This window comes from Vulpes lagopus, chromosome 14 (genome assembly GCF_018345385.1).
Source record: "Vulpes lagopus strain Blue_001 chromosome 14, ASM1834538v1, whole genome shotgun sequence".
Classification (NCBI taxonomy): Eukaryota; Metazoa; Chordata; class Mammalia; order Carnivora; family Canidae; genus Vulpes; species Vulpes lagopus.
In genome coordinates, this window is record NC_054837.1 from 20744481 (window position 1) to 20987826 (window position 243346).

Consider the following 243346-nt stretch of genomic DNA (forward strand, 5'->3'; position numbering starts at 1 on the left):
AGGATCACAGGACCCCAGGAATACGACTCGAACCAAAGGCAGATGCTCAGCCACTGAGCCAACCGATGTCCCAATATTTTATTTTATTTAAAGATTTTTTAATTTATACATTCATGATAGAGAGAGTCAGAGACACAGGCAGAGACAGGGAGAGAAGCAGGCTCCATGCCAGGAGCCTGATGCGGGACTCGATCGGGGACTCCAGGACCACGCCCTGGCCCAAAGGCAGGCGCTAAACCGCTGAGCCGCCCGGGGATTCCTGCTTATTTTATTATTTTTATTTTTTTTAATTTTTATTTATTTATGATAGTCACACACAGAGAGAGAGAGAGAGAGAGAGAGAGAAAGAGAGAGGCAGAGACACAGGCAGAGGGAGAAGCAGGCTCCATGCACCGGGAGCCCGACGTGGGATTCGATCCTGGGTCTCCAGGATCGCGCCCTGGGCCAAAGGCAGGCGCCAAACCGCTGCGCCACCCAGGGATCCCAAGATTTTATTTTTAAGTAATCTTGACATGTAGGGTTCAAACTTACAACCCTGAGGTCAAGAATTGGATGCTCCACCAACTGAGCTAGCCAGATGCCCTCAAATTAACTATTTTAAAATTACCAATTCCATGGCATTTAGCACATTCACAGTGCTGTATAGCCACCACCTCTCTCTAGTTCCAAAACATTTTTATCACCCCAAAAGCTGATCCCAAACCCATTAAACAATTGCTCTTCATTCTCCTCTCCCTGCAAACCTCTTACAACCACTGATCTATGTTCTGTCCCTATGGATTTCCCTATTCTGGACATTTCATATAGATAGAATCATACAATATGTGACCTTCTGTATCTGGCTTCTCCTACTTAGCATAATGTAATTAGTTGTCATGTTAAATTTAAGAACTGAAAAAATAAAAATAAAAACTGGTACTTGGTTCTGCTATTGAAAAATTTTTAAGTATGTTTGGAATTACTTGGGTAAATGAATCTACTTAGTATACTCAGTATAAATTTTTGAAATTAAAATGCAGAGCAATTATTTCCAATTCAAATTTATCATCCCCCTCCCCAAATTTTATCATCCCAATGGAGATGTGCTGTAAGTATAAAATAACACTTCAGATTTCAAAGACTTAGTAAGAAAAAAAGTAAATTATCTCTTTTTAAAAATATATTGATTACATGTTGAAACAATAATATTTTAGATATATTAGGTTTAATAAAATGTATTATTAAAATTAATTTTGGCAGTATCTGAGTGGCTCAGTTGGTTAAGTGTCTGCCTTCGGTTTGGGTCATGACCCCAGGGTCCTGGGATCCAGCCTAGTGTGGAGAGTTAGGGCTTCCTGCTCAGTGGGGAGTCTGCTTCTCTCTCTCCCTCTGCTCCTAACGAGCCCCCTCGTGTTTGCTCTCTCTCTCTCTCTCAAATAAATAAATGAATTAAGTCTTTAAATAAATTAATTTCAACTATTTTCTTTTTCTTTTTTACATTGTAGCTACTAGAAAATTCCAAATTATGGAATATGATTCACATATTGAATGGTACTGGTTTGGTCAAAGATCTAACTTGAGCTAGACACTAATTTTTTTGAAAAAATCATTTTGAGTACCTGCTGTGGACTTGTATAGTTTTTTGCTACATGTGGAACAAACTAGTTAGGAATAACATGTTTGCCAATCTTATTGACCTTTCCTTAGACTTTGGCCTGGACCAGAAATTGTCTATGAATTAAGTTGCAAGAGTTTGACAAAGCTTTCCTCCTCTTCTACTAGCTACTGATGCTCAAAGAGAGACAGAATCGCTAGAGAAGGTCTTATAACACAATCATCAAAATGTTTTAAATGAGGGAAAATAAGCATTATGTACTGGTCTTCCTGCTTTTTAACCCATAACTTAACAATATTACTATCTGTTTGGGATAAACCAAAAGTATATGCCTTTCTGCTCTTAAGAACAGAAAGATAAGCACTTTTTCTTTCTTTTTTTTTTTAAGATTTTAATTTGTTTATTCACAAGAGACACACACAGAGAGAAGCAGAGACATAGACAGAGGGAGAAGCAGACTCCTTGCAGGGAGTCTGATGCAGAACTCCATCCCCGGGCCCCAGGATCATGCCCTGAGCAGAAGGCAAATGCTCAATTGCTGAACCCCTCCAGGGGTCCCAGATAAGCACTTTCTTATACACATTCATTCACGAACAGTATATTAGCGGGATATTGTTTGCTATGTACTGTGGTAGATGCTGGGAATTTCACTGCAAAAATGCCAAGTCCCTGCCCTCATAGAATTTACATTCCAGGGAAAGAAGACAGAAAACACATGAGTAAGATAATCATAGATTGTGATAAGGTCTATGAAAAAAATTAATATATTGATTTGATAAAAAAGTAATTTTATCCAATGATGGGAAGTTGAGGTGGAGTCCTCTCTATTTTACACAAGGTAGCTGGGCAATCTCGTGGAGAAGACAACAGTTAAAGAAAAAAAACATACAGAAGAGCCATGGGAAGAATAATTCAGGCAGAAGGTACAACAGAAGTCAAGACCTAGAGGTTGGAAAGAGTTTGATGTGTTTAAGGAACAGGAAAGGAAAGTCATATGGCTAGAATGTGATGAGCAGAAAGGAAAGGGTTAGCAGATGGGGTTGGCAAGCAGGAGCCGGTAGGCTGTATTAAGATATCTAAATTTTATTTTAAGGGTAATAGGGAGCCATTGATAATTTTAGAGCACAAGAGTAATCAGAAGCATTTTTCATACAGATGATCTAGTAGTAGCTTCAAAGAATAGCTCTGTTTTTTAATGCTGGAAGAAGAACTAAGAACTAATTTTGGTAGATGCCCTCCAATATTCAACAGTATTTTAGTCAATAATCTCATATTCTAAGAAACCTTGTGTATTTTACATGGATCCTGTTTGCACAAGGGACCTAGGGACCTCCCAGGAGGTAATGCATCAAAAGGAGAGACAAATTTGACTCAAAACAAAGTTCAAAGTTTAAAAAAAGGAGCACATGGCTGGCTCAGTCAATAGAGTATGTGATTCTTGATCTCAAGGTCATGAATTCAAGTCCCACGTTGGGTGTGGAACCTACTCAATATTTGGTCGGAGTTGGGATTGGAGCTTAGTGCTCCTGGGAACTCTGGGAGACTGTGGAGAACAAGTCTCATGTTATCTCAGTGGAGAGAGAGAGAAAGCTGGGATATTCATCTACCAGCTCCCATCCACCATCATGTGGGGCTGTTTCTAGGAACACGAACTCCCTGAGACTCTGGGTTATCCTAGAAGCCAGAACAGAGCCCTTATTCAGAAAGTCTGAGGTATAACAATGAGTATGGTTTGGTGTATAGAGATGAGTGTTGAGGGGCCCTGGGTGGGGCCCCCACAGCATTTACTATAATAATGGCTATGAGCATAGAGGAATTTATCATGTTGATCTCTGTATTACTCTCATTTCTGGCCCTGTTCCTTTCTTCTTATCATGGGAACTGGTTATGTTTTACATACCCTAGTAAGCTGCCTTAAATCTTTTCTGGAACACAGCAGAATTTATTTATTGCAAATAAATAAATAAATACTACTGAGGTCTAACATTTTCTCCTTTATTTATTGACCCTTTCCCCCGCTTCTTTGAACTTCTTGGAACAGAGCCTTTTTCACTTGTGCTTAGCATTGAAAGCATTTCATTATTGTTCTGCAGAATGGCACACAGCACAAAGATACACAGACTGTTTATAAACCCAGCTCTGTGACCAGATGCAGATACAGAGTCAGAGGAGTCTCTGGCCTCTTCCTTCTTGAACCCAGTGATTATAACAGTGCCTGCCACACAGTAGGTGCCCAGTAAATAACTTGTAAAATGAGCAGCTGACATTTTTAGAACTTATGTACAATAAGGCTTCCTACACACCACCACTTACAGCTCCACCAACATACTGGAATTGCGTGTTTCAGAAGGGTCAAGGTTGCCCTTGAAATTACTATCATGTGGATGCACTTATTTTTGTGGGCACAAGCTTGAAAGTAGGCACTAAAGATAGATCTAGAGATGGTATTTTAAAATGTATACACAGCAGGTTATGTGTTTCTAAAAACACCCAATGGTAATTCAAGTACAGCTTGTTTATGCACCTAATCTTTGCTTGTAGGTGTCCTGGCAAACTGTTCTCAATAACATCCCTATTGAGAAAGGAATTACCAGCAATGCTGGAAACCGGGATCTCTAGGATTCTCAGATACTAAAAATTGAGTAACTGCTTTCTATCCCATGAATCAGGTAAAATTGTTTCAGTCATGGGTCACAGGCGTGTCATTGTCTGGAGTTTGAGGCTGTAACATTTTTCCTTTAAGAGGCCAGCACAACTCATGAATAAATAAATAAAACCTTAAAAAAAAAAGAAGCCAGCACAGTAGTTTTACTTAATAAAGCACTAACTAGAAACTATAAAGTATAGGCTTTGAGGGGCACCTGGGTGATTCCCTCAGGCACCTGACTCTTGGTTTCAGCTCAGGTAGTGATTTCAGGATCCTCGGATCAAGCCCGGTCTCTGCCCACTTAGCAGAGCACCTACTTGAGATTTCTCACCCTCTGCCCCTCCCCCAACTTGCGTGCCCGCTCTCTAAAATAAGTAAATAAAATCTTAAAATAAAAAAGTCTAGCCTTTGAAAGAGGAATTCTTGCCATTCAATTATCCACAAGTAGGTTATTCTAGGAAGCTTCATTTTTTCATGTAGATCTTAGCAAAGGAGGAGAGAGATGGTTTGGCACTTCTGTTATTTATGGGTTTTTTTAATTAAGACATAATTTACATAAAATAAGATTCATCCCTTGAAAGTGAATAATCCATGGTTTTTAGTATAATCACTATGTTATGTAACCATCAACAATATCCAATTCCAGAACAGTTCCATTTCTCCAAAAAGAAACCCTGTACCCATTAGCACTCACTTTCCTCTTTCTAGCTCCTGGAAACCACTAATCTATTTTCTGTCTCAATGCGTTTGCCTCTTATAGATACTTCATATAAATGGAACCATACCATATGTGACCTTTCATGTCTGGCTTCTTTCACTTACCATGATGACTTCAAGATTCATCTGTTTATAACACATATCTGTACTTCCTTTTTTATGGCTGGTGAATATTCCATTGGGAAATGGATATACCACATTTTTAAAAAAAGATTTTATTTGTTTATTCATGAGAGACACACAGAGAGAGGCAGAGACATAGGTAGAGGGAGAAGCAGGCTTCTTTTCAGAAGCCTAATGCGGGATTCAATCCCAGGACCCCGGGATCATGACCTGAGCTAAACGCAGATGCTCAACCGCTGAGCCACCCAGGTGCCCCTCATTCATTCATTCTTGTGGCTGTTTAAATTATAACTGTTCTAATGGATGTGAAGCAGTGTCTTATGGGTTACTTCTGTTACTTTTTGGAAAAGCTTTAATTTTCCTCTGTCCTGTCCAAGCCCAGGGATACCTGTTCTGGAACGTTCCCTCCACTGTTCTGTTTTCCATCTTCCTTCTTTCACATGCTTTCAAATTTTGTTTTGTTTTGTCTTTTGCACCGTTTTATGATTACAGAACATTTAGCAGATAGTATAGAGTTGACATATGCACCTTCTCTGCTCAGGTTGCCTTCTTGGTAAGGTCATATGTTAGTGTGATGCATTTGTTACTATTGATGAACCAATAGTGATACATTTTTATTTTTTATTTTTAAAGATTTTATTTATTTATTCATGAGAGACACAGATACAGGCAGAGGGAAAAGCAGGCTCCCTCTGGGGAGCCCCATGCGGGACTCTATCTCAGGACACAGGGATCACGACTTGAGCCGAAGGCAGACACTCAACCACTGAGCCACCCAGGTGCCCGTGATACATTTTTAACTGAAGTCCCTAGTTTTTGTTTGTTTGTTTGTTTGAGATTATTGGGATGTCTGGGTGGCTCAGCGGTTGGGTGTCTGCCTTTGGCTCAAGGCGTGATCCCAGTCAGGGGATCAAGTCCCAGATAGGGGGTCCCTGTGGGAAGCCTGCTTCTTCCTCTATGTCTTTGCTTCTCTCTGTGTCTCTCAAGAATAAATAAATAAAATCTTTAAAAAATGTATTTATTTGAGGGCAGCCCGGGTGGCTCAGCGGTTTAGTGCTGCCTTCAGCCTGGCGTGTGATCCTGGAGACTGGGGATCGAGTCCCACGGGGGCTTCCTACATGGAGCCTGCTTCTCCCTCTGTCTGTGTCTCTGCCTCTCTCTCTCTGTGTGTGTGTCTCATGAACAAATAAATAAAATATTTTTTAAAAATTTATTTGAGAGAGAAAGAGTGAGAGAGAGCATGAGTGTGTGTTTGTGTGTGTGTGTGTGGGGGGGTAGAGTGGAGGTGGGGCAGGGGCAGAGAGAGGAGCAGACTCCCCACTGAGCCTGAGGTGGAGCTAGATCCCAGGACCCTGAGATCATGACCTGAACGGAAGACAGGTGCTTAACTGACTAAGCCACCCAGGCGCCTCTGAAGTCCCTAGCTTTACATTTGAGTTCATTTCTGGTGCTCTGTGATTGTATGGGTTTTGACAAATACGTAACGACATATTCCCACCATTATAGAACCATATGGAATAGTTTCATTGCCTTAATGATTGTCTGTGCTTCACTTCTTCCTCTTTCCCACCTATCCCCAGACTGCTGGCGAGCAGTGTTCTCTTACTATCTCTTTCTACTGTAATACTCTTTGACTTTTTTCTATAGTTTTGTCTTTTCCGAATGTCACGTACTTAGAATCATGCCATATTTAGCCTTTTCAGTTTGGCTTTGTTCACTTGTTTGTCCACCTTTTGAAGAACAACTTGGTTGCTTTCAGTTTTTGGCAATTATGAGTAAAGCTGCTACAGACATTCAGTGATTGAGTGATGACACGTAGAGGCCAATGACATTGAAAGCTTTTTTATTAGTTACGTTCCCAAAAGAAGAGGGGTATGCCATGCCATACAGGTCGACAGAAGAGGCATCAGGTTTCGATCAGAAGGCAGAAGCAGGAATGAGGGGAAAGCCTAAGCCAGAGCTTTCCTGGTTTGACAGAAAAGGTGAGCCAGGTTAAACACTTTAGGATTGGCTAGTTTGAATAAATCCAGTGGGCTTTGGTTTCTGGTTCTGGGTTGATTCAGGGCAGGGGACATATTAGCTTGGTGTGTGAAAGTTAGATAAGCAGGCACGTGGGAGCATGACACTGAATCATGTGGTTTGCTCATGATTGGGCATGCTCCAGGCATGTCCGCCAGTCCTAGGAATTAGCTAGCCTGGTAGACACAGTCTTTCCCTGAGGCCCCCCAAAGTCAAAACATCATAAGATACAGAAAAGAGAAAATGTGATCAATACACAGAGTTTCCCTAGAGGGTTGGTTTTAGGGATAAGTTCCCTGCAAGCAGATGTTTATATGGTGTTTGGGATAAAGATGCTTATTTGGGGTCAACCCCTCTGAAAGGGGAGGAAAAGTCTAGTTGCAATATGGGATTGACAAAGGCTTGGCCAACCCAGAGGAAAGCTCCAGAGTGAGGATTGCCCATTGAAAGGTCCTGCCGCAGGTGGAAATGGCCAACCTTTACAGCCTCCTCTTGCTTGGTTAGCAGGTACAGGCTATTCTGGGAAGGGCATAACCTTGAGTGAGGCAGACCCTGAAGAAGCCGACAACTGGGGGCCACCTGCTAAACATCAAGTTTTTCTTGAAGGGGGATTTGGGTAGCACACTCCATGACAACTAATAGGGAGCATATTCCAGTTGCCACAGTAGTATCTGGCTTGACAGCATGCTGTAATAGACTGCCTTTTTTTTTTTAAAGGATTTTATTTTATTTATTCATGGGAGACAGAGAGAGAGAAGGAGAGACAGGCAGAGGGAGAGGAAGGATCCCTGTGGGGAGCCTAATGCATGATTTGATCCCTGGATCCTGGGATCACATCCTGAGCCAAAGGCAGACGCTCAACCACTGAGCCACCCAGGCATCCGAATGGGCTGCCTTTCTTCTCTCATTTTACTTCCCCACTCTCCTATAGATACTTCCTTCACCACTCCAATAAACTGCATACTTGTACCTAAATCCTTGTCTCAGGGTCTGCTTCTGGGAAAATGAAACCAAAACATATTCAACTTCTTTAGAGGGATGTTCCTAGGGGCAGGTCTGTTGGTTTCTGGTTATATACATTTACTTTTCTTAAGTTACATATACTTAAAGGATTCCAATTCTGGTTTTCTCAACACAATTCCTGTTTTATCTGGTGGCCTGATGTTCCATTCTATTGATGCCCTTTCTCTCTTAAAAATATCTTGGTTTAAAAAGAAAAAAAAATATCTTGGTTTAATAAAGAGAATGTTTGGAAAAAAATCTTGGTTTGGATGACATACTCAATGATCATTCTACCACTATTTAAATTGAGTAATCCTGGGATCCCTGGGTGACGCAGCGGTTTAGCGCCTGCCTTTGGCCCAGGGCGCGATCCTGAAGACCCTGGATCGAATCCCACGTCGGGCTCCCGGTGCATGGAGCCTGCTTCTCCCTCTGCCTGTGTCTCTGCCTCTCTCTCTCTCTCACTGTGTGCCTATCATAAATAAAATAAAAAAAAATAAAAAAAAATAAAGTTAAATTGAGTAATCCTTAATAAGATACATGGACAGGAAAGTTGTTGGTTTTGATCTCGAATGCCATCAATCCATTGCTTATTAAGGGTGAATCATCAAGTTTTATCGCTGGAAGCAACTTCCAGGCCTGGCTAATCCATTGACTCTTAACCTTTTTCTATTACGATGCACATGGTTGGGCATTCACAAGCCTAACATCCCTATGGGAATTCCCAATATACCAGCTGTAACTGTACTCCTTTTTCTTCCACTTGGGACAGCATAGTGAATGCTGGCGAGAATTAGGTTGTTATAGAGATAATGTATTATTTAAAAAAAGATGAATCATTCTCAAGCTTCAGTACTTTAACCATTAGCATCAAATCACGCATGACACAGTTCATGACTGATCGAATTTGAGAACTGCTGATCTTGTTCCAAATCCCTGCATTACATAAAAGAGTCATTTAGCCACATGGTGTCCCCATTTTCTCACCTGGAAACAGGGATGGTAGACTCTCCTTTCCTGTCTGGTTGAATTATGGTGGAAGGTGAATGAGGTAATGAGTACAAAAGCTCTGGAAAAGTGTAGAACCTTTGAACAAATGGGAGCCGTTGTGGAGGCTCTCTGTATATGGAAAGAGGTAGCCATATGGGCTGAGAGTTTTCAAGAGCCATCACAAGATTTACAAAATAGGACTATAGGAGAATTTGCACCCCCCCACACCCCAGTTTGCACAAAAATTCTTTCCTCAGGATTTTTACAAGTCAGAATTTTGTCAGTATTCTTGGTCATTATGTGAATTCTCTTTACATCTTTGCCAGAGTGTATTAGTCAAAACCTAATGATTGCAAGAGCAAAAATTCAACATGAATCAGATTGAATAAATTGGCTTACATAATAAAATTATAGGAATGTCCTGGTTGGCATTGGCTACAGGGATGGGAAGAACTTGACACTTGAACATATAAGGACTCTCCATGCCTCTCACCTGTGCTGCTCTCTGCATATGGGCTTCATTTTCTCAGAACAACTTCTTTACTAGGTGAGAATGGTACATGGCTATTAGATGCTGGGCTCTCATCTTTATAGCCTTGTGACCAGAGTAGTAAGACACCCTCTTCCCTCACAATGTCCCCCAGAAGAACCCTAGGGAAATATTCTGATTGGCTCACCCTTGGGCTGACCACTGTAGTTCAAGGAATAATGTGTAGACTAAATCAGTTAAACCAGATGCTCACACCTCAGATCAATTATCCAGGGTCTCTAGGGATCGTGGGGAGCTAGCAGCCACCGGATCTGTGCCTATTATTCAGGAAAAATACAGTCTTATACTTTGTCAAACCTTTACTCCTCATGAATCTATTACATTTTCAGGGCTATAAATAGTAGCCCTTTCCTTCCAAATGCAAATATTTTGAATATTTTAATGATTGCTTTCCAAAGACTACTTCCAAAATCACTCTTCAAAGGGTTTGTGCTAACGTATACTCCCACAAACAGATGGTGGTGGGCATTCTTGAATTGTAAACTGTCGTTGATCTATACTGGTGGTTCTTGATCGAGGGTGATTTTGCCTTCCCAGAGGATAATGGCAGTATCTGGAGACATTTCTGACAGTCCACAACTCGGGCAATGCTACTGGCTTCTAGTGAATAGGAGGACAGGATGCTGCTAGACATTCTATGATGTTATGAATAGCAGCTCTCCACAACCAAAAATTATCTTGCTCAAATCTCAATAATGTTGAGGTTGAGAATCCCTGATCTATACAAATAGATATGGTCTTTGGTTTTGGATATGGTCTCAATAAGAAGGCTTGCCTCTACAGAAAAACTTTGGCAGCATACTCTATGGCTGACTTTGGTGTATTGAGATACATTGGAGGTCCTGTTTTCCAATTTTGGAAGGAGGGCACTGAATATGACAAGTCAAAGCTTTCAAGGTGCCCAGTGCTTAGTGCTTTCTAAGTGCTACACTGCTTAGAAAACTCAATCTTCCAAGCTCTGCTGGACTCTTTGTTTTAAGAGTGGTGTTTAAAGCACTTTATTTTTTTTTTATTTTTTTTTAAAGCACTTTAGTAAAAGAAGGATAGCTCAGATTACAAATGAACATGAGAATTTCCAGTGTTTGGTTTATTTCTCTTCTGACCCTTGGAAAATGATATTCATATACTATCATTAAGGGAACTTAGTGAATGACAAAATAGAATGTAAGAAAACCCCACTAACAGGTCTGGTCTCAGCAAATTATACAACAGACAATAGTTTTAACAACTAATATTACCAACTGCTTATTTTCAGAAGTAATATAACCAGGCAAAAAAAAGGCAGAAACTCTGGCTTCAGCCTGCTTTGATTCAAATCCTGACCCTACTAATTACTATTGATATGACTTTGGGCGAATGGCTTTTTTTTTTTTTTATAATTTATTTTATTTTTTTTTAATTTTTATTTATTTATGATAGTCACAGAGAGAGAGAGAGAGGCAGAGACACAGGCAGAGGGAGAAGCAGGCTCCATGCACTGGGAGCCCGATGTGGGATTCGATCCCGGGTCTCCAGGATCGCGCCCTGGGCCAAAGGCAGGCGCCAAACCGCTGCGCCACCCAGGGATCCGGCAAATGGCTTAATTAATCTTAATTTTCTCATCTGTAAAATGGACATGATGATAGTACCTCATTTTCAGGTTGTTGTGAGTTAAGTAGTTAATATATATAAAGAAGTTAGAATGGTGCCTGGAACATAACAAATAGTATGTGTGAATAAAATTTATTTTCTTTCTTTTTTTAAATAAGATTATTCTCAATTCTCTACTTCTTTATTGACATTTGGTGTCAGACTGATACACAAACACAATATAAAGGTTTAAATGAATGGTAATGGCTTAGTATGGAGTGGTGATAAGGGTCTTTGGGTTTAAGAGCATGTGATCTCAACCAGGACAGTACTCCACACACAACTCAGCCAACACATTTTCAATATATACATGAATTTCATCCAGGAATAGAAGTATCTGGAGTAGGGGTTAGCAAACTATGGCCTGTGGGCCAAATTGAGTAAGCTTTTCATTATTGTAAATAAAGTTTTATTGAAACCTAACCATGTTTCATGTGTTATCTAAGATTGCTTTTGCATTATAATGGCAGAGTCGAGAACTCACAATGATGGAGTTGAGTAGTCACACAGGGACTGTATGACTTTCAAAGCCTTAAACAGTTGGTCCTTTTCAGAAAAGTTTGCAGACAGTTCTCTAGACCTTTGCTACCCAAAGTATGATCCCTGGTCCAGCATCATCAGCATCACCTAGGGGATGGGTGGAAACACAAACCCTACCCCAGACTGAACTTCATTGGAAGCTGCATTTTAACACAACCTCCAGGGAGTTTGTGTGCACAGTAAGGTTGGAGACCATTGTGTAGAAGACACTTGCTTTAGAAGGAAGAGTTTTTTCTGGGTTCCTTCTAATGTTGAGCCTCAAGTCAAGCACTAGTTGATCTCTTTTTTCTTTTCTTTTCCTTTTTTTTAAGATTTTATTTATTTATTCATGAGAGACACAGAGAGAGAGAGGCAGAGACACAGGCAGAGGGAGAAGCAGGCTCCATGCAAGGAGCCCAATGTGGGACTTGATCCCGGGCCTCCAGGATCACACCCTGGGCTGCAGGCGGCGCTAAAGCGCTGCGCCACCGGGGCTGCCCTCTTTTTTTCTTTTAAAAATTTATTTATTTTCATGAGATATTGATATATAACATTGTGTTAGTTTTACTTATAAAACATCATGGTGTGATATATTTATATATTGCAAAATTATTACCACACATTTAGTTAACATCCACCATCTCAAGATTACAATTTTTTTTTCTTGTGATGAGAACTTTTAAGATCTACTCTCTTAACAACGTTCAAATATACACTACAGTATTGTTAACTATAGTCGCCATTCTCTAAGTTATCCCCAGGACTTACTATCTTCGTTGATTCTTATTTGTCTCTCACTGATCTGAAATATTAACATTTGGGAATATTACATAGAATCAATAAATTTAGAATTGGGAAAAAAAGTAGAGATGCCATTTCTTCCTTCTCTCTCTTCTTCATCTGTTTTCCTTTTCTTTGTCACTTTCCAGGATCTACGTGTCTTCACTGTTGGAGAACTTAGAATATATAAATATTTTTTGTCTTCTGCCCTGGATAAAGTCAAAGAAGTGACATTCGTTTTGCTGTAGTCAGTGAACTGGGAGTCAGAGAACCCGAGTTCTAGTCTCATCTAAACTCTGCTCTTGGGATGCCTGGGTGGCTCAAGGATAGAGCATCTGCCTTGGGCTCAGGTAGTGATCCTGGGGTCCTGGGATTGAGTCCTGCATCAGGACTCCCCGCAGAGAGCCTGCTTCTCCCTCTACCTATGTCTCTGCCTCCTTCTGTGTGTCTCTCATGAGTAAATCAGATAAAATCCTAAAAAATAAATAAATAAATAAATAAATAAATAAATAAATAAATAAACCCTGCTCTTCACCAGCTGCAATGCTCTATGCAAGCTGAGTCTTGGTTTACTCATTTGCAAAATGGGAATAATTTTACCTGCTCAAGGCTATGAAAATGAGTTGAAATATTGTATGTGAAAATGGTTCATTGGTAAAGAAACAACAACGTAAGGAATTAGCTCTAGATTGTCTGGCACAGAGCCTTGAACACCGTAGGGCCGCATAACTTGGATTTTTTCCCCCCATGGGAACTGCTCCAATAAAAGCCACCAGATGGGGGGATCCCTGGGTGGCGCAGCGGTTTGGCGCCTGCCTTTGGCCCAGGGCGCGATCCTGGAGACCCGGGATCGAATCCCACGTCGGGCTCCCGGTGCATGGAGCCTGTGTCTCTGTCTCCCTCTCCCTCTCTCTCTCTCTCTCTGATGACTATCATAAATAAATAAAAATTTAAAAAAAAATAAAAAAATAAAAAATAAAAGCCACCAGATGGCAGCAAAGAGCAAGTTTCCCCTCAGAGGCTCCCTCTGGTCCGTCCATGAGGGCTTTAGAAGGGGAATAAACAGGGTTCTCCTTGATCCCTGGTAAGCTGATTCCCCTTCACTCACTACCCCCTCCCCAACTCTTCCCTACTCCAAACCCACCCATATGTCCTACCATGAGAAAGCTACAAAAGCAAGCAAGAAGCAAGCAAGGAAGCACTGAAGGATAGATTGGGAGTGACATCAATCTTTGTGTTCAAAGCCAGAGCCTGAAGTTAATATGACTTGGTAATAGGGGGTTTATGAACTAAATTTAGGGCAAAATCAGTGAAAATCAATGAGGCAATGAAGTACTTAAACAGATTACTTGTTCTCTAAGTTCCTATCCCAGGGCCATCCATCCACCCATCATCCATTCAACATTTACTCCTGGCTTGGGAATACAGGTGCAGCTCCAATCCTCATGGAGAGAAGAGAGACAAATATTGGAAGGTAATTAATTACATGTGTGACATGACCCACCTAGGGAACCATGGAGATGCATCATAATGTGATTTAATTTTGGGAGGGGTCAGGATGGGCTTCCCTGGGTAAGTGATACTTAAGCTGAGATCCAGGGATGGGTAAGATCTGGCTAGATGAAGGAACAGGGAGGGAGGAAAGAGTGTGTAAGAGCCCTCTACATAGAGGCTATAGTGTACTGGATGGCCCGAAGACCTCCACAGAAATTTAGTGCACTCCAATGGGGAAAATGTACAGTGATCAAAGGCTATTAGGATTCAAGGACATTCAATAGATTTCTATTTTATTTATTTTATTTATTATGACATCATCTATACATAACTGAAAATTCCTCATTGTGTATGTGCTCTGAAGGCAACATTTCTTTAGTCTATAGCTGGTGATGGATTGAATTGACTTCACAGAGTTCTTCTGATAACTCTATGACCCTTCACCCCTGGATGGCACAGGACACCATCCCTGTCCTCAAAGGGCTGATAGTTTAGTTGGGACACTGGTTGCCCTCCTCCCCCACACTTTTTGCCTCAACATTTCCAGAGTAGCTCATAGGAAACATTTCCACACTTTGGTCATGACTTTCTTGGTTCTGTTCCTATTCCTCTGGTCTCTCCATGTCATCTCTTCCCCAACACTCACTAGACTAGGAGTTCCTAACCAGGATCCACAGATCCTTGGGGAGGATGTGGATAGTATTCAGGCATCCATGAACCTGAGTTAATGGATGAGTTAACACACCATCAACTCTCCCAGGGCTCCCTGATGACTACTCCTGGCTTTCTCCTCTCCAGAGTCATCTCACTACAATCCCAGTATGATCAAACCCCATCACTGCTCCATTCTTGGACCATTCCCCACTGTCTAAATTAACAGTGAGCCCTGAACAGAGGAGTTTGTTAAAAGTACAGATTGTGCTGTAGAGATGAGCTTCCAATTAACTTACTATTCAATGGAGATCTGGAATATGCATTTTTTTTTAAATTTTTATTTATTTATGATAGTCACAGAGAGAGAGAGAGAAGCAGAGACACAGGCGGAGGAAGAAGCAGGCTCCATGCACCGGGAGCCCGACGTGGGATTCGATCCCGGGTCTCCAGGATCACGCCCTGGGCCAAAGGCAGGCGCCAAACCGCTGCGCCACCCAGGGATCCCTGGAATATGCATTTTAAACAATGAACATATAGGTAATTCTCTGTGGGGCAGTTCTTAAGACAATACTTTGGTTTTTTTTTTTAAGACCATACTTTGAAGAAACACTGCAATATCAGAGAAATAAAACATAGCATTCAATTTTCATCCTGACCTGGCACCAACCTATGCTTTTCTTGTTCCATACTCTAGTGATGTCAGCTCCCCTCCCATTCTCACTACAGTTTACATTTGTGTACCTTTGCTCATTGTCTAAAATACTTTCTTCTTCTTACCTGCTGAAAAACCTCCGCATCTTTTGGGGTCCATTTCAAAAGCTACTTATTTCCAAGTCTTTCTTTGACTCTTCTTGGTGGAAATTAATCACTCCCTTCGCTATACCTTCATACCCCTCTGGACACACTTCCAGTATCACATTTTTATTGTAGAGAGGGGTGGGTGGGATGCTTAAAATATTCAACAACAGTATGGCATGTTGACCAGGTCAATAAGAACTCTGAAGATTGAGACATTCTTGTGTTTGATTTGTGGGGAGAATCACCCCAGGAAGGACTGGGTACTAGTGTTCCTGAATCCCCAAGACCAGATTCTTGAGTTTCAATGTCATAGAAATGAACACTTAACTTGAGAGACAGAAAATAGGCACAGTTTATTAGAGATAGTTTGGTACAAGGGAGCTGACAAGAAAGAAGAATGTCATTCCCTGAAGGGGTGGTGGGCAAGGCTTATAAGGGCACTTTTGCAAAAGGTGAGGGGCTGGCAGTGGTGAAGCATCTTCTAGTCTCTTGGTCGTTATCATCTGGTTGTTACTTTTTGCTGGACATGAGATAGTCACAGGTTGTCTTTCTACAGGGTTGACATTCTTTCTGGGCTCCTGTAAAATAGAAATACTTGTGCAAGCAGGCTCTAAACTGTTACTTCTAATTTTGCCTAGAAAATCATTACTCCCTGAAGGCTGTTATCTCTCATTTGTTCTCTTTCCCTGAAGGAGGTATTTGTCTCTAAACATATGGAAACTTTTTTATTTTATTTTATTTTTTTAAGATTTATTTATCCATCAGAGAGAAGAGAAAGAAGGGGCAGAGGGAAAGCAAGAAGCAGATTCCCCACTGAACAGGGCACCTGACTCAGGGCTCAATCTCAGGACCCCAAGATCACAACCTGGGCCTAGATCAAGAGTTGATGTTAACCAGCTGATCCACCAAGGTGCCCCAGCATGTGCAAACTTAACTCTTGCCTTAGACCAGCGGCTTCAAAGGAGTCAAGTCCCTCTTGCTTTCCCCAGATCATCTCAATAGTAGCATGGTGGAGGGCAGGAAGAAAACTTTGAAGTAAACAGCTATTTACTAATGGGGATAGAAGTGTTTCAACATTTTAGCAATCAGTGTGGACATACTGGCTGCATAGTAGGGACTTGTGAGGAAGCCTGTGTACCTGTGTATACATGTGTGTACGTGTGTGTGTGTGTGTGTGTGTCTCCTGCCAGGTTAAGAGCACAGAATAGTGAATTTGACTGCTTATTCCAAACCTTTTTACAGTCAAGAGCTTCACCCAGCTTCCTCAAAGGGCTCTGGAGCATCTGCAAAACCGATGGATTCAAATATCAACTCCTTTCTTTTCTTTTTCTATTTCTGTTGCAAATATGACTGGGCAGGTTAAAAAACAAAAAACAAAAAAGAAAAAACAAAAAAAAAAAAAAAAAAGAAGAGGAAGAGAGCATCAGGATACCTGCAGATTCCAGGTCTCTAGTCTAAGCCCACCCAATCATACTTTCTGGGCAAGAACAAAGGTCCTGCACACTTGATAAGTTTTCCCCAAGAGATCCTGCTGCATGTTCAAGTTTAGGTTCAAGTTTAGGAACTACTGGTTTAGGTCAGGAGTTTTCAGACCTGGTTGCACATGAGAATTACCTGGATGGTAAAAAAAAAAAAAAAAAAAAAGGATTCTCAGGATTCTCAGACCCAACCTTAGACCACCTGAGCCAAAATCCCTGCAAGTGGGACCCTATATTGTTTTAAAACTTCCCCAAGGTGATTCTGTTTTGCAGGCAGGATTGAGAACTACTGGTTTAGGAAATTCTTAAACTAGTTAAACAATCTCTGAATAATGGAATTGAATGTTTTCTGCAGTTAGGAGGTGATTTTCTCTCTGGAATCTGATCTTATATGTTGCTTTTTTTATGTTGGGAAGGAGGAAAACTCATTCTTGTTTTGACTGCTGTCAGTGGGAAACTGCTTAGCAAGTCAAGTCATGCAATTCTCTTCTGTGCTGGGCACGATGATTATTAAAGTCTTGAAATTATCTTGAGTGTGGGCAGAGCTGGAGTCGGCTGACTTGTCATTCTGGGGCTTTGTGTTAATCAGCGGGGCAGATGGCCTTTCTGCAGTACCTGGTGCCTGTCAACTGCTTTGCACAGCTCCCTTGTGAAAAAATATACCTCCTTTCCTCCCCAATTCATAGGAGAAAATAAGGCACAGAAATTTAAGGGAGCTGCTCAAGGTTAGATATCTTGCAAGTGTCAAAGTCAAATCTAGAGCCCCTGAAGACAGGTTATACTATACAAAATGGTGAGCTGGTAATACTCTAGGTCATTAGACATTCAGATAAGCATCTTGGATGACATAAGCCCTCATTGTCACTTGCCATTCTTATACTTTTTCCAAGTTTTCATAATTTATACAATAAAGCTTTATACAATAAGCTTGTATAAACAAGCTTAACTCATAGGCCAAATTCATCACTTAATTGCTTGTTGTCTACTTTGCTAACATAGACCTAGTCTAATGGGAATAGGTTAAGTTCTCACTCTCAGATGTAGAACCTTGACCTGAATTATATAATCATTTCAAACATTTGTACAAGGCTGTAGTGGGCTAGAGCCAGACCCTCCGAGTAGCCACCAAGAAACTGCTGTGTACATCTCTTCCTATTTCCGAGTTCAATGACATCACATCAATAACTTGAAATTGTCTACAATAGGCCTATTTATACCACAGAAATTGGCAAACATAACAAATTAGGTTTTTGTTTTTTGTGATGTTTTTTTCTTAAGCTCACAAAGAGCCAGTTGTTAAACATTTATCAGCACATGACTGGTGCTGGATCAGCATAGAAATTTATCTGAATCCTTCAGGCTTTCACAAGTGATAGAACCAATTAGGAAATATGATGAAAAAGATTGGTCTGAATGTCACCTTTGGTATATTCTCTGTTAGATTTTCTTTTTAATGTGGTCTATGAAATGTCAACTTCTTTTTAAAATATATATATATTTATTTGACAGAGAGAGGGATTGAGAGACTGCATGGCAGGCAGAGGACCAGGGAGAGGGAGAAGGAGAAGGAGAGGAGGAAGCAGGATCCTAGCTGAGCAGGGAGCCTGATGCAGGGCTTGATCCCAGGACTTCAGGATCATGACCTAACCCGAAGGTAGACATGTAACCGACTGAGCCACCCAGGTGCCCCTGAAATGTCAACTTCTAAATGTGATATTATTTCTCACCTATCATGTTGGTACAAAATAATATTCAGAATTGGCAAAGGTGAGTGGAAGAGGACATTCTCAAGCAGTGTTGATGAGAGAGTAACTAGTATAATTTCTGAAGGGTGATTGACAAAACTGTGTCAAAAGTCTTAAGAGATGCAAACTTTCTGAGTTTATCTTTAGGAAATAATTAGAGATGTATGCAACATTATTTGCTTAAAATTGTTCACTTTACAGAAAAGGAAACCATCAACAAAAGGGCAATGTATCAAATGGGAGATATTTGTAGATCATATTCCAATAAGGGGTTACTATTCAAAATATGTAACAAACTCCTACAACTCAATAGCAAAAAAACCCAAACGATCTCATTTAAAGATGAGCAGAAGATCTGAATTGATATTTTTCCAAAGAAGACATACAGACAGCGAACAGGGACATGAAAAGATGCCTAACATCATAACACATCAGAGAAATGCAAATCAAAGTCACAATGAGGTATCACCGTGGGACGCTTGGTGGCTCAGTGGTTGAGCATCTGCCTTTGGCTCAGGTCATGATCCGGGGGTCCTGAGATTGAGTCCTACATCAGGCTCCCAGTGTGGAGCCTGATTTTCCCTTTGCCTATGTCTCTGCCTCTCTCTGTGTGTCTCTCATGAATAAATAAGTAAAATCTTAAACAAAAAAAAGGTATCACCTCATAGCTGTCAGAATGGCTATTATCAAAAAGAAAAGAAATAACAAGTACTGGTGGGTATTAAAGAAAAGGGAACTCTTGCCCACTGTGAGTGGCAATATAAATTAGTGCAGCCACCATGGAGATTCCACAAAAAATTAAAAATAGGACTACCATATGATCCAACAATTCCACTTCTGGGTATTTATATGAAGAAAATGAAAACACTAACTCAGAAAGATATACACATCCCTATGTTCACTACAGCATGATTTACAATAGCTAAGATATGGTAACAACTTAGATATCTATCAATGAATGAATGGATAAAGAAAGTGGTGTGTGTGTGTGTGTGTGTGTGTGTGTTTATTATATGGAATATTATTCAGCCATAAAAAGGATATCTTGCCATTTGCTACAACATGGATGGACTTTGAGTGCTAAGTGAAATAAGTCAGGCAAAGAAAGACAAATACCATGTGATCATTTATATGTCAAAGAAAGAAAAGCTCCTAAATACAGAGAACAGATTGGTGGCTGCCAGAGACAAGTGGTGGAGGGATGGGCAAAATTGGTGAAGAAGGTACAAACCTCCAGGTATAAAGTAAGTCCTGGGAATGCAATGTACAGCACAGTGATGTTAAGTAATAATACTATATCATATATTTTAAAGTTACTAAAAGAGAAGATCTTAAAAGTTCTCATCACAAGAAACAATTCTGTAACTAGATATGGTGACAGATCATTTCACAATATGTACAAATATCTAATCATTATATTATATACCTGAAACTAATATATTGTTATGTCAATTATACCTAAACGAATCTAAAAAAATAAAGTAAAAAAAAAAAACAAGAAACCCCAAAACAGGGCACCTGGGTGGCTCAGTGTCTGAGCATCTGCCTTTGGCTCAGGTCATGATCCTGGGGTCCTGGGATCCAGGCCTACATCAGGCTCTCCTGAGGGAGCCTGCTTCTCTCTCTGCCTATGTCTCTGCCTCTCTCTCTGTGTCTCTCATAAATAAATAAATAAAATCTTAAATAAAGAAACCCTCAAACATTGACTGTTGGATTATTTACATCAGTGGTTCTCACCTCTGCTTACATAGCAGATTCACTTGGGGACTTAAAGACAGTATATTGGTGGTTCTCCACTGAGGTTGGGGATTAGGAAGGTAAGGGAGCATTTTGTACCCAGGGGACGTTTGGCAATGTCTGGAGACATTTCTTGGTTGTCACAACTGGGAAGGAAGATGCTATTGGATCTAATGGGTAGAGCCCGGGGATGCTACTAAACATTCTACAAAGCACAGAAAATCTCCCAGCAACAAAGCTTTATTTGGTCCAAGATGTCAGTAGTGCTGAAGTTAAGAAACCACACCACACCAAATACTCTATGTGGGCACTATTCTAAGCAATTTACAAGAGGGATAGATAGATAGATAGATAGATAGATAGATAGATAGATAGATAATAGATAGATAGATAGATATCTTATATGCACCTCTATCTATGAGAGAGACACAAAGCAATAAAGAATATTTCATCATTGTGTGTATCAAAGAACTAAGAATTACAAAAGTGTCCAAGTGGAGACTAGTTAAAAAATTATGGCCTATTTATGTAACAGAACACCATGTAGCCATAGAAATAGGTCTAAAATATATTGTTACATTAAATAATAACTTGTGGAACAATAATACAGTGGTGTCATTTGCATATATTCTGGAAGGATTCAGAAGAAACCTTCAGCAACAGGAGTAGCATGAAGTTTTTATTTTTTTTTCCTTTTCTACTCTTCTCTACCGTTGAGATTTTTTTTTTACCATGGGCATATATTTTTATACAATTTAAAATTATTTAAATAGATTATAATATATAAACATTTTCATAGAAGTATATTAAATAAATAACAATATCCATGATATACTACTAAGGGAAAAATTTGACTCCAAGACAGTTTAGATGGTACAGACTTGTTTTTATGTATGTATGTATTTTTGAGTAGGCTCTATGCCCATTGTGGAGCTATGGGCTTGAACTCACGAACTCACGAAACTGAGAGCAAGACCTGCACTGAGATCAAGAGTCAGATGCTTAATAGACTGAGCCACCCAGGCGCCCCAGTGTAGACTTGTTTTTAAAACATTCATAGAAAAAAGACTGGAAAGTACATACATCAAAATATTCTACTGTTTGGAAGATTGGTGTTTTCTCTGTGCTTTTCTCTATCCTCCAAATTTTCTGCAATGAGCTTGAGATTCTTCTGAGATTAGAAAATTTAAAAACTTACAAGAAATGTTATTTTTCTCTACACAAATCTATACACAGTTGTTAGGACATTGTGCATAGCTCTTGTATAGTAATGTGCAAAAATAATTTGGCTGTGAGTACAATATTTTGCTGGGCATCTGTGGAGAGGCTGTGAAGTGGATCAGCTGGAACGGTGACCCTGCAAGCCCTTTGTTAAAAATGGCACTTCCTTGACACATGGCTCCCAGATACACTTCATTTTGGGATCCATCTATTTAATGTGAAAAATGTTTCTGCTGCAGAAATTCATTGTCATCTCAAGTTTATAGAGAGGATATCCTCACAGAGCAGAGTGCCAGTATCTCAAAAGGGAAGCAGAGTCCTGAATCCTTCATTCAGCGTACATTTAGAGAGTACTGACTTAACACTTTGGGTATTGTTTTGGGGTTTGGGTTCCAAAGGTAAAGGAAATATTTGAGGTCACTGTTCTTAAGAAAATGATATGAGATAAATATATATAAATGATGAGAAAGATAAACTGGTAAACAGGGATCCCTGGTGGCGCAGCGGTTCGGCGCATGCCTTTGGCCCAGGGCGCGATCCTGGAGACCCGGGATCGAATCCCACATCGGGCTCCCGGTGCATGGAGCCTGCTTCTCCCTCTGCCTGTGTCTCTGCCTCTCTCTCTCTCTCTCTCTCTGTGACTATCATAAATCAAAAAAAAAAAAACAAACTGGTATACAGATGAACAAGATGGTTATAGAAAGTAAAAAATGCTATGGTGGTAGGAAAGAACTAATTGATTTAAGATGGCTAATTTTGGATTGTGTGGCCACCCATATAGGAGGGCACAATTTAAAATTGACATATAATTGACATACAGCATCATATTAGTTTCAGGTGTACAACATGATGATCTTTATATAGTGAGGGGGCATTTGAACCAATAAATAAGCTGCAAGATAGCTAGCCATCTGTGGGGCTGGTAGAAGAGCCCAGGGAGAGGGAATGGCAGGTGCAAAAGCCCTGAGGCAGGAATAAGCTTGGTATCTTTAAGAAAAAGAAGCTCAGGGGATCCCTGGGTGGCGCAGCGGTTTGGCGCCTGCCTTTGGCCCAGGGCGCGATCCTGGGGACCCGGGATCGAATCCCACGTCGGGCTCCCGGTGCATGGAGCCTGCTTCTCCCTCTGCCTGTGTCTCTGCCTGTGTCTCTGGCTCTGTCTCTCCTTCTATCTCTCAAGAATAAATAAATTAAAAAAAAATCTTAAAAAAAAAAAGAAAAAGAAAAAGAAGCTCAGGGCAGCCCCCGTGGCTTAGCGGTTTAGCGCCGCCTTCCGCCCAGGGCCTGATCCTGGAGACCTGGGATCGAGTCCCAGGCTCCATGCAGGCTCCATGCTTCTCCCTCTGCCTGTCTCTCTCTCTCTCTCCCCATCCCTCTCTCTCTCTCTCTCTCTGTGTCTCTAATAAATAAAAAATTTTAAGAAAAAGAAGCTCAGGGATGCCTGGGTGGCTCAGTCAGTTGAGCATCTGGTGAGCATCTGGCTTTTGATTTCAGCTTAAGTCATGATCTCAGGGTTGTGAGATTGAGCCCTGAGCTGGGGCTCTGAGCTGGTATGAAGCCTCCTTAGGATAAAAGATCAGCGTAGCTTTCAAGTGGAAAGTTAGTGAGTGGTGGGAAATGTTCTAGCAGGGTCTGTAGATTATTGGTAGAGATTTTACTCTAATTTTAAAACTAACATAATATGGGGATCCCTGGGTGGCTCAGTGGTTTAGTGCCTGCCTTCGGCCCAGGACATGATCCTGGAGCCCCGGGATCCAATCCTGCATCCGGCTCCCTGCATAGATCCTGCTTCTCCTTCTACCTGTGTCTCTGCTTCTCTCTGTGTGTGTCTTTCATGAATAAACAAATAAAAAATCTTTAAAAAAATAAAAGGGGAAATATTGGACTGCTCCTATAAAGTTTCTGATTCAGCAGATCTAGGGTGGAGCCCAGTAATTTGCATTTCTAACAAGTTCCCAGAGGATCCTGCTGCTCCTAGTGCCTAGATCACATTCTGGGAATCATTTCATTGCCTATCCTTACTAATTCAGTATTACTCCAAGGAAATCTATGCTTAGGCACAACTGGTTCATTCCTTCACACACTCAGGGAATATTTAAAAAACCTGCTATATGTGAGGCACTATCCTGGGTGGTGCATAATCAGTGATAATCAGAAGAGACACAGTCCATGTCCTCAAGTCTTGTAGACTAGTGATTTTCCTAAGGTTACACAGCTAGTGCTGGAGCTAGCACATAGACACTGTCTTCTTCCTCAAAACCCAGCACTCATTTCATTATGCAATCGTGGTTGCTATTTATGACTCCCTTCAGTATCTTTTAGGGAGGTAGCAATAGTGGTAATGTAACTGAACGCAAGAGGTTTGCCACTTGAGGTGCATCATATTGAATACAATGGAAGGAAGTGTTGAAAGCAAAGACGGTTTTATTACTTGTCATAAGTAAGGAGACAGGGAGCTAGCTCTCAAAGCACTATCTCCACATGGGGTTTGCATGGCAAACTTTTTTTTTTTTTTTTTACAGCAAATGCTCAACATGTATTAGATGTTTAGAATGGAAATTAATGATATTGTGAAACTATATCAGTTGCAAAAGATTTCCCATAAACTTACTAAGTTATAGTATATTCAACAAAGCAAAGCTCATTCATTCTGATGATATGTTGAAAAATTTACTTGGTTATCTCTCCTCCTCATTAGGATTTTAATATAGTGATTTCTATAGCTTATTTTCTTTAAAGAATCCAAACCTAACTCAATATTTTGAAATCCTTTACCACAAAAATATATGCAATCAAACCCTTTAGCAAAACGTAACTAGAGTGAGTTCATTAATATCCTTCCCTCTTCTGTCATATATTCCCTTCCCTCCCCTTCTCCATCCATCCACCCCATCCATCCATCCACCCATCCATTTTGGTTCAATTGCGCAGCCTAGCATGTCAACATGCTCGTGCCTACTTCATATGTTCAAACAATGATGGAAAAATCGTAGTATTATAGTAGTCATCTATAGAGATCTTAGTATCACGAGCTAAAGGTAATTTTGGGACAACCCAGGGAGGCTTCCGTGCAGGTTCTCAGCTCCACTCCAGCTCAAACTGGCTGAGGTGAGGGGTCTATCAGGAGAGACACACCTACCAAAGGGCCATCAGGTAAAATGCCTACTTGGTTGTCTCCTTGCTAGAACTGATGATTCCACAAAACAAAACATATCCATTCCCTGCTTTTGTCTCCTTCCTCCCTTCTGCTAATAGCTTTCAGCCCTCTTACTGGAGTAGCTTCTTTTGCATCGTAGCTAACAGTAACACAGACAGTTTCTTTGTGGATGGGCTTGCATCTGCACGTTTGGCGAAAGAAGCTTCTGTGGGGGTGAGAAATGTGAGTGGCTCTTCCTCTCAGCATTGTGAAAAAACAGGAGAAAAATAGAGCCCTGCCTGCTAGTGGCCTTGGGGAGAGAAAAATGACAGTGGAGGTTTGGTAGGCACTGTGATGTGCTACCTGGATCTTCTTTAAGGCTGAAGGATTTACTCACGCCCCTTTCCGTGGAATCTTACATCCAAAAATCAGTGGGGGACACCAAGGCTCTGGAGTAACCCTTCATCCCAGGCTCTTCATGGGGTCAATGTGTAACTGAACCATGAGTTTGTGCCTGGTGATAGAAACTACACCAATTGGAGTGGTCACACAAGAAAACTTTATTTGCAGCAAGTAAAGAGATCATGGGGAAGGAGGTCCGAAGCCATAGCTCCCTGAGCAAGGGTGAATGGGTTCCTTTCATTTCAGTTTAGGACGACTATTTAGGGAGCCTTATCATCATAGGTAGAGGCAGGCATAAGGTGTGTGCATGTACCTTAAGGAAACATACCTATACATACATTGTAGATTATGTAAATGAGGCTTGTGCTCCTCTTTGGGCTGAGATGTTTATATTATAATGAGGAAAAGGTAGCCATTGGTCATGTTGTGGCTTACTCCATGGTCCATCCGCACTCCGCACAGGCTTGAGTCAGGGGTTAAGCTCAAACTGGTTTGGATGGTCTGGGCCACTAGAGCTCTTTGTCCAGGCAGTCATTATTGCTTGAGGGGTAGTTTTGGTTTCCGTTATAGATGCTGTGTCCATCAGGTCTTTTGCCTGAGTTAAAAGTCAAGCTGGAGGGATGCCTGGGTAGCTTGGTGCTAAAGCATCTGCCTTTGGCTCGAGTCTTGCATCAGGGTCCCCACAGGGAGCCTGCTTCTCCCTCTGCCTATGTCTCTGCCTCTCTCTTTGTGACTCTCATGAATAAACAAGTAAAATATTTAAAGAAAAAAAGAGTTAAGCTGGAAAGAAGAGCTTGAGGGAAAATGTAGATCAACGGTCACTGGGGTATAAGCACAAGAGCAATAATGGTCAGGTCTTGGGATCTAGCTGGTGACAGACTCAGGCCTTTGATGTGCCTGTATCACCACCCAACCCCTGTGTTCTTCCCCTCATTTGCAAGGGTTGAGACCCCAGGAGCATTCTTTAATAAACATCCTCTATATTAATCTCCATTTTAGAGTCTGCTTCCTGGGAACCCAATGAGATTTCAAGGTATCTGCTGTGGGTTGAGTGAGTAATCTAAATCTCCTCCTCCTGTCTTCCAAAAGCTTTGATGAAATTGGCATTGCTCACTCACACTTCTGTGAGATAGCATTTATAGTGGATTGAATAGTACCCCCTCCCCTGCAAAGATTCCTATCTACCTACAACCTCAGAATGTGGCATTATTTGGAAATAGGGTCTTTGCGGATATAACTCTTTAAGGATCTCAAGAGGAAATTATCCTGGACTTAGGCAGGTCCTAAGTCCAATGACTGGTGATCTTTAGAAGAGGAGGAGGGGACACATAGAGACATGGATACAGAGAAGGCCACATGAAGACAGAGGCAGCAACTGGAGGGAAGTACTCACAAACCAAGGAACACCAGGGCCACCAGAGCTGAGAGAGGCCAAGAAAGATTCTTCCCTAGAGCCTTTAGAAGGAGCATGGCTCTGTAGGCACCTCTCTTTGGACTGTTAGCCCCCAGAGCTATGAGAGAATAAAATTCTATTGTTCAAACTGCTCAGTCTAATGGCAGCCTTAGGATACAAAGACAGTATTCTACTTGGAAGGGCTTAGTGAGAAAATTGAGGAGACAGCTGACCATCATACAAATGGAAACATGATGCCCAGTGCTGAGCATGGAGAAGGTACTCAATAAATATTTATTGAACTAAACTGAACCAAATGCTAATAAAGGAGAAAGCAAAATCTATTGCAAGTTATCTTAGAATAACTTCTTGACTTATTTTCTTTAGACCTTTGGCATGTGAGCACATGTTAATTTGCGTACTTACTCATGATATTTGATTTCTACCCATAAAATTGTGGAAGGATCAGTATTTGTTTTGGACCACTCTAATAATTCTTTAAAAGTCAGTCACCATTGAGGGCCTGCACTGTGTCACTATAATGCATGTCACTATAATGCATGTCTTGATCATTTAAACTAGATTTATAATTTTAAAACCCTGACCTTTTTTTTCCTTCTCTTTTTTTGGCTTGCCCCTCCTAAGCCCTCAGGAGTCTCTAGTTCTATTTTTAGGTGTCTAGGCAGGTAGATAATATGTGATAGAAGTGATCTAAGAGCTCAGCACAGCATGAAATGTGAGTACCCTTGCTAGTGCTTGACACGCCATAGCTGAGTCTATTATCACCATAGGCCTCAATTTGCCTTATCCACAAAATGGAGCTCACACTTCCTTATCATAAGTTAGCAACAGGAAGAGATTAAAATGAATTATCTGATCAGTTCCCACAAGGGCAGCCACTCTTCCGATCATATTTGGAGGTCCCAAATCGTTTCTGAATCCTGCCCTTAGGTCAACATTGTGCAAGGAGAGTTTATCAATGGCCAGAAATGCAAAATAAATGAGTTTCTGAGCTTTATGTGAGTTGTGAGAGCCCAGAATGAGCCCTAAGATCCTTGCTCTGTTTGTTCTCACCTACTTTTTCAAACTTAAAGACCCAAACCATAGGAATGATTTTCAAAGACTAAATCAAAATGAAAATTTCCAATCAATCAGCAAATTTACTGAGTTTTTGTGTATGTGGTACAATCTAATAGGGTCTGTTGGAGGACTCATACATGTGGTTTCTGTAACTGAAGAGGCTCAAGGAGGATCTGTAGCACCCTTAAAGTACCAAGAGAACCTGCAGAGCTTGCTTTGGGAGTTAGGTCCTCTTCAATGGCACATGGCCTGAATTTCCCCCATTTGTTACCCCCTGAAAAAGTAGCAAGTTGTCAATGAGGATGCTTTTGGCTTCAGCCTAACTCCAGATGGCTTGAACAATACAGGGAATTTGTTACCTATTTGCTCATAGGAAAGCTTATATGCAGGGCTGCCTTTAGATAAGGCTTGATTCGGGATCCCTGGGTGGCGCAGCGGTTTGGCGCCTGCCTTTGGCCCAGGGCGCGATCCTGGAGACCCGGGATCGAATCCCACATCGGGCTCCCGGTGCATGGAGCCTGCTTCTCCCTCTGCCTGTGTCTCTGCCTCTCTCTCTCTCTCTGTGACTATCATAAAAAAAAAAAAAAATTAGATAAAGCTTGATTCGATGGCTTCTAGGATGTCACCAAGCACACGCTTTCTTCTCACTTCTTCATTCTAACTTCTGTAGTGTTGGCATCATCTTCAGAGTTTACCAAGTGGTCCTAGGACTGCTCTAGATTCTGCTATTTTTTAGTGCATTTCACATCTTCATGGCACACAATCCAGGAGAAGAAAGAATGTATCTTCTGATGTCTCTTACGTGAATCTTGGAATTCACTCTCTCTTATTGACCAGAATCTAGCCTTTGCTGATTTCTGAACCAACCACTATGGCCAGGAGGCTAGAACCAGGTACTAGAAAGCTCTCAGGAGTCAAACATCTCTCAGGCTCCTTTTTTTCAGATGCTACGTGGTCTCTCAACACTCCTGTCAGTACTTCTGCTTTTTGCTTTCTGCATGTCATCTCTCTCTTTCTTGCTCTCTCTTTTTCTGCATAGAGAGGAAGGTAACCATCTTTAGTCTTTAAGTTTATATGGCCTTATTCAAGGTTAGAGCTTGATGGACTTTCAAGTCCTGATTTCTAGTGCTGGGAGAAATAATCCGATTGGGCTCAGCAGGGTCAGTTTCTACTCCTGGCCCAACAAATACGATCAAGGAGTTGGGATCACATTGTGCAGACATAGGCAAAGGGGATCACCACTGGACTTGAGAATGGGGACAAGACATTCTCCAGAATGTGGTGTTAGCCCCCTATAATCTATAGAAAAGTGAACATATGCCATTATATGCCAATATCTAAGAATGGTCTTCAACTCAATAGACTTGATACATGTTTTACTAGAAGTCTTTGGCAGCAAGTGACAGAAATCAATGCTGGCCAACCCAAGCCAAATACACACATGCACACACACACACACACACACACACACAATCTGAGGGGGCTCGAGGAAGGTCTGTGAATATTCTTTAAAGTGCCACGACAGGCTGCAAAGCTTGCTCTGGAGTCCCAGGAGAGAGTGTCTAATTGGAGTGGGCTGGGTCACTTGTTGTGTTGGATAATTATAATTTTGGCCCTCAAATGAATCACACATATAGTTTGAAAACCACAAACTATATGATTCCAGTTATGGGAAATTCATTCAAATGAATGAAATCTCCAGTTCACCCCTTTGTAATGTGATGCTACTGCTCCTCCCTTCAAGAGGAGGAATCTATTTTTCTGCCCTCTTGAATTGAAGTTGGCCTTATGACTTCCCCTGACCAACAGAATGCAGCAGACATGACAGTGTGAGCTACAGAGCTTAGGTCTTAAGAAACTTTGCAACCGGTCACCTGGGTAGCTCAGTTAGTTAAGCATCTGCCTTCAGCTCAGGTCATGATCTCAGGGTCTTGGGATCGAGTACCATATTAGGCTCTTTGCTCAGCAGGGAGTCTGCTTTTCTCTCTCACTCTTTCTCTGTGTTCTCCCCCACCCCCACAAATAAATAAATAAATTTTAAAAAAGAAACCTGGCAACTTTTGCCCTTATACTCCTCAAACTTTAAAGCTACCATGCTGTAGGGCTAGCCTATTTGAACAATGAACAGCCACAGGCAAAAGATCTGAAGTTCTCCAGATGATAGCACCCACTGCCAATTATTGAATGAGACCACGTTGGATCATCTAGCCCAGTCCAGCCCAGCCAACTGAGGGCAGTCATGTGGATGGGCCCAGGTGAGACCAGAAGATCTGTCAGATGGTTAATCTACAGAGTCATGAGAAATTATAGATTGTTGTTGTTTTAAGCTTCTAACCTTGGGATTGTTTGTTGCACAGCAATGGCTAAATGAAACTGCCCATCCCCTGGAGCTGGAGAAGAGGAATCTGCCAGCATCGGCTGTAGGAACTGCTTTGGGCTTCCACAATGCATCCTGGATTTTCTGCTCTGCCAGCTGCCCACTGTCACGGAGAAGTTCTTCAAAATGCAAGCAGAGTGCTGTGTGTTAAGAGAGAAGTATATACCTGCCAGAAAACAACAACTGCAACAACAACAACAACCCACAAAAAACCCAACAAATATCCACTTCATTTTGTATTGTGCTTCTTGTAAGCAGAACTGTGTAAACACTCTGAGTACCTATTATATGTTGTCTTAAACTCATACTTTTTGGAATAAATTCCATCAGGACAGACTCATCTGAATTAAATAGACAGAGACTACAGGCTGTGCCATCTGCGATCCTCTACTTCTTCTCTTGGCCCAATTTGAGAACAAACACATACACACCGAACCACAAGAGAACTACTGATTTAGAACAAATTAAATAAAGCAACATGTAGGATGTCAACGCTGAGCATTCCAAGACAGGACCCACACACCTACTCTGGGTGTGGAAGCCAGAACTGGCCATGTGCTCAGCCACTGAGTACCCTCAGGTCAGAAGCAGGATTGGAACACCTTCCAATTATTAAGTAAATTCTAATACAGTGTTTTTTTATCCAGGGGGTGATTGGGCTCCCCAGGGAACCCTTGACAATGTCTGGAGGCAATTCTGATTATCACAACTGGGGCAGGGGTGGGGAGCATGCTAGGGGCATCCACTGGGTGATGGTCAGGGATGCTGTTCAATATTCTTCAGAGCACAGTACTTCCCCCTTTCTCCCAAACAACAAAGAATTATCTGGCTTAAAATATCCATAGCTCTGAGGTCAAGAAACCCTGATTTCATGGAACTAGCATTGCCAGATAGAACAGGAGTCATAACTACATCCCTGGCCTTTAGAAGAGTCATGTATGACAACAAAGCCCTGCAATTTAACATAGCATTACGTCTAACATTTCACCATGCATTAAAACCTTACTCCTCACCAGCAATCCTGCTCCTTGTATTTACCCAAGAGAAATGAAAACATACCTCTACGCAAAGAAACACGTGTGAATGTTCAGCAGCAGCAGCAGTATTCGTGATAGCCACCGCATGGAAGCAACTCAAAATCTATCAACTGGCAAACAGATAAACAAAATATGTTCTATCCATGCTACTCAGTAATAAAAAGGAATGGAGTGATGACATATGCTACATGTGGATGGACCCCAAAACATTATGCTTACTGAAAGAAGCCAAATAAGAAAACCACAAACTATATGATTCCAGTTATGGGAAATGCCCAGAGAGAGCAAATTATAAAGATAGAAATAGATTAACGGTTGCTGGGGGCTGGGGGTAGGATTGGGGATTAATTGTAAATGGGCAAGAGAGCTTATTGAGGGAGGGAAAATGTTCACAAACTGGGTTATGGTGATGGTCACACATCTCAATAAACTCACCAGAAAGTACTCAGAATGCGTGAATTTTATGATCTGTGAATCATACTTCAATAAAACCTTGCTGTTCAAAGGTCCAGGCATGGACCTTGACTTTTCCCACTTGAGCTGTAACAGGAAACCATATTTACATCCCATTGGAGGAACACACCAGACACCTGAATGCCTTCCTTCCAGCTTCCTAGTTTGATCCTGTAGGATCAGTACTATCTCAGGGTCTTGAGCCACAGGGCAAGTGTGCACTGGTGTTTTCTCTTTACACAGCCGGTTTGGGGAGGCTTATCAGTATGTTTGAGATTTCTGAACAAATGCGAAAAGGTTCTATCAAAAGTTTGTAATCAAAACAATGGGGGAGACAGGCAGTTTTAGGGAGCTTATTTCCTGTAAGAGATCACTTTTCTAAACTGACCCAACTGGTTTATAATCCATGGCGGGACTCGATTGCCTCCCCTAAGTGCAAAGTTCTTTATGCCATGTTCTGCTGAGTAAGGTAAGAAAATAACTCTCAACTCCATGCTCTTATGTACAAGTAGCTTTAAAAAAGTATTTTTTGCTGATAACTCAAATAATGCATGCTCATTACTGAAAAAAACCAAACATGACCAAAATATGTGTGACCCAGATGTAATGATCTCCCAAGAGAGCCCCAGCTCTTGACTTGCATCCACTCTGGGGCCGCATTCAGCACTTAAGTGCAATCCTAGGAAACCAGTTCCAGCTGGTAACACATCACTAAATGATAGAGCTTGGCTGAAGATGTTTTGAGAAGGTGGGGGAAGAAGGGTTACCGCACATATCACATGGCAAAAGTTTACAGTAATTTCCTGTAAACACCTTTGTTCTGCTAAAGTTTCCTTTCTAAATGTCAGCCTCCTCTCTTTCCTCCCCTTCCTCCTTCCCTGTCTCTCTGTCTTTGGTCCCTCTTACAGCCTGAAATCCTCCTTGATTTTTAGAACACTCACTTCTGGCTCTCTATTTGCCTATTCCACTAAAAAAAAAAAAAAAAGACAAAAAAGCTCAGTAGATGGCTCATCTTACTCTGATCCTTTTTTGAAGAAGGTGGCTCAATATCCATCAATTATTTGTCAAGAATGGTTGGGAGTGGAGGCTGGAGCTGGCACTCTCAGGCTTGGAAGAATTGATGGTGTGTTTTTCTTCTCAGTTCTGCATTCAGCGAAATCACATTGGTAGCCTGAAATGGGTTACAGTTGGAGTATTTACATCACAGAAATTGGCAAACACTATAAATCAGGGTCCCCACCCCCAAAGAGCTAGTTCCTAAACATTTACCAGCACACAACTGGATCCACCCTGCAACACGCATATAAAAGTTTTACCAAACAAAAATAGGTTTTCTTCTGCAGGAGGCAGTGCCAGAGGCTGGGTTGGGGGTGGAAGATAACTTCTGACGCCAAGAAAATAAGAGCTTTTCTCCAAATTGTTACATATATAATGTATATAGAAAGTGTAACTCTAACTTCTTTTTTTCTTTTTAAGATTTATTTACTTATTTTGAAAGAGAGAGAGAGAGCACGAGCAGGAGGGGCAGAGGGAGAAGGAGAGAGAATCCTAAGCAGACTCTGCACTGAGCTGTGAGCCTAATTTTTGGGCTTGATCTCACAACCCTGACATCATGCCCTGAGCTAAAATCAAGAGTCAGATGCTTAACTGACTCATTTCTTTATCCCCTCACAGCATGCATTCTCCCCAAGATAACCATCATTTAGTTGAATATATGTATCCCTCATTTTCTCCAAATAGATAACAGATACTCATGTTATTTGCATGAGATTATATGACACATCTTCTTTGTATCTTACTCGTTGTTTTTTTTTTTTTTAAGATTTATTTATTTATTCATGAGAAACACAGAGAGAGAGGCAGAAACACAGGTGGAGGGAGAAGCAGGCTCCACACAGGGAGCCTGACTGGGACTCGATCCTGGATCCCAGGATCAAGCCCTGGGCCGAAGGCAGATGTTCAACCGCTGAGCCACCCAGGCGTCCCTCTTACTTGTTTTTTTTTTTTTTTTTTTCTTCTTATTTTTTTTTCTTACTTGTTTTTTAATTCTAACAAGGTATCTCTGATATTTTCCTTTGTGTACACAAAAAGTCATTGTTAAAAAATGGATATGTAGTATTTAATGGTGTGGTTCTGCTGTAATTAATTCAACCAAGCCCTTACAAATGGCCCTTTGTCTTTTTCAGTTCTTATCATTATTTTCTGTTACGTAAAAGTTTTTTTTCTTTTTTTTTTTTTTTTTCTGTAAATTGCCAGAGGAAGAATTGTGGAGACAAAGGGTAAAAAACATTTTCCATTTTTATAGATACTGTCAAGTTGCCCTCTGAAAAGGTTGTGTTGATTTAGGTTTCCACTAACAGTGTATGATAGAATTTTTGAAAAAATTATTTTTTGGATAAAATTTAATGCTCTGATTGTTGTTGGCGGCCACAGCTGGGACTTAGCAGTGATAATTTGATTGATTTCCTCATGAGCCTTCTGTTCTCTCTTCCTGGTTCCTTTATTCATCTCATTGTACCCACTAGAAATGCCTTTCCCACATAAAAACATCCCACCCATTCTTCCAGATTTATTACAGATCCCCTCTCTAGCTCACTGGCTTCCAACTGGGGACAGTTGGCAATATCTAGAGATATTTTTGTTTGCCACAACTAGAGGTGGAGGGTGGAGGGTATCTAGTGGGAAGAGGCCAGAGATAAGAGATAATGCTAAGATTATCATGAGGGCATCCTCTCACAATAAAGAATTATCTAGCCCCAAATGTCAAAAATGCCAAGACTGAGAAGCCCTACTATCACTAGGTTGATTTCTCCCTTCTCAGAACACTATACACTTACTGTCCTTTCTTTGTTTGGGCACATAATAGATTGTTTTACTTTATCAATTACCCTCTGTATCAGTTCTTTTGTTTGGAAAGTGGCAGAACTTTTGATTTGAATTAATTTAAATAGTAAAGGGAACTTATTGGCTTACATAACTGAAATGTTCTGAGGTTATGCTAATTTCAAGTGATGCTTAATCCGGTGACTCAAATGATGTCACCAAGAACCCAGTTTATTTCCAGTTCTTTTCCTTAGATGTGGTCAGTATCATCTTAAGCTTGCTCTCATGAGTACAGATCTAGTTTTGCATCTTCATATCCTATTGCCCAGGGTGCACTGGCAGTACAGTAGCCACTAGCCACATGTAGCTCTTGAGAAATGTGTCTAGTCTGAATTGAGATGTGCTGTAATTGTAAAATACATACTTGAGATTTTAAAGACCTTAGTATGAAAAAAGTAAAATGTCTATTAATAATTTTCATAGTGATTACATATTGAAGTGATAATATTTTAGATATATTGGTCATATAGAATATATTAATATTAATTTCCCTTTTTTCTTTTTAAAATGTGGCTCCCGGAAAATTGAAAATAGCACATGAAGTTCACATTTTATTTCCACTGGCTAGCACTGGTGCAGGGGCAGAGACTCTTCTGAAGACTTCCACAAGTGAGGGGATTTTCTTCTCCAGGGGCAGCAGTAAATTTACCTCTCATTGGCTTCGGTGGGGTTGCTGCCTCAATTATGAACCAATCACTTGCTGTAGGGAAAGGCATGTAGGGAAAGGTAAACTGACTGGCTGATGCTAGGTAGAAGCCAATCTCTGGAGGAGGGGTTGGATTAATCCCCAGGCAAGGCTTCTGACTGAGAAGAGTAGCAAGGAGGGGGCTCTTACAAAGGATATTTGGGATTTTGGTTCCAGAAGGTAGAATAAGAAGTGGCTACTCTCAATTCCTGCATGCACATTATTTAAAAATTCAAGCAAGGTGGACAAAAGCTGTCCGTGATGTCCTTGATGTTTATGATCCTTTTACCCTCTCTTGGGTGAGACTGTGGAGCAGTTTTCATCTGGGTCATAAACATCTTGAGATTGTGCCTCATTATTCTTCGCATCATCAATTTATGGTTAACACTGTGCTTTGCCTGGCAGAGGCACTAGCAGCTGAGCCAGTGATAGTGGTGATGGTAGAGACCTCTGTGTACACAGAGAGACAGGTATGTCCCCACTGGGGGGTGTCTGAGTGGTGCACTCAGGGAGATGTGCTCCGTAGAGTAGCAGTGTGGATTCTCAGTATTTGGAAGGGAGGTAGATGTGAAAAGGAAAAAGAAGGAGCAGATAAGATAAGAGAATCATCCAAGATTGCCTTTGATTGTGTGATAAATGCTATTCTTGAATTAGAGGATTCATGACAGAGGATAGTCCATCTGTCAATCAGAGGGATGAAATCATCCTCATTTAAACCAAGCCATCACCATCTATACCACAGTGATGTTGGTGGTCAGTTTAGACAACATGGAAGACAGACCCTCAGGTGACTGCCATGATCCTTGTGTCTTGATGTTCATGTCTTAGGGTGATCCCCTTCCCTTAAGCATGTGTGGGACCAGTGACTTGGTTCTGAGAGAATATAGCAAAAGTAACTGGCTATCACGTCTGTGATTAAGTTACTTATGATTGTAAGTTTTCTTGCTGTAACACTCTCCCTTGCTTGATTTGAGGAAGCAAACTACTGTCTTGTGAGCTTCTTTATGGATGGGACCACAAGGCAAGAAACGGAGGGCGACCTCCCCTGTAAAGCAGCAAAAAACTACTGCTTCAGCTTTCAAGGAACTGAATGTGCTGACAGCCACATGTGCTTAAAAACAGATTCTTCTCCAGTCAAACCTTGATATGAGACTGCTACCCTGGCTGAAACCTTGATTGCATCTTTACAGAGGATCTGGCTCAACTGTGCCTAGACTCAGAGAAACTGTGAGATAATAAATGTGTGTTGTTTTAAGCTGGTAGGTTTGTGGCAATATTTATGCACAGCATTAGATAACTAATACAGAGAGACCTGAATGATGTTCTCCATTTAATTTCCAGCAAGTATTCAGAAGTACCTTATAGGGCTGTTCTCATTTTATTGAGTAGCTGTGAATAGAAAGACACTCCAATGGCACAGAAGACAAAAGAGTATCTCCATAAGTTACCATGGTGAGCTGGGTCCCAATTTCTGTCATTGGATGGCTGCCATGAATATTTCTAATAAATTTCAAATCTTAACGATTCCTTGTTCCTTGAACAATCTTAGCTCCGCAAAGTGAAAAACTGGTAGAGAATCTCAGATGTAATGCCTTTGTGTTAGTGCTAGAAATGGTTTTTACTTGGCAAAGGAAAGTGAGCTGGGGATTATGTTCCTGAAGTCACTAAGTCTTTATTTTCAAAGTCTTCTTTTAGACCCACTAATGGGGAATGGAGAGAAAAACTAGCTCAGAAGAGTGAACATCTTCAAACCACATCACCCTTTAATAAGAAATTTCAATACTAAAAATATACCACTAAGTGCACCGATTGAAAGAGAAGTGTCTTAATGGTTGTGGAAAATCTTTAGGTCCAGAAAAATTGGTCACATTAAAGCGCTGTCTTGCTTTTGTCTGCAGTGAACACAAAGTATGTTGATGCATCCATCCGTTGTTCTTCCTTTTCAAGCATTTCATGCTAATAACAGTAAACCTGTGGGAGTTTACAAAATCAATTTATTCCTATTTTCGTCTTTCCTGCTTAATGTGCACTGGAATCTACTACCCAATGTTTGCATATTTCCCCTCTTAAATCCCTAGAACTTATTTTGGCTTAGAGATGGGCCTTCTTTTTATGTATGAAACAATATACTTTTGGAGACATCTATGATATAAGGAGCATTGTAAAGGAGTTTGAACCTCTTGCTTACCTTTGGTAATAGAGTGACTCCAGAGGAGGCAGCTGGGATTCAAAGTTGAGAACAACAACAACAATAACAACAAAAGCTTCATGGACCCTATTTTTAAAAGAGAGAAGGAAAAATTGGGGTGCCCCTCTTCTGTAAGAAGGGACCAAACTTCTTTGCTATCTGCAGCCTCCCTCAGACTTCCACCTCAGGCTGCTTGGGGAGTGGAGGTAGGGGAAGGTCTGACATTGTTCCCTACCCTCTTTGTGGAGAGCCTTCCTCAGAGATGAAGGGACATAGAGTCCCTGCCAGAAGGGAGGACTCAGAAGCATCTCATTTCCCAGGGTGACCAGGGTGGCCATCTATTTGGGCAGGAAACTTGTTGATGTGCTCTCTAAGCTTATGCTTTTTTTCTTGGCTGATCTCTTGCCTTTCTCCTTGCCAAAGAATTTTATTTTAGTTTCTTAAGTCTCTGCCACACCTCTACCCCAAACCTTAAAGTTGGGGTTTTTTTGAATTGCATTTCTATTGGACTTGCATTCCTTTCTTTCAACTTCATGGAGGTATAATTTACATACAATAGATGCACCATTTCCGGGGTACACTTAGAGGAGTTGTGACAAGTGTATACACTATATAACTACCAGTACAATCAAGATATAGAATGTTCTCATCAGCCTCCAAGAGGTCCCTCATGTCCTTTTGCAATTAATCCTCTTCTCCACCCCCAACCCCAGCTGCTTTCATTTTTTCCCCTTTCTAGAATGTTATATAAATGCAATCCTACAGTGTGTACTCTTTTGTGTCTAGCTTCTTTCACTCAGCATAATGGTCTTGAGATTTATCCATGTTGTTGCGTACATCAACAGCATATTCCTTCTTACTACGGGAGTAGAATTCCATTGTGTAGGTAGACCACCATTTCTTTATCCTTCATTCTCATGTTAATTTGGGAAGAAAAGGACTTCTTACAATGCTGATGCTTCCTATTTAGGAGCAAGCCAAGCCTCTCCATTTTCTTACTCAAGTCTTGTGTTTATGTCTGTAGCCAAGCTTTATAGTTTTCTGTATGTGGCCTCTGGTCCTTTCCTGTTGAATTTATTTCTAGGAACTTGATATTTTGCTATTACTGGAAGAGAATCGTTTCTCCGTCACATTAGCTCAACGACTGCTGCCGGTATAATGGAAAGCCATTGATTTTTTCTCTGCATTCATCTTATTGGACTACCTTTTGTAACTTTTGTTGGTCCTAATAATTCTTTTATTTTTAAAAGATGTTATTTATTTATTCATGAGAGACACACAGAGAGAGGCAGAGACATAGGCAGACAGAGAAGAAGACTCCCTGGGGAGCTTGGTGTGGTACTTGATCCTAGAACCCCGGATCATGACCTGAGCCACGGGCAGATGCTCAACCACTGAGCCACCCAAGTCACCCCTAGAGAAGTTTAAAAAAATTTTTTCCTAGCATATTAAAATAAATTTAAAAAATAGTCAACATGTAATACTAAGTTAGTGTCAGGTGTACTGCATAGTGACTCAACAATTATATACATGATGAACTGTTCACCACGATTGTCATTTCTGTGGGTTTTTACTTTATAACTGGAAATTTGTACCTCTTGATCCCCTTCATTCATTTTGTCCATTCAGAGGAGTTTAAAGATCTTATTTTTCAGTAGCCTCTACACCCAGTATTGTTGGACCAGCGGGATCAAGGGGGATCGGGAGGCACCAACAAAATGGCAGTGGACACTCCACCTTGTGGCCCCCACCTCAGAACTTTCCCACCACCAGCAGACCACCTGGGGACACATCATCAGGGAGAGACAGGACCTATGCAGAAAACCTGAACCGTACCTTACCCAACCCCCATATAAGGCCATGGGCAGTTATTGCCCCATACTGATTCTACCAGTAGTATGCCCTAATACCTATCACCCCATACAGACACAACCCTTTCCCCCTCCCCCCTTAAAAAGCTCGCATGTACTCACTTTGGGTAGGACTTCCCTGGCCTCACTCCTTTGTGGGGCCACGGAACCTCGCCCTAGAGCATGTCCCATTAAAGCCTGTTTCCATCAACTTTTTTGCCTGGCCTCTCTATTCCATTTCACTACCAACCGGATTAAACCTGACAAGTAAGTATCAGGCTTGAACTCACAATCTCATGATCGAGAGTCCTGTGCTCTACTGACCAAGTTGGCCGGGCACCCCCAATTCAAAGGAGTTTTAAAGGAAGAAGGGAGAGAGGAAAGAGCATGAAAGAGAAGCCCACCTCCAAAAATGACCCTCTTCACTCTGGCTTATTGTGGGGAGGGGAAGGTGAAGTATCAGATGGAGCTACAAGAAACTGTGGGAACTGGAAGAAACCTGGTTTGCTAGGTACATCTTTGAAGGGTGCGAGAGGGAAGTTTGCTAGAGAATGATTGAAGGAAGAGATTGGAAGAAAATTAAATTACTTCTTTTTTGGAATGCTTGTTCAACAAACCAGTTGTATTTAAGACGTCAGCTGCATTTCTATGATTCCGATTTTAGGAAGGGGTACAATTAAGTGGACACTGGAGAAGGGATTGTCATTTGGGGTGAAAGGCTATCTATATAATCTTTGTAAAAACATCGCTTTCTGAATCGGATTTGGCTTTTACCTTACATGGTGCTATCAGATGGGCATCACCAGGAAAATAAAGTATAAGCAAAGATGCTATGTTCGCACAGGCAGGAATGGAAAGGGGGCTGCGTCTGCAGTTACCCGATTGGGCCACTAGATGGTGCTTCGGCTTCGGTGAGGCAAAATGCAAACTGAGCCCTGGTGTTTTAGGTGCTTTAAAGATAAGGAAGCCAGTGACTCCAGTATTTTGAAGTCGGGAACCTAACGTCTATTGGAAGTGAAGTAGAGGTGTTTATTAGACAATGTGCAATGAGTGTGATCTGGAGAAATGCCTGCATCTCATATAAAATATTCCTTTACTAAGCAAGGAAAATAAAAAATAGGCACAGTGAGACACTGCTTGATACCCATGAGGATGGCTATTATTAAAACAACACTAACAACAACAAAAAACAAACAAGCACAGAAAATAACAAGCATTGGTGAAGATGTGGAGAAACTGGAGTCCCAATGCCTTGCTTGTAAAATGGTGTAGCTGCTGCGGAAAACAGCAGTTTGGCAGGTTTGGCAGTTCTTCAAAAAGTTAAATGTGGTATTGCCAGCAATTCCATTCCACTCCTAAGGTGCCCCAAAGATTGGAAATCAGGGACTCAAACAGATGCTTGGATGCCAATGTTTATAGCAGCATTATTCCATAATAGCCAAAAGGTGGAAAGAACCAAGGGTCCACCCACAGGTGCATGGATACACAAAATATACATACAATGGAATATCAGTCAAAAAAAGTAATGGAGTTCTGATACATTCTATGATGCGGATGAGCCCTGAAAACATTATGCTCCCTGAAATAAACCAGACACACACAAAATAAATACTGTATGATCCCACTTGCATGAGTTACCTAGAATAGGCAAATTCATAGAAGCAGAAAGAACATAGAAGCAGAAAGAACAGAGAACTTGGAGAAGTAGAGAATAGAAAGTGTTTCATGGTTGTAGAGTTTTGCTTTTGCAAGATGAAGGGTTCTAGAGATGGGTGGTGATGATGGTTGCCCAACAATATGAATGTACTTAATATCGTTGAACTGTATCCTTAAAAATGGTGAAGATGGTAAGTTTTATGTTCTATGTATTTTATCATAATTTTTTAAAAAATGAAAAAAAAAAGCTATGCAAGACTGGCCAGGGTCTTCCTCGATGTACACAAGCCCCCAAGTAGAGATCTTGGGTTTTTCTACAAAGTGATGCTAATGAACAACAGAATGCACACTTCCACTCACTCCATGTTTTGTGTTTCCTTTATTCCTCAGTTCTTCCCCAGCTTCTCTCGGCTATGTTTGTTTTTGGGAATCGGACAGCCTCTCTCAACATCCACGTACATGAAGCTAAAGTAATTCCTGCTGTAGTCTCTCCAAGTGTTTTAACTTTATTAGACGTTGAGTAAGAAAGAGAACATTACAAAGGCAGGCTGAGAGCAGAACAGCAGAAAAGTGCAACTTAATGTAATTTATTGTGGAAAGGGCCAACCCTGTTAGTTTCAAAAAATGAAATTGCCAAGATAATTCTTTTAATGAGTATGTTTTTAGTCATTAAAAAGGAGTATCTTTGACCTTATCTCACGCTATTCTTGTCCACGTCAACTCTTCTTCAACCTTGCTGGTTATGGTAGACCCAGTAGGGGTCCCTCCCCCACAAAGATGCCCACATCCTAAAGTTCCCTCACCATCAACATCCTCTACCAGAGTGGCACATTTGTTACAATTGATGAACCTATATGGAATGGACACGTCATCAGCATCTAAAGTTCACAATTTACATCACTGCTCATCCTGGGATAGTATATTCTATGGGTTTGGACAAATGTACAGTGACATGAGTCCATTATTATGGTATCAAAAAACAGCTGTGCTCCCCTAAAAATGCTCTGTGTTCCACCAATTCATCTTTCTCTCTCCCAACCCCTGGCAACCACTAATTTTTTTTTTTTTACTGTCTCCGTAGTTCTTCTTTTTCCAGAATATTATATATTTGGAATTATAAGGTGCAGCCTTTTTCAGATTGGCTTCTTTGACTTAATGATATGCATTTAAGTTTCCTCCATGTCTTTTCATGGCTTCACAGCTCATTTCTTTTCAGCACTGAATAATATTCCATTGTCTGGAATGTTTCATGGTTTATTTATCCACTCACTTATTGAAGGACATCTTGGATGCTTTCAGGTTTTGACGATTATTAATGAAGCTGCTACAAATATTCATGTACAGTTTTTGTGTGGACATGCAGTTTTCAACTCCTTTGGATAAATACCGAGGAGAGTAACTGCTAGATTGTACGGTAAGGGTGGTTAGTTTTGTAAGCAACTGCCAAACCATCTCCCTAAGTGGTTGTACTGCTTTTCATTTTCACCAGGTATGAACAGGAGTTCCTGTGGCTCTACATCATCACCAGTGTTTGGTGTTGTCTGTGTGCTGAATTTTGGTCATTCTAATGGGTGTGTAGTGATGGCTCACTGTTGTTTTGATTTGCACTTCCCCAATGACATAGGATGTGGAGCATCTTTTCATTTGCTGTTTTTTGCCATCTGTGTATCTTCTTTAGTGGGGTTTCCTTTAAGGTCTTAGGCTCATTTTTACATCTGGCTGTTTTCTGATTGTTGTTTTAAGTGTTCTTTGGATCTTTATCAGATCTGTATTTTGCAAATATTTTCTCCAGTCTGTGGCTACTCTTTTTATTCTCTTGAGCTCTGTAGGGACTTGATGACATTTTTCCCCTAGCTGTTTTTAGGAAACAGTTGTTTATCAGGTGCCTGTATTTCTTGCATTATAAGTGGACTGGAGATTATAAGACACTCCTGAAACCAGTGCTCTGAGGGATTAGAGGTATGTTTAACAGTTTATTTCATTTTTGAAGAAACACAATGAACTGACATGCCAAAGCATCATAAAAAATGATCTAGAATCAAATGGCAGGAAGTCTAAATGACATTTAATGGATCTTTGAAAATTTATCTTTCCTTGTTAGAAACTTTGTCTAAGGTCAAAGAAGGGAAACACTGAAAATCACTCACTCAAAAAAATTCAAATTCAGAGAAAACATTTGGATAGCAACAGTATCAGAATGAAATTTCTAAGTCAGTTAATATTTTCATAATATTTAAAATCTGGAAAACATATTTTGTTATGTTTGTGAGTTCAGTTGGTTTAAGTAAAGTATATTTAATGCATTCTTTGAAAAATTTCACATCATCTAGTTATAACAGGTGGTTCTCTATCCAGGACAATATCCCTCCCCCTACCAGGGGACATTTGGCAATGTCTGGAGACATTTTTGGTTGTCACCACTAAGAGTGGATGCTAGTGGGTGAGAGCCAAGATACTGCTAGACATCCTACAATACCTGGTTTGATTAACTAGTTACAGTTGTTCCTAATACAGTAAAATGTAGAACTTTAAAAATAAGTGATATTTGCCTGTGACTTGAAAGCATCCCTCATATCAGTGGTGGGAAACAGGTAATACGTTGGCTATGGCTTGCTGTTAGAAAACACTCGTTAATAGTGTTTGGTTTCATGATTTAGAAGTTACCTGCAGCTAAAATAGATTGAGGAAGTCTTCCTTGCCAAAGGGGCCAGAATAGATTTATCTCTTTGTATTTAGAATGGGGTTAATTTCTCAGATACATTTTTTTGTCCTTTGGGGGATGGTTATGTATCATCATTCTTAAGGTTCCACTAAGTCTGGCTTGAGTCTTCCAGGTGCCTTGGATTGTGTTATCTCCTAGTTGAACACTCCAAAGGCAATCACTTTCCTTCCACATTCAAGTTTTGGCTATTTGCTGCCACATACCACCTGCCCTCCCCCATCTGGGTTGCCCCAGCATTCTATACTTTCCACTGCTACAAGAACTTGTCACAGTGTTTCACAATTGTTTGCTACCAGCCCCATTTCTCCACCATACTCAGGCTTTGAAAACCAGACAAGAAGGGTCTTTTCTGTTTTGGTACCCCCAGTGCTTGGCACCATAAATGTTTTTTTTTGGATAAATGAATGGTTGAATGCAGGAATGTCATAAAGTCCTTCATCATGGCTCAGTTATGATGGTGTTCTTCCGGAATCCTCATTATGATAATCGTCGTGGATTCATGTAAGGATAGGATTGGTCATTGTTTCATTTTGTGTAAGAACAAACACATAGTCTTAGGTTTCCTGTCTAGTTTTCTTTTTTAATATTTATTTATTTGAAAGAGAGAGAGAGGAGAGGAGGTGGAGGAGGGAGGAGGAACAGAAGGAGAGGGAGAGAGAATCCTCAAGCAGACTCCTCACTGAGCACAGAGCCTGATGTGGGGCTCTATCCTCGAACCTGAGATCATGACCTGAGCCTAAATCAAGAGTTGGCTGCATAATGGACTGAGCCACCCAGGTGCCCCTGCCTAGTTCTAACAACAAACAGCTCTATTTGGCAATGTCTTATCCTTTATAGTACCTTCATATCCACTCTTGGTCCCTTCTTATTTGCTCTCCCCATACACGTTCTGTGCAGCTAGCCACTACTTCTGAAAGAAAATTGGTGGAGTTAATGTGTTTTTTTGACTATATATTTCTGTATTCATTTTATTTGTTTTTTATTCTCTGTCTTGTTTCACAAAGGATTTGCAGAGGCCAGGAATTGTTCTAACGGGAAATTAGGATATCTAGGCAAGATTCAGGGCAGTACAAAACAGTGCTGCTAACACTGCAGTCTAATTTAGGATGAACAAGTCCCAAGATTCTGGTAAAGGCTTCTATTTCTGATGCCAGGAAACTAACAGGTTTGGCTGGACTAGAAAAATCAGAAGCATTGACTAGATCCACATTCAGACCTGAGATTCTTTTTATCAAGTCAGCTGGCTATAACCCACTTTGCATCTCCTCTCACCTTGCCACCCCCAACATGCCATTTAAAAGCATTTAATTTTGCTTTACATCTTTCTATACTGGGTCAGCCCTTACAATATGACAAAAGCAGAGGCTGGGAGAATTTCCAGTGTTTTCTGAGAAGCGGGTTTTGTATAGACAAAAGGGTTTGGAGTCAGTTAGTCCAGGAGTTCCAAACTCCATTCCACCTCCTAAGGTTGAATGTCCCAAAATTAGCCACCCCACTTCTCTCAGTTTCAGTTTTTCCATCTATAAAATGTGGATTATAGTTCCTCTCTCTTAGCGTTGTGGTAAGGATTAAATGAGATAAAGTGTTTGGTAGGGGACGGGGCTTGATAAATAGTAGCTATCATTGTCCCAAGGAGGAAGAGCAAGTTAGATTTGGGAAAAAAAAGTGTATTCAGCAAGTCTGTAGCTATGGTTTTGTATTGATGTACACAGGTGTATGTGTATATACGTGCATGTGATAACACATCTCTAGGTCTATGTAGTGTAGGAATTAGAAGGGAACAAGACTCTTCCTTTAAATTTTTTATATACATAAATAGAACATACACACGCACACCCAATTTAATAATTATAAAACAAATATCCATAGTATTACCATCTAAATTAAGAAATAGATCATAGCAGCACCCTGACACCTTGAATGGCCTCCATTTTAGCTTCAAGGAACTACTCTCCTGACTTTTGCTTTTTAAAAAAGATTTTATTTGAGAGAGAGAGAGAAAGAGCAAGCATAAGCAGGAGGAGCAGCAGAGGGAGAGGAGAAGCAGGCTCCCTGCTGAGAAGAGAGCCCTATGATGTGGACCTGGATCCCAAGGACCCTGAGATCATGACCTGAGAGGAAGGCAGATGCTTAATTGACTGAGCCACCCAAGCACCTTGATTTTTGCTTTATGGTTTTACCACCTGCACATACCTCACTCTCTTCACTTTTTTTTTTTTTTTGGTGTGCTTTTGAAATTTATATTAATGAAGTCATACTTTGTTCTATTGTCATTTCATTCGGCATTGTTTCAAAACTCATTATGTCATTATGTTTAGCTGTATTTATTCCTTTTCATTAATGTATGAAAACACCACCATATAAAAATTATACTTTGTGCTGCTGATAGACATTAGCGTTTTTTCCAGGTTTTTTTTTTGCCATTATGTCATACAATACTATTTGTACATTCCTGTGTATATGAGACATGGAATGTGTTTATCTTCAACTTTACCCAATAGAACCAAACTTTTTTTAGAGACTGTGCTAATTTATAGTCCCATCAGCTCCTTATGAACGACTATGGCTCCACATCTTTGGAAACCAGATTTCCCCTTCTCCTTTTCTTGGGTGTGTGTGTGTGTGGGGGGGGGGGCTGTGGTGAGCGTTATATTTCATTGTGTTTTATTTTTCTTACTTCATGATTATGCATGAAGTTGAGCACCTTTTTATACGGTTGTTGACCATTTGGATTTCCTCTTTAGTAAAGTGCCTATTTAAATCTCCTGTGTTTAATTGATTTTAAAATGTCCTTTCAGGGGACCTGGGTGGCCCAGTGGTTGAGCATCTGCCTTTGGCTCAGGTCATGATCCCAGGGTCCTGGAATCAAGTCCCGCATTCAGCTCCCTGCGAGGAGCCTGCTTCTCCCTCTGCTTGGATATCTGCTTCTCTGTGTCTCTCATGAATAAATAAATAACATTAAAAAGAAAAAACGTCCTTCCAGACAATCTCAATAGTTCACCTATTCGTCCACCGGCATTCAGCCCGAAGTTGCAGTAACAGAGGCACATTAGAAGTTCAAGCTCAAAACATTTCCTGCCCCAGCTGTAGCAGAAAACAAGTTGATTTCCCGAAATAACAAGTACTTCAACTTTAGGCCACTTTAAGGAACAAAGAAGACCAGAGCAGCCTGGCTGCCTTCCTTCTCGCGGGTGGCTATGGAAGCAGAGGACGGAGCCCCCTCCCCAACCCCCCATAACCTCTCTAGGGATCCTGGACACCCAAACAGACACGTCCTTAATTGCAGCATCCTGCTTAACCGCCAATTTCCTTTTTTTTTTAATTTATGATAGTCATGAGAGAGAGAGAGAGGCAGAGACATAGGCACAGGGAGAAGCAGGCTCTATGCAGGGAGCCCGACGTGGGATTCGATCCTGCGTCTCCAGGGTCGCGCCCTGGGCCAAAGGCAGGCGCCAAACCGCTGCGCCACCCAGGGATCCCTTAACCGCCAATTTCAAACTCCCAGGAGCTGCCCTGCAGGGTTTCTCCTTCCCCGTTTCCCATTGGTCACAAGTCGGAGGAAGACACAATCTGATTGGTTCTCCTTTCCACTTCCTCTATCCTTTTAAGGACTTTGGGTGGGGCCTGGCTGGGACGCGGAGGGTCGTCCTAGGAGCGGGCACTCTGATTGGCTCGGGCACGGCTGAGACCCGCCCATGCCGTTCTCTAGGTTCAAACGCGGCGGCGGGAGGCGCGGGGCGGAGCAGAACGCGGCCTGGCGGGGTCGGCGGAGCGTGAGTCCGAATCCCGCACGCCCATTTCTCCCCCACCCCACTCTGCGAGGCCGGGGGGAGGGCCGCTTCCAGTCACACGAGTCCCGGCTTTCCTTCCCGCTGTGGGGTGGGCGGAGTGGGTGGCGGTGCCGCCCCCAGGGCTGCCGGGGCGGGGCCGCGGGGTGGTCCTCGGCTGGCGGTGCGCCCCCCCGCCCCCCCCCCAGGGAGCCGAAGGGTCTGCAGGTGGTGCCCGGGGCAGAGGGAATTGCACCCGTCTTAAGCCGGGCGGGGTCCCTTGTGTGCTCCTGCGCTATTCCGTCTGCTGGGGTGTCCTCCCTCACGCTCTCGGTATCCGCAGTCACCTGCGTCCCGCCTCTTTCCCGGTGCTGCAGCCTCTCTCCCCTCCCGGGCAGGGTCCGGGAAGCCCAGGTCCTGCCTCAGAGCTTGGGCCCCGGCTGTTCCGCTGTTCCTGGGCGCCGCACGCTTTGCTTGCCTCCCCGCCCATCAGCAAGGCTCACTGCTTACCCACTCCAGATCTTGCGTCAAATGTTACCTTCTCAGTGAAGTCTACTCTGGCTACACTTAAAAAATGCGGGCACACACCAATTACCCTTATTTCCCTCTCTCTTTTTTTAGAACTCTGCAGCGCCTATTACTATATAACATACTGTGTAATTTGCTTATTTCAATCATTCATTTCAATAAGTATTCATTAGCACCTGCTACTTGCCAGGCTCTGTGTTTCCGCTCTTGTGGAGCTTACGTTATCCACGGAGCAGAATAATAAATTTTTTTGTAAGTAAGAGAATATGTCAGATGAGTGTATTACCTCTTGTTACAGTGGGTAAATAATCCGCTTTGTAACGTCCATTGCCAGACTGAACTTTCCAAGACTTGTTTCATAGTGGTTGGTTTTCACCTTCCTATCCCTGACATCTTGAGGAAGATAGGATCTTTCAAGCTGTTCGTCCTCAAATTGGCAGTAAACACTTGACCTTCTATGTCTCTTCCCTGTTAGGGAGATGTTGAAGTTCAAGTATGGAGCACGGAATCAAATGGATGCTGGTGCTGCTGAACCCATTGCCAGCCGGGCCTCCAGGCTGAATCATTTCTTCCAGGTAACAGTCTGCCAACTCTGTTCATCTGTGTTTGTTTCCTTGGAACCTTCTTGTCACTTTTATTCTTATTATAGGGCTGAGGCTAATCTCCTAGGAGTGGGTAGCTGAACTTGGCCTTAAAGGGAGATAATTTGGGCAGACGGATGGCTCAACGGTTTAGTGCCGCCTTCGGCCCAGGGCATGATCTTGGAGACCTGGGATTGAGTCCCACATTGGGCTCCCTGCATAGAGCCTGCTTCTCCCTCTGCCTGTGTCTCTGCCTCTCTCTCTCCTCTCTGTGTTTCTCATGAATTAAAAAAAAAAAAAAAAAAAAAAATCTTAAAAAAATCCTTAAGAAAAAAAGTGAGATAATTTTTATCATTTTTCACATGTTACACATCGTATTAAGGTTTGTCCTTTTGTTAAAGAAAAAAAACCACAGGCAGTCTTTTGGCCAAAATTACTGTAGATGTAATCCTATTTCTTTTCATTCAAGAGATCTTTGTTTTTTTAAAAATATTTTATTTATTTATTTGAGAGAGGGAGAACATGAGCAGGGGGAGGGGGCAGAGGGAGAAACAGACTCCCTGCTTAGCTGAGAGCCCGATGTGGAGCTCTATCCCAGGACCCTGAGATCATGATCTGAGCCAAAAGCAGATGCTTAACTGGCTGAGCTACCCAGGTGCCCCTAAGAGATCTTTATTTAAGAAAAAAACCAAAACAACCCAGACTTGTGAAACTCCATAGTCTGCTCAAGATATAGAGCCTTTCAATCCCCCCAGAAGTGTTAAAGCTTAATATCAGGAAATAATTCCCAGATTTTTAATTCTTTTGTTTTTGACGTAGGTGAAACATTGTTGATGTAGAAATCCTTGTTCGATTTATGTATTCACAAGTCAGGGGGTCAGCATAGATAGTGGTGTCGAGCTGGGTTTGAATCCTGGCCCCAGCACTTGTTAGCTGTGTTACCTGGGGTGACTCAGTTGCCTTCTCTGCATCCATTTGCCACAATGTCAAATAGAGGTTAGAGCACCAAATTCACAAGGTTATCATGAGGATTAAATGAGATAATTTATATTAAGCGCTTATTAGTTATAATACTGATCAATTTATGTTTAGTTAGCAGTAATTATATTTAGGAAGGTGTTTATGCAAGGATACCTGTATGATGATAAATACTGATACTTTCTTGATGACATTTCCCCCCAAAATGTTGGTATTGGGGAATGTCCAAACAGCTCAGAATGGAGACAGATCGAAAGCTTAGGTTGTGGTGTTAGGACCATTCCTGTTATGGTTTTAAGTCATGAGATATTTTTCACAAATGAATAGTTTGTCCCTAACTCTAGCTGACTGGAGTGCTGCTGTGCTTTAGTTTCTTTACATTTAACTCCAAAACTTTTCCAATTTATTACGGAATTGACTAAAGGCATTATACTGTGCTCCATATATAATAATTGTGGCTTCCAATGTGCTGGGTACAGAACCAGCATGCTCCTGATTATCTTACTTCAGCTTCATAATGGACGTAAGGACTATTCTTATTTACATTTTAAGTAGGAAGAGACAGATACTGAAGGAGGCAAGGACTTGCCCAGGATCACGCAGCTTGTAAGTGACAGAGCCAGGTTCCATTTTTATTCTGACAACAGAGGCTGGGCATGTAACCACTGGCAATGCTGCCAGCATATGTCAGAGTTTATTAAGTGTGTATTATATTTAAATATCATTATAACAGTAAGGGTTGGGGGTAAATCCCCGGTTTATCTTTTTTTCATGATGAGTTCTTCCCTGTCCCTGGGAAAGCAATTATTCACAAGCATACCATACACCTAACATTTGCCTAACCTGGTATGGATACTGTTCTTTTCCCATGTAATGTAATTTTAACGAGGTTTAGGTAGAATAATGATTTTGTTTTCCATCTAGGTAAGGACTTTAGACTGGGTCTTAGTTTCTACTTAACATTATACTTAACTTGCCAAGGAGTTCTGTGTCAGCGGTCAGAGACTTTTAGATTTTTGAGCCAGCGCAATTTCACAGATTTGCTAGGCCGACATAGGTTAGCCAGCTTTTTTATTTTGTCAAGTAAGAGATGTAAAAAGGATATAAAAAAACAGATATAGAGAAAAGCCTATTACGTTCTGGTCCTTTCATTATAAAGAAGGGACATTTTAAGAAACAGCAGAGAAAGGAGATATTATTTCAGAATAAAAGAGCACTTTAAAATATGAATATAGTTAGCCTTATAGAGAAGTCATCATGTGCTGGTCATGTTTTCTCATTTCGTGGCAGACTGGAGAACTTTGTTAAGCATCAGCATGGTGGTATTTTTTGGAGTTCGTGGCAGAAGTATAACTAAAGTGACAGGTATGGTGGCTTGTGGCCCAGGGCTTCACATACTTGGCTGAAGCTTGAATCTCTTGGTGAGCTTGTTGATAAAACATGTTAGCTAACTAGCTAACATGCTACTAACTGGGAAATTCTTGTTCAGTAGGTCAGGGATAGCACCAGAGGATTTTGTTATTGTTGTTTTGTAGCTAAATTCTTCAGGTGATTCAAATGTAGCCAGCCTGTTTCTATTATCCAGTGTAAGAAAACACTCTCAAAGTTTAAAGCAGTAACGATTTATTTTTTCTTCTGATTCTGTGAGTTGTTTGGAATCAGCTAGGCAGTCTTCCTGTTCCACCCTGTGATATCAGCTGGGGTCACTCAAGGGGCCATATTGTGTTGGGAGCTTGGCTGGGGCTGGAACATCTGGGCACTGCCTGCTGGCTGGTGCATCTCAGTGTCCCTCCAGCTGACTTCTCTATGAGGCCTTTCATTAGCCAGTAGTCTGACCCAGGCCTTGTAACTTTCTTCTCTAAATAATAAATATTTTAGGCTTTGGGGTAGCTGCAACTGTTCACCTCTGCCACTGTAGCACAAAAGCAGCCACAGACAATATGTAAATGAGTGGGTCTGGCTGTGTTCCAATAAAACTATTTATAAAAACAGACAGTGGGGCCAGATTGGCCTATAGACCATAGTTTGCTGACCCCTGGTCTAGCCTAAGCTTTTTTACATGGCGACTGGCTTCCCAAAAGAGCAAAAGCAGAAGCTGCTAGCCTCCTTGAGAGCTCTGCCCTGAACTGGGGCAGTGTCACTTGTGTCACCTGTTGCTTGAAGCAAGTCAGAGACAGATTCAAGGCGAGGGGAAATAGATTGTTAATGGGAGTGGTGGCAAGCACATGTAGAGATAAATGGCCTGTAGGGGGCCATCTTTGCAGAGATATCACCACACAATCCATAGCCTGGCACATAGAGATCATTTTTTAAAAAATTTATTTATTTATTTATTCATGAGAGACACAGAGAGAGAGAGAGACAGAGACATAGGCAGAGGGAGAAGCAGGCTCCATGCAGGGAGCCTGTTGTGGGACTCAATCCCGGGACTCCAGGATCATGCCCTGGGCCAAAGGCAGGCGCCCAACCTCTGAGCCACCCAGGCATCCCAGATCATTTTTTTTTTTTAAGATTTTATTTATTCATGAGAGAGAGAGAGAGGCAGAGGTCGAGACAGGGAGAAGCAGGCTCCATGCAGGGAGCCTGATGTGGGACTCGATCCTGGGACTCCAGGATCACGCCCTGAGCCTACGGCAGGTGCTAAACCACTGAGCCACCCAGGGATCCCCATGCACATGGAGATCATTGCTCTAGATCAAAGGTTGCAAACTCATGTCTTTGGGGGCTAGGCAGTGAGTATGTGTGAGTCACATGGGCCTGATAGAAGACTGGCAGGTCAGATCTACGGTGAACTGCAGAGCACATTCTCTACGCAGAGGGGCAGCATCACTCGAGAGTCACTGTTTTTTTTTTTTTTTTTGTAAAGATTTATTTATTTATTCATTCAGAGAGCGAGAGAGAGGCAGAGACACAGGCAGAGGGAGAAGGAGGCTCCATGCAGGAAGCCCGATGTGGGACTCAATCCCGGGTCTCCAGGATCACACCCTGGGCTGCAGGCGGCGCTAAACCGCTGCGCCACCAGGGCTACCCGAGAGCCACTGTTTATCACCAGACAAGAATGTGGGACAATCACGTCGGGCTCCTTGCATGGGGCCTGCTTCTCCCTCTGCCTGTGCCTCTGCCTCTCTCTCTCTCTGTCTCTCACGAATAAGTGAATAAAATCTTTAAAAAAAAAAAAAAAAGAATGTGGGGCAATGTGGCTCTATCCTCCAGTGTTTCAGGAGAACCCCTAGATCCTACCCCTTCTTTCGGGTAAAATTTCCTGATTTTTCAATATTGGCAGATAATTCAAATTATTTTAAATGCTGCAGGCCCAACAAAACGTGTCTGTGTGGGTTAGATGCAGTCTGCCAGTTTGCAACTGTTGGTCTGGATTATGAATAAATTCAGCTTTAGTACGGTTCACTCTGTCCATACTACTCTAGATTGTTCGAGAGCATTAAAGAAACTGCAGTTGGGACGCTGGGTGGCTCAGTGGTTGAGTGTCTGCCTTTGGCTCAGGGTGTGATCCCGGGGTCCTGGGATTGAGTCCTGCATCAGGCTCCCTGCATGGAGCCTGCTTCTCCCTCTGCCTATGTCTCTGCCTTCTCTCTCTGTGTCTCTCATGAATAAATAAATAAAGTCTTAAAAAAAAAAAAAAAAGGAGGTCATTATCGTTTAAAAAAAAAAGAAAAAAAGGAACTGCAGTTATATTAGCAAACCTCCAGGCACACTCAAAAGGAGTAGCAATCATTGTGTCCTATTGTAGAGACATGGAAACATGCATGTCGTAACCAGCAGGGTCCAGAGTAAATGTTCCCGTGAGCCTCAGACTGTTAAGGAAGAAGAGGCTTTTCTTGTTAATGGCATGCTTGTGAAGCTTTTCTTCCCAGGTGCTGGTGGAAGAAATCCACGATAATGGAATCGTACAAGTGATAACGTAATGACTCTCAATTGATGTTGCTTTAAAGAATGAAGCCCCAGAATTGTGCTGTTAGCGTGTGTCGTGAGCAGTTAGAGTTGGTGGCTTGTAATTACTCTGTGTGGATGTTATTGATCAAAGCTTTTCATTATTGACAGTGTCTCCATCTGCTGTTTGCTGTTTTTAGGGGAAACCACCCTTTCTGACTCAACAGCAGATGTCTCCTCTTTCCCGAGAAGGGATATTAGATGCCCTCTTCGTTCTCTTTGGAGAATGCAGTCAGCCTGCCCTGATGAAGATCAAGCACGTGAGCAACTTTGTCCGGAAGTGTAAGTTTGGAGAAATTTTTCTTGAAAACCATTCTGCCAGAGAAAACTGCAAAGATGCTGGAAGCCAAATGAGTTAGTGGTTGGTGGTAGTGGGTAAGAACTCTGCTTGGAGGAAGACAGGCCCAGTTTCAAGGTCAGTTTCTACCTGCTGCAGTTAGGAGGCCAGATAAGTTAGGTCTCATGGTTGCAGGTGACAGAAACTTAACTCAAACTAGCTGAGGCAAAAAAGTGAATTTAGGGCTCATGAAACTGAGAAATCTAGGGTTGGGTTAAACTTTTGGTATAGCTGGTTCCAGCTGTTAAGCAGTGTCCACTGGCTCCATCCTTATACCCACTCAGGGCTGATAATCTAGCAGGCATAGCAAGCACAGTGCTTAGGGCCCACAGTATTTAATTTTAATAAATTGAACCTCTTTTCACTAGTTAAATTAATTTTGAAATAATAAGAAAAATATGGTTATAATAATGTATAATGATTTGGGATTATATTCATCTTTATGACAATGACATCATAAAATATAATTTTGACGTTTTTTCATAGTTTCTTTCTTTTTTTTTTTTTTTTAAGTAGGCTCCATACCTAGCATGGAGCCTGACATGGGGCTTGAACTCATGACCCTGAAATCAAGACCTGAGTTGAGATGAAGATTTGGATGCTTTTTTTTAATGAAAGAGGGGGCTGAGGAAGGGAAAGGTGTCCGGTCCTATGAAAGGCATAAATTGGCTGTGCCCACATCCTGTTCTTGTCTTCCTTGAGGTGGAGGAGTTGGCTGCCGCTGTCTGAGTCCTAGTTTTGTATTCAATTACCTTACATCAGTGTTTTCTAACCAGTGGTGATTTCGCCTTCTCTAGACTCTTGGCAATGTCTGGAGGTATTATTTGTTGTCACAGCTTAGCAGGGGAAGGGTGCTACTGGCATCTAATGGGTGAAGCCAGAGATAATGCTAACCTTCCTGCAATGACAATAGCCACCACAGCATAAAATTATCTGATCCAAAATTTCAGTAGTGCCAAGTATGAGAAACCTTCCCTTATACAACTTTGCTGTGTAACCGAGCACCCTGAACTATTGTGGCCTAAAACAGTAATCGTTGTCTTACCTCTCATGAATCTGGGGATTGACTGGGCACAGCTAGGATTTTTCCACTCCATGTGACTTGGGCTAAGATTGTAGGCACCCAGGACTCTCCTAGTCTAGAACGTCCCAGATGACTTGCTCAGTGTCTGGCAAGTTGCCCAGAAGGCTAGACTCAGCTGGGACTCGGGGCGGGGGCGGTGATTGGGCCTTACTCTGTTTCTGGGAAGTCTCAGGGCCTCTTGCTCTCTACGTGGCTTCTCCATGTGGTCTCTCTGTCAAGGGTCAGCCAACCATAGCCTGGGAGACCTGTTTTGTAAACAAAGTTTTACTGGAATGTTGTTAGCCTTGCCTACGTGTTTATATACTCCTTTTGAGGCGTTTGAGTCGTGGTGATGGAGACTATATGGCTCACAGAGCCTAAAATATTTACTCTCTTGCCCTTCAAAAAAAACCTCACTGACCTCTGATCTACATGGTCTCTAGCAGAGATGTTGACTTACGTGGCAGCTCAGGGTTTCTTTTTTTCTTTTTTCTTTTTTTTTTATTAATTTTTATTTATTTATGACAGGCACACAGTGAGAGAGAGAGGCAGAGACACAGGCAGAGGGAGAAGCAGGCTCCATGCACCGGGAGCCCGACGTGGGATTCGATCCTGGGTCTTCAGGATCGCGCCCTGGGCCAAAGGCAGGCGCTAAACCGCTGCGTCACCCAAGGATCCCCAGCTTAGGGTTTCCAAAAGCACCAAAGTGGAAGTTGCCAGGACTTCTTAGGGCTTAGGCGTGGAAGGGACATTAGGATCTCTTGGGCTGCATTCTGTTTTGAAGTGAGTCATAGGGCCGCCCAGATTCCATGTGTCAGGGAACTATACAAGGGCGTGAATTCTAGGAGGTGTGTGATTCATTGGGCACCATCTTTGGAGATTGGCTACCACACCCTGTGCAAGGTTTATCTTCCACTGTCTATATTAATACAATCCCCAGGAAAGATTCTAATTGGCTCTGCTCTAAACCATCTGTCTACCCCTTGATCAGGTACTGGGCTAGGATATGAAGTTGATGATCTCATCTGGGTGCTCAGGGGTTCAGTGCACCCTGATTACCAGGGTCTGATGAAATGAGTGAAATTGCAAGGGCCCAGAGGAGCTGGGAGTTTTGAGTAGATAAAAATCAGTGTAGATCCACCACAGTGAGCTTTGGGGTTTATGTGTACCTTGTCTCTTCTGTTTCCTGATCTGCAAAATGAGGAAAATGCTTATCTCATAAGGTTTTTTGGGGATTGAATGAACTAGTGCACAGACCAGGCTTATGTGGCCTGACACATAAGAGATAATAAATGTTCACCACATAGCCATCAACCTCAACATACATTTAATGCATTGTGTATCTTTAATTTAATTTAATTTAATTTAATTTAATTTAATTTTTATTTATTTTTTTGTATCTTTAATTTTAAAATGTATTTTGGATACTTTTCATTATTCCCTATTTGAATAAACTCCTACCTTTCTTGAGTATTTAAATTTTCAAGTAGGGAGTGGGAGGGGAGGGGAAATTATGAGACTAATTTATCAAGCCATCTACAGGCACTTTCATCAATCTGGGATCTGCCCCTCTGATTATTTATTTTAAAAAAGGTTTATTTATTTATTTATTTATTTAGAGTGAGAGGGGATCCCTGGGTGGCTCAGTGGTTTGGCGACTGCCTTTGGTCCAGGGCGCGATCCTGGAGTCCTGGGATCGGGTCCCGCATCGGGCTCCTGGCATGGAGCCTGCTTCTCCCTCCTCCTGTGTCTCTGCATCTCTCTCTCTCTCTCTCTCTATCATTAATAAATAAATAAATATAAAAAAAAATAGAGAGCATGAACAGGGGAGAGGGACACTGAGAATCCTCAAGTAGATTCCCCGCTGAGCACAGAGCCTGACACAGGGCTCCAGCCCATGACCCTGAGATCATGACCTGAGCCAAAAGCATGAGTTGGACGCTCAACCAACTGAGCCACCCAGGTGCCCTGCCCCCTGGTTACTTTCAAGTAGTAGATCTTCCAGACTCATTCAGTAATCAGGGGCTTAGGCTTAGAGAAATGTAGCTTTTTCTAATAGAATTCTCTTGTAAGGAACTATTTTGTAGTTTTGGAGAGGCTTCCTGGAGAGTATGGCTGAGAGGCTGTGGATTAAAAAAGGGTGATTACATTAGTATGGCTGTTTATTTTTTGCTTTTTTTTTTTTTTTCTTTCTTCTTTTGAGTTTCTGTTTTGGAATGTGAGTTTTGATTTCACATGGGAAGAAGGCCCCAACAGCTGCTACTGTATAAGTTTCTTGAATATTGTCATAGAGATGGAGATTTTCTTTTTCTTTTTTTTTTTTTTTAAATTAATTTTTATTGGTGTTCAATTTACCAACATACAGAAAAACACCCAGTGCTCATCCCATCAAGTGTCCACCTCAGTGCCCGTCACCCGTTCCCCTCCAACACGCGCCCTCCTCCACTTCCACCACCCCTAGTTCGTTTCCCCGAGTTAGGAGTCTTTATGTTCTGTCTCCCTTCCTGATATTTCCCAACATTTCTTTTCCTTCCTTTATATTCCCTTTCACTATTATTCATATTCCCCAAATGAATGAGAACATACACTGTTTGTCCTTCTCCGATTGACTTATTTCACTCAGCATAATACCCTCCAGTTCCATCCACGTTGAAGCAAATGGTGGGTATTTGTCGTTTCTAATTGCTGAGTAATATTCCATTGTATACATAAACCACATCTTCTTTATCCATTCATCTTTCGATGGACACCGAGGCTCCTTCCACAGTTTGGCTATTGTGGCCATTGCTGATAGAAACATCGGGGTGCAGGTGTCCCGACGTTTCATTGCATCTGAATCTTTGGGGTAAATCCCCAACAGTGCAATTGCTGGGTCGTAGGGCAGGTCTATTTTTAACTCTTTGAGGAACCTCCACACAGTTTTCCAGAGTGGCTGCACCAGTTCACATTCCCACCAACAGTGCAAGAGGGTTCCCTTTTCTCCGCATCCTCTCCAACATTTGTGGTTTCCTGCCTTGTTAATTTTCCCCATTCTCACTGGTGTGAGGTGGTATCTCATTGTGGTTTTGATTTGTATTTCCCTGATGGCAAGTGATGCAGAGCATTTTCTCATGTGCATGTTGGCCATGTCCATGTCTTCCTCTGTGAGATTTCTCTTCATGTCTTTTGCCCATTTCATGATTGGATTGTTTGTTTCTTTGGTGTTGAGTTTAATAAGTTCTTTATAGATTTTGGAAACTAGCCCTTTATCTGATATGTCATTTGCAAATATCTTCTCCCATTCTGTAGGTTGTCTTTTAGTTTTGTTGACTGTATCCTTTGCTGTGCAAAAGCTTCTTATCTTGATGAAGTCCCAATAGTTCATTTTTGCTTTTGTTTCTTTTGCCTTTGTGGATGTATCTTGCAAGAAGTTACTGTGGCCGAGTTCAAAGAGGGTGTTGCCTGTGTTCTCTTCTATGATTTTGATGGACTCTTGTCTCACATTTAGATCTCTCATCCATTTTGAGTTTATCTTTGTGTATGGTGAAAGAGAGTGGTCCAGTTTCATTCTTCTGCATGTGGATGTCCAATTTTCCCAGCACCATTTATTGAAGAGACTGTCTTTCTTCCAATGGAAAGTCTTTCCTCCTTTATCGAATATTAGATGACCATACACTTCAGGATCCACTTCTGGGTTCTCTATTCTGTTCCATTGATCTATGTGTCTGTTTTTGTGCCAGTACCACACTGTCGTGATGACCACAGCTTTGTAGTACAACCTGAAATCTGGCATTGTGATGCCCCCAGCTATGGTTTTCTTTTTTAAAATTCCCCTGGCTATTCGGGGTCTTTTCTGATTCCATACAAATCTTAAAATAATTTGTTCCAACTCTCTGAAGAAAGTCCATGGTATTTTGATAGGGATTGCATTAAACGTATAAATTGCCCTGGGTAACATTGACATTTTTACAATATTAATTCTGCCAATCCATGAGCATGGAATATTTTTCCATCTCTTTGTGTCTTCCTCAATTTCTTTCAGAAGTGTTCTATAGTTTTTAGGATATAGATCTTTTACCTCTTTGGTTAGGTTTATTCCTAGGTATCTTATGCTTTTGGGTGCAATTGTAAATGGGATTGACTCCTTAATTTCTCTTTCTTCAGTCTCATTGTTAGTGTATAGAAATGCCATTGATTTCTGGGCATTGATTTTGTATCCTGCCACACTACCAAATTGCTGTATGAGTTCTAGCAATCTTGGGGTGGAGGCTTTTGGGTTTTCTATGTAGAGTATCATGTCATCGGCGAAGAGGGAGAGTTTGACTTCTTCTTTGCCAATTTGAATGCCTTTAATGTCTTTTTGTTGTCTGATTGCTGAGGCGAGGACTTCCAGAACTATGTTGAACAGCAGTGGTGAGAGTGGACATCCCTGTCTTGTTCCTGATCTTAGGGGAAAGGCTCCCAGTGCTTCCCCATTGAGAATGATATTTGCTGTGGGCTTTTCGTAAATGGCCTTTAAGATGTCGAGGAAAGTTCCCTCTATCCCAACACTCTGAAGGGTTTTGATCAGAAATGGATGCAGTATTTTGTCAAATGCTTTCTCTGCATCTAATGAGAGTATCATATGGTTCTTGGTTTTTCTCTTGCTGATATGATGAATCACATTGATTGTTTTACGAGTGTTGAACCAGCCTTGTGTCCCAGGGATAAATCCTACTTGGTCATGGTGAATAATTTTCTTAATGTGTTGTTGGATCCTATTGGCTAGTATCTTGTTGAGAATTTTTGCATCCATGTTCATCAGGGATATTGGTCTGTAATTCTCCTTTTTGCTGGGTCTTTGTCTGGTTTCGGAATTAAGGTGATGCTGGCCTCATAGAATGAATTTGGAAGTACTCCGAGATGGAGATTTTCTTTGGGGACTGTTGGAGGAATGAGATGGAGGGTATAGCCCTGCAGTGGGGTCCCAGCTAGAGGAGGGCAGGGAGCAGGGAACCTGCATTTCAAGAGATCTTTCTTTCTTTCTCTTTTTTTCTCTCTCTCTCTTTCTCTCTTTTCTCTTTCTCTCTCTCTCTTTCTCCTTTTCTCCCTCTCCCTCTTTCTAAAGATTTAGATTCCTTCTTCCTTTATTTTTTTTATAAAGACTTTATTGATTTGAGAGAGAGACACACAGTATGAGCATGAGCAGTAGGAGGGGCAGAGAGAGAGAGAGAGGGAGAAGCAGACGCCCTACTGAGCTGGGAACCTGATGTGGGGCTTGATCCCAGGACCCTGAGATCATGATCTGAGCTGTAGGCAGACATTTCACTGAGTGAGCCACCTAGGTGCTCCAAGATTTTTGTTTCTTAATTACTGTTCTATTCCCAGTGCCTAAAACAATGTTTGGCACTTGGTAGATACTGAGTAAATATTGGTCGAATGACTACATTGCTAACTGAACAAAGTGGCAAAATCTTAAACATTGTATTATAGAATTTGTCTAAAAAATAAACTGATATTAAACATGCAAAGTGTTGATAATTGTTGAAATTGGACTATTTTTGGTGATTTGACAGTAGCTACAGTCTTATGCTCTTTTAGCTATGTTTACTGTAAGCAAAAGCTTCTGTGTGTTCACAACTGTAGTGCTTATAGGTGAATTATATACTTAAAAATTTTTCTTCCTAATTGTAAATAGAGTACAAAGTTATATATAAAAGGTCAAAATGAGAGAATATCCCTCAAAATCTCTTCTATTTGAGATAACTGCTGTTACCAGTTCAGTGCATAATATTGCAACTTTTTTTGTCTTTATAAAATATTTATTATGGAAATTTTCAAGCATGTCTCAAGGGAAAGAGAATAGTGTAATGAACTCCTGTGTGTCAGTCAACCAGCTCTAGCAATTAACCTTTTCCATGTATGTTCTAACATCACTCTTTTGATAGATGTAATATTTTGCTACTAGCTTTGCTCACATAGCAATATATTTACTCAACAAATATTTATGGAGCATTTGCTATGTGCCAGGTTCCGTTTTGGGTACTGAGTTTACAGTAATGATCAAAACAGACAAAAATCCCTGCTCTTTTTTAAAAGATTTTATTTATTGATTCATGAGAGACACAGAGAGAAAGGCAGAGAGAGAAGCAGGCTCCTCATAGGGAGCCTGATGTGGGACTTGATTCCTGGACCAGAATCATGCTCTAAGCTGAAAGCAGATGCTCAACTGCTGAGCCACCCAGGCGTCCCAAAAATCCCTGCTCTTAAAGATTGTATATTCTTGTGGAGATTGAGCTACTCCCTGTGCCTAATATTCTTTTATGTGAATGAACTTTAGGTCGATGCCATTTTCCTGGTGATGGAGCTTTAGGTCATCTTTTTTTTTTTTAATTAAGATTTTAATTATTTGAGAGAGAGAAATGGTGAGAATAGGGGAGAGCACAAACAGGGATGAGGAGAGGCAGAGAGGGAGAAGCAGACTCCCTGCTGAGCAGGGAGGTCGGCTCAACCTGGGGCTCAATCCCAGGACCCCAGGATCCTAGGATCCTGGAGCTGAAGGCAGACATTTAACTGAGCCACTGAGGTGCCCATGGACCATTAGGTCATTTCTGGTTATTTTTCTCCTACAAGCAGTGCTCATGATGGGTATCTTGCTGTGTGTGTCTTTTTCAAGCACATCTGTTCATGTTTCTGTGAAGGACAAATTCCTAGAAATTGAGATGTTGAATTGACTGAATTTCAGAAGAGGAAGGGATATACTCAGCTGTGTTGGCTTTTGCCCCTCGGTCCAAACGTTTATCTGACAAGGCTGTGCTTTGACTGCATTTTCATTATAGTGCTTTGGGTCTTTGATTCCACCTCAATATTCAGTCCTTACGTGCTGTAACTAACAGTGTGCAGGGCTGAAATGTGCTTTGGTTTTGCAGTCACAGATGCTACTGGTATGGAGGGAAGTTGTGGGAGTCTTTGCCTATAGCCGTTTGTTTACTTGTATGATTGAAATGCCTAGTGGTTACCAGCCGCAGAATCATAGTTAAGTTGGACAAATGCTAGAAACAACCTAGGGACCCAAGGCCCAGCAGGGGATCGAGAGAGGCTTTGTCTGCAAGCAATAGTAAAATCAGATTCAACCCAGAAAGTTGCAAGCCAGTGTATTTGGGGTATTTTTTTAAAAATTTTTAAAATTTATTTATGATAGTCACACACAGAGAGAGAGAGAGAGAGGCAGAGACACAGGCAGAGGGAGAAGCAGGCTCCATGCACTGGGAGCCCGACGTGGGATTCGATCCCGGGTCTCCAGGATCGTGCCCTGGGCCAAAGGCAGGCGCCAAACTGCTGCGCCACCCAGGGATCCCTATTTGGGGTATTATAATTCAAAACTCAAGTACTTGATCTGAAAGAAACTTGGAAGAAGGGCAGGAAAGAAAGACAGGACTTGGCATAGGGATGTCAGGGCAAAAGGAAAATATTTTGCAGCTTTCAACTTTCCTTCTGCATGGAATTCTCCATGAAGGCACTTTAGATGTATCTTTTACAATGGTCATGGTGAATTTATCCAGATCTACCCATCACTCTTGCCTCATTCCCCCAGGGACCAAAGGGAGGTGTTTCTCAGGGTGACTGGCTGAAGAGAGTGGTATTGTCTGTGGGTGGGAAGGTAGTGCGGTGGAGTTCATCATGTGTGCCTTTGATCCAAGGGAATTCAGCTCCACCCATGCCTCAAAGAAAGAGGGTGGGTAGCAATTAAAATTGCATTTACTAATTTATCAATATGCTGCTCAACAACTCTAGGTATGAAATAGCTTTTCCCCATTTCCTCTGATGTGTGACTAACTTGCCAAGCTGACTGTAGCTCTATTTTTTAAAAAAATTTATTTCTTTTAAAGATTTTATTTATTCATGAGGAACAGAGAGAGAGAGAGAGAGAGAGAGAGAGGCAGAGGGAGAAGCAGGCTCCCCGTGGGGAGCCCTATGTGAGAGAGAGAGAGAGAGAGAGAGAGAGAGAGGCAGAGGGAGAAGCAGGCTCCCCGTGGGGAGCCCTATGTGGGACTCGATCCCAGGACCCCAGGATCATGACCTGAGCCAAAGGCAGATGCTCAACCACTGAGCCACCCAGGTGCCCCTATAACTCTAGAATGTAGCTCCCAGCTTTATCTCGTGTGCAACCGTAGAAATGGTAACCCGCTCTAGGGCTCCGAGGGCTTTAGTGTCCACGTGGGAATTCAAGAGTCTCTTGGTCTTCATCGTGGGACCTTTCTGAGGGATTCTCCAAGTTAATTTTGTTTTTTAATTATTTTTTAAAGATTTTATTTATTTATTCATAGACACACACACACACACACACACACACACACACACACACACACACACACAGAGAGAGAGAGAGAGGCGGAGACACAGGCAGAGGGAGAAGCAGGCTCCATGCAGGGAGCCTGATGCGGGATTCGATCTTGGGTCTCCAGGATCACACCCCGGGCTGCAGGTGGCGCTAAACCGCTGCGCCACTGGGGCTGCCCTCCAAGTTAATTTTGATTATGCGTTCCTCTTGTCTTCCTTTGGCATGTAACCCCTGTTTCTCTATAATGTGAAGGATTGAATTTTTTAGTCAGATACAGCTGTTGTGCTCTATTCTTTCAGATCCTTAGAGTCATTGCATATCCAGTGATGTCCCAGAATAGTGTCAATAAATATACGGTAGATTCCAAATCCACACATCATACATTTGGGATCTCCGCCTATTATGGACTGAATGTTCGTGTCCCCGTACATATTCAAATGTTGAAGCTCTAATTTCCAATATGGTGGTTATTTGAAGGGAGAGCCTTTGGGGAAGTAATTATATTTAGATGAAGTCATGAAGGTGGGGCCTCCCAGAGTGAACTGTTGGCCTTTGAAGAAGTGAGACCAGGGTCCCCTCTCTCTCCATCTTGTGAGTATATAGTGAGAAGGTAGCTGTTTGTAAGCCAGGAAGTGGGTTCCCACCAGGAACTTAATCTACCAGTACCTTAATCTTGGGCTCCCCAGCCTCCAGAACTGTAAGAAATAAATAACTGTTGTTGAAGCCACCTCATCTATGGTGTTTTGATGTAACAGCCTGAGTGGAGTAAGATACTGAGAAACTGCACTTGAAAAAGAAGACTATATGCTAAGAAAAAGTTAGTTGTAAACCCTTCTAGACATGTGCCCTGTCAACTCCACATTGCAAATGTCAGGGCTCCATTTTTGTTTGTTTGTTTTGTGGAACCTCTATGTATTAAGAGAAAGAGGAGGTATTACTCACACAGTCCAAGGGAGATGGGTTAGTGGGATAAAACTGTGCAGAACACACTTAGCATGGAATGATCTTGCAGTCAGCTCCAAAGTTGATTGAGATGGGAATCATGTTGCTTACATCACATTATAAACCAATCTAAATGCTGATAAACATGTTTGACCAAACACTGCCCTGCAGCCTTCGGAGAGGAGGAGGAAAAGCATGATTTGTGTTCTCCTCCTATTTTCTGAGTCTACAGGATTCAAATTATAGCTACCATGGAAACTGCTTTGGAATTTCTGGAGCCCTTAATTTTAACATATAAAAACACTTTTGTGCTGATTTTATAATTATTCATGACGGATGAGAAAGTGACTAAATGTCTTTTGACAGTGAGGGAACACATAGGAACACTTTTTCTTCTTCTTTTTTTTTTTTTTTGCTTTCATAAAGATGCATGTATTTGAAATGCTTTACTTACCTGGGAGCAACTCTTCCATCTCTTGCAGATTCCGACACCATAGCTGAATTACAGGAGCTCCAGCCTTCAGCAAAGGACTTTGAAGTCCGAAGTCTTGTGGGTTGTGGTCACTTTGCTGAAGTGCAGGTGGTAAGAGAGCGAGCCACCGGAGATATCTATGCCATGAAAGTCATGAAGAAGAAGACCTTGTTGGCCCAAGAGCAGGTAGGAGCATTTTAACACATGCCCTTTCCCCTTTCTGTGCCAGAATGTTCGCTGCAGAGGCAGTAATCTGCTGAATTGACATCTGGGATCACACAAGTTTTCCTTGGTGGCTCTGGTTAATTATGGTTGCAGAAAGATCTCTCAGGTTCTCAGCTTTTCTTCTTGAACTGATATTGACTCATTTTGAAGGCTCACAAGCTCCCCTTGATTTATTGATCATGTTTCCATAGTTGTATTTTATTCAGAATCAACGTGGCCTTTTAACTAATGAATTTAAGATGACCTTTGATGATCGTTAGCTGGGGATTTCAAGATATGCATATCGTGGAGTTAGGCAGTATTTGCTTTTGAGCACATTTTCTTTATTTGCATTGTGGGCATATGCATTTGATTTTAAAACAGGCTTTTGAAGAAATTAAATAACATTGGTGTATGGCTAGGGTATTGCTTGTTTAAGAGAGGTAGGAACTTCTCTTTTTGGTTGTGGTATTTTTCTTTCTTTTAAACAAGGCTGCTGCTCCAGACATATTGATTCATTTGCTGAGTTTCTAGAGAGACGGTCATCAGCCTTGGTGTTCAGAGCAATTTATTAGTTACAGATGTCCGAGCGCACATCATGTGTCCGATAATGTACCCGGCTCTGTGGGAAGCCCACAGAAGGAATTGAAGCTCTATGGCTGTTAGTTACAGGGTTTAAAAACAACTTTGGAAAGTGGAGGAAAAATGCAAATGTATAAAGCAGGCGCTTAGCAGCTAAAGCATCACAGAAGGGAGAGCAGTTAGCAAATTCACCAACTATGGAGTGAGGAGAAATGTGGGTGAGCCAGGGACAGCCAGGGGAGGTTCACACCGCTGAGAGGGAATGTAGATTCTGGGCAGAGAGGCGTGACAGGAGCGTGGCAGGTGGAAGTGTGTGTGTGTGATGTTCTGGAGGTTTGAGTACTAGAATGCTATACAGATGTGTGTGGTTTTTTTTCTTCTGAGTAGTTTAGAACAGATGGACTAGGAAATGAGGAGAAATAAGGCATTTGGCTGGGGAGGGGGTAATATGGGAAATATGAAGAACCTTTTTTTTATTGTGGCAAAATATACATAACATTTACTGTTTTTTAAAAAATATTTTATTTATTCATGAGAGACACACAGAGAGAGAGAGAGAGGGAGAGAGGGAGAGAGGGAGAGAGGGAGAGAGGCAGGCAGACAGGCCGAGGGAGAAGCAGGCTCCATGTAGGGAGCTCTATGCGGGACTCGATCCCGGGTCTCCAGGATCACGCCCTGAGCTGAAGGTGGCGCTAAACCGCTGAGCCACCCAGGCTGCCCAACATTTACTGTTTTAATCCTATTTATTTATTTATTTAAAAGATTTTATCCATTCATAGAGACACACAGGGAGAGGCAGAGACACAGGCAGAGGGAGAAGCAGGCGCCATGCAGGGAGCCTGATGTGGGACTCGATCCTGGGTCTCCAGGATCACACCGCGGGCTGCAGACGGTGCTAAACCGCTGCGCCACCAGGGCTGCCCTGTTTTAATCCTTTTTAAAAAATGATTCTATTTATTTACTTGAGAGAGAGAGTGTGTGCCCAAGTTAGGGGGAGGTTCAGAGGCAGAGGGAGAAGCAGACTCCACGTTGAGCAGGGAGCCTAAGTGGGGCTTGATCCTAGGACTCTGGGATCAGGACCTGGGCTGAAGGCAGATGCTTAACCAATTGAGCCACCCAGGTGCCACTGGGTACAATTCACTGGTCTTAAGTGCATTTACAATGTGATGTGCAACCATAACCACTATCTATTTCTAGAACTTTCTCATCATCCCAAATAGAAACTCTGTACTTATGAAATGGTAACTCTCCATTCCTCCAAGAACTGTTTTTTGGAATGGCAGTTTACTTGGTGAGGTGGCTGGGGATCATTTATACTTTTGGAATGAGGAGGTTGGTATCAGAGTCTAAGGACTTAGTGTCTTTGAGTGGCCTTCAGTCAAAGGAGCAGTAGAGGGCAGGAAGCTGCTTGTCAGAGTCCCAAGAATGATGTAGCCTGTGTTTAGCAGTGAAATGCTAGCAACTTCGCAGAAAGGAGAAATGACAGGCTGTTGCAAATCATTTGAAAGGGAGGAATGGGAGATGCTCACTCAACCTCCCAATACCTAAGCAACCACCTATCATCAGTACGCACTTACTGAGCAGCTATTCTGTGTGGTGTGCTTCTAGGTCCTTGAGAAGAGGCATTAAATGTAGTCCTGACCTTGCAGTGTTTATGTTTTAGATGAGAAATAGTGCATGTGAAAAGAAAACAATCTAATGTACTATACCTTAGGCAAGCAATAGAGATGCTTACATAGGTATGCTTTCCTTCAGGTGAATGACTTACAATGACCTTGTGTGAGGTGTGAGCTGGGGATTTCTATTTTTCCATTTAAAAAAATTATTTATTTATTTTTAAAAATTTATTTATTTTTGAGAGAGAGCAAGAGAGAGCGAGAATGATCAGGGCAATAGGCAGAGGGAGAAGCAGACTCCCTGCTGAGCAGGGAGCTTGATGTAGGACTTTTTTTTTTTTTTTTAAATTTTTATTTATTTATGATAGTCACACAGAGAGAGAGAGAGAGAGGCAGAGACACAGGCAGAGGGAGAAGCAGGCTCCATGCGCTGGGAGCCCGATGTGGGATTCGATCCCGGGTCTCCAGGATCGCGCCCTGGGCCAAAGGCAGGCGCCAAACCGCTGCGCCACCCAGGGATCCCCTGTAGGACTTGATCCCAGGACTCTGGGATCATGACCTGAGCTGAAGGCAGAGGCTTAACCGACAGAGCCACACAGGTGTGCTGTGTGGGCTTGGGACTTTTAAAAATCAGACACACAAGGAGCTAATGAAAGCTACCCAACCATTCCTTAAGAGAGTGAACAGGAAGGAAAGTAGAGTCTTTAATTGAGCCATGGCAAGGCTTTGAGATTTAAGGGCATGAAAAGAGAAAAACTAGCACCAGGAGTGAATGGAAGGAAATGCCAGAGAAGGAGACAGGAGAGGCAACATCCTGTAAGCAACACTAGGAGAGGTCAGCACACCTGCCTGGGCTCTGCTGAGAACCAGATGAGTCCTCAGAGACTGTTTATTTTAATGGAAGCTTCAGGGGTCAGATGAAGAATCCCGGGCGAGCAAGTAAAGGCGTAGGTTTTTCAGTTCAGCCAACCTTCATGGAATACATTTTATGAGCCAGGAAAGCAGAGCGATCATAGATCAGGTGCAGGAGATTATGGGAGCTGTGTGGTTATTCCCCAGATGTGTTACATACATCACTGGTGGTATGCAAGATGATTTTAGGTAGTACATGGACAAAACTATTTTGAAATGTTTACTGGTTTAATATTAACTAGCATATCAATGCCTGGGAGTTGTACAGGTGTTATTGTCAGAACTAAATGGAAGAAGGTATATTTAAAGCTACATTATTTTTATTTTGAAAGTCACAAATCTATAGAAAAGTTGCAAGTACAGTATATATATCATAGAATGTAATTCTATTCAATTATATAAGGTTCTATAACATATGTTTTGTATATATGTATTATATATGTATACCCATTGAATATATGTACCTTTACATCTTGAAATACATACATAATGTGTACATGTATGACTTACCTGATTGTAAGACTGGGAAGTCTGAAATCTGGAGGGCAGGCCAATGAACTGGAAACTCTTGAGCAAGACCTGATAATGGAATCTCGAGGCAGAATTTCTTCTTTCTCAGGGAAGCCTCACTTTTGTTCTTTCAGCTGAATGGCTGTGGCCCACCCAGATCATCTCCTTTACTAAAGTCAGTGGATTGAAGATGTTGACCATATAGAGCACAGCTACAAAATACTTTCACAGAAACACCTAGATGAGTGTGTGATTGAATAGCTGGGTGCTATAGCCTAGCCAACTTGTCATGGAAAACTATCACAAAGTATGAACCATTGTTTTCTTCCTGAGCCGTTTGAAAATCTGTTGCCAACTTGATTCCCCATCCCTCTGAAGATGTCCGGTGTGCATTTCCTACAATAGGGATGCTGTCCGGTGGACCACAATACAACCATCAAAATTAGAAAGAAACAGTGCTGCATTAGTGCTGTCTAATCTTCAGACCCAGTCATGTTGCACTGGTCGTTTCATGGCCATTTAGAACAAAACAGTTCAGCTCGGGATCACACATAGGATTTTTAGTTGTCTTGTCTTTTTAGCCTTTTTCAACCTGGAACAGCTTCTCAGTTTTCCCTGGACTCTCATGACCTTGGTGATTCTGAAGATTACAGGCCAGTTATTTTGTATAATATAGATATATCTAATGTTGCTCGTGTTTAGGTTCAAGCGCTAGATCTTTGGCAGGAAGATCACAGACAAGACACTCTGCTCTTCTCATTGCATCCCAACGGGTGACTTTGTTTCTATTTGTCACATTCACATCGACATTCACTTAGGTATCTGCCATGCCTCATCATGGGGTGCCCCTTTCTGCTTTGCCATTTCATAAGTATTCTGTAGGGAAGTGTTTTCAAGCTGTGGAAGCACCTGTTTCTCATAAAATTTCCAATTTATTAATTTATAGCTGTGTAGACTTGGATTTTCCTGCTTAAGTCAGTGAGTCACAAGCCATTATTGTCATTATGGATTTTTACTCAAATTGTCCCATATGTTGGGCCATGAGAGTGTCTTCGGGTTGGTTTTTGCGTCTTTTGACACTTCCCTATCTTTGAGTTGTCCCTTTTTATGGTACAAGATGTTCAGGCTCTTGTCTGCCCCACACCTATAATCTTTTTTTTTTTTTTTTTTAATAAATTTTTATTTATTTATGATAGTCACAGAGAGAGAGAGAGAGAGAGAGAGAGAGAGAGAGACAGAGACAGAGACACAGGCAGAGGGAGAAGCAGGCTCCATGCACCGGGAGCCCAATGTGGGATTTGTGTGGGATTCGATCCCGGATCTCCAGGATCACGCCCTGGGCCAAAGGCAGGCGCCAAACCGCTGCGCCCCCCAGGGATCCCCATAATCTCTTCTTTGAAAAATAACTTTCAGTGTAAGATGGTATTTAGATGCCAAGATCTAGGTACTAGGTGCCCTTGGTGCTATTGGGGTATCACTGCTTCCAGACCCCCCTTTCAGTGAACAGAGCCAGGAAATACACATACAGGTATTAAATACACCTGTCTGTGCACGAGTATGCTTGCACACACACACAGACACACACACACACCAATTTACATCTATATTTATTTCTCTATCTCTGTATATTGAAAAACCATGTGTCCACACCAATACTGCCAAGTCCAATCCAACTTCACTGAGTTTATTCTAGTGTCCACCCTTCCTGTGCTTATAGCTCTCTTCTCTTCCCTCAATATTTTAGCTTATTTTATACATTTGTGTGCATCCAGTGTACTGTCTTTGTTGCCACTGCTCCCATGGGTGGGCTCCGATGCCCAGTTCCAGGCCATCCCTGCATGTAGGTGCCTTCCTCACCCTAGTGGGCCCTTGATATCTGATATTGGACTGCTCCCACACATGATCACTGCTCTCCCCACCCTGCGTGGGCCTGGCATCTTGTTCTGGGCTACTGTGGCCCTCTCTCCCTACCACCTGTCCTGGATGCCTACCTTGTTCTGCTCTACCTAATGGCTTTAGGCCTGAATGGTTCAGGGAGAGGAGGTGAAGAAGGAAAGAAAGAGAAAGATATTTAGATTTAAAAGAAGTGAATTGACTTTAAGGAGAGGAGTTAAGTAAATAATTGGATAGATAACATACAGATCTGGCAAAAAATGGTGAGCAAAGTAGGCAAATTAGTGAAATTTGTGGAGTGCTGGGCTAAAGGATGGTCTTGTCTTGTCTTTTCTTTCTTCTTTCTTTCTTCTTTTCTTTTCTTTTCTTTTCTTTTCTTTTTTTTCTTTTCTTTTTTCTTTTCTTTTCTTTTCTTTTCTTTTCTTTTCTTTTCTTTTCTTTTCTTTTCTTTTCTTTTCTTTTCTTTCTTTCTTTCTTTCTTTCTTTCTTTCTTTCTTTCTTTCTTTTCTTTCAACTAGGGACAGCAGTTTAGGCTCACAGGGAGAGGATAGAACATTCTCCTCACCCTACCCCAATGCTATTACAATTGTCTAAAGAGTTTCTTTTTCCCCTAGGTTTCCTTTTTTGAGGAAGAACGGAACATATTATCTCAGAGCATGAGCCCTTGGATCCCCCAGCTACAGTATGCCTTTCAGGACAAAAATAACCTTTATCTGGTGAGTCTTTCCCTCTCTCTCTCTCTCTGCAATTAGTCCAATGCTGACACTCAGCACAGATGTAGAACTAGATGTGCTTCTTGCCCATATGATCCATCGAGTTGCTTTCCTTACTTTCAGGTGTCTTCCTGTTCTCCTTGTCCTAAAGAGTAAGAGCCAGTCCATTTAGAAACTGTCCCATCTGCTGTTGGGTATTGTAGCCATGGCTTAAAGGGCAATAATGAGAAGTTGTTTATTTGGGAGTAGTCTGATATGATCTTTAATAGAGTAGAATCTTGCTTTAAATTTTTTTTTGAGTCATAATTGACATACATTATGTTAGTTTCAGGTGTACAACATAATGAGTTAGTATTTGTGTTGTGAGATGATCACCACTAAGTCTAGAGAACATTTTTTAATTTTTAAAAATTGTGATAATGCATTGTGATTTTAAGAAAAGGCAAACACTGCAGAACAGTATGAAATAGAAGGGAAGGTTCCCTACCTTTCTTTCTAATCCTTTTCCCTAATAAATGGTTATGCATGTTCTTCCTGACCCTCATGGAAAAAAAATTTCTATGTTTGTATTTAGAATACATGTATATAGTTTGTCTTATGAAATTGATATATTACTCTTTTTTTTGATATATTACTCTTTACTCTTCAACTTGTTTTTTCCTTTTGGCAATTTACCCCAGACATCTTTCCTTTTTTTTTTTGTTAATTTTTATTTATTTATGATAGTCACAGAGAGAGAGAGAGAGAGAGGCAGAGACACAGGCAGAGGGAGAAGCAGGCTCCATGCACCGGGAGCCCGATGTGGGACTCGATCCTGGGTCTCCAGGATTGCGCCCTGGGCCAAAGGCAGGCGCCAAACCGCTGCGCCACCCAGGGATCCCCCCAGACATCTTTCCATGTCAGCCCATACCATACAAAGCTGCCTCATTCTTTTGAACAGTGCCATTTATTTCTGATATACATGTAGCATGACTTATACAAGGCTAAATTTAGTTCTGTTTAGGTTCTGGGGGATTTAGATTCCTAAAGTAAAAAAAAAAAAAGTATCCCAGAAGCAGTTTTAGTTCCTGGTACAGAGTTCTAGTTGTCTCAGCACATTGATATCTGGCTGCAACAACATTTTTACACCCATCTTTGTAGCTCAGTTGGGTATTGCTGATGGGATCTTGTAATTATTTCCTTGTCTGCATTCTCTTCTCAAGTATGTTGGTAATTTGGAGTAAAATGCTTGCTAAGGGTACACTTTCCTTATAAATATCCAAACTTAGCATAGGAACTGAGATATGATTATAGATCTACCATCCCTTATCTTCAAATCTGAAATAACCAGAAGCTCTGAATAACCTCAGGTTCTTTTGTTACTTACTTGGCAGCAAAACCTGACCTGAATCTCCTCTTCCATCCTTTTAGTGTGACTTTTCAGATATTTTGCCTCAAAATGTGAATGCATTTGATTAAAGGGTGATATCCCAAGGCCTACCTTAGGGTGTTACATAATATAAAGTATACACACCATTTTATCTTTCTAAAATCTCAACATTTCTAAGTCTGGAAATAAATTCTGCCGTAAGATAAGAGGACCGTAGATCTATATTGGGATTGTGAAGTTCCAGAATTCCATTGTACCTATTGACTACTTACAGATCTCTAAACCTTTGAAGTTTGGGAAAACATACAAATCATCCTAAGCTCCCTGGCAGTTGATTGTTCATTTGTAATACAAATGAAGTGTAATTGAAGATACGTTTAAAAATCAATGAATAAAAGAAGTAGGATTGTCATCCTATATGTTTCTCAAAGCTATCTCTTTTCTCCATTCCTGCTTCTACTGGGTGAGTTCTGGCCGCCATCTTCTTCTTACCTGCATTATTGCAGTAACCTCCTAAGAGTTCTCCCTGCCATCTGTCTTGCCTTTCCCCCAGGTCTTCTACACACTTCAGCCAAGTCATCCTGCTGCCCTCTGGATGAAGTCCATACTCTTGTATGTGGTTTATAAGACCTTTTTCACATATATCTCTAGGCTTATTGCTTACCTTTTCTCTCCTTTCACGTTAATTAATTTTTTAAAAAGATTTTATTTATTTATTCATGACAGACATAGAAAGAGAGAGAGAGAGAGAGAGAGAGAGAGGCAGAGACACAGGCAGAAGGAGAAGCAGGCTCCATGCTGGGAGCCTGACACAGGACTTGATACCGGGTCTTCAGGATCATGCCCTGGGTCAAAGGCAGGTGTTGAACCACCCAGAGACCACCCCCCTCCCACCTTTTTTTTAAGAGAGAGAGTAAGAGGCAGGGGAGGGAAGAGGAAGGAATAGAGCATTTTTAAAAAAGATTTATTTATTTATTTTAGAGGAGGAGGGGCAGAGGGGGAAGGAGAGGAGAGAGAGAATCTCAAGCAGACTCCCTGCTGAGCTCAGAGCCCATTGTGGGCTTTGATCCCACAACCCTGAGATCATGACCTGAGCCAAAACCAAAAGTTGGATGCCCAACTGGCTAAGCCACCCAGGTGCCCCAAGGAAGAGTGAATCTTAAGCAGGCTCTGTGTTCAGTGGGGTACTTGATGCTTGGCTAGATCTTACTACCCTGAGATCGTGATTTGAGCTGAAACCAAGAGCCGGACACTTAACCGACTGAGCCACCCAGGCACCCCTCTCCTTTCACTTTACATTCGTCCTGAACTTCCTTTGGGTCTTTGAACTGGCTTCTGACCTTTCTCCATGCCATTTCCTCTTTCCCTGGCTAACTCTTAGGTCTCTTTCTAGGCTTGGACCAGGTATCACTTCTTCCAGAAACTCTTCCTCATCCCTCTACTTCTGGGAAGGGTGATCTTCTGGGTGTGTACTCATAGCACCCTGTACCTCCTCTTTGTGAGTGGGTGTTGGGCTCCCCCACCAGGTACTCCCTCTACCAAGGGAGGGATTATGTTTCCCTTGCTTCTAGTAGTGTTTTCCCAAGTAAATGCTTAAGAAGCATTTATTGGAAGAAATTGATTAATTTCATACAAATTGATTTACATACACATTTATTTATTGTGTTATGGAAATCACACATTAGGAGTGTGAGTTTTATTCTCTAGCATACATAATTAAAGTTGGATCCAGTAGGATTTTCAAAATTTGGAGTGCGGTACAAGGAAGTTGAACTTGAATCCTTTGGAAATTTGGTGGATAAAAATTTCCTATTTGTCATTACATACCAATGAATGTAGCTTGCCATTTTCTGGTATATAGAAAATTGTAATGAGGTCTATTGTATTGTTAATGTCTGGTTCTATATAACAAGGCTAGTTCTGTATGCTGGCAGGCAGCCCATGGAAACCGCGCTTTGTTAATCTGGTTCATGATGAAATCTGTTCAGTTCTGTATAACAGATGCCTTCACCAGTGTCCTTCCAGGAAGGAGCTGATCTTTACAAAGAAAACATTGTTTTGCAGCTTACTAGTAGTATTGTTGCATCTAAATGCTTTGTGAGATTTCTTAAAGGTTGCTGGCTTTGTACTGATGTTTTTCATACCATGGGTCTTTTGGGGCTGCCCTTGCTCTGAGCCTGTAACTTACCCATGAATCTTTTGTCCTTATGGTGGCCTCATATTAACTTCCCTGTGTTCATTCCAAATTCTTCTTCTCCAGTTGCACATAGGATGTACTAGTTAAAGGTCCAGGCTAAGCCATTGTAACAAAAAGATACCAAAATCCAGTCCAGACTGATGGAGCAGGTCTGTTGTATGTGATATTCAGGGATCCAGGTTCCTTCTGTTTTACGAGTCCTCCTCACTTAGGATGCTGTCCTCTTGACATGGTTAAAATTGAGCATTTTCATGTTCTTGTTTCCCCTGGCTGGTAGGAGGAAGGAGTAGAGAGCAGAACAAGCAAATTCCTTTTATGTAGTATGACATGGAAGAGAGACACCTTTCCTCTCCTATTTTGTTGACCAGAACTTCATCACATGATCTCACATCTGTACCATCTACCTGCATGGCCAATATCTAGGTAATGGAAGAGTGGATTTAGGGGACAAGTTATAGTCTATTTATAGGCAATAAAAGATAGATCTGGCTTATGAAGCCAGACTCCTTAGATCCACCTTTCATACTCTTACCTGTTATGTTACACTGTTCTATCCGAGAGCACTGCTAGTCTGACCCTGGTTCGGAGGTCCTACTTTGGATTAGTTTTTTATTTTTCCTGTCTCACTTTCCACTGAAGGCTGTGCAATTGCATGGGGAGTATTTCCTTCCTGTGTAGGAACAATTTGGAGGTTAGCAGGTTCTAGGCAGTGACCCTGTGGCCTGTATAAACACCAGCCCATGTTGTCAGTGGGAATCTGGAGAGAGATAACAAATATAACTTCATTGTTTATTTTAGTGGAATGTGGCAGCTTATGATAGTTTTGACAGCAAGACATGTGCTGTTTTGATCTCTTGGATAAGATTATCCAGTTTTGAGGCATGTCTCAAAACTCACCAGCATGTTCGCATGTTGCCGCTTGGGAAGCCACGGTTTGGAAGCTGGCTGCCCGTCGGAAGAAAGCTGTTACTAGAATCTAGGTTCTTTTTTTTTTTTTATTTATTTTTTTAATTTTTTTTAGAATCTAGGTTCTTGTTTTATTACTGTTTCTTGGTTGGTCTCTCTGGAATCATTGGCCTTTTCAGTTTCAATGTTCTCATTGGTGAAATGAGATATTAATACCTCTTATTGAGTCCCAATTTGGTTGCGGAGTGTGTTATTGCCCTGGGGGGATCTTTTGTGCCTTCAGAACAGTTGTTTTGTGTCCTTATCTTTTGAGGCAGATTTCAAGTGAATGCATTTAGAGTTTTAAGAGTCATAGTTTAAAAAAAAAAAAAAAGAGTCATAGTTTTGTCCCATTGTTCCAGTTTACCTCATTCCACTGCCACAGTTTCTGGTTTTGTAGTCTAGGATGGGGCCCAAGAATTTGCAACCAGGTCCCAGATGCTGCTGCTGGTCTGGAGACCCCACTTTGAAAACCAGAGGCCTGTTGTGGCTATGGCTCCAGTTAATTTCTGGGTATTTGTTCCTTTTGTTCCTTCAGCCATAGTGAAGATCCATCCTGAGATCCCCATTCCTTGCACTTTGCTCTTTCAGGTCAAGGAGTGGTGCCTACCCCTTGCTGTTAACTGGCTCTGGGGTTCTTCATCAATGCAGGGTGCTCCATTAACACATGCCCTCAGTTACCTAGTTTGAATGTGCTATCTCCGTCTTGCCAAGACTCTGGATGATTTGTTGCTCAATGAGGATCCTTGAATAGATGGATGGGATTCATGTTTTCTGAAATAAAGGGTCTTTGCTCCTTCTCTTTTAGTGACCTTGGCTGTCAAGAGGAATAATTGAGTATTTCCACCAGGGGCCATCCTGCTTAGAGGATCCTTTCCTTCTTCCCTGATGCCAAAGATTAGGAACACTGGCCAGGGTAGATAACGATGCCAGTACCATTGTTGTATTTCCATGGTACTTCCAGGCATGCTGATTGTAGTGCAAGCATTTCAAGGGCATGCTGCTAAAGGGGTGGCCAGCACAGTGTGCCTCTAATGACACCCTGTGCAAATTGGAACAGAGTACAAGAACTATTAAATACTCACTCCCTTCCCACATAGGGATATATGTGCAAGGTTGCATGTATGTGCACGTGTATGCATATGCATGCGTACACACACACGTCCTTTGTTTTGATTGCAATACAAGTGATGGGCATTGCCATCTCTGTACTTGGGGTGTAGATATGAACACCAGCAGAGAAGCTGCCGCTCCTTCCAAACTGAACACATGTAAGATTTGCCCTTTAATTAGCATCTGCAGCTGTGCCATTAGAAGGGTTTGTCTCTGTTGGCCTGAATGTCTTTGCTTTAAAAGAGCAAGTCCGTTATAGCTCCAAGCCAGACTTGTCTGTCAGCTGCTGTGCTTTCTCTGCCATCTGCAGGGTGATCACATTGTTTAGAGGACTGTTTCACTGTAGGGCTCTTTCCTCCTCCTGTCTCCCCAGCTTTTGATTACTGTCCCTTGGTGATTGCCATTCGGGTGACCTGCAGCTGGTCGTTGTGGGCAGGGACATCTCGTGTCCACCCATGCTGGATTGTTGCCTCCATTCTGATGGAGTGGCTGGGTAGTTGCTGGCCCTTTGTTGCCCATGATCTTGTCGTGGTAGGCAGATCCTGTCCTGTCCAGGTAGTCACTGAAAAACATGTCAAGCAGCAGGAGTGTTGGCTGTATTGAGGGTACCTTTGCTGTAGAAACTTTTCATCTGCCTGATGCAGGGAGCCACTTTGTCTCTACAACTTCATCTGTACTGGGTCTCAATGCTGTGCTAGGCTGGCTGCGTCAGAATCACCTGGGTAGCTCCTTAAAAATGCAGATTTCTGTACCTCACCCAGGGTCCCTGGAATTTTTAACAAGCTCCCTGAATGGTTGGGTTGGGAGTGAGATGCCCTTTACCCTGTCATAGTGCTTAATGTTTACTCTTTTTCATTCCACTAGAATTCCAGCTCCAAGAAGCAAGGGATTTTTGTCTGTTACAGTCTCTGTTGTTTTCCTAGTATCTAGAGCAGTGCCTGACACATAGTAGGTACTCTTTTTTTTTTTTTCAGTGAATGTGTTTTATCTATTTTAAAAAAGCACCTCCTTAGGTAATTCTGATTCTGATGGGCAGGCAGATTTGAGAAGCCCTGCCCTGGAGGATTTACCAGGTTAATTAGGTTAGAAGCCACATTTTTGGGGTACCTGGCTGGCTTAGTTGGTTAAATGTCTGCCTTCGGCTCAGTTCATGATCCCAGGGTCCTAGATCAAGCCCTGTGTCTTCCTTTCCTCCCTACTTGTGCTCTTTCTTGCTCTCTGTTGCTATCTCTGTCTCTCTGTCTCTCTCTTTTTCAAATAAATAAAATATATATTTTTAAAATTTTATTTATTTTTTTCACGAGAGACTAGAGCGAGAGAGAGAGAGAGAGAGAGAGAGAGAGGAAGAGACACAGGCAGAGGGAGAGTCAGGCTCCACACAGGGAGCCTGATGTGGGACTCGATCCCAGGTCTCCAGGATCACGCCCTGGGCTGAAGCTGACACTAAACCACTGAGCCACCCAGGCTGCCCCAAATAAATAAAATCTTAAAAAAAAAAAGCTACAATCTTGGGGTGGAGTCTTTCGGATTTTCTAGGTAGAGTATCATGTCATCGGCGAAGAGGGAGAGTTTGACTTCTTCTTTGCCAATTTGAATGCCTTTAATGTCTTTTTGTTGTCTGATTGCTGAGGCTAGGACATCCAATACTATGTTGAATAGCAGTGGTGAGAGTGGACATCCCTGTCTTGTTCCTGATCTTAGGGGAAAGGCTCCCAGTGTTTCCCCATTGAGAATGATATTTGCTGTGGGCTTTTGGTAGATGGCTTTTAAGATGTTGAGGAATGTTCCCTCTATCCCTACACTCTGAAGAGTTTTGATCAGGAATGGATGCTGTATTTTGTCAAATGCTTTCTCTGCATCTATTGAGAGGATCATATGGTTCTTGTTTTTTCCCTTGCTGATATGATGAATCACATTGATTGTTTTACAAGTGTTAAACCAGCCTTGCATCTCGGGGATAAATCCCACTTGGTCATGGTGAATAATCTTCTTAGTGTATTGTTGTATCCTATTGGCTAGTATCTTGTTGAGAATTTTTGCGTCCATGTTCATCAGGGATATTGGTCTATAATTCTCCTTTTTGGTGGGGTCTTTGTCTGGTTTTGGAATTAAGGTGATGCTGACCTCATAGAACGAGTTGGAAGTATTCCATCTCTCTATCTTTCTGAACAGCTTTAGTAGAATAGGTACGGTTTTTTCTTTAAATGTTTGATAGAATTCCCCAGGGAAGCCATCTGGCCCTGGACTTTTGTGTCTTGGGAGGTTTTTGATGACTGCTTCAATTTCCTCCCTGGTTATTGGCCTGTTCAGGTTTTCTGTTTCTTCCTGTTCCAGTTTTGGTAGTTTGTGGTTTTCCAGAAATGCGTCCATTTCTTCTAGATTGCCTAATTTATTGGTGTATAGCTGCTCATAATATGTTTTTAAAATCGTTTGTATTTCCTTGGTGTTGGTAATGATCTCTCCTTTCTCATTCATGATTTATTGCTAGAACTCAGACAGCAGTTTGGCAGTGTGACAGGATACAAAATCAATGCCCAGAAGTCAGTGACATTTCTATACACTAACAATGAGACTGAAGAAAGAGAAATTAAGGAGTCAATCCCATTTACAATTGCACCCAAAAGCATAAGATACCTAGGAATAAACCTAACCAAAGATGTAAAGGATCTATACCCTAAAAACTACAGAACACTTCTGAAAGAAATTGAGGAAGACACAAAGAGATGGAAAAATATTCCATGCTCTTGGATTGGAAGAATTAATATTGTGAAAATGTCAATGTTACCCAGGGCAATTTACACATTTAATGCAATCCCTATCAAAATACCATGGACTTTCTTCAGAGAGTTGGAACAAATTATTTTAAGATTTGTGTGGAATCGGAAAAGACCCCGAATAGCCAGGGGAATATTAAAAAAGAAAACCATAGCTGGGGGCATCACAATGCCAGATTTCAGGTTGTACTACAAAGCCGTGGTCATCACGACAGTGTGGTACTGGCACAAAAACAGACACATAGATCAATGGAACAGAATAGAGAATCCAGAAGTGGACCCTCAACTTTATGGTCACCTAATATTTGACAAAGCAGGAAAGACTATCCACTGGAAAAAAGACGGTCTCTTCAATAGATGGTGCTGGGAAAATTGGACATCCACATGCAGAAGAAGGAAACTAGACCATTCTCTTACACCACACACAAAGATAAACTCAAAATGGATGAAAGATCTGAATGTGAGACAAGATTCCATCCAAATCCTAGAGGTGAACACAGGCAACACCCTTTTTGAACTTGTCCACGGTAATTTCTTGCAAGATACATCCATGAAGGCAAGAGAAACAAAAGCAAAAATGAGCTATTGAGACTTCATCAAGATAAGAAGCTTTTGCACAGCAAAAGAAACAGTCAACAAAACTAAAAGACAACCTACAGAATGGGAGAAGATATTTGCAAATGACCTCTCAGATAAAGGGCTAGTATCCAAGATCTATAAAGAACTTATTAAACTCAGCAGCAAAGAAACAAAGAATCCAATCATGAAATGGGCAAAAGACATGAAGAGAAATCTCACAGAGGAAGACATAGACATGGCCAACATGCACATGAGAAAATGCTCTGCATCACTTGCCATCAGGGAAATACAAATCAAAACCACAGTGAGATACCACCTCACACCAGTGAGAATGGGGAAAATTAACAAGGCAGGAAACCACAAATGTTGGAGAGGATGTGGAGAAAGGGGAACCCTCTTGCACTGTTGGTGGGAATGGGAACTGGTGCAGCCACTCTGGAAAACTGTGTGGAGGTTCCTCAAAGAGTTAAAAATAGATCTGCCCTATGACCCAGCAACTGCACTGCTGGGGATTTACCCCAAAGATACAGATGCAGTGAAACGCCGGGACACCTGCACCCCGATGTTTCTAGCAGCAATGTCCACAAGAGCCAAACTGTGGAAGGAGCCTCAGTGTCCATCGAAAGATGAATGGATAAAGAAGCTGTGGTCTATGTATACAATGGAATATTACTCAGCCATTAGAAATGACAAATACCCACCATTTGCTTCGACGTAGATGGAACTGGAGGGTATTATGCTGAGTGAAATAAGTCAATCGGAGAAGGACAAACATTATATGGTCTCATTCATTTGGGGAATATAAAAGATAATGAAAGGGAATAAAGGGGAAAGGAGGAAAAAATGACTGGGAAATATCAGAAAGGGAGACAGAACATGAGAGACTCCTAACTCTGGGAAACGAACTAGGGATGGTAGAAAGGGAGGTGCGTGGGTGGGTGGGAGGTGGGGGTGACGGGCACTGAGGGGGGCATTTGATGGGATGAGCACTGGGTGTTATTCTATATTTTGGCAAATTGAACACCAATAAAAAAAGTTTATATATATATATAAAAACGACATTTTGGGTGATCAGTATCTTACTGGGCATCTATCTGAGTAGTAAAAGTCCAAGACAGATTTGTACTTTTGGACAAAATCAGATGCTGTGAATGGATTGTCTGGCATAACCTCAGTGGTAACTTTGGCCTTCAATTGTTTGTAGTGTTCTGCTGACCCTTGTGTTTATTGTAGCAAGTCATCTGGTATGGAGACTTGAAGACTCTTAGTTTTTTTTTTTTTCCTGCCCTTGGATCTGGGCTGGCCTTGTGACTTCTTTTCTTTTCTTTTCTTTTCTTTTCTTTTCTTTTCTTTTCTTTTCTTTTCTTTTCTTTTCTTTTCTTTTCTTTTCTTTTCTTTTCTTTTCTTTTCTTTCTTTTCTTTTCTTTTCTTTCTTTTCTTTTCTTTTCTTTTCTTTTCTTTTCTTTCTTTCTTTTTTTTTTTTTTTTTTAAGATTTTATTTATTTATTCATGAGAGACACGCAGAGAGAGAGAGAGGCAGAGACACAGGCAGAGGGAGAAGCAGGCTCCATGCAGGGAGCCTGACATGGGACTCAACCCCCGGTCTCCAGGATCAGGCCCTGGGCCGAAGGCAGGCTCTAAACCTCTGAGCCACCCTGGCTGCCCCAAGACTCTTAGTTTCTGACCTTTGAACCTCTTGCTTTTGGAACCTCTTGACTTGGTACCATTTTTAAAAGTCCAGAAGTGTTTTCTGAAAGTGCCCAAGTCCTGTTCTTTACTGTATGTCTAAGCTCAACAGCAAGATGATCGATTCAGCTTGGGTTTCCATATGCAATCCATATTTCCCGTGGGCTCCATTCATAACAGAATGAGTGATTTGACCCCAGTGGGATGGTTTTGGAATTGGGATATCATCTTGGGACAGCCAAATTTAAATTTGGTCAGCAAATTTCCAAGTTCTCTCAGTGGTGGATGCTTGGAATTTTTAGTATGGTAATGTGGAATCTTGTTGTTGGGTCAAGTTTGATTAGTTTCTTTGATAAGGACCCAGTCTATTTAGAGGTTTGTCATTTCGTATCTATTTTGTCCCATGTTCTAGAGGCTGCTGGCTAGCAGCTGTTGTAATTTTTGTCACTTGTCTTCTCAATCAACCCTGGTTTTGAAGAAATGAAAAGTTGTTTGACTCAGAAAAGACTAATCTACTTTTGGCGGGGGTTTTCAGCTCAGGAAATTGGATCTTCTGAATAGGAGCAAAGAATACACATCTTTTTGCCTTTTAAGAGATGGTTCTTCTTTTTCTGAACTATTTTCCTGGTCATTCAAAAATAGAATCTTCAGGAATAGTTGCAAAATATTAAATGGTGGTCAGTTTGTGAGCTTTTAAAAGTTGCCAGCTGATGCTATATGTTTGACTTTGTCATTCTCAAACTTACAAGCCATTCTGTTTTTCGCATCTCTACTGAAGCCAGGTTAGAACGTTTCTAACGGCGATGTGTCATCATAAATATGCAATGTTCTTATTTTAAGATGTTTCCATTCTAAAAGCATGAGTACTTCTGTTGTTATCGGTGAATTGTTTTTTTTTTTTATATTTAAGACCTTTTTAATGGCAATATATATTTAAAACAGACATAAAAATTAGCATTCACCCACATATCCAGGGCCTGTGGAGAACCAGGTTGGGATGAGTGGGTGAGCTTTAGGCAGCCAGGTGGCTCCTGTGGGCTCTTCTAGGACTGAGACTGGTAGCTTTCAATCTGTTGTGAAGTTGGGGGAAATAAAGTCTGGATGTTAGCTGCCACCCTTTCTAATGTTGGTCTTCTTGAAGGTTCATAAGTCTTTTTCCAGTGATTGCAGGGCAAATGGAACCTAACTTCTCAAATTGTCCAGCATCTGGTTGACTCTCTACTCCGTGTGAGATGCCATGTGAATGGGGGAGACTCCCAGAGGATGCAGAGCCTCTTGGGGAGGACATGCTAGTCACTGGCTTCCCCAGGGGTCTCTGTTGTGGGGTTAACTTGATGCCGGGCAGGATCTTTACTGGGCCAGCTTGCGGCCTCTGCGGGATGTGCAGATGCTCAATGTCTCACTTGACTAGAGCTTTCTTCTAATTCTGGACGAAAAGCAAACAGGAGTTTGGAGGAGGATGGAGAGAATTCACATCCCAAATTGGCTTCTGGAATGCAGTAGTTGGAGAGATTTAGTATTTTTTAAGATGTTTATTTGGATCTTGCCTCTTTCCAGAATGGATTTGAGACAACTTAAAACAAAAGTTAATTATAGCCTGGTTCCCAAAATGGGAAATCAGAGCAAAGGACAGGAAGGGAACCGAGTAAGAGTTGACATGACTACAAAGATGGTCGAAGTGTGTCCCTGCTTCTCCCAGCCAGAGAGGGAAGGACCATGCAGTGAAAGGGCAGGGAAGGAACGCACTTGACTGGCAGTGGAAGACCTCATTGGTGCCAGGCGCAGTATTGTGAGGCAGTTGGTCTCACCCCAGTTTACAGCAGGTGAAACTGAAAAGCAGAGAGCTGAAGTCACTAGGCTGCAGTTTGAAGCCACCTGGGCCAATTGGCCTGAAAGCTGCATGTTGACTCAGAATATCACACTTAGTTATCATCAGAAGGAAGAAGGATTTCAGTTCCTGAAGTGGAAGAAATCTTTTGCTATTCAAACATTTTTTCTGAGGCTGTACTTTCTATTCTTTTTTAAAAATTAAAAAAAAATTTTAATTTAAGATTTTATTTATTTATTAGAGCATGGGAGGGGTGGAGGAGCAGAGGGAGAGGGAAAAGCAGGGACTGCACGGAGTGCAGAGCCCAACATGGGGCTCGATCTCAAGACCCTGAGATCATGACCTGAGCTGAAATCAAGAGTTGGACACTCAACTGACTGAGGCACCCAGGCACCCCTATATTCTTTTTCCAGATTTTTTCACTATGTATATATTAACAAATGTAATAATTTTTTTTTAATCACAAAAAAGAGGTTGTACTTTATTCTGTATAGCATGTCACTTTGTATTACCAAGGGCAGCTTTCCACAGCAGTATGAATAGGCTGAGTCTGTTCATTTTTAATATCTACATCTAATCCCATTAGTTAGATATATCATATTTCAATAGTTTCTTAATGATGGATGTTTGGGTGATTTCTAGGCTTTTCCTCCCCTGTGTTACAAATGATGCTACAGGGAATCTATGTATCTATTGATCTACAAACTACTATCAGTTTCTGTAAAATAAATTGTCAGAAGCAGAACTATGAGGTCAGAGAGCATATGTTCACATTTAAATTTTTGATAGAGATTGCCAGATGACTCTTGTAGGAAAAGATTGTAGCATATTTATTGCACACCTCTTGTAGTCTGCTGGGTGCTGAGAGACATGCAAAAAGGATGCCAGAGGGTTTGTTGCCCTCTAGCAATTTCTATCTACATTGTGTACCTAATCCTAGGGAATGTCTGGGGTGTCGACTTGGGTGGGTGGGCAGGTGAGTGGGTGGATTTAATTCAACTTTTCAAGCTTGCCTTGCAAACATTGTGCATGGTGTCTGGGACTAGTCTTTCATTATATTGATTCTCTTGGGTATTGGATGTAATTTCCTTAGGGCAGGGACCTCATCCTACGTGACTTACAATATGTCTCACACATCTTAGTTGCTTTGTGGAGACATTGTAATTATAACACGTCAGGCAGTATTTGAGACTCTAATTGAGACATTCCCTTTTTTGGGGTGTGTGAAGAATTAATAACTTTGGCATTCTATACAGGTCATGGAGTATCAGCCTGGAGGGGACTTGCTGTCACTTTTGAATAGATATGAGGACCAATTAGATGAAAATATGATTCAGTTTTACCTAGCTGAACTGATTTTGGCTGTTCACAGCATTCATCAGATGGGATATGTACATCGGTAAGTGAAACTCTGATAGTATACTAAGAATTTGTATCATGTAAGAATTCCCCCAATAGAGTGACTAGATGAAGAATTTCAGCATCAAAATGATGCTCCGTCCAAATTTTAACCAGTCTTAACTGCAACTGGCTGAAAGTCTGTTTTCCAAAGTGGCAGACATTTCAGCTTACTCATTCAACAGTGAAATAGATCTAGAATTACAGTGTTCTCAAGTTTGCTAATAAGACCTGTTAATGTAGCTGATGAGACTTGAGAACTCTTGCATGGGTTCTTTGAGTTATATGGTAGAAAAACCGAATTCAATTTTCAGAAGGAACTGGCATACCACATAGGAGCAAAAGACCATGGAGTTGTACTTCTGCCCTCACCCATTAGTAATTTACAAAGGTGTTCTAGCAAGTTCTCAGTTGAAAAGTATCTCTTTAACATCCTCACTCATGTGATGTTTTACATACATTGGAGGATGTTGTGGGAATGGAACCATGGTTCCACTAGCTACATGACCTTGGGGAAGTCCCCTTGTTGCTTTTGATAGTTTTCCTGTTGTAAAATGTGTGTCTCTAGGAGAGATAATCCATCTAAATAGTTTATTTATTTTTATTTATTTATTTTTAAATAGTTTATATTTGTTCCCTTCCTCTTCTTGCCTCCTTCTCTATCCCTTTCTCCTCCCCTCTCCTTTTCCTTCTTCCCCTTTTTTTTCTTACTTAAATTTGTTTTGCAGAATGTTTGCTTATTGTTTATATCCATGAATAGGGAGGGTTATTTGGTAGAATCTATTTACTTATTTAGAAAGGTTTTATTTATTTCTTTATTTGAGAGAGAGAGAGAGCATGAGCAGGGGTGGGGGGAAGAGGGAAATGGAGCTCTATTCCAGGACCCTGGGATCATGACCTGAGCCGAAGGCAGACCCTTAACTGCCTGAGCCACCCAGGCACTCCTGTATAGCAGAATTTAGACACTGAGTTTCTTGGCTGAATCAATATCCAAGGTTAGCAGTTGCTTGCTGATTGGCATGAAGAAGACAACACTAATTTGTGGCCCTGATTTTCTTAGAGACATCAAGCCTGAGAACATTCTCATTGACCGAACAGGACACATCAAGCTTGTGGATTTTGGATCAGCGGCTAAAATGAACTCAAATAAGATGGTAACAAAATGGAATAAAATAACTTAGTAGAGATTATGCTACAAGGTGTTCTGTGGTCTTCATAAGTTTGGAAAATAAGGGCTAGCTTTGAGTGACATTTTGGAATCTTCAACTGTCAGTGTATGACATGGTTTTTCTGAGGGTGGAAGTGGGGATGGAGACATAGAGCTGTTTCCCAGACTTGCTTGACTGTGGCATCCTATCTGTTAACACTGTACAAAACATTTTTAGGAGCATCCTTATAATTTGGTTAAAACATAAAGGGAAAATGCTTATTTTGTTTTTCTTTTTTTTTTAAATTTTTATTTATTTATGATAGTCACAGAGAGAGAGAGAGAGGCAGAGACATAGGCAGAGGGAGAGCAGGCTCCATGCACCGGGAGCCCGACGTGGGATTCGATACCGGGTCTTCAGGATCGCACCCTGGGCCAAAGGCAGGCGCTAAACCACTGTGCCACCCAGGGATCCCTTATTTTGTTTTTCTTTTCATTTTCCTTGCTTATTATAGATTATCTTATATAATCTTATTTTTCTCACATCTCTGTTTTCTATTCAGCAAAATTGAAACAAATCACTGGCACATTTGAACCAAATATCCTTAAGCATTAAGAACCAGCTGCTCAGAATGTCATTTCGAAGTCCTGGACCTTTGGTAAAAATTAAGCTGTATTCCACATGCTAAATAGGAAGGCAACAGGGTATCTGCTGAGATTAAGAGCAAGAATACTTGAGGAAAAAGATGACAAAGTAAAAATATGTAAATAGATTTAAAAATCCTAATAAAATTGGTATATATTAAAATGGAATTTTCATGTCAACTATGCGGAAAAAAAAAAAAGATCTAAGAGAAAATCAAGTTAGATTTTAAGACTTCTTTTACAACAGAACCATTTGGTGACCTGGGCAAAGTTTTAGGAACTTGGCCTTTTATTCATTCTCAGTAAAATACTGATTCTAGTTAAAATGCACAAATTAAGAGGTTACAAAGGTTACTCTTGAAAATGCCCTCCTTCTCAACTTCTGAGAGTTAAGTCCTTATAAAGGGAAATGTGTAAAATTGCCTTTTTTTTTTCTCAAGTTCCTTGGAGGAAAGTGGATGTTGTTAGGTTGATATTAGGAAAAGGTTTGGGGTTATGTTAACTCCTTGTACTCTAGGGTTAACTAGACTGAGGCCTGTAGACCTGAGGCTCACTTTACTTGGTGTTCAGATCCTTGGAAAAAGTCTGTCTATGCATTGTTTTTCCCCCCACTCCAAATTATGTTCTTATAATTGATTCCACTTGATCATTACAATGAGAATTAGAATATAAGATCAGAGCATTTCATGTTTTAAAAATTATGGGCAATTCAGAAATAGTCATGAAAACCTAGTTGTCGAATTTAGTGGAATAAAGCACAGGAAAAAGTTAAGTTCTGCAAAGTTTTATCATTTAGTATTCAAAAACTTGTACTTTGCATGAATGACCTTAATAACCTCATGCATCTAGAAATAAACTGAAGCATAGATACATTGTCTGATAATTGAAGTGTAAGTACATAGCTCTGGATACCATCTACATTGACTTTTTGCTCTGGATAATTCTTTTTTTTTTTTTTTTAGATTTACTTACTTACTTACTTACTTACTTACTTACTTACTTACTTATTTATTTATTTATTTATTTATTTATTTATTTATTTATGAGAGACAGAGAGGCAGAGACACAGGAGGAAGGAGAAGCAGGCTCCATGCCAGGAGCCCGACGTGGGACTTGATCCCGGGACCCCAGGATAATTCTTTATTGTGGGGGACTATCCTGTGTATTATAGGATATTTAGCTGTATTCTTGGCCTTTCTCTACTAGATGCCAATAATACCCTCCCCTCCCGTTGTGAAAACTAGAAGTGTCTCCAGGCTTTGCTAAGTATTCCATGGGGGACAAAATCACCCCTGGTTGAGCACCATTGCATGTCAGTTGAGGAACGTTAGAAAGCTTGTTAATGAGAGCCAGGACTATATATTTGCAACAAGAAAACTTCCTTGGAAAACTAGATTATGATCCAAAGTCATTGCTTTAGAAACAAATGGAAATAAAGAGTAAGGCCCTATCTCTGCATCTGGAATCACTCTTTTTGAGTCCTGACTTAGGGAGACTGGACTTTCATTTCAAATTTCTGCTTTTCAGTGCTTTAGACTAATTCTTTCAGTTTTTCTAATTGGAACAACCTTCACTTCAGGCACAGAGCCCTCCGGAGTCACCCAGGTTTATTTGCAGCTTAGCACTCATCCCCTGATTATTCTGGTGAAGGAGATAGGGCATTGAGTTCTGCATACTTGAGAGTAGTGCATCTCCTCTTTTCTTGGATAAAGAATTGCCCCTCCAAAACTTTGTGTTTTTAGGGCCAGAATGTGATAAGCACATAAGTAGGAAGGAATTTTTAGTATTGTTTTAAGTGAAAAGGCCCTTTAATTATAGAAGATTAGTAATCTACAATCTGGATGAAGTCAAGTATGGATATAGAATCATACTTTGTATTTTTGGTCAATGGAAGTGGGTTAAACATATTTAAGATTTTATTTATTAAGATTTTAATTAAGACCTATTTATAAAGATTTTATTTATTTGAGAGAGAGGGCACAAAAGGAGGAGGGGAGAGGGAGGTAGGAGGGGGAAAGAATCTCAAGCAGACTCTGCACTGAGCATGGAGCTTATTGCCTGTTGACAGGGCTTAGTCTCATGACTCTGAGATCATGATGTGAGTTGAAACCAAGAGTTGGATGCTCAATCCACTGAGCCACCAAGGCATCCCAACATACGTTTCTTTTAAACAGAATGTTTTATAGGCCTAAAGGAGGTTCTGAATATTTTTTGTACTCAAAATATATACAATATAATCTACATTTACTGAAATTCATGTATGTGACACACTCAAAATCAATCCTTTCCCCTACCACTCTTAAATATTTTTTTTTTTTTAATTTTTATTTACTTAAGATAGTCACACAGAGAGAGAGAGAGGCAGAGACACAGGCAGAGGGAGAAGCAGGCTCCATGCACCGGGAGCCTGACGTGGGATTCGATCCCGGGTCTCCAGGATCGCACCCTGGGCCAAAGGCAGGCGCCAAACCGCTGCGCCACCAGGGATCCCCCACTCTTAAATATTATTTGTGAATGTTAGATATTTGTGACACTTGGATCTGTTGGTTTTTACATCTTCCATTGTCATTATGTTAAGCTTCTTAGCATGTTGCTTTGAAGTATTCTTACTAATAAAGGGGACCATACTGCTTAGAGGTTTGGGTGTTGAGCTGAGATATACCATTTACCTGCTGCTATGTGCTGTCTGCTCTTAGGGTACCCACTTTATCTTATTAGAATCTCAGAGTGGCAACTATGGAACTCTTTCAACCTTTCTCTTTTTTTTTTCTTTCAACCCTTCTCATTCAGCTCCCACACAAATACTTGTAAGGAGATTATAAATAAAGAGCAGTATAGTGTATTAAGTGTTAATCAGCCTCATGGAGCAGTTGAAAATCCATGGGCGATAGCCTTTAGTGAGATTTATGTAGGAGTGAAAAGATTTTATCCTTTTTCCCCAAGAGGAACAACATAGTGATACCATTCCTGGTCCCCAACCCCTCATCTCACCCCGCTTCTGCAGGTGGATGTTTCTGCCCTGTGTAGCCACATGGGGAAAGTTAGGTTGAAATAGTTTTATGTTTAAGCATTTAATGGAAAGAAGACTGGGAGGCCGCAGACAGTGGTTTTCTTCTCTCTGCTTGTAAAGAAATCTAAGTTAATCCTTTATTGTTTCTTTTCTTAACCTCTCTATCTCCTGAAATATGACTAGACATAAATGCGTATAATCGCATACCTGTTGTGGGGCAGGAATTAGGGAGTTATCTGACTTTTCTTGGATAAATCTCATCATGAGTTTGAAAATGAAGCATTGATGGCTTAACACCCCTTGCTGGGTCATGCTGATAAACTCGACCCAGTCAAGTTCCTTTTGACTCTTTGCTCATGAACAAGTGACCAAGCCCTGTGTGCTGCAAACAAGGAGAACTGAATATTCTCAGTCCAGTGTGATGATAAAACCCAACAAGTGCAAACGATGCGTATTTAAGGATTGCGTAGTAATAGTTCTGCAAGGTAATTAAAAAGGATAAGCATTTAATGATGACATTAGTTTTTCTTCTCTTGTTTTCATATTTAAAAAATATTTTTATTTCTCATTGTCAGTATTGAGGATTTTTACCAAATCCCTGTAGTTTAATCCTAATCCTGTTCTGAGCTCATTAACATTTACACACATATAAAAAGAAGTCTTAGGCTCCCCAGCATCAAGGTTTTCCCTTGACTTAAGCTGCTTTCAGCTCCTCAAGCTTAAGGTGCCCTGTCTTAGAACAGATATTGTCTCCTTTCTCCCCTCTTTTGTCCTTCAGCAATGGCTTGTGGCTTTCTTGGGTAGTGTGACCATCTAGCTTTTCCCAGTAGGTACTTGCAATGAAAATTCTTCTTTTTTTTTTTAATAAAGATTTTCCTTTTTTAAAAGTAATCTCTACACCCAGTGTGGGGCTCGAACTCACAACTCCAAGATTAAGAATTGCACACTCCACTGACTGAGTTGGCCAGTTGCCCCTCAGTGGAGATTCTGTTGCCCAAAGCAATGGATGACTAGTGTCAAGAACACCAGTATCACACTGCTATCTGGAATTAGGGTTTGGAAAAACACCTAGTGGGCTTGAAAGAAGAGGTGAAAAGAGAAGCAGTAGGGAGAATGGGTCTGTTTCCTATAACTGTGGGTCTTTGGGGCAGAGGGATAGACAAGATTAAAGTTACAGTCTGGAAGAGCTTGAGTCTCCATCTCTAGGGAAGGGATATAAAACCCAGCCTTAAAAATGTGTGGCCATCCCTATAAAATCTCTAAGGTCGCTCAGGGAGCACTCAACATTCTTTAATGGGGAGAAGGTTCTTTAGTGCCCATGTAACTGCTCACGCAAGAGAAGCCTTTTTAAAGGCAGGGTTATTGGGCAGCTGTAGGATTATTGGTCAATACAGTATATGACTAACATCAGGCCCTGTCTGTTTTGATAGAGAAGAAGTCAGAGAGGTGATCCTTAGCCTTCAAATTTCATGAGTCATTAAGACTTCAAAACAATTTTCAAGGCTGAAAGGGTTGCTGGCTTCCTCTGTTGTCTAGGAAGGGATGGGGTTGGGGTGGGGGCAGAAAACCTTTCATCAGCATCATTTCAGAAACAAAGGGCTTATAAACACAAACAGAAGGACCGGGATGCCTGGGTGGCTCAGTGGTTGAACATCTGCCTTTGGCTAAGGTTGTGATCCCGGGGTCCTCGGTTGAGTCCTGCATCTGGCTCCTTGCAGAGAGCCTGCTTCTCCCTCTGCCTATGTCCTTGTCTCTCTCTGTGTGTCTCTCGTGAATAAATAAATAAATAAATCTAACCTCCTCCCCCCAGACAGAAGGACAAATTCTCAGAAAAAAAGGACAGTTCTTTAAATGGGATATATTTAGCTTAGAAAAAGACCTAGTACACTGCCCTAACCTTTCTCTGCCAAGGTCAGGTGCCTGAGTGTCCTTGGGTTGGAGGGCTCTGGATTTCTGAACAGTGGGGAGGGAACCACAGGAATAGGAGTTGGGGGTGAGGAAAATGAGCTCATTCACCTTGGACCTCTGGTGGAAGATATTTATCATGTTTTTCCCTGTGGGTGGCTCAAAGTAGGAATGTTGATTCCAGATATTTAAACTTGAGATACAAGGAGTTTGCCATATTGTTTTACCCCAGTTATAGCTGCCAGGTTTTCAGTAATGGGTAGATTGATCTTATAGATTCATCTTTAGGATTTATTATCATTTTGCTGTTTTCGTAAGTAAGAGAAGCTCTGTGTAATGTATATCAGGAAAGACCTCTTCTGTTCTAGTTATATATCCATTTGTTATTTGTGCAACCAAAGGGCATGTATCATCAACAACTCTTGCCCTTTTGCCTTTGGATTATATTATGTGCTTTTTTTTTTTTTTAATTAGTAAATCGTTTGCATTTTCTGACAGCATGCCACTTGACAGAAGGCTTAAGTACCTGGGAGAATAGTAATCAGTAGCAAATCAGCTTGTGTCTGAAATGTGGTTGTTGGCAATGTATTTGAGAATAATTGAAAGTTTGCCGTGTTCATTTTATTTATGGATTTCCAGGTGAGCGCCAAACTCCCGATTGGGACTCCAGATTACATGGCCCCTGAAGTGTTGACCGTGATGAATGGGGACGGGAAAGGCATCTATAGTCTAGACTGTGATTGGTGGTCAGTGGGAGTGATTGCATATGAGATGGTTTATGGAAGGTCCCCATTCACAGAGGGAACTTCGGCCAGAACCTTCAGTAACATCATGAATTTCCAGGTAAAGAGCTATTAGGAGATTTTGAAGTAATATCAAGAACTGTCATTTAAAAATGTATGAGTGAACATTTGTAATGTAAATCAGCAGTGCCAGATAATAACAATAGCAAATACTTATAAAGCACTTTGGGCTAAAAGCTGCTCTAAACGCTTTAGTAATTGTATTTTATTGACTCTCAGCTGCCAGTCATTGTAAGCCTATGCCATTATTTTAGGTACTATTAAAAAAGAACTGTTGCCAATTAATCTATCATATTTCATTGATTATAAAATGCATTTTGATTTTAGTGCTGTTAAGGTAATAACTGGGTCTTAGACTTGAAATATAGTTCATTAACTTGGCTAATCCTCAAACAATGTAAGAGGTAGATATTCTTTTCATTTCACAGATGAGGAAACCAAGGCCAAAATGGTTAAGTAACTTACCTAGAGTGACAGGCAGTCTGCCTTTAATATTATGCTGTGTTCTTTCTCAGTACTCTTAGCTGTTGAATATGTTAGTAAAATCATATGGGTATAGAGATTAGAATTATAGGAATATATATGAAGTGGAATTAAAACTCTTTTCTAATAATTGTACGTTCCAGTATACTAAGCCCATTTCTTAAGGATATGATTAAATATGTATGTTTTAGGCAAAAGGGAAACTTCATAGGTTTTTCTAACTCAGTCTCATCTTTCTGGAATACTTAATACATATTTTCATGTGTATAATACATATTTTATATGCTTAATACATACATATAATATTACTTGTTATTCTTGAGTCTCCTCTGGGGTTAAAGTTTTCCTTTGCATGATTCTTGGGGCCAATTTATCTTCTTCATTTCAGTCTGCTATTCAGTAATGAGTGAGTTGCACTAGGCACGGTTAGTAAACTGGGTTTGCAGTGATGAGCAAGGAAAAGGCTCTCTCTGCCTTCTTTCCCTGTTATCACACAGAAATCACAGTGCTCTGTGTTTGTGCAGAAGTAGATTGCAGAGGGAGCATGGTGGGGGCAGTGATAGGGTGGAAGAGGGGTGCGGGCTGGGGAGGGCGTTCTAGGCAGAGAGAACAGCATGATTTGTTCAGGCAGCTTTAAATAGCTCATCATTGTTGGACAGCAAAGAGCGAGATGATGGGGAGTGTAGCTACAAGAGACAGAGAGGAGCGGGGTCAAATCATGAAGGATATTGAACCCTTGCAAAGGAACGAGGCCTATTGATGTGAACAGGCCATTTATTTTGGGAACATGCCTTTGGTCCAAAGTTAAGAGGGCACAAAACTTCCTTCTTTTAAACAAACAAAAAAAAAAAAAGGGAAACTTGCATATATGAGAAATACTTTTTTAACTTTGGAACATGAGAAGTGGAATCTGCTAAGAGGGTGCTTATTCTATTTTATTGTATTTTATTTTTTGGAATAGCGGTTTTTGAAGTTTCCAGATGACCCCAAAGTTAGTGGTGAATTACTTGATCTGATTCAGAGTTTGCTGTGTGGCCAGAAAGAGAGACTGAAGTTTGAAGGCCTGTGCTGCCACCCTTTCTTCTCTAAAATTGACTGGAATAACATTCGTAACTGTAAGTAGAGCCACAGTCCTTCACTTCCGGTGTTGGAATTGAGTGTAAACACTTAGGAATGATCTGCAATTGTTCTGTCCCACAGAAGGTGGTATAAATTATAGAAATAAGGGCCTTAATTATCTACAGGGGATAGAAAAGGCTAATGATAGAGCTGTCGGTAAGTGATAATTCTTCTCCAAAATTGTTTGCACAGACCGGGGTTATTTATCAAACTCTCTGCTTACATGGCCTTCAGAACATCATCCCTCAGTGACTTAAAAGGGCAGACTGATGGAGTTCAAGTGTTGTCACTCGCTTTGACAGTTTCTTCTCAGAGGAAAAGCAAGCGTAGGTATATCCTTCACAGGTTAGGAAAAAAGACTCAAAAATGAGGCAAAGCGTGAGGTTGCTCTGCGAATGGCCAAGCCTGCAGCAGAACCATAAATGTCTCTCTGTGTTCATTTGTTTTCCTCGAGAATATTTGTCTTTGCTCACAGGCTTATAAAATCTATAATGTAGATGCACAGTGGAGTCATTCATATACGTGTCTCTTTGGGGTTATTTAGTGCAAACGAAATTCATTAAAAACAGAGACCTGATTTATTATCAACAAAACCCAAATGCTTTTTTTGTTTGTTTGTTTGTTTTACAAATTGGTAATTTGTTGTTGTTGTTAAACCTTTTTTATTTTTGGATGTGTTGTTGATTGAATGTGACCCAGTGATTAGCACAGTAGAACCAGTAGGAAAGCAGTTGGTCTGTGTTTTATCTTTGGTGATGAGGGGACGTGGGGAGTGGAATCCATTTCTAAGGTGTCAAAACTAGGCTTCTAGTTGGAGGCATGTTGTCATAATGTATGAGTTGGGTTAAGATCCAGTGTTGTCCAGTTAAAAGTCATTTTGATGGTTTCTCTAATGTGTGCAAATATTTAAATAGACTACATTTTTATAAATCTTAGCAATTCTTTTTCTTTCTGGATGTTACTTAATTTTTCTAATCTTTAGGCGTCAGCCCCCAAATTTCCAAGGTTCAGGGCTTTTAATCAACAGTATATTTTCAAGCCTGTCTTCTTTTTCTGCCTTTATTTTTTTATTTTTTTATTTTTTCTTTTTTCTTTTTTTCTTTTTTTCTTTTTCTGCCTTTAGAAAGATTTGATACAGTTTCCAATAGATACAATTTATATACTCAGTCTTTTCTTGCCTTGCCTTTGTATTTCTATAGTCTTCTTAAATGAGCAGTTAACGTTTCTATGCATGAACTTACCGATTATGTCTTAAAAACCTGTCTCCACTCAAGTGAGCCAGTGAGTGGTGATGAATTACCCCAGTAACTTTGAGTTTTGGTACACCTTGATGTTGTTTTTGATATTGTGTCCGAATTCCCAGGTTTTTTCCTAGTCTTTTTCTTCCAGGCTGTTTTATAGGCTCTAGGCTTATTGGGTTTAACAAGTGTAACTCCTGTTCTGTAAATTACACAGTGCCTGTAGAGGATACATGTCAGTGTGGATTGTGGCTCATACTATCAGAAGGCCCATCTTTTAGGGGTGCCAGAGTGGCGCTGTTGATTAAGCATCTAACTCTTGGTTTTGGCTCAGGTCTGATCTCAGGGTCATGAGATTGAGCCCTATGTTAGGCTCTGTGCTCCGTGCGGAGTCTGCTTGGGTTTTTCTCCCCCTCTCACTGGATCCCTCCCCCTGCTATCTCTCTCTAAAATAAAATACATAAAATCTTTAAACCAACAAAACAAGGCCCATATTTTAGAAGGTCCTGGTTTTCTTTGGGGTGAGATGACATTGTAATGGGTCACTGCAGTCTTGGTCATCTTCACACTTGCTGCTTTCATACTTACCCTGCCTCCTGTGGCTATCTACTTAGAATTTTCCATGTCCTAATACATACCCACTTTTTTTTTCTTCTTATTTTTTTAAAGGTTTTATTTTTAAGCAATCTCTATACCCAACATGGGGCTTGAACACATAACCCTGAGACCAAGAGCCAGGAGCTAGCTGCACACTCCACTAACTGAGCCAGAGAGATGCCCAATTTTTCCTTATTTTTAACACATGTGGATGTGTCACCCTCCACTCCCATCCTCACCCCCACCATTTTGTATCATGGAATTCTCATCCATCTGCATCCTGATTTTTTTTTTGAGGTTATTTTTTTAAGTAAAAATTGTATATATTTAAGGTGTATAACGTGATGATTTGATGTACATATACATGGTGAAGTGATTACTGTAGTCAAGCTAATGATCATATCCATCTTCTCACAGTTACCATTTTTTCCTTTTCTGTGTTGAGAGCACCTGTAATCTACTCTCTTAGCAAATTGCCTGTGTTCAATATAGTGTTATTAACCATAGTCATCATGCTGCGTATTGGATCTACTTATTTATCCTCTATAACTCCAACTTCATACCCTTTGAAGGGTTTCTCCATTTCCCCTGCCTCCCTGTCTGGTAGCCATCCTATTCTCTGCTTCCATGCATTTAACTCTCAGATTTCACAGAAAAGTGAGCTCATATAGTTTTTTCTCTCTCTGTGCCTATATTATTTCCCTTAGCATAATGTCCTCCAGGTTCATCCATGTTGCTGCAAATGGCAGGATTTTCATCTTTTTTTTTTGTTTTTGTTTTGTTTTGTTTTTTAAGGCTGAAAGATATTACCTTGTGTGGTTTATATACCACAACTTTATCCAGTCATCCATTGATTGGCACTTAGATTGTTTCTGTATCTTGATTGTGAAAAATGCTGCCATAAACATGAGAGCACAGATATCTCTTTGAGGTGATTTAATTTTTTTGGGGTATACAACCAGAAGAGGGATTATTGGGTCATGTGGTAGTTCTATTTTTAGTTTTTGAGCAACCTTTATACTGTTTTGCATAGTGGCTGTAACAACATTCCTACCAACACCATACAAGGATTCCCTTTATTCCATGTTCTTGCCAACACTTGTCTCCCCCCCCCCCCCCTCCAAATAGGCTCCATGCTGGGTGTGGAGCCCAGTGTGGGGCCCAAACCCATGACCCTGAGATTAAGACCGGAGTGAGATCAAGAGTCAGATACTCAACCAGCTGAGCCACTCAGGTGCCCCTCTTTTGTCTTTTGGATACAAGTCATCCTAACAGGTGTAGTGCTATCTTATTGTGGTTTTGATTTGCATCTCCCTGATGATGAGCGATGTTCAGCACCTTTTCATATACCTGTTGGCTGTCTGTATGTCTTCTTTAGAAAAATATCTTTTCACGTCCTTTGCCTTAAGTCTTGATTCTCAAAAATCTCAATGATTTTTATGGACTTCTAACTCTCAGTATAGTGGCTCTGAAGTGTTGTGAAATATGTTTGCCTTAAAACATTTCTCTTAATTTTAATAAACCTTTTACTTTGGAATAGATTTATAGAGAAGTTGCAAAGATGGCACAGAGAGTTCCCAATACCCTTCTCCCAGTTTCCCCTACTGTTATAACATCTTACATAACTATGCCACATTTGTCAAAACTGAGATTAATATTTGCACATTACTAATAATTAAACTTGAGACTTTATTCTGATTTCACCAGTTTCTTCCTTTATGTCTCTGTTCTGTTCCAGGATCAGTCCAGGGTGTGCCATATTGCAATGAGAGTGTTTGTGGTGGATGGGACTACACCAGGGTGGGTTGGCTCTTCATGTCCACTGAGGACTGGTAGCAACTTTTCCTGAAGGTTCTGTGGCATCCCTGGCTATGCAGAGAGCTGTGGTATTTATTGTTTCTCCTAGCAGATTTCCCTGTTTTTCACCAACCTCCATTCCCTGCATATTTGCAATCAACTCAGGGTTGTGTGATTTAAACATTGCTGGACTCCATGCTATTTGAGTTACTTCCTAACTACATAACTCTAACAGAAATTATGCTTTTGTCCAGTCCTATTTTTCATAAATAAGCATTGAGTGATTTTGATCAACCAAAACACTTGAAGCCATTGGATTTCCTGAGTTTATGGTTGCTACTTAAATGCCTTATGGTTCCAGCATATTAAATATTTCTACCCTCCACACCCAAGATTGTTCCTTGATGAAAGCAACATTAGCCTCTCTGCTGCCTCACCCCTAATTCTTCTTTTTCTTGTTGTAACCAAAGAAAGGAAGTACTGCTTAACACAGCAGGTAAGAATCTTCTAAAACTCATTATCTCCAGAGGTGGCCCTGGCAGGATATATAAATGCAGTTTAAGAGGGGTCTGGGCAAATTTATGAATGATAGAATTGGGAGTGGCTGCTGAGGGGGGAACTAGGACATGCCTTGGTTTTGATTCCAAAGTCAGATGAAACATCTGTGTCCTCCTGGGTCCAGCCTCTTTGGGTTGCTCTGGGCAACGCTATGCGAACCAGGAACCTGACCCAGTTCTAGAATGCTGATTCTCCCAGCAAGTCAAAAGCTTTGTGATGAGTTATTGCCCCATGAAGGTCACCAGACACCCATTACCCTGATATTCCATTCCCAGCTTCACATGATCAGATGTCAGTGTGCGTTTTTCAGCTGCTTATTATTATCATTATTTCAAGGCTGCTTTCCAGGTTCTAGTAGGAGGCTTCTTAAGGATATTGGCTGCCCTGGGCTCTGCAGTCTCAATGATGTTTCCTATATTGGGCAAGAGTCTGGGTGTACCCAGCCTGATTTTTGAGCTGCTGGAGAGCTGAGGCCAATTGGAACACCTCTTTCATTTGTGCCTTTGTGGTTATACCTCCATTTCCTGGTATTATGTGCCTGTTCCTGTCAATGGGGAAGTTTTGCTGCCTGGTGTGCTTTTCTAGTCCCATCTGTTAAAATATCTACCCAGAACAGGCATAGTGATGTCACAGGAACCAGCATGCTAGTCCCTTTCATCCAAAACCATCATGTCCTGGGCCTCAATCTCAGGACCCTAAGATCATGACCTGAGCCGAAATCAAGAGTCAGACACTTAACCGACTGAGTCACCCCTATGCCCTCACATAGGCTTGATTTTTTTTTTTTTTAAGATTTTATTTATTTAGTCATGAAAGACACACAAAGAGAAGGAGAGACATAGGCAGAGGGAGAAGAAGACTCCCTGCTGGGAACCTGATACAGGACTTGATCCCAGAACCCTGGGATCACACCCTGAGCCAAAGGCAGACACTCAACCACTGAGCCACCCAGGCATCCCTCATAGGCTTGATTTTAAACAAAATATGGACTATGACCTGGTAACTCCTTCTGCACATACACCATCCTGTTCTTTCCTCCGATCTGTTACCCTCCCCAGCCTCAGACCTAGCCATGAGAAAAAACAATGTTGCATTGAAGACCCACTTCCAAAATTGGGGTTTATGTCATCTTGGGATGAATGACAGGATTTGATTTATATTTTCTGTTTATTAGAACAGCATTTCTCAACCTTGGCACTATTGACCTATGGGACCAGATCATTCTTTGTGGTGGGAGCTGATGTGTGAATTGCAGAATATTTAGCAGCACCTTGGCCTTTAGCCATGGATGCCAGCAGCACCCTCCCCCCTGCAGTTTGTGCCAACCAAATATATCTCCAGACCTTGCCCAGTGTCCTTTGGGGGCTGTATCTGCCTCTGATGGAGAACCAGTGATTGAGAATTGGCCTGGTGGTTACTAGGAGAGAAAGTATTGCAGTGATCAGAATCACTCAAGACTGTCATTGCTGACAAATGATGGAAGTATAGTTTGGGGCCAGTAGGATCTTGTTGTGTAGAGTGTGGTCCATGGACCAACAGCATCGGCATCCCTGACATCACCTGGGAGCTTGTTAGGGATGCAGATACTCGGGCCCTCCTAGACCTGCTGAGTCAGAAATGGCACTTTAATAAGGTCCCCAGAAATAAGATTCCTGTGAATATTAGCATTTGCAAAGCCGTGCAAGATGAGCCTTAGAATTTCTTTCTCATCTTTGCAGGATCCTGCTTCCTCATTGTATTCTCTGGGCTCAGGATAAGGGGAGACTGCTTTTTGGCTGAGGACTTCCATCCGCTGATGAACTGCTTAGAAATGCTGGATTTTAGGCTCTGCTTTTGAGGAATTGAAAGCTTTTTTTCCCCCAGACTTTACAGCTTTCAGATCTTTCAAGATGGTGGCTTCACTTAATCTCCACCTGCTGATAGCAAATAGGTGGTTGTAAAGAAGGCATTTTTATGCCTTGTACTCCCCATCCCTCCTCAGCTAACTGTTGTCTCATGTTTACTTTTAATTAAGGATGGATTCAAAGTTTTCTTCATTAACTTTTTTAGTGTGTATTTTATTGCCATCCTTCTATTGAGTACCTCCTATGTACCAGGAACTCTGCAAAGCACATTATATGTATTATTGTCCCATTAACTCACTATACCTCTGTGAGACGGGTGCTATGATTAGTCTCACAGTACACGTAAGGATATTGAGGCCTAAGTAGATGAAGCTGCTTGACGAAGGTCCCAGAGCCTGTGTTGGCAGTGGCCGAAGCAAATTCAGGTCTCTAGGACTCCAAGTTCTCTTTGCTTTTATTTATTTGAAAAGTTTATACAGTCCTCGATTTAAAAAAAAAAAAAAAAAATCAAGTGACCCAGAAGGTTAAACAGTGAAACTAGTCTCCTTCTCACTCTATGCACAGGGCCTCTCCCTAAAGTGAACCACTATTGTTAGTTTCTTATATAACTTTCCGGAATATTCTAATATAAACACCAGTATGGCCTATACTCTTAACAACCTCATTATATTGCCTTCTAAGAAATCAGGAGTTTTTATTGTCAGGTGATTTTCCTGCATCATTGATATAAATGAAGAGATCTTCATTTATAACCCTACCATAAGGAGCTCCAGTGGCGCAATCGGTTAGCGCGCGGTACTTATAACCCTACCATATTTGTCCTTTGAATGGACTATTCTGGCTTTGATTTCTGATGAGCAGCGTTCTCTTCTTTACAAATGAAAACCCCTTATGTTTTTTTTTTAAATTATTTTTTAAAAGATTTTATTTATTTGTTCATGAGAGACACAGAGAGAGAGGCACAGACATAGGCAGAGTGAGAAGTAGGCTCCCTGTGGGGAGCCCGATGCAGGACTCCATCCCAGGACCTCGGGATCATGACCTGAGCCAAAGGCGGATGCTCAACCACTGAGCCTCCCAGGCGTCCCACCCCTTATGGTTTTAACATGAATATTTCACTTATTTGTTTTAGCATTCTGTGTTTAGAATAGCATTATTTCAGTGGCTTGTGAAGCATAGGTGTTGGTTTATTTTCGGCCTTTTTCAGGTCTGTTTTGGATTCAGGTCTGTTTTGGATTCCTATCATTTGAGTAGATATCTGTCCATGCTTTGTTTCCTAAGCTAGTTTTTGGGGGTTGGTAGATGTGCTTTGTTTGCCCTGGTTGGCCCTTAAATATATCTCCCTGTCAGACAGCCACCTAGCCACTTCAGGGGCATGAGGAAATGAGGAAGGGGAGCTGGGCTGTTGGGAGATCAGCACGACAGAGGGAGGGGTAAGAAAAGGGGAGGGATGCTATAGTAGTGATGGCAGGAATTCAACTTACTAGACTAGGAGGATCTGGGCACCCCACCCTCCAACATAAACAAGGAGTAATGAAGATATGTAGTCAGTAGGTCTTACAGGCTTATGGGCTATACAGGCGAGTATTTATGTGTCTATTGGGGATTGTTCTCTTTTTAGAAAGTAAGTTATGATAGGAGCAAATAGGCTAAGAAGAGCTAAATGCTTATAAATTAGGATTATGGGATTTCCCTGCTCCATTCTGAATTTAGAAGCTATATCCAGAGATGTTAAAAATATGCAGTATTTCATTTTATTCCAAGATAAATTGAGATGGCTTATTTTAGAGGTAATTGCAATATCAAAAGGATAAAAATAAATAAGTGTAGGAATCTGGTTGAAGAGAGTAAGTATCCCAGTAAAGAAATAAAGTCAGGGTTAAAAGTAAAAAGTTCTAGTCAAGTTGCTGGACGAGGACCAATTTGGGACTCCTAGCCTCCTAGTGGCCAAAGCAAAAAGGAAAATAGAACAGTTACAGTTTCTTTTGAACAATTTGAGGGTTAGGGGTGCTGACTCCTGCATAGTCAAAAATCGGCATATAACTTTTGACTCCCCCAAAGCTTTTAACAGCCTACTGTTGACCAGAAACTTTACTGATGATGTAAATAGCCATATAACATGTATTTTGTGTGTTATATGTATTACACACTATATTCTTACAATAAAATAAGCTAGAGAAAATGTTATTAAGAATGTTATGGGCAGCCCCGGTGGCTCAGCGGTTTAGCACCGCCTTCGGCCCAGGGCGTGATCCTGGAGACCTGGGATCAAGTCCTACGTTGGGCTCCCTGCACAGAGCCTGCTTCTCCCTCTGCCTATGTCTCTGTCTCTCAGGAATAAATAAATAAAATAAAAAAAAAAGAATTATAAGGGAGGGAAAATAGATTTATAGTACTGTGCTGATTTATTGAAACTAAAAGACAACCTACAAAATGGGAGAAGATATTTGCAAATGATATATCAGATAAAGGGCTAGTATCCAAGATCTATAAAGAACTTATTAAACTCAACAGCAAAGAAACAAACAATCCAATCGTGAAATGGGCAAAGGACATGAACAGAAATCTCACAGAGGAAGACATAGACATGGCCAACAAGCACATGAGAAAATGCTCTACATCACTTGCCATCAGGGAAATACAAATCAAAACCACAATGAGATACCACCTCACACCAGTGAGAATGGGGAAAATTAAGGCAGGAAACAACAAATGTTGGAGAGGATGTGGAGAAAGGGGAACCCTCTTGTACTGTAGGTGGGAATGTGAACTGGTGCAGCCACTCTGGAAAACTGTGTGGAGGTTCCTCAAAGAGTTAAAAATAGACCTGCCCTACGACCCAGCAACTGCACTGCTGGGGATTTACCCCAAAGATACAGATGCAGTGAAACGCCGGGACACCTGCACCCCGATGTTTATAGCAGCAATGTCCACAAGAGCCAAATTGTGGAAGGAGCCTTGGTGTCCATCGAAAGACGAATGGATAAAGAAGCTGTGGTCTATGTATACAATGGAATATTACTCAGCCATTAGAAATGACAAATACCCACCATTTGCTTCGATGTGGATGGAACTAGAGGGTATTTTATTTATTTATTTATTTATTTATTTATTTATTTATTTATTTATTTATTTGGAACTGGAGGGTATTATGTTGAGTGAAATAAGTTAATTGGAGAAGGACAAACATTATATGGTCTCATTCACTTGGGGAATATAAAAAATAGTGAAAGGGAATAAAGGGGAAAGGAGAAAAAATGAGTGGGAAATATCAGAAAGGGAGACAGAACATGAGAGACTCCTAACTCTGGGAAATGAACAGGGGTGGTGGAAAGGGAGGTGAGCGGGGGGGTGGGGGTGACTGGGTGACGGGCACTGAGGGGGGCACTTGATGGCATGAGCACTGGGTGTTATGCTATATGTTGGCAAATTGAACTCCAATAAAAAAAAAAATCGTGTGTAAGTAGACCCCTGCAGTTCAAACCCATGTTGTTCAATGGTCAACTGTATGAGAGCCGCAGTCTCATGACAGGGAAAAATCCAGAATGGTTTGCTCAGGAAAGACTTGATTTTCTGGATACCAAGCCCTGAGGAATTTCATCACTGGGTTCCACATAAATGAGACCTCCTTGTGGCATGGTGAACTTCATCCCTCCCAAATGTGCTCTGAAGATTTCCCTACAGCTGCTGCTGCTTTTTAAAAAATATTTATTTATTTATTTTAGAGAGTGAGAGAGCATGAGCAGAGGGAAGGGTAGAGGGAGAGGGAGAGAGAATCTCAAGCAGACGCCCTGCTGAATGCAGAGCCTGATATGAGGCTCGATCCCACAACTCAGATCATGACCTGAGCAGGAGTCATGAGACAGATGCTCAATTGACTGAGCCACCCCTGCACTGCGCTATGGCTGCCTTTTTTTTTTTTTTTAAAGATTTTATTTATTCATGAGAGATACAGAGAGAGGCAGAGACATAGGCAGAGGCAGAGCAGGCTCCATGCAGGGAGCCCTGTGTGGGACTCGATCCCAGGACCCAGGATCATGCCCTGAGTCAAAGACAGGCAGTCAACTGCTGAGCCACCCAGGCGTCCCACTATGGCTGCTTCTTATAGTGCCTCTCAGGGTAAACCAATGGTACAATGCTGAATTTCAGTTTAGTAAAATCATTTTCTAAATAAGGTAAATTAATGCCTTTCCCCCGGGGAAGGTAGGGAATAGGTTTTTCTGGAAAACCCATAAATTGGAGTCTTCAACCCTTAAATTCTCACTTGCCCAAAAACCTTTTACAACCAAGCAAACACGGAAATGATTTGGCCAAAGATTCAAAATTATATTAAACATCTGGGACTGTATTCAGCAGCCAACTTTTGAGTCAGTTCTGTGAAGTGTGGTGATTGCATTTACGCTCATTTTCTGAGTGTGAAGTTTGGATAGAACTAAGGAGAGTGGCTGGCAGGAGTTGAAACAGGCTAAAAAGCCAAAGGACAAAGAGTAGAAGGTTCAGGTGATCCACAACCAATGGTTTGGAAATGATTTTCAGCATCTCATTTCAGAGAAAATAAATGTGACCAACTCAGTTGCTCCCTGGTGATGGAAAGAAAAGGATTGTATTCATTGCACAGCATTAGCAATTTGGGGTCTAAGATCCGCCCTTCCTGTCCTTCATACTTCTGACAAACCAAAGACACAGGCAAGGAACTGATAGCCAGGGAGGGATGGAAGCATCCACTTTGTTCTTGGCAAGGCAAGTGCTCAATACCCTTTGATGCAGGGCTCCAGGACATTTACCGCCCTCGCAGAGAAGAATGGAGGACCTTCCCTCAGGAATGGAGCGGCCTTGTCACAGTGGGACTGAGGGAAACCAGGAGGACAAGTTGGCTGAGTGACTGCCATGTCTGGACGTAGGTGGTGGAACAGGAAGTGTTAAGCTTGGTTCTTTGCTTTCCAGGCACAGTAACCCTGCCTTCCAATAAAACATAGCCTGATGTTGTCCAGCTCTGATGAGTCACATTAGCTCCTTCTTGGGAGAGGAGTGAGCAGAGGGGTGAGGCTTGATGTGTTTGTTCAGCACGTCCACCTCATGTGGTGAAGGAGCCTGACTGGAAGCTCCTTAGCCCAGGAAGGATTGGGGACAAAATATTCTCACTGCCCAATGGTTTATTGAGGAATAATAAACATGTAGTTGCATGTATTTTAAATGTACAGTTTGTGTTGATGTATGTACATACCTGTGAATTCATCACCGTGCTCAAGAGCAAGAACATATCCATCAACCCCAGAAGTTTCTTCATGCCCCTTTGAGACCCTTTCCTGACACCCCTCCCCATTCCTTCCTTTGTTCCTTGGCAATGACCGATCTGCCTTTTGTCACCATAGTTAAGCTTGTATTTTCCTAAACTTGATATAAATTGAGTCATGCAAGGTATATGCCTTCTTTCATTCAACATATTCATTCCGAGATTCTTTCCATGTTTTGGCATATGTCACAGTCCATTCCTTTTCATTGCTGAGTAGTAGTTCATTGTATGGATATACCACAGTTTGGTAATCCAGTCCTCTGCTGCTAGACATTTGGCTATTTGACATAAAGCTTCTATGAACATTTGTGTGCAAGTCTACAGACTGACACATTCATTTCTCTTGGGTAAGTATCTAGGAGTGGAAAGTCTGGATTGTATGATAGATGTATATGCTTAACTTTTTAAGAGATTGCCAAACTTTTTCAGAGTGGTTGTACCATTTTATATTTTCACCAATAATGAATGAGAGATCCAGTTTCCCCATGTCTTATCAATGCTCCCAATAGTTAGATTCAAAGTCACTCATATCTTGGGATATAGTCAGCTATGGAGATAGGCTTAATTTTTTTAAATTAAAAATCTATCTCTATATATGTATATATATACACACAAACACAGGTATACACACATATATCTATGAATACTATTTTTTTCTATGTCATCGACTTGATGAAAGAGTCAGGTTGTTGGTTTACAGAATACCCCCACATTTGTCTCTTTACTTCCTCAGTAGGGGATGATGATGGTACTTGTTCTTCTGGTCCTTGTAAACTAGAAGTTATATCCAGAAGCTAAAAATAGATTCCAATTTGACTTTACTGGCAAGAATATCTTGTAGAGGGGTTTCTCCTGGCCTAAGATGGGACAATATGAACACCAAAAAGACTGCAGTGTCTTGAAACACAATAAATATATAACAGTTTATGAGTTCTAAATGATAATTTGAAAAGAAATCTCACTGGTCACTTCTGGCAATTGCTAAGTCATTACTCTGAATGTTACTAAATATAGGGAAAGAACCAAGCATTTCTCTTGCCTTCCTATTTGAATTATATTTCAGGGTTTGTTGATGTGCTAATAAATGTAGAAGGAAATTGGAAAACCACCATTTTGCAGCCCTTAATGAAGTAATGGCTGTAGGCAATGCTCATCAATGGCTGCTGAAACCTTTAAGTGAAAGGAGGGGGGACTTTATCCTGGAAGGATCAGGCTGATGTCATCAGAACCCATGGATCATTCTGAACATCACAGGATGAGAGACAAGCAGACATTATATGCCCTCTAATTTCATGCATTAACTAGACAGCACATCCAGAATACTGGGAAGTATTCTTGCCAAAAGAATTGAATATGAATGAACAGAAGGCCCTCAGCTGAACTACCAGTTAATAGGAAACATGGAGGACAGGGAAACATTAAATGATGTCACAGAGATACACTCAACCAAGTCTAGTATGTGGAATATTCTATAGAGACATGTGATCCAGTTTCTTAGACCAATAAATGGCGTTAAAAAAAAAAAAAAAAAGATCAGTATTACAGATTAAGAGACCTGCCAAATCAGTTTGTAAACCTTGGTTGGATCCTGATTCAAATGAAACCGACTGTAAAGAGACATTTTTGGGACAACTGGAGAAATCGAACACAATATGGTATTAGATAATGTTACAGAGTTACTATTAATTTTGTTGGGTGTGATGAAGGTATTATGGTAACAGTGTTTTGGAAGTCCTTATCTGTTAGAGGATTGGTTCTCAAGTCGGGGTGATTTTGCCCCCTACAGGACATTTAGTAATGTCTGGAGACCTCTTTGGTTGTCATGACTTGATAATGTTGGCATCTGGTGGGCAGAGGTCAGGGATACTGCTAAATGCCCTACAATATACTTGGCAGCTCCTACAACAAAGCACTGTCCATTCCCACATGTCACTAGGGCCACAGTTGAGAAATCTTGTTTAGAGATATGTACTGCAGTAGTTATGGGTGAAATGGTATGATGTCTGGGGTTTGCTTTTAATAATCAACAAATGCAGAAACAAGACAAGGATGAACGGAATGGGATGGGAGTTGCTCATTGCTGAAGCTGGGTGAAGGGCATGTGGGAGTTCATTTTATACCTTACTGCTTTTGTGCGTGTGAAGATATATTTACAAATAAATTTGAAAATGTTGGAGAAAAGGATACTGTAGTGTTCTGAGGGCAGCAAAGAAGGTGTGTAATGTGATGTGTTCTTGGGTGTAGGTAATTCAAGGGAGAAGGTGCTCCAAAGAGAATGTTGTTGGGTGCTAGAGCGATCTGGTCCTAGGGAATGGAAGCCAAGGAACTAGCTCCTTCACTATTGTTTAAGTATGTTCTGGGGGCTTCCACCTGGGCCCCACAATGGCTGTATCCAGACCTAACCTGGCATGGAAATGCAGTCATGGCCAGTTGCAGTTTGAAAGGGTTCTCTTTGGAGCAGTTCCAGCCTGTGTAGGTATTTGGCAGGTTTGCTGAGTACCTAGACCCAGAGGGAGGGGGGCAAACAAAGTAAAGTTACAGTATTAGAAATCTGGCTCACGTATGATGCAGAATTGAGAGAATGCATCTCTCAAGTGTAATCCTGTGGGAAAATGTAAGCCATTTACCAAAAACTTGATGTTAAAGAGCCTCGTAGGAACATGGCTTTTGAGAATGGCGAGATTCAGGCAGAGCACACAACTCCATCAAGATCTCAGATCTGCCATCAGAGAGGGACTCTGCTTAGCTCTTGGCAGCCAGACCCTAGAATCCTTCAGATTGATTGACTGAAGCATACTAGAAAATGCTAACTTCCTTATTCGTCTCCTTTGATGACACCATTGTAAAAATTGATCACGGGCCACATCAGCATTACCTTAAAGTTTCTTTGTGACTCTTTTGAGAAGCGAAGACATGGGAGAATATTTTATTTACCTAGGTCTGTTGGAAACGGATCTAGTTTGTCATCATCTTGTATTTCTTACACAACACATTGTCTGGAGGAGCTATACCTAACCACTTCCTGCCTAGAGGGGAGAGGGTAGGGGACTTACCTGAGGCTCTGGGGGAAGGAATATGTTCTGATGGGCTGAATTAGTTACATATATTTAATAAGGAGCTGTATTTGCCTATCCCCTAACTTATTCTGTTGGTTCCCATGATCTCTCTGATACTGGATATCTTGCCCTTCTTACAATTACAACCTCTTGGGGATCCCTGGGTGGCTCAGCGGTTTAGTGCCTGCCTTCGGCCCAGGGCGTAATTCTGGAGACCCGGGATCGAGTCCCACATCAGGCTCCCTACATGGAGCCTGCTTCTCCCTCTGCCTGTGTCTGTGCCTCTCGCTCTCTCTGTCTCTCATGAATAAATAAATAAAATCTTAAAAAAAAAAAAAATTACAACCTCTTTGTCTCAGAGTTTTCCCATCCTAAGAGTTGGTTGATGACATTCCTAAAAGCTCTGCTTTTGTGTCAGTTGTCACATTTTGCCACTTCTTTCTTAGCCTGTCTCCTGTTAATCCACATCGTCTCTGTTTCTGTTATCACTTCCTTAGTGTAGAATTTGTCATGTTGACTATTGTAGACTTGTCCGTTAGAGGTTTCTGGCATCGACCTCTTCCAACCATTGCTCGTGCAGTGATGGTATCGGTCTCTGGCACTGACATCAACCTGGTACTTTAAAACTCTGTCTAATAATCCCTTCTGTCAATCCAATCCAGGGACCCCTTGCTTCAAGGTCCAGCCAAGATTTCACTCTCACTTCCATCCCAGCCTCATTACCCATGGCTGTCTCTGGCTGCTGCTCTGTGGTTTTTCTAAAGTGGTACTCTTCCCCACTCTAGCCTGCCAAGATACCTTTTAACCAACTCTTGACATTCAATCACCTCCATGACACTTTCCCGCAGGAACACACAAAACTCACTGTATCCCCTTTGGCAGAACTTGCCAGCACTCCGTTCATGCATCTCTGCTTTTGACACTCACACCTTGACCTCTAAATGACATGAATAGCTTCTTCACCTACTTTGCAGTTCTGCCTTTGTACTGTGGATGAGTGCGATCACATTAGTTGCTTCAGATTTTAAAGAACTGGAAGATGGCTAATTTTCTGTTGCTCTTCCTTTTAGGTTTGAATGTACCATCTGATTAATTACTTTTTTTTTTTTTGAAGGTATGGGACATCATGGTAGATAGAATGAAGTTGAAAATGTTTTTGATTTAATATTGAATGCCCACTGTGTTCCAGGCACAGTCCCGATTCATTATATCCTTACACAATATTTATTTATGTGCCTTTGTCCTTTATGACGCTGTGTTGGCTGTTATTCATCTTGTGCTTTGCCACACGCAACTCAGCACCAGTGTCTGCAACTCATAGTGATGATTAAAAGTCATAGGAGTTTTATGAGCTATATCTAGTCTCAGATTTTTGTTGTCATACTTGTTTTTTAATGTGCCAATTCTTCATGACTAAATCGGGTACTCTAGGTTTCCTAAAGCAGCACATTGCATGAAATAGCCCATTAGGTTTAAGAAATTATCATACATCCAAGGTTCTTGTTATTCATTCATTCCTTTAACAGAATGGATATTAAACATTGAATAAGGATAGCCAGGTGTTAGATGTGTGATGGTGAACACAACACAGACTTCCCCCTCATGGAGCTCATATTTCAGTGGGGAAAGCAGGCAATAAACACTATACCAAAATTAGAAAATCTTTTATATTTGTAATATGAATGTTTGTGTGATATGCTGAAAAATTAAGGGTGGGAAGGGGTTAAATGGAGCTCAGAGGAACATGTTAGAGATGAGTAGGGCCAAGAGGATGAATCCATTTGATTCTCCTTTCCTTGTTTGTTTGCCTTGTTTTTTTGTTTTTGTTTTTTTTAATTTGAAGGCAATACATTTTCCCCCCTCAAAAGCTTCTAATGAATGTCAGGATTACAGAAAAGAAAGAGAATTTATGGGAGAGAGATTAAGCTCTTAAAATAGCTTTTTGTTTCTGAAAACCTTGTTCTGCATCTCTCTTATAATTCGGGATGGGGAGGAGAAGAAAACACTCCAGCACTTGCTTGCATAGACCTTGCCACTATGGGGAATGTGCCCTAATATGACCTCAAGCACAGGCTGATTTATTTTTAAAAATACATAGGAAAAGATTTTCTTGTTTTTCTTGATGGTTTTTGCCAATGAACAGTAGATCTTGATACATGACTTCTGATTTGTCATTATTGAATGTGGTGGGTATGGGGGGTGAGATGATGATTTCATAATCATGTATCAGAAAATATTAATATAGGTACTCATTAACATATTTTTCAGACAGAACAATCCACTTTTAAAGCCTCTTCATTTAACTCAAACATCAAGTAATTTTCTTCGTGGCCTTTATTATGATAGGTGCTCTCTTTTCAGGAGTCATTTTCTATACATCTGTTCAGCAAATATTTATTATGCACCTGTAGTGTGCCTGGCACTCTGCTGTGTTCTCAGATGTAACATCTGTCTTTATCAACATAGACTCAAATCCAACAGCCTGTTAATAACGTTTTGTAAAGAAGAAAAATTACATTTTTTAAAAGATTTTATTTATTCATTTGAGAGAGAGTGAGTGAGTGGGAGGGAAAAGGAGGTGAGAGAGAATCTGAAGCAAATTCCATTTGGAGCACAGAGCCCACCTTGGGACTCGATTCACTACTACAGGCTGACCTGAGCCAAACCCAGGAGTCAGATGCTCAACTAACTAAGCCTCCAGGCTGCCCCAGAAAAATTACATTTTATGAGGATCAGAAAAGGAACATTTTCCATAAGACACAAGAAAGAGGAGAATTAGCCCCAAAGATAGATGAGGTCACATACTTGGTAGTCTTTAGATTTATTTGACCAAGTTTCATATAATGCTTTCAAACTGTGAGATCCAGATTTTGAGCTAGTTCACTCTCTTTTTCTAGTACACCTGTTAAGATATGCATTGAACCTTCTCATTCTTTGTCTCCTGACTTCTCACTGTCTTGTCTCTTTGTCTCTGTGCTGCATTCTCTGTGAGCACTTCTCCAACCGCAGATCTCATTAGAATGCAGGTTCTGATTCAGTGGATGTGGGGCAGAGCCAGAGATTCTGTATTTCTTTTCTTTTCTTTTTTTTTTTTTTTTAAGATTTTATTTATTTATTAGAGAGCAAGAGCATGAGCCAGGGAGGGGCAGAGGGAGAGGGAGAAGCAGGCTTCTTACTGAGCAGGAAGTCCAACATGGGGCTGGATCCTGGGACCTTGAGATCATGACCTGAACTGAAGGCAGACACTTAACCTACTGAGCCACCCAGGTGCTCCAGAGAATCTGTATTTCTAACCAACTCTCTGGCAATGCTGATGCTGCCAGTATAGATCACACTTTGAGAAGTATGGTTCTATGTGATTGCTTCAGATGTAACTGCTACTTCACTAATTTTCTCTGTGGCTCTGTCTAATCTTCTATTTAATTCATTCAGTGAGTTTTAAAATTCAAATTCAACAATACTTTTCATTTTTTTAAGGTTGTTTGGTTCCTTTCAAGTGTGTGTGGTTCTTTTTTCAGAGTATTCTATTCTTCTTTTAGAATAAAAATACTCATTTAACTTGATAATAAATTTATGGTTCTTTTTTTTTTTTTTTAAGATTTTATTTATTTGAGAGGGAAGAGAGAGAGAGAGCTCAAGCAGGGGAAGAGAGAAGCAGACTTCTCACTGAGCAGAGAGCCTGACACAGGGCTTGATCCCAGGACCCAGAGATCATGGCCTGAGCTGAAGGCACATGCTTAATGGACTGAGCTACTCAGGTCCCCCTAGATTGTTCTTTCATCTGTGGTTTTTGGAGGGCTAATTTTTTCATTTCTTGTGTGTAATGATGGTCCTTTGTGGTAGTTTGGGTGGTCTCTTTTCCCTCGTTTTGTGTAGTTGTTGGTTTTTACTTTTTTTTTTTGTGAACTTCTTTCTTAGTAGGGACTGCCTCTGTGTGTGTGTGTGTGTGTGTGTGTGTGTGTGTGTGTCTGTACTGGATTGTGAAAGTGCCTCCACAAGTTCTTCTTTTGTATCTGTGAGTGCCCTAAGTACTCGGTAATCCTGGGTCAGTGCCGATGTTAATTTCTGGCTTTGTAGTTTCCCCTCTATGCAGGATCCTGTACGTGCAGACACCCTAGCTGGGATTATAATCACTGGCCTGTTTATTTCCCCCTGAAGGGTCCTGGCCAAGGGTAAGCACCCTTGTCACTTTCTGGTGGATAGAGAATTGCCAGTTTGAGGCTATGGCTCCTTACTCCCCAAGTGTGGCTCTTATAAGTACTCTTCCTCCTCCTTTTTCTTTTTCTTTTTCTTTTTTTCTTTTTCTTGTTCTTTTTTTCTTTTCTTTCTTTCTTTCTCTCTTTCTTCTTTCTTTCTTTTTTTTTTTTAAGGTAGTATTTTTTTTTAAAGTTTTTTTTAAAATTTATTTATGATAGTCACAGAGAGAGAGAGAGAAAGGCAGAGACATAGGCAGAGGGAGAAGCAGGTTCCATGCACCGGGAGCCCGATGTGGGATTCGATCCCGGGTCTCCAGGATCGCGCCCTGGGCCAAAGGCAGGCGCCAAACCGCTGCGCCACCCAGGGATCCCTCTTTCTTTCTTTCTTTCTTTCTTTCTTTCTTTCTTTCTTTCTTTCTTTCATTCATTCATTCATTCATTCATTTATTTTAGAGCACATGAGCAGGAGGCAGGGCAGAGGGAAAGAATCTCAAGTAGATTCCTGGCTGAGTGCAGAACCAGATACTGAGCTTAATCTCAGGACCCTGAGACCATAACCTGAGCCGAAATGAAGAGTCAGACACTTAACCAACTGAGCCACCCAGGCGCCCCTCTAAGCCCTTCTTTTCAGACTTTCCTGTTATATTCAACTGACTACCTACCTGGAGGTTTATATCCCTGGCTTTTTTAATCTATACTGTGACTATCTCACCTGTTACCAGCTGGTGTATTTCATGTTGATTTCTTCTTCCTTTTATTGAAGATTGTCTGGCCCTTTTTCTAATTTCGACCATATGGACTAGCTTTTGAGCATGATGGAATTTTCAAGAGAACTCTTATTTTATTGTACAGAATTTCTAAATCATAATTATTTCACAGAGGGTTGCTCCTACCCTTATATTAATCATACTTTTCACTCAGAAATGGGATTCTATTTTAATCTCCCAAAGATAAATTAGTATATAGTGGAAAGGGAATTAAGCTTCTGCTAGGAATGAACTGATACGATAAACACAAACATCCACACAAGTATGTGCATGGTTTGCACAGGAAAGAATATTCGACACAGATTCGACTAGCCTTCATTAACTGCAGGACCTGTCATAAACATGGATCTCATGTGAGCAGGAACAATAGTAGGTGATCTTTATGGAATGTTTACTGTATGCTAAGGAATATGCTAAGCACTTTGTATAGATTTTTTTTTTTTTTTATTTAAACCTCCCAACAGCCCCTTGAGGAAGTTATCTTCATGTTGAAAATGAGTCTCAGAGAGGTTAAGTGACCTTCCTGAAGTCACAGAGCTGGTATGTGGTGAAGCTGGGATTGGAACCCACTCAGATTCCAAAGGAACTGCCATCAGTCATAATGCTTCATATTCGTATCATCTATGAATCTCCATACATTCTCTCAGTCTTCATCTGAGTTTTTTGAGGTGGAGTACTTCACTCTCTGATTCTTACGAAATGTACTTTCCATTGATTTTTTTTTTTCCCCTTAAAAAAAGTATTGGGTAATTGAAATCAGATTGGATTTGAGGCTGTGTTGATGGAAGTACACATGAGATGTGGGCTGAAGCATTCAGTGTAATTTTTCTTTCCATCAGCTAATTTTTAAAGTATTAAGCAAGTAGATTCTGATACTAACAGGGAAGATTTAAATTCTCTTGAGAGCTTGGTGTTAAATAATTTTCTGGTAGTGCATTTCACGTTTTTAATCTCCTCTCATCTCAGGGTACCTGAAGCTCTGGGAATGCTCCTTTGCACTTTCCAGGAGCAGCCACACCTCCTTGTGGCTTCCTTCCCCCTCTCCCCAACCCCCGATACCATCCCTTCACCACTCCATTCATTCCCCAGCTGCTTCTTCAATATTGTTGTCATTGGGGTACTTTGGAAACAGCCAGATTCTTTGGAGTCTGTAAGCCGAAAACAGACTGCTGCTCCTATCTGGTGCACAGCTTGCCTCAGAAAACAAGGAGTTAAAAAGAAACCTGGACTGTGACCGGCTGTGACAACTGTCCTAGGGGGCGCTGTAGCAAGCTCTGGCAGTGACTCATGCTGCTCTGTCACTTGGATCAGCATTGGCCCCTGCCACGCAGGCGGCCAGGTGGGGTTACAGCCAGAGCACGCACAGAGTGGGGAGCATGAAGCCTGCACTGCGGGGGCCGTGATGCCGGGCTCGCCAACTCAACCGGCCGGCTTGTCACAGACACCTCAGCCTGCAGCCATGGTAACGCTTCTGGCCCGCTACACCCCCCGGAGCCCACCACAATGAGCAGCCTCCCGGTGACTGATGGACCAGTGTCCCCCTCCCTGACCAAGAGAACTTAGTAGGTCTGCAGAAAGTGGAGAAGATGTAAGATGCCCTTAGCCGGGAGTCATGCCTTAACGAGGTAGGACGCAGATGTCCATCGGTGCATTTACACCATCAGCGCACAGGGGTGCTGTAAATCATTGGAAAGAACTTTATTTGGCTGGTGTTTCATTATGCTGATTAAACTGCGGTGGATTTGGGCAGCATGATTGAGGTGGGGAGGAGGGATAATGAACTAAAAAAAAAAAAAGTGGTTGATAAGAGCTCTGAGCACACTCATCTGGCTATGAATGAGCTAGACTGCAGTGCTATCCTAACACGAGTTACATACCTCCCAGGTCCTCTTTCCTGCTCCTTCCTCTCATTCCAGTTAATCCATGAAATGTAGAAATTCCATCTTATTTCAGTGATTAACATTAAATATTAATGATTTAGAGCTGTCCAGAAGAGGAAATAAATAGGTGTGGGTCAGCTGGCATGCTGGCACCAGCCAGCCTGATGCTCTGTCGAAGCCTTCTGGAAATATCAGGAATGAGCAGCTGGCTCCCTTGAGTTCCCCAAAGTGCTTTTGTTCCACCAAGTGACCTGTTTGAGTTTCTCCTTCAGTTTCCCCCAGTGGGGAAGGCAGCCTGTCTGCCGGTTGGTGGCCATGTTGGCAGAGAAGGGGTTAATCTCTTGTTGCTGGAAGAGCCAAGGCTGGGTCTGCCTGTGTGAGCTAGATTGAAAGCAGGCGCTGCAGTGCCATCGCGAACGCTGAAGGAGTAAGACGATTTTCTCCGCAACAGTGTTGAATCTGGCTGAATTTTTCTCTCCCTCTTCTTCTTGTTTTTCTTTAACCAGCTCCTCCCCCCTTCGTTCCCACCCTCAAGTCTGATGATGACACCTCCAATTTTGATGAACCAGAGAAGAATTCGTGGGTTTCATCCTCTCCGCGCCAGCTGAACCTCTCAGGTTTCTCGGGCGAAGAACTGCCGTTTGTGGGGTTTTCGTATAGCAAGGCACTGGGGATTCTTGGTAGATCTGAGTAAGTGAAAATTTGACTTTCTAAGGACCTGCACTGATGTGAGGCATACAGAGCCCAAAGGTGGTGATGGTGGGGGATTGGGGGGGGTAGGGTTGGGGGAGTGCGGCTAAGGGAAGCTGTTAATCAGCCTGCATTTGGGAAGCAGTTTACCTGTCTGGGCTTTGGTGGGGTAGACTGTTAGTATTCTCATTTTGCTGTGTTTAAGGTTTCTCTTTCTGTCCCTAGCCTCATAATTGTCAGTCGGGTACTTTGGGTTAGTTTTTCAGTGTTTGGGCTTCTTTAGTGGGGAGGAAATAGTGGGGGATATCTAGCAGTGCAGATCTTTGGTGGAAGGAGAAACATGCAGGGTTCAGATGAGCCGTCCATCTATTTATCCATCTGTGTATCCATCTCTCAGGTGGGTGGATGGAGGTTGCTATCTTGGCTGTACTGAACGAGATCTCATAAGCAAAAGGTTTCCTGATGGGCTTAGCTGAGCTGCAAGTGGCTATACCAGAGCTCTAACAGATAGATGGTGCTCAGCTCCGCTAGAAGTCTGCTGCAAGATCAGGGATCTGGCCGCTGAGCTTCTCTGAGCTGGTGGAGCACTGGCAGCCAGAGAGAGCCCCGTTACTGTGAGCCACCAGGAGGGAGTATGATGTAGCCGAGTCACTGATTCACAGAAACTGGGCTTCACAGGGAAAACAAACCAACAAACCAGGAGACTAGAAAATGGAAGTATAAACATCACTATAAACCTCTTGACACGACAGGTCTTTTCTCCATTCTTGAAAAAGCTCACGAAAAATGTATGAACATGGCACTTGGGACTGGAGGGTCCTGGCTTCCAGCCTCCTGGAATTTCTGTAAATAATGCAGTAGCTTCTGTGGATGTAGGAGCTTGGTGTCTTGCTTCGTTCTGTGATCCCGTGACATTCTGCGTTCAGAGGCATGAGTTCACCGGGAAGGTCTTGGAGCAGGTTGTGTTATTCCCCCAGTGCCTTGGCTTTCCCACCTGGAGGCTCTTGGGGGTAATGTTAGGTAATTAGTTGCTGCCCACTTAGGAGACAGCAGAACTGGATTTTCTCCTTGGTAGCATCCATTCCTGATTTGTTGCGCTTGTAGTTTAGAGATCAATTTGAAGGCATGTGTTGGTTCTTGGATGGTGTCTCCCCATGGGTGCTATTTTGACACTGATGTTCCTCAAAAGATTTCAGACCATCATGGGGAATTGGGTACTTGGTATGAAATAGGATTGTGGGCTGTGATTGAATCAGAGAGAGATTTTTATGTTGAAAGCTGCTGAGGTGGTCCTATTTTCCTTCTTCCCTGGAGTCTGGGTTTAATATCTGGGGTTGCATTTTGGTCGCGTTGGCAGTGCCTTGCTGGCTAATTTTCTCTGCAACTCCAAAACAAGCTGGATGGTAGGAGAACAGGCAGAGAGCTAACTAGCTGTTGAATGTGCCATCAGATGGATATGAAATGGCCCAGCAGGGCATTTGAAGAGCAGGGCAGAAGTGGAGGCCTGACGCCGAAGGATGCGTGGTTGGCGGGCAGCTTACCATGGACAAACGCAGCATACTGAAGGTCACACATCGGACTGGAGGGAGATGTGGGGAGTTCTAGTTCTGGTCAGCAGTGGGCTGGCTGGCCCAGAATGAAAGCTTACGTGGGATACCAGTGATCTGGAAATTTAGGGAGTACTTGAGGGAATTCGATTTTTGGGGGGCAAAGGCAGAATGATGTGGGGGGATCTTAGGCATTGCAATTAATCTAAAGCAGTGTGTGATTAATGGCTTATCGTTCAGGAAGCCTGAATTGCCTCTGTTCTTCACAGAAAGCTCAGTTAAGAGAGCTCTCTGATGGTGGGGGGGTAGGGGGGGCGGGGGAGGATGCATTTCAGTCTTAAGGCCCAGACACTCGATAAATATTTGTTGATTTAATTTGCTCCTGATTCTTGCCCCCCGCCCCAGATTGTGTTTGTATTGCTCATTGTATTTAAAGATAGGGTATTTCACCTTTGATAGTTCACAATACATCTTTGGAGCATAACACGAGCATCTGTTCATGCCCCAACAGAATGCTTAATAAGATTTTCATGAAAAGGAAAAAAACCCAAGTCCATGCCAACAGAACTGTGTATTTCTTATCTGGAAGGTGGGATTGGCGTATACCTGCCTTTGGGGGACTTTAATGTCTTTGCCATGGCAGTTTGGGGTTGGAATCAGAAAGATACTCTTTCATCTCGTGTCTTTTAATGTGATCTTGCTGTCGGATTTAGCTCTTCTGCCATGAGCAGCCCTACAGGTAAAACCTACAGCATCATTGTAGAAATCCACTCCACCTGTTGGATGTTGGTGACCCTGGACAGATCGCATTATTATTATTTAGAAATTCAATAAAAGATGCAGCGATGAGATGAATAGCCCCTGCAGTTCTGCGGACATAGATACAAAATTCATTTAGAGGTGGGAAGAGGCATTTTCTGGGGGTCCCACCACTGCCACCAGGGACCTGCTGTTTTTCTTCCTGAGCATCTCCTTCTCACTTCCCTGTTCTCAGCATCCCAGGTTTTTATTTACACACAGGGATTACCTCTGCTTTTACTCACTCTTCACACCACCGAGGAGATTGCAGATGCTGCCGTGCTGCACTGGGGAAATTGACCCCAGATCTGTTACCCGTGAATTGAATGAAACGTTCAGAGATGGAGCTGAATGAATGAGGAGTTTTCAGGCGACTCTGGTAGTGAGAATGATTTTAATTGTTGTGATTGTTGGTTGCTTTTTAGGATCCTTTTTTGGGACCCCAGACAATTTTTCAGCCCGCCATGGAGTGCATCATTATTTTAGGCTCAGCAAGAATCTTGATCTCAGCATTCTGTGTCTGAAGTATCGTGGGCGTTCCTTGCAGCTTGAGTTGGAGGGAGCAGGAGACATTCTACCCAACCAGTTTTGGTTGTCTTTGGGGTGGGATTCTGGAGAAGCTGGTGCTGGAGGGTGAGGGAGTGTCTGGCTCGCAGCCCTTTTTCTTTTTAACTGACAATAACCCAGGCCACATCCCTAAGCTCTGGATGCCTGGTTGTTTCTCTGAGCCTCTGTTTGCTTGAATTTTACAATATGTTAAAGCTGTATGTTAGAGGTTTAAAAATAAAATGGATCCCAGCTCTTTTCCTTCCCCTGTCAGCAGGGGTACATTTCTTTAGGTCCCTTTTTCCTCCTAGATCTGAGACACTGCCTCATTTAAGCTCTGGCTGAAACAGTGCATTTCTGCAAACCTTCATATAAACTCTAGAAGGAAAAAGCCAGTTGGTTTTATATTTTGCATGAGTTTTACACATGCTGGTTTGATGCTTTTGGAGAACTTGGAAATCTTGGAGGAGCAAAGAGATCTCGCTGAGGCTGGAATCTGTGGGATGCCAGTGTCTGAATAGGCTGTTTTTAGGAAGGGGGGCTCTGTCTTCCTTTTGGCTCAGGGCTCTTTTCTTTCCTTCTGGGTGATCAGAAGTTTCATTTTGGAGTCCGCTATCTAAATACTGTGGAGGAATGAAAAATGGCTTCCACCATTGCCTTCCCAGATTTTAGGGAACCAGATTTTGGTACCTCTTCCTTGCTCTGTCAGATGCCAGTTTCCTCAACTGCAAAGTGGGGTCAGGGGTGGGTAATGATTCCTTCCTCTTAGGGCTTTTGGGAAGATTATATGAAACACATAAAGCGCTTGATCTTGTACTTGGCACATGGAAAAGTCTCCTTACACGTTCACTGTTATTATTTTTGTTATCACCAGTTTGCTAGTCTGTATATGCACAGCGGTCCTCTGTTTATACCGAGAGGATATGGAAGGCACTCAGCAATAATGAAGTAGACCAGTTGTGCCATGGTTTCAGACATATATGCCTGGACTTGTTCAGAGCAGAAACCCAGCCTCCCAGATCCTGAGAGTTTTCTACTAGAGAAACTTAAAGGTCCTGACCAACCACAAGTTAATAAGGAGTTGCCAGATACCTGCAGGTAAAAGGTGGTTGTGGGGATGGAATGGCCTGGGGGGCAGAATTAGAAGGCCCAGTCCAGAATGAATTCCTTCCCATCAAGTTGAACAAGTCCAGGCATATATGTCTGAAACATCCAGGGGACAGAGAGCAAACACCTTTCCTGTAAAATATCATGGTACAAATGGGATATCTGACTGCTCCAGGAGTTAGCAGAGGAAGGCAGCCTCCCTCGTGGGGGCACTTAATGGGTAATGCCAACTCATGATTCTTGCCAAATTACATAGATGATCTTTGTTGGAATGTCTGTCCATTTCCCCGTCAGCTGTGGTCTCAAGAGCAGGGCTGGGTCTGATTCATCCTGGTTCTCCTGGAGTGCAGGGCATGGTAGACCCTCAGTAAATATTTGTGCTGGAGGCTGAGTGTGTTGGCACACTAATGGCAGATAAGATATTTGGCTTTTCAGAAGACAGTGGATTTGGATGAGAGAGAAAAAAGAGCATTTCAGGTGGATTCAAGTAGTAACAACAGCTCATCCATACAGGGCATCAACTCTCTACCAGGCTCTGTCCTAAGCACTTTACACAGATTAGCTCATTTAAACTGCATGATGGCTCACAAGGAGGGTACTATCATTATTCCCATTTTATGTGTATGGAAACCAAGGCATGGAGTGATTAAGCAACTTGCCCCAAGGTCATCCAGCTCAGCTGGAAGTTGAACCGAGACAATGTGGCAGCTCAAGAGTCTCTTAGCCACTGTGCTGTGCTGCCAGGTATAAATGCTGCTGACAGGAGAAATTAGGAGATTTGTGTGGGGTCCTCAGGTTCATAGGCTTGTCAGAAGTAGTGGCCCATTCTGGGGAATGATGAGCAGTGGGGTTGGGGCAGGATGAGATGAGAACTGACAGGTGTCTAATAGCTAGGTTTTGTTTTCAATCTCTGCAAGTTTTTTGAGTAGGTAGACTATGTGGTCTTAGATTTTTTTTTTTGAATTCCTCCTCTCAGAAACTATTCCCTGGTGTGTGTGTGTGTGTGTGTGTGTGTGTATGTATGTGTGTGTGTGTACATAAACACATGCATATATACTCTCTCTCCGGAAAATTCTTTGCTTGAGTGTAAGCTTGATGAGCATGGGGAATTGTGTTGACCTTGCCCTCCACTGTGACTTCAGGCCAATCTTATCCAAGGCGCTCAATAAGCATTTGGTGAGTTGGCCCAAGTCATTTTTATGGCTGCATCTTTCAATTTGTTGATGACAAAGTGTCTATGCAAATCTATGTTTTATACATCCAGCTGCCTTCTGTCATTTATCTTGGGGATGGCTTACTTACTCCAGCGGGTGATGGCCTGAATTTTCTAATCAGTCCTATTTCCCTTCTACTGAAATACTTGGGAGAGTGGGGAGTCTTCTCTTAAAAACTGTTGTCTTTTCCTCATCCAGCCCAGGGCTGTTTGTCATTGGGCATGCTACCTCCAGATCCCTACTGCAACGAGCCTCATCTCTCTCTTTAGAGTTTAAAAAACAAAACAAAACAGGAACAACAGAATGTGTTCTGGTACACAAAGGTGTTCATCCTGTGTACTTCTCAAATAAGTTAAAAAAAGCAAAACCCAAAAACATGATTAGCTGCTGCCCGCAGTTCCTGCCCTCTGACAGTTCTGTTTTGCTTCCATACCACCATCATCCAGACTAGATATCGGACATTTGCCTTTGTTTGTTGTGTGTTGAGTTCTCTCCTCTCATTCAATATCTTCTTTCCTTTAGTCAAGCACATCTTGTTCTACTTGCCTTATTCTGTTCTCTATTTAGACTGTGCGTGCTTGCCTCGCGGGCCTGGCAGGACCATTCTGCCGCCCTCTTGTTTGTCTTAAAGATACCTTTAGGAAATATAATCCAAACAAGCCTAGCCCAATCCTGAAGATTAGGCTCCAAAAGATCTGTCAAGTGTGTTTTTTGCTGGCCTACACATGCTAATTTGCATGGTTGCCTCGGATCCCTTAAGAAGACAGTAATTGACTAAATGGTGCTATGTGTTCCCAAGCTCTGCGCCAGTTTGGCACCTCTTCCTTTGCCTAAGTGAATTTCTCTTCTCTCTCTGTTTTACGTGTCTTTTGTCTCCTGACCTCTGTCACCCTCCTTTCTCTGAACAGCTTTGTGAAAGAGTAGCCTACACTTCACGCCTTTTTTTTCCAGTCTCTCCAACCCCCTGGAAATTGCTGTCTAAGCAGCTACTGATTCCACCCGACCACCAAAGCCAGTGATTTCTCACCTTGCCAGATGATATCGTCACTTACCACGTGTGCCTTGAAACTTTCTGCTTGCTTCTCTTCCATGCTGTGGAAACTCCGTTTTCCCTCCTACCTCTCTGACTGCTAGTCTCACTGCTTCTTGGCTGTCCTCTTCTGTTCCAGGTCCTTGAAATGTTATACTGTCTCCTCAAGTTCCATCAGTTGCCTTTTTAGCCTGGTCTTGCTGATCTCATTGAGTTCCTTGACTTACATGCTAGTTTCCTCATGGCTTTCCTCCCCATGTGCCCTGTGTTTGTACTTGCCGGATGTTCTACCAATTTCTATCCGCCCCTGTCCTCTGTTCCTTTGCAACACAGACAGACTTATTGCTCACTCAGTGAGCTCTAATAGGTGCCAGTTTTGATTTTCTTGTTTCATTTAAGACACTACCACTTTCCGTACTCATCTAGATAAGAAAACTGAGTCATCTTAAGCTATTTCCCATCTCCCCCACCAGCCTATCATTTGCTAGGTCCTTTCTCTAAGTTGTACCTCTAGGATGACACTTGCATCCACACCCATCTTTCTGTCCTTAGTGCCATCCCTCACGGAGTTTTCCTTGGACTGTTGGAGTAGCCTCCTAACCGATTTCTCTGCCTCCAGTTTTCCTAGCTCTGATGTGTTCTCCACAGAGGGTGGAATTCTTCCAAAGCACAAGTTAGATGATGTCATTCTCCTGCTCAGACCTTCAGTAGCATCACAGTGTGCACAGAATTAATGGCCACTCCTGAACTTGGTATTCAAGCCTGGTAGGCCAAGACCGCAGCCTGCCTTTTCAGTCGTACCTCCTCCTTCTCCCCTGTGTCTGGGCACGCTTCTCAATGCTCGTTGAGGACAAGGACCATGCCTTCTACTTCTCTTGTGAAATAGCGCATTGCCCTTGGCAGGTCTTCAAAGAACATTTGTCAAATTGAATTACACTAAAGTGGCCAGGGATTATGTCATTTTCTTCTGCACAAGTGCTAATGTAAGCTGGCCTCTACAATTCTTGTGTGCCTAGAGCTGTGCTGAGTGCATTACATGCATTATCTCCCTGGGTCTTCTCAGTCTTGCCATGACTCTGTGAGGTAGTAGGTATTACCTCCATTTACAGATGAGGACACTGAGCCTCAGTCAGGTTGGGTGCTTTTCCTGGGGTCTTGCAGATAGTAACACATCTGAGACTTAGGCCCATAGCTGTCTGCGTCCAGGAGCACTGTGATGTCCTGCCTCTAACTGTTGGGACTTCGCTGGATTGTGCAAGACCTACGGGCTAGCCTAATAATAAAGGTAAAAGAATGACTCTTACTGAGAATTCACTACCAGACACTGTTCCAAGGACTTGACGAACATTCTTGCTTAATCCCAGTAGCACCCATTGTTTTATAGATAAGAAAACTGATTATGAGGCTTGGGTTACCTTTTCTTTTTTAAGATTTTTAAATTTATTATCTGAGGGTGAGAGAACACACGTGTGTGTGTGCATGAGCTAGGGGAGGGGCAGAGGCAGAGAGAGAGAGAATTCCAAACAGACTCTGCTCTGAGTGCAAAGCCCAGTGCAGGACTGGATCTCACCATCCTGAGATCACAACCTGAACCAAAAATCAAGAGTCAGATGCTCAACCAACTGAGCCACCCAGGTACCTCAAAGTTTGAGTTCCTTAAAGTTCATGCACCTTGCATGTGGCAGAGAATGGCCAACTTTTCCAACTTTTTTTTTTTTTAAGATTATTTATTTATTTATTTGACACAGAAGGAGAGCAAGCACAAGCAGGGGCAACAGCAGAGGCAGAGGGAAAGGGAGAGGGAGAGGAAGAGGAGTCCCTGCTAAGCAAGGATCCCAATGTGGGGCTCCATCCCAGGACCCTGGGATCATGACCTGAACCAAAGTCAGATGCTTAACCAACTGAGCCATCCAGACACCTCCAACTTTTCCAACTTTTAACTTTATTTTATTTATGTATTTTTAAAAAGGATTTATTTATTTATTTGTGTGAGCTAGAGCATGAGCGTGTGCACAGTCATCAGCGGGGAGGGGGAGAGAGAGTGAGAGGGGAAGGCAAACTCCCTGCTGAGCAGGGAGCCCAAGACATGGGGCTCAATCCCATGACCCTGGGATCATGACCTGAGCCAAAGGCAGAAGCTTAACCAACTGAGCCACCCAGGCACTCCCTGACTTTTAACTTTAGAGTTGACATGAGTATTCTTTATTTTGGGGGACAAACTGTGGTATACTCATTAAAAGCCCAAGCTTTGGAATCAGGTAGATGTGGGTTCTATTCTAGGGTCTGCCACTCACCACCTGGGTGAATGAGGCATTTAACTTCTCCCAGCATCAATTCCATTATGTATGAAGTTGGAGTTGTTACAGTGCCTACTTGCAGTTTGTTGGGGGAACACACAGAGCATTTAGTGTTAGCTCCTGAAGGAGAGTGAGTGTCCATTTCATATTTGCTCTTGTTATTTTGGGGTAAGGATGGGCCCGGGGATGCTTTCAATTCTCTCTTCTTCCCTGCTTGAGTTTATAAAGACATCTTGCTAGTTTCTGCCCATTGAGAGAATCATGCTCCACGTGGGGTGCCTGACAGATGCCCTAATATCTCCATCCAATTTTTTATTCTGAATGGAGACCATGCTATGTTGGCTAAACCGGTTCTTTCCATAAAACATGCTTGAGGCTTCTGGTAGAATCTAGTTCCAGTGGGGTCTGGAATTTGGTGCTAGGAAAATGTGCTGTGCTGTGCCTGGATGTCATGCACTCCCAGCCCCCACCCTCCCAGTGCTTGAGTGTCCCCTGGAGGGGACAGTGTGTGTGTCATCATGACACTGCTGTCCTAGAACCAATGTATCTGGGCATCTCTCAGGCAAGGGCCAGAAAGCTTTATTGTGCCAGCATTGATTCAGTGTGCTTCTTGTTTTGGATTCCTTTGTCCACTGTGACCTTTAAATTGAGGCTGCTGGGCCACAGAAATATTTGGCATCCCATTCATTCACTCATTCATTCACTCCACAAATATACTGTTCTAGGCCTCCTCATGGCATAACTGAACAAGACGGACAAGGTCCTTGGCCTCAAGAAGCTAACATTCCCTTGGGGGAGACAGAGGATAAATATGTTTATAAAGAAGAGATTTTCAGATGATGGTGAGGGCTGTGAAGAAATTAGAACCTGGGATGGGGAATGACCAAATAGATCCCTGAGGCAGGGATTAGCCTGTGGGTGTCCAGTGAGCACAAAGCCCAGTAGGGTAGTTGGAGCTTCTGGATGCCTGGGGGGCATAGTCTGAGTTTTGAGGTAGGATGGGTCTTCTGGTTTGGCTTTTGAGTGGGGATGTGGTATACGTGGTTCTCATCGACTGTGTGTGCTGGATGGAAAGGCGACAAGAGTTGGACTCAAGGAGATCAGTTAGGTCACCACAGTCATCCAGGTAGGAGGTGGAAGTGTGTCAATGGAGGTAACTCACAGAGCGAGGCACTAGCTTAGAGGGAGTACTGTGTGAGAAATCACACGAGTAGCTACATTTTCATTAATAATGTGATTTTATTTATTTATTTATTTATTTATTTATTTATTTATTTATTTATTTAAAAAAATTTTTTTTTTATTTATTTATGATAGTCACACACACACACAGAGAGAGAGAGAGAGAGAGAGAGAGAGAGAGGCAGAGACATAGGCAGAGGGAGAAGCAGGCTCCATGCACCGGGAGCCCGACGTGGGATTCGATCCCGGGTCTCCAGGATCGCGCCCTGGGCCAAGGGCAGACGCCAAACCGCTGCGCCACCCAGGGATCCCAATAATGTGATTTTAAATAAATGATTCTTGAGTTACATATTAACCATTCCAAAGCAAATGCTCTAATTCAGCTGGAGACCACTGCTCTGTGTGTGTGTGTGTGTGTGTGTGTGAGAGAGAGAGAGAGAGAGAGAGAGAGAGAAAGAGAGAGAGAAAGAGAAAGAGAAAGGATATGTGGTATGTATGGGTGGCTAAGGGTGCCCCAAAGTTAGCTAGACTCTGAAATTTTAGTAGAGCTGTATTTTTAATATTTAAGTGTTCATGATGGACACCACTTGTGTATTTTAAAATGGGCTTATAAAGTTAGTTCATAAATTTCAGAATGCTCAATCTTAAAAGCCAATATATTTTTGGAACAGAATGCTGATGAGCGTTTTATTTTTTGCACCATATTACATCTTGCAGTTGCATGTATTTTTAGTGTTGTTGGCCACAATTAAGGTAGGGCCCTCAGCTGAGCTAATTTTGATTCCCTGGGTTTAGACTCAAGTATCCATTCTTGGTTATTTCAAGAATATCTGTGATTTGTGATCTGTGTTCTCTGTGATCTGGTGGCATCTTCTGAAGTCTTAGGATCATCTTCCTAAGGGAATAAATGGATGGCTTGGTGCTTAAGCGTGATCTTGATTATTATAATAGTGACGAGAGAAAAAAAAATAGTGACGAGAGAGTACTCAACACATATACTTTCTTTAGGATGGAAGTACAGATTGGATTCTCTTTTGATATGAAGTGTTCTCTTGGTAGCTTTATTAAGGAATTTTTTTTGAGTCATGTGGATTATTATAGATGCCGGGAAAACTGCATTTTATCATTTGTACTTAAATGTTGAAGTTACATGGAAAGCAATTTTTAGGTCACATCTAACACATTTTAAGAAAATATTCTTTCTGCTACAGCAGAACCAACTAAGCCTAACCTTCCCTCTGTGTGTCATATACCATTACCTCTATTAATACTCTTTGGGCTCCTATAATTATAAAGCAGATGTGTATATCAGGAAGAGACGTTGATTTCAGAGTAAATTTTTCTAGAAAATAGAAGCTGGGAAAAAGAGGAAAACCCAAACTTGGCTTCGTGCTTGAAGAGACAGCACTGCTGTGTGTGGGTGGGTGGCTGCATGCACCCGCTGCTCAGAAGTGCCTTTTCTCTCCATGGGTATAACTGGCTGTGTATCAGAGATGTGGCCAAGAAGAGTAGGCAAGCAATGTGTGGGCAGGCTGCATGTTCTTTTATTAGCATCCTCATTGTACTGCATCTCATCGAGCCCGGAGCATGAACCAGCCTGGGCCTCTAAAGTCTGTACTGTTTCCTATTTAATTACCCCCCTGAGCTGCCAAAGGAAGGAGGAAGAGTTGTTCTTGTGTGTGCATTGAGCTGTTTCTAGGGGTGACTGTGGACTGACCTGAATGGATATTCTTGGGCATCTGGGCCGTCCTAGGCTCAGCTTTGGAGCTGCCCTCTCAGCATTGTACATAGCCAGTCATGGATACAAGTTCCCTTCCCTTGAGTGATACATTTCCCTTTCTTTTATGAGTTTGCTCCTGTGGGTCTCTGCAGCACTTTTTTGGGATTGCCTTTCTTGGGTTTGTCCAAGATCAACCAGCCAAGAAGTAGCAGAGTTGGGGTTTGAACCCATGGCTGTTGGGTTGCAGAGCTCAACTTTGAACCAAACCCAATTCTACTGCCCTATACCTGCACCCACATCATCATAATGGGGTAGGAGCGTAAAGCATGTAAGCTATTCCCTTAGCTTTAGTGTCATGAGATAACAATATCCCACCTCAAAGGATTGTTGGGTGAGTTCAGTGAAGTAACTTGTAAAGTATCAAGCACGGTGTCGGATGTGTAGTTAAGTGCTCAATAAATGAACCCTATTATTGATGACAAAGGTAGTGGCATTAACTCTCTCTCCCTCATTGCTACTTGTTGGGGGACAGGAAGTCTGACTTTCTTAACAAGGTGTCTACATGAAAAACAAATAGAATACAAATATGTTGAGCCATACCTGTTTCCCTTATGTTTCTCTTACAGAAATAATTCATGGAAATGGCATATTGCAGTTGACTTATTAAAAATAGGTGTAGGAATAGTCTTTAATCACTCCCTGAAATCTGTACATTGTCTTGAAATTCATAGCCCACCACGATGAGCTTCAAAATTGTGTCCCTACTCAGAGTGACCAAAAGGCACCAGCACCAAATGGCCTGGCCAAAATGCCATCTCAAACCAAATGCTAGGGACAGTCATCCTCTGAGTTTTAAATGCCTAGATCCAAAATCGTGTTTTCTTCTATTTAGCATCCTGGTTCTCAATTCTCTCTGTATGTTAGAATCACCTGAGAGCTTAATAAAAATGGTGCTGCCCAAGCTGCCCTCCTATTCTGTCTCTGGTTTAATTGGTCTAGTTGGGCCCTGGACATTAGGGTTTTGTTTTATTTTTTTTAAAAGACAGTATATTTTTAAGAGCAGTTTTAGGCTCGCAACAATATTAGCAAGAGGTGCAGAGATTTCCCATTTATCCCCAAATGTGCACAGCCTCCCCCATCATCAACATCCCCCATCAAGAGAGGTATTCTTGTTACAGTTGATGAACCTGCACTGACACATCATCATCACCCCCAAGTCCATGGTTTACCTTAGAGTTCACTCTTAGTGGTGTGCATTTCATGGGTTTGGACAAATGTATAATGGTACGGATCCACCATCATAGTATCACATGGAGTATTTTTGCTGCCTTATGTCAGTATTTTATAAAAGCTTTCCAGGTGATTCTAATGTGCAGCCCAGTTGAAGACCAGGGAAGTTCCAGAAAGCAGTGAGGACCTTCTCCCCCCTCCATTCCTGCAGCCTTAGGTACAAGCTGGGTTCAGGACCAACATTCTTATTACAGCTTTTTTTAGATGTGATTTTTATTTATTCTAAAAAAAAAAAAAAAAGATTTATTTAGCACCTTTATTCTGAAGAGCTCTTAATTGCTGTACTTAGAACACCTAAACAGTGAACATTTGTCAAGCATCAAAATAGCTATCAAAATAGAAAGAGGGAGTTGGATCTCCAGTGATGAGGAGAGCTATCTCACAGACTCCCGTGAGTGTAGGTGAATGGGTGGGGGGCACACATCCCCTTGATTCTGGGCCCCATTAATGAGTGAGCTAGAAACATTTATTTTTTTATGAATAAGCAATCATCTTAAAGTGTACCCAAGCAGCACACTTTAAACAGTAAACGCTGCTGGATCCTGTCCTCCATGTGTCATCAAGTTTTGGGGCCACCTCCCACCCCAACATCATGTACCCCCTGTAATCGTTCTTTTAGAAGGGGATAGTTCTATATTCCGGCACAGAGAGCTATGGCCTCTGCTGTCATCCCTGACCTAGGTCATTGTGTAACTTAGAGATATGTGGGTGCCTCCTGATTACTAAAGGACCAGGGACCCCATCTGTGGATCATCCCTCCCTCCATGGGGGGTTTGGGTCTCCTTCTCTAGAGCCTAACCCCCAGAGTGAAGTCAGGAATAAAGGAAGTAGCAAAGGCAACCCAAGGTCATGCCAAGCAACCCATTTCATCTCAGATTAAAAGGAAAAAGTGTGTTCTGCCTAGATTTTAGATAGACAATAGGCTAGTAGAGCTGTAGAACTTGACTAAAAATTTTTTGCCAAAAGTGATATGAAAAATTTGTTTCTGGATTTCAATCCCTCTTGCCCATTTCTGTGAGTAATCAGCATTTGTTTTAATGCAGATAATAGCACAGAACACATTCAGCTCCCCGAGTTTTACTATTTCAAGCAACTGTTTTAGGCTTGCGAGGGATGTGCTATTTATTTACACTATTGCATGGGCTGTGTTGATAGAGATGACAATGATAATAGTAATGGTTGACATTTATTGAACCCTCATAATGTGCCAGGCACTCTGCCAAGGGCGATAACCGGCTCATCTCGTTTAACCCTTGGAAGAACTCTTTGAAGTAGGTTGAGAATTATCCCCATTTTACAGATGAGAAGACCGAGGCTCAGTGAGTGGCAGAGTCAGATCTTGAACAGAGCAACATGATTCCAGTGTCAACTCACTTGGCTGCCCTGCAGTGTTGTATGTAGGGAGCTGTAACTAGAACAGTGAGCCAGCACTGCTGTGCCGGCCCGTGTCACTGGGCCAGGAAGAGAGGTCTAAGTTGCTAGAGGAAATGGACCTCATTTAGGCCAGAAAAGTAGTTTGGGGCATCAGAACCTCTGCCAGCAGTTCTCTGGCCCTACCCTTCACCAATCCCGGTGTTCATGCCCAGGGTGCCAAAACACCGAGGGCAGGTGCCCTGGGTGAGAAGTGTCCTCTCCACCCATAAGGCACTGCTCCCAGGGATGAGGCAGAGTGTGTGAGTTATATATACATGTATGGGTAAGTGCCTCCGTTTTGTGGAGAGTGCCTCTCCCTTAGCCCACTCTCGGGAGGCCATGCTGCATTGTCTTTATGTTTCTATCCCAGGTGCACTCTCAGGTGTATCTCAGTCTCTGTGCTTCCAGCTCTCTGTTGAGACCAGCAGAAAGCACTTATTAATTGGCAACCTCATCATCTATAAGATGGGGATAATAAATTGTATTTGCCTCCTAGAATTATAGAGAATAAAGAGTTAAGACCTATCTAGCTCTAGCCCCGAGCTGTGTGTGTGCGTGCATGCATGTGTGTGTGTGCGTGTGTAGTCCCAGGAAGTGTACCAGTTTCCTGTTGCTGCTGTAACAAGTACAAATAAGTGGCTTAAAACAGCACAAATGTATCACCTTGGAGTTCTGGAGGTCAGGAGTCTTAGATGGATTTTGCTGGGCTGAAATCAGTGTAGACAAGGCTGCACTCAGTGGAGCCTCTATGAGAGAATTGGTTTCTTGCCTTTCCCAGCTTCTAGAAGCCACTCAGATTCTTTGGCTTGAGACCCCTTCTTCCACCTTCAAAGCTAGCAGTGTAGTGTCTTCAACTCTCTCTCTCTGACTTTGACCTTACTTCTGCTGTCATATCCCCTCTCCTCCTCTACATCTGTCTCCAAAGGACCCTTGTGATAACATGGGATCTGCCCAGATTATCCAAGATAATCTCTCCATCTCAGAATTGTTCACTGAGTCCCAGCCACAGAGTCCCTTTTGAGTCCCTTGCCTCAACATCACATAACAGATTCACAGATTCCAGAGATCAGGATGTGGACAGGTTGGGAGTGGGGGACATTATTTGGCCCCCACAATGAGCATTAACTGTTTTGATAAAACGAAACAGAAGCAAATTGGCTAGCTTGGGGATGGAAGAACCAGTAATGCAATTGATATAGTTACTAATGTTTGTTAGGCACTTGCTGGGCTAGCTCACTCTTGCCTCAGGGCCTTTGCATCCCATTCCCCTTTTCTGGAGCTTGTTTCTTTCCAGAGCTTTGGATGGCCAGCACCTTCTTACCCTTTAGGTCCCAGCTCAAATGACAACACTCAGAGAGGCCTTTCCTGGTCCCCCTGGCTTATACCAGGCCTTGGATCCATTTCCTCTCACACATCATAGCACCCTGTTTTCTCCTTTGCTATCATCAGCAACCCTTTGGTTTCTGTGTCTCCCTGATGCATTTTGTCTGCCCTCCGTGGACGTCAGCTCTGGATAGGCAGGGGCTCCGACTGTCTTGTTCATGTGCATATCTATTCAGTGAGTAAGTGAAAGAAGGCACAATAGGCACAATGGTGTGCATTTAATGCTCATGCTCCCCTTTGTGGGAGGTCCCTGCGTCATCCCACCTCATAGATATGGCAGCCAAAGGCCCAGAGGGGCTGAGACCTTGCCTCTGGTCAGTAATGCCTGAGTGTACGCCCAGGTCTGCCAGAGTTCTCGCTTCTGTCTCTCTCTCTGCTTTGTGGCCTCGATGTCATCAGAAGCTTCTTGAGCCAGCTCTGTTGATAGCCACAGAACTCTGGCAGGTCGATCATCTTTGCTGTGGGTCCTGAAAGCAGCTTTTCAGAACCACCTACTGGCCACCTTGACGCTGGCTTTCTTCTTATCCAGGTCTATCGTGTCAAGTCTGGACTCCCCTGCCAAGACTAGCTCCATGGAAAAGAAACTTCTCATCAAAAGCAAAGAGCTGCAAGACTCCCAGGACAAGTGTCACAAGGTATTTATTTCCGCAGCCGGCCTCCCTCCTTGCTCCAGGATCCTCCCGTCAATCTATGCCAAGGGATCTGCCTGGGGCCGCTGCTGGCGCTGAGCCACCTGATCCATACCGAGCGGGCGAGGCGCTCCCTCCCTCGCTGAAGTCTCGCCTCCAGCAGCTCAGAGGGAGATGAATTCGGGCCTTGACGTTGCCGTAAATCCTTTAAATCTTAACCAGAGGAGGCCCTGGATTTAAAACGGCCCGTTCCTCGGCATGACCCAGCCAGATGTCTGCTTCTTCCGGCAGGTGGCGTGGGTCCTCACCTGTGGCCGAGATGCATCCCATCTGCTTTGAGTGATGCGAAGTCTCTCTTCTTAGTCCTTTAAAACTCCTGCTTATGTAACTGCAGCCACTGTGTTGACTATGCTCAACGTCTCTTAACACTCACTGTTCCTGCCCAGGCACAGCTCTCTGGAAGCTCATAAAACCCACTACTTGCCTGGGACTCCTCTAAGAGTGCAGACGAATACGTATCTCCTTGCCCTGTCCTGGATTGGTCCTCTAGATCTTTGCAAGGAGATGGGGGGGATCAAGATGGATTTGGGATAAAATTAAAGTGACGTGTGCCAAAAACCAAACTAAACCCAAAAAAGCATACAGGTGAAAAATGATGATTGTGGCTTCCTTGCTCCCTGGGCTAGAGAAGTGACCAAGTGTGAACCAAGTCTTGGATGAGAGGAGTGACTTAGCATTGGTGACTGTCTTTACGAAGAACTGTGCACTCCCAGGCGAAGAAGCAATGGTACTTCCTTCCCAACCTTTGGTGAATTAGTGCCAGCCCAGACCACCAGGTGGTTTCGGAGGCTGCTTGAGATTTGATTGCTCCTAACGAACCTCCACGGGCCCTTTTAACCTGTCGATGTGTCTGTTTCAGATGGAGCAGGAAATGACCCGGTTACATCGGAGAGTGTCAGAGGTGGAGGCTGTGCTTAGTCAGAAGGAGGTGGAGCTGAAGGCCTCTGAGACTCAGAGATCCCTCCTGGAGCAGGACCTTGCTACCTACATCACAGAATGCAGTGTGAGCCTTCCCCAAAGTCCCCTTCCCTTGGAGGCGGCACTTCCTGTTGTGTGTGTCTCATCCTGTTTCATGATGGCTTCATGAGGCACATCACAGCCAATGGCAGAGAGGAAAGAGAGAGAGAGAGGGAGTGTTCAGAGGCAAGATATGTGATTGGCAGGGTAGCCTGAGCCAGGCGGGAGGTCCCAGAACAGTGAGACTGGGCTCCAGGAGTCCAGGTAGGCTAAGGAGCCTGGACACAGGCACAGACGTCGCTGCAACGAGCGGCCCAGGGTCTGAACGCCTCCCATCCCCACCTCTCTGGTCTATATCTTGTTCACTACCAGCAGTCTCGGCAGCCCAACTCCTGAATAAGCCCAGGAACATGTATTTTAAATCTTCCTGAGGTCTGTTTTCCATTATTTAGAACCAGTGTAGCAACAAGAAGACTCAGCCTGTTAAAAAAAAAAAAAAAAAAAAAAAAAAAAAAACAGACCCTCTGTCATTATTTACCATGTGATGTCCTTTTCTTTTCTTTTCTTTTTAAAAATTTTTCCTTTCCTTCACGAGAGTAGACTGTCTTCTCCATTGTCTCGTTAAATTTTTCATTAAGGTGTTTTTTAATGTGGCCGATTAAACAGTCTTCAGAAGTTGAATCACACATTTTTCAAGTTTTTTTTCACAAGGGAAAGGAAATCTATAGAACGTGGCTGATGAAGAATAACTGCTATGTTTCCATTCCAGATTTGGCTGCCTTTCAGTGGTGGGTGAAGTTATTCAGATATGTATTTCAGATCTGTATCTCAGTGCCACTGAAGCATTGAGGGAGCCTTATGGATGAAAGGTGGCCAGAAAACGTAAGCCAGGAGGTGGAATTAGACTTCTTGGAGTCTTAAATGGCAATTAGGCAAGAAGGAAGTCATTGCTACTTTGCAAGAGGGATCTAGACTGGAGAGTCCTCTAATTACCGATAATTTGAGGATACCGATATTCCATACCGATATTCCAGAAAAGACCTTGTAGCCATCCCATTAATGAAAGGCTAAGGGATCTCATTGGTTTTCAGTCCTGAATGTACAAGTAAGTATCTGCTAGGACAGGTAGATGGTGGTAGGAGGCAGGGTGTGATATCAGTTTGCAGTTTCAGGCCGGACCCACAAGGACACAAGGTTGAGATGTTTCTCGAACCAGGGGTTTTTACAGGATGAGAAAACTGGAGCCAGCAACCAACTGGAAGTTGTCAACTTTGCTCCGTCACCTGAAACCGCCTTGGTGTCTGCGAAGCAGCTTGCAGCTCCCTTAATGAATCTTTTCAAACACAGCAGGAACCACAGGGCATCCCTATTAAAATTTTTGCTTTCCTCAGAGCTTAAAGCGAAGTTTGGAGCAAGCACGGATGGAGGTGTCCCAGGAGGATGACAAAGCACTGCAGCTTCTCCATGATATCAGAGAGCAGAGCCGGAAGCTCCAGGAAATCAAAGAGCAGGTATGACCGCTGCTTGGAAGCAGGGCTGCACTTCGAACCTCTGATTTCAGAGGTGTGTTTCAGGACAGGCAGAGAGAGAGAAAGGAGGTGGGGGAGGAGAGAGAAAGAGAGGGAGAGAGAGAGGGAGGTATGTAGGTCATTTGGAAACTGTAGATTCTCCACGATTTATATAAACGATGGAGTGCTTGTTCTTGCTCCTTTTGAAGTGTGTACCACATCATGGCTACTCTTTTCAATTAAAGCTGTAGGTTTAGAACAAAGGTGGCCAACCAGTGGCCTGTGGGGTGAATCTGACTCACCACCTGTTTTCCATGGCTTCGAGCTAAGAATGGCTTTCGCGTTTTTAACTGGTTGGGGGAAAAAAGTGAAGAATATTTCATGACATGTGCAAATCATATGTAATTCAAATTTCAGCATCCATAAATAAAGTTTTATTGGAACACAGCCATGCCCATTCATTTCTGTAGTGTCCGTGGCTGCTTATGGTGCTACAGTGGCAGGGGTGGGTAGTTGTGACAAAGACCATATGGCCTACAAAGCAGAAATTACTTGCTATCTAGCTTTTTACAGAGAAAGTTTGCCAATCTCTGCTTTTGACCATCAAAAGAAATTTTATATTTTGATAGCTTTTTGATGCACTCTTAAGTTTTTGAGAGAAGCAGGATATTTCAAAGTTTAACTGCTATAAAGATAGAGAAGAAGAGTATGAGCAGCAAAGGCTACGTCAGAATTAACCCAGGGATTCTAAGTGCAGAAAGCCATCCCTTGAATGTTCAGAGAAGAGAATCAATATGTTTAAAAAGCCTACTCTCTCCCTCTTTTTTTTTCTCCTTTCTAAAAGGAGTTTCTTTCTAGATGGTTCATTTTTATTTTGCTTCATTGTTTCCTTTTTAGCATGGATTTTTCTGTCTTTTGAAGAAACTGTAAATAGAAACTTTAATGAAGAGATGGCTGTGAGCAATTGGGAGAGCTGAATTATCAGCTGCCAGGCAACTCTCATTCATTTCAGAAAATCTAATGGAAGCAGTGTTGGGAATGAACATTTTTGTCTCTGGGTAGCACAAACTTAGCCATCTGGGTGGTGCTAAGGCAAGAGACTCCTGCAAATCATTTGATCCATTAAGTATTCTTTAAAGAAAGAATGGATGGGGGTTTTTTGTTGGCTCAATCTGATTATCACCTTAATATTTTAAAGTGATTAGTTAATATCCTCTTGCTTGATAAAGATGTTATAAATAAACTTGCAAAGGTAATGTTGCAATCTGTTCTGAACACTGATACTAATCTTAGAGATTTTGAAGGTTACACACAGAGTTTGAAAAATCTGCTCTGACAGTTGACTCATTGCGCCTTTTATCAACATAGGTTTTCTTCCTGAAAGTTTCAAGAGATAGGATTTTTTTTTCTCCCATTAGTTCAATGTGTTTTGGAGATTTGCTTTTGGTGACATCCTGGGGAAATGAAAGCCGCATTTGGCCACCAGAGGGAGCAGCTGGTGGCCATGACTTCCATAGAAACTGAATTATCAGGACATTTTGAAAAGGTACATGCTGGTGGTTGAGTTCAAAGAAATGTCTCTGATGATTCATACCACAGTTGGCATACATGTGGAGTTTTAGATTTAATGACTGCTAAAAGTTCCACTGGGGGGCAGAAAACTTCTCAGTTTCAGATTTTCTTTCTCATCAGAAGATAGATTTGTTAAATTGGCTTTTAGTGAGTTTTGGGAGACCAGGATGTCTGCAATCCAGGAAAACAGCATTTCTTGATTTTCAGCAGACAACTCGTGTTTGGTTTACAGCTTGTTGATTCCTTCCAGATTTGGCATTTATTCCCCACTTTTTCACTCAAAAGCTAATTTCTGTACAGCTATTCATCTTTTTATTTTCTCAACATTTTGCTTCTGCTTAGCCACCCCCTATAGAGTGTTTGCATTTAATTTACAATAAAAACACCTAAGAGTCTCACATGAAAACTTGATTCCTGCACCCTTACAAGAGATTGCTAATGCCTGTCATCCCTTCCTCAGGAAAGGGAATGAAAGTTTGAGAAACACAGAAGGCATTGTTGTTTTGGGATTTCTATTTTTGTTGTTGTTGTTGTTTTTAAAGATTTTACTTATTTATTCATGAGAGACACAGAGAGAGAGGCAGAGACATAGGCAGAGGGAGAAGCAGGCTTCCTGTGGGAAGCCCGATGTGGGCCTCGATTCCAGGATCCGGGGATCGTGCCCTGAGCCAAAGGCAGATACTCAACCACTGAGCCACCCAGGTGTCCCTGGGATTTCTATTTGAATAGGAGTATGTCTGCTATTTTCTTCCCACAAAACTCCAAGGCTCTGTTCAGAAGGCTTACTTTAGGGGAGATGTTGAAAGTTGTCCACGATTCCCCATCTTGATCCCACTCAACACTGACTGACAGTCCATCCCATGCTGAGATATAGCCACTGTTTCTCATCTCTCCCTGGAAACAGACCTGATTATCTTCTCAGATTTTTCCTGAAGCAGGGATTTGGTTAGCTGTTGGACTTATAGGATTTCCTTGAAGGATGCAGTATAACAGATGAATGTGAATTCCTTTTGATGATGCAGCTCAACAGATGAATGTGAATTCCTTTTGATGCTTGTAGCAAGCTGGGTACCCCAAGAACTCAGATTGCTGATTGAGATGTTACCTGATTCCTTGCCTTCTTCCCCCTGGGCACCAACAGCTCAGGAAAAAGAAATGTTGAGGAGAAGGATCAACGCTCTGTCCTTGCTCTTGACAAAACACAAAAATTACTTACCCTTCTTGCTGACAGAAGTTCCAGACAGAAAAAGGAGCGTGAGGATAAAAGCTGCCCAAGCTTTTCTCTCAGCTCTCTGCTTCCTCTAGAGCTTGGTATTTGTGCCTGTGAGCAGGGCCAACAGTACTTTTAGGGAACCATAAAATGTTTACACATTTGTTTGTTTTAATCAGAAGAAAAATACTGAGCTTTTAGGTCAAAGAAACTGTTTTTATAGATAATTCTAATGCTTTTGTCTATATGAATGCTGTTGTAAAATATAATTTATTTATTTTATTTTTTATTTTTATTTTTATTTTTATTTATTTTTATTTTTTTAAAGATTTTATTTATTTATTCATGAGACACACACACACACACACACACACACAGAGGCAGAGATGCAGGCAGAGGGAGAAGCAGGGTCCATGCAAGGAGCCTGACGTGGGACTCGATTCTGGGGCTCCAGGATCAAGCCCTGGGCCCAAGGCAGCACTAAACCTCCGAGCTACCGGGGCTGCCCTATTTTTATTTTTTAAAGGTTTTATTTATTCATGAGAGATACAGAGAGAGAGAGGCAGAGACATAGGCAGAGAGGAGAGCAGACTCCCTGTGGGGAGCCCGATGTGGGACTTGATCCCAGGACCCCAGGATCACGACCTGAGCCAAAGGCAGGTGCCCAACCGCTGAGCCACCCAGGCGTCCCTAAAATATAATTTTTTAAAAAGATTATATTTATTTATTTGAGAGAGAGAAAGAGAGAGAGAGGCAGACTCTCCCCTGAGTAGGGAACCTGATGAGGGGCTTGATCCCAGGGCTCTGGAATCATGACCTCAGCAAAGGCAGACGCTTAACCAACTGAGCCACTCAGGTGCCCTGTAAAATATAATTTTTACTATACATGTAAATATATATAAAATATATATGTATTTTTAAATAGCAGAAGGGGCCCAGGGAGGCATAGTGCCCAGAGCCATGAAAGTCATAAAACAACTGTGGCCAATGGGGCTAGAAAATAAGGGATGCAAGAAAAGGATATATCACTTCACATAATTCAGCTCAAGTTCCTCTCTGTCCGTTCAGATAATTGTGCGTAGGTTGTGAAGACCTTTGGTTATATAACCCAGCATCACCCACTTTGTGTGCACCACCCAGACAGCCTGGTACCCCATGACTTCTGGGATTGATCTTCACTAATAGTATGCTTACTGGTGGGAGGAAGTAAAATGAGACCGTGCTTCACTCTGGGCTCATTATTTTCCTTTCCCAATTATCCAGAGAGGTGTACTTGTATGAAAACTATCCAGTTTTCTGGGGGGGCCGCTGGTGGCGGAGTGGGGCGGGGGGAGGGTACAAAAAAAAAAAAAAAGAAAACTATCCAGTTTTCTTAAGAACATCACCTCCGCTTTAGTGTGCATCTGGGAGGATTGCCTGCCACAATGGGATGAAAGGTTTGCTTTATACCCTGTTGCTTAAAAAAAATCAATTATTGTTTTTACTGGTTAAAAACATGTCCTTGCTCAATGATACATCTTCAGTGATTTCTTGAGAGAATTGATCTTAGGGATGTTCACTGTGTATTGTGAATATCAAAGATGATCTTGATTCCATTCTTTATTCTTTTCATTTTATATCCTCCCCTGGCCCCCCTCTCACCCACCTCCAGTCACCTCGGATTGGATACATGCTCGTTCATAATCCCTATATGCATAAGCTTTGATTTTTCAAACAGAATATTTTCATACTTTGGCCCAAAGTTTTCAAAACCATTGCCCATTTCTCCTGGTAAATCCAATTTTGAAAAACCAATTCAAATGTTCTGTTTTGATTTTAGAAATTCATTTTGGAAAAGGTCAGGCTGTTTGGATCACTTTAAAGGTTTGCTCAGAGGAACAAGATAATTCTTTCTCCGGAGTTTTGCTCCCAAGTTATTTTGACCAGAGCTAGTGTTTCTGACTCTTCCAAATTTCAGGGTGACTTGCATTTCAAGAGCAATGTTAAGTTCATCATTCAGTTTTGGCTCAGAGAAATTAATGGTGAGAAACCGACATGATGAGTTTCACCTTCCAAGATTCTTTCCACCGAGATTTCCAATTACCCCCTTGTGTCATCTGAAAGGTTAATTTTAAAACTAGTACCATACCTAATTGTGTTAGGAGCACATGACTTCTAAAGGACAAATCTATATAAATGATTACCCTTGGAAGAAAGCTGCACGTAAGCAGTTTATCCTGGTTGTTCAAAGAGCATTACTTTCAGCTCTCTTGTGTTGCAGATACCTTAAGGTTCTGTGCTACTTGTACGGTATTATTTGCTCAAAGGATCTTACTAGATATAGGCACACATGTTCTAACTGGTGTTATTAATGATACATGATCTACATTAAAACAGTTGGAAGATTTTTATTTATTTATTTGAGAGAGAGAGAGCATGTGTAAGGAGAGGGACAGAGGGGGAGGGAAAGAGAGGGAGAGAGTCCCAAGCTGACTCCCTGCTGAGCATAGAGCCCAACATGGGGCTCGACCTCACAACTCTGAGGTGATGACCTGAGCTGAAACCAAGAATCAGACACTCAACCCACTGAGCCATCCAGGTGCTCCTACATTGAAATACCTCGAAGATTTAATATTCTTTTCTTCCTCTTCGCCCACCCTACAGCACATTTTTATCCATCTTTTCTCTAGGACTGTTACTTGCTGATCTGTCTTCAGCATGCATCTTTCCTCTGTGGTCCATGGTCTTCTGTCTTCACTGCCTGTGTTTTCTTTAAGAGTTCTAAAGTTCGCCTTTCTTCCCTTGCATGCTCTTTAGGAGTACCAGGCTCAAGTGGAAGAAATGAGGTTGATGATGAATCAGTTGGAAGAGGACCTTGTTTCAGCAAGGAGACGGAGTGATCTCTATGAATCGGAGTTGAGAGAGTCTCGGCTCGCTGCTGAAGAATTCAAGCGGAAAGCAACAGAATGTCAGCATAAACTAATGAAGGTAGCCAGCCACCTGCCACCTGCCAGAAGGCTGTTTCTGGGATAGACTCCTGGGTGATCTTAGCAAGAGTAAAGGGAATACTAGCTTAATGAGTATATGTTTGGGGTATAATGGAATACTCTGCAAGGTCCTGGTCTTTCTCTCTCTCTTTTTTTTTTTTAATAGAAGATAACTTATTTATCGTCATCATTTGGCCATAGAGACCAAGAAATTATAGTAGGCAGTGTTGTCTCTGCAAGACTTTTAGGTTCTTGATATTTTCCAGTATGTTTTATCTCTTAAATTACAGGCTAAGGATCAAGGGAAGCCTGAAGTGGGAGAATATTCCAAACTGGAGAAGGTATTTTCCATTTTTGGTATTGCTATTTTATTGCATTTTTGGTAGATAATCTTGTTTATTTGAGAGAGAGAGTGCACGTGTGTGGGAGCTGGGGGAGGAGCAGAGGGAGAGGGACGAGCAGACCTGAGCTGAGTGCAGAGCCCGATGCAGGACTCAGTCTCACAACCGTGAGATCATGATCTGAGCCAAAATCAAGAGTCGGACACTCAACAGACTGAACTACCCAGGTGCCCTGATAATCTTTTAAATGCTACCCTTCACGAATAACATGCAAGCCAGCCGTTGGTTAAGAATAGTCTTACAATGGATAGAGAACTCTCTTCCAGGTTTATTTTGATGGTTAATGTCTGGGCAACCACATTTAGCTTTAGCTGTGGTTCTGAAAGGGGTAAAAGACTCTGATTTTTTTTTTTAATTATGTCTGAACACAGTAACATGTAAACTGAGACACTTAGGAAAACGTAGGTGAAAATTCCTGTAGTCTTAAGGCACTGGGCGACTTTGCTTCTCTTGGCATTTGTGTTTTGCTGGTTCTAGGGGATTAGCATGCAGCTTTTCATTAGGCTTTCATTAGACTTCTCTGATAGGCCTCTGTTCTTCCTCTCCATTAGGAGGGGCTGGAAAACAGAACAAAAAGACCCCATAGAAACCTTCAGAAAATAGCACTGCACTAAATGTAGTAATACATTAATACCAATTTACCTTTTGCTTTATTTCCTGGGACTTTAATTATAGATCAATGCTGAGCAACAGCTCAAAATCCAGGAGCTCCAGGAGAAGCTGGAAAAGGTAAGCCTGAGGTGATTTTGTGGGAACTTATCCCTCATTTCCAGATACTTTTCTTTGCCTTGTCCTGGAGCCTGAGAAATGAAAGAGACAGACTTAGTTAGCCAGCACTAAGGAGAATGAAGGGGGGAGTGAGCTATTACCTGAAAATATCAGAGCTCTGAATATAGTTTTTCCTTTGGAGACATGTCAGCTGTGTTTATTTTTAAAAACCCAAGCTGTGTGAGACTCTCAAGTAAAAGTTCTAATTATACTACAACAGGACCCAAAGGCCAAGAGGCCAGCTTCTCTCTCTTCAGGGGGCCAGGCTTCCCGTTTTGCACATTTGTATGAGAATCAGGTGTTATGCACGATACAGACTGCTTTCAGTGAGAAACTTTGGGCCCGTGGGAAGTCTGGGGGAGCCGGGGTATCATCTCTTGGTGGGGATAGGGAGGAGTCTCTTTTTTTTTTTTTTTTTAAAGATTCGTTTGTTTGTTTGTTTGTTTATTTATGATAGACCTAGAGAGAGAGAGGCAGAGACACAGGAGGAGGGAGAAGCAGGCTCCATGCCGGGAGCCTGACGTGGGACTCGATCCCGGGACTCCAGGATCGGGCCAAAGGCAGGCGCTTAACCACTGAGCCACCCAGGGATCCCTGGGGTCTCTGGTTTATAGCGTCCTATGCAGGGGGTGCTAATGATCCTCCCTTTAGCTGAACGCTGGAAATGCTAATGAAAGGTCCAGAATTGATGTGGTTTTGAGACATGCCTGTCACAACAAGAGTGTCAGTGTGTGTCCTGGCCTGGTTTAGTAGAGCCTCTTCTTACTTACTCTTTTGTTGTTGTTTTTAAGTTGTGGTGAAAAATATATAACGTTGAATTTACCCTTTTAACCTTTTTTTTTTTTTTAATTTATTTATTTACTTGAAAGAGAAAAAGCATTTGTGTGGATAAGTTGGGGGAGGGGCAGAGGGAGAGAATCTTCAAGCTGACTTCGGCTGAGCCTGGAGCCTGATTCTGCTGGGCTTGATCTCATGACCTGAGCTGAAACCAAGAGTTGGATGCTTAACTGGCTGAGCCACCCAGGCACCTCTACCATCTTAACCATTTTAAGTATGGAGTTTGGTAGTGTTAAATATATTCACATCGCAGTGGATCTCTAGAACTTTTTTATCTTGCAAAACCAGAACTCTTTATCTGCTAATTCTCCTTCCTTCCTTCCTACCCCTAGCCGTTGGTAAAACTAACCTTTTTACATTCTGTCTCTGTGATTTGGACTCCTTTCGAGACTTCATATGAGTAGCATTGTATAGTAATTGTTCTTTCATGACTGGCTTACTTTGCTTAGCATAATGTCCTTGAGGTTCTTTCATGTTGTAGCATGGGATAGCGGTTCCTTCTTTTTAAAGGCTACATGATATTCCATTGTGTAGATAGACCACATTTTGTTTATCCATTCATCCATCCCCTTCTCACCTATCCTGGAGATTGCTAATGAAAGCCTCTACTGCCCTGTTTTAGCTACCCATTTGTATGAGGATTCATGTTTCTATCTAGAACTCTTTTCTCCACCAGGAGTGTGACACAAACCATAAATGTCACAGCTACTGGGGTAATTTTAAATTTTCTAGTAGCCACATTAAACAAGCAAAAAGAAACAGGTGAAGTTGTTTGAATGATACGTTTACTTAATCTGATAGAGCCAAAATGACACAGTTTACTTAATCTGATAGAGCCAAAATTGCAATGTCTATCAATATTAAAACATTTACATGGTTTCAGTTTTTAGATGAATCAAACATAAGCTACATTAGAAATTAATTTTCCGGTCACACCAGCCACACTGGGGATGTTCAAGGGCTGCCCATGTCCTGTGGCTCCTGTGTTGGACAGTGCTAGTCTTGAAGCTTTCTTGAAGTTTTTACTCTTTTTTTTTTTTTTTAAAATTTTTATTTATTTATTTATGATAGTCACACACACAGAGAGAGAGAGGGAAGCAGAGACACAGGCAGCGGGAGAAGCAGGCTCCATGCACCGGGAGCCCTACGTGGGATTCGATCCCGGGTCTCCAGGATCGCGCCCTGGGCCAAAGACAGGCGCTAAACCGCTGCGCCACCCAGGGATCCCTTTACTCTTTAAAATTATAATTCAAAGGAAAGAAGTGTGAGCTTTTTGGTTTCTTACACTCAAATCTTTGCTATATGATGCTGTAAGAGCTGCAGTGTAGTTGAGACCCAAATGAAAATTAACTTCAAAAGGTTTAGCTGTGTGTGTGTGTGTGTGTGTGTGTGTGTGTGTGTTTAAAGCACAGATTGTGAATTACCAGTGAACTCTATGGTTGCTGTAGCCTTTGATAGGTTGAAGAAAAGCTTACAGTTTTTATCCTATTTTGAAATAAAAGTAGTACAGATTGCCTGTAGGAAAATTAGCAAATGAGATAATTAAATAAGAAGAAACAGTGCTCTAAGGGTAAATACATTCACACCTGGTGGATAAGTCCTGCTAGACCTTTTGGTTTGCATTTACTAGGTTGCGTTGAACCTAAGATACTAATGATCAGCAGATACACCTTTATCTGTGCACCTCAAGAAGGAAAAATTGCCATCCATTTTAACTGTGAGATGCATTCCAAATTCAGTGACATTGAAATATATACAAATGTGTCTTAGCGTGGAGGAAATACAGAATAAAGTGAATGTTTATGGGTTTTGAAAATGGATCTGCTACAGTATACTTAGTATTGCCTGCCTTTTATGGAGGAGACTGTCACCATTTTTTTCTGTGAATAACTTTGGCCATCTGTGTCCTGCTCCTTCTCCCCTGGTAGGCTGTAAAAGCCAGTACGGAGGCCACTGAACTGCTGCAGAATATCCGCCAGGCAAAGGAGAGAGCTGAGCGTGAGCTGGAGAAGCTGCAGAACCGGGAGGACTCCTCTGAAGGCATAAAAAAGAAGCTGGTGGAGGCTGAGGTGAGCAGGGGTCCTCAGGCTGTGGTGGACTGAGCCTAGGTCCCAGCGTGGCCACCCATGAGCAGCCGACCAGCTTGAGGCCATGCCAACAAGAAGGCCCCAGAGAACCACTTTGCCTTCTGCAAACCCCTTTGAAACATGGGAGGCTTGGCAACGTTTTCCCCAAAGGGGAAGAAAAGACTGGTCACAGTGGTGGCCAGTAGAAAGGTGTCCTGAGGAAAGCCTTGCCTTTCTGTTTGTTTTCCTCTGGCCTCACTAACCTGGGAGGCTTTATGTTCTAATAGGTGAATCATAACGCTGTCCCTCAATTTCTCTTTTTCCTCCCTCCGCACCCTTGTTTTTCCTTGCCTCCTCCCTGCAGAGTGAATAACGTTACCTTCAAGGCGTCAGCTATTACCCGTGTGTCGATGGCCCCCTGGGCCTATATTTTGGCCCCCTCCTCTCCCTCGAATTCTTTGTTGTTGTTGTTGTTGCTGAAACATTTGATACAATTATACAGGAAACACATGAGTGTCTTCTCGTTGTGACAAACTTGAACAGTACTGAAGAACGCAGAATAAGAAATAATACTTCCCCTTACTCCCCTCTGCCTCCCCCACCGCCTTGGTGATTGTCCCAGAGAGCAACACATCGTAGTTGATTTAACCATCACACCCTGCCTCCCCCTATTGCTGGGCCCTCTGCCTTCCCCTGCCACAGTGCTGTGGCTGGTGCATCAAATCTAGAACAAACTCGGTATCTTTCCCCATGAGCGGGGCTCCCTTCTTAATCTCCTCATGCCAATCCAGGCCACCGTCATCCATCTGGTCACCCCAGGCTTGAAACCTTGACATCATCTGCTTTTCCTCGTTTCCTGCCATTCAGTGAGCCACTCAGTCCTATAAGTCCAGCCCCACTGTTTCCCCCGTTCACCCCTTGTTTGCCATTTCTGTGGGCCTCCTCATGGTCCAAGCCTTCTTTCCCTTAGCTGAGCGCACTTGCTCATTTCTTGGCTGCCCCCCACCCTGATTTCCATCTTCCCTTCCTCCTCTCTGGCTTATACCATGTAGGACTCACGGGCCTCAACACAAGGCTCGTTGGCACCCCCCTGGCCCATCCCAGAGCTTTCAGAGCTTCCCTGTATCCTGTGTGCACCCCTGAGCTTGGTACGTGAAATTCTGAGCCATTTGACCCACTTAACCCACTAGAGCTCCCTTTTACCTTCTCTCCTATTCTGTCCCCTAAGGCATCTTATGCTATAGCCCCTGGAGGCTTCACCTGGGGCTGCACTCGCTCCCACCCCACTCCGTATTTCTGCTAATGTGTCTGCCTTGTCTGAAGGGCCTTCCACCTCCCCTCCTACCCTCCCCACTCCAGCCTGGGTATCCCGTCGTCCTCCAAAGCTCCACATCTCTGTGACTTCTCCCCTCAGCTCGTTTAGTGAAAAGACCTCACTTCCACTGCCCTCTGCACTGATTTTCTGTATGGCCCTTCCCCGTCTTAACCTATATTATGTTTCTTTATGTTTGTCTTATCTTTTCCAAGGGCAGGAATTCTGTCGGCTTCCTCTCCGTATTTTCCGCGATGCCTAGTGTGATACTTTGCAGATAGTAGGTGCTTGGTAAATATTTGAATGAATGAATGCACTCTTATAACCCACACAACCAAGTACTTGGATTCTAGAATCTTCTTTGCCTCACCGTTGCTTCAGGTGCCCGAGACTTCTCTTCCTGCCTTGTGCGTATGCTTCTCGAGGGTGCTCTCCCTCGGTGCAGGCGCTGTGCCCGTAGCGGTTACTCCATTAAAACTCTCTGATTGATTCACGATCTACAGGAACGCCGCCATTCTCTGGAGAACAAGGTAAAGAGGCTAGAGACCATGGAGCGTAGAGAAAACAGACTGAAGGATGACATCCAGACAAAATCCCAACAGATCCAGCAGATGGCTGATAAAATTCTGGTGAGCAGGAACAAAAGCTGAAAAGTTAAAAGACAACAGGTTAGAGGTTGCAGAGGGAAGGGGGTGAAAAGCGGAATGGAGCACCGCCACCAGGGGAGGTGTCACCAAGTAGGTGAATGGAGAGAGGTGGCCTCAGTGTCTGCCACATGCTAGGATAGCACCCATCACCAAATGTTGGACGTCTCAGCACCGGTAACAGATCCGTAAATACTATTTTTCTGCTCTGTTTGCTACTGCCTGACATTTTAAAATATGAACTTGCATCCTCTGTCATTTCCAATACATTTCTACAGGAGCATTTACGTACTTCTATCAGCAGAGTTTTGTATGGCTGTTAACTTTGCGATGGCAATTACAGTGGGGATTTAGACCTTTAAGATCAAAACTCAGATTTTTGCTTTTTGGAGAAGAGAGAAATTAGTCATGCAGGGTTGTTTTCTGCAGAGTAGTATTTGTCACAGATCCGTATTCACCCACTCACTCTCTCTGCTACAGTTGGTTATTAGTATTATCCCCCCCGCCCCCCTTAATTTCCTTAGATGTAGCAGGTCTTTTTTTAGATTTGTAAATCATCATGATTCTGTTTTTGGCTCCGGTGACCAAATTAACTTCATCAGGGAAGGCCGGCTCAGGTGGTACTTGTGGATGTGGTGAAATTTTGTCCCAGGCAGGTGAACTTTTAAAGAACTGTCCTTGGATCTCAGTTCCAAAGCCGAAATGTGTGCCACGTCTGGGAGTCTTAGCGATGACATGGAGTCTGTTCCTAGCCCCCTCCTCCCTGCCCCTAGGAGAGACCCCACAGTGGTCTACCATTCCTTTCCACCCTAAGGAGTAGAGGTGGTGAGCAGGGCAGGGCATCTCTCTCTCTCTCTCTCTGTCTCTCTGTATCACTTCTGGGAAGTGGGTCACTTACAACTATATGAACTCAAGAATGGCCAATTTATAGGCCTGTCCTTAGTGCTTCAAACAAACAAACAAAACCAAAAAACAAAACACCCCAAACCCTTCAAAACATTACCGGTGTTTGCATATATTCATGAAGATATGGATGCTCTTGGGCGAACAGGTGAAAGAGAAACTGGTTGAATTGTTTTGCTTTCACAAACAGTCTTCGTATATACGTCTGCACACAAAGGCAAATGTGACTGTTAGTCTACCCTTTCTGTTCTCTTGTTCCATCATCAAAGTTTCTCTTGGAGATTGTCAAGTGTGTGAATTTTATCGTGAGTAAAATTAGATCCTACCAAGATCCCACCACCGCTGTCCCTTGCTTGGTGCAAACGAAGTGGTTAAGTCTCTTGTGGTTGCAAACTGTTTCTCTGTTTAATGGTGATGTGTTCATTCATTCATTCAACAAATATTTAATGAGCTTCTACTATGTGCCAAGCACTGTTCTAGGAGCTGGAAACGTAGCAGCGAACAACAATGTTTGCATAACAGGACTGAAGAGTTTGATCTAATACATAGAGAAAAGATAACGTTTTACAAAAATGACAACAACAACAAAAAATGGCAAACCACCAAGAAGTCAGATTTAGAATATTTGCTTTTCCAAAGATACACTTGAAATTAAAATGTAGGGGTATAGAGTTCTGCGTTCTGGGATTCTGTGTTCTAAACTCCCATTCATATATAGAAATTGGGTCTTAAAGTCATTAGGTTCAGGTATCTGAGTTTTGACCTGTTTTTAGACCCTCCTTTCCATTCCTATGCTATCTTAGGAGGACAGAAACTCAGAAAAGATGATTATCAAGTGATTTCTAACATAAAGAAAAACAGATTTCTTTGTTCAAGGGTATCTTGCCACCTGCCTGACTACCTTTGTGGTTGTGACTTCATTTATCAGGAAGTGGCTTTTGCTAAAGAAACCTGTGCGTAGACTATGAAATACCCAGGACGTGGGCAGAGGTGGTCCTTAATCCTGTCATATAATGATGATGCTTGGAAACAGATCCCAAAATGTCATTTGCTTTAAAATATTTGCTATTCTGATAAGACCTTTTCAAAACAGGTAATTGGGGTTCTCATTATAGCAAAGTCTTTTGCTTTAATGAAAGAAGTCATTGCAGGAGATCTTTTAGTGCACATAAAGCCCTTAAAGTATGTTTTTATTAATTAAAATCCTGTTTACATTCAACTTTTCAAGATCACATCTGTTAGACTGCAATAGATCTTGTGCACCTGGTCTTAATATTGAACACTTTACTGGCCCCCAAAGCAAAGTCAGTGCTTGTAGGCTTTAGAATTTCAAAAGCTTAATCAGTAACATTTTATGTGCATATGAATCTGAGAGTCTTTTTTCCCCACTTTATGGACATATCCTGTATAATTTCCTCATTCTTCAAAATTCTCATAATTACTTCTACTTCAAGGAAAAATTTCATAACTGTGAAGAGATGAAAACTTGGGGTAATGACTTTTGATATTAGTAATTAACTAATGGTCCAGATTCATAAGAATTAATGTGGATGCAGATATCTGCATTTAGAGAATGTTTCAGTGGATTGATGCTGCCTTTTATTAGATCAGTTTATAATACATTGGCAAATGAATTGATATAATTTTCAAATGAATAACGATTTTGTTTAAAAGCAGAAATCTTAGAATGGAGGGAACATTAAATCTGAACTATTTATATCACTCCAAACTCTCCATCTTTAATATATATGCATACATATTTCGGTCATTATTATCAGTGTATTTTATGTGCTACTTTGTTCCCATTAGCATTGTAGCCTATAAACAAGATACATGAACATCTCCAGATACTTGCATTCTCCACCCACCAGCCAGCTTAAAAAATAAAATCCTTCAAACCTCAAAGTGTTTGAATTGTAACATTAATTTTTTTCCCATGGCTAGGGTGAGCAATCACGTTGATAATCAGAAAGACAAAATCATTTTTAGGATAATAAAATAACTTGAGTTTTGAAAGAAATTAAAACCACGTTTCTCATTTAAGGCCATAATGAGAGTGACAATGGCCTAAGGTTCAAGACAGTGGTGGTCAGGGGCTTTGTGCTGCACTAAACTTTCAAATGTTGCCTTGTGACTGTCATTTCCCTGTGCACAGATGAAGAGCTGCTTTTGTCTGACCTGTCACACTGACAGCGTTCTGATCCCAGCCCACCGGCTGCATGTGTATGTGTGTGACTACTTGGACCTGGAAACCCCAGGGCCAAGGATCGGTGGTGGTTTCCTTCCCAAGAGCCTCAGGGGCTAGTCATGAAGGAACGTGTGCTTGTTGCTTGTGGTGCCAAAGTCACATTTCCCGTGAATGTCTAACACACATGAGCTCTGTCTTTCCCTTTGCACACCTGACTGTCTGTTCCTTTGTGTCCAGGAGCTGGAAGAGAAGCACCGCGAGGCCCAGGTCTCAGCCCAGCACCTAGAGGTGCACCTGAAGCAGAAAGAACAGCACTACGAGGAAAAAATTAAAGTAAACACACTTTCTGATTTTCGCTGGCATTCTTCCTATGGCACGACACAGCTTCTCTCTTGTCCTGGGCACTTTGGACCACTTCTTGCTAGACCAAAGGCCTATTGGGGGTAAATGCTGTCCTCAGGCCATGGTGGGAGGTTTTGGGATGTTAAACCATGTGGGGGTTTTGATATGTGATGTCAAAAAATATATATGTATATATATTTGTATATTATATAAATTTATGTATTTGTATATAAATATGTATATATAAATTTATATATATATATAAATTTATATATATATATATATATATATCCATGATAATTTAGATTTAGCCACAGACTCCTCATTCTTGGCTCTAATTTCCTTCCTGCATCTCAGATCAGAACATTTTTCCATTAGTTTAAAGTATATCCCTGAGGACTTACTTTAATGAAGACCTGCTGGTGACAAGTTCTTGGTTCTGGGTGTCTGAAAGCATCTTTATTTCACAGTCATTCTTGAAAGGTGTTTTGCCTGGGGATAGAGTTTTGCGTTGGCAGTTCTTTGAACACCCTTTGAAAGTATCATTCCATTGACTTTTGACTTTTATTGTTGCCAGTGGGAAGTCAGCTGTCAGTCTAACCATTGTTTTCTTTGAAAGTAATTGCTTTTTTTTTGTTATTTGGCTGCTTTTAAAATTTTGCTCGGTCTTTAATTTTCTAAAGTTTTACTGTGATGTGTCTGAATGGAGATATATTTCTCTTGCTTCAGATATGTAGGACTTTAAAATATCTTGGTATCTTTTATCAATTCTGGAAAATCATTGGTTACTGTATCTCAAGATTGTCCCTTCTTCCTTCCTTCTTCCTTTTTGAGAGTTTGAGTAGGTGTCGTGTGCATTTTTTTTTAATATTTTCCATTTCTTTATCTCTCAGTGCACACTGAGGGTGAGTTCTGACTGATTTTCCCAGTTTACTAGTTCTGATCTGTCAAATCTGCAGTTAAGTCCATCCAGTGAATTTTAAATTTCAGTTCCTATATTTTTGGTTTCTAGACATTTTATTTGGTTCCTTCCCAAGTTTACTAGGTTATTTAAGACAATAATTTTCTATTCCTAGCATTCATTTTCAGCTTGTCTTTTATTTCTTTAAATACATTGGAATAGTTGTTTTATGTTCTTTATTGATAATCTGAAGGTCTGTTTCTGCTCTTTTATTTCTCTTTGTTGTTTTTCATGGTGCCTATCTTCTTGTGTGCTTGGTCAGCTGCTCATCTTCCTTAGAAAATTATTAATGGGAATTCTTTGAAACTCTGAATAGAAATGTGTTCCTCCTTTGGGGGGTGACCCTGGGCCTAGACTTCTCTGTCTTCTTATCCTTTGAGGCTATTAAAAATGAAGTTCCAGTTTATTTGGTTCAGCAAATGCCTCAAGTTAAAAACAACTTTGTGCCCATCTTAACTCTCTAGGTTTCTGCTTTCATTTAGAATTTTAGTCTCTAATTTCTTACTCTCTTGCCAGTTTTGGGGGGAATGTTTTCTATACTTTGTCTAACATTTTAAATCATTTTCCATAGGAGAGCTGTACTAAATAATCTAGCCCAATGTATAAGATATTAAATTTAATTATTATTTTAATTATTAGAATTATTATTTCAGCTCTATTATTAATAAATTCAGTGATCAGAAAAAATGCCAGCTTATCTATTTCCTTTAAAATCACATCACATTTTCCTTATGATTTTGGACCAAGCCTTTAACTCAATTCTTGTGTTCCTGAGAATCAGACATTGGTCATTATATCTTAAATATTATGTTTTCCCATTCCAAATCAGACAATGAAGGAGGCTTTTAATTTTGTGTTGATCCTGTTATAGATTTTGGTATTCTGTGTTCCTTTTTTGGAGAACCAAGCATGTACATGCCCCCACAGACATCATCAGTATCATCATCACCATCCTGGTACCTTTTTTTTAAACCCCTGGAGTTACTTTTGGTCATTTTTCATTTAAAAAAAAAGAAAAAAAAAAAAAAAGAAAAATAACCCAGAAGTGACTTCAAAGTGTTGTAGCATGACCCCCTACTCAGCATAAACGTTATATACTAATCCTTTTGATTTGAAATCTTATTGACTTCCCAACTTTTATCTTCAGAATAAACCAACTTCCAGAAAATTATGATGCAAATGGCACAGTGAAAATAGCCATTCATAAAACTCATTCTGTAATTTGGGTGAGTATATTGACTTTCCTGTCCAAAAGCTGTGTTCTATCTTAAACTGATATAAATGTCTACAGTGGCTCTCTCATTTCAAGTTCCTTGCTTCCTTCCCATGCATCTCCTCATTTGTGCTTCTGCCAGTTTAACTCTGGTGAAGCTGAGGTGTGTCTGTTTTTGATAGAGGCCGTACCTCTCTACCTTTTGTTGGTATCATCACGTCCCAAAGTCAAGGTTTTATTTTGAGAATGAGTCACCCTGAAAATGTACTTCGTTGCTTTAGCACCCCATAAAAAGGAGCATGCCTGGTCCAGATACTCTGTGGTCTCCACAGCCATTTAGATGGAAAGGACTTTGTTTTATAGATCCTAGGGATTGTTATGAAAAGACTTGTTTTCTTCTTTCTTCCCTCCTGGAATCTTTATGAAACCATTTCTTTTTAGCCCATTCTGCTTTGTGCTTCCATTCCAGCCTCTCTAAGGCCATTTTAGTAATAATCATGGTCGTACCCTAGATTCTGTTCTTTTCTCATTTGTAATTTTAGAATCACGCCCCAGCATCCTAAAGAACGGGCCACTTATCCTTTTGAGCTTCTCCCCTCCTCCCTTGACCTGTCCACCACCTTTTGTTCTTCTCCACAAACTCTCAATCTATTTTTTTTCACCAGTCAGTTCTAGTTTAAAGCCGTCTTTGAAATCTGTTCTTTCCTCTCTTTATCATGTGAACCCCCCTGCCTGCTGACTGGCTCCTTTTAGGGAGGATGTCCCCAGGAGCCATGAAGGTCCCTTCACAATAGACATTATGGGAAGGGCAGATCTCAGCTCCCTCTGTGACCCCAGTTCTTTCAGATTCTTCCCAGTATTGGAAGCAGTTGGGGTCATTCAGAAAAGGTAGAGTGGATTCTCTGTGATGAGAAATGGAGGGTTGTAGTCAAGGGCTCTGGCAAGTTATGATGTTGTCTTCCCCTGGCACCCCCTCTTTCTATCTTTCTTTCTTTCTTTCTCATTTGTTGTTTTGGCAACTGGTAGGGCTGTGTGTGCCTTGCAGAACATTAGATCAAGCTGGTGGATGGTGACACCATTACTGTTTTATTTTTTCCCCTTGGGAACAGAGGGTGCTTGCAGTGGTGTTCTCAGCACTGAGAACACATGATTTCTCTTCCCCTGGGAAAAGGTTTCTCTTTCCAGTGGGTTTTTTTTTCTTTTTTTTCTTTTCCCAGCTGGATCAGAGGAAAGAGGCACTTTTTTCCCCCTTTCTCATTTATGTTGTCTTTTCAAACTATTGACTCTCCGCCTACTTTATTGGCGGGCAGAACCCTCTTGTCCCCTGTCTGTTTCCCAACATCAGCCTTGGTCACACAGACATCCTTGGTCTTTAGCTCTCGGTCCCTCTGTGCACAGCCTTGGAGATACCTAGATTAATTCTGTACCAATTAAGAGCAAACAACGTTCTGAAAACTGGTGCATTGACTACGATAAAGTGGTCCCTAGGTAACAGCTGCACATTGTAAGATCTGGGGACAGATCTTTTATTTCTCTCCTTTTGGAGTCTACGTCCACTGAGGATCTATACTTCTTGAGTGTTTCTGGCTGCCAATCTTAAGATAAGTTCTTAGTTGAAGTCCACTGGTTACTTGCCATCTGATGGTCATGCTTGACTTCTTACCCCCATCCTGGCTCATAAGCAGATTCCCAGTCTGTCTTTTTGTCCCAGAGTTTTCTTGGCCTCTGTGCTTTTCCCAAGAGCCCCTGATTAGTCTTCCCTGCTCAGCTTTGCTACTTGGGACACTAACTTCTTTTTTTCTCGTAGGTGTTGGACAGCCAGATAAAGAAAGACCTGGCTGATAAAGAGACTCTGGAGAATCTGATGCAGAGACACGAAGAGGAGGCCCACGAGAAGGGCAAAATTCTCAGCGAGCAGAAGGCGGTAGGTATAAGGAATTACAAAGCTAGTTTCCCAAGGAGGGTTTATGAAATGTGCCCGGAGTCAGATGCAAGGAGAGCCCATTCCAGCCGATGAATTATTCTTCCTGTTTGATCTTGTGGAGTTTGTTGCCTACAGCAGGCTCTCTGCAATAAATTCGTCTCCTAAAAGCAGTGGGGAGGGGAAGTGGCTCAAGGTGGCCACTTTTGCCTTTTGTGCTCTCCTTTGAGGGTTTCATGCTGGGCTGCCATCAATATTATCCTTCACAAGGCCACCCGACAAAATAACCAGTGGCCCAAAGTCTTCCTTATGTGCTTCCTTTCTATGCACTCGCTTCTTGCCTTTCTCATCCATAGAGGCATGGGTTTCAGAAACTTTCTGCTTGTGAGGTTCACCTGTGGTGCTTGTTAATCCACCTATGATCCCAAACCCAACAGGGACTTTGGACCCCAGAATCCCCAATGGAAGGGCCTGGGAAGTTATATTTTTAACCAGCACCTTCCCCCCTCCTCCCTGATTTTTATGATTTATTAAGTTGGGAAAACTTTGGTGTAGAGAATCTAGGATGATAGAGAAATGACAGACCCATGGGTGATGAGACACACCAGTTTGCAGATTCAAGTCAGGCTTCGGCAGGCCCAAGTCCCATGCAGATGACGCAGGGGGCTCATGGGGCCTGCTTACTCACAGAATGTTGGGTTCCTATGTGGTTTCAACACAGGCCACTTAGGTAGTGTGGGGATGTGTCATCTTTGTCTGAGAAAACAACTATGTGCTGCTGTCTAGGCAGGAAGACTTGGACCCCTTGGGGTATAGACCAGTTAACTCCCCTGTTACTTCTGGTCAGAGAGCCTCCATTTATCTCAAGGGGAGCCTTTGGCCCCACAGCCCCAGTTTTTCTTGCTCTGGTTGAACTGTCCATGTGTGAGGTTTCCAGGCCCCCCCTGTGTTTCAGATGATCAATGCTATGGATTCCAAGATCAGATCCCTGGAACAGAGGATCGTGGAACTCTCAGAAGCCAACAAACTGGCGGCAAACAGCAGTCTTTTTACTCAGAGGAACATGTAAGTATTCAGATTCCACCTGTGTACGTGATCACAGATTGGTCTTCTCTCCTGGGGCGAAACTTCATTCTGTCGATGAAGCCAGAGCAGATTTAATTACTTCTGTCGTTTGTTCCAGACCCTGTAATACATGTGTAATTTTGCCCTCTCTTAAGCGGTCTCCTTCTGCCATGCCCTTTCTTTGGAGCTGAGTTTTCTTAACGGCTTCAAATTGCCATCAGATTACAGAGCACTCTTGCTCTCTCTAATGAGGCCTATTTATAGTTGGCTTTTGAGAAGCTGTGGTCCTTATTCCCCAGACTTGCCTCCCATGATGAGCCAGAGGTGATCTTGTGTGTGCCTGGCTGGGCCACCTGCCCTGCTGTTGTGAAGTAAGGTCCATGGGCATGAGGTTTGCAAGGACTCCCCATCTTCCAGGGGCACTTTGGTCTTAATCATCTCCCCCAAAGAATGAACATCTCTGGGATTCCTCCCCCACTTAGATACCTCTCTTCAGAGATCTTCTAAAACATTCCCATTTTCACTTAAACCAGCTCAGTGAGCCACTTTTTGGTCTTTGAGTCATTCTAGTTTCTGATGCTTGTGAGCGAGGTCTATGAAGAAGTGGAAGGAAAAACATCCCTTATCCTCACTGACTTTTCTTCTCCAGGGCCCACCTCTGTGAGTTGTTGAGGGCACTCTTGTACTTTTCAGAGGCTCCTTTCTGCTATTAGACAGAAAAAAGGGTCTACCTTAGGAGGGAAATGTGTTCATGTCTCTTACATTCCCCTTGACTTTCCTGAATTGCAGAGACCAGGACCTCTGAACAGTGAGGGCTAAGTGGGTCCTGGGTCTCCATGCTGGGGTCTTGCACATGAGGCTGGGTCAAGGGAGAGCCAACCTGGGAATAACCATGCCCACTTTCAAAGACACACCTCTCAGTCTGTTTCTTTCTGGCCGTCTAGGGGAACATGCTCCCCTCTAATGAGACTGTGATTTTGTTTGGCTCCTTCTACCACCCCCACCAGGAAGGCCCAGGAAGAGATGATTTCAGAACTTAGGCAACAGAAGTTCTACCTGGAGACACAGGCTGGGAAATTGGAGGCTCAGAACCGAAAGCTGGAGGAGCAGCTGGAGAAAATAAGCCACCAAGACCACAGTGACAAGAATCGGCTGCTGGAGCTGGAGACGAGGTTGAGGGAGGTGAGCAGGAGGGGCTCTGTCCCAGGAGGATGTGCTGGGGGTTGTGGGCTCTGAAACCAGCCAGGTGTCAAGCATCTGCCAGTGTATACCCAAGAGACACTGTGCATGGTGGTGACGAGTACAGACCCGGCCAGTGTAATCTAGGTTGGGTTTCTACTTCTATTTCTTGCAAGTGCTGTCTCTTTGGGCAGCCTACCTTCTCTCTGTGCTTCTGTTTCCTCATTGGACGAATGACTGTGATGATAGATCTCCCTCCTAGGGTCACATGAGGCTTAGGTACACTGGTGCATTTTTCAGATTGGGGGGCAGAGTGATTCCTCCCTTATCCTGATTTAGTGAGGGTCACATGCCTGAGTCCATGCTTGGGCTTTAGCACCTGGGTCCATCACGTGGCTTGTTGACAGTGGCAGCAGCGGTCTCATAGTGACGGTGGAAGAGTAAGAGACAAATCTAAATTTTAATGGGATGTGGTTGCTTTGGGGATGTAAGGAAGCTGGAAAGGGTAGCCAAGGTTTTGGGAGGAAAATGCAACACATTTGGTCACAGACACGTGAGGCTGTGATGTCACATGTACTCCGTGTGTATTCGTTAAATCCTGCTGTGTGCCAGGGAGTAGCCTGGTTCTGCATCCTTGATCTTGGGGGCTGTCACCTAGCAGGCAGGGTTAGGCTGGTTGGACAAAGATGTTCAGAGAGTGGTTGCTAGAAGCGTGACATCCTGGTGGGGCAAGAAGACACAGTGCCTAGAGCCTTGTAGGCAGGTGCTCAGGTATTTGTGATGGCATTCTTCAAAGAGCACGTAATCTCTCTTAACAGCAAAGACTGTGAAGCAGGTATAGCCTGAGGACTAAACTTTGAGGATACTCGTGGTTCTTGTCCTGGAATGTGAAAAATAAGGCCAGTCCTCCAAACAACAGAAAATGTATTATCTTGTTATCCTGTTTTTCAGGGGTGGTCCAGGTGTAGACCCCTCCATTAGGATCATCTGGTGTGTCTGTTGAAATTCAGATTCCTGGGCATCTTCTTCTCTTAGCATTTTTAAATGAAACAGGATTTTGGGGGGTAAGGAGAGGAACAGGGATTTGCATTTTTGACCATCTTCAGGTGATTCTTATACTCTCCGAACAGTGGTTCTGTATTGTCCAAAAGCCTGAGGTTTCAGTTTTATTATCCAGGCTATATTTTTACTGTTCAGTAAGTTTAACAACATTTCCCTGTAGTGTCAGCCTTAAGAGTGTGAGTGTAAATAACTCCGATTCTTTGAGCGTGGGAACACTGTGACTGGCTGTTTTGCCTTCCCTTCTCACAAATGTCTCTCTTAGTGTGGCACCTGCCCTGCATCTCTTGCTCATCTGGGCAATTAAAATGCCCTGGGGAAAGGGAGTTGCTTTTTTATCTTGAATCTGTACAGCTAACCCCTCAAGGAAGGTAGGAGAAAGTTAGAATGCTTGTAAGAGGCTCAGGGCTGTCACACTCCCCAGGAGTTCTGGAGCTTAGCTTTAAATATAACAAGGTGGGTCCACCTTCTCTTTGCTGCCTACTGCTACCGAGATTGGGGACAGAGGCGTCTCAGCCTCCGGTTTGATTCACCTTCGAGGCCCCTGGGCTTCCTGCGCCCTGCATGTGCAGTTGTAGGCTCTTTCCTAGCAAAGCGTGCAGAGTTGAAAAGGTGCGGGGCTCTGGGGTCCTCCTATTGTTGCACGACATCCTGCTTGCCCACCCCCGCATGACTTGCTGTCACCTGCCTCCCCTGGTTCTGCCAAGTGGCCTCAGGAGAGCTTTTGGGCTGGCTGGCAGATTGGCAGCCTGCTCTGACTGCTGGCTTTTTAATAAGACGAACAGCAGGTAGTTGACTCTCGAGCCGGACTTCCTGGGTTCGAAACCAGCCCTGCCACTGTTCAGCTGTGTGGCATCTGTTTGGTCACTGAGTCTGTCAGTGCCACAGCGTGCTGGTGTGTGCAGTGGAGTTGATTGTGGTGCCTCCCTCTCTGGAATGTTACGAAGATGGAATGAGCTAAGAGTGCCTGGCACCTTATGAGTGAGTACTACATTTGCTGCTGTTATGTGACCACCTTCCTTGCTGGCGAGAGAGCATAGCCTTGGCTTCAGCTGCTCCAGACTGGCTAAGGGCCCACAGATCTAGACCTTTCTCGTCAGTCTCTGACCCATTGTCCCAGTAGACTTCAGACACCTCTGCGTGTATGTCTCCTTTATTGCTCAAGATCAACACCTCAGCATTGAACTTTTTATCTTTTTCCTTAAGCTGTCTCTTCCTCTCACACTTCCTAGTGTTCCCTGGCATAGCAATTGCAGAGGTGTCCCTGTGCAATTCAGCTGGCTCGAAACTCGGGCATTACCTTCTGTCCCTTGTCTCTTCCCCCACCTCAAATTAACCACCAAATCCTGTTGTTTCTCTAGGTTTAATCTTTTATAAGTCTTTTCTTCACCCTTATAGCTTTTGGGACTTGGGTGTCACCTTTTCCAGAGACCCTTCTCTGACTCTCCTAAGCTGGATGGAACATCACCTTTGTGTCCACATAGCCTTCTATGTTGAGGTCATCACGTTGTGTACCTGTTGACAGTACCTGTTAGTGGGCTTTTTGAGGGCAGTAGGCACCTTTTGTTTGCTTGACATCTCCAATGACTGGCACAGGGTCTGGTTGCTAGGACAACCTTGTCTGTATTTGTTAGGCCAGTAGATAGGCCATGGTCTCCCTCATCTCCATGCCTTTGGATGTCTTGGTTCCTCCACTTTGAATTTTCTTTCCCATTTGCTGGTTTGACTCCTATAAATTCTTCAGTAAACACATGCAGAGTTGTTTTACCCTCCTTTACCCTCCATTGTGTTCCCTCTGTATCCCTATGTATTCTGATCATTATACTAGACCACGTATATGGTAATGATTGAATGATTGGTTTTCATTTTTCCTTCAACTCAAGGGCAGAAACAATCTTTCATCTTCATATTCCTTTTTATATGGAAGTTGCTGAGTAAGTTTTTCTTTTTTTCTTTTTTTAATTTTTATTTATTTATGATAGTCACACACATAGAGAGAGAGAGGCAGAGACACAGGCAGAGGGAGAAGCAGGCTCCATGCACCAGGAGCCCGATGTGGGATTCAATCCCGGATTTCCAGGATCGCACCCTGGGCCAAAGGCAGGCGCCAAACCTCTGCGCCACCCAGGGATCCCAAGTTTTTCTTGAATGAATGAAACATTGAGTGGATAGAAGGATAGAGGGGCAGGGGGAGAGAAGAATGATTACTTCATTATGTGACATTGATGTGGGTTACCTAATTAGAACAAATCAGAGCAGGAGTATTTATTATTATTTTTTAAAAAGATTTATTTATTTATTTAAGAATGAGCATGAGGAGAGGGGAAGAGGGAGAGAATCTTCAAGCAGACTCCCCATTGAACACAGAGCTGGACCAGGGGCTAGATCCCATGACCCATGAAATTATGACTTGAGCTGAAACCAAGAGTCTGATGTTTGACCAGCTGAGCCACCCAGGTGCTCCAGAGCAGGAATATTTCAAAATAAATAGAATTCAGTTCTTTTGTTCTATTTTTATCCTGATTGTAAAGAAGTCCTTTTATCCTGATTGTAAAGAAGTCCTTGTTACCAATATAATGTTACTTACAGCCGTTTACTTTCAAACGCTTTTCTAATAAGAGTAATTGTGATAATTTTCATTTGCGATTCTCGTGTGGTTTTTCTTTTGAAGCTTCCCCAGGCCTTTGGATATTTGTAAGTGTGGATTGGTTTGTACAGAGATTCTCTTGCATGTTCTTGCTCCTGGTCATTTTTGAGACTCCTAAAGTCAGATCTGTTTTATAGCAGATCTGTTTTCTCCTTTTCAGTTGAGTGCTAGGAATTTGAATTCATGACCATGTTTATGATGCAGGTTGAATGGCAGGTTGCACCTTGGCTGGTTAGGGTCAGTTAATTAGACTAGTAAGTTGCATCCTCTGCAGTTAGGGTGAACTGAGCATTGGTGTGTATGTGTGTGTGTGTGTGTCTCTCTCTTTCTCTTTGCCCCTCCTAGGTCAGTCTAGAGCACGAGGAGCAGAAACTAGAGCTGAAGCGCCAGCTCACAGAGCTACAGCTCTCCCTGCAAGAGCGTGAGTCCCAGCTGACAGCCCTGCAGGCTGCCCGGGCAGCCCTGGAGAGCCAGCTTCGCCAGGCCAAGACGGAACTAGAAGAGACGACGGCAGAGGCAGAAGAAGAGATCCAGGCGCTCACGGTGGGTCTGGGCAACAGGTATCTTCAGGCTGGTCCAGGGCTCAGCCAGGAAGAGTGTGGCACTGAGATCTTCTCACTCGTAGAAATCCCAAGAGAGAAAAAGCAATCCCTAGAAATACTTAATGGCCAGAGAACTGACTTACATAAGCTTCTCCTTCATGAGAATTAGTGTACTAGATCAGCTGGTTTAACATCTGACCTTTCCTGAGTCTTGAAAAAGTCTCTCCTTTATTTATATATCTTCCCTCTTTCAAAAATAATCATCAGTGTATTTAAAATTTGAGCCAGGTCCATTTACCTGAATCTTCTACTTAGTTTTCAGTGATCATTAAAAGAAATAATAACCTTATTTCAGTGATCATTAAAAGAAATAATAATCTTATATTTAGTCTTTCTACCACATTTCTATTTTTCTTTGGTTAGCTTTGTTGGTGTTACTTTTTTTTTTCTTTCAAGCTGTAAATTCTGCTTCAAGTCTTATGTATGCATTTAGTATGTTCTGGATAGAAAAGATTCTTCTAAGTGAGAGATTCTTTTCTCTAAGAGGGATATGGCTTCTCTGCTCTTTCTGAGACAGTAGTTCACTCAACTGAAGAATGTTCTCAGAAAGTAGAACTTGGGGCAGGTAGGCCAGGGTGTCACTGGATTTAGATCCTCGTTCTTTCTGGAACTCTAAAAATATGACTTTTTGGATCAGTTTCCCATAGTTGATCCTTCTCATGGGGACTGACCCAGACTAACAAATCTGACAAGAATCTTACATATAAAATGCCAACTTATCAACTTAGAGTAGAGATTACAAGCACCAAGTTGACTAGGATCCCCTGGGTGACTAATCTTCCCATTTTTTTCTCCTTCAGAGAAGTCTAGTTAAAGACCTCATTTCTCTTGGAAGACTGCTCGGTGGACCTGGACTTGGCACAGAAAGCCAAATGAGTTTAATGGCTAATATCAGCCAAGCAAATACATTGCTAATAGTAACACAGTGTACTTGCCAAATGGACAGGCACAGTCATGCCTGCTGGTCAGGGTACCCTCTTCATGGGCAGGGCACAATGCAGCTGATTGGGTTTCATGTTTTCTAAAATAAGGTACCTTGGTGGGTACCTTATTCACTCTGATTCATCTTGAATATGCTTCTCATTTCCACTAGGGAACATCTCTAAGCATGTCTTTGGTGTGGGGTTACTTCCACAGATGGCCACACACATTCATTGTTTATGATTTACCCATCTCAAAAATAGTATATATGTGTTTAAAAAAAAACAACTGATCTCATTCTTAGAAGTTACCTCCCATTGTTGGTTTTGGGAAGCCTATTACCTGAAACAGATTGGGAACATGATCTGATAGTGCCAGGTCCTTATGGACCAGTCTAGGACACAGGAGCTTCCATGACTCTGGGGATAGAGTAACTCCTATATAGATGGGGCAAGTGCATCCAAGATTTTCCAGGACTTATGCCAAGGTCAGATATTGATTGCAACCTTAATTTCTATTGTCTCAATGAGAACACTTACTGTGTGATATACCATGGGCCCCCAATACTTGGTTTGGAAAAGAAACAGTCACGATATCTCTTTATTTATCCTCTGCCTTATATCCTTCCAAATTGCTCTGAATCCATTTTGAAACAAAACAGTACAACAAGATAAAAAAAGAAAAGGGCAGGAGAAAATAAGTCTACAAAAGAAAAATATGGAGGTAGGATGAAATTAATATAAAAGAATGCATGTCCAGAAGGCTATGTGCTTTCTGGAATTGGGTGGATGGGGCGAGAGCCAGCCAGATAACATTTCTTAGCTGCTAAAGGATGCACCTAATTCAGCCACTATTATATTGGATGCTTTATATATTAATATCTTCCCCACCCCCAGACCCATCCAGACCATCCACACTCTGAAAGAAGGAGAAGGAGACATCAGTGATCGAATGTATACTCAATGAGTCCTTGACATGTGCCTAGTATTGTGTCTTTAGCCATTTCTCCCCAGGAGATTGGCCTGTTATTTCCTCAAATCCTTTTACTTTGGAGCATGAGAGAAGGACACATTTATCTCACTGCTCTGTTGGAATTGGGAGGGGTGGTGGTGGCTATGCATCTTATCCTGGCCATTCAGAAGGAGAAGGATATAAAATAGAGCATGTGTCACTGCTGTTTATCTGTGGGGAAATTAGTCTTTAAATCCTGTATTGCTGCTGGTTGGAATGTGCTGTGTCTAATGGCTGCTGGAAGCCTTCACAGCAGCAAGTCACGACTTAATTTAGTCAGATGAGATCACTGCCTCAGAGCATCTTATGAAAAAATAAAGAAACAAACCTCCCTAAGTCTAGAAACTAGGGCTCTAGCACTCTTGCAGATGAAGATGCCTTGGAAAATAGGGCTTTTTCAAAGTGATGGCAGGAAAAAAAAAACCTCACAGCTGTTTGTAGCCTATCAAGCAGCAACCAAATCCTCTATCACCTTGCCTCGTCCAGTTTTGAGGCTGTGGGTTTTCCTCTCTCCTTCCTTGGATTATATCCCTGGTTTTGGACCGCATGTGGCTGTTGCCTGAGTGGCTTTCTTCTGAAGACTGTATTTTCCAAGAGAAAGAGGAAATGGCCACAGGGGTGGTACCCAGACTTTGTCTCATTGCTCAGGCCTCACATAAGCAGCAGCCACATTAAATCAGTTGGATCTAAAATGATCTCCTAGGAGGTCTGTGAACTTCATAGCAGGCTGATTTATCAGTAAAAGGAAATAGTCAAATGGGCTATTACTGCTTCATTTTCAGGGGCCACCACCTCCTAACCAGGGAAGGGAGAAATTACTCTGGCCTCTGCCACTGGAGCAAATTAGATGAAGCACAGTTCAGTTGACACTCTCCATTGAAGAAGCGTGGCCGGGTCCCTTGGGAAACCACTTGTTGGTCTCCAAGATGTTTTCTTGCTACCCACTCCCATCAGTTGTGTTTGCATGGAGATTCACTGGCCTTCAAAAGCTAAGAATGAGTCAAGCTGGAGGCCCACAGGAGTCATACTGAAACAAAAAGCCATGCTTTTAAGGTGCTTCAGTGCTTTTTGGAGAAAGAATTTTCCACCTGACTTGATATTTAAGACTCCATCCCTTTACCTAAGGAAGAGAATTTGAGTCTACATACTTTAGGCAGATATAAGTTTCACTCCGAATGGGGGCCACAGCATAGAAGCATAGCATAGGCTCTGTATACATGAGCATGGCCCCACGACACACTCTTCATATCGCTGTCGTCACACTCTTTTACTGATCTGGTTAAATGACTAATGCTGAGTAATCAAAAGTCTAAAACTAGAGACATCAATGAAAGGAGCTCTCCCAGCATAGTGTGACCATGGGATCTTCAATTTGTTAAAATCATGGGTCAATGCATACTTTCATTTGTTTTACATAAATATCAATCTCTGTATTTAATAAGCAAGCCATTGGTACGATAAGCAAGATCTAAAATTGGGACCTGTGAGGTGACAGTCTTGTTGGGTGCCTGTCTTCACAGGGAAAGGAATGGATGTGTGGAAGCCTGAGTGTTCTAGAACCCTGACCATAGATTCCAGAAGATGGTCAGACATCTAAACACTGGTTTCCTTTCTCTAGTTATGCAGATACTTCTCTCTCATCAAGACTGCATTATAAGTCTCTTTTCTTTCTTCCTCTTATAACTGGCTTTAAAACTAATGAAGACATGAGTAATCCCCAAAAATAGTGCTGCTTCAGGTTGCAGCCTGTGCATTCTCCCTGATTGGCACCTAACCCTTAGGTCAGGGGTTCTCAAAGTGGGATTGGTGGATTCCTAGGGGGTTCCCCAAATTCAAATTATTTTCATAATAATGCTAAGATGTCATTTGGCATTTTTAATTGTGCGAACATTTGCACTGATGGTGCAAGAGCAATGTTGTTTTAAAAGAAATAATAAGTAAAAAAAAAAAAAAAAAAAAAAAAAAAGAAATAATAAGTATTTGGGGAAAAAAGCCCTCCATTTTCCTTTCTTAAGTGGTAAAGATAGATAAATATAATCCATATGAACAAAAGCTCGTAAAAGCTCGTAAAGTCCTTTGAAGAGTGTAAATATTTATTCCTGTAGCACCTGACACCTAATTAACCCTCAGATATTTCATTGAGAGAATCTAAAAACTGTCTTATGCATTTTACTATCTTTATACACACTATTATGTGACCTTTTGCTTTTTTGTGCATTTATTTTACAACTTATTTGAAAGAAACATAAAACATATTTCTTGACGTTTTCTTGCGGAGATCAGTTGAGTAATTGTTAAATGCTTATAGATGCTCCAGCCGTCATAACAGGATTAGTTCTACATTTTGTGTGTATAATTCACAGTCAGTAATAAAAGCCATAATGATGGCACTTCATTGCATTTTACCTTCAAAGAGGATTGCCATCTGACTTCAGTGATAATGCCATGTTCCTACTTTGGATAAGTGTTATTCATGCCCCATTAAATCAGTAAATCTCTTGTATTATTGCTAGGCATAAAGCAGATTGATCTTGGGGAAAAATAATGTCCTGATAGATTAGTCCTTAAAAAATATGAGCTAAGTATGTGGGGAGTTGATTCTCAATAAATTTTTGTTTATGAATCTCTTTTATGCAACTTTTTAAAAAAACCTTTTCCCCAGTGCTTTTCATTCTTTTGTGTGGATTTATATTTCTGGTTGTCACTTTCCTTCTGCCTGACTGAAGGACTTCCTTTACCATTTCTTAGACTGTAAGTGACAAATTCCTTCAGCTTTTTTATACTTGAAAAAGTCTTTTATTTCCCCTTCATTTTTGAAGGATATTTGTGCTGGGTATAGAATTTAAGTTGCCAGATTTTTTTTTTTTAAATTCAGTTCTTTAAAGATACTACTCTACTGTCTTCTACCTTGCTTCACCTCCGCTCCCCTTTTCTCACCTACCCCCTGGTGAGGAATCGGTCTTCTCTTTGTTTCTCTATATGTAACTTGTCTTTTTTTCTCTGACTGGCTTTAAGCTTTTTCTCTTTATTACTGGTTTGAAGCAGTTTGATAATTATGTGATAGCATAATTAGTGTTTCTTGTGCTTGGGGTTCTTTGAACTTTTTGCATCTGTGGGTTTATGGTTTTCATCACCTTTGGAAAATCTGTGGCCATATTTCTTCAAATGTTTTTATTTCTGTCTGACCCCTGCCCTCTTCTAAGGTCTCAATTACATGTATATTAGGCTGTTCAAAGTTGTCTCATAGCACATTGATACTCCATTCATTTTTTTTAAAAAGTCTTTCTTTGTGTATTTCATTTTGGGTAGTTTCTATTGCTGTATATTCAAGCTCACTCATTTTTTCCCTGCGGTGTCTATCTGCTGTTATAAATTTATAATATTTATGGCAAGATAGGTGTACTAAGGAATATATCACAGCTCTAAAATTTTTGACTTAACTGTCTTATAGACCTGATGGAGACTATTTTTGTTTTTGTTTTTAAGAGGACTACTTTTATTTCTACCTCAAATTAGATTCTTCTCTGGGCTTTCATAGCTAAGCTGTGGTGCTACAGTCTACCCTGTCCCTCAAGTAAAGGTCTGTGAGGGCATCCTTTTCCTTTCCTTTCCCAATGTCTATCAGCAAATCTTACTACCTGTACTTCCAAAGGAGATCTCACTTCAGTCCACTTCTTTCAGTCTTTTGCCACCATCATCCTCCAAGCCACCATCTACTCCTCATTGAAGGACAACAACAACCTCCTCAATAGTTTCCCTACTCCTTTCAACCTTCATCCTATTTTGATCTGCTCTTCCTCACAACATCCACAAAATGACAGCTGAGTCATTTCACTCTACTTCTTAAAATCTCCATTGGCTTCCAGTTAATGTATTTGAATGAAACTCAAACTCCATTCTGGCCCTTTAAGATTTTTGATCCCTGCCTGCCTCTCTACCATAATCTTGGGCCACTTTTTCCTTTAGCCAAAAATTATTTGACTACTACCTAGCAAAAATACATTTACCTTACAATCGTGTGCACACACACACCTCTTCATTGATTCTAAGGTATTTCAAATCAGGAGGTATCGTATAGTTGGTATATGACTCTTCAGTCATGTGGACATATAAACATGTGGACATGTCATAGTTTAGTCAACAGCACCCTGTTTTCCCTAATGTCACATAAAATGGCAATGTCTTGACAGCATCCGAAATTTGATGAATTATGGTATTTGAAACAGAAGATAGTGACAGTGCCTCACTATCCACAGTACATCCCATTGTTTTCTGTTCCATTCTGTTTATTTAAACAAAACAAAAAACAGAAAAGTAGTCCACTTGTCACGCTTGCTCTTGGGTCACAACTTGAAGTTTAAATAGCCACTCAGGCCTTTTTTTGTTTATCAAATGTATCAAACCCTTTCTTGCTTCAAGATTTTTGCCCTCTGCCTTTTCCTGTTCTTTGCATGGCTGGTTCCTTATCATCTTACAGGTGTCAATGTAAGTCACCTCCTCAGAGAAGCCCTCCTTGGTTACCCCATCTAAGTAAGTTCCTTTCTATCCCCCTTATCCTTTTTTCCTGCACCTCGTTTGTTTCTTTCATAGCATTTGTCACTGTTGGTAATCATGCACTCATCAACTTTTTAGCCTCCCTCACTGAATGGTGGTAACTCCACATATGCCATATTGCGCCACAGTGTATGGTGTATTGCGTGTCTTCAGAAAGTCCTTGAGTGCCAGATAAACAAATGCTGCTGTTTCAGAGTAATTCTACCTTGGAGAAAGGCTTTCTGCTTATTTCAAGGTCAATGTGGGGTTTCTGAATCTCAGCAGCTTTTGATTAACAACAAAAAAAGTCTCTAGTTTGTCTTGGCTGTTGTCCTTTGTGTGTGTGTGTGTGTGTGTGTGTGTGTGTGTGTGTGTGTGTGTATGTATCTGCCTGCATGTGTGTGTCTCTCAGGGAGTATACTAAGGAGGGGTCAACTGGAAGGAAGAGGCAAAGGTTAAGAAGAGTAAACAAAGTAACGAGAGTAAAAACTTCCTCCTTTAATTTTCTTTTCTTCCAAAGCCCCCCCTGGGCATTAATACAAATGTTAAGTGTCTGTACATGCATGTGTGGTCTAAGTAGTCAAGTGTTATTAACACAGTATCATGTATTTCTGTAACTTTAATTTCTGATGTTGGACATGACTTAATAGTTCTTTGAAAACCAGATATTTGAGAGGCTTCAGCAGCATTCTTGGCTTTCTAGGTCAATTGCTCTTTTCTTTATTTGACCCATAGCATGTAGAGTTGTATCCTACACTATGAAAAATTTACAATCGACTTCTTACTTTTTAGGCACATAGAGATGAAATCCAGCGCAAATTTGATGCCCTTCGTAACAGCTGTACTGTGAGTATTAAACCTAAAGCTGCTTAAAATAACATGAGACTAAAAACTGAGAGGGAAGAGAGAGCATCTCTTATAATATCAACTGACTGATTTGTTATTATAAACTTTCATCTTGAAGCAATAATCAGTGGCCAAACTGATGTGGAGTTTCTGAGCCCCAGATAACTCCAGTTTCTTAGGTTCTCATCAGTTTTAAAAATTCTAAACCATTCTTTATGTTTGAGGTAGGATAGTTGGAGTGGGGGAAACAATTCTCACTGCATAGGCTTCAGTAGCTGCAACACAAGTGCCAGGGCAGCTCCCACCCCAATGTAAAGATTCCAAGGCTAGTGCCAACAGGTGTTAGTCCCAGCCAGGTGCTGTGCAGAGGAAAGTCCAGCAAGTTCTATGGACCTAGAAATTTTAACTTACTACTGGGAAGAATAAAACTCTGTGGCTCTTTGGGAGATTTCATTTATATGGAGAGAAGTAAATGGTGAGCAGAGAAGCATTATGCATGGGCTATGTAACGTGGGCTATGTAACAGCGGAAGCTCATTCTGTTTCCTATTGGAGCAAAGGATTGAAATAGGCTCCTTCAGGAGATAGGATGTTGTCCTTATTTGTGGATCTACCTCCTTTCTTTGGTACTTTCATCACTTTATTACCTTCTTGATCTTCAGTGAACTTGTCTCCATTTGTATTATTTGCATCTGTGAATTTCTGGAAACAACCACACTGTACTCCCCACATACATATTTTATTGTCTTATAATGAACTCTTTCTTTACTCTTTACCTACTATAAATGGGACGTTATCTTAAGAGTGTGTGCCCCCCCCCCATTTTAGGTATAAAACACACACTGTAAAATGCATACAGTGCACTAATCTTATGGGTACAGTCCAATGAAATTTTTACACCATATAGACAACGGTGTAGCCACAACATAGTTCAAGATCCAGAACATTTTTTTTTTTAGCCTCCAACAGGCTCTCTCATGTCCCCTTCTTTTCATCATTCTTTGCCCAAAGGGTGGCCACAGTTCTAATACCAGAAATCAGTTTGGCCTGTTCTTGAACTTCAGACAAATGGAATCACAGAGGATGTGCTCTCTTGAGCTTAGCTTTTTTTTTTTTTACTTAAATTGTCCATGGGGTTCATCTGTGTGGTTGAAAACATCAAGAATGTGTTCCTTTTCATTAATTATGGTGTAGCGTTGCCAGTGGACATGTAGAACTGGAGTTCATTTATCTATTCTCCTGCTGATGGAATTTGAATTGCTGCCATTAGGAACACAGCTGTCAGGAAGCACTGTTTCACAAGTCCTTTGGTGGCTCTAAGCACCTGTTTCTGAAGAGCATATACCCAACAGTGGAGTAGCTAGTAGGTCATGAAATATGCCTGTTTGATTCTAGTGGGTACCTGGCAGATAAATTTTGGTATTTCCCATTGCTGATGGCTGCATCAGGGATAGGCCTGCCTCACAAATATCTCCTTATTTCTTCATACTGCCTCTATTCCTTGAGGAGTTGATGCATTCTGTTCCTATATTCTTGTGCCCCTACTTTTTAAGTTTCTTACTGTCTCAGTTTCTTAGTTTACGTATGAGTTATTTGCTTATATTACATGCATGCTCATAAGTGATCACTGAATAAAACATAGATCATTTTATGATGGTGATTTTTTTATATTACTATTTTTTCCTAAAATAAACTTGGATATGTTTTAAGTGTGTACATCGTTAATCCTTCATCTGGAGTTTTCTCTTTTTTTAGTCTTTTGGCATAACAGGTTTTTTTTTTTTTTTTTAATTGAAGTATAGTTGACACACAATATTACATTAGCTTTTGGTCTATAGCATAGTGATTCAACAACTCTATATATTATGCGAGGCTCACCACAAGTATAGTTACCATCTGTCACCATACAATGCTATTATAATATCATTGACTATATTCCCTATGCTGTGCTTTTCATCCCTGTGACTTATTCATCTCAGAACTGGAAGTCTGTATCTCCCACTCTCTTTCCTCTACTTTACCCAGCCTTCCACCCCCCTCCCTTCTGGCAACCATCAGGTCTCTATATTTATGGGTCTGCTGTGTGTATATATATATACACACACACACACACACACACACACATATATATTAGATTTTATTTATTTATTCATGAGAGACAGAGAGAGAGAGGCAGAGACACAGGCAGAGGGAGAAGCAGGCTCCATACAGGGAGCCTGACGTGGGACTTGATCCTGGGTTTCCAAGATCAGGCCCTGGACTGAAGGTGCCGCTAAACCGCTGAGCCACCTGGGCTGCCCTGTTTTGTTTTTTAGATTCCGCATCTAAGTGAAATCATATGGTGCTTGTCTATCTCTATCTGACTTATTTCACTTAGCCTAATATCCTCTAGGTCCATCCACGTTGTCGCAAATGGCACAATCTCCTCCTTTGTACATGGCTGAATAATATTCCATTGAGAATATGTGTGTGTGTGTGTGTGTGTGTGTGTGTGTGTGTGCACGTGCGCGCATGCATGATATATTCTTAAGAACTTTTTAAAAAAACCTTTTTTATCGCTTTATTGAAGTACGCTTGGAGTACGGTAACTTCAAGAGTTTTGAAAGTGTACACACAGCTGTGAAACCAGCAAGACAATCAAGTTAACGAATGAGTGTATCTGTTACTCTCAAATGTTTCCATGTGCCCCTTTGTAATCCTCCCTCCCCCAGATTTTAAAAATTAGAGGATTGTTTTGTTTTTTTAAAATAGATTTTATTTTTTTATTTGAGAGAGTGAGCTAGAGAGAGCAGAGCATGTGCAGCGGGAGGGGCAGAGGGAGAGGGAGAAGCAGACTCCCCTCTGATCAGGGAGCCGAATGTGGGGCTCCATCTCAGGACCCTGGGATCACGACCTGAGCTGACCTGAGCTGAAGCAGACACTTAACTGACTGAGCCACCCAGGCACCCCAAGGAATTGTTTTTTAATAGATATTAAAGTAAAGTAAATTTTATATTCTCTTGATCCCTCACATTTGCTTTTTTTCTGGAGCAGTGACTTCTAATCCTAGCTTTTTACTTCTGGTATCTGTGGAGAAGCCTTGGGAACTCTCCCAATGGGAGGGGGAACCTGAAAGAGTGACCCCCCCCCACACACACACACTTCATCTATAACAGCTGGGTTGCTAGTGTCCAACCAGGTGTTCTGGAATCAGACTGGGTTCTGATTCGAAAGTAGCCTCTGTAACCTGTGTTATGTTAAACTCTCAAGCTTCCATCTGTTTACCCGTAAAGTGGCACTGACATTGTAAATTCCCCATTCCAGTATATTGTCAATTATAAGATGCATAATTCATTTAATAGCTGCTCTTTGGGGGCTTGGTGAGGGCAGAGAGACAGTTGCTTAGTTCTAATACGCATTCACATTTCGGAAACAGTAAAACTTAAGAAACACTAAGTCACAGAATCAGAAATTTGGTGCTAATGCCTACATCATGGGTGTCTTGCAAGAAGTAGATGATACATCCAAGTGATTATACAGGGCCTGGTCCATAGAAAGTGCTAAACAGTATTGGCTACTATTCATAGTATATTGGCTTTATGAGATCATCTTTTGTTTAGAAAATGGTCTGCCCCTTTAAAAAGTTTGAAAATCACTGCTTGTAGCACATTTGGCAGCAATAGATCTCCGTTACACTTTTTCAAGTTCAAAGGCTGCTTTAAAGACACTTCAGAAGGGCATGATGGATGCTTCTCTCTTACTGGTGCTGAGATTGTCTCTGCAAGGAAATGTCATCTTTGTTACTGGTGGGAACTCCTGTAATAACTCAGCTGATAGGAGCTCCCAGTTAGCAGCTTTTCAAAAGCTTATGAACAGTAAGATTTTCCAGCTCAGACCATTTCTATATTTTGACGAGATTTAAAAAAAGTATTTGATCCAATCTGGCACTTAAAACTCTACCTAAGTCTGTTTTGGAGGGGAGTTGGTGGGCAAACATATGACACAGTTTTAATTATGAATCAATCTGTCAGCTATAAGATTAAAAATAAATAATATGCAAATAACTACCTTCAAGAAGGAACCAGACATTCCAGTAGGACTTCAGCCTTTAAAACGGAACCAGACATTCCAATAGGACTTTAGCCCTGTGTCTTTTTAGCCTGATGCTCATTATCTGACTGGTTTCTTCACCCTCAGCATGCTATTGAACATTTACCTAGTAGCATTCTCTCTTCTGGTCTTCTCATTAAGTATGAGAGGTAAACAGTTCTTGCTCAGAACTATGAGGTTTGCTTCAAAGGCAACAGATAACTCCAAATAGAGACCTCTCTCTCGCTCTCTTTTTCTTCTTGGACACTGAGTGTAGATCACTTTTTATATCCTTATTTTCTCTTAGAACTACATCATGATCTCTTATCTGCAAAAACAGCATCATAAGAAGACTCTATTGGCCCTGTGTCAGGAAGCTGTCTCTCTCCTCTTCTCACTGCTAAGATGGAGTCAGCCTTTCAGTTTCTCTTTTTTAACTTATATCCTCAGGGTTGAAAGGTTAACAGACTTATAATATAGTAAACGGATCATTTGCTCTTGATGTAGAGAGAATACACTCATGGACTCATGGAATCAGACTCATGGAAGACCTAAGAATTCTCCTTGCACATTAGCTGGTTCAAAATCACAGATTGCCTATCACAATACTTAAAAAAAATTTTTTTTTTAAACCTTGGAGACCACTGATTTTCTGCCTACGTCCCAAGTCAGTTCAGTATCTGTAAACTCAATAATGTGTATGTGGATGTGTCTAATACTAACTATCACAACTCCAGCCCCTTAAAATAGAGTCACAAGTTAAATATATGTTATGACTTGGTCAGAAAGAATGTATAAAAGGTCTGAATGAGTTAAAATGCTCTAATGAGTGTTTGGGTGCTTCACACAAACACATAAACCTCCTCTTGACAATTGGGCAAAATAGAGAGGATAAAATATAGAACTAACAATCATAAACTGTAAGTAGAAATCAGAGATGTGAGACCCCTTGAAAATTGGATGAGAATAGGGAAATAGAAGAATGCTTCCCACTCCAGTGGGCCCATCTCAACTGAAGTGAGAGTCATAAACTTAGCACTTCATTGAGCTTTTCAAATATTGCTTCCTTAGCATTTTATCATCTATTTTGAAAGGAGAAGAGTTAGCAGAAATGGGTTAATAATAAATTACAGTTTTCCCACAAATCGGAGAAAGGGAGTGGGAGCCCAAGGGCTTAGGTACATCTTCAAGTGGTGAGCAAATTATTTTGGCAACGTGTATATTCTTATGTGAGCAGATTTTCTGTAGTCTCTTTGCTCTGCAAGAGGCATCATTATAATCTTTAAAATGAAGCATTGTCTTGGTCAATAATTTTTTTCCCTTGTATTTCACAGGCTACATGAAGGTAGAGAAGTATGCAAGAAAATTCAAAACAAAACAAAACAAAAAGAAACAGAGGAAGTAGTAAATATATTATTTACCTCTGTATCACGGATGGCGAGCCCAACCCTGCAAAGTTCAAGATGGCTTTATTTGGGGTTACAGGCTCCATTTGAAAGTATAGTTACCAGGCTGGCTTGCCTCTGTTTTTTTGGAGGAGGAATGGTGCAGAGAAATTGGAAGGAAGCATCAGTAAATGGAGGCATTTACAGTCTAGGATGAGAGCCATCTTAAGGAATGGGTTTACTACATAGAAGACAGAGACCAGTTGAACTACTGGGCATTGTTTTTTCATTGTTTCTGGTTTTAGGAGATTTAACCATGTCACCAGAAGGGTGATCCAGGGATCCTTTTGAGGCGTAACTGCCCAGTAGAACAACAAATTTGCAGGGTTTTTTTTTCCCATTTCCCCACTTTTCCCTGATAAAGAAGAGATCTGGCTAAGGACCTAACCAGACTACCTTTATTCTCCATCTTATAGCTGACAGTGCACCACAAACCAATTTGTTAGGAATTAACAGGGTTTTTGACATTAAAATACAAATTACTAGACCACTTAATACATTAAAAGTTTATCAGCTCAGTTAACAAAACAAAGAGCTCTGTTTTCTGAGCCACACTGCACAAATGTGCTAAATCGATGTTCTTTAATTCTATGTGCCTGGGAAGATTTTTTTATTTTTTTATTTATTTTTATTTTTTTTATAATTTTTCTTTATTTATGATAGTCACACACAGAGAGAGAGGGAGAGAGGCAGAGACACAGGCAGAGGGAGAAGCAGGCTCCATGCACTGGGAACCCGACGTGGGATTCGATCCCGGGTCTCCAGGATCACGCCCTGGGCCAAAGGCAGGCGCCAAACCGCTGCGCCACCCAGGGATCCCTAGGGAAGATTTTTTTAAATTGATAATCAAGGGGGGCTAAAATAGGGAATTAGTCATGGAAACAGTGGCAACATTTCATAAACGTCTACTCTAGGTTTGGAAGTTGGAATCAATTAATAAACCGTAGGCTTCAAGGCATTTCCTTTTAATATACTTCTTTTTGTTACATAAAATTTAATATACTGCCTGTGTGCCTCATTCCAACTATTATTAGAAAATTTCCCTTAAACTTCGAAAGTATTATATACAAAAGCTCTCTGCAAGCGCTGATACTGAACCTCAGCAAAGAGAATAGGGAAGCTAAATGCACTGAAATCGAAGTCATTCTGCCACTGAGCAGGGAAATAAGGGAAATAATGTAGCAAAGCCAGATTAAATCTCTCTCAATAAAATGACAATTTCATATACATGCCCTTTCATTTTTTGAGAGCTAATGGTATAATAAAAACCATTAAAGTGATGCCACAGTACAGTATTTTCAGGGTTATTCTAAGCTTCCTTTAAATTTTTTTCTTTTGTTGCATGAAATTAAATTTATTGCTGAGATGTTAAAATAACTCTTGGTGTCCTTCGCAGTCAGTCCTTCTTGATAAGAACTTTATTTCGCTTTCTAAGACTATCTCTGCTTCTGATGTCCTGTGGATGGTGCCATGGGCTTAGTAGCTTCATTAGCTGATTGTGACACTGGTCTGTTAGATGCCTTTCCTTGGCTTGCATTTTCCACATCATATAATTGTCTGTTAACTTGATCTCATTTAAAGTGGCCCCTTCCACATGACATCACTTTTGACTGATTTGCTTTTGCCATATCTTCTAGATGGACCCCAAGTTAGAAAAAATCAGAGACTTTTCTTTTTCCATCATAGCATGTGTGTGTTAGTGCTAAGTGGACAGGCATGGGAGCTTGGCTTTGGATGCCAGGGTTGGATAAGCAAAAGTGAGTGGCACATCGATTGCCAGTGTCACGTAGGTTCTAAAATCAATGGCTCTAGAAGCAGTGTCTTATTTCAAAATGACTTGCTTGTTATAGAGCGAGGTCCCTTTCCTCTTTTAGGTAATCACAGACCTGGAGGAGCAGCTAAACCAGCTGACTGAAGACAACGCTGAGCTCAACAATCAAAATTTCTACTTGTCCAAACAACTCGACGAGGCTTCCGGTGCCAACGATGAGATAGTACAGCTACGAAGTGAAGTGGACCATCTCCGCCGTGAGATTACGGAGAGGGAGATGCAGCTCACCAGCCAGAAGCAAGTAAGGATAGTAAACAGTGTCAGAGATCCCTGGTACACACTTTGATTCCTTTAGATTTTAGAGCAAGTGCCTGGTATACCTCTCCTAAGGGATCCATTAAATGGGCTCTGTTTCATTACCATGTCTATGTTTTGAGGGCTTGGGGGTTTGGAAAAGTAACTTTTCAAAGTGTGTTCTCTTAATTTTGATTTTAAAAAGTGTGAAAGTAAAATAGAATGGTCTGGAAGTCTAGTGTGAGCCACTTTTAAGTGTAGTCTCTTCCCCCTGCCTTGCTTTGGGTTCTGCCTTTAAGATGGTGGCAGAAATTGCCCTTTATCCATTTTTGTCTGGTTCCTTGGGTCTGTAGAAGAAGAAGATATACCGTATTTCAGATTGTAGTTAGAAACTTGTGCTTTTCTGACACTGATCCAACAAAAGTAACATCTAGGAAATCCTCATTTGATACAAGGCACAACTCAGTGGTACTGATTTGCAGACGATGGAGGCGCTGAAGACTACTTGCACGATGCTGGAAGAACAGGTCATGGACCTGGAGGCCCTGAATGATGAGCTGCTGGAAAAAGAGCGGCAGTGGGAGGCATGGAGGAGTGTCCTTGGTGACGAGAAGTCCCAATTTGAGTGTCGGGTTCGAGAGTTACAGAGAATGCTGGACACTGAGAAGCAGAGCAGGTGGGACTTTCTGTTTGTAGAAAGCCAGTGATAGGTGTCTTCACCAGGGTCACCTGAGCATTATGAACGGAGTGACCAATGGTCCCAGCTTGCCCAGGGCTGAGAGGAATCTCTAGAATACAATACATTTGGTGCTAAGACTGGGAGACTTTTGGGCAAACTAGAATGGGTTGGTCATCCTAGTATACTTCCTACCTCTAGGGGGTGCCATTCACACTGAAGACATGGTAGATGCAAAGATTGATTATGACAGTTCTAGGGCTCTTGTGAGCAAGTGTTTTTTTCTAACGAAATGGGTATATTATGACAGTTTACCAACAGATAGAAATAACTGGTCTTGAAGAATGGGCCCTGTTTTTAAGTGTGCCCAAAGGTACCTTGCATGCCAGAGTTAGCCCATGGCTTCATGTGTGTACAGCTGAGTTATATCCATCCTTTGTCACCTCACTTATACCACCTTCCTCTGAAACTGACCTTCTTGGGATACTCAGAACTCCTTCAGTGAGATAAACTGTACATAGAAATGTGTCTCATTTAGTTGGACACTGTCAGACTCATTTTGGTATTTCCCACATTTACTTGACCACAGTAGACTCAACCAAATGTGTTGGGTGTTTAATGTGTGCTAAGTCAGTTAAATGAGAAAAGATTGGAGGCAAAAGATGAGAATCCTTAAATTTCAAAAGACACTGATAGAAATACTCATTTTTTGGATATCCTCCCACTCAGGGTATTTGCTGATGTGAGGGGCTGCTGGTTTAAGACCTCCTGTTCTTCTTTCTCCTGAGTCCTCATGGTATATTCTGGTTGCTTTCACACAATCCCCTTCCCTTCTGCCCTTGAGTAAAGCTCCTATCTGAGCTGTTTCTAGAATCCCTCAGAGACCAATTTGAGGGTCGGAAGCTAGCTTCAGCATCAAGAAACACACAACTACACATGGAAGGTATAATTATGGGCTGTGCTTAGGAAGACATTTCATGTATACTTCCAGGGACAGTTGTGAAAGATCTTGGCTTTTCCTTTCTTACCCACCAACCCCCTATTTTGGTGTTACGTGGGATACCAAGATGAGTAAAATATAATTCTTAATTCTTGTGCTCAAGAGGCAAGTCACATGGAGATGATGAATTATGCATTCGGATATTTACCACCTTAAATAGTGAGTGGGGTGTGCCAGGAGAGGAGTATATTTATGCTTTGGATACAGAGCAAGGAGAGCTTCCTTGTAAAAGGAGAAATTGACCAAGTTTTTATGGAGGGCATGGCCTTTTGAGTTTATCCTTGAAGGCCGAGTAAGATAGGGGGAGGAGAGCAGCAGCCAGTAGAGGAGACTATAAGCCCAGGTATGGAAGTAGCAAAAGACCTAAATGGGGAAGGGCAGCAATTTTTCTATCTTGCTTCTAGTTTTTTCTATTCTCTAACCTTATTTATAGATAAATTCATCAGATTTGGGTTTCAGTTTCCAAATGAGCATCCCCAGGACTTAACTTACTGCATATACTTTAAGGAGAGGAAATGTTTGTTTGATTGGAGCCTCCTGTTGTCCTCTACACCTGTGGTCCTTCAGGGGGACCCATTTCCATTTCCAGTCCCATGGGAGGCAGTGACAGTCTTGCTATATCCTATTCAATCTAGTTGCTTTTGGAAAATTGCCTTTTCCCCTTCAGCCTTTCCAAGTGAGTACTCACAGGAACATTACCTATTAAGAGTATTTTTACCCATGGTCTAAAGTGGGTCAAATCTTTGCTCTGTAAGCAATCAGAAAGCAAGACATAATTTGAAACTAGGAATCCAGGTTGGGCATCTCTCCACCCTGTAGCCTGTTTGGTTGCTTATGGGAGTTAGAGATGGGCCCACTTACTTTTCCTAGATTGGTGATGGTGGGGCTTTTGAAATGGGCCTGTGCTTTTCCTGCAGAGCGAGGGCCGACCAGCGGATCACCGAATCACGCCAGGTGGTAGAGCTGGCGGTGAAGGAGCACAAGGCTGAGATTCTTGCTCTGCAGCAGGCCCTCAAAGAACAGAAGCTGAAAGCTGAGAGCCTCTCTGATAAGGTCAGTGCCCATTCCTTCTGCCTTTTAGGAGGACATCTTTATCTTCTTTTAGAAGGCATGCTCAACCCAAATTCAGGTGCAATCCATGGTCAGCATATTTCATGAACATGTATTTACTCAGTCCTGTAAAGCCATAGGATTAGGCTCTGCAATGGGACACCCTTGGTTGGCGATAGTGTGGGAGTTGTGGTAGGGACTGGTGTGTCACCGTCTGTTGGTAACTTCTTAATATCTGCCTGTCCGGGGCCCTGAGGTCTGGATTTTGGTCTCAGCACACAGCTCTCTTGTTTTCTGGCACCTGATTTCTAGACTTAATTTCTGGATTGGTTGCTAGATTTAATGTCTAGCATTCTTGGGATGTATTCAGTGGCAAGGACTAATGCTCCTTCCGTTGCTGCACTCATAGGCAGCTCAGCCTCTCTCCAAGGCCAAGGGCACAAGAGGGTCTGATGGCCACTCGAGTCCTCAATATTTTATTTACATTGGAAATATACATGTCCTGTCCTGTAGCATGCCATGTTATGTTTGCAGAGTGATGTACCCGTGTTCTGGAGATTTATCTAAGTCTGGAAAGAGATTTCAAATAGATGCCCCAAGTGTTACAAAAAACAAGAATGAAGATCAAAGAAATTTCATGTATATACCCAGGCTCATACACACACACACACACACACACACACACACACGGATGCACTTCTTTATGCACACAAAAACACACATATAAAATAAAGCAAGAATCTGAATTTCATATTTTGTATAACTCTTTGTTATTTAATAATTATAAAAGTAATTATATGGGGTCATAGTGGCAGATCTAGAAGCTATAGAAAAGGAAAAGATGACTGGCAATCTATCTCTGTTCTAGTAGTAAATTTGTGATATTTTCTTTGCATGATATGTTTGCGCATACACACACATTTTTATAAATTTATTATTATATTTTAGACTCTTATTTACTTGAGAGAGAGCAAGAGCAAGAGAGATCACAGAGGGAGAGGGAGAAAGCAAAGTCCCTGCTGAGAAGGGAGCCTGATATGGGGTTTGATCCCAGGACCCTGAGATCAAACCTGAGCTGAAGGCAGATGCTTAGCCAACTGAGCCACCCAGGCACCCCACATTTTTATAAATTTAGATTCTTACTATGTAAACAGCTTTCTGTCTTTAAAAAAAACTACATAGAACTAAGGGCTTTTCCTCAGTTACTGAATGTTTTTTGAACATATAGTTCTAAAAAAAACCCCAAACAACACAGAGGGACCTATTTTAATCATTCTACTTGTGTTGGAACTTTGAGCTTCTTTCAGTTTTTTGCCATGGTGTTATAAATAACACTGTGATAAATAGAAATCTTTATGGATATCCATGATTATTTTCTTATAGAAATAAAATTATTGGATTTTTAAAAAAGATTTTATTTATTCAAGAGAGAGAGAGAGAGAGAGAGAGAGAGGCAGAGACACTGGCAGAGGCAGAAGCAGGTTCCACGCAGGAAGCCTGATGTGGGACTTAACCCCGGGTTCCCAGGATCAAATCCTGGACTGAAGGCGGTGCCAAACCACTGGGCCATCGGGGCTGCCCAAAATTACTGGATTTAAGGCTAGAGTTTGCCACTCGGGAACACTCTGGAATTCTTTGATACTGGCTTACTATTTCTTTTCTTTTTACTCATGAGGAAACTAAATATATTATATAGAAGTAAATGAATCCTTTTGTGTTTAACTTGAATATTTTTTTTTATTTGATTGTTCTTATTCTGTAGCAAAGTTATGCTCATCCTTTAAGACTCCAGACATTGGGGCATCTGGGTGGCTCAGTTGGTTAAAGCATCCAACTCTTGATCTTAGCTCAGGTCTTGATCTCCTAGTGGTGAGTTTAAGCCCCATTGTGGGCTCCACGCTGGGGTGGAGCTTACTAAAAACAAAACAAAACAAAAAAAACCTCTGGACTCCAGACATTGACATAATCTTTTCTTCACAACTGGTAAATTCAGGAAGAATTTCTCTTCTCCTATCCCCTTATCAAAAATATTATGTGACAAAGCAATCATTGTGTATATGTGTAGTTATGGGCTATTCTCTGCGTTTTTGACTTTATGTAAGATTCTTAAGAGAGTTTGTCCATTCTTTCATCCCAAGAGCTCCAATATATTACTGTGTAAATAGTAAGCATTCAGCATTTGATTATTTAATTAAATTTGGCCAAAGTGATCATCCTTGTCATAGAACTTGTCATAACTTTTTATGTGACCCATGCCTTAGAAATAATCATATTCCTATATGTCTTACCTGTGACATGGTCCTTTGTGATATACTTTTAGAAAACAATATTTATTTATTTATTGAAAGATTTTATTTATTCGAGAGAGCGAGCATGCCGTGTAAGAGTGAGTACAAGTTGGGGAGGAGCAGAGGGAGAGGGAGAAGCAGACTCCTTGCTGAATGTGGGGCCCTATCCCAGTACCCAAGCCAAAGGCAGATGCTCCACTGACTGAGCCAACCCAAGCACCCCTAGAAAACAGTATTTATTTGTTTTGTTTTTTTGAAAAAAAAATTTATATTCTGATCTTCAGACCTTGATTTTTTTAATGTGAAGGTTTTTGGATATTTTCATAAGTCATTAGCATCTAACATTCCTAAATATGATGTCATGGCCAATTTTTCCAAATACCCAGCTCAATGACCTGGAGAAGAAACATGCCATGCTTGAAATGAATGCCCGAAGTTTACAGCAGAAACTGGAGACTGAACGAGAGCTCAAACAGAGGCTTCTGGAAGAGGTGAGTGTAAGATATCTAAGAAATAGAGCCAGGGGGGATTCTGAAGGTGAAAATTTGTTGTGTTTGGGTGGTTAGATCCAGATTAGACATTCAAATTTCAAAGTTTGAATTTCTGAGGAACAGTAAGGTGGTCACTTATTACTTTTTTGAAGGTATTTAACATGTCCAAGGAATGTGTCGCGAAGCCCAGAGGGTCTTTGTCACTTGTATCCTCTCACAAGATGCTTAAAAGAATGTTGAGCACAGATGAATATGTGCCAAATGGAAGTTTATTAAATATACAGGTGACTGAATATTGCATTAAATTGTTCTTTTAGAGTTAATATCTAAAGTACATTAAGTTTTCAGGCTGATAGTATATCTACACAAATTAACTTCATGCACAGGGCAGGGACTTGATCAGATTTATGCTGAGGACTAAACTTCATGAAGACTTTGAACATTCATTTAATTCAATTACAAAAACTTTGCCCTGCCTTTGAGATGTAGAATGAACAGCTCAAATTGATCTCCGAACCCATCCCTCATATTATTTCCTGGCCCTTTTAACAGAATTCTGAAACTCTCTCTTTAAGTTGATGACTATTTCCCCGCTCCCAACCAACTCCCTCCCTACATGGTGAATCACTAATGATTCTGCTTTGTTCATTAGAATTGACCAACTAGGACAAATATACTTTATAGAGGTATTTAATGAGAAACAAATCTCAAGAGTGTTCTATTTAACCATGGGGAGCCTGATAGTTCAGTTAACTGGATAACCGGTTCTGGTTAGTTGAGGTTTTATTATATGATCCCTTCCAAAGAGCTCTGCTGATAGAAAGAATAGTGCTAAATTATTGACTTTGAAAAGTGTGATGAAAATTTTGCAGGTGAGTATGAAGTATTTTACAGAATGATACTTTGAAAAAAATGGCTGGGAGTTCTGGAGATGGATGGTGGTGATGGTTGCCTAACAATGTGATGGTCTTTACTGCTAGTGAACTGTACAGTGAAAAATGGTTAAAAAGGTAAACTTTATGTATGTTGTATCACAGTAAAGATTTTAAAAATAAAATTAATTGTATCTACACGGAAGTTCATGAAAGGCAGCAATAAGAACACTGTAATAAAAATTTTTTTAATCTACTTGGTGGTCAAGTAGAGAATGATGGTCTTTTATCTGGAATGAATAGGCAATGTCCCCGCTTTAGGCACATGTTGGAAACAGAACAGAAATAATCAATGATCTTGCCTGTCCTATTTTCCTTCTGAGGAAAGAGAGTTGGTTCTGACAGCTCAATACTTTGGTCCAAGGTTACATGGTGAGTCAGTGACAAGGCTTGGAATAGCACGCTGGGATCCTGATTCAGTCCCCTCTTTCTCACTTCTAAACGACATAAGAACATTTCTAGCTTCTCAGTCTGCACCTCACAGATAGATTTTTGAGCACAGACATCTGGCTGACACTGAGTTTGAGGCAGATTTTGCTGACAGCTGAAACCATTATGAAACAGAGAATGATACTTATTGTCCAGAATGTGGTTAGGATCCTTGGTTGTGGTGTACACTTTATAAGCATGTGACCAAGACTTAACCTGAGTGTTCTCTTTTTTAAAATGATTTTTGATGTAAACACCTGATTAATCATGATCACAGTGAAAATGTAAAACATTTTTATCATCTAAAAAAGTTCCCTTCTAGCTGATACCTTCTGACCCTGGCCCCAGGTACCCACCAATCTGTTCTTTGTCACTACCGATAACTTTCTTTTCTAGAATTTCCTAGAAGTAGAGTCATACTATATATACTCTTGTATCTGGATTCTTTATTTATTTATTTTTAATTTTTATTTATTTATGATAGTCACACACACAGAGAGAGAGAGAGAGAGAGAGAGAGAGAGGCAGAGACACAGGCAGAGGGAGAAGCAGGCTCCATGCACCAGGAGCCTGACGTGGGATTCGATCCTGGGTCTCTAGGATCGCTCCCTGGGCCAAAGGCAGGCGCCAAACCGCTGCGCCACCCAGGGATCCCTGGATTCTTTATTTTTTTAAAAAAATTCTTAAAAAGATTTAGAGAGAGAGTGTGCGAATGAGGGGAGGGGTAGGAGGAGAGAGAGAAGGAGAGAGAGAATCTCAAGCAGACTCCGAGTCGAGCATGGAGCCCAGTGTTTAACCAACTGAGCCACCCAGGCACCCATGGATTCTTTGGTTAAGTATGCTTTTGTGAAATATCCATGCTGGTGAATGTACTAGCAGCTCATTCCTTTTTATTGCTAAGCAGTAATTTGTTGTATGGATATTCCATAATTTATCTATTCACCTGTTGATGAACCTTTAAATAGTTTCTAGTTTTTAGTTATTATAAACAATTCTGCTCTGAAAACTTGTGTGTAAATCTTTGTATGTATAATATTTTCATTCCTTCAGGAGGAGAATTGCTGGGTCACGTGTATGTTTGTAACAAAATGCTACACCCAACAAAATGGTTGAGTGTAGCAAAATGGCTCCATTTTGCTACACCCAACAGCAGTTTCAACCCCACAATGCTTTGTTTGTATTGATTGCCCTTTCTAGTGTGTGTATACAGTATCACATCGTGACTTTAATTTGCATTTCTTTAATAATGAAGGATAAACATCTTTTCATGTGTTTGTCATTCATTTATCTTCTTTTGGGAAGTATAAGTTCAAATCTTTTGGGTAGTTACTTCTGAGTAAAGTTTTTAAAGATTTCTTCATAATAACATTTTGCCAGATGTATGTATGGTGAATCTTTCACCTAGTCTGTAGTTTGCCTTGTCTTTTAAAACAGTATTTTTCAAAGAGCAAATGTTTTTAATTTTTATGAAGTCAAATTTATCAGTTTTAAAAAATGGTTTGTATTTTCTGTGTCCTATTTAAGAAATCTATGCTTATCCTAAAGTTGAAGATATTTTCTTCTCTTTGCACTCCTAGAAGTTTTATAGTTTGAGCTTTTATATGTAGGCCTAGGATGTATTTTGAATTACTTTTTATGTATGGTATGAGAGTAGAGGTTCACTATTTTTCAGAGCTATCCTGTTACTCCAGTGCCATGTTGAAAAGACTATTTTTTTCATTAGATTTTCTTGACACCTTTGTCACAAAGCCATCTGCATGTCTATGCTTATTTCATTACCAGATCATCTGATTATAACACATCTTGAAGTCAAGATATATTATAGTGTGTATGTTTTATCATAAGTGTACTCTTTAATCACCATCCCCTATTTCTCCCATCCTCCCATTCACCTCCTCTCTGGTAACCATCAATTTGTTCTCCATAGAGAAGTCTATGGAGACTTCTATATGCCTATTTCTTGGTTTTTCTTTATTTTTTTGTATTTGCTCATTTGTTTTCTTTCTGAAATTAACTCAAGTGTCCTCTTCATTAGGTATAGAGACTTGTAAATGGGCCCAGAATCACAGTCTCAGAGTTGGGAAGTTTTTTATGTCATGGAGCCCAAATTCCTAGCCTTTGTTCCATTGATCTCTTCATCCCTGCCCCAGGCAGACTTTGCTAATGGATATTTCTCCGAAATCTTTCCTCTTGGTCCTGAAATGGCTTCAGAAGCTTTTTTGACATGGCACTTGACAGCCATCATCAGTCCATTGGAGGTGATGCCAAAGATGAAAGCCCATTGCGAATTCTGGTCAAATTAACCTGCTGCCTAAGGCCTAACATTCCCCACCAGTGGGCCTGGTTGAACCTCAGCCTGAGTGCACAGTGCCTTTGGACATCCCAACCCATTTTTTCCAGCAACTTTAATTCTCAGAAAGTCCTGTCTCATTTTGAATTAAAGCCTGTAACTTCCAACCGTTGGTTCAGTTTCATTGAAACACTTGAAAATAGAGCAGTCTGATATTTACAACCAAACTAGGGGATTAATACTGATTAATAATCAAATTACTTGATTAATAATTTTAAAACTAATGTTTAATTAGCAAGTGCCAGGTGCCCTTTTGAATATTTTCCATGAATTGGCCCATACATTTCTTGCAACAGTTTTTTTTTAAATATATATTTTTTTATTTTTATTCATGATAGTCACACACACACACAGAGAGAGAGAGAGAGGCAGAGACACAGAGGGAGAAGCAGGCTCCATGCACCGGGAGCCTGATGTGGGATTAGATCCTGGGTCTCCAGGATCGCGCCCTGGGCCAAAGGCAGGCGCCAAACCGCTGTGCCACCCAGGGATCCCCTCTTGCAACAGTTCTATGAGATAACTACTTTTATTATCTCTTGGACAGTCAGCTAGATACCTAAGTAGCTCTCCCATTCTATATCACCTTCTCTTTCCTAAGAGAAACCTTTCAAGTCCCCCCAAATTTGAAATGTTCTTTTCTGGTAGATTTATCTTTCCAAAGAGAGTTTCTAGAAGTCCACATGGTCTGAACAACATGGAGTAGAGTGGGATATCACCAGCTCTATTATGACTGTAAGTCTCTGCCAATTACCCTGGGCTCTTTGGCTAGTTTTATCACACCACTGACACTCACTGACCTGTTACATCACCACCAACCCTTCCATAGGTTTTTTAAATAAATGTCTTTATATTCTGTGTTTATCAGTCAGTGTGTATGTGTGTGTGTATAAGTTTTTATTTATTTGAGAGAGCATGAGCAGGACAGGGGAGAAGCAGTGGGAGAAGCAGTGGGAGAAGCAGTCTCTCCACTGATCAGAGAGCCCCACATGGGTCTTGATCCCAGGACTCCAAGATCATGACCTGAGCTGAAGGCAGACGCTTAACACTGAGCCACCCAGGCACCCCTAGCAGTTGGTGTTTTTAAAAATACTGTCCTTTTGAACTTTCTCTGGTTGGTTTTGGTCCATCCTTTCAGCCACCAGGGTTGTTTGGTGCTCTGGTTCTGTGATCCAGCTCCTTCCTGCCAGTCTCCTGTCACCCATGTAAAACTGTTGGACAGCTGAAAGCACAGAGGTAATGCTCTCCTTCCAGTCTAACACTGACCTGTGAATAGCCCCCATTTGCGTCTCTCTGGGAAGCAGGTAAATGGCTTTGAAAAATATTCCACTGAGCAACCTGCCACTCTTGTTTTATTATAGTAAACAAGCAGCCTGTTTCTTGGAAAGCTAACGGACAGTTGATGCATTTCTTCTAGAGAAATATTTTGGGCTCGGCTGTCACCAAACCAATTCTTGTCCCAGCTCCTGTTTCTCTGCTTCCTGCCTAGTAATTAATGTTGTCCTAAAATAGTGGGAAGAAACTAAAGAGGGTAATTTGCGGAAATCACTTGCGCTGTAGGGGGCTGATCGCTCTCTTTAAGACATAATCTTAGCTGTTTTCTCTGCCGCCCTCCCACCCCCATATTTTAGGGTTTCTGTGTGTGTGTGTGTGTGTTTTAAGATTTTATTTATTTATTCCTGAGAGACACACAGAGACAGAGGGAGAAGCAGGCTCCCTGTGGAGGGCCTGATGCTGGACTTGATCCCAGGACCCTGGGACTACCACCTAAGCCCAAGGCAGTTGATCCACCACTGAGACCCCCAGGTGCTCCAGATTTCTGTGGTTTGATTCAGAAATTCCAGGTTGGGATACAGGCCAGATGATCTCTGGTTGCTGGTGGCTGACAGTATCTCTTGCTTTATAGAGGACTGATGGGAGACTGGTGGAGGAGGTGAACAGGAGAGAACAGGTGGGGAACAGAAAGGAAAGCCTGAACTAGATGGCAGGAAGGAAAGAGAGAGAGAAAGAAAAAGAGAGAATGAATGAATGAATATATCTGGTAGGTTGGGGCATGGTGCTCAGTATGTTACCCAGTTGGGGAGGGATTATCCTCACTTTCAGATGAAGACACTGAGGCTTTTAGAGACAAGATGAGCTAGCTGCCTGTGTGGTCCTATGACTGCTAAGTGTTTGAACCAGCATTTATCCTAGAGTCTGCAGCATTGCAAAGCCCAGGTTCATCTCATCACACCATGATGCCTCAAGGAATCCACTTCCCCTCAAGAGGAAGGGCCATGGAGGAATGGAGATGGAAAGAGAAACAAAACATAGGTGGAGGGAAGCGAGATGGGATGTAGAGGGTCAGCAAATTCTGGAGTTGGCAGTGGCACTCGGCCTTTTGGGGCTGAGAGCACAGAGATTTGCCATTGCCTCTTGGGAAATGCCCATGGTGTTTACTGCTCTTTAGGAGCTGTGTCCTTGAGTCTGCAGAGAGTCTAGGCCAACAGGGGAGGGAGTATTAGGGCCACCGCTAGGGTGGTTAGATTGTCACCCAGGGGTCGGACAACATCAGGCAGAGTCTCATCAGAATAGCTGCTCTTTGCTGCTTTTTTTTGGAAACAGAAGCATTTTAGGAAAGAGAGCCATAAAGAGAGAGCATCTTTATAGCTTGCCTTATTTTCTGGTTGACTTCCATTGTAAAAATTGGAGAGAGATTTCCAGCACAAAACTATTTCTCTAAAGCCCTAAAGTGATCCCCCTGCCCCCAGGTTTTACTGACTCATGTGCAGAGTCTGGGCCCTTCCTCCTCCTCCCTCCCCATACTGCAACAGTATCTCCTGTGACTGTGGCTATCTGTGTACTGGTTGGGAGTCCCTTGCCTTGACAAGGCACTCCTTATGTTAGAGATGACATGATTCCCCTTTGTGCATCCACACTGCTGAACAGGTGATGTCTCACAATAGCAAAGCAAAGCTAAGGACAAATTGGAGCTTAGTTGTCATGGCAGTAAGTCACAGCATCTTCGATGTCCAGTCAGATGGGCCAAATTTCCTTAACTGTAACTGACTGGAAAGCCAGACACGCCAGCCTTCCTCTCACAGTGGGGATCCTGTAACCTGCTGGCCATGAGAGACTTCTGGGCAAATTCTTTTTCACCGTGCCATGCATCCATTTGGGACAGAAGACAATCAGTAATTCTGGAACGAGATGATTTCAGAAGCCAAGATTTGATACCATGCCAGAAGTTAGTTTGGTAACAAGAACAGTGGGGGAATGAGTTGTATTGTCCATGGTATCGAGACTGTGTCTGACCTTTCTCCCCACTAGCAAGCCAAATTACAGCAGCAGATGGACCTGCAGAAGAATCACATCTTCCGTTTGACTCAAGGGCTGCAAGAAGCTCTGGACCGGGCTGATCTGCTGAAGACAGAAAGGAGTGATCTAGAATACCAGCTAGAAAACATTCAGGTGAGAACCAGCAAAGGGAATTTACTTAAAAACTGTCTGTGGAGGCGAAGCATGATGGCTAAAAGCCACCTGGTGAAATGGCCACTATCTTTATATTGTATACTATTGTGTATTTCTCCCAATATTTCATTATGAAAATTTCCAAACCTTCAGGGAGGTTGAAAATACCTATAATGACTAGCTCAGAGATTCTAGTATGAACCCCTGGCTGTTTTTACTTTTCCATATACTTATCCATCTCTGTTTGTTTTTTAGTGGGTTTTTTTTTTTTTTTTTTTGGCTGTAAGGATAGGACCTAGTAAGTAAATAGTGGCTCAGTGGAGTTTGGGTTGAATTTTCATATGCTAGTATCCTCACGACATTTTTTTATTTTCATAAAGTACCAAATTTAAAAGCATCCTTCCTTCTTTGGCTGAGCTTATTTTTTTCTTATGGATTTTCAGGTTCTCTACTCTCATGAAAAGGTGAAAATGGAAGGTACTATTTCTCAACAAACCAAACTCATTGATTTTCTGCAAGCCAAAATGGACCAGCCCGCTAAGAAGAAAAAGGTGAGTCCTAGTGTTTGAAAAGCAGGGAGTTTTTGCTCAGGGATCATGATTCATTAAATACTGTTGTGATAGATAATTATAGAAACATCAAAGAAAACAAAATACAGGTTTTCTTGTTTTATATTGGGTGGAAAATAGGTCTTGAGATAGAATAGTCCTTACTTAGAAAGGATGTCATTATCAAGTCTGTAACTCATGACTTTGTGTTCATGGCCTTTAAAATTGTAGTGCCTGTCTCTGATAAGAAAGTGATTTTTTTTTCCTTTTTCATTTTCTAAGCAGCTGGGGTGAGGGTGATAGCACAGAGAAAGGTTTACACGGAGGTCATTATACAAGACTCCAGAGGGATTAGCAGGTCACAGGTACAGTGCTGGAGAGAGATTATAGGTCATGTGTGTGGGATTCACAACAGAGAGGTGTTCTCAGTTCTGTAGAAGGATTCTTAGGGCACATGTACAGGATTTTAGAAAAGACTCAAAATTACCTGGCCCAGTCCTTTTGATTGGCAAAGGCCTAGAAAGAGACCAGCAACCAGGGAGTTGAGGTGACTGACTCACCAAAAGTGCCTGACCAGATAGTTCTGCCCTCCACTGAGTGCTGCTCCATCCCTTTAAAATCATGGTAGACCAATTAAAAACAATGACCAAAAAGGAACCATGGGGAGGGTCATATGTAGATGCACTTGGGAAGACTTTTTACTACCTCGAAAACATGCTTCCCTAAGCCACTGAAGCCCTTCTTAATAGGTTTGGCCAAGTGTTCTCAGTTGGAAAAGGTCTCTAAGGAGCTTGCAGTTGCCTTCTAAAGGCATTCCTGCCCCGGGGGAACAGGGCAGCCCTCCTGTGACTTGGAGTACCCGAGAGAGGGCTGGAGTGGGCCGTGTTCCCTGCGCTGTCTTGACCATTAGGGGTGAGAGCAGTCTCCTGTGGTGGCTGCAGGGGAGGGATGTTCTGGTACACCATGTGATTGTTTGTATTTATGATATTGAATCTTTATTTATGATTTTGAATCTTTTTTATCTTAGCAGCGAATTGTTATCTGATTATGTCATGTGATGTAGTTAGGGTGTTTCCATTTATTTTTGGATTTTTTTTTTCCCCTGGTCACATTATTCCCTGTTTATCTTTTGCCCTTCATGTGCAGTCCATGTTTCCATTTGCTTGCTTTTTTTTTTTTTTTTTGAGTAAGCCCCTTGTTTTGATATCATTTCTGTATTCAGGTATTTGGTCTTTTTTTTTTTTTTTTTTTTTAACATTCACCTCTGTGTCTTGTAACTAAGTGTCATGAGACAAACGCAAAGCAAGAGTGATTTCTGAACCATCCCTCCTGACTCCATCCTCCACTTCCATTTTTTGAGGGTAAAGACTCAGGAAATGGCTCTCCTTCTTGGGAAGTGCTAAAGGAAGAGGTGGTGGCAGTTCAAGCATCTTGAACCCTCTTGTTGAAAGTTTCCGAAACCCTATTTTTTTCCAGCCGGCTGGGATGGGCTGTGGCTCAGTCCCCCTTCCCCCCCTTCACATGCCATTTTTACTAAATCCACTTACAGTGAGTATGCTCCTGGCTTTCGTGGTTTGCTCCTCTTGAGACAGAGTTCCTTTAGCTAGTTTAAAGTGCCAGTTTCCAGGAGTTAGGAGATATCTCTGTTTCCATTGCTAGGGTTTATTTAGTCGACGGAAAGAGGACCCTGCTTTGCCCACACAGGTTCCTCTGCAGTACAATGAGCTGAAGGTGGCTCTGGAGAAGGAGAAAGCTCGCTGTGCAGAGCTAGAGGAAGCCCTCCAGAAGACTCGCATCGAGCTCCGGTCTGCCCGGGAGGAAGGTAGGGGCACTCTCTATGCCACATCTGTGGAAAAGGCAGAGGACCCATCTCAAGCAGATAGGTTGTACTAGTTTAGCATGTACTTATGGCCCAGAAGCTCTCAGTCCAGATGACCCAAGTCTGAAAAGTTCAAAGCGTCCTTGGCATTTCCCATTTGGCACGATGCGTGTTCCTTTGGTCTTGGGTCCTTGAAAGACAGCCCAGGGGCAGTCCACGTGGTTTTGGCCTCTTGGTGACCCAGCTAACCAGAAGGCATTGGACTGGTCTTTCTCCAGCTGCCCACCGGAAGGCCACAGACCATCCGCACCCATCTACGCCAGCCACCGCGAGGCAGCAGATTGCCATGTCTGCCATCGTGCGGTCACCTGAGCACCAGCCCAGTGCCATGAGCCTGCTTGCCCCACCATCCAGCCGCAGAAAGGAGTCATCAACTCCAGAGGGTACGTTCTCAAGGAGCCACCGGGGTTTTGTTGAAAACTGTTTTTAATTGACTAAGAAAATGCAGACCTGTGGTAAAAGTGACAAGTAATAATACTAAGGATAAGAATACTCAAGAGTAAGAAGTCCATCTTCTTCCCCATCCCAATGCCAGTTCCCTTAGCCAGAGACCACCACTATATTCTTCCAGCAATAGTTCATGCATGTAAGCACACGTCATGTTATTCATGTATCTTATCTAATTATGTTTAAAGAGTATGAGAAAATAGGCATATTTTCCTCAGCCTTTTTTTCTGTTACAAATACCATAGCACACTATGCTGTACCCTGCTCTTTCTTTTCCTTAAAATATTAGATTGTTTATAAATACATATGAATCAACTTTGTCCTTTGAGAGGGCTGCGTAGTATTCACTGGTGTGGTTACATGGTTAACCTATGAAAGCAGATGCCTGTTGTCAGGCATTTAGGTTGTTTCCAGTCTCTCCTTACCAGGAGCACCCTGTAGTGAAATCCTGCACCTCTGTGGCTGCTAGTCATAGGATCAGTTCTTGCAAAATGACTCACTGCATTAAAGATTATTTGCGTTTCGAGTTTTGGTAGTCTTCCACTTTATATTCTTACCAACAGCATAAGAAGTTTTCTTTGTGTTCTTAAAAGTACTCTGTTCACCTAGAGAGGAAAAAGACTTAAAAAAAAAAAGGCCAGGTTGTGAGGGTGATCTGGCTGGGACATTGGTCACCCCAGTGATCACCAGGGTGGATTCGGCTGATCCGGCTAGCTAGGCAGGTGTCCCCTTCCTCCCACAGTGCTCTGTGTGCATGCTCAGTTAAAGGGGTTGCCCTTCCCTGATAGAGGAGGGCTGTTCTTCCGTCAAGGGTATATGAGTAGCTATGCTCCCCTGCTGGAACCTCCAAACAAGCTCTCAAGGTCCCTTTGTAGGAGAACATCAGGTGGTCAAGTTTCTAAGATTCCAGATACATCCAAATGAGACACTGTGTATGGCAGTCTGCCTTTAAGAAAAAAAAAAAAAAAAAGGCCAAGGAAGGTGGTTTTGCAAGGTCTTAGGGGATTGTAGAGCGGAGCTGTGGGTTAGCGTCATAGCACCACAGTATAACTGATTTTAGTTGCAAATCTCGATGGCATTTTGGTGTGTCCATGGTTTTTCTTTGGTGATGATGTGCTCTTGTTTCCTATGTTTCCATAACACTTTGAATCAAAAACTTTACCCTTTAGAGTCATGGTGATGGTGATGGTAACGCAAGGGGAAGAAAATAGTTTCCGACCGTAGTGTCCATTGAAAGGGCTTCATAGAGCAGCAGCCTGCGAGCTTCCTCAGACCCCAGGCACCTCCTTCCCATGTGCCACATGTTCATGGTGTCAGAGTGCTTTCACGCCATTTATTCCTTACAACTTTCTGGTAAAGGATGGGAGGCAGTGTTCTGTGGAGAACTTGATTTGAACTCAGAAATTTGGATTCTGAGCTTTTCTGTTCAAAGCTGTCTTTAATAAGGTCACTATGGAGAGGGAGGCCATAGAATGGGAGGGGGAGCAACCTAGTTCTTTTAAAGACTGGAATATAAATGTAAGAATTAGATTTTTAAGGCTTAAAAGGAGGTTTTCATGAAAGAACAGGACACAAAGGGAGAAATCTTCAGTCAGTTTATCTAATAACTAGAAATGTTGTAATTCAGAATTGATTTTGAAACTGAATTCTGAAAACTTCTACGTACGAGAGTTCATCTGGAAAACAAAGCTTTGATGATTGATTAAAATATTTACAAACATTTAACTCAAAAGCATGTTTCTTTATGCCCACAAACATCTTTGCTATCAAATAGCCTATCTTATGCCAGTAATACATTCTTTAAAAATACTCAATTTCCAATAACTGGATAATGGAGATTTTAACTTGATTCATATAAATCTAGTTGGATCTGTTCGTGTTAAGATAGTTTCATAGTCTACCTAATCCGCTGTAATGGTTTTTTAGCAGCTTTATTGAGATGAATTAACACACCATACAGTTCACACTTTTGAAGCATATGATGTTTTTTATCAAGTGCACAAGCTTGTACAGTCATCACATTGTAATGTTGACATTTTTGGCCTCAACCTTTCCCTCTCCTTTATAGCACCCTCCTGGTTAGCAGACCCTCTGCATTCTCCCCTCTGCCCTGACCTCTGGCAGCCACTAAGCCAAATAGATTTGCTATTCTAGACATTTCATATAAATGAAATCATATCATCTTTTTTTTGGTATCTGGCTTTCATTGAGCATAATGCTTTTGAGATTCACCCATGTTGTAGCATTTATTAGTTCTTCACCTTTTCTGGTTGAGTTATATTCTGTTGTATGATAGCACATCTTGTCAGTTAATCCACTAGTAATCATTTGGGTTGTTTCCACTTTTAGGCCATTATAAATAATGTTGCTGTGAACATTGTATGTTGTGGCTATGTATGTTTCCAGTTCTCTTGGGGATATACCTAGGAAGGGAATCGCTGGGTAATCCTAAATTTAACTTTTCGAGGGACTGCCAAACTGTCTTCCAGAGTGGAGTGGCTATATCATTTGACGTTCCCATCAGCAGTGTATGAGGGTTCTAATTTCTCCACATCTTCACCAACAGTTGTTTCCTTCACTAGATGTCCTAGTGGGTGTGAAGTAGAATCTCATTGTGCTTTTGATTTGTGTTTTTCTAATAACTAATAACGTTGACCATCTTTTCATGTGCTTTTCGGTCATTTATTTATTTTCTTTGGAGAGATGTCTAGTCAGATCCTTTGCCTATTTTAAAGTTGGGTTTTTTGTCTTTTTATTACTGAGTTGTAAGAGCTTTTTATATATCCTAGCAACAAGTCCTTTGTCAGAGATATGATTTACAAATATTCTTTCCGATTCTGTTTTTTTTTACTTTCTTGATGGAGCTATTTGTAGCACCTAATGATTTTTTAAAAAAAATTTTCCTTCAGAATTCAGTCGGCGTCTTAAGGAGCGCATGCACCACAATATTCCTCACCGATTTAACGTAGGATTGAACATGCGAGCCACAAAGTGTGCTGTGTGTTTGGATACTGTGCACTTTGGGCGCCAGGCATCCAAATGTCTTGGTAAGAGCAGTTGTGCATTTGCAGTGGGCACTTGCATGTCTCTACCTAAACAGATCTATCTGATGGGGGTGGGTTTTTTTTTTCTTTTTTCAAGATTTATTTATTTATGTTACAGCAGGAATGGGAGGGGTAGAAAGAGAGGGAGAGACAATTTTTAGCAATGTCTGCACTGAGCAGAGAGCCCGATGCAGGCAGGACTTGATCTCACAACCCTGAGATCACAACCTGAGCCGAAACCAAGAGTTGGACACTCAACCAACTGTGCTACCCAGGAACCCCTGTTTTTTTTTTTTTTTAAATTTTTTCATCCTATAGTGCATTCATTTTCAAGCTTTTAGTTTCAGTGGGAGGCCTCTATTTTTCCCCTGTTAAAGGAATGAGCTTATCCATGTTTCCAGCTCATGTCTCCCCCTCCCTTTGCAAAATGCCTGTGCTTTGCTGATTTCTAGCCTCCCTTCCTCCCCCTTCCCTTTTTGCCAGGTTGCTCTCTCCCTACTTTTAGGCTGTGTGCTGGCTCCAACTGAACTGTGCAAACAGGTCCCTTACACACTTGTTTGTAGCAGCTTGGGGAGAATCCAGGAACATTGTGTTGAGAGCACTTGGCTCTCTGTAGGGGCCTGGCTTCTGGGAAAGCTTAGGGATTCCCCGGGTGATGGGGCCTGGCTGGGGCTTGGCTGGCAGAGGAAATAATGGGCCAGGGTCAGCCAAGGTGTTTTCAGCTTGTTCGCTGCTTTTCCCCAGAATGTCAGGTGATGTGTCATCCCAAGTGCTCCACGTGCTTGCCAGCCACCTGTGGCCTGCCAGCTGAGTATGCCACACACTTCACTGAGGCCTTCTGTCGTGACAAAATGAACTCACCGGGGCTTCAGACCAAGGAGCCCAGCAGCGGCTTACACCTGGAAGGGTGGATGAAAGTGCCCAGGTATTGTGGGAGGGTGCCTTGGGCTGGGTGCCAGGTGCTGGTGAAGGCGCCACCCCTGAAATATGCCACCCTGGAATAAGGGTTATTTTGAGCCAAAGGGACTTGACAAACAGCAGATCTCAGAAGGACACTCTGACCTCCTCTTTCTCTTCTAAAAGTAGGAGATAAAAGCAGCCTTCCCTTATCCAGGAGGAAAGAAATATTATCACCAGAGACAGGGAGTCAAGGCCTGCAGAGAGAACTCTTTGCAAAGAAACCTTGTTAAAGTAACCCCTTATCTTCTTTCCACCTCCCCACGACATGTTCGTTGCCTTTTCATAATCATGAGTCTTTGTTGAAGCCAGTGTACCAACACTTAGGTCTGTCCACTTTCTGGGCCTTTATTGTCTGGTGGAGACACCCAGATATATATGTAAAATAAAATGTGTACGCCGTCCTTCTGTTGCTCTGTCTGCCACCAGTGGAATTCCTGGGCCAGCCACAGGCCCTCCAAGGGTAGAAGGGAGCTTTGCCGCCCCTGACACGAAGGCCCCGACTGCTCCCGTTCCCCAGGATGCTTTCTAGAGAAGCATCTCGGCTATGGTCCCCTCTCCCCCTCCTCCTTCCTGAGGATCTTCCAGCTCCACAGCCTCATTCTTGTTCATCCCTATTTCCCCAGGAATAACAAACGAGGACAGCAAGGTTGGGACAGGAAGTACATTGTCCTGGAGGGATCCAAAGTCCTCATTTATGACAATGAAGCCAGAGAAGGTAAATTAATAATTCAGGGGGATGTTTCTGTGCACGTGGTTGACCCAGGTCTCCCAGTCTTGGCGTGAAGGCTTTGGTTTTTCAGACTGCGTTGCGAGCCTTCTACGATTTTCCATTTTTGAAAATTCAAAGCCAAATGACTTCGCTAAAGGTTATTGGTACGATACTCACGTCTATAGGTCTCCCCTCTGAAGAACCTGCAGGGTGCTGCCCTGAAGAGTCTACCTGCTAATACACCTTCAGAGAACTTCTGCCTCAGTCAACTAACCCATAAATCCGCATCGGCATCAGAAATTTGACTGTGCTACTCATCTGACACACTTTATTTTGTTTTTATCTTCCCTCTCCGCCTTCTCTGCACACCTTTTTCCCTCCTCTGTTCTCGTGCGCCTCTCTTTCCACGCATACTCTGTCTCTCTTGCCCTGTCTCTGTCTCTGTCTCTCTCTTTTCTTCTTTCCTTCCGTTGTTCTTTGTTCCTGTTCTTTTGGTTTTCTTTCTGCCCTTCCTCTTTGCACCAAGCTGGACAGAGGCCGGTGGAAGAATTTGAGCTGTGCCTTCCCGACGGGGATGTATCTATTCATGGCGCCGTTGGTGCTTCTGAGCTTGCAAATACAGCCAAAGCAGGTGAGGGGGAGTGGGAGAGCCCACCCCAGGGGCACGCTGGGCTTGGTAAATCAGCTGGGGTGGAAGGGGCCACTGTCCCCGGCTCCCCCGTCATAGGGGGCTGGCAGGGGCGGTGGGGGTAGCAGATTGCTGACACCTCCAGCCCCCCCCTCCCCCCCCGCGTGGGAGTGAAAGAAAGCCACAGCCAACCCCTGCTCTCTGTCCGATGCCCTAGATGTCCCTTACGTGCTGAAGATGGAGTCTCACCCACACACCACCTGCTGGCCTGGGAGAACACTCTATTTGCTGGCTCCCAGCTTCCCTGATAAACAGCGCTGGGTCACCGCCTTAGAGTCCGTTGTCGCAGGTGGGAGAGTTTCTAGGGAAAAAGCAGAAGCCGATGCTGTGAGTATGAAGACAGGCACTGGAGCTTGTCTTTGTTAAGTGGGCTGACGTGGGAGCTGACCAGAGTGGTGGGAGCCCTGTTGCTGCCTCCCCAAGGAGCATTGGCCTGGCACTGTCATGACGGGGACTCTTGTGTGACCAAGACACGGGCTCTTCACTGGCTTGTCTGGCATCACAAGCCCTCCCTCTGCAGCACTTTAGCGTGGGGGTGTCAGCGCCGTTAGCCAGCTCTTGGTCATGGCAGCAAACGTACTCGTAAGGAGATCCTCTCTCTTGTTTACCCTGATGAGTTTATTTGAAGACTTGAGTTGCAAGCACTTGGCCATGAAGCAGCACAAAAGTCTGCCGAAACCATGCCAACTCCGGGAAGGCTTTTCATAACCTTCTCCATAGCTTCCACATGATCTGCTCTTCTGTAGGCAGGTTCAGTATCCTACTTATCCTTAAGACGTTAGAGTCGTAGGTGTGCCTTGATTGGCATCACTCCTCCTGGAAAGTTCCAGGATATAAACAGGGCTCCTTGCTCATTGGCACTTTCTCAACCAAAGGCCAAACACTGGGCTCTTAGTAAACACATTCAGTGTTTGCAAAGGCCAACTTCTTACACATGAGCCTCCTGAGAGGAGCTTGACTCACCGGGTGGACCTGTTTTGATGATTTGTTGTGTTGTTACCTGTGTGAGCCTTTTATTGAAATCCACATTAATATGTGTACAATAGGACTGTGACTGTATTTCCTACGAGTTTCTGTCTGCGTGGGTTCAGGTAAAGAGATTCAGAAGCTGCTTCACTGCTGACACTGTGCTTTGTACTTTTGCTGCAGCCTGGAGGGGAAGGAACCTTCCATGTGGCTTATTAACCCTCTGCAGGTGAAATCCCTTTAGCGTCAGTTTATTTCCCAGCACAGAAAATCTCTCAGTGTCTACTTGCTCATTTATTTTTGCATCCAAGCTGAACTGTAACTCTGATGCTAATTAACAACTGCCCTGGAGATACCAGTAACATTCATGTTTGGCCTTTTGAGCTCAGATCAAAACATGGGGCAAGCCAAGAGCAAATGTATGTTTCTGGCATTTTCAGGAGTAACCTTCCTTTCTTCCTGGCACCAAACTTCTCCCTGTTCTTGCTTTTGTCTCTCTGGATGGTTTGATCGTGAACACTTCAATCTTACTGTGTCGTTTTCTTTCTTTATTTCTTTTTGTCCCAATATGTAAAGAAATTGCTTGGAAACTCCCTGCTGAAACTGGAAGGTGATGACCGTCTAGACATGAACTGCACACTGCCCTTCAGCGACCAGGTAATGCTATTCTCTGGACACTGGCTGTGGCCCCCTGCAGCCACGAGAGAAGGGGCTCTTGCTTTTACTCTTTGAGTTTGTCATGAGGATGTGATTATGGTTCCGTCACCTGTGGATCTGTACTTGCAGGTGGTGCTGGTGGGCACTGAGGAAGGGCTCTACGCGCTGAATGTCCTGAAAAACTCTCTCACCCATGTCCCAGGAATTGGAGCGGTCTTCCAAATTTATATCATCAAGGACCTGGAGAAGCTCCTCATGATAGCAGGTGGTAGACCAAGGATGTGGTGCTCTCTTTTCACTGTCAAGGGAGATGATTTGAGAGTCGAGTGTCATGCTTGTGAAACAGAAAGGCAGGCCCTCCTGGTGACAGACGGGAGCCAAAGCAACTCTTTCCCTTGGGTTCCTGTCGCTGCCCAAGCTGACAGCGCTCTCTGCACACATCCATTCCCTGGTGGTCTGCATAGCACAGTCTGACCCCCAAAGAACACTTCACCGTCATGCCAAGTGAAGAGTCGTGAGCCCCAGAGTCTCATTAACATCAGACCCTTTGATGCCAATGTCCTGGTGACGTCAGCGCCACTGCGGGCTGTGGCCTGAGAGCTTGCTTGCTGTTAGCACATTGCCTCTTATTTCTGTGACCTCTCGGAGACCCTTTGTCTGTTCACCACTGGTTAACATCTTGCCATATTTTTACTCTCTTCCTATACAAACGCATATGCACACACATTAAGTTTTGGACCATCTGAGAGTCCCTTGCAGGGACTTTTATGACCCCAAATTCTTTAGCATATTACCTGACAACAAGAGCGTTCTCTTACACAACCATGGCAAAGAAATGTTTTCTCTCTTTATAGGCTGTCTTTTTTTTTTTTTTTTTTTAAGAGAAAACAGTAATTTGTTGGCTCAGTGTTCAAAAATATCCACAGCCAGGTCTTGTTTCATGTGTGGCTGGATGGAGCTGGGGGCTGAAATAATAGTCAGGAACTGGCCTTTCATTGTCTCTTTAACTATCCCTCTCTTTGCCTCTTTTTTTCTTTCTGCTTTGCTTGCCTCCTTTCCTGTTCTTCCTTTCTTTCTTTCCTCTCCATCCCCACCTCCCTCCCTTCTTTCTTCAGTTTAATCTTTAGAGTAGTTTTAGGTTCACAGCAAAATCAAATGGAAAGGGCAGAGAGTTCCCGTATGTCCCTTGTCCCCACTGTCAATACCCCCGCCAGAGGGGGACATTTGACAGGACTGATGAACCTGCAGTGACGCATCATCACCCAGGGGCCATGGTTTCCATTAAAGTTCACCCGTGGTGTCGTCCATTCTGTGTGTTTGGATGAACCTGTAATGGCATGGATCCGCCATTGGAGTATCACACCAGTTTCACATGGCACAGCTTTTGAATTCTTAATACTTGCTGTAATGCACTAGTCTGATACACTGCCTATAGTCAGATTTTACCTGTGGCTCCCTAATGTCCTTTCTAGGATTCCTCCCCGATTCGTGATCCTGTTCCATTAGTCTCCTGTAATATGAAATGGATCCTCAGCCTTTCTTTTGTCCTCCATGACATTGACCTGTTGGAATAGTTCAAGCCTGTTGTTTTATAAATGTGTCCTTGGTGTTCTTAACCCGTCCTCATCTTTACTTTGGTGGGGAACATGTTTTAAAGACCAGTTCATGTTCTCTGGTTTTATGTCTGCAGGATTTTTTTTTTTTCTTTTCATTCTGGAATCTTGACCAAGAAGCCATATGTTTTTCACTGTAGTTCTAAAACTTGGACCTGAACTGTGCACATAGGAATCTATGGAAAACTGTTCGTCTGCATGGCCTTGCATGGCTGTTTGTGAAGAGAAATAGGATTGCCATCCTGCACCTTTGCTTCTCTGCCTCACACTGACCATGAGGCTCTTCCTTTCTCCTCAGGAGAAGAGCGGGCTCTGTGTCTCATTGACGTGAAGAAAGTTAAGCAGTCCCTAGCACAGGCTCACCTTCCTGCCCAGCCTGACATCTCACCCAACATTTTCGAAGCCGTGAAGGGCTGCCACTTGTTTGCTGCTGGCAAGGTAAGGTCTCCTCAGGGCCTCAGCAGGTGGAATGTTCTTGAAATCAGCTCTGCCCTCCTTCAACAGGGCTTATTGATTTAACCTTGAAATTTGGATGTCCTTTGGGTTAAATTTCTGTTGCTTCCCTTAGGCACAGGAAATAATTTGTGTAGCCATGAAATTTGCATGGGCTTTCAGTCTAGAGGAAACATCAGAGAGTAAAATGAGAATAAAATTAGCAAAACTGAAAGGATGATCATACACACTTAAAAAAAGTGTGTATGTGTGAGTGTGCATGTGAGTGTATATGATGGAGTCTTTTTTTTTTTGAAGTAGGATCCACACCCAGCATGGAGCCCAACATGGGGCTTGAACTCATGACCCCTGAGACCAAGACCTGAGTTGAGATCAAGAGACGCATGCTTAACTGAGCCCCACAAAAGCCCCTAGTCTTTTTTTTTTTTAATCTAACATGGAACCAAACTAGGAAAAAAGTTATATTACTAAAAATTTACAAATTCTGATTTATGAAATTTATATAATATAAAGTCCTGACTTTATAACTAATAGCATACTGATTTTGGCAAGTAAATACATTTGCTTGCCTGCTTTAAGGAAACCTTTAGAGTATTTATGAATGCGTGCACATGAACATATATAACTAATGAAATCTGAATCAAGCATCTGTAGACTCCCTGAGGCTACTGGAGTTCTCCCAAACCACTGCCTTTCCCTTCTCAGAAGACTGCTCACTGGGTATTTGCCATTTAGTCACTTGGTCAGGGTTTACCTAGTGCATCCTGTGGACTTGACCAAGCCTTCACAGGAGATCCACACTGAGGGATGGAGGACCAGTGCAGGGAGGGCTGCTGTGGGCCGCAGGAACCTCCTGAGGGGGCCTTGACCGTGGCCTTGGCCACTGTTCTTGAGGGCTTTTGGTTTCTGAAATACTCTGGCCATGGGGCTGCTGGGATTCTTTTCTTAGTCACTTACACAACGGTTGGGATTAACTGTGGCAACAATAAAAAGAGGACAGAGTATAAAGGAAGAGGATACTGGCCTGGAAAGGTATGGATTTGCAAAGGTTTCTCAGAGGAGGTGAATCTTCAGGGACTGATGAAGGACATTGCAGATTTCCAGATAGGGACCCAGGATTTCCAGATAAGGATCCAGCAAGGAATGCTGTACCTTTTCAGTTTTATCAATTCTTTTTTTTTTTAAAGTTTTTTTTTTTTATTTATTCATGAGAGACATACACAGAGAGGCAGAAATACAGGGAGAGGGAGAAGCAGGCTCCCTATGGGGAGCCTGATGTGGGACTAGATCCCAGATCCCAGGATCAGGCCCTGAGCTAAAGGCAGACATTCAACCACTGAGCTACCCAGGTGTCCCTCAATTCTTCTTTTTGAAGAGAACATTTCCTTTTTTTTTTTTTTTCTCTCTCCTTTTTTCTTGCTTTTTGTTCTTTGTTGTATATTCTCTTTTAGCTGCTGCATGTTTTTATCTCTAATATTACCCATGCTGGATCTCTTATTTGTCTTACTTTCATCAGTGTTATACTGATTTTACTCATCTTTACAAGGGAGCAGCTTTGGGCTGTTTCTTGCTATGATAGTTATCTTACTTATCATTAAGTTTTTCATTTTGCTTAATCTTTGTTTTTCCTTCCTTTCTCTGGCTTTCTTCCATTGTTTTCTTTCTAATCTCTTGTTTAGCTAATTAATTTTCATTTTCATTTTTCTGAAGATAAGCATTTTAAGGCTATACATTTTCCCTCTAACTACAATTTAATCACATCCTGTAAATTTTTATCATTCCACAGATTTTAAAATTTCTTATGATTTCCTTGAATGATAAGTTACTTAGAAATGGGCATTATACAATGTTGGAAATACGAAAAACTAGGCACATTATAAAATCCTAACACATGATTACAGAAACATTCCCAGACTCACTACCCACCCCAAGAACTAGAACATTACTAAAACTTTCCATATCCTGTGTAACTCTTCTTCTCTATCCCACCTTACCCCACCCACCCTGCCAACCACTGACCTTGTCAGCACTGATTTGAGAAGCATATTTTCGCCCTTGATGAAATGACAAAGACCTGGTACTGGGAGGTGAAATTATAGTGATTCGAGTATTCTAGAAAAAGAACTCTACATACACAAATCTTAGCCAAGAGCTTTTCTCTTTGAACCACAACCCCTAAATTCTTGGGGTAATGTCTCCTGCCTTCCTCCTCCCTCGGGGTAAGATCGTCCAAAGACCCTGTCTCTACAGAAGGTGCACATATACCAAATGTGTGTGGTGTCAGGTGATTTCCAGAGGTCTTTGCGAGGTTTTTGTTAAGTCAGTGATTCTTATTTAGGGGCAGTTCTATCCCATGGGGACACTGGGCAGTGTCTGGAGACATTTTTGGTCATCACAGCTGGTGGCAGTGCCATTGGCATCTAGAGGGTAGAGCATAGGGTTGCTGCTAAACATCCTACAATGCACAGACCAGCCTCCTGCCACAGAGAATTATCTGGGCTAGTGTCAGTAGTGCTAAGGTGGAGAGACCCTGCTCTAAATTGGTTTTGTGTTCCCAGTTTTGCTATGGAGCCAGTATACACACTAGTGACCCTCTTTTTCTTTCTTTCTGTTTCCCTGGTTGCCTTTCAGATTGAGAATGGGCTTTGCATTTGTGCAGCCATGCCCAGCAAAGTTGTCATTCTCCGCTACAACGAAAACCTCAGCAAGTACTGCATTCGGAAAGTAAGTCCTGGGCCTCATGCATCCTGCCGTCCCCACCACCTGGCGTGGGAAGTGTGCCCTCTCAGGGAACAGTGTGTGCCAGGGTGACCTCCAGAGAGACAGACGGGCAGACACACCCTTCCTTCCTGGAGGAAGTGCCAGAGTCCTGATTAGCTGTAGTTTGCCCTCTTGATTTCTTTCTCCTATTGGTGAGCTGCCTCTCCAGCCAGCCCAGGGAATTCAGCCCTTTGTTAAAGGAGAAGGGAAGCAGGCTGATGGAGGAGACACTTCCTTTAAATTAGTGTAAAAAAGGACAGAGCTCTCTCTGAGAAGCCAGCCATCCCTAGCGACACTTATCAGAATCTTTGTCAGATCCTAGATGTTTCTATTAATAACTTTTGGAAAAGCCAGTGCTAGCTGTGTTCCTGTGTGTAATGAGGGAGCTGATTCTCCTTGGAGCAGAGTGGTGGTGATGGTGACTGCAGTGTGGACAGGGTGTGCATTAGATCGTTTGCCTCGCTCCTAGAGGCTGGCTGTTGTCCCTAGACTAAGAAAGCTCCCCCTGTTGTAAGCCTAATTCATTTCCGGTGCCTTCATGATTCGTCTCAGAAGTGAAATAAGGGGTATGTAAGGGTCATTATGTGTTAGGGAAACAGTTTCATCCTGCGTGGGCTGTTTGTTTTATTTTATTGAGATGGTACCAGACACTGAGTGGCTACTTTACCAACACTTTTCACAACAGTTCTTAAATTCAGGGGTGGTAATCCCCAATTTTAAGGTAAGACAATTGAGACCGGCTGAGATCCTGTTACAAAGTTGAAACCAAAACTGAAGTTTGATTTTTTTCCTGCTTTTGCTGTGTCATGCTAAAAGTTTCCTCATACTTAGCAGGTGATCAGTAAATATTCAGTGGTGATAGTGTGGATTAGATTTCAACTGTTAGCTCTAGGAAAATTCTCAGAAATCATTGCTTCTTTATTACTCTTGGCCACCATTTGAATAAGCATGCCTAGGTTTTTGAAAATACTAGGATTGGCCTGAAAACAAGAAGAAATTAGAAAGCTGGTCACTAATAGAGATTACAACAATGATGATGAGAGTAATTATATAAGTAATATAGATGCATGTTAGAAACAGCTCACAAAAAGAAGAAAGTAAAACCACTCCCTCTAATAAGCCCTGTGTTTTCCAGTCTTTTTCCTCAGATAAGAATTTGTATTTTTAAAGATCTGCCTTTGACTGCAAACTTCTCATTGAAATGGTGTCTCTGACTTTTTTTTTTTTTGGCTGCCATCTGACCTTATTAGTCTGGGGTTGCAAAGCACCCAGAGGTAGCAAAGGGATTATTGGTCCTCATGGGGGGATGCGAAAGGATTGAGTGTGTTTTCTGTGGCCAAGAACGTGAACAGGTCCAGAGGCGACCATCTCCAAGGCTTGGTTAGATGCCTGAGGTGGAAACAGAATAGCAGCAGAGAGGGTGCTGCCCTGTGTTAACTCACATTGTTTTCTTCTACCCTCTGTCTCAGGAGATAGAGACTTCAGAGCCCTGCAGCTGCATTCACTTCACCAATTACAGTATCCTCATTGGAACCAATAAATTCTACGAAATTGACATGAAGCAGTACACGCTTGAGGGTAGGCCTCAAGTGTCCCCCTACCCAACCCCCTGGCCCCCCTGGCCAAACTCTGCTCTGGTCTGGCTGCCAACTCGAGCCAATCCCTGACACCCCACTTCTCACCCGCCTTTACAGAATTCCTGGATAAGAATGACCATTCCTTGGCGCCTGCTGTGTTTGCCTCTTCTTCCAACAGTTTCCCTGTCTCGATCGTGCAGGTGAACAGTGCAGGGCAGCGGGAGGAATACCTGCTCTGCTTCCACGGTGAGTCGGGGCCTACCGCCTGCCACTGCTCTGAGGGCTTGCAGGCACCGGGAGCCCCGGACCTCCACCGGGGCTCTCACTGGGGCCTGCTCTCTCCTAGTCTCTCCTGAGAGCAGCCGCTTCCTTCTTTCTCTGCCCTCTTCTTTCTCTCCCTCTCCTCTCTCCTTTCCTTTCCTTCTTTCTTGCACTTTCTTTTGATGTTTCTCTTCATTCTTTTTATTCCTCCTCCTGCTCCCCCAACCCCTGCCCAATCTCTGGGTCCTCCAGTCTCTTCTTCTTCCCTGTGTCTGTGTCTCTATTTCTTCCCTTCCTCCCTGTCTCCTCTCTCTTCCTTCTTCCTTTGCTCCTTCTTCCCTGTCTCTCCTTTCCTTTAACACATCTCTCAGAGATGTGGGTCAGCAAAGGTCCTCAGGTTTAAAGGTTCAGCTGAATCTGGCTGGTGGTCCCCTGGGTTCAATCCCTTATTCTTCTGTCAAAGTGTGTGTCATTGATACTGCTCCCTCTGACTTTGCTGCTGCCCCTGGGCTCCAACTCCTTGCAGAATTTGGGGTGTTCGTGGACTCTTACGGAAGACGTAGCCGCACAGACGATCTCAAGTGGAGTCGCTTACCTTTGGCCTTTGGTAAGTGATGCGAAGTATGGAGGGCTCTATTCTGCCAGCAGCTGGAGTCCTGGGAAGGCATTGCAGGTGGAATCCTTTATTGTTTAAGCACTATGCTTGGAATCTATGTGGATTACGTTAGACACCAAGTGCCACAGATCACAGTCACCTGAAGAGTGTTCAGGGCAAAGATTCCGATGCTTGATGAAAAACTGCATAAGCCAAACCCACCAGCCTTGTGAAGTATTTGTTAGGCTCTCATGATAAGAAAGGAGAGCACTCCTTGTATTTAAATCATTTCAAAGGCTGCAGAGTATCCCATGGCATAGCTGAACACCTGTCAATTAAACTAGTTCTAATTAGGCAGAGCACATAGGTCATGCTCATTCTTTTTGTAAGTGTAATCATTGCTGTGATGAATATCTTACATTAAGCTTTGCACACTTGTCAAGTAGTATCCGCTGCTCATAAGCCCTAAAAGCAGAGCTGCTGGGTCAAAGCATAAATACCCATATACATAAACCCACACATATATACAAATATGTACACACATATTGATGTGAATGTTCTGAAACACTGTTATGGCTAAAATACCCGTCAAGGCTATTTAGTTAATCATTTGCTGCATAACATGTTCTAAAACTTGTTATGCACAAGACAACAACAATTTATTATTGCCCAAGATGCTGAGGTTTGACTGGACAGTTCTGCTTCATGTGGTACCATGGGGGCAGTGGGATTAACTACAAAGTCCAAAATGGCCTCGCAAAATGGCGGCCAATCGGTAGAATTTGTGAGAACTCAGCTGGGGCTGGTGGCTAGAGGTTTCAGTTCCTCTTCACGTGGGCTTCTTCCAAGAGTGCAAAAGTGGAAGTCGGCAGGCCTTCTTACTTCCACCACATCCTACTGGTTCAAGCAGCCATGGGGTCAGCCTAGATTCATGGCAAGGAGGCTCCACCAGGGTCTGAGTAACAGGAGGCATGACAGACACACAGTCTAATACCAAAGTCCTGGTTTACCACAAGGGATAATAGTGATAATCTCCTTTACCTTTTAAGACAGAAAAACTCCCATCATATCCTAAAGTTTCATTGACACTGTGATATAGACACCTAGTATTAAAACTAGAAATATTTAATTATCTAGGAACCCAGTCTTTAATTTTTTTTGAAAATGTACAGAATTAAACAGTTTAAAAAGGTATCCAATGAAAAGTCTCATCCATATAACCGGTCTCTCCAATTCTCCATCCCCATTCCCCCAAGTGGGGGAGAACAACTTCTGTTTCTTATCCTTCCAGTGTTTTGTGAAAATACAGATGCATAAGAAAATATAGTCTTATCCCCCCACCACAAACACTTTATTAAAAATCAGCGTGGTGCCACACCACACATTACTCTAAATCTTGTTTTACACACTAAGTAAAACCGCACACCTTATGTATCAGTATATAGAGAGCTTCATGCATTTTTACAGCTGTGCAGAATTGCACAGATATACCATAATTTATTTAACCTATAATGTACCCTTGCTTTGGTTCCCATCTTCTGCTCTGACAACATGGCAGTGAGTAAACTTGAACATGCCTCATTACGTCTGCACATGGATGTGTGTGTGGGATAAATTCTTTTAGGTGGGATTCCTTTGTCCAAGGTTACATCACAGCCTGGGTTTGATTTTCTCTTTTAACCCTTCCTTGTTCCATGCTCCTCTTCCATGGTGACCATGCAGCCTACAGAGAACCCTATCTCTTTGTGACCCACTTCAACTCACTTGAAGTAATTGAGATCCAGGCACGCTCCTCTCTGGGGTAAGCATTGCCCCTTCAGGCTTTGAAAAGCTCAGCTGTTGGGGTTGGGTGTTGGGGCCAAGTGTCTGTTTTCCTCCCATCCTACCTCGCACCAGAGGTAAACTCTGATCTGGAACTCCACAGGACTCCTGCCCGAGCATATTTGGAAATCCCAAACCCACGCTACTTGGGCCCTGCAATATCCTCAGGAGCAATTTACCTGGCGTCCTCATACCAGGATAAATTAAGGGTCATTTGCTGCAAAGGAAACCTCGTGAAGGAGTCCGGCACTGACCACCACCGGGGCCCCTCCACCTCCCGCAGGTACCATACTTCTCTTCTTCACTGCAGGAGGCAGAGTGCTTTTCTGTAACATAGAAGGAAGTTTTGCTAAACTGATCAAAGGTTTCCCAGTCTTCAAGCTCCAGGCACTCAATTCTTTGAGATATAGCATTAAAATGATTCAGTCCTTTACAAGTATCTGGGGAGTTTTTAAATGCCCCCTTGGAAAAGGTAGAAGGAAATGTCTAGTCTTTCTCTGTTGGGTATTTTCAGTGGCACCAGAATGGATCATGAATTATGCATTCCTTGCTTTAGCAGATATTGTGCCATGCTAGTTGGGCTTGCTGTGGGAGGTATAGTGCTGATGCAGTCCCAGATGCATCCCTCCCTGATAGAGCCCAGTGGGAGAGAGACATGAGCAATCAGGCAATTATAGCACAGCCTAGAAGGATGGGGGCTCTCACTGGGGTAGTGTTAGACACCTTGGGAACCCGGGGGAGGGTTCTCAGCCTGCACGTGGGGGCCAGGGAAGATTTCCCAGAAGAAATAAGGCCTTCTATAGGGGCCATGCTATGCTTTCCTCTTTCTTTGCATGTCTTCTGATTTTTTGTTGGAGACTGAACATTTCAAATAATATAATGTGGCAACTCTGGAATTCAGGTCCCTCCCCTCCCTTGTGTTTGTTGTTGCTGTTTATTGAGTCTCCTGGATTAAATCTTGTAAAGTCTATATTCTATGTTATGTGTAGCCATTCAAGTTTCTGCTTGGTTAGGTTAGTCATCAGCTAATGATTGGGCAGAGATTTCCTTTAATGCACCAAACCAGGAAGTCTCTCACCCTTTGCTGAGGGCTTCCGTGTGTGTGTGTGTGTGTGTGTGTGTGTGTGTGTGTGTGTGTGGGCTCACAATGCTCAAAGTTAGCCAGAGTTGAGATACTGAGGCCTTCTCAGATTTTTCCTGGGCATTTGCAGAGCCTTGCCTCTGTGCATGGCTTTCTAGGTTCTGACAAATATCTGGAACTATTTCAGAATGCCTCATAGACCTCTTATTCCCAGATTTCCTTTTGAGTGTTTTAGCTAGCCTCTTCCCCAGCTGGTATCACTGCCTCAGGTATTTGCCAGGTTAAACACTTGCTGCTGATTGTTTTTGATAAACATCTGGGAATAGGGCTTTCTCATGAGCAAACCCTGAGCCAGGTCAGATAAAAAGTCCTGAGAATGATACCCAGGGGACAGGGGAGAGAAGGACTATTTTTTGGGACTGGGCTGGGGCTTTTTGGAGAGCTTCAATCCTGATCTCCCTCCAGTGGCTACTGTGGTTACAGGGATGTTGGTTTCAAAACCCCTGCAGATCTTGGGAGAAAAGGGTTGGGAATAGTTCATATTAATGTGTCACAAAGCTTATTGTTCTTACTGAGATTCAGCTATTTTTCTTACATGAATGCTCTTGCTGTTTGAGTTGTTGTGAGTCTTTGGTTAATTTCCGTAGCTCTGAAAAGTTGATTTTGACAGTTGTTGCCAGTGTACTTGCTACTTTTATGGAGGAACAGGTTTTTGGTGGTCCCTACTGTGCCATTCTGGAAGTGCTTTCCCCCTTTTTAAGACCGGTGATAGCACACTGCACATTCTTCTGTACCTTAATGTATCTTGGAGCTTGCTTCATGTCAGTATCAGAAGTATTTCTTCATTTTTATTTTTTATGCCTACATAGCATTCCTTCATGTGACCTTAATCTATTTAAAGGTCCTTTAAATCCACTGCTCCTTTATCAGTGGATGTTTGGGACTGTTGCTATAGGAAATTAAAAGACTTTGTGCTTATGGCATTTTGCATGATTAGGAACCTATCTGTAGGATAAATTCCCAGAAGAAAAATTGATGAGTGACATCAGATGTCCATTTTTAATTTTGATAGATGTTGCTGAGTATTCCTCCCTAAAGGCTATATCCATTTGTAATCCTACCAGCAGTACATGGAAGTGGGATGGACCTGGTCTTGACACAGAGGTCTATGAGCCAGATCCAGGTTGATGTGTAGGTTTGAGAAAAACTTTTGGCTTGACCTTGCCTCAAGATTAAATGCTCAAAGGGCTATAGTTCTCTCCTGAAAATGTCCAGATTTTCTGAAGTAGTTTCCAAGTCATGCCAAGAACAAATCAAAGTACTGTCATTAGATTTTTTTTTTCCTCTACTGCCTTACTAATTAGATGGCAGGCAACTTCCTTTTGAGACTATATAGTGTCTCTGTAAGAAGTTACTTATGCTGTGGTTGAAAGTGGCTGGTTCCTGTGAACGAGAGGCAGAAACAATGCTGTTGCTTTCATGCTGTTGCCAGGCATGTCGGAATATCAGCAGTCTTTGCCTGTCTCTTGGCTTTAAAATGGTCTTGTTATGCAGACTGCTTTGGCAGGTCAGAATGTAGAAGGCCAGCTTGGCTGAGTGTGATTCACCTCAGGCCTTACTGCCCTGGTCTGTTTAGCAGAGCAGGAATTATAACTCTTTGAAAAAAAAAAATCCCATAAAATTGGCATGGTAGATTATTGGTCATTAATGGATACAGAGATGAGAGATTGCCCATTTGGCCTAGAATGATAGGTATTTTCTTTCATTCCATTAATCTAAGCTGACATTCCAAATGGTCTTCCTGGAGCCATCCTTCTTCCCCTGGGCATTGAGTATTTTCTTACTTGCTTTATGATGGGCCCCTGTGGACATATTTTATAATTTCTCTTCCATTAAAAATAGGTTTAATGTAATTCTCCTACTTAGAATTTATTTATTTTTTTGTCTTCCATATCTTAAAGCCACATGACTAGAGAGGAATATAAACCTTTATTTCAAGATGTTGAAATCTGAGTTATCTCCAATTTTTCCACTGTACATGGAGCACCAGGGGGTTCTGGCTTTCTGGGCATGTTATCTGGAATCTTTACAGTTTGAGTTGCACAGGGAAACCAGAGAATCACATGAAAATCTTCACAATGAACTGATCACTTATCAAATTATCTCTACTTACTTTTCTGCTTCACGATAGTGTAGGAATTGGCAAACGTTTTCTGTAAAGGCCCAGATAGTAAATATTTTTGGCCTTGTGGGCCATATGGCCTGTCTCAATTATTCAACTATTATTGTGTGAGAGCAGCTATTGATAGTGCATATAGATGGGCATGGCTATCTTCCAATAAAATTTTATTTATAAAAATAGGTTATCTGTCCAGATTTGGCCTTCAAGCTTGCTCTAGAGTCACTCCTCCCCCAGTAGGTATCTTTGCTTTTCATTTGCTTTTAATTATGGGCATTGACAAAAGTGATTCTGGCAATTAAACCAATAACCAAAGGGGAAAAAAATCAACAAATTTGGCCCTTTTCGAAGAGAAGGATTTAAACATCAAGGGTTAAGATAGGCCTCTGGGAAAATCAGCAACACTCTCAAACATTTTTGAAGAAATGACTTTGACTTTAATGCAGAAGTCCAACATGGACGAAAAATATGTCATCGAGCATATTAGCATACAATTTTGTTGCAAAAATTAGAGCAAGATAAATCAGTATGTGATTCATCCTTGGCTCATTCTTAGAATCAGCATGTAATTCCAATTGTAATTTAGGTTTTAAAAATAACGAGGATAAATTTACTTTCCTGATTTCTACTTTTATTTTCTGAGATAAAGCCCCAATCAATCAAAATATGTTCTCCAAGTAATATTCTCTATCAAATGTGCCCATTTTAAGTAGGTTCCCTTTTCCTAGCTCTAATTATGCTGAGATGATGAAGACTGAATACTTTTTCTGCTCATCGGAGTGGGAAGGAATTGACTCTCCATTCTGTTTCTGGATCTCACTTCTTCAGAGAGGTGGCTAGGGCTGTATCTGCTGAAAATCTTCATTTGAAATATCTAGACAGAGGCTGAGTGGAGAGTTGGATTGGCTGTACAAAAAAGCCCTGATGTTTTTAATTGTTTGGTCAGTCACCGTCAACCTTTGGGGCCAGGGACATGTTTTGAGCCAACTGTACCGTTTTTTATCTGTCCTGCTCGGTTTTCGAACTCAGGCCTGATCTCTACACCTCTCATATCAGTATTGGGTGCCAAAGAGGCTTGGAAAGCCACCTGGAAGGAGGGGTGACTGAACACCAGGTCGAAGAGTGGGACAGATACAGCAGCTGACAGTGTCAACTACAGGCTTTCTCAAAATTGCTCCCTTTGCATCAAAGGCCTTATGGCAGCCTCAACCCCTAAGTGAAGACTTCCTTCTGTGCCTTCTAGGCTCTGCAGAATACTAGGTCAGTAGGATACAGGGTGGGGCTTAGGACATCAGACTGACCTGGCTCAGAGTCCCGGCTTTGTGGCTCCCTAGCCCAGGCCAGGCCCCCAGCCTGTTTCCATGTTCTTGTCTGAACAGTGAGGGTCATTCTGTTTCCCAGCTTGTGGAGCTGTTATGATGATTTAATGAGTCAGAGCACATGAATTGCTTAGCACAGGGTGTGGCACACAGTAGGTGCTCAGGAAAAGCCTACACCAAAACCAGGAAGCTTGATTTTCTTTTGTCCTCTTTCTACCAAAAGAAAACAAGAAGCCTGAAGAGCTTCAGGTGGGATTTTTTCTACTAAAGATTGGGGTGTGGGCGTGGCTCAGGAGGAAAGGGACCTTGTGGGGTTGTGACTTCTCAGCTCCACACCTCCCTTTCCTGTTGCCCCACAGCCCCAACAAGCGAGGCCCGCCAACGTACAACGAGCACATCACCAAGCGTGTGGCCTCCAGCCCGGCGCCACCCGAAGGCCCTGGCCACCCTCGAGAGCCAAGCACACCCCACCGCTACCGAGAGGGGCGGACAGAGCTGCGCAGGGACAAGTCTCCGGGCCGCCCCCTGGAGCGGGAGAAGTCCCCAGGGCGGATGCTCAGCACGCGGAGGGAGCGTTCCCCTGGGAGGCTGTTTGAAGACAGCAGCCGGGGCCGCCTGCCTGTGGGAGCCGTCAGGACCCCACTGTCCCAGGTCAACAAGGTGAGGCACCATCTTGAGGCCCAAGGAGTGACCAGGGGAGCTGAGGGCCCTTCAGGGCCACTGTGGTTAAAAAAGGGGTGGGGGGATTTATTATAATTCAGATTTTTCAGGACATATAGCAAGTTTAGGAGGAAAACGTATTTAAGAAGAGGCCTTTCAAAAAAAGAAGAGGCCTTTCTAGGCAAATGGATCATGAGTACATGTGTACCTCAAAATGTAATAACTACCCAAGGAGTATATCATTCCCTTCCCCAGAGGCAACGAGCGTTAGCGGTTTCTAGAGATATTCTATGCATAGAAGCAAATATGTATGTATATTTTCCCCTCTTAAACACGAATGATAGGATACTACCCAGAATATTTAGGCCTTATTGATACACATATACAAATATATACATCAAGAATTTTTTCGAAAGGCTACATAGGAACTGGTAACAGTGGTTGCTTTCTAGAACTTTGAGCCCTTTGAAATGTTTAAATCGTATGCATGTATTATCTATGTAGTTTTTAAGTTAGTGAATGAAGAGATGGAGGGAGGTGTTGAAGATAAGGGGGCCCCCACATGGGGGCAGGTCTGAGTGCTTGGTGCCTCCTCAGGCAGGCTAGCCAGTTCCAGGGGCCCCCTCTGGGCAGCACAGCCACTGTGCTGTCCCAGGGATGGAGAGTAGGGCTCTCCAGTTTCCTAGGTCACATTCTCCTAATACCACCTGCAGGTCACTGTGGGGATTCCTGCCAATAGAGAGAGGAATAGCCAATGTTTCTTCTTAATCACCTCTGATTCACTGATAAAATGGGGGCCAGTGTGTGTGTAACAGAGATACATCTATAGCTTTGGAGAATTTTCCATGAATTTCATTCCCTGATAAACTCCAAGCTCAGCGGCTTGGCTCTGCTCTCTGGTGTCACACCTGGCTGCACGGAGACCAGGTGTGGTAAGCTTCCTTCCGGGCTGCTACAGGGCAAGCCCAGGGACTCCTGGCCGCCTCAGTTGAAACCCTTCCTTGTTTTGTTCCTAGGTCTGGGACCAGTCTTCAGTGTAAATCTCAGCCAGGAAAAACAACTCCTCATCTTAATCTGCAGGAAAACACCAAACACTCTAAGGAACTCTGCTGAAGGGGCCCCCGGCACCCATCTGCTCAGCCACCCCAAGGCACAGCTGGGCCCAGACCCGCCTCAGTGTGGACACCCTGCATCCAGGTGGTGCAGGGGCCAAGGCTCTTAGGGGCCGCCGGCGCCTTCCTGCGGTCATTCTCTGTGCACTTTGTTACTCTTTCAGAGCATTCATAAACTTTTATACCTAGCTCGAGCCTGTACCAGTTCATCAAAGAAAACCAACCTGCACTAACTACAACGTGGTTAGAATCCTATTTAATAGCTACTTTAAGATCCTAGGATTGGTTGGTTTTCCTTTCTTTTTTTTTTTTTTTTTTAAAGACAACAGAATTCTTAATAGATTTGAATAGCAATGTATTTCCTGTTGTAGTCATTTTTAGCTAGAACACACCATCAGGTCTTTGCTACGGAAACGTATTGTAGAAGAGTCCCCACCAGTTGGCTAACCTCCTGCACTCATGTAGGTTCATTCTTGTTCCAGTCCATCCTCACAGATAGCCCTGTTTTACCCAGGGTGACATCTTAGCCAAATGTTTACTGTTCTCATTGCCTTTTATGGCCTTGACGACTTCCCCTCCCACCAGCTGAGAATGTACGGAGGTCATCGGGCCTCAGCTCGGAGGCAGTGACTTGGGGCCAAGGGACCTCGAGGACCTCTCCCTCCCTGCCCCTCAGCATCATCTCCCCAGCCTGCTGTCCCTGCTTTCCATGTAGCTTTGGCCAGGAAAGCATGCAATAGACTTGCTCGGAGCCCAGCATTAATGAGTCTCTGGGTCCGGGAGGGGACCGGGGGCACCCATCCCCTGTCCACGACAGTGCGTTGTTCTCCACCCTGGGATGGGAAGAGACCCGTCCGGGAGTTCTGCATGGCGGTTCACTGCATGTGCTGCCCCCCGACCTGGCTGCCCCCCTTGGGTTGCTCTGCCAATGTACTAGTACCATACCATAGCTCCCGCTGATTTGAGACCCTCTGACCACTTGCCAACTCACTGGCCACAACAAGCTGCAGTCTGTAGCACTGAACAAACAAACCAAACGCTCAAGCCTTACGACCAGAGAAGGATTTCAGCAAACCACCACCTCACCCTTTCACGCTTCCCTGCCAACTCCCTTGTGGATGACTCTGTGTTCACACAAAATCCAGCACGGTTCTACCCCATGAAACTGTGACTTCCCAAGTGAGCCTTTCCCTAGGGCTAGACTAAGACCAGGAAGTTTGAGAGAGCCGCAGCCCCTCCTCCACCTCTGCTGGGGTCGGGAGGTCCTCCTTAGGTGCAGCGCGGCTCACACGGTTTCTCTCTACCTGCTACCAGAATGTGAAATTCCTGGCAACTGGTAAAGAACCAACCTAGAGGCTTTGCAGTTGGCAAGCTAACTAGCGGCCTTATTTCTGCCTTTAATCTCCCACAAGGCATCTCTTGCTTCAGATTCTCCATGACTCTTAGGCACGCCTCGAACAACCAAGTCACATCCTAGGTAGGCTGGAAGGTAGACCTGTTTCCACCACTGCAGGTGAACATGACCACGTTTCAGCCCACATCGTCCCCGGTTCAGATCACTTTCCAGATTGCAACCTGGCCCAAATCCCAGCTCCTTCCTGCTCGTCTCTTAACCTAAGTGCTTTCTTGTTTGAAACGCCTACGTCCCTCCCTCCATGTTGTTGCACTCTTGGCAGGTGTCATGCTGTTGTGTTTTATGTGTTGCTTGGAGTCTTTGGGGTCATACTGCATCCCCTCCCTCCCCCAGGGCAGATCAGACTGAATGTTTGCTGAAGTTTTTGTCTCTTGGTCCACAAGTATTTGGAAAGGTCACTGAAAATTGGTCTTTCAGTCTTGGCATTTCATTTAGGATCTCCATGAGAAATGGGCTTCTTGAGCCCTGAAAGTGTATATTGTGTGTCTCATTTGTGAAATGCTTCCTGCTATAGAACTAGCTCAAAAGACTGTACATATTTACAAGAAACTTTATATTCGTAAAAAAAAAAAAAAAGGAAATTGAATTGGTTTCTACTTTTTTATTGTAAAAGGTGCATTTTTCAACACTTACTTTTGGTTTCAATGGTGGTAGTTGTGGACAGCCATCTTCATTGAGGGTGGGGAGCTCCGTAGGACCACCAAGACGCCAGCAGGAAATATCGGACCACGAAATTGCAGTCAAAAGCTTATTAGCATAAGTTAAGATTCTAGGTCTCCAAAAGTACAGGCTTTTTCTTCATTACCTTTTTTATTCAGGATGAGGAAAAGAACACAAGGAACAATTCAAGATCCACCTGGAGAGGAATGAACTTTGTTGTTAAACAATAGTGAAATAAAGCAATGATCTAAAATGTTTGCTTTCGTACAACGACCTCCTCTTTTCTTGAGAGACCATAAAAAATCCTAAGTATTGTGCCAGTGTCAGCAAGGTTTGTTATCCTGACACGGGACCTTGCTTCCTTTTTTGTGGGGGGTCAAGGGAGGGCTTTTTCTCTGGGGTCGGGGAATGACACGGCTCAGAGCATGCTGCTCTCCTGGCGTCAAGAAGTTTGGCAGCATTCTCTCCAAGAGTGGAGACACTGTTGAAGTTTGGTCGTTATTTCCAGTGAACTGTGAGCTGGCTGTTACGTCGCTGTATAGGACTGCGGAACTGGGGGGGGGGGGGGGGTGTGTGTGGCTCCTAAGGCAAACAGGCCATTTTGAAAGACTTACTTGAGAATGGATTACCTTGTCCTCTTATAATGGAGCTAACCAGGAAAACAGGTCACCTTAAAATTTCTCTCATCCACTAGAAGGCCATGGGGATTTAATGATGTAGATTTCCTTGGAAGAGTTCGGATCAAGGTAATTTAAAATGTAAATACTTCTATTTTTAACTAGATGGATTTTTAGAGTCTGCGAGGTAAATTTTTTTTGTGATTTTTTTTTTTAGTTAGTATAAACTCTGCTTGATCCAGACAAGTATCAGTTTTGGCAAATGGTGGTTTCTTTCATAGTTCCAGTTTCTTTCATGCTTCATTTCCAATGAAGTTATCTGACCACAGTCACAACCGTATTTTCAGGGTTGTAGCTGACATGGCTTGTTATAGGAACCATAGTTGCAATTCTGTTCTACTTTACTATTGGAGAGAAAAATCTGCCAAAGGTCATAATTATAAGAAAGGGAATAATCCAGAAGATGAACAAGTAAAACATTGGAACCTTTCTTTCCTTATAATACTGGAAAAGTCCATTAAATACCAACAACCATCTCAGTTAATGAGAATTCTTGGCAGCCAAGGAATACTTCAAAAAGCGTAAGTAAACTGTTCCAAAAGGAATGTGCCAGAAAGCTTCTCTGGACCCTAAGGAATGACCTCAAAGAAACAACCGACAGATTACTTAGCCACACCATAAAATGAGGCCCAACCTTCCATGGTGCCACCACTTTTTTTTTTTTTTTTTTTTTAAAGATTTTGTTTGGAAAGATAAAGCACAAGTGAGGGGGAGGGGCAGAGGGCGTGGGAGCAGCAGACTCCCCCCTGAGCAGGGAGCCCCATGTGGGGCCCTGAACCCAGGACCCCAGAATGACTTGAGCTGAAGGCAGACACAACCAACTAAGCCACCCAGGAGCCCCACCCTTCCTTTTTCTTAAACAGAATCAGACATCACATTTTCTGTGCTTTCAACTTAATTTTCATGAGACTAAAGATGCTGATTGCACAGCAAAGTCCATAATCATGAAAACTAGGATTTGGAGACCTAGGCCAAAAAGAGATAACCTGCTTAATGGAGCTCAAGTTTTTCTTCAGAACTGGGCCTCTTGAATCTGATCTGCTTTAGAAAACATCCATGCAGATTTAAGTCTAAAGCTTTAAGACTAGGCCTGCAGGAGTGGGAGCAGCTAAGCTTCCACTCATAATACAGCAGTTGGATAGGCCTGTTCCAGTGGTTCTAAATCACAGGACTTTGCTCCCCTCCCAAGGATATCTGACGTCTGCAGACATTTTTGACTGTCACAACTGGCATCTAGTAGGTCCTACAATGTACAGGGCAGCCCCCATGCCCCCACAGAACTTATATCAGGTCCAAGAGTCAGTAGTGCCAACCTTGGCCTGTTCTAGTCAGATTTCTCTCTGGGCGGTTTAAATATTGCTTATGATGTCTACAGTATGGAGACTGGTTCTAGGCACACAATGTTTATATGAAACAAATGTTTTATCACTTGCCTAACCAAATATTGCTTTATTTTCCAAAGCTGCAAAGGGTGAGGCTAGTGGAAATCTAGTACAGTGTCGTTCACTTGGCTTTCCGTTGAGTCTGTCAATGATTAATGGAATTGTTTGCCCTGAAGGTCTTACTGAAGGTAAAGGAAAGAACTTCGAAAACACTTTACTACTACATGCAACTCAGGCTGTCTTTCAGGGCACCCCACAAAGGAAAATGAAAGTTGACCCAGGGTCCACACAATTTTCCAGAGGAGATGGGTGAATTCACTCCAGGGCTGGCAGAGAAGGTAGCAGTGAGGGCTGACATTTTCACCCAGGCAAAGGCCTTTCACTGTACCGAGGACAAAAAAGCCTAGGAGTGGAGCTGACCCAGAGACAGGGTGGGCCCCACACACAGGGGCTCTGGCTCCTGCAGCTTTCACCATCTTCTCCAAGGGTCTCGCTCACAGCAGGGACGGCTCTCAGGAAGGCCCTGCAGATGTCATTACAACAGTTGGGATGACCTGGGCTTTAGAAGAAATGTGTGTGCACGCTCATAACTTATTTTCTCAAGACAATTATCATTGGTGTTTGGGTCAGAAGGCTCTGGCTTGTTCCTCCACTAATATGCTGATCAAGAGAGGTGCTAAGGAGGGATTCTTCGGAAGCTGGGTGGCGAGGTGAGTGGCTCACAACTAATCCTTGTTCATTCATTTAAACTGTAAACGCTGGTGAAGAATCAGGTATTCAGAGAACCAAACGAATGTTCAGCAATAAAATTGTGCTCATCTAGAAATAATGGGAGTTGAGAACCAAATGACATTTTACTTTTCCCTGAAGTGGTTGTCTCTGACCTCAGCCATAGATGAGATCACTGTAATGTTCTGGGTTTTCAATCTTGGTTTCTGGAGTTTGGAAGTTTCCTACTTGAGTGAAGGGCCATGTCTTTCTTTTCTGGCCTCTTGACTTCCTGTTTGTGGCCGTATCCCATCCATGTTGGAAAGGCTTTGTGGCTCCCAACATGAAAAGAGTCTGAAGATCATCCAGTCCTAGTCTAACCCCTCTCATTTTTCAGGGGAGGAAGTCAAACTAAGAGAGGCCAGCCATGTAGACCTGCCCAAGGTCACACAGCTAATCATCACCTGAACTGGATCAATATCCCTAATCTCATTTCAGCATCCACACTCTGGGAGGGAATGGTGGGGGGAACAGCTGACTCCAACATGAAGTTAGGCTTTGACCTGACTTCAGAGCACCATTGACTTCTTATTTATTTATTTATTTATTTCTCTCACATTTATACCGTTAAGTGAAGCCTGAGGTAGGAAAGAGCTTTCTTTGCCTGGGTCCTTTGATCTCTGGTTTCAGTATTTTGACATATGGTTCTATTGACCCAATACCATTTTACATGTTAGTAATGTAAAGGAAGGCCTTTCCTTTGGTTCTATAAATTTATTTGTATGTACATTTCCAGAGGGAAAAATACATCTTTATTCAAAAGCAATTTGGGTTAAGCTTTAACCATGTGACCAGTCCTCACCCATAATGGGAATGCTAATAGAGAAAGCATTGCCTGGGTCATAGGACACCTCACTTCTACATTTGGCTTTGCCCCTGTGATTTGGGTCTCCTTTTCCACATCCGTGAAATCATTTCCATTACCTTTAGCTTCTTGGGTATTGAGGCTTCTTTCATTTGGGTTTGTGAGCAATCTTCTGAACCATAGGAGAGTTGCTTTGTGTTGCCTTTTAAAGGAAAGTCTTCTAGACGCACAAACAGCTGAAGAAAATGCAGATACCATGATCCCAGGTGGTGGCTGTCTCCCTCAAGAGTCCTCCGGCTACCGGGCTGCAGAGGGCTCTTACAGGGTTTGCTGGCTTCCAATTAATTTTTACATTGATTTCCAAGTTCATGCTGTTTCCCCCACAGCCTGGAGCCTCTCGCTTCCTCTGAGCTGACGCAGGCTAGCAGCCATATTCTCTAATCCCCCCTCACATCCAGGGCAGAGCTGTTCTGGTCCAACTCCTGCAGGGGTCCCACACCAGGCCCCTCAGTCCCCACTGCAGATCTAGGGGCTGTGCTCACAGATGACTAACATGGCCATGGTCTCTACGTTTCTGGTGCTTGAAGAGACCCCTTTTATACTTTCGAGCTTAGGTAGGTGTTTTTAATTGCATTTAAAAAATACTTTCCCCAGTTTTGGAAAGAGGATTTTTGCCTATTTCCATCTACCAAAGAATCTCTATAGTCCTTAAAATCTAGGGTTCCCAGAGTGAGACAGCTAATTACTGAGGTAGGAAAGCTTTCTAGGCTACTTGCTACCTCAAGTGGACCAAATGACCCAGAGGTTCCCTTTCTCTCATAAATGTATTTAAGTGTTTCCTGATGCCCGGGAAGGAAAGGCTTTAATTAAAAGAACATATGTAATCTTTCATCTTTTTGGTAGAACAAACAGAGCTCCTTTCAGCTGATGGGAACAACTCTGGTGTCTTCCAAGCAGGTATCAAGATCTCAGGATCCCATGGTGCTCCCAGATGAGCAAGAGGCAGCAGAACCTCTGACCTGGGGATGCCACCAACCTGCCCAAACTGGGAGCCTCTCCTCGGCTTCCCTCATGACTCAATGGTTCAAAGCTCAGTTTTACAGGCTCCTTAACAGCCTTCCAAATTCTGTACGCAGAATGGGTAGGTCAAGGGAATGTTCCTCAGCCGTGGGGGCAGCTGGAGCTGCCCTGTCACTCACCCTAGAGTACTACAAGGATGGTACCATTTTCAGTGAGTGCCAATATGTGATAAAGACTGAAAAGCACCAAACTGAGTAAACCTTGGAAGAGTTTCAGTCTCTTCTCCAAATGACGGAGTAAAATCAAAACTTCCTCTAAGCACATGTTCTGTTATCTTTACAAAGCTTTATTGAAACCTGTACATCAAGGTGACAATAATTCAGTGTTTGGAAAACAGTAACAAAAAAAGGGTATCCCAGACTCAGGTTTACCAAATAAATACTGGAAACCAGGGAGCGTGTTCCTCCATCTCTGGGCAGGAACACAGGGCCTAACAATAGCTTCTGCTGACCTGGGGACAGGAACCTGTGCTAATGGGCACATCTGCAGCATCTTTCCAGAAACCATGCCCAGCATAAAGAGGTTTGCTTTGGTCCAAAGGATGTCTTCCCAACACAAATTTAGAAGGCTGCTGTTAAGTTCTAAGTTCCTTCCAGAGTAAGCAACAGCAACTGCGACAGCCTTCACTGCTAGGTAGAGACAGAGGTCCTGAGCAAGGCAGCACAGGCTAGCATAGGGTGCTTCTCCAAAGTTTTCATGGTAACACTGCCACCTCATTACGATTAGAATAAAAAGCTGGACAAACCCTCCAGCGAACAGTGGTCAGTCCTCAGGATCATCTGGCTAAATGGAGAAATCCGGCAGCGGTTTTCAAAGTCTGTTCTAAAAACAGATTATTGCTGAATACAGTTCACATGATCTATATTCTAGGTGGGGTGATTTTAAAATTGCCCGAAGGCCATAGAGTCAGCCACCTCTGGTTGAAAACAAAAGTACACAGTGCACGTAAGCATAAGAAACAACTGTAAATCTTCACCTGGAAATCAGACAGGTTCCAATTTCTATAGAAATCATACCTCCCTGGAGCAAAGTACCGGAAACAATCTATTGCTTTGATTTCAGAGGACCGGCACTTACTCTTAGCTCCAAAGCCAGGCCTCAACAGGGAGGGACAAGCTGATGGCCTTAAAAATGCATGTATGATTAAGAGTTTTGTGTAGCCTCACTCCCTGCTTCCTGGATTTTACCAGCAAAGTGGCTGGTGTTCATTTTTGGCTTAAGAAGAATCTCCACAACCAATTCAGAGGATGTATCTTCAGAGCTGCACCTGTCCTCATGCACTGTGGTGTGGGGGCTACAGACTTTCCACTTTCCCTCGCTCTGTTCTCAGCTCTGGTGAGCGCCGGGGCTCACCGTCACTGGGTGCTAAGAGGACTGTTACAGACGGAGGCGCTTTGGGAGCTGCCAGGCCTGGAACAAACCTGTGAGCAGGACTACGGCGGGGATGAAATGTCTTATTAAGGGTGTGAAATGAGAAATATACAGTCTGTTCCCTCTAGTCGAGCACATGCACGTGTGGGGCCCGGTGGCACTGTTCTCTGGGGCCCACCGCTGGCTCCCAGCTCTTCATATGGGCTTGTATAACAACGTGGTGACATACTTTTTCTTGTACCGGTGGGTCGCGCTGAGCACCATCACTCCATCCTGAGGAAGAGGGTGGAAATGATCAAAGGCAGGACTAAGTCAAGGGCTCAAACTTTAGTCTGTGTGTGAATCATCAAGGGGGCTGAATAAAAACAGAGTCCTGTTCTGTCTTCAGAACCGGAGCCTGTGGGTCTGAATCAGGTCCCCGAAGCTGCCCTTTAGTGAAGTACTCCAGGTAATTCTGTTGCTGGGGGGGGGCCTCAGAGCACACTTTCAGAAACACAGCTCTAACAGCAACAAACGTGTCATTACCTTGATAGAGAGTGCGTAGAGGTGGTTCAACATGACATGGTTGGGCTCAGGGAGCAAAGCTGGATCACACTGTGAGAGGCACAAAAGCAGACGGTGAACATTTAGGATCTGGCAATGAAGAAGGTTCTCCCTTTATCTCAGAGCACTGGGTACCAACAGAAAGGAGGCAGGCTCTCAGGCCCCTTTCTGCTTAAGCTGGGCAGTGAGTGGCTCGTCTAAGATGAGAGGTGAGGGTAGTGCCTCATGCTCCAACTAAGGGGAGCTCTCTGTAGGCTTGCTGGATGCATTTCCCAATATGCATCTTGGGCAGGCTTAGCCTCTATAGAGGGGGCCACGGCTCTGTCCTGATCGAAAGGGAAACAGGAAGAAAGAGTTGTCCAATGAATGCACTTTTAGAGAAAGCAGCAAGATAAATCTATATTAAACATTCCCGAGCAGTAGACTGCAAGCTCATGTCTGTTAAGACTCGGGGAGCATAAGGGGTGAAGTGGATAATCGGGGTGGGGGGGTAGGGGCACATGGCACCTGGTGCGTGGAGAACAGTGAATCCCCGGGGAACAAGCCATGACTGCCATGGGGGGCGGGGACACCTGCACATGTATGCATTCAGCTCTTTATCTTAGCACACCTGTACACACTTGTACGTGGAGCCCAGAGCAGCATGGGTGCTTTATTACCTCATAAACGTGAATTTTAGGAGGTGGCTTGATAAAACACGAGAACATCCAGATTCCCAAGAATTAGAGCCATGCTGTGCTTATCTACTTAAATGAAATGGGAAATTAACAAGGTAATAATGCGGTGCTCCTCAGGATCTAGGAGGATATACACTTCTTTTTATGAGGACTATCAATCTCTTTGAGAAAATGTGTGTTACCCAGATACCTCACATTTGGAACCAGGAGCATTGACGTTTTTGAAAGCAAGTGATTAAGATTCAATGCTAAAATGTGGGGGCCCGAGGAGGAGTTCCATTTGGTAGCTTACCAAGAAGGGGTGGTTATGTGTTTCATTACGATTTACAAGGAAGGTGCTGAGGCAGGAGTGAAACGTAAGGAAGACAAGTTCAGAAAAGCTCTGTGTGATGGGAAAGCAGGAGCCACACTTGGGGGACATCTTGCTGGCTGCCCATCCCCACAGTGGAGGGGGACCCCAGCAGTTAACACCGAGGGGCAACCAACTGCTTTCTCAGGTGTGGTCAGAAAGGGGAGCAGCAGCACAGGGCCACAGAGAATGGTCCTGGCAGATGCCTGTACTCACAGAAATCCCCGTGTCCTTGTTCAGGATGACCTGGAGCAGATGCGGAGGGAGAATGGGTGGTGCTTTAAACCGTTCTTCTGGTTTTGAGACATAGGGCTCCTGATGATAGGGTCCTGGTGGGGAGCTGGACAGCTCTGTTGGGAGATGGTGACAGGATATTTACTTTGAAAATTAGGTGTTTTAGGAGCAGTCTTGTTGAATTTGTGGCATCATCTAGTTTTCCTTATCCCCTCAATGTAGAGTTATATTCCCTTGGAGACTATACAGGCCCCAAGGGTGAAGAGGAGAGGCAATGAGAAAACCCTCTGGGATTTGGGTGACTGGCATAAAATCCAGCAGTGAGCTCGGATGCCCTGGCGGCAGACAGCAGTGGTGGCGAAGCTGGTGATTCTGGGTCAGGCTAACAAGGAGGCTGCTCATAGTAACCTAACCTGCAGAATAATGCTCCTGCAGAATAATAATAAATAAAATAATAATATAAATAAATAAAATAATAATAAAAGGCCCCTGCAGAATAATGCTCCTCGCCTTGGGCTGGGCTGGCAAATACCACAAAGAAGCTCAGGGCTTCAAGTGAGGCTTAAGCAGCCAAGTCCAAAGTCTGAGCACCACTGGCCAGAATAAAACAGAATATAAAGCAGACTGTTTATACAGAGTGACAAAGAACAGGTTATTCGAGGCAACAGGACATTTCAAAACTAAAACCAAAAATAAAAAATTGAAAACCTGATCTCTACAGGCTCTTTGACTCTACCACTCTTAGGTTCTTTTCAAACTCTTGCTTGAGTGTCTTGATTATACAGATATATTAAGAAGCTTCTAGAAGGCAGTGTTCCACAAGGCTAGAGGCAACTCACTTAGCGATGTCTGGCCAGCTGGAAGGGACTGAGCTGTTATTCAATGGACACCTGGGAGGGGTTCTGGTCACCTGATCCTTGGGACTCTCCAGAATAAATCTGATACGCTTGGGTTCTGCCAATTCCCTTGACGTCATTTTCTAGGGTGCAGGCTCCCTTCACACGACCCAACCATATGACAGCAGGAAACTGAGAAAAGCATTAAGTGCAGAAAACTGAGCCATTAGGAGTAAATATATATTTTGAGAAAGTGAGTACCTAAATATGAAGTCTATGCAGAGCCGGATGTTGGTTTACCGGCAGTGAGGGGCCAATTTTCTTTCCCCAGGTGGTCTAAGCTGCAGAAACTTGACTAAAAGCTAAGGTATGTGGCCTAAAATCACATGTACCAGTAAGTAGGGGATATTTGGGCATTTCCTCCAACCCCAATTCCCACCTATCTGAGAAAGAAACAAATGACTTCTCTAAAACATTAGTTAGCTATCCAGAGAGAACATCATTTTTGGATTTCCCATTCCTGCTCAACAAGCTGGCTTTTCAGCCACAGCAAATCCACCACGGTCAATTTACCACTGTGGTTTCTGAACTGGTAAGAATAAGAGATCCTGGTGGCAGAAACTCCAGGCCCACCCAGGTGACAACAAATAATTATTCTGTAAACAACTGAACCCATCTTGTTAGATTAGCAGGTACCGTCCTGGGCAATCTTTTTTGCTGCCTCCCACAGGGGTCCAGAAATTATTTAAATCCCTACAAGAGGCAGTAAAGTCAGCATTGACACTTTAGATTACAACACATCATTGCCCCTGAATCGTATGTATTGTTTCCTCCTGTGGATCTGGATGGAAAGCAATTTACTCAGAGCTTGATGACTGGCTGACTCCTGGAAGATGGGAAAGTTTTACCAGGCTGGTACCAAGCAGGCTGCACAGTTAGCCTATTTCCTGTGGTGAGCCTCCTTCTCCCCCAAAGGGAGTCTAAGAAGGTGCTCACATACCACATGAGGAAACTGAGGGGTCCATTTACCATCTGTCAGGCTGAAACTCTTTAGGGAGGCACCCCCGGAGGGTCGTGGGCCGGGAGTTGGCAGGCTTCCCCTGAACTGGCTCATCACTAACCCAGTACAATGCTCCAGGGCCTCTTGGGCCCTGCCCCTGGCACGAGATCAAGCTCTGGTTCTGTTTCCACTGTCTGCTCTCGGTGGCTAAGCAGACCTACCAAATACCGGAGATGAGTGGGGGAAAAAAAGAATGACTTACAGCTCCCTTGGAGCTAGATTTCAACAACCTGACCTGACAGAGTTAGGAATTACTTTTGTGGCTCATCAGGGAGCTACAAACATCCACCCGACTGGGCAGCTTGAGCTCAAGAGTGAGAGGCAAGAGAAATAAGAGTATTTCTAGACTGCATAGCCCCCACCTGCACACACGTGGTATAAAATAACTGTTCATACCAGACACATCGGAGCACTTTTGGGAATCCACCATTAAAGCATCAAATACTTCAAAGTCAGTTTTCTTCACTTGAATGATGTTGTTAACTGTGCCAAGCTGGCTGGTTACTATTGGCTGGGAAGAGACAGACAGGCAGAAATCATAACATGGAAGGTCTCTGGAGTTACTCTTTTGAGGATTTTGAATTCCTGGCTGGAAGGTCTCACCTCCTGGCTAGCCAATCTGCTCTTCTCCATCAAGTCTGCCCGTAAGTCTGACCATCAGCACTTCTAACTAGCTGAGCCACACACAGGGACTTTTTACCAGCAGGACAAAGGGACCTGGCACACTCGATAAGGGAAAATGATTTGTTTGGATTGTGTAGGCAGTCAGAGGACCAAAGGCAGGAGGTAGAGTACCTCAGAAGGGTCATGTGTCCACTGACCATCCACAAAGAACTTGTACTGATGCTCTCCTTCAGGCAGGTCCAGGATGGCTACAAAGTTATTGTGGCTGCAAGGGAAAAGGAAGCAGAGGATTTTAGCTGGGTGAGCTGCCCTCTTAAGCTTACTTACAAAATCAGCCATCGAACAAAACCAAAACTTTCTATATAAAGCCAAGAGTTCAGCTGCAGAAGAATAAACATTTTTAACCACTAAAGACAATTCAGTAGAATGATCTCTTTCTAGAAAAGCTGTAAGGAAGCAGCAGTGCAAGAGGGTTCCTTGAAGATTCACTTTGCTCAAATGCAGGAATAATCCCCATTCCTATCATCAAAAGGTCAACAAACAGGCATGTGTCCTTTTCAACTTGCAGGCAAAATACCACCTAGCAACGTGGATGCCAGAGGAGGACAGCAAGTCAAGATAAACTGCATGCTGCAAAGTTTTATTCTTTGTCAGTCTGCCTTGGGCAGGAGATTGGATCGATTTCACAGGATCCACAAATAGGTCTCTAAAGAAACTTGCTTCACTACTAGAATAAGGTTCCAGGAAAGCTTTGTTTCACTGACTTACAATGACTTGTAACTGATGAGTGTCTCCCTCCTATACTGACCTCACCCCTGGCAAAGCATGTGGGCTGTGACGGTAATCAGGCCTGACCTAGCAGGGCACAATTTCTCCCTCTGTTTCATCAAGAGTACTCACGAGTGACGACCCTTTTATAGTGACAACTTGAGACACAAGTTCCATGCTAGGATTCCTGATCAACTATTTTATTAATGATACCTATATAACAGGTCCCTTCCAAACAAAAGTAATACACAGAGAATCAACGTTAGAAGGAACCTCAGAGATTATCTGTTCGGTATTTCCTTCCTACAGATAGGAACCCTGGGACTCAGGTGTCACTGAGAGGTTAGCTCAGCCAACAGTGGACTCAAATCCCAGTCTTGAAGATTCACAGCTCAATGCTCTCTCTCCACTGCACTAGGAACAGACTTCTCTCTTTCTACAGAAGTCTTGCCTAAGCAAACACACAGCTGCATATCTGAAGTCAAAGACGTCTGTGAAATACTTATAACTGAGAGATGTTTTCTTCTAAGCGTGCTCTAAACCTAGAGACTAACTGGGTGTGGGGTGTGAACCTCGTGAATTACTAAGCAAAATTATTTTCCATTCAGCATCTATTTTATAAAACTATCCTTTTCTATTCCCCATTTAGAAACCAGAGTATCCCTGAATTAAGACAAATACGTGAATAATGCCCAGGTAATTACCTTCTTGTGAGGGGAAGTTTACTCCAGTTGTTGAAGGACCCAGATAAGTAAACTTCCTTTCCGCCTCCCGTCCATCGAAATACTGTTGGCCGAGCCTGGGCCGGGGCTTTATCATTCACTTCCAGATCGTGCTGCCAGGCCAGGAATTCCTCTTTCTCTGGAGCCTAGAAACAGAACAGTTTGCTGAGGGACAGGAAGCCACTAGTGAGCTCCCTACAATAGACAGGTACTCTAATATGGACAATTCATTCTAAAGAGGCAGCAATTACTACTTAGGTTCATATTTAAGCTCATTAACTTGATAGCTGTGCCTTGCTCTCCCCACTTGCAAAACGGACCTAACAAAAGCAATCGTTTCTTACAGTTGGGAAAGACTGAATGAGAGGGTCCATATAAAACGCTCTGCGTAGTGTCTGACACACAGTAAGTACTTAATAATTATGAGCTGTCAATACTGTTACTAAAGAGATCTACACCAAAACATTAGGAGAAATTGCAGAACTCAGTTGGAGGAGGGTGCAATGAATTCAAGACCAGATTGGTAAATGTCATTCATTTTTCTTCCCTTAATTAACAAGATTTGAAGTACATGAAAATTTATCAGGGACAATTCCAGAGCTGTCAACTGGAAAACTCATAAATCTAGATTCTAACGGAAAAAATATTTAAAGTGACGTCCAAGGCACCGGGAAGAAAAAGGTAAGACCATAGTCTCTGACCCTCTGTATGGCAAACAGAAACTTCTAGAGCAGAAAGTGCTATGTACCTGAGGTATTGCGAAATAAGAGAGAAATAAACACACCCAACTCTGGGTGAAATATATGTGCTTTTGGATCTTTTACATATTTCCTAGACAGAAGCCAAAGACTTTAAAAGAGCAGGAATTCCAGGCTGGGAGAGACACTTAAAGGTGTTGCTGAGCGAGCTTTTAAGACCTTCACTTCAAATACTGACTGGAGCTTATCTTAAATGACACTTGAATTCTTCAAAGATTGAACAAGATCTACAGATTAAAGAATAAGGACTGGAATCACCTGCCACTGAGAAGGTGATAACTAACCACAGCCAAAATGGTGAAGTAGTGTAGCTAAAATAATCCACAACTTTTTTGGGGAGTTTCAGGCATTCAAGCCAGTGAGTCTGCTGCATCATTTTAGTAACTTTGGAAAAAGTGATAATGGACACTATCTAAAAATCAAGAAATTATCCAGAGATCCTCTGTATGCTAAACATTTCTCGTAGGAATTTTGGAAGAGCAACAGAACAACAGCTACTTCTCGAAGAAAGTAGTTTGGTTCTTAGGGTGTCTTCAATAGCTGTCCTTAGGCCACAATTATTTCTAGGGGAAAGGATGTCAATCACTGGAGAAACAAGATTCCAAAGTTCACTTCGTACAGAGCTCCTCAGGAATGCAATAAAAATCACAAAGCAGGTGCAAATCACAGGACAGATGGCCCAGTAAAAGCAGACTCCCTAGAGTTAGACTCAAAGCCAAAAATCCAAGTGAGGATTTAAGATAGTAATGTGATCACCAAGCCCAACATCTGAGAAAAAAAAAAAATGAGTAAAGGTGGAATGAGTTGCCAGGCAATTAGCCAAATGGGCAATGATGACTAATATGCATGATTGATGATTAATGTACTAACAGAGAATATACTGGGCTGGGGAGACACCTTGATTCTTCCTAAAACTACTCTGTGGCATAGTCCTTATGGGATCAGTTCTTCCCTTCTTAGGATATACCACATGCTTATCAGCTGCCAAAACCACTAAGTGTCCTTGGCTTTGGTGACCAAGCCTGGGCCCCACAACTGGAAACACAAGACCCCATCAGGTGGTTAACAGAGATGTGGCTGAAGCAGGAGTCAAGACTCATCTTCAAAGTTTTGATGAATTAAAGCAGAGTACGAAGGATGTCCAAATCTGGCCCGCAAAAATATCTGCTTTGGTCTGTTTAAAATAGGAAGTCCTACTTACACACCAGGAGAGAGAAGGTGAGCAGCAGCTGGCTGCCCCCTTTCCAGGCTTACACTGCACTCGCCCACTGACCTCCCAAAGTGGAATTCCTTTTATAGGGACCGCTCTCAAGTAGCTCCCTGAACCAAAGTTCCAGGAAGAACAAAACACCTCCGGCACCCGCAGGGGGCTGTTGCAACTCGACTTTCAGCTTATGCACGGGCTCTGGGTTGTCCCCGAAATCGACAATAAACTGCAAAACCAGCTACTAGAAAAAAAAGTGCCGGGCTTTTTTTTTCTTTCTAATAAAGGTGAGGAAAGATTTCTCAAAGCTGTGAAACTAATTATACCTAAGAGGAAAGCAGAGACTGGGGCTCACCTGCTGCTAGCTCAACGATCTTAAATAATTAAGGATCTGAAAAGCCTGTCCCAGCGCTGCTTTCTCCTTAATGATGTTAAACGAAGTTAGTGCCTCCTCCCTCGGGGTGACTTTCTCATCGGTAATTAGACACAGGTTCCTGGACTGCTAAGAGGGCTCTTACAGGGCCATCTGGCTTTTAAGCGCACGGAGTTAAGCATCACCTCCGTCCCACCTGCGATGGGTTTTAATTAAGAGGGGACGTGGCGGGGACTCTAGCAGAGGGCTCCTCCCCTCAGTACTAGTCAACGAGAGCCGGATCCCCGCCGCCCCCACCTTGATTTCCTCGGAGTGGAAGAGGTCGGCGTCCTCGGGGCTGTCCATCAGGATCTTGGGCCTGTCCCCGTCCTTGGCGCCCCCCGAGCTGTCCCTCCGCGGGGTCTTGTGGCCGCCCTGCCGCTCCAGCGCGGCCCGCTCGCTGCTCGTGTTGCCCATGGCGGGGTCTCCGCGGACACCGGGAAGCCGGACCCGGCCTCACTCCAGGGAAGGGGCCGGGGACTCCGGCAACCAGCGGGTCACAAGCAGGTCACTCCCCCCGCGGAAGGAGTCGGAGCCCCAAGTGCCACACCCCTCAGGCGAGGGTTCCGGGCCGGCAGCCGGCTTGAGGCGCGTGAGAAGGACCGGCGAAGCTTCCCTACCTCGCTGAGCCCAAATCTCCCGAAAATAACTCGACACTTCCCCGACAACTCCCCCCACCTCTTAGCAACTTCCGCTTCCGGCGCGTCTGCGAGTCACCGGGGATCCGGAGTGGGGGCGGTGGCGGCCGGCGAAGCGCACGGGGCTAATTCGACCTCAGTTCCGCTTCCGGTCTGGCTTGGCTCGGTCCCGCGCTCTGAGGAGCGCGCAGGCGCAGTCGGCCGCGAGGGCCAGACCCAGGACCAGCCTGCTGAAGGCCGGCAGGGGGCGTGCCAGCGCGGGGTGTCTGCGAAGAAGTGAGTGATGCCATTCACTATTTTATTTTTATGTATATATTTATTTTTTTTAAAGATTTATTTATTTATTTGAGAGACAGAACTCACAGAGGGAGAGGGAGAGGGAGAGGGAGACGCAGACTCCTGAGGAGCAGGGAGCCGGAGGCGGGGCTCGATCCCCTGACTCCGGGATCATGACCTGAGCCAAAGCAGAGGCTTAAGGGACTGAGCCCCTCAGGCACCCTACTATTAACTATTTTAGACATCTTTGCCCACTTCCAGCTGACTCTCTATTCAGCAGCCAAAAATGTTGTTGTTAAAGTGCTAATCTAATTAAGAGACTCATCGTATTAAAGCCCGTTAATGCGCTAGCTCCCAGGGCTGTGAGTGCCTTAGACTCGCTGCCTGCATAAAATGCAGATTCCCCGGCTCGAAGCCCCAGAAATTATGATTCCAAAGCTCTGGAGTGGGTTCTGCATTTTAATAAGCACCCCAGGTGATTCTGAGGCAAGTTTGCAGGTGTTTGAGAAAATGACAGACCATAAGAGTTTTGGAAATTTCTCACAACTTAAGGGTCATAAAACTCTGGAGTTATTAGTGTATTTTTATTTTTTAATTTAAAAAATATTTGTTTGTTTGTTTATTTATTTATTTATTTATCCATGAGAGACACACAGAGAGAGGCAGAGGGAAAAGTAGGCTCCCTATGGGGAGCCCCATAGGGCCTGGATCCCAGGACCTGGGATCGCCACCTGAGCCAAAGGCAGATGCTCAACCACTGAGCTACCCAGGTGCCCTTATTAGTATATTTTTAAAAAATTGAGTGCACAGCCTTTTGGTAGATAATATTTTAAGATATTTTATAACCACTTTGGTCACATAATTCTGCATAAAATTAACTTATTAGCGTTTGTCACTTATTGTGGCCAGTGCTTTAGCACACATTGTGGTCCTAAAATATTCTAATCTTGCTGTCAGCCACTGTCATGGCTTTTTTCGGGGGTGGAGGGGGTTTTTTGTTCTTGTTTTTGCTTTTTGTTTTGCATGGGAGTATCCCAAAAATACTTTGTACTTGCTGGGCCAGCAACCATCTATTTGATACCTCCAAAGTGCCAGGCACTGTGCTAAGAAAATGGGAGAGATATGACTGAGAAATGGTCTCCTGGAGGGGATTTGGTAGTGGCTATCAAAATTTTTAAAATGCACCTTCATCTTAGTGCACAATTTTACTTCCAGGGAACTTCAGAAATATACACATGCAAGTTTTATGGATGCATGTTCATTTGCAGCAAGGTGTCTGATGCCACTTTACATTGATTCTAAGATGCACTTTTTTTCAAGATGCATATTTTATTTCACTTTTTAATCGCTTTGAAACTGGGTGCTTCTTAAAATCAATGGGCTCTTAGATTTGATAAAATAAGGCAATGAAAGACTGCAACATTTTAAAAAGTGTGTCAATAGAATAACAAAATGAACTAAATACATTCATTTTATAGAATACTGAACAACTTTGAAAAAGGAGGAAATAGAATTCCGTGAGTAACGGTGGAGAAATGTCTATGGCATTCCAAATCCCAAAGCAAGTGGCAGAACAATAGAGCTTAAGAGCATGAGCCCTAAAGTCAGCTTACCTGGATTTAAGTTCTGGCTTTACCTTGTTTGTAACTGTCACCTACCTTTCCTCTTTTGTGAAATAGGAAATAAAATAACATCGACCTTATAGGCTTGTTTTGAGAGTTAACTGAGAACATGCATGGAAAGTGCTTAGCATAGCACCTGATTCAGTAAACATTGAACAGACGTTAGCACTTTTATTGGCATCATTATTTTTGTGAATGGAAAGTTCTGGAAATATATACAACAAACTGTTAATAGTTGTCCCGTCTGGGGAGAGGAATGAGATTGGAAACAGGAGCAGATCGAAAGGGGACTTTCTCTTTTTTGTTTATTGTTTGAAATTTTTTCTACTGTGAGGATGTACTACTTTTGCAATTAAAAAAAATGTTTTTAAAGACAAAAATAAATGTGATGTCAACCCCAAAAGAATCTACAGATTAAAGGTAGAAACAGACTCACAGAAAGGCAATAATTCAGTTAGGCAAGGGGTTCTACTGGTGCCCAGGGGGGACTTAAGACAGGCTGGTGGATAGTCCAGAATACATCCTTTGAGCTGTTTTTTGTTGCTCACATTAGGCAGTGAGGAAGCCATGGATGCGAGGATATTGAGCTTTGGGTTCTTCTCCAAACAACTTGAGAGGTAATAAAGAACACATGAGCTATGGACACTTTATCTGAGCTATGCAGATGCTTTTATGCATGAAGAAAGTTTTAAGACTCCTGCTCTGGCTTGGATAAGATAGCCCTGTGACAGCGTGGGCCCCAGATCTCCCCACTTCCCCATTCTCTCTCTCCATGCACATTCAGAAGAAAGGGCATGTGAGGACAAAGTAGCCATCTGAAAACCAAGAAGAGAGCTCTCACTAGAGTGCAAAACCTGCCTGAACTTTGATCTTGGACTTTCCAGTGTCCAGAATTATGGAAAAGTAGACGTCTGTTGTTTAAACCATTCAGTCTGTGATACTTTTTTATAGTAGCCCTGGCCAAAGAAGACAGACTGCAGTGCCTGCAAGCTGTTGGGATAGAGTTGTAAGCTTACTTTTTAGTTGGCCTACCTGGATTTCTACCAGGCCTTCTGAAATTCGCCTAGCCAATGTAAATAACACTGACAATGTTGGCCAGACTTGTCCATCTTTTCTTGGTAGACATTCCTGTGTTCTCTCCCCTCTGAGATGCAAATGTCATTGTGACAGAGAGGTAGTCACTGACACAGAAGTAAAATGAGTTCATTCCATGGTATTTGGTCCACAAATATTTGTGGAGAGCCAATTTATACCAGGCTTTGTTTTGGGTGCTGGGGATAAAGGAATAACAGGACAATGTTAATCTTTTTGCAAAGCTGAAGGGCCCTGTGTGGCAGATAGATACACAAATAAATACACAAACATAAATAAGCTGGATAATTCTGGAATGATTACTATTATGAAAAAAAAAACAAATGAAATTATGTGAGAGAGTGACTGGGGTACTACTTTAGATGAGGTGTTCATGGAGGACCCTCTTTAGGGGGTAACAGTTCAGTTGAGACCATAATGACAAGAGATGGGAGAAGAGTTCAGGAGAAGCATTTCAGGTAGAGGGGAAATGCAAAGGCCCTGAGGTGGGTATGAGTTTTACATGCTGAAGAAACATAGAGGTTATTTTTATGGTGGCTGGAGTATACTGGGAAATGGGAGGAAAGGCTTGATCCTTTTGGGCCTTGGTGGTCACAGTGAACTTTCTGAATTTTACTCCCAAGTCAGTGGGAATTCGTGGGAGAGTTTATGTATGGGAGTCATGTTATCTGATTGACATAATGATTTATATACATTTTATAATATCATAGAATTTGGGGGTAGGGCTGAATCTTAAAAAAATAAGCTGATCATAAAAATACAGAGTTGAAATTTTGAAAGCGTAGACTCCCAGGGAAGAAACCTTAATTGGCAAATAGCCTCATTTTATGACTTGCAAGGTGTCTGGCAAAATTCTATTTCTTGTCCTGGGTGATGGTTATTAAAGCATTCATCTTATAATAATTCACTAAGCCACATATTAATTTTGTATTTGTATCTTTGTTTTCTTTTCAAGAAAAAAAATTTTTTTTAAAGAAATAGCTTCACATATAGGCTAAACTGAGACCTAGCAGGGAATAGTGCCCAGTTCAAGGTAATACATCTGTCTTAGTAAAGTTCAGCCCGAGTCTGCTCTTTTTCAAGAAGTTTTGAAGGAATGGAGGAGAAAAGGATGTATACCTCTTCCCTTTCCTGAGATGATGACTGAAGCAAACTAATGCAATTTTTGGGCAAAGATTCAACTAAGATGGAAAAAAAAAAGTGTATTTGTCTCGTTAAAATGTGAGCTCCTGAAAGAAAAAAATTAAGTGTGAATTCCCAGGGATTTGAGGATCAGAGTTTGATAATTCCTTTAACATGCATTGTGATGATCACTGCCCTTCATCTGCAAACTGCATGCATCCTTTGTATAAGCCCAAAGTTTCCTACTGTAAGAATGTGTGACTCTGCCTGAGGTCCTTCTAGAGCATTCTTGGCATGTGCAAGGGGGAGGCCAGAGAGGCCAAGATTGGACATCTTGTGAGCCATGCTCACCAGTGACACACAGAAGTTAGTGGATAGATACCTCAGCTCCTTTGCCCACTGGGTGGGACAGCTCTAAGATATGTTCCATCTGGTGTCCCTACAGAGGTCCCCAGTGGAACCCTGTTGCCCAATGCAGTGACTTGGTCATAAAGGTGCACTAAATTTGTTGGCTTCCTTCTCTTTCCTTTGTTACATCTTGGGATCAGCTCCTAAATAAACGCTTGGACTCGACTGGGGCTTTGGTGGCATCTGGCTGCAGACTGGTGGCCTTGGTTTGCTGACAGCAGCTACCCGGTGGGTCTAGGGGTGGCGACAGTCACCTGGAGGCACAGTACAGCTGTCCCCCTCTGCTAGGAGGTGCAACACAAGCTGGTGGCCTTGGACAGGTGTGGCGACACATGAGTGCTTAGCCTTGGCGAGGCCGCGGGGTTGGGACCACATCAGGGAGGGGACCTCGCCTGGTGCAGCTAGAGCCCCAGCGCCAGGAGGAGAATGGGTGGCCAGGGTGTGAGGCTCCCTGCCCAGCCCCATCCCTGGGCTCTGGGCATGTCCCTCTGCTTCAGTCCAGACTCCTGCCTGTGGCCCAAGGGGCTCCCTCCGATCATCCCCAGCTCCATCATCAGTGCAAGGGTGACTTGCAGTCCTGCCTGTCCAGGGGTCCTGACCCCGGGGCTGCTGAGGGCCTTGGAGGGCCTTCCTGGGGACTCAGAGAGCAGCAGGTGCAGCCTCTGTGCCAGTGGCCTTGGATTCAGTAGCTGGAGATTAAGGTGGGCGGTTGTAGATAAATGCCTTGTGGCTTTTGCTGTTAACTCAGGGGTTAGCTGTACTGACACACGCTACAAGGTGGATGAACTTTGAAAATATTATGCTAAGTACGGGCGCCTGGGTGGCTTAGGGGGTTAAACCTTTCCCTTGCGCTCGGGCCAGAGCTTGGGTTCCCTGCTTAGTAGGGAGCCTGCTTCTCCCTTTCCCTTTGCCCCTCCCCCTTGCACCTGCATGCTCTCTCTTTTTGTCTCTCTCTCTTAGATAGATAAAATCTTAAAAGAAAAGAAAATGCGCTAAGTGAAAGAAGGCAGCCACAAAAGGCCACATATTGTATGACTTCATTCGTATGAAATATCTGGAACGGTAAATCCATAGAAACAGCAGGCTGGTGGTTGCCTAAGGCTGGAGGGAGGAGGGAAATGTCTGCTTAATGGTTACAGGGTGTCTCTTGGGAGTGATGGAAGTGTTTTAGGACAATATAGATGGTGGTTATAGGATACTGACTGTACTGAATACCACTGAATTGTACACTTTAAAATGGTTAATTAGATATTATATAAATTTCACCTCAACTGAAAAAACAGGGCTGGTCCTAGGACAAATGTTAGAGGTATATAGCTTATCCTATTTCTGATTTATTTTTATGTATACTGTCTTGCAGGATGAACCCTCTAGTCCAGGCCTCCTGTCCTGCCCATCAGAATCTAACCAGTCCATTATACCTGTTCTAGTTAACATTTAATATTTTAGAGGCCTTCAGTTTTCTAACTTCATTCATTCATTTCTTTATCAATAATTATGGATGGCACAACTATCTGCCAGGCACTGTGGTAGAGGATGGGGATAGGATGACGAGTGAAATCAGACCTAGGCCCTGTGCTTATGATCCTCTTAGAAAAGATGAACATTAATCAAATAATCATCCAACAGACATCTGTGATAATTTCTAGGAAGGAGAAATGTGACCTAGTGAGAGGAATGTGACCTAGTAAGGGAAGGCTTCAATTGGGTTGAAATTTGAAACCTGTAGGTGGTACCAGTGAAAATTGTTTATCAAGTCTTATCATGTGGCTGGCATTGTGCTTGATGTATCAACTCATAATGACCCCAAGAGTCCTTCGAGGGATCTACTATTATCTGTTGTATTTTACAGAAGAAATTGAAGCTCAGAGAGGTGAAGTGACTCGCTCAAGGTCACATAGCTAGGAAGTCATGGAACCAGTATTCAAACTCAGGCAACCATACTGATATAGATATTTATCATTGTGGACAGATAATTTGGTACAGGTATCATTTGGTTCAGGCCAATGGAACTGGTTAATCAAGATTATAATCATAAAGCCAGAATGATCATTCAGTGAAAATCAAACAAGGTATTTTTTTGGTTTTCTTTTTTATTTTTAGCATCTATTGACTTATATAAATATGGATCTGTGTTTGTTATTGTCACAAAACTCATTATTATCTGAAAGTTGGAGGTTTTTAATTGTTTGATGTAAGATACTAAGTCAAGAAGGTGGTATCATATTAAATAGTTGAGTAAGTTTAACCTCAGGACAGTGATTATGGCAGACAATACCCCAAGCATCCACTAGGTGGAAGTAAAGAACACTGAGAAATATCTTCCAAATCTTCCAAAGAATTAAATGTCTGTATTTTAAAGTATGACGAACATGATAAAAATGTCAAGTAGTATAGGAAATATTGAATAAAAAAACAAAAGTTCCCCTCACACCTTCTTCTATAGTTCTACTTCCGTCTCCCCAAAATAACCTATTGAGAGTTTCTGGTATACTTTTTGGGGGTACATATTTTGTTATAATTGTGTAACTTTTTCTAGAAGAAGTATTTGCTTATATCACTCTTTAAAAAACTGACACAGTGGGGGACACCTGGGTGGCTCTGGGGTTGAGCGTCTGCCTTTTGCTCAGGTCATGATCCTGGGGTCCTGGGATCAAGTCCCGCATCAGGCTCCCTATGGGGAGTCTGTTTCTCCCTCTGCCTATGTCTCTGCCTTTCTCTGTGTCTGTCATGAATAAATAAATATAATCTAAAAAAATTTTTGACACAGTGGGGACTCCCCCTCCCCCATCAGTGTCTCTTTCCATGTCAGCACATACAGATCTTCTGTATTCATATATGGTTAGGCCAACAGATCAGGAGATGATGGCCATTGAAATATTACTGTCAGTTCCCAAGAAGAGGGGATATGCCACACCACTCAAGTTGGCCACAAGTAGAGAAGGTGAGGGGAAAGCATATGGAAAAAGTCCTTATTGTAGTTTCAGTGGGCCTTAGACTATAGATAGGGATGGTCCCTGATGGTCTGGTACTGGGCACTCAGGTGTTTAGGGTAGAAGAATTTTGCCTTCTGGATTGTAAAAGCCAGATAGAGGATGTGGTTCAGAGTATGGGCTCCAGACTCGTTGGTTTGCATATTCCAGGCAAGTCATTTGCTACCAGTAGAAATTAGTTAATCTTTAGAGGTGGACACTCTTCCTAGTCACTGAGGGCCCAAGATGTCAAAGCATCATAGAATATAAAAAAGAAAAAGCATGGGGTGCCTGGCTGGTTCAGTCGGTAGAGCATGTGACTCTTTTTTTTTTTTTTTAAGATTTTATTTATTTATTCATAGACACACAGAGAAAGAGGGAGAGAGAGAGAGAGAGAGAGAGAGGCAGAGACATAGGCAGAGGGAGAAGCAGGCTCCATGTGGGGAGCTCGATGTGGGACCTGATCCCGGTACCCCAGGATCACGCCCTGGGCCAAAATCAGCTGGTCAACCGCTGAGCCACCCAGGGATCCCGACCATGTGACTCTTGATCTTAGTTAAATTAAGGTCATGAGCTGGAGTCTCACATTGGGTGTAGAGATTACTAAAAAAGTAAATTAGTTTAAAAAAAGAAAAAAAAATGATGAATACATATAAATAAAATAAAATTTACCATCTTAGTCATTCTTTTATTTTTATTTTTTTGTTAAAAAGATTTTTAACATTTATTTATTTGAGAGATTGAGAGAGAGATAGTGTGAGGAAGAGTAGGGGTAGGAGCAGTGGGAGAGGGATAAGCAGACTCTGAGTGCAGAGCCTGACTCGGGGCTCAGTCTCATGATTGTGAGATCATGACCTGAGCAAAAATCAAGAGTTGGATGCTTAGTGCACGGAGTCACTCAGGCGCCCCCTTAATCATTTTTAGGTGTACAGTTCAGTGGCATTAAGTGAATTTACATGGTTGCAAAACTGTTGCCACCATTTATCTCTGGACCTTTTTTCTCTTGCAAAGCTGAAATTTTACACCTATTAAGCCATAATCTCATTCTCCCTGTTTCCCCTCACCCTCCCACAACTACCATTCTGTTTTCTATCTCAATGAATTTGACGAGTTCCTACAAGTGAATCACAGCATTTGTCCTTTTGTGATTGGCTTATTGCACTTAGCATAATGTTTTCAAGGTTCATCTAGGTTGTAAGTTATATCAGAATTTCCATTTTGATTAAGGCTGAATAATATCCTCTGATGTGTGTATATATACTACATTGTGTATCCATTTGTCTGTTAACCTGGGTTGCTTCCACCTTCTGGCTCTTAGGAGTATTGCTGCTGTGAACATGGGTGTACAAATACCTTTTTGAGTCCCTGCTTCTGGTTCTTTTTGGTGTATACCCCCAAGTGGCATTGCTGGATCCTAATTCTATTTTTAGGTCTTTGAGGAACTGCCGTACTGTTTTCATCGCAGCTGGACCATTTTGTATTTGTACCAGCAGAGCCCAATGGTTCCAGTTTCTCCACATTCTCCTATGTTTTCTCCAGAAGTTTTGTCATTTCAGATTTTACATTTAGATCTATGATCTATTTTGAGTCAATTTATATTACCATGTGAGGTTTGGGTTGAGGTTCATTTTTTTGGCATACGGACATCCAATTGTTCTAATATCCTCTGTTGAAAACATTTATTTGCTCCTTATTGAATTGCTTTTGTGAAAAATCCATTGATCATATATGTACAGGTCTGTGTTGGGAACCTATTTCATTCCATTCATCTCTGTGTCTATCTTATCACCAATATCACACTTTTTTGATAAATGTAGCTTTATAATAAGTTGTGAAATCAGGCAGTGTGAGTCCTATAACTTAGTTCTTCTTTTTCTTTCTTTTTTTAAAAAGATTTTATTTATTCATGAGAGACACAGAGAAGCAGAAACAGGCCAGAGGGAGAAGAAGGTTCCCCGTGGGGGGCCTGATGTAGGACTCGATCCCAGGACCTCGGGATCATGACATGAACCGAAGGCAGATGCTCAACCACTGAGCCACCCAGTTGCCCCAGTTCTTCTTTTTCAAAATTGTTTTCAGCAATGCTAGTCTTGTGCTGTGGCATCTAAATTTTAGACTCAACCTATCAGTTTCTCCAAAAAGCCCTGTTGAGATTCTGATGAAGATTATAGTCTTTTCTATTTATTCACACATTTAACGTTTCCAGAACTTTTAATTTTGTCCCCATAGACATTAATTTCCATCTGGTTTTCCTTTCCTTTATCCTGAAGGACTTCCTTTAGCATTTCTTGTGCTTCAGATCTGCTGGAAACTAACTCTTGGCTGAAAATGTCTTTATTTCATTTTCTATTTAAAGGATATTTTCACTAGAGCTTGACAGTTCTTTATTTTATAGTTGTTATTCCACTGCATTCTGTATTCCATTGTTCCTGATGAGAAGTCAGTTATTTTCACCATTGTTTCCATGTATATAATCTATTTTACCCCCTGTACCTCTGTGTACAACTGTGTACCTCTGGCTGCTTTCTAGATTTTATTCTTTAACTTTGGTTTCCAGCAAACTTTGGTTTTCTTTGAATATTTCCACGTTAGAGTTTTTTGAGCTTCTTGAATATATGGGCTGATCTTTTAAATAATATTTGGAAAAATTTAAGTCAGTATTTCTTTAAAAAATTTTTACTGCTCTATTCTCTCTCTTTCTCCTCTTATTTTGGAAATCCAATTACATATGTGGTAGGATGCCTGATATCTTTCTACAAGTCACTGAAGCTCTATTTTGTTTTTAAGTTGTTTTTCTTGCTGTTTCAGTTTGGATAATTTTTATGGACTGTCCTCAAGTTCAATGATCTTTTCTTCTGCGTTGTCCAATAAGTTAATATCACACAAGGAATTTTTTTTAGCATTTGTAATTTTCTCACCTAGAATTTCTAGTTTTTCTTGTTTTCCATATCTCTCCTGAAATTCACCATATCTTCCACTCATTAATCTTTTATTCTAGATCCTTTTACTTATTTTAATGCATTTGCCTACTTATTTTAACATCTACTTTATCTTTGGGTTTGTTTCGATAAACTGTTCTCTTGATGATAATACTTTACTACTTCTTAATGTGTTCAATGATTTTTAAACTTTATCTTGGACATTGTGTATGCTATATTGCAGAGAACTTGGATTCTGTTATCTTCCTTAGAAAAGTGTTGGATTTTGATTTATCTGGCAGTTAAATTACTGGTGACTCTTCTTTAGCCAGCAGAGGTGTGGTTTTAGGTTTCTTTTGGGCGGGTCTATTTTGTCCATTCTAGATTTTAGTCCTTAGATATGGTCTTTACTACCAATGTATGATTCCTCTGGAGTTTCAACAGAAGGACTTAGGGGCTACCAGCTTCTCTAATTTGGTGGAACTTAATCCCCAAACTGCCTCCCAGCACTGAGGATGTGCTAAAATCTCTGCTTAGCTCCTTAAGCTTTCCAGCTGTTTTCTTTCCTTTCCATTCCTCTTTTTTTTTTTTCCTGCTGGGCTCCACATATGCAGTTCAGGAGTCAGCCAAGGATTTGAGAGGAGTCTACAGATTTTTGGGTCCCTTCTCTGTGCTCTTATCTTTTTGGGATTTTCCCCCTCAATTCCCAAGTACCCCTAGGAGCCCCAGACACTAACCTGTGATTCCTTAGCCCAGCGAGACTATTGGTTTCTGCTTGACATTTATTCTCTGTGAGTTATGCAGACTTGAAGACTCCTCAAAGGAAAATCCAGGTAAATGTGGATGATTCCCTTCTTTTAAGGGTTCTGTTCCTTACAGTTTTTGCCTGCTGTTGGTTGTTTTCAATAGCCTCTCATTTTAAAAAATGTCTTATCCAGCACTGGTAGCTGCCATACACAGGACAATTAGCCCAACATAAGTTATTTTGCTACAACTGGAAGCCAGAAGTCTAATCAGTCTTCATTGGTGGACATTTTGTTTTTCATTTTGCCCTTTCACAAATAATATGGCCTTTGTATACCCATATAACCCAAACAATCTATAAATCCTAGTGTAGTTTTATGAGTAAAAAAGTGGGAATAGTTACTAATGATAGGATCTCTAGATCTAAGAATACATACTTTAAAACATTTGCTAGAAATGGCCAAATTTATCTTTAAAATGTGGTAGCATTTCTGTTTGGGAGGACTATTTATCACGCCTTCTTCAAAACTGAGCATTATACATTTAAAATTTTGTTCAGCAGTCTGACTAGTAAAAATTATATCTCATTGTTCAACTGTGTATTTGTTGATTTATGACTGACCCAGACCAACTTTTCATTTGGTCATTCTACTTATACTTTATACCTGGGTATGGAAATACCTCATTTCTTGTAATAATAAAATCAATAAAAGCCTTTATTTCCTGAGTGACTCCAAGGGCAGGTCCTGACTGGACAACCTCACCCTTCTTGATACTTGTTTCAGGGCTGGGCATGTAACCTGGGCCTGTGCTAGCCTGGATTCAGGCATGGCCCTACAATACAAGTGTGGGGTTTTCGTCAGATCATTTGGGGCGGAGAGGCCTTCCATCTCATCAATGAGGAAGTTTATAGCCTGAGGAGCTCCTCCCATAAGGGAAGTCGGTTGACAACAACGAAGAATTATATGCAAAAGAGAACAGAATAAGAGAAACAGAGTCATAGTCTGCTAGCTTTGTGATTTGCTGGATCAAATCAACCTTGAAGTTTGCCCTCTGTCTGAAATTTTCCATTTTGAGAACTAGTAACTTCTCTTACTGTTTTAGTTGAATTTTTCATTGCTTGCAACCAACAGCATTCCAGATCACACACCAGCCAATCAGAGGAGCTCCTAGTCTTCAGCAGTAGGCATGTGGTTGTTTTGTCTTCCACTGATGTCAATTACTACACATAGAAAACTAATTTTAGACAGAGGTGAGACCTCAGAGTTTCCTTAACATCTGATAAAATTCTAAGAAGACAATGTGTCATAAGTATTGCAAACCTGTTGCAGAAGTTCAGTCTGCACAAGTTTATGTTGAGCTTGCGACTGTTTAGGGAAAGTGGGGAATAGACAAACGAGGTCATTTCGTTCTGTTGCGTGTAAAAAGTCATTTTGTTTGTTTTTTTCCTAGCTCTGAACTAAACTGAGAGCTGGTTTATGATTTAAGGGAGTTAGTCAGGTATTGTGATTAGGAACATGGATTTTAGGGGATGCCTGGGTGGCTCAGTGGTTGAGCGTCTGCCTTCAACTCTGGGTGTGATGCTGGGGTCCTGCAATGGAATCCCGCATTGGGCTCCCTGCATGGAGCCTGCTCCTCCATCTGCCTATGTCTCTGCCTCTCTGTCTGTGTCTCTCATGAATAAATAAATAAAATCTTAAAAAAAAAAAAAAAAGAAAGAACATGGATTTTAGAATTGAATTGCCTGGGCTCAAATCCTCAGACTTGAATGAATGTGACCTTGAACGAATTATTTAACCTCTCTGTGCCTCAGTTTCCTTGAAGGCAAAGATGACTTAATCATAGTATTTATTATCTGGGTAGTTGTAACTAACAGCAATTATGTGAAAGTCCATTTAAGGGCTTTGCACAGTCCTTGGTAGCTAGCAAGCCATGAAATTTGCCTCAATGTTATCATAGTTACCTACTTTTTAAA

The 243346-nt window shown here is 42.4% G+C and overlaps 2 protein-coding genes across 6 annotated transcripts; one reads left to right on the forward strand and one right to left on the reverse strand.

Moving 5' to 3' along the window:
- The first annotated feature begins 47291 nt into the window (after nt 1-47291).
- Nucleotides 47292-215566, forward strand: CIT (citron rho-interacting serine/threonine kinase). Of its 5 annotated transcripts, none has more exons than XM_041729458.1 (48): nt 47292-47329; nt 48327-48426; nt 53499-53640; nt 64482-64657; nt 70803-70904; nt 84649-84791; nt 85851-85944; nt 92137-92340; nt 93745-93898; nt 115635-115818; nt 131875-131980; nt 132894-133037; nt 134383-134502; nt 140078-140248; nt 140538-140588; nt 141324-141377; nt 144182-144322; nt 146135-146260; nt 149604-149699; nt 153690-153806; nt 154759-154868; nt 155876-156050; nt 160099-160296; nt 167613-167666; nt 175053-175250; nt 175699-175919; nt 177837-177972; nt 180644-180748; nt 187766-187906; nt 188350-188457; nt 190114-190276; nt 190552-190716; nt 193690-193827; nt 194569-194749; nt 195408-195499; nt 196020-196124; nt 196339-196508; nt 197724-197804; nt 197934-198069; nt 199716-199855; nt 202502-202594; nt 204100-204208; nt 204325-204453; nt 204995-205075; nt 206786-206864; nt 206988-207167; nt 211823-212123; nt 213140-215566. In XM_041729458.1, the coding sequence occupies exons 2-48, from the start codon at nt 48331-48333 to the stop codon at nt 213161-213163; spliced, it is 6234 nt and encodes a 2077-aa protein (XP_041585392.1). In that variant the 5' UTR covers nt 47292-47329; nt 48327-48330; the 3' UTR covers nt 213164-215566. The 5 variants fall into 5 exon arrangements, with proteins under 5 accessions (XP_041585392.1, XP_041585394.1, XP_041585393.1 ...); XM_041729460.1 differs by having other exon boundaries at nt 190159-190276; XM_041729459.1 differs by having other exon boundaries at nt 175726-175919.
- Nucleotides 215567-220270: 4704 nt separating this feature from the next.
- On the reverse strand, nt 220271-230272 carry PRKAB1 (protein kinase AMP-activated non-catalytic subunit beta 1). The gene is made up of 7 exons (XM_041729359.1): nt 229838-230272; nt 227188-227351; nt 225887-225980; nt 225488-225602; nt 223178-223311; nt 221918-221986; nt 220271-221665 (listed from the first exon to the last, which is right to left on the reverse strand). The coding sequence occupies exons 1-7, from the start codon at nt 229994-229996 to the stop codon at nt 221588-221590; spliced, it is 813 nt and encodes a 270-aa protein (XP_041585293.1). The 5' UTR covers nt 229997-230272; the 3' UTR covers nt 220271-221587.
- Nucleotides 230273-243346: the final 13074 nt, after the last annotated feature.

Bases quoted from the DNA above. Each gene is read 5' to 3' on its own strand.
- CIT (XM_041729458.1), top strand. From the start codon at position 48,331: ATGTTGAAGTTCAAGTATGGAGCACGGAATCAAATGGATGCTGGTGCT. The intron at 160,297-167,612 runs GTGGGTCTGGGC...CTTACTTTTTAG, and splicing joins AAGAGATCCAGGCGCTCACG to GCACATAGAGATGAAATCCA. The intron at 212,124-213,139 runs GTGAGGCACCAT...TTTTGTTCCTAG, and splicing joins CACTGTCCCAGGTCAACAAG to GTCTGGGACCAGTCTTCAGT.
- PRKAB1 (XM_041729359.1), bottom strand. From the start codon at position 229,996: ATGGGCAACACGAGCAGCGAGCGGGCCGCGCTGGAGCGGCAGGGCGGC. The intron at 227,352-229,837 runs GTGGGGGCGGCG...TTCTGTTTCTAG, and splicing joins TCCACTCCGAGGAAATCAAG to GCTCCAGAGAAAGAGGAATT. The intron at 221,666-221,917 runs GTAATGACACGT...CCTCTTCCTCAG, and splicing joins TCTACGCACTCTCTATCAAG to GATGGAGTGATGGTGCTCAG.